Source organism: Meriones unguiculatus, chromosome 16 (genome assembly GCF_030254825.1).
Source record: "Meriones unguiculatus strain TT.TT164.6M chromosome 16, Bangor_MerUng_6.1, whole genome shotgun sequence".
In the NCBI taxonomy this organism is placed as follows: Eukaryota; Metazoa; Chordata; class Mammalia; order Rodentia; family Muridae; genus Meriones; species Meriones unguiculatus.
Window position 1 is genome coordinate 17,547,992 of NC_083363.1, and position 220,767 is coordinate 17,768,758.

Here is a 220,767-nt window from a genome sequence, read left to right on the forward strand (position 1 = left end):
GTCTTGAATGGATTGTCTTCTTACAACATTCAATCTGTTTATGAGTATTTACTTTACATTAGCCCAGGGACCCTGCGCTGCAAGAGTTTGCCTCTGTTCCCCTGGGTGTCGGTTACATCTGCTCTGTGATTGATGGAGCCTGAATCCACGTTATTGCTCTCTCACAAGCAGAAATCAAACAGGCTATTAACTACATTACTTCAAAGAACTGTTTCAATACAATCTCCTTATCTTAATTGAAACTTTCTTTGTATGGATAGTTGCTACACAGATAATTTACAGGTGTCTATCAAACATCACATTAAAGAGGTAAAACAGAGAGAATTTTTTTTCTGGGGGGGGGGCACTAACAGTGTGATCTGTAATTTTAAAAGCCTTTCTCAGTATTGGAGAGAGCATTGATTTAGGAGATTTATTGTGCTCATTGGGAGTGGGGCTCATGGTGTTGGAGGAAGAGGGGGAGAGAGACAGTTTGGAGATCTAGCATGGATGTGATTTTTAAAAATGTAAATATTCAGAAATATCCAGAGCTAGGTTTGGGAAACCTTATCAGGGGAGATTAAGCAGTGTGCAGCCTAGTGTGGTGCCTCCTTTCAAGAGACATGGGAGAAGGGTTCTAATTAGGTGAAGTCATTTACAGACACTTAAAGACTACCCAAGTTGCTCCAATGCTGTGGAAGGCTGTGTGTGTTTTTAGGAGAGGTTTAATACACAAACGAGGGGTGCCCTCAGGCACTGTGTCGAGGTTTCCTGCATAAATGCAGCCGCCTTGGTCAGGCAGGAAACTGACTCACAGTTGATCTCAAAGAAAATCTTGTCAAAATACAGCAACCCAAGTTTTTTTAATATATCGTCTCTTGAATTGGACATATATGTTTACAGTAACAGGACAGAGGCTAACAGAAGCCCGGAGGCATCTCATGAATATTTTTTTAAATATGTAAAACGCCCTTCAGTCAAGTCCATTCATATGTTAAAAATGAACAAAATGGGTTATTCTAATCAAACGTCTGCAGTGAGCACCATAAAGTTAAAGAGAGAGGGCGAAAGGGCTGTAATTTCTCTCTCTAACCCGTGTTTATGAAATGGTAAGATCAGATGAAATTTCAAGGAAGATAATTAAGGAGTGGTGTGCAAGTCATAATTTGGCTAATGCAAAAGATGGGAGACTGTAAATTGGTACACTGTCCTCCCCCATGGTGCAGAGTTGGAATATTACTTTAAATTATTAAAATAGCTTTTCGACAGCTTCCAGAATACGGGCTTTTTGGCATGGGCTTTTATTACTTATTGTAATTGGAAGATCTGCCATTTTCTTTCGTTTATCTCTGTGTATATAGAAACAAGATAGATCTTGCCTTTTTTATGACTTCTCCATGTTCTGAATCAAAAATGTGGTTTAGATAATGTTAAGTGCCCTAATTCTTACTGCAGCGGAGGCAGACGTTATGGAAAAAAAGCGTCAAAACACACACGGAGGGTCCTTCCACTGCCAGTTCAGCGAAGACGAGGCGTTTGTGCTCTGCTGGGTGTATTAACTTCAGCCATGTGAATATAATTTTCATTAAAGTAATCCTGTCTCAACTCGATGCCGCGAGTAGAGGTGAAACGTTGCGAAAGCGTTAAAAATAGCTTGCTAGTAATTTCAACATCCTGTAATTTTATCGCGTATCGAGTTTCAACTGTCGTACTATATACAAACCTTATTCCCCCATATAGTACGTGTTTACTTTTTTAGCCTGCCAGACCCACTCTGGAAAGATTGGTGCCAATATAATAAAATCGCTGGGGGGTGGGGGGGTGGGGGTGCTGGAAAGAGTGGGAGGAGAGCCGGGAAGGGGTGGGGGAGCGAGTACACCATTTTACATCAACGCTGCGAAAATGCAAGCGAGCCAGGCGGAGGACCGGCAGCTGGGTCGCAGCGAGCGAGGGCTTTGCAGGCTCTGCCTGCTCCTTGTTCGGTCGCTCTTAAGTTTCTCTGTTTGCATAATAGCCGTGCATGCAAACCGCGCAGTGCTCCAGGGCTCCAGAACAATAAATATACACATTTAAAAACCTTTATTGTCTTACGGTGTCTAACCCCCCCCCCCCCCGCCTCCGTTTCTAACAGCTTAATTTCTGATGGTATTTAACTAGTTTGCAAATGGATTATTTTTTCAGTTTCAAACTATTACAGAGAAAGCTCCCCCTCCCTTTTTTTTGGGGGGGGGCAGGGGGAGGGTTGGGGGTGGGGTAGGAGTCGGTATATTATTCCTGTAGCGCCGGGTTATATAAACACATTATCATTTGAGAGAGCCCTTGGCGTCCATCAGCATTGTAAACACGTACGAGTGTATATACTTCAAAATTAAAGAATGCACACGCAGAACCCGGAGCCCGAATTCATATTCCGAGCAGACTCGCGGCTCGCATGTATTGATTTATCATGCACGGTTTATTGTTCCTCTCCCTAAATGCAGTTGCTGTCTGCTCAATATTGTTGCAAAATCACGAGACGTGTGTGCACTGCTCACTTGTCTTTCTGCTCTTCTTCTTCCTTTTTTTTTTTCATGCTGAGTATTTTTTTTTGAGAAGCGAACAAATGCATTAATATTTATATGTTTATATAATCGATAACCCACTTTTCCCTTCCGTGTAAATAGGCATCAGAAGATAATTTAACAGATTAGTTCTCTCAAACATGGCAGTGAGGAAGCGTAATTTAACTATCAAACAAATCTACATGTCTAATAACAGCAAATCTGCTAAGGAGCATTAGAAAGAGGAGCGGCGCCCCGGAATCTCTGCAGGAAATGTTCTTTATATTAGACATATACAAGCAGGTCCTGTCAGATGCACAACAAAGCTCGAGAGCCTTGGTCTGCTCCAAAAATCTCAGCCGACCTTACCCGCAGATACTAGGCACCAAGAGGAGAAAGACAGCCTCATTACTTGGTTTTAGGGTGGGTTTCTCTTTTTTTTACATCTTCCTGTCGGTTTTTTGCCTTGATCCATTAGCTTCCCGCCGAGCTCGGACGTAGTCCTTCTCCCTATTTCTAATTTGATCAGCCCATCTTCGGCAGCAGACCCACTTATTTTTGACAGGAGATGAAAATTGAGTCGCCGAGGAAATATTAGGATATATTTTCAATCATTTTGGTGCTGAGGGGGAGGCGAGAGCTTAGTTTTATATTGAGACATCACGCCGGCTGCAAGCAGAGAATGCTTTTCCCTGCCAGGACCTGATGCAATCCATTCAAGCCAACAAGTTTGGAGAGAATGTTGAGTTCAATCAATTCAGAACGTCGAGATGGAGCCCAACTCACTCCAGGTATTTCGCTCTCCTCCGCTCCTGCGATCCTGGCGCCCCCCCGGCAGCCCCCAGCCCCCTAGCTCACCCACCCCCCCACACACCCCCACACCCCCCACAAACTTTTCACCAAACTTTTGCCTTCTGCATCCCCCCCCAAAATAATTTTTATTGTTAAAAAAAAAATCCCAGCGCTGATCATACCTACACAATGTAATTTTATCGCCTCATATGGGGAACTGGGGAGGGGTGGTGGGCACCCGGAGGGCTTTTTTTTTTTTTTTTTTTTTTTTTTGGAAGCAGAAAATTAGTGGGTTCTGTAATATTTTTCACCCAGTCTTCTATCTGTGGGCCGGTCTGTATTGAGAGTCTGGCTGTCTTGTGTGTGAATGTGCCTGGGAATAGATATTTGTGCTTGATGGCTACATTATTTACGTGGTGCTTTTTCTCTCTCTCTCTCTCTCTCTCTCTCTCTCTCTCTCTCTCTCTCTCTCTCTCTCTCCCCCTGCAGTGGGTCGGCTCACCGTGTGGATTGCACGGACCTTATATTTTCTATAAGGCTTTTCAGTTCCACCTTGAAGGCAAACCAAGAATCTTGTCCCTTGGCGACTTTTTCTTTGTAAGATGTACGCCAAAGGATCCGATTTGCATAGCGGAGCTCCAGCTGCTGTGGGAAGAAAGGACCAGCCGGCAACTTTTATCCAGCTCAAAACTTTATTTCCTCCCCGAAGACACTCCCCAGGGCAGAAACAGCGACCATGGCGAGGTGGTAAACCTATCTCTCCCTCTCTTCCTTCTTTATTATCCACCCCCCCCTCCAGTAATGCGTATTATAAGGCAAGCTTGAAAATACTGTATTCAGTTCTGCGGTGAGCAGGATCCGCTCGTTTTTTAAAGGGGTAGCGCCACTAACTGGGGCTGGAGTATTTTACATTGTCAGAGTTTGGCTGTCAGCTTCACAAAAACCGTCCAACTGCTGATTTTAGTCAAGATCAAATAACTTGTCGAGAAGGGTTTTGTTCCAGGGTGTGTGTGTGTGAGAGAGAGAGAGAGAGAGAGAGAGTGCTCGCTTTGCTACCTCCGCCTGAAGATTAATATCCCGTGCCTTAATACACACATTTTTTAATTTTTATTTTTTTAATTATTATTATTATTATTATTATTAATTTTTTTAATTTTTTTTTTTTAGTTTTACCTTTGTGCCTGGCTCTTGGGCCGGGTAGATTTCTTTTGGTGGGTTTTGATATTGTTCACGTTTTTTTTTTTTTTTTCTTTTAAGTATTTGATATGTTTAAGAGGGCGGAAATTACGAAACGGAGGCAGAATGAGATCAAAAGCGATTGAGTTGGCAAAGGCGTGTTGACTGAAGTGATAAATGACAGGTACTGGGATAATACATTCAAATAACTTGCGCATCTGCCCGGGCGGATTTCAAAGCGGTCGAGTAACCGGCACAAACACGTTCGGCTTTAAGAACTATCTCGCGCCCACTCCCCCCCCCCCACACCCCTCCCCTCGGAACCATTTGATGTTCTGGTTTCCAGCGACTCCACGCGAAGTGGACATCTTCCAGTGGGGTGTGGGGCCGGGCGCAGGGGCCTCTGCGGTGCGGCGGTGCGGGGCCGCGCGCGGAGTGGACGCGGAGGGGACCCCGCGGCGATGCCACCGGGCCACCTCCCTCGGGCTCTGTCACTGCGGGTGTGACCGCCGCTCTCCGGGCTCCCCGGGTCCGAGGGCCGAGCTCGGTGGCGTGGTCCCCACCCCCCTACACACACACACACACACACACACACACACACACACACACACCCGGGAACTATTTTGGGGAGTCTGCGCCCAGGGCGCGGCTGGAGGGAGGGCGCACGGCTTTGTGTCTCCCGAGACAGAGCAGGGTGAGCAAACTGAGACTTTTGAGGGCAGCTCGCTCGGCGCCAGGCTCGCGAGCTTTCGAGGTAGGTCTGTTGTTAAATGAATGGTTCGGTGCTGAACTCCTCGGGGGCCCGGGAGCTGCCAGCCCAGGCAGAAATTCCTGGAGCTGATGGAGTTGATTGCACTTTTGGCCTCGCTAGCTCACTCCCTCTCCCCGGGATCGAATTACCCCTCAGTGGTCCGCGGCTGGTTAATTAAGGGAGTTCGTCAGAACCTCGGCCCAGGAATCTGCCTTTTCGGAAATAAGCTCCGCCCTCCTCTCCGCACACACCCCTCCCCCGCCCTCCCCGGCAAGAGCAGGGTTTAAGTGGTCGGTTTCCCGGGCTCCGCCTGCCGCCTGACTAAGGTGGAGTGTGTGTGTGTGTGTGTGTGTGTGTGTGTGTGTGTGTGTGTGTGTGTGTGTGTGTGTGTGTGTATGCGGAGTGTGTGTGTGTGTGTGTGTGTGTGTGTGTGTGTGTGTGTGTATGCGGAGTGGGACCCCCGCAGCCCACCAACAGGTTGAGCGCCTTCCCCCCGGGCTCAGGCCCCTCCCCCGACTCAACTTTCCTGCGCAGCTGTCTTCCTTCTCCCTCCCCCTTCCTGATTTCTTATTATTTGCTTTTCAAATTTATTACTTCAACATGGCCTGTGATCTGGAGAAGGGAAGGATTAAATATCCAGAAAAGAGCTGGTGCCTAACAGACTTCGGACTAAACCCAGGAGGAAATCATTCAGTGTTTTATGGGATATTTGTGGTCATTCTTTTTTTTTTTTTTTAATTGAAATTGGAATATTTGTTTAAAAGACCCCGAGTTGACCCCACTAGGTCCTGTTTAGTTTCTGTTGATGTAACTAAATGGCGAATGCTGATTTAAGAATAGGAGCCACAGAAGATCCCATCTGTCTGTCAGAACTGTTGACAATGAATAGATACGTTTTTAAACACACGATCTCTTTTTAATTGTTCCTTGTGGGGAATTGTAATGATCTAGGCATTTCGTATCTACTGTATGAGCCATACCTCAGAAAAATTAATCTTGCCATTTAAAAGTAAACTCTAGGGGTTTGTGGAGAGAGGGCGGCTCTATTTATAATCCTCAGCTGCTTATACATAGTCTAATATTATGCATGATTTGTTTTTTAATGCTAACACGGCTGGTAATTAGCTGTATGATTATACTTGTATATTTCATTAGGACTTTGGCTGATGTCATTGTGAGTTATTCAGCCATATTAAAACAATTTTCAATTGAGATAATGACACGCCTCAAAATTATGCAAATGGCAGCTGCATTGTGCAAAATAATTATGACAAATGGAAAGCAGGTAGAAAGTTTCCCAGTGCAGGATCGGTTTTCCACCCCGGTGATGTCATTTCCCCCCTGGCCTAAGTCAGACGTTAGATGAACAGCAGCAGCCAGGCTCCTGGGGAGGAGAGTCGGAGACCAGCTTTTACTGCAGGCGCCTAGAGGGGGCAACAGGGCCTCTCATTAAGAAATTTGCTTTGTTTTCGCCTACTCCATTAACTTGTTTATATACATCGAAATGGTTTTTATTATTGATTTTAAATAGTTTTGAAGGATGCCTTTGCCGTTCGTAACTGCAGGGGAATGTTTTCTTGGTGTTCAAGAACATTTAATCAGCCAGTAGAGTTTATTTTAAGTAACCGAATGGAGGTTAATAATTTCTTGATTGAGCTGACATCAGCACCTATCTCAAAAGGACAACCAGGACTCAGGACTCTGTTGAAAAGAGTCGTTCTGCCTGTTTCTGATTTCTTGAAATGTGAAGACGTCAGTTCTAAAAGCAGGAACATGATCATTGTGCGAGTTTAGAAATAGCGTCCCTGTGTGGTTCACTGTGATTTGCAGAAGATTTTTTTTTTTTAAATTCCACATAGATCTTTGCAATCACTGCAGGGAAATGGAGTGACGCAGGACTACGCCTACCCATTTTATAGATGGGGAGAGGGACATGACAAGGTCATGTGGTCTGTCCAAAGTAGCCAGTGTCACCCAGTCCCTCCTAAACTTTAAGCTTGCCTCCTCTAATAAAACATATTCTTGAAAACAAGATCCTACTGGCTTCTAGAAGCATGTACCAATGAGGACAGTCCCTTGTTCATTTCTGAGCAGAGTCCTCGGTCAGCTCCCAAAGGTCAGATGTTCATGTTTAAACTAATTCTGTGTGGTTCGGGTAAACTTAACTGATGCTATGTAACAAGATATTTTCGTAGGTATTAATAATTAGCTATCAATTGGTTTCCAGGGCGATAGTGACAGCACACATCAGATATTTCCAGTGCTAGTAACCTGCGCTGAGGAAAGGCATTTGAAGAGACGAACATCTCAGGCTGGGCAAGCGATAGGACCCGAGTTTGAATCCTCAGAGCCCATCTGAACCGGAAGCAGTAACCCTAGGGTCCTTATGGAAAGAGAGTACACAGTAGTGAGCAATGTCTTAGACAAGGTGGAGGTTGAGGGTTAACACTTGAGGTTCTTCCTTGACCTCCACAAGTGTGAAGGACGTACTTGTACCCTGCACAAATGGATGCACAAGCATATCATATGCACACATATACATATATATATGATACACACATGAAGAAGAGACACATTTTGATTCTGCAGCTTAGTCTTGATTTGACCTTATATAACCCTAATATCTGAACCTCAGTTTCTCCTTCTACAAAATGGGAATAACAGCAAGAACAACTGCATCATTTAGGGGCTCAAGAGACATTATATAGGGAAGAGTGCTTTAGATATTTCAAAACACGTAAAAAGAAAGGACCCAGGCTAAGAACATTATAAACATTCTCATCTTATAAACAAAAGCAAACTATAATAACTTTTATGTTTATGTGGATTTCTTTGGATCTAATCATGACACTGTCTTAAATAAGCATGAGTGTAAAGAGAAGGGTCATGTGCAAGAAGGTATGTTTCTTGCCACATGTGGCCAGTAGCTAGCTATTCAGAGGAGGACATGGCAGGTAGGTGGGTAATTGTGTCTGTTACTGAGCAACTTGTGATCATGCCCATTCTCAAATTGCCAAGTACTTAATCTATTGGCAGTTGACTTTCAAAAAGCATGCATGTGCAGGCTTGGGTTTTTACATGAAGGTTTGTTGATGACCTGGAACTAGGAATGGGGAAGGTTTAAGCTAATGATGTCATTGAGTCAAGACCAAGCACGCCTGGGTGTTTTAGCTTGTTCTCAGGATTTCTAACAGTACTTAGTTGTCACCGTCCAGGCTAAGCTATCAGTGGAGATCGACTTGGAAACTGCTTCAGAGATTCATGTTCTACCGAAATCAGCACAGGACAGTTAGAGTTGGATCAGAGCCTTTGAAGTGTAAACATTTTCAGCAGCATCACTCTGGTGATATCATTTTGGGCAATTTCTCAAACGTTCTGTCCCTCAATATTTTCAGTCATGAATTGGCATGGAGACTTTACTTCCTAAGATTGTCTTAAGGAAGAAGTGAGCTACTATATGGCAAGTGCATACCACCCAAGCTGATACACAGTAGCTAGATCAACAGTGGGAGCTGGAATCATAATGGTTACTATTGGTCTTGCTTTTCTCATTGGAATATGAGGCGTTACTGGGGGCCTTTCTCTCTGAGATGGCAGCTCCTAGGTTACTTTGCTAAAAATCTCTGGTGATCCTGGTTCCTCGCACTCGGGGCTATCTTTCCTCTGTGTGTTGGCTTTAGCTGTGTCATCAGAGCAGAGGCTTCTTAAGAATGTCTATGCTGCTCCTGGAAAATGTTGCGAACTGGACCAGCAACATTTTTCAGAAGATTACCTGATTTGATCATATCTGGGGGTAGGCAGATGCATTCCGGAATCCAGATGGATCTGGCTTGGGCTTGTTCTTGTTTTTGCATAGCCCTTCAGTCTGGGTCTGTGTCCATAAGCCGGTTTTCAGAGACTTGTGAGTCTTGGTGACTTACCTTGCTATCTTAAAACGATAATAAAAGTCTTGCCCCAGACTTACTTTCTTCATCTGTATAATGGAACTGGTAATCTTGATTCTACTGAGGAAATCAGAGATGATGATATTTTTAAAAGGGGGGGAGGGGTCACCTAGCACAAGACTTAGGAAAACTCACCCAGTGACCAGTGATGATAGTGGTTACTCCGCATCTAGAATCAGGACCCGTGAGCATTCAGCCACTGTTGCCTGTAGTTAACCACCGTCTAGATCAGAGCCCACGAGATCTCAGCCACTGATGGCTGTACTCTAGCTACTGTCTGTTCTTACTCATTCTTTATAACTAAATGAAGGGATATCTCTAACCACATACAGGACAAATATAAGAGCTAAAGCATTACATGGGGGTCATTTAACTGGACTGTGATAAGGGTCAGCCACCTATAACTTGAAGGCCAAACCTGACCCACAGAAATTTTGTAAATAAAGTTTTATTGGGATGTAGCCAAAGTCATTTATTTATACAGTGTTTGAAGCTCTTTGGCTAGAACAACACCGCATATACTTTTGATGGCTACCATATGGATCAATACAGTGGAAATATTTATTGTCAGGCCCGATCCTTTACAGAAAAGGTTGGTTGACCTTTGGCCTGTAAAGTTGATGTAGAAGACAGAATATTTCTAATTTTCATTGCTGGGGGCTGAACTCAGGACTTCACACTCATTAGCAAGTGCTCTGCCTACGAGTTATCTTCCCAGACCCTATTCCTCTCTCTTGGCTTGGAACATATTAAAAGAATAATATTATAAAACATAATTCAATATTAGTATGATGTCATTATCATTTACGTGTATGCACACATTTTAATATTGAGTCTAGGACATTTATTTTTGTGAATAAATAAAATTTACATTCAAGTATATTTTGAATGGCTGAGATCCAAGCTCTAGGCAACATAGGTATTGTCTGACTCGTGTTCATCAAAAAAAAAAAAAAAAACTAACTGCTAAGTATTAACCACGTAGGAGGTAAAGGGGTGAATGGAAGACACTTGGCAAGTGGCCCCTTTTCTCCAGAAGCTGATCAATCTTAATAAAGAGGTGAGGTCAACATGTTTAGAGATGTACAGACAGTCACTATCAGAGATGCCCTATCACGTGAGTAAATTTGAAAATACACCATCTGTGTGTACGCGTGTGTACTGACCACTTAGTCAGAGATGGAGGCGAATGTGTATGGGCCCTTTGAGGACCTCACAGATTGGACCCCACCCTTATTGCCAGATACTGGTCAAAGAAATACCATCAGATTTTGCGCCTGTCCTTCTGAGTCTTAGTGGAAATGAGAATGAGCTAAGGTCTTTCTCTGTGCTTCGTGTTTGCTCTCTGGAAAAGTGAAGGCCTACTGTGTGCTGGAGCCATCCGCACATTTACAGAACACCTACTGTGTGCCAGAGCCTGGCCTACTCTGGGACATTAGCCTGTGAGCTAAGGTGCTTTACATCTCAGGGTTCTTTCTCTTTGCGTGACGATACAGCTGTCAGCAGTCTCCTCTTCCCTGTCCTTCTCTAAGGGCACAATGACTAAGCAATAAAATTACAGTGCTTTCGGGGGAGGGGCTGAAAAAGATAGTTCAGTGTTTAGGATCATATATTTATCTTTCAAAGGCCGTGAGCCACCTGTAGCTCCCAGTTCAGGACATCTGCAGCCTTCATCTGGCCCCCAACAGCACCGCACTCCTATCTGCCTATGTCAACACACAGAGACATACACAGACACATCATTTAAACTTTAAAAATAAAATCCCGAAAATGCCTTTTCAGGGGCTGGAGAAATGGCTCAGCAGTTCAAAGTGCTTTCTGCCCTTGCAGATAACCGCAGTGTGATTCCCAGCACCACATCAGACGGCTCACAAACTGGGTGTGAGATCTGATACCCTCTTGTAACCTCGGTGGGCTCCCGCACAGATGCAATACACATAAATTCATGCAGCCCCCCCATCCACCCATAAGTAACAAATACTAAGTAAATATTTTTAATACCTCTTGCTAGCAGCCTGCCTTCATTAAGTGTGGCCTGTTGAAGGGCCACTGATCTGTGAATATACCTCAGTACCCTATCACAAACATTTTCTTTTCTACTAAGACGCCTCGCCACATCATCCCAATGGATGGCAAAATACACGAATGGGTTGTTGTTAGTTGCCCTGGCCCAAGAAATGAGCAAATGTTTTAAGTTGAGGGCTCGTTCCGGAACTGCCATTACCGTCTCTCTGGGTGCTTTTCTGATCTTCACCAGAATCAGCTTGTTGAAATTGGGGACTTTGCAGTGACAAACTGTGACACCTAAACTTCTGGGGAGGAGCCAAGCTTTAGCCAAATCGTGTTGGCCGTTCACAAAAGATGGCGTGTTTTTCAGGTGGATGACCTTAACTAAGGCATGTGCTTAATAGTGACGCCACACTGTAAGCAATTAAAACCTCTCTTGACATTTAAACTGTCAGGCCCCTACTCAGGAAATGTTATTTTTTATGAAGTACAAGAGTCCACACATGTTATGTTGGTTATTAATTATTAATAAAGTATGCCGTTGTTCATAGTGGCATCTGGTAACTTACAAAGCGGGCTCATTTATCAAAGTCTAGTTTTAACCGATATCCAGCATATAATTGCTTGAATCAAATGCATTTGCTTGTCATTTTTTATAGCAGGGCAGTTGGATATTTGCCATCATCTACTTAGAATAATATTGTAACTAATGATTACTTGGTGGCTCTGCTTTTAAGGGTATTTTATCGATTGTTTCCTAAGAGAGTCATTTGCCTCTAAGAGATGTGGTCATGGATTCTTTCTTTCTGGAAGAATCTGCCCTCGAGTCCTTGCGCAACATGGGACTTTTTCGGGGTGTGCTGTAATCTTCACTGTATTTCTGTAGATGAGAACCTAGGCTCTGCCTCTTAGAGTGTGTCCACGCTGTCCAAGCATCATATGGACAACACATTTCCAAATGTGTGGTCCAAGGAGATGGCTCTTTTTGGTAAAATGTCTGCCATGCAGGCACGAGGACCTGAATTAAGGCACCCAACACCCAGTGCCGGTAGAAGGCGTGTCTGTAATCCCAGTGATGGCCAGTGAAGACAGGTCAATCCCTGGAGTTTATTAGCTAGCTACTCTAAGGAACTGATGATCTCTGGACTCAGTGGAAGACCCCGTCTCAAAAAGTAAGGTAGGGAACGATTGAGAAGGAAATCTGAATTCAACATTTGGCCTACACACACACACACACACACACACACACACACACACGCAGGAACGCTCAGACACAGAAGTGCCAACACCCACTGTATAAACTCACTGAAAAATCAGCAGATGATTATTATTGAGAGAGGGCCCTGAAGGCGCGCCGATGACATCCAACCCGACATCAGAGATTTGACATTATCATTCAGACTAGGATGGGAGCTTGGAGACGTGAATTTTTTTTTTTATAGATTGTTTGTGGCTGTATAGGTACAGCAAGCAGCCTAGTTCTCGTGCACGTGACCATCAGGTTCACAGCCCCTCGCAATTCTTGCGCCCTCCTGAGAAAACAGACAGCAGAGGCCACAGGTTGTTAGCCAAGCTACTGACCCCTCTCTGTCTTCCTTTCTCATGACTTCCTGCATACCCGGTCTCTGAACCCACCGATTCTCCACTGTTCGGTTCCAGGCCTATGTGTGGCATGAACATTACGCTCTTGTCTTTGCGAATAGGCTTTGCTTTCTACACCCTGGAGCATGTTGAACTACTGTGCAAGCTGGAAAATAAAAATGTTCTAATTGTGTCTTTTAAATAAGCATAGGAATGAATTAATTAGACCATATTTTGTCTTTAGTTGCTTAGTTACACAATAGCATTTTCCTGAGCACCAGGAAGATAAATTGGCTCTTTTCTTGCTGTATGTCCCTTAATCATAATTACTGTATTGCTTCAGAGGGTAAAGCATACATAGATTTTTTGCATTTTTTATTAATAGTCCAAAATATGCATATGATCTATAAAGTATATGCTGCTCAACCTGTTTTATATGCTTTTATGTGGGAAGAAGTTTTATTGTGGTGGTAGCATTTGCATTAGTTGCTCAAAGATGTAGTTCTGGGAAATACATAATTGAAATGTTTTTGAATTGCTTTTTCTGGCCTTTTCAATCTTATTCAAAATAATACGCCTCTGGTCCCAGAGCAGCCACTCTCATTTGATTTAACATCTTGCTTTGCACTGCATGCATGGCGCTGCTTTAACCCCTGCAGAGCCCAGATGAGGTGCTGTGACTCCCAGGGTGCCATCATGTCGTGGGGGCTCCCAGTGTGAGGGTTTTAAGAGAGGAAGGGATTTGATGGGCACTCTCGTTCTAGAGCGATTGCTTCTATTCCATGTCTGTTGCTCTTGGCGTACTTCCTTTTTTGTTGTTGTTTGCTTTTTTTTTCTTTCTTTTTTTTTTTCTGTTTTTGGGACAGCTTGAACAAGCTTGAGCTGGACAACCTTGTGTGCTTGGCTTCGGGGGTCCGGTTTGAACATGGTGTTGTTACTGGAACTTGGGTTTCTCTCCCCGCAACCCCCAACCTCCTCCAAGGGAGGCAACAAGAAGGAAGCAGCTTACTATAGTTAGTGAACAATGAGAGAGTTGGGCCTCAGCTCCAGATACACGCTTGGTAAATGTATGTGAAAACTGACCCCATTGTTCTGTTGTGTTTGAAAAGCAAGTAAATTATTTACAGATATTTGCTAATTAAAGCACATTTAACCAGGACAAAAGAACACAGACTAACTGGAGACAAAGAGCTGAGTACAAATATTTCAGTCGCACTAATTCCGTGTGTTCTTAAGGGGGAGAAGTATGTTTATATATGTGTTTTTATAATTTTTACATCTACTTCTTTATTTTGTGAGTGATGGCAAGTACACATCTCGTGCAGGTCAGAGGACAACTTTCAGGAGTCAGCTCTGTCCTTCCACCGTGTGGGGCCTGAGGATTGAACTCGGATTGACAGGCTTGGCAGCGAGGGCCTTGACTCACAAAGTCATTTTGCTGGCCTGAGAAATGTGTTTCAAAACTTTGCTCATGGAGGGTGGGGAAATGAGTACAGGACACACAGAATCTCAGGCGGAAAACGGCAACTGGGGTCTGGGGTGTTTGCAGATGGTGCGTGCGGTGAGTGTGAATGTTGGGAGAGAAGGCTTTAAGTGCTCTCAGCAGCCCCAAATGGTGATTATGCGAGGTGGTGGATGTTAATTAATATTTTGTATGTGTGCATGCATCAAATTGTTACCTTCTACACAGTAAATGCATAATTTTATGTGCGAACTACACTTCAGTTAATCTAGAGACATCAACAGTGAAAAATGACTTATATAGTGATACACACTTATGTAAGGAGAGGAGGGAATGCTTCCTGGCCTCTATGAGGAAGGCTTATGCGCTGCAGAGGTGATCGGCCAAGCTCCCATCCTCTTACTTGTGAGCTAGGCTTGCTTTAAGCTTCCTAAGGAATGTCAGATGCAAGCGATTTTGACAGAATCCCGAGATCTCTTTGGTCCAACCTTGACCTGTCATTTTCTGACTGGAACTCAACCCAGAGACCCTTTGTGTGTGGGGGGGGGGAACAAATTAATCATATTCTGTAGGAGGAAATGAATATATCCTGTACTTTCCAAAATGTCTTGATTAGATGGCTTCCATCTCGGTGTTTTAATTAGATGGCTTCCTAACTTTGGGCAAGCCCAGGTTGGACCCTCGTATTGTGTCTACAAATGTCAGACCAATGAAAGCAATGAAGAGGGAGTTAATGATACTGATCTCTCAGATCTTCCATAGTTGGAATGATTGACGGCCAACCATTGGTCAGGCGGGTTCTCTGGTTCTGTTGCCATCAACAGATATTTCCAGGTTTAGGCATGACTAGTCTGAGGTCTCTTGGCATTGCTGATTGCCAAGGTTCCTTAAGACAAAGGCTCGTGTCTAATTTTGATAGACTCTCAGTAGCAGGAACTCTAATTCAGTGACTCCAGCTCCAGACAGAAAGATACTGAGTACACAGTGAGAGTTGGCAAGCCACAGACTCATACCTAGCTCCATTAGGTACTCATCTTTGGTTTTGGTGACGGGTCTGTTGTCTTGAGGTTAGACACTGGGGAAAGTAAGGAAGTGTTCCCAGGTGTGTGCACAGACTAGAGATCTGTCCAGTGGATGGTGCCCCACAAAGACATAACTTTCATACAATCACTAATAGAGTGTATAGATGTTATGGGTGGGGAAGCCACTGATCTGTGGGCTGGTGATTTCAGGGTTCCAGGCTAGACCTTCACCTTCATCTCCTTCATTGTCCTGAAGCCTAGAAGGCCCTAAGATAAAGCCTAACAAAAGTTGGCTGAAAGGTGGCAATTTTGGTGTCAGGTGGAATTGGTGTTTCTACCAACATTTGGACCTGAAGCATAGTTTCATTCATTCAGAAGCATGAACGTGTGCCTACTCTGTGTTATACCCTATACGAAAGCTATGACAGCGAGCAGAGTGAATGACATGCGGAAGGTTTTCCGCTCTCATAGACCTCACCTACTCCTGTGAGGAAGAACTCAAGGAGCCACTTCCCTGGTCTATCCAAATTCTGCACCAGCCTTAAAGTTGGAATGGCATCCATACTTCTTTATAGAAGTATGCATAGTATCCTTTCTTCCCTGCTCTCCCCGTCCCTCATCTTCTCTTCCCTTGTGTACTCAGAGAGCAGAGAAAATGCCCAACCTCCTCTATTCCAAGACCATCCATGGGGTTTCACCTGCCTTGATACCACTTAAACCAAAGTTGCAGCATGTCCCAGAGCTTAACAATGTGAGGCTGCGCCTAGGTATTTCCCCATCGATCATACATAGACAAGCTCATTTAATTATGGGGATTCTTTAAGGTTTGGATTGTTTTGATACTCCACTACTTAGAAAAATGGGGCAGTGGGGCTAAATTGTAACTTTGGAACTTTGGAAGATCACATAAAGGTGAGACTTAGACTAAAGACTGAACCTCAGGCTTTCCCTAATTCTTCCAAATATGGTGGGTGAACAACTGTATTATTATTACTTTGGATGTACTAAGAACTCCAAACATCGGGGCCTTTCCTAAACATTGACTTGGTATTTATTTGAACCTCTAGAAATCTGTAGTTATATTGGTGGCTGATACCTATAGGCGTCTATGGTAATATTGTGTACTGTATAATAGGACTTAAGGGCTCCTTAGACGCCCCTGGAGTCCATTGTCACAGGAGAGGGGTCTCAGCCCCAGGACTTCCAGGTGTCTTCTGAGTGTAGTCTAGCTAGCACAGACCCAACATGGGAGCATACAGACTTCTAGGAGCACATATATGGTTCATCAAACTACCCCAAACCAAGGAGTAGTCCTGGGTCATGAAGTCCTGCATCAAAGTGATGAAGGGAAAATAGGGGTTCCTGTGGTGCGGGTGACTGGCCATCTTGAAAGGATCTGTCGAGGTGTTATGGGAGAGATCACTTCTGAATTGAGGTCTAATGAGATTTTGAAGGGAAGACTGAGAAGTTTCTTGGCATGGGAAGGCAGGAGCAGCATTCCTGTAGGATGACAGGAAAGGGCATGACGTTGTGAACCTAGCGACCCAGTTATCTAGGAGACACTACAGAAGCCATGTGGGTTTATCTACTCATCAAGACATGTATCAAACATCTTCTGGGCTGACTAGGCTGCTTGGCTGGGCTGGCGATGAAAAACTAAGGCCCATATGCCAAAATCTGTCCCGTTGCCTTTTCATTTGTTTTTTTTTTAAATCAATAAAGTTTTACTAGTTCATGCTATGCCCTGATGTTTACAAAAGTCTCTTTAGGGCGATCACACTATAGTGGCAGAGAAGTTATGACAGAGACTCACTGAGGCTAAAATATTTGGTGCCTGCACCAACGCTGCCAAATTCTCCTCTAAAATACTAACGTTAAAACTCCCGGTGACATCTTCACACGCTAACCTTTTGTTTACATCTCACGATGTTGTAAGTCTGTGAAGAAGGTTTTCATGTCATCCCCATTTTGCAAAAGGATACTTTGAACACCTGCATGAAAGCTCCAAGTTCCTAACCTCATTCATCAGGAAAAGGGCAAGGACTGAATGGAAACTTGAGTTTTCTTGACTCCAAGGTACTGGTGATAGGGATGGAGAAACCTTGGTCTGTTCTGGTTACAAGTGGAGAAATGGTGATGTCAGAGAGGGATGTTCCGATGAGTTGAGGCTTCACTTTGACAGAAACTGCACACCAATTGCTCCTGTTTTTCCATCTTCCACCCAAAAGCCACTTCTTCCAAGAAGTCTTCTGTAGCTTTCTGGAGGAAAGGGACCTGTGGTACACACACAGGTCAGCCAGTGAAGGCAGACACATCTGAGGGACTCTAAGATGTTTAGTGGGGAGCTGGGGACTGTATGACTCCCTCGATGGATGGCTGGCTCTGAACCTTTGCTCCTCAGACTTTACCTGTCGTTACCAGACGAGGATAGTCTCAATTTTGCCAAATCTTGATATTTTTATGAGAAACTAGAAACCCACATTACTTCATGCTTCTCACCATCCATTCAGTCAGTTCACTTTTTGACCAAACAAAACATGACCTTTAGCCTAGATGTGACCCATGGACCGCCACCCTGCAGTGTCTAGAGCTTTTAATTACGTTATCATATTTTGCTCATTTTCTGCAATTAAACTAGAAGAAACCTGCTGGCTTAAAGGGGGCAGCAGGAAGTGTTGGGGTGGGGGGTGGAGTGCCCACCTACATCAAAGCCCTTACCATTCTCTGTAGCCAGCTTTCAGAGTCTGGAGTGGGTCTGAATTTTCCCTGCCACTTACTCCAAGGCCACAGGAAGGATGCGGCGTGAAGAGGAAGCAGGACAAATGAGCCATCAGATGTTGGATATCTTGTAGGTGTCAGTGAGAACAAGGATGGTGACAGAGACCTCTCAAAGCATGAGAGCATTGGTGGGTAGAGATTTGTGGAAAGGAGATATTGAGGCAGAAGGAAAGCCACAGGCAAGGAACAGCCTGACCATGCTGGTTATGACCTATACACATTTGGTTAGAGAACTTGAGTCTAGTGGGCAGACTAAGGCTAACCTTCGTCCTTTTCCTCTTCCTCCATCTCTTTTCTTGGTAGTAATGGGTAAAGGGCTGTACCCCAGTCCAATTCTTTCAAAAACGGAAACACAACAGGAGATGAACATTTCCCAGTCAGAATGGGTGCACCTTAGGGGGAGGCGTTCTCTAACCCTTGTGTCATTCGGACGTAAATCTGAAAGCGGTGGTGATTAATAATTCCACATGTGTGTTTTCCCGTTTGAGGTTAAAATACAAACCCTCAGTGTGGACTCCTGGCAAAACAGTGTGAGTATTTACTCTGCCGATCAGTCACTGTGCCGTCCTGGCCAACTGGCCTCATGTCTCTGGCATCTGAGTTTTTTTCGCGGAAATGGATGAATGGAACTGGACTGGAAATATCAAATAAAGTCCAGAGGGCATCAGAACCAAACTAGGACCTGGCTTATCCGAGGCCTTCAGCAGATGTTTAGTGTACACTCTGCTCTTCTTGGTCTTTGACTAATCCTTGCTTTCTGAGGTCTGCCATGGTGTTAGCCAATCTGTTAACAGCCTCTTAATAAGTCATTTATTGGTTGAGTCACTGGGCTATTGTTTGAAAAACAATAACTGAGAAAACAGTGACTCTAAATAGTTTAAGCTTCCTGGGGCTTTATCTATCCCAAAAGACTATTACAAGCAGTTCAAAGGTTTTGAGCTGTGTTTGAGATTTCTGAACTCTGATGCAGACATGCTCAGATCCATTCTGCTCTGGCCATTTGAGGTATTATAGGAGGTATTAAAGGAGGTATTTTGTTATCAGCCATAACAATATACAATGAGACCAGAGAATGATAGAGTCAAGGAACAAAACTGAGTCCCAGAGCCTCTTCCTCAGTGTGCCAAAGTTCATACCTGCAGCTTCTCACGTGTCATCCATCCCCTAGCCCTATTTCATGATGTAATTACCAGGAAACCTGGTGTCTACTGAGTGTGTAAAGGGCATTTATTTCAAAAATATATCCACTTTCCCTCCCTTTAAAACAGGCCTCTGAAAATTTGTGCTTCTTAATTTGAGATTTTGTTCACTTCCTTTTCTGCCTGTTCCTCTTCTTCCTTTCCTTCTCTCTTCCTTTTTCTCCTTCTCTGTTTCCTGCTTCTCTTCCTCTTCTTTCTCCTGTTTCTCTACTCTCTCATCCTCCTCCTCTTCCTTCTCTTTTCTTCCTCCTCTTATCATCCACCTCCTTCTCTTCTCCTTCTTCTTGTCTTCCTCCTTCTCTCCAGCTCTTCTTTTGGTAGTAGTGGGTAAAGAGCTGCACCCTCAGCCCAATTCTTTCAAAGAGAGAAAAACAACAGGGCATGGATATGTCCCAGCCAGAATAACTGGGAGACTTTAGGAGAAAGGAGTCTTTAAAACATTGATTTTCCACCTGTGGTCTCAACCCCTTTGGAGGTCACATGACTCTTTCACAGAGACTACCTAAAACCATTGGAAGACAGATATTTATATCATGATTCATAACAGCAAAATTACAGTTATGAGGTAGAAATGAAAATAATTTTATGGTTGGGGGGTCACCACACAGGAGGAACTGTGTTAAAGGGTCTCAGCATTAGGAATGTTGAGAACCGCTTCTAAACAGAGACTGCCAGCTGGGACATTCAGTCCTTTTGCTTTGGGCTAATCCAACAGGGTATCAGGTTACTGGAATTCAGTTGAAAACATTGTTGTAGTGCTCCTTGTCAGATTATTACAAAATATGTGGGTTATAAATACCAAAAGGTCATCAAATTTACTGTACCTTAAGTGAAATTATCTGTCCTCTTTCTGTTTCAAGTGAATATTCACCATAATGGTTAAATTGTGTTCTGTGCTCCTAAAAGTTGAATATGCCATCAGCAATAATGTATTGGGTTGTAAAATATCTATCCTGGACTCTAGGGGCAAGCAAAAAGAAGGTTCGGGTAAAAGAGGCTGAATATGTTTTTCTAATGCAAATTTTATGAGTCACATAAATGGTGGTAATATCTTTTAAAATTGTCAGTGGGCTCTGTTTCCTGTTTCTTTACAGTATGGGTTCTGTTACTTCACATTTTTGATGTTACGAAGTCGGTAATTTAATAGACAGCCAAGCAGGTATTTAAAGCACTCCTCGCCCCAGAATCCCTTAAAGGACCTCTCTGATTGACTGTGTAAAAAATATTTCTGCTCTGCCAGAATAAGAAGACGCCTCACCCACCTTATCTATCTATCTATCTATCTATCTATCTATCTATCTATCTATCTATCTACCTATCTATCTATTCATTTATTTATTTATTATTTATCTATTTATAAAAATGTTATCTCCCACTCTTCTTTCTCCTTTAGAAAAAAAAAAGCAACCTTATGTAAATTTTGGCCATAGATCTTGCAGGGCTGTGCACACATGGCCTTACAGTTCTCTTGGGAAGCCAGCACATTCCTGGCTGCTCACCTGGACCAGGAGTCTTTCGCAGATGATTTTTGATTGACAAGCTAGAGAGAAGACAAAAGCCACGAGCCTCGGGGTCCTTCTGTGATACCTAAGGGCATAACACAGTACTAACTCTAGAAAAGCTTAACATTTCTGTTTTCAGCTATAAATCCTTAACTTCCACTTAATTGAACCTAATCAGTATTTATTGGTATTGTGAAGGGATGAGGTGGGCAAAGATGAGAGTGGAGTCTGCTCTTTTTTCTCTAGTTGCTTTTCTCATTGGCAACATTAGATGCTTTTGCCCCTCCTATCTTGAAATGTTGGCATTATTAGATAGTTCTTGGCAATGTCCACAGATATCCCCCCTGATCCAAGATATAGACAGAGGCATGAAGTATTTTTCTGCTGGTTTATAATCCACTTGGAAGAAAGCAATCTACTCTCTAGGCATGGTTGAAACTCGAGTTTAGCACCTTACTACACAGATTTCATTCTGTTGCAGGGTAGGGCGCAGTGTGTCCCGTGTCACAGATCTGGGCTTTGCTTATCTATTTCCCACACAGCAAATTATTCCAGCTTCAGTGTCTCAGATAACACTGATTCTTCTCAGTTTCTGGGGGTCAGAGGCCTGAGCGGAGTTTACCTGGGCATCCCTGGCTTGATGTCTCTCAAAGTTGCAACTAGGGTGTGAGCACAGGCTTTTGCTGTCACAAATTCTGCTAAAGGTGAGTCAACCTCCAGGTTTATTTTCTCGTCTGCTGGAAGTTCTGACCTGCCCAAGGCCGCTGACCTGGATCTCAGGTGGCCTCTTGCTATGATACATGGGCACCTGTGTATGTCCAGTCACACAGGGTAGCCAGCATTCTTCAAGCTTGTATGAGTTAGCTACTTTCAAAAGTGGCATCCCGGTCCTTTCTGCTTGATTCCATTGATGAGAATGAGAATTTATGTGGAATCCACACTCAGACATGGGTAGTTACACAGAGGTGTGGATAAAAGAGGACGGGATGCCTGGGGGACATCAGAGCTGACCTTCTGTGCATTGTAGGATGTTCCTGCTCTGTCTTGTTCTTTCATTTCCTCCCTGACCCTTCTTAGGCAGCCTCCTTGGGCACTTTTCCTCCCAAACACCTCCTCCCTCTTGTAGGCATGTAATTATAGATGACATACACACCAGACAGCAGATTGCTTTAATCTTTTAAAGATTTGTTAGTCTTACAGCATGTCAACAAGCCATATTGAGTCTTTTAAAGAAAAAAACCAAAAAACTAATGTCTTGATCAATGAATTTGGGGAGTTTAGCTCAAAAGGGAGTTGCAACTGATGTGGTAAATTTACCGGGAAGGGGCTTGAGGAGCCAGTAGCTGATATACTGCATGAGAAATAGGAATCTGTCTGCATGGTCATCGAGAAGGGGCATTAAAACAAGATGCTTCTGAAAGACAGCTAAAAACCCACATAAAAGGGATTGCTCCTTGGATTTGTGTTTCTAATGAGCAAGATCATCAAGGACAGATAGCTGAATGAACGCTGTGTAGAATAACCTCCTCCGTGCCCTTCGACCTTGGTGCACCAGGTCAGAAGACCAGCAGGCCTGCTGTCCCCTAAACCCCATGGAAACTAGCTGTTCTGTGGGGGAGACTGACCTGTTTCTCTTTAAGGAATAAGGTGAGTTGACTTTTAGCAATATGTTCCAGACATCCATAGGCACTAAATGTTTAAAGAGAAGGCACCATGAAAGAGACTTCTGCCAAAAAACTAGGCACACTTTATTTACTTTTTTTGTGTCAGGGTTGTGTGTGGCAGGGGTGGGGTGTGTGTTTCACAAGGTACACCTGGGGGTCAGATGACAACATGTAGGAGTCAGTTTACACCTTCCACTCTATAGTTTCAGGGGACTGAACTCAGGTCCATGGGTGAAATGTCAGCCTGTGCTTTTACCCCCTAAGCCATCTTGCTAGCCCCTGGTGAATGATTAATACTTAGGATGACTCATGAGGAAGTATTTGTGCAAAATCTAGTGGGCATGCAGACTGAATGGGCCTAGACTCAACCAAGGAGCCTGCCTCAACTGTAAAGGACACAGGTAGACTGGGTGCTTTCCTCGTGGGCATCCTTTGTCTTTGGCACCCACCGTTGCTGTACGTACGCCTTTGCTCACCTTGCTCTGTCTACCAAGACCTTCCCTGACTGCTTCACGACCTCACCCTCAGCAATGTCCCTCTGCCTCCCATTATTTCTCCTTCTAGTTCTCCTGTTTGTGACTTTGTTTACCTTCTGGCCCTTCTGTCCTACTCCCCACACCCACACCCCCAGGCCAGATAATCAGAGATAACCGGAGGTACCAGAAGGATAATGGTTTTCGTCTTCATGTCTGGCCAAAGCCACCATGCCTGACACATAGTTGGTATTGAGTGTTTAATGGATGAGCAACATCACTGATGATCACTTGACATTAGTCTCACTTAACTGAGGCCTGACTTTTTCCTGTTCACCCCCCACCACTAGGCTGGTGTCCCATGAGTATTTCCAGATCTTTCCTGTCTGGTGCAGCTTAGAGTTGATGCTCAGAACATCAAGGCTGGAATTGCAGATGAGACCAAGTCTCTTCTGAAGGGCATATTTATGTGTGTTCATTCTTTTTCTCTCCTTGATTGATCTTCAGCCCAGTACTGGATGAAAAGAGTCAGAGCAAGATTATGGAGTCAGTTAGAATTTAGTCAAGGAATGCTATGATAAAAATCTCTCCTGATTACATGGAATGAAGTTCATCTAGTGAACGTTTTTTTTACTGAGATGCTTCCTTCTGAGTTCCCTTCTGAATGTCCAGTAGACATTCTGAGAATGTCCAGTAGAACTCATGCATTCATTCATTCATTCACCTATTCTCCTGGAGTACACAGGAGTTTAGGTAAGGGAAGCCTTCTAAGTTTGAACCCCATCTCTCAAAATTTACTTAGGAAAACCTGGGCTTTATTCTTCATTTTCACCACCTCCCTCCCTAAGGTCATCAGAGTTGGAACTAACAGGTTATAGGTGCCCAGATGTGTTCTCTGTGTTTCTAAACAGGAGTAGAAATATCTCCCACAGAGTTTGCACATTGACTCTCTCATTAATCCATGCTTATTCAAAGTACTCAATATTTTTTTTCAAACCGAGTTGAAGGGTTTTGATTGAAGGTGGATCATTTATTAACGCAGAACATATCATCAGGATCTGGAAAACAAGGACTTAAAAATGCAGAGCTCTTTAAGTGATCCAATACAGGATAATTATATTATCACACAAAGCTGTAGGTTTCAGATTACCCCACTGCCATCCTCCATGTGTGGACTGGGGGGTGAGTAGATTTAAAGGGTGTTTAACAAGAGGGAGCATACCCAAATCATGTGTGTGTGTGTGTGTGTGTGTGTGTGTGTGCGCGCGCACTCGCTTAATCAGAGGCAACAAAAGCAAGGGGATTTCCTTGGCGTCTCCATAAAACTTTTCTGAATGGGTACAGTAAGTCTCTCAGTGATTCTGTCCTCATTAGTGACAATAATACAGCAAGAATCCACACCAGATAGCCAGTGAGCTTTCAAAAGGTAGGTAGCCTCCACCTCTGTTCTCATACACCGATAGAGGCAAAGTCTCCTTCATTTTTAGTCTTCTGAGATTATGTTTTGTTTTGGGATAGTGCTTCATATAGCCCAGGCTGGCTTCACACTTACTGGATGACCAAAGGTGGCCTTGAGCTGTTGATTCCCATGCCTCTACTCCCCGAGTGTCAGGCTGATATGTGTGAGCCACTGTGTCTGTCAGATAAAGTTCTCGGATAGAATCTATGGCTTCGTGCACACTAGTCAAGCATGCTATGAAATGAGGTGTGTGGCTAGCTCATTCCTTTGAGAGTTTTTGCTATGGTAGTCCTGCTGAGTTGTACATGTAACTAGAGAGAGGGCCATGTATTGAGTTAAAAAACAACAACAACAGCAAAACACAAAACCAGGAGCTGTGAGAGTAATGGTTTTGAGTCATTCTACACAACAGAAGATGTGGCCTGGGGGGCAGTTGAATTTTGGAGTTAGGGTTACCGGATCGCTTCAACAGAATGTTCTTATGGAAGGCTGGTAAGACAGCTACATTGGCAACATTCTCATCATATAGGCATGAGGATCTGAGTTCAATTCCCCATAAAACTGTACCCGCCACAAAACTGTGCCTCTGATCTCAGCTCTGGGGAGACAGACAGAGAGAAAACTTCCAAGGGTCATTGGCTAGCCAATCTAGCTGAAGGCCCAGGTTCAACAGGAGACTGTATCTCAAAAACTAAGTAGAAGGCAATTAAGGAAGACCCTGATAAGGCTTCCACATGTGCCTAGACACCCCCCACACACACATACAGGCACACACATGAAGAATATTCTTATAGGTAGCTCAGGTGAGTTCACACACGGGATTAACCTCATTTATTGTTTTTTGTTGTTACTGTTTTAGTGGCCAGAGCTAAATATTCTGGTTGCCAAGCTAGATAGAGCAATCTGAAAGCAGTTAAAAAATAGACGGTGGAGTTAACAACCCATTAATTTGGCCAAAGGAAACACAGCCAAGCCCAATCCTTGACTCAGATATCTTTGCATATCTGGGACGCTGGGATACAATTTCTTGTTCTCAGTGAAAACTGTCCTTAATTTTAAGGAGGCAACACAAGAGAAAAGAAATAGAAATGAATTAGAAGTTATCTGAGGTGGTTTCTTTCTCCCCAACCCCATTTTTTTTTGGGCGGTGGTGGGGGGGGGGGTTGAGGGGAGAAATGGTCTCCTGCTCAGGTTTCTTTTAGCATGAATTAAAAAATGTATTTAGGAACACACAATATTTAACATTTCTTGGTTGCTTGTTTGATATGCAAGTGCTGTGGGCCTTACCCTGAAGGATGGTCACACAATGGGTCACATTACATTTAACCTGTGTTGCCTCCGAAAAGTGTTCTGTTGGATGATTGTGCCAGGACAGATTCCCATAGCTCCTGGAGCTATGAGCTTCACCCAAGTGATTTCTGAGGGTAACACAGCTCCTGGAAGAGGAGTGGCTGGACTGGAAAACTGGAACTCAGTGGCCAACGGGTCCCCCATGGTGAATCCCTTTCATTGAGCTCAGGAGTTGAGATAAGCCCTAGAGTGGATTAAGAGCTCTATCCTCACCACCTCCAGAGAGGAAGTTCTTCATATTTTTAACTAGAACTTGCATGGCTATGTCTGACTTACTTTGGAGGCAAAGCCGCTATGAGATTGAGGCTCCCTTTTGTTTTCAGGTTTTATAAATCACACCCATCTCAGGAAAATGGACAAGGCAGGAAAAGTCAGCTGTGCCTGAGCACCAGAATCCACAGAGTAGAATAAAAGAACTGACTCACAGAAGTTGTCCTCTGAACTCACACCAACACATTCTCATACACACACACTCATATGCATGTACACATGCAAATAAATAAATAAATGTAATAAAATAATTTTTAACTTAATATCTCAGTGGGTACATAAAGGCACTTATCTCCAAGCCTGACAATCAGAGATCTATCGCAAAACCCACAAGGTGGAAGAAAATAAATTTTCACAAGTTGTCCTCTGACCTCTAAATTTATGATGTGCCTGGCATGTTTTCTCTCTCTCTTTCTCTCACTCTCTTGCTTTCTCTCTCTCTCTCTCTCTCTTTCTCTCTCTCTCTCTCTCTCTCTCTCTCTCTCTCTCTCTCTCTCTCTCTCCCACACACACAAAATACAAAAACAGTTTTATGAAAATGTTTTTTAAATTATGCCTGTGCTCCTTGTGCCTAAGGTCCTGAGACATAGGCAAGGTCCTGAGACATGCAAGGATAGCACTTGGCTCTTTGGGAAGGACAGGAGAATTAAGCGAGGGTACAGTGGTGATTCTACAAAACACTTGCAAATCTGAGCTTTTACTGAAGAAGACAGAATCATGCAATTCAGCACCAACTACTGATGCCAAAGAAAGGTTTAGCATCATGTTTCGGGTAATAATAGCAGTGATTCCCACTGGGGGCGGCCACTGAGAGCAGATCGCTTTTTATTTTGCTTCCTAAGGACAATAGGAAATGAGGGCTACCATCGATTGGCACCCTCACGGCAGAGAAGGTGGTAATAATCCATCTGAGATAAGGACTTGAATAGAGAGCAGGTTGGTGGGGTCCATCCATGTCCGGGCTGTTCATTTCTTCTCTCCATCAGCCTACGAGCACTTCATCAGCAGAGCCCCCGAGCCCTGGCGGTTCCAGGGAATTCAGCCCCAGTGTGGCATCCTTCTAGGATCTGGGATGAGAGGTGTCTGAAGGCAGGCGTGCTTTCTTTTGTCCTTCCGCCTATTGTCTAAGCTGATGGTAGAAAGGTGTGCCCCGATCCTGGTCACTAATCCTGCCTTTCTGTGACCTGCAGTCTAGGGTGGTGTTGCTGAGTTGGTACCAGCCCAGGTTCCTGAGTTAGCCATGTCCTGGCCTTCCTTTATGTCCCACCCCACAGGCTCAGTGTTTGCTCACTCCTTTGTAACCCACTGGATTACCCTGACTGAGGTATTCTAGTTCTCAATAGGGTCCTGAGAGGTACCAGGACAGTCTTTGAAATCATCAGGTGTAGCCTGATGAAGCCCTTTCCTCATATTTCTCACTTCACCACTGACCAATAGAAGCTTCCGAGTCACTGTTACCTGGCACGTGGCTGTGTGTGCGCTTACCCTATGAGCATCACGTGAGCAAATCACAAACATGAATGACAGGGACAACTGTTGAACAAAGTGGGAGGTGCCTCATACCATAGCGTTCTGAACGGGGCCTTGGAAGTCAGAAGGTGCCAACAGAGCGAGGCACATGGGTGGCATGCTCTCCCCTTTCCTGGCGGACACAATGCAAATCAGAGGCATGCCTGTCTGAGCAGAATACATCCTAGGAGTAGAGATGATTTTCTTCATTCTTGGTTTCCATATGGATAAAAATGTTCCATTCTTTTCGAGAATTTCATACGTGTTTTGAACATATTCATCCCATCCCCCAGCCCTTCCCTTAACAGCTCTCCCTCCCCTTTCCACCCAACTTGTACTCTTCTTCCCCCACATCAAGCCCATTTTGTATTGCTCAACTAGTTTGGGGAGCGGGGCCTGCTCTGGTATGTAGCCAACCTACCAGGGATCACATTATTAGAAAAAAAAAAGGACTCCCCCTCTTTTCCTGCCGCCATGAAATGCCAGTCACCCCTCCGCCAGTGGTAGATTTCATGTTCCTATCTCCGCTTCCACTCAGGGATTTTCTTTGGCTTGCTGTTGCACAGGTACTGTGGATGCTGTTACAGCTGCTATGAGCTCAGATGTGCAATTGCCCTGCTGTGTCCAGAAAACAGTTTCCTTGATGTTATCTGCCACCTCTGGCCCACAATCCTTCTACTCCTTTTTCTGTGACGATCTCTGAGCCTTGGGGGGATGGAGGGGAGTGTGATGCGCCTGCTTCATTTAGGGCTGAGGGCTCCAGGCTCTTATTCTATGGTGTTGACCCATTCTTGTGGAACCTCATGGATCTTAGTCCGCCCTCAAAATTTGTTTAGTTGCTACCAGGAGTTACCATGCTTTTCTTGCCCATGCTCTGCCGTGTTTTAAACGCTACAGAGCACATTGTGGAAACTGAGGTGCTCACGGAAGATTGAGATGAACGTGTCCTGCTCTCTTTCCTCCCCACCCGTCCCTGACCAGCCATCTGCTATGACTTACTTGGTTGCCCCAGGGGCTGAGCTGACTGTAGCTCTGGTCCACAGCGGTCTGCTGTTTGGTGCCACATGGTAGGAGGTCAGAGGTTCTGTCTTCTACTCTCTTGACACAGAATTTGTTAACAAAGACATAGGCTGAGCTGTGTGCGTGAAAAATCTGTTATCATTGTTTAAACACACCGGGAGTTCAAAATATCTCTCTCTCATCAAGGTCTACAGGTGGTCCCAGACTATGATGGTTGTGAGGGACCAGGCTCGTGTTGTCTGTTTTTAAATATTATGATCTAAAGTCATGCGCATCCTTTCTATGGACAAAGGACTGGAAGGTTTGAATTTCTCTTCCACACACCACTGCTCATGACTCGGTCACGTGGATCCTTTAGGGGAAGCAGAGAGATGGTGTCTGTGTCCTGTGCCTTGCACTCTACCTGTCAGTAGCTATCATTGGAAGAGAACGGAAGAGTGCCCTAGTGAGGGAAAGGTAGCCTTGGCTGGGGTGTGTACAATTCCCCTCACGCCGAGGGACGTGGGTTCTATCACATCCGCAGAATCGGCTGTCCAGTCCACTGGAGCCGCTGCTGAGCCACCAAACGCCGCAGCCCGGCTGAAGTTTTGGAATTAAACTTTAGAATGTAGTCAAGGGCTTTGGAGGTAAGCACGAACAACTCCGTGGAGGGTGACTCCTTCAAAGGGAGAAACGCAGAAGCCCTGGACCTCGTCTGCCTCCGAGAACGTCTTTCCTCCCTTTGCTCCCGGGCTGTGGAATGAGGAAGTAGGGAAAGAGGACCCTGCAAGGCAGAGTGGAGCCGGAGGGCGTCAGGCAGGCAGCTGTCTGGGCAGCTGTCCCCCAGGGTCTCCTTCCTATCTGTGCACCATCGCCTTCATTCCAGACCCTCTGCCGTTAACAGCCTTAGGACTCAAAGACAGCATCTGACTCCAGACCAGGGAACAGGCCCAACAAACCCTTGGCTTCCCTAAGCTTATCTCTTCCAGCACCGCACCCCGTGTGCGGGCAGCTCTGCCCTTAGGTGGGTCCCAGGGAAAGCGGCACAGGTGCGTGACACTGGAGCCATGTGGTGGCTGCAGCCCCTGCCGAGTTCTTCCTAACCCAAAGGGAGGTTTACTTCAAGGGTATTTTAAGGCAAAAGCTACGAGGAGGGCAAGAAAACAGAGGATTGTAAAGATTTCCTGCTTCAGTGGTATGATACAGAGGTTTATAACATCTGGTGTTTTTTTGTTTTGTTTTGATTTTTTTCTTCACTAAGGATCCTTTATAGTACAAGCATGGAGGACCCACTGAAAATCTATTGATGTCAGCTCCAGCTGTTGATTTTTTTACCGTGTTAAAAGTGATACAGGCTGGGCAAGTGATGGCGCGTGCCATTAATCCCAGCACTCGGGAGGCAGAGGCAGGCAGATCTCTGAGTTGGAGGCTAGTCTGGTCTACAGAGTGAGTTCCAGGACAGCCAGGGCTACACAGAGAAACCTTGTCTCGAAAAACAAACAGACAAACGAACAAAGTGAAAGGGAAATTGCTGAGGTATAAAATCCATCACAAAATAACAGTGTGATGCCCAGAGGTGAAAACAGTGAGTGTCACTTGGAAATTCATCATCTAACGTAAAATGAAGGCCCATCTCTGAGTGTAAAAAAGTTGGGGATGTTTGGACGCAAACACTGGTCCTTCGCCACCCGAGACTGGGCAAAATGTTCAGAGGTAAAAACAAAACAAAACACCACACAATAAGAGGAAAAAACTAAGCCAGGGAGACACACATGAATAAGACTTTCTTCGATGAAAGTCTTTGGCACAGTGAGAAGACATTAGTTTTAGTTTTTCCAAAAATTTTTATTATTCTGTATTTATGTGTGCTCCTGTGTGTCTGTGGGGAAGCACTCACTCTTGTGTGGGCAGGTGCTCACAGAGGCCAGACGAGGTCTGAGGTCCCCTGGGGCTGGATGTCCAGGTGTTTGTGAGGTGTCTAGGGTGGGTGCTGGGAGCCAAGCTCAGTATCACAGAGCAGCAAGCTCTCTTCGTAACTGCCGCCCCATCTCCCTGGCCTTGAGAAAATGTCTTCCATCAACAAATTTGACAAATGACTTGAATCCAGCAGTTACAAAACCTCTCAAAGCTCAAGAGTTGAAAAAAAAAGTTCAATTTTAAGACTGTATAAAAATTAAATATAAATTTAACAACAACAACAACAACAACAAAAACCCGTGAAGCACCTGAAAACTAATAATTTGGCATCACTACTCATATGGGGAAATGGAAGCGGAAACTGACAAGAGGCGAGAAACCGCCGCTCCCTCGGTTAATCAGCAGTGACAGTGTCTGGAGACGGCCCGGATGAGGAGTGACTGTGGGAATGCAAAGCTATCCCAGAAAGCAGCCGGGAGTTTTCGCCAGGGTTGAATGCGCCCTACAATCCCCCACCCAGGTGTTTAGAGAACTGAAAACATGTGTTTACAGAAAGACCCCGGCATGGAAGATGCGTGCAGTTCTGTTTGTAATCACCCAAACCGGAGCATCCCAGATGTTGCTCCGACTGAGAATGACTGAACCAAACTTCGCAGCCATCCACCCAGTGGACAGTGTTCACCGGAGATTCAGGCTGCCCGTTCAAGCAACACCATGGGTGGCTCACAAGGCACCGTGCTGTGTGAGAAAAACCATCACATATTCGACACTTCAAGACAGGATGTCCATCGGGTTACCAGAGGCTGGTGGGAGAAAGTATAATGACCACAAAGTAGGAGGGGCTTTTGACATATTTTTGTCCATTTGTTTGTTTTCCCAGACAGATTTTCTCCGTGTCTTGGCTGTCCTGGAACTCACGCTGTGGACCAGGCTGGCCTCGAACTCACAGAGATCCTCCTGCTTCTGCCTCCGAGTGTTGGGATTAAAGGCATGTGCCATCACCGCCCAGCTCTTTTGACATAGATTTAATAACAGTATTTCTTGTCTGGTGATTACAGTATTGATGGCTATAAGAATCTGTAAAGAGTTTTGTGAACATGGAACATGTATTTTGTGGAAGTTATAGATGATTAAATATATTCTCAAAACCTGAAGGATTCTCGAGAATGGTTGCACAGTCTTACAGCTTTTGGAAATCCCTTTACCATCTTCATTGTGCTAGATCTTGCATCTGTACCCACACTGTTGTGTGTTGCAGGCTCAGGGAAAGCCCTCGATGCTCTTGAAGGAAAATGAGAGTGAAAAAAGTCAATCATTTAACTTCATGCAACTGTGATCTTAGACTGTAGTCCTGTGGATTCCCTGAAGTGGCCAGGGATGTCCAAGGGCTCCTGGGCTGTCCTTTAAGAATCTCAGCTACAATGCACTGCACCGCATTTTAGTCATCTTCCAAGTGTCCTATCCTTTTCTTTCCTGTGTCCACATGCCCACTGTGTTTGCTTCATAACTTCGTTTGGATTGATCATTTTAAAAACTTAAATTTATTTAAAGATGAAAGAATTAAATTTAAAGAAAGCCTTATTTAAAATAACCGCAAAATAATTAAGCAAGGAATTATGTGATATAGGCAACACATTACTCATTGCTTAATTATATGTGTGCACACATACACAGCATGCATACATGCACAACACACGCACACATACACACCCCTTTGCAAATGACGCAGCGCTTAATCAATACGTATGTGAGCCACATTGATACTTATTATGTCCTTTCTTCTTTCATCGTTGTTTCAAACACTATATGTATTGTGCATACTTGTGTGTGTGTGTGTGTGTGTGTGTGTGTGTTTCCTGTGAATCACCTAAATCCATCTCTGTGTATCACAGTTTGGAAGACATGATGTTTGTGTGAACCCAGTGAATGCTGGCCATGATGGTGGCAGGTAGCTGGTGTCACTATCCTTCAAAAGCAAATATGTGTCAAAGTAACTGAAGCACAAGAAGGTTGCTCAGTGTTTTATAGCTCCAAATTCCAGGCCTAGGATTTGAAGCCAGGAACCCTGGCTGCACAGTCACCAGAGAGGAAACCTAGATTGTCCTCCAAGCCCTGAGGTGAGGCACACTAGGCTGTGTCATCAACCTTCAGGGCCCTCATCTGGGACACAAAAGACATGGATCACCTCATGAAGCGTCCACTGAAATAGCTGGGGTTCCAGCTGGGCAGAGCAGGCCAGAGGCCCGAAACTGGCCAGAACTCTGAGCTTAGAGGGGATTTCATGTCTTGAAAAAAGAAAGCGTGTGGTGTTCAGTTTCTGGTGGTTTCTGTTGTTGGTTTTGGTCTTGCTTGTTCCTTTTTTTTTTTTTTTTTTTTTAATCTCCTTCCTTATTTTGTGTTATAAGAAATGATTGAAGTCAAGAATTTTTGTGTGTAAATTTTCTTGCTTTTATCACATGTGAAGGGGCCAGCCATGGCCTTGGGTTGGCTGCTCTGTGACTCCTGGCCTGGATTATCCTTTCTGACTTAGTAGAGAGCTCAGGCTTAAACAAAGTGGTTTTATAGAGTGGTAGAAATAAAATCCCAATTACAGAAATAGTTTAAAACAATGATGAAGGGGAAAAGGACTTAGTGAGTGTCTTAGCACGTCCTACATAAATATTGATTAAACGCTGGGCTAATTGAAAAGTCAGGGTCCATTAACAAAATAACAACGTGTATTTCTTTGTGATCCTTTTGAGTTGTATTAGAGTAAATCAGGGATATTTATTCAGCACTAATTCTCAGTTTGCTGAGAGCTCATGTAATCATGGCATGAGCTTATTGGAATTCTTTTCATAGACACAGAGACTTGCCCAGGAACGGGCACTATGAGAAAGTTAGTCAGCACTGACTCAGAATAATAAGTATGAACATGTGACAGATGCCATTGTGTGCTCAGAGTACGGTTTCCCGACACTTTTTCCATGCACACGTGGGCTGTTTTGTTTCAGAGGACTGTGTGTTGTTCCCCATTCTTATCAGATTTCCTTTAAAATCCTAGCATTTAACAATGGTGAAGAGACAGAGGTCCCTCTTAATCCACAGTAAAACACGCCTGTGTTCACAAATAGTTTATTAATCGAAACTTGGGTTTTCAGTTTATGTTTGTGTGACTTCCTGCCTCTCTCTCCCCTCTCTCTCTCTCTGTCTTTGTCTCTGTCTCTCTCTTTCTCTGTCTGTCTGTCTCTCTCTCGGTGTGTGTGTGTGTAAGAGAGAGAAGGGAGAGTCAAGGGCAAATCTACAGAGACGATCTTGAAAGACAAGTTTATTCATTAATGACATCATAAGGATTGTATTTTCTCTTGGTTAATAAACTATTTGTTCAGCGGGTGCTGTAAGGCGGCCAGGGCTAGTCATGTAATTTCTCGGAAAAAGATCTGAAGCAACTGGTAATTGAAATGATAATCATTTGATCACAGGGCTATTTGAGAATAACACTCATCTCCAAACTTGTCTATTCTAGGAAGCCTTATTTGGGCAAAACGTTGCCAAATTCCATCTGTGTTAATGTGGAGTCTAATATACCATGCTACTTAATTATTTTCCAGAACATTCTAAACATTGTGGCTGGTAAACCCCACTCCCACCCCCACCCCCCATTCCAGAAGCTGTTTCCATATGCTTTGAGACAATATTCAGTCTGAATTTTTTTTTTAATTCTGACATTTCATAATCATCATGTAATAACTATAAAATGTGGGGCGAGCAAAGGTCTTCTATTTCAAGAAGTTGTTGTGGTGAGTGGGTGAAATCAGTGCCTGACGAGGGCATTTTTATAATGGACCCCACAGTTAATAAAGTCTTGAGGTTTTGTTGTTTTATTTTATTTTAGAAGAGGGTAAAACACAATTTCTACTTGTCTGCCTTTACTGGAAGTTCATATTTGATCAAGATAAGGGAGAGGATCCCATTACCCTGTCTTGTTTTCCACTCTTGAGAGAGTCCTCGTGACTGCTCTTTTTAATAACCTTCTTTTTCTCAGGGGCAGCCCTGAACCGGACAAAGAAAAGCAAAATTTGCCTCTTACCTTAAAACATTTAAAACAACAAAACTGAGTGCTCCTTACTGTGTACACATCGTCTTAATAATGCCCTTTTTTTTTTTTTTTTGAGTTGGAGCAGTGTGTGCGGTTAGGGTGTGTGTTGGGGTGGGGGTGTGTAGTGTAGGGATGTAAGGGGTGTGTGTTTGTATGTGTGTAGGCAGGGTAAAGAAGACGGAGCTGTAGTCCACAGCAGAATTAGCCAAGTTCTGTTGTGAATTCCTTTTTGTCTAATAGCCCAGAGACATCTTCCTGTTGTTGTCCTGTCAGAACTATTTTGAAATTTTCTGTAAGCTTTAGGGGTTTTTCACAGCTAAGCTTTCTTCAGAAACGTTCAGTCAAAGAAAGGAAAAGAGAGTCAGCCTAAGTTAAAATGTCAAAGGCTTCAAATAAGTTCACTTAGAACCCAAGGAGAGGTCTCCATGAGTCTTTCCTGGAAGGTCTCTGGGCCATGAGCCCCCCCAACACCTCCCCCCCTTTGTTCCTCATATAGATATCCAGTGAATATTTGCTGGGTTAATTCTGAGGCAGAAAACTTGTTTCCTGGAAGCAATTAGAGATGCTTAAAATTCAAATTTATGATCCTTGGGAGGAACCGAAGCTTCAACGACTTTTCTCAGATTCAAAGGCTTTCTCACCGCCCTCCCGCCCCCTCCCCCATATGTATTAAAGGAGAAAAAAAAAGTTCACTCATTTCTCAGCTTGCAAAGTTTTGCAGAAACACGAGAATGTGTAAGTTGCTTTCAGTGGGAAGCACATAACATTTACGAAGTATTTCTTTGGGGATTACATCACAGTTTTATTTAATTTTTAGGACAAAAGTTAAATTCAATATTTGTGTATAAGCCAAGGGAAAATGTACCATAAACATAGGAATTTGGGGGTGAGTCAGAGTTCCAAGAATTCTAGATTTACTTAGGCCATTTATATGAAGACAGGCTAACCATTAGTCATCCAGCCTCACATTTTACATTTGCAATTAATTGCACCTAAAAATTAGTTTTCGCTCAAGGAGCTAGATAGGTGGATGGGCTTTGTGACTAGCATTAAAAACGCCTGTTAGAATTACAGCCTTGTTTTTTGAAGACCTCCTAGCTCATAGCAAACATGCCGTATAAATTACTCTTTAAATAAAGAGGCCTGGAAAGCCTCTGAGCTGAAATGAGTTCACGGTGCTCCTCTCATACCCAAAGCCACGTCATCTGCTTGTCCAAGGTTAGACCACTTGCTGAAAGTTAGTTAGACTGCAACCGGGGCATCCAGGTGGGTTTTGCTGAGAATGGATCCTTCTCCTCAACTCCAGAATAACCTTTTCTGTTCATGCCACCTCTTGCAGGACGAGGTCATCGCTGTCTCGGAGAAGGTGATCGTGAAGTTGGAGGACCTGGTGAAGTGGGCGCACTCGGACTTCTCGCAGTGGAGGTGCGGGCTCCGAGCCACCCCCGTGAAAACTGAGGGGTTCGGAAGAAACGGACAGAAGGAGGCCCTGCTCAGGTACCGGCAGTCGACCCTCAACAGCGGCCTCAACTTCAAAGACGTTCTCAAGGAGAAGGCTGATCTCGGTAAGCGTGGCTCCCGCTTCTAAATTCAACGTGTGGGAACGTGCCGTGAGCTGCATTCATGCTGCAGGTTATCCTGGACACCTTATCACCCAGAGATAATACACCAAGCGATGTGAGAGCTGTATGTGTAAGAGCAATGTAGTAGGCAAGAATTATATAGTATTTTAAAATTATATACATCATTACATAGGACGGGACTGCCAAGCTGGCGCTCAGCGTTAGTTAAGAACCATATTGTGCTTTTAGATAATGTCAGTTCACACCACCTATGCCGGCAGCTCACGCCCTCCTGAAACTTCAGCTGCAGGGATATCAGATTCCTCTGGCCTCTGAGGGGACCCGCACTCATGTGCACAGGTCGCATACATGTTCACACACGCGCACACACATACACACACGCACTTAGAAATAATAAAAGTGAATCTTCGAAATATTATATATTATGTATAAATTATGTATTAGGGGCCTAGTGAGATGGTTCCAGTAGGAAAAGGCTTGCCTTACAAACATTAGGACCTAAAGCTAATCCCCACCATTTGTATTACAAAGCAAGGCACAAAGGTGCATGCATGGAATCCCAGCACTGGGGAACCCAAGACCGGAGGATCTCTGAGGCCACCCCACCTACCCAAATAGATGAGTTCCAGGACAATGAAAGAACCCATCTCAAACAAACAAACAAAGAACGCCGAGATGTACCTCCACAGGTACCCACAAACAGAACATGTGCCTATAAATACACGCGCAAAGAATTACATCTTATAAAATGATATATCAAATGACACTATAGTACCTAATTCTTATTAAAAATTCTATGCCTGTATATATCATAGGTGTGCATAATGGCTTTACTCTAATGAGGCCCGTGACTATGAATTGGAAAATGCACAGATGGGAAAAATGAGTGTTGCCTGTGGTATTATAGAGTGTCCTTTATGGAAAGCTTCCAGTAGGGTGACATAGTATGTGGCCTCCAATAATGTCCTATGTGCCATCAAGATCTAAGACATACTTAGGGTTGATACTGAATTAATGGAGACTTTACATATTTTCGGGGAGTGGATAGTATGACATCTTAGGAATACCAAGTCAGAATTCCAGGTATGAAACAACGTGAAGGAAAACGGTGAGTCACTTACCGTGCGGCCATAGAACAAGCTAGAAGCTGCTGGGTTAAATGTCCTTGGGCCTGCCTCCGTCAGCTATGTGTTTATCCCTTTCTCGTCTTCTACAAAAGGAGTGTTTGGACTTTAGAAAGATTCTCTCTCCAGATTTGGAGTGTTCTGGCCATATCTGAACATCAACCCTGTCGCTCAGCTGTGTGGCCTTAGGCAAATAGTCTATGGTCTAATTTTTGGCCCTCCGTATGAAAAGTAGGGAGGGCTCACGTGGTGAAGGCATTCTCCTGCCTCAGCAATAGTGACTCCTCCCGTGACTATGTGACTTGTGTCCACGCTTGCTTTGGCTTGTTTGTACCTTCAGTGGCCTTCACTACCCTACTCCACTAGGGTTGCTCAAGACCAAAGCTATTGACCTCTGTTTTAGACCAGTTATTTCCTCTTTACGCAAAGAGGAACTTCACTTTTAACATATTGAGGCATCTTTTTCTTTCATTCTAGCACAGTGTGGAGTTTTCAGGGCCCTGGTTTATGCCTTAATGTGACAACTTCCTGTTTTTTTGTTTTGTTTTGCTTTAACCTAGAATCTAACTTTTACAAGAAGCCTTGATGATTTCTTTTAACTGACACAGAGACTGAACAACACCAGGGAACTGACTCTCTTTCATGTGACTCTGGTTTGTGGTAAGCTGTGCTGTTTGAGTAATATCTTTAAGGCCATCCTGCAGCTTAAGATCCACTGTTCCCTGGCCGATTTTTTGATAGATGTCGGACAGTGACATTGTAAACACACATCCCAACTGTCGGGCGCACAGTTAGAGAAAATTATTACGATAGCATTTTTTTTTCTTCTGAGCCAAGATATTTTAAAAATAGTCTTTACATAGTTACCGTTAACAACCTCAGTTTTATCAACACGCCCTGACTGCTTTTATGACGTGTGAAAATGTTGAATAATAATGAACCTCCGTGTTACCGGCTTAATGTGTGATCACAATTGTATCTCCATTGTCTTGTTTGGTGTTTTTTTTTTCCTTAATATTAAACCCTTTCTTTGTTTGATTCTTCTCCCCCCCCCTTGAGTTATGGAATATAGTCTTACTAATAAAACATTAAACAGGAAACCCACAGGGGAACAAAAGGCTATGTAGATGGCTAAGCTTGATGTCATGCATGTAAACAAGAGTATTTATAGCAGGGTTGTTTTGTGTTTCAAAGGGATAGTTTATTAATGAGCACACATACAGACCAAATTTCTTAACTCCATCTAAAGAGAACTGGAGGATCTTGGATTCTAAGAAAACAAAAAAGAAGAAGAGGAAAAAGTCCAAAATCTTTGTAGTCTTCACTCTCACCCCCAATGCAGTTGGTTCCAGAAGAAACAGGTTTGTCCAACTAGTCAAAAGCACTTGCTTGGTGTCCCTCTTGAAAATGCAGATCGGTGGCTTTCAAATCAAATTGCATTTAGATTTTCTAAGGAGAAGCTAAATGGCTAAGTCTAGCTGATCTTGTCTGTGGGACCGAAAGGGAGGAAGAAAGTGTGGCCTGGTAAGACTTCCTAGATGATTGTGTGTGTGTGCGTGCGTGCGTGTGTGTGTGTGTGTGTGTGTGTGTGATTTGGGACCCATTTCTGAGACTCGAGTGATACTCAACAGGAGGCTTGACTGAGGGATCCTCTGGGGGACAAGAAAAACCACATACCTTATATTTTTGTAAGTGTAAAGTACCCCTTTAAGGACAGAATTTCAGGCCTTGAAATTCTACTGGGTTGGTATGAACTGTGGGGAATTCGAGACAAATATCTTTCGTAATTGGAATGCACACTGTGTCGTAATAATGTGCAAAGAGAAACAAAAACTTTCCTTAATGTAATGGGTTTCCATTATCAGTGCGATCTGAAGTTTGTGAGTCCACACTGCTGGGATTTAGACTGGGGACAGGCGGACCGAGACCCCGTGGGTGAAGCTGACCATGTGCAGTCAGTCCTGTCCTAACAACTTTCTCCTCAGCCTCTTTTCGTTCTCTGGCTGTCACATCAAAAAATTTACTGACTTTTCTTCCAACCTCAGTGTTCTCTTTTTGTCTCTCTTGGTCTCTCTCGGTCTCTGTCCCTCTCTGTGTGTCTCTGTCTCTCTCTCTGGCCACACCAAAACCAGCTCCAACACCACATTGTTAGTGAGAGCGCTCAGCTTGCTAAGCCACTCCTTCTGTAGAGCCTTCCTTATTGTTCTCATCAAAGAAAGATGAACTTTGAGATTGCTAAAGGACCCTCCCCCCATCCAGCCCGGAAGTGAGCAAAGAATGGAAAACTCACCTTTCTGTGGATAAAGTCAAAACTTGCAACGTACTATTTTTTTTTAACCCAAGTTCCTCTAGCTTGTTAAAAGCACCAATAACAGCCAAAGAATTAGGTTGACTCTTAAAGACGGGTGTTTTACAATATAAAAACCAATTAAATGAAAAAAATAAACGCTCCTCTTGCTCAGGGTTAGTAAGTTTCCTCCTCCCATTCCAGTATGTGTCATTTCCTGTCTCTCTCTCTCTCTCTGAATAGTGAAAGAACAAAATAAAACAACAGAAATGTGTCTGGCAAGAAATTAATGTTGCACAAAGAAAAACTCTGCTCAGTGGTAGCTCCTGATGGCTGTTCCAAACCCCCACCTCTTGCCGTCACCACCCTGTCATTTTTTTTTTCTTTAAATCACCTTTCCCCTTGAGGGTGTCCTGTTTGTTTTTTAAAACCTCTCAGGGTTTTCATTTAAGACTCTAAATGACTGCCGACAACAAGTACAGATTTGGATAGTGAAAAAGCTAATCATTAAAACAACAAACATTTCTGCAAAGGGAAGCGGCGTATTTATTGTTCCCCCCTCTGCCTGAGTCCCTTAAAAAGAAAGTTCCACATAAAACCAACACCAACACCGATCTGGGCTCTCCCGGGGTGGGGGTTACTTGTTCAGTCCATTTCATACCGGAGGGTTTTTTTTGTTTTGCTTTTAAGCGAAGAAAAGTGGCTGTGTAAAAACAGAAGGGTTAAGGAATGTGTTATTCATAAGCATAACGAACGCAAAAACCTGTTCTTCCAGAAGAATCAGACTGATTAAATCATTCACTACACAAGCCTCTAGTCATTTATTTTTGTCTTTAGAATTACAGTACTTAGCTTTGTAATAAAGTGGACTTGATACCCATATTTGGTATGGCAGTTGGGAGTAGTCAAATGAAGAATTATTTCATTTTACAAAAATTTTAGCAACTTAGGAGTATAAATACTATCAGTTAAACATAGCAAACTTGTATTTTTTTTTTTATTCCTTGGGCTATCGTTTGAAAAAAAATCAAATTATTTTATGTAACACTGTTTCTCACAGAGTTCCTTTAAGTGAGGTATGAAGGCCGCACTGTAAGCTTTATTGGCCTATAAATATGTCATTATAGTTGGACTACATTTATATGCTTCGGATTGTTGTTTAAGCCAAGAAAATATGTCTCTACAGGTTGATTTTTTATTGAAACCCTTTGAGGCATACAGCAAAATGTGTTTTAGGCCAAGATTATTAAAACAGCATTTTCTCCCCTCCCCCCATTTTTTTTTTTTAACAGACTCAGTGTCTATTATCATACTTCTGTCTGCGGATGGGCAGTTATGAATGGTCTCGTCTCACTAAGTGTGTCTTTAGAAAAAAAAATTAAAAAGAGGAGAGGCTGAATAAATTCAAGAGAGTGACAGAGGGTGTGTGTGTGTGTATGTGTGTGTGTGTGTGTGTGTGTGAGACCTGCCTGAATTTGATATCAGTGTCTCCTTCTGCACACCATCAAGCACAGGCAGAGGCCTTCGCTCTCTATCCCAGCAGGGGCTTCTCCTCTCTACTGTGGGTAGTCGACGGTACAGTGACCGCACCTTGAGGAGGATGTTGCCTCTCTCTGGAGATCTGTTGCTCTCTGGAGGTGCCCCGGCGTCAAGTCACCACATGCTCAGGCCTTCAGGTTCTTTGTTTTTAACATGACTAGTAGTATACACCTTTCTCCATGTTGGGTTTTGGAGGAGACCACCAGAGGACAGACTACCCGGGATCTTCGGGGGCATTTGTGACGCTGAAGCCTCGGTTATCTTTGTCATGTTAGCACAGGCAGATGGAAGTGCTGTGTGATCAGGAGCTGTGTGGTACCGTGTTAGCACCAGGATTTCCTTCTGATGTTCCTAACCACAGTTTCTCTGGACTAGGAGCAGGGTTTCTTTTATAAATAATATGTAGTACATGTATTCTATGCGTTTATGAATAATATATACTTAAATATATTTATACTTTTATATATTCTAGTTATTATATTATGTGTATATAATATAAAGTCTCTGCTTATCTTTTAACCTAGCCACAAATCTATCAATGTAATATACTATATATATGTATGATGGTTAAAAACTGTATAATTTACACATTTAGACTGATAATATTACATATAGTAATATATAATGTGTAACTGAGATCTGTTACGCATGTATGCTGTCCTTCATATTATAAATTACACAATTTTTATTAAAACAAGCTGAGCCACATATGGCCAGGAATATAAGGAACCTCTCAAGTTCTTTGTTAAAAACTCACCAGAGTTGTTGCTTAGAAGTTCTTGAAACCTGGTATTATAGTTATTTGTAGTCAGCTCTGATTACGGAGTGTCCAATGGCTTCCTGGTGTGTCCTCAGCAAAGACTTTTACGCTTTGCTGTAAGGAAAGAACATGGGAGTTTCTCATTAGAAACACATTACAAATGTGAGTTGTCTAGTCATCTCGCTAAGATTGGAGAATTCTCACAAAGAACTCCCCCCTTTCTTCTCTCTTCATGTAGTAAGAGGTCTTGGTCTTCTGAAAATGCTTGCTGAATGTGCTGTATTCTCAGTTGTTCGGCTGAACTGTTTTCCTAATGAAACGTGAGGATTTTCTTCCATGATAGATGCTCGCAATATTCTATTTGTGAAGAATTTGAGAAACCCCTACAGAACCACTTGAAACACTTTGGCCTTTATAATGTCCTTCCTTTTAAAGTAGGAAGACCCTTCTCTTGAGGTCTTTTGATAGCATTCTGTAGTCACTGTGGTTCTTTACAGAGTCTGGGCATACACAGTTAATTCTGGGGAAGCGGTCAGCATGGCTTCTCCTCAAGTTCCTCCTTGCCATTGTAGAGTGATAACCCAGAGGACCTCTAGGTTAAGGCAGGAAGGTCACGAGTTCAAGCCCAGCCTGGACTCAAGAGTCAATACAAGGGCAGACTGAGCTATAAAGGAAGATTCTGACTCAATAAAGACAAAGAAAGAGCTGGCAAGAGGGCCCAGCAGGTAAGGACGCTTGCTGCCAAGGCTGATGAGCTGAGTTCAATCTGGAACATGGTGGAAGGAAAGAACCGAATCCCACAAACTGTTTTTCTGTTCACACACACACACACAAAAAGTAAATAAATGGTTTTGTTTTGTTTTTAATGAATGCATTCAAACATCCATAAATCTACAACCAAGACATTAAGAGTGTTGTCTAAGAATCAGAAGCCACAAGCTAGCAACTCAAAGGGAAAAAAAAAAAAAAAAAAAGAGTTAACTGATTTTATTTGGAATCAAAAATTCAACTTGCCTATCTCATCAAATAGTTGAAATTATCCTGAAATCATGATGGAAAGGACCAGTAAAAAGTTTTCCGAGAAGAAATATTCACCTGTATTTCCTGACCCCGGCTGGGAAGGTCTTTGCTAAGTCTCAGAGCGTCTGAGTTGATTGACAGGCATTGGTTGACACTGTTTTCCACACACAATGGCATCCCACATGGAGCACGGTCCTACCCAAGATCTTTTTGTTTGGAATTCCCAAAGACCTGAAAGTGTCCAATGTGTTCTAGCTATACTGAGACAGCCTTTGAGGGTGGACAGTCAACTAGAGAGAAATTCAAAGAACCGGGGAATTTCCTAGTTTGAGAAGCAGAAAAAAAAGCGAGAGTAGAGCTTCAGGGGATGTGTTCAGCACAGGTTGCTGGCATTCCCTTTCCCTTCGGAAGTCTTATACAGGAACCGGGAATGGAGCCCCCTTTTCTGGAGTTTTTTGTAAGGCTGTCAGGGTGGAAGGAACGGCGGAGGTCATTCTTCCTTGCTTCCCTTGCGACAGGCTTCAGTTCTCTCTCCATTTAGCTAAACAACCCCAATGTTTTCAATTCTTCCTCCGGATGTGGTTTTTAAGGTCTCTCGCCATCCCGGTCATTCATTTTAGGATGCATCGCGAGTGTTTATATTGCAGTGGTTTACTCATTTATGTTGTGAGGTACTGTTTTGCTAAGAATCCTACAGCCAGAATCAAAGTGCCTTTCAGGGGTTTAGAAACCACCATACATTTGTCGTATATAGCCAGATTTCCAAGAGCTGGCTATGCCCTAGCACCTCTAAATATGATGTAAGCCCAATGAGGCTTAGACTCTCCCACTCCCCTTCCCAGTCTTGCCTTCTCTATACCTCTGAGAAATAAAAGGAATGTGATTTGGCCACTACCGGCTCCTCAGTCTGACTTACCTCGTTTTGATTGGAGTTGTTCTTTCTATGTAACACCAAGTATTGGCTGTTACTTAATGAACGCCATCATTTGTGAATCATGAATATGCCTTTTGTGAAAGATTGCCAGAGAGGCTGTGCCTTTCAACGTCTGGCGTCCTTGTGATGGCACACCACAACACATGAGGTGTGACCTGGACAAACTGGCTTTTGCCTCAATAAGGATTATTTGTGAAGGCCAGTCTGACATCTGGCTTATTCGCCTACTCCAAAAAAGCCAGTGGCATGTGGTGAGTCCTCTTCATCTTACCAAGTGTGGCCGTTCAGCTCACACCGCTCTTCTGGACTTCTCACGTCCTTGCGTTTGCAGTTCAACCATACTGCTGCTGTTTCGGGATTTTACTTTTCGCTGGTACCTTTCATGAATCAAATTCTTCATGGCAATTTCTACCATAAGTCCACGATGGGGAAGGAAACCAGCTCATACTTTGGTTCTGGCTTCATGAGTGAGACATGTTAATTTCACAATAACTGTCTGTGGGATTTCCTGCCGATGGAAAAATGAAGAAAATGATTCAGTTGTCAACGAAGTCCCGTGTCCTGGACCCCTTTTGTCCCTTCTACACACTTTGGGGAAACCCTTAGCTTCAAAGGGGCTCATTCATTTCCAGGATCACAGGCAAACCTCCAAAGTGGGAATAGTGACTCCAAGTTTCCTTTGGTGACATTAAAACTTCAAGGGATGTCTTTAGCACAGGTTGCTAGCATCCCCTTTAAGATCTCACACGAGATCGAAGAATGGAGCCCGCTTTTCTGGAGTTCTTTGTAAGGCGGTCATGCTGGAAGGAACCTTGGGGGAACTTGGTGCAGTTAACATTTCTTCCCTGCTTTCTTTGGGACAATCTTCAGTTCTCTCTTTATTTAGCTAAAAAATCCCAATTTTAGCGGCTTTCTTGTCTCTAGGACTGAAGGTGCTAGTTTTTCAATAGCTACTTTATTTGGAGGTTCCTTAAAGCTTATACCTCCCTTTCAACACCCCCCCCAACCCCAGGGAGGGGAAAAGAAGGCTTTAAGGAAAAGGTGACACAGCCCTCTTTATTTCTTTCTGATGGGTAGGGACATAGGATTCTTTTAGGGGCAATACTGATATCTGTCGACAGAAAATCCAGACGTCCAGGTAACCAGCAGGCACAGCAAGCAGTCCTCCTCTCACTCCTCCAAGCCACTTTTTTCCTCTGGGATGCCATATTTATACCCCTCACAGTCGTCAGAATTCAACTAATTCCAGCTGGCAAAGACCACGCTCCAAACAAGACAGTTAACAGGTGTGGGCAATCTAAAATCCCCCCACTTGGGATTATAACAAAAGCTTGTTTACATGTCATCATCTGAAGCGTCCACAACACAGGACAAAACACGAAGGAGGGAAGATTGATTTGGCTCCCGGTTTCAGAGGGGTTAGATTTATCCTCAGTTCCGCACGTTGGCAAAGACATCACAACCAACCAGGAAGCAGAAGAGCAGACAAGAAGCAGCCAAGGATAGTACAACCCTGAGGACCGGTCCCCTCAGTGATGTCCAGCTCTAGCTCAGCACCACCTCCTGAAATTCGCACAACCTCCCAAGACAGCGCTTCTGGCTGGGGAACCAAACACTGAAACCACGATTCTCTGTGGGGCAGTTTATATTCAACTCATGTTCAAAAACAGTTGGCCCCTCATAATCTGTTAAACATCTCTTGAAAGAAAAAAAAAATGTAACCCTGATCCTTCTTTAGATACGTTTGGAGGTTTGATCCAAAATTTCACTCTTTTAGTTCTAGTCTGTGACATGTCTTTCTATTCATGAGGGTTCTTTCTGTGGCCCTTCAGCCTCTCACACCTAGCCACTGTGTGTTTGCCCAGGATAGACCACTATCACAGCCCTTGCATCTTAGAAGGCAAAACGCATTATGTCCTACAGGTGAACTGACATGAGCCCACACTTGATCTCAACATTTAGCTTTAATATGCTTTAACATTGACACTGGTTCTTCTGCACAGCTCATTTGTCTTTCAGAGTGTATTAAATGTGTGATTTTATTGCAAAACATTAGTTTCTCTAAATGTCAAAGGTTCCCTTCCTTTCTCTCCTCTGACATTATGTATTTAAGGCTGCTGCTCTTGCAGGTCGCTGCAATGGAAAGCTGAAATTTGGGCTCTTAGCCCATTTTAATAAATATATTTATTTAGGACAGGTTGGAGCAGAAGTGGATCTTTTCAAAAGCTTTGCAGAGTGCTTCGTGCACAGGGCGGCTAAGCAAACATGACCGCTTGTATGAGCTTTCTCCGTTACCTCTCTCAGGATGCTCTTATTTGTACAGTGTTGGCGTAGCGTGCTAAGTTCTCTCATTCCCAAGAATCCCTGGGCTGTGCCTTGTCTAGGATGTTCGTTCTTTGGGTCTCCTCATCTGCTTATGTCTTTAATACGTGATACTATACGTCTTTGTTACTACTTCTGAACCTCAACGGCATTTGTAGCCACCCTTCTGTTAATAACTGCATGCCTACTGGAAAATAGACAGATGTCGTCTATTTTAGGCAAACCACCAGTGAACTAGCATAGCTCTAGCCTCTGTCTCTTTCTTTTAAAAAAATAATAATAATTTGAATCGGTCGTTTCTGCAATCATTTGGGGGAGGGGGAGTGAGTGAAATAGAAAGGCAAGAAAGCAGAAACATAATTGCTCATTTTCTTCCCACACAAAGATAAGCCCACTGGCATTTATGTGTGTGCCTCAGTGCGGACAGGCAAGTGTTTGTAGGCACACACTCACCCACCCCCAATTAAAATAAAATGTACTGTTTGGGAGCCTGCCCCCATGCCCGATTTTATAGAGAACGGTCGACGATACCTCCGTGTCGTAATTCACTTTTATCTGGCCAGGGAATGTTTCTCTGTTGAGGTGTTTCGTACTTTGACTTATTCTTAGACTTTTCCATGGTTTCTCGTTCTCACCAGCTCTGTGAGGTTCGTGGAGCCATGCTCATCCGTGGCTGTTTGTACCTTTGCAAACCCCCCGCCCCCATCCAACCCTGCCCCTGCCTGTGTAAACTTCTTTCGAGTGAACCTGACCATTCCCAAGCCTCCCAAATTCTCCAGTGTGCATTTGATCACCTTCTGCCTCTCTGCTGTAGGAATGCCCCTTCCAAGAGCCTTAGGTGGGAGAATTCTCCTAGCCCCTGAAACCCTTGGTCACTGAGTTCATGAGATTTTCCTCGCCTGATGGGGCTCTGATCACACGAACGTTTCTACCTCCTTGCTGACCATCTAGGTGAATGCAGAGGCTTCTGTCTTATCTTCTCAGGAACGGTCTGAGCTCTACAATGCTGGGCTCGGTCTTCAAAGCGGTATCTAGCAGGCTGAGCAAACATTTGGCTTTTATAGTCAGCCTCTCCTGAAATCTCTCCTTTCAGTCCACCTGAGCCTTCTATGTACATTCAAAGGTTGATTTGATTTTGCTACAGTACTTCCTGACACACCCTGGCGTGGAGGGACTGTCTCCTTGGCGTATTTCATTGTCAACTAATGGAGGAAGGGAGGCTAATTAATAATCAAGTATCTGTCACTCATTGAGGGGGGAAAACTTTTTGAGGGAGCTTGTAAACTGGATTGAGTCTATCTGAAGATTGGCAGTGGCATTAAAGGGTGTGTGTGTGTGTGTGTGTGTGTGTGTGTGTGTGTGACAAACTTTACATATTAATACTGGTACTTGTTAATGTCTCTCTTCCTCAAGGGAATGTTTATCCTGCTACAGATTTATAGCACAAAAAAAAAAAAAAAGTTCAGGGACCTAAACAAGTCCAGACTGGATTGGCTCTGTCTTATCTCCTTTTATTATCAGCTAGTTTGTAAACTGCCTTTTTATTTATTTATTTTTCTTTTGAGGTGGCATGTTATTAAGGAGGTGGCTTTAGCTCCAATTTAATGCTTCTTTTTCTAGGCAACTGCCCTGTTGTAATTCTCAGCTTCCTTAAAATGGTTACTTGCTAATCGTTGAGGAAGACTGGCCCCACCTTCCAACAACCCTGTCTACTCCTTCCTCTCACAAAGACAGCATTCTATTAGGCCCTGCAGCAACAAAGCTCTGGGCCTGGCCTATTCTCTCCGTAAGAAATAAAACATTGTTTTCATAGTCATGCTGATAATAAGAGAGAGTTCAAAGCATGATGAAACATATACTTTTCTAGTGGGGGAAAAACACATACACACACACACACACACACACCACACAATCAAACCTATGGTTACCTGGTTAATTAGCCATCACATGGTGGCTGTGTGTATAAATACAGGCTTTTTACATATCCCGTCCCTGTGTGCCACCTTTCTTTTCATCCCTCCTTCTTCTGTTGTTTTTAAAATGACAATGTTCATTCTGTCCCCATTGTTCTATATCAATGTTCCCAATCAAAGATTTGCCAGAATGGGCAGAAAGAAAGTAGCTTCTTTCCGAGAACTGGCTCGAGCCCCAATCCCTCCGAGGCCCCTCCCTGTAGCAGACTTGAAAGCCAGACTGCCATGGCAGCCTTTGTTCTGTACAACTTACGGTCCTGACATTTCAGGTGTGCCTTGATTGCTTATCTGGGAAGCAACGTCGACAATACCCGTGTCACGGGACTGGGGAGGATCTGATTAGGCCCTGTGTAGCGGGTGCCCGCGCACAGTGGGGGTACTTAGCTAATGACACCAGCTTCCTTTTGCATTTCCCTCAGTAAAACAAACCTTCTAAACTGCTGCTTCCTCCCCTCTCCTCAAGCCCACCAGAAGGTTGTGGGGGGGAGAGAATGCAAAGACATATTAATAGGTAACAGTGGTGAGTGGCTTAATTCTTAACTTCCAGATACCAAGTTATCTATTACAAGGCAACGAGACAGACCACAGAGCACGTAAGCCATACCCTCACTTCTCTGTGGGCCTCGGGAAACCTTGAAAGTTCTTTTGAAGTGCTTTTTAATAGGATTTTAATCTTCTGACTCGAAAATTTACCCAAGTAGGTGTTGTCCTGCAAGCCACCTGCCTTTTGCCCGTTCTCTGACCTCTCTTTGATCATAGTGATCCTACTTGGTCAGAACTCTAGCTGCCGGGAACTCAAACTGTACTTTGGATGGGTCCCGACCAGCACACGAGTGTCACTGGGCCCCTGCGCTGTTTCGCTGAGAGTGAGCAGACGGTTCCTGGTGTCCAGTGCATGTTCTATGAGTCACTGCGTGACTATGCTTGAGGACTAGTAGACAGGGACAGTCCCAGCTGGACATCTTTCATCCACGAGGTGTTTAATGATTCCCAGTGAAAGCAAATCACTCTGTCTTGGCCACAGTTTGAGGTGCTGTTTAAATTGCAGGGGATGAGCGAGAATTCCCAGTGTGTTTTAGAATAACCTGGATGGGGCCATAGGCACAAAGCACCTCAAAAGTTTAAAGCACAGTACTGGCTTGTGTCTTGCTTAGATTACAGTACTCTGCGGTGTCTGCAGAATTGGCCAGAAGGTACCTTCTCTGCAGCACCTTCTCAGGGAGCCGCCAGGGCGGCGTGTGATTCTGTGCTCAGCATAGGGTGGCGGAAAGACAAGGCAAGGGCTGAGGGCAAAGCAATGAAATGTTCCCTCTCTCAAACGGTGTCCTGGAGCTGGCATCATTTCCACTCATGCTTCATTAATTAAGTGACATAGTTTGTGCCCGTGTCTTACCTCAAGGCAGTGGGGCGGTCCTACAATATTCTTGGAAGAAGTGGAAAAGGATGTTAAGGCTAATAATGTCTCAGACATGCATTTGGGATAATGATGAATATTAGAGAATCATAGAGTCTCAGGGTTGAAATGAACCACAGCTTTCAGAGTTACGAGGTTCTAACTGTGACCTATTTCCAGCGTCTACTACGTCTTAACACGTCCTCTGCTGAAATCCCTACTACTTGATATATTATCATTTTCGATGACTTGAAATTCATTTCTTTACAAGAAAAAAAAAAGTCCAATTTTATCTTTGATCTAACTCTACTTATAAGAGAATCTGACTTTTTATAAAATTAAATTTGAACGCCTGGACAAGCTGTGGTGTTCACTGGCTAATATTGTCCCTGCTTCTACTCTCATAACAAATTCACACGGGACAGATAAAATATCCCCAGCTCTGGATAATATTTCAAGTGGCTGAGAAGAGTTCAGCCTCTTTCCTTGTTCTCTTTTTACCTCTCCGGGGTTTCCCCATCCTTCAGGACTTCCTGGTAGTCTTTGTCTAAGGAGTTGACTCTGCCATTCCTAAATCACAACTGCTCTAGTCTCTGTTTAATAAGAAGATAGAGATGGGCTGGTTGCAAATGCCTGCGCCAGGGTTAAGGCAGAAGGAAGATCTTGAGGCAGGGCTATCCTGAGCTACCTAGTGAAACAGCCTCAGAAATGTGAAAGAAAACACAACTTCAATCTGTTTTTCCATACTTTTCCTTTGTTTGGCTGGTTGGTTTTGAGACAGGGTTTCTCTGTGTAGCCTTGGATGTCCTGGGCTTCATTTGTAGACCAGGCTGGTCTTGAACTCACAGAAATCCACCTGCCATCGGGTGCCGGGATTACAGGTATGTAGCACCGCACCTGGCTCTTGTTTTTCTGTACTTCTACATTTTACACAAAATGCAAAAAAAAAAAAAAAGTGAGCCTTGTGGAAGAAGAAATCAATAACAGCAACCCCGTTCTCTTCTCCTCTGCCTCAGTTCCTTCTGGAAGCAGCATGCTGGTCACGCAAAGGTGGGCACTGCCTCTGTGGTGCCCATGATGTGCCCCGATCTGTGCTGGTCAGAAGGCAGCCTTGCTGGCGTCATTTTGCAGCTCCTTTTGTCAGTCCTGACCAGGAGCCGCACATTCCGTGACCACGGGTGGAACCACCAGCCTGTCACTCGCGGGGCACCTGAAATGGAGCCGCCAAGTCTGTGAATATGAGAGAAGGTTCCAGAAAACACAGCCTCCGGGGACTTTTATTTAATTCACATCAACTGTATTTCTTTTCTTGAGACGTGATCTTCTGTAGCCCAGGCTGGCCTCAAATTCACGGCGTAGCTAACACGAGTTTAAAAGCCTGAGTCGTCTCCTGCCTCCATCTTCTGGGAGCTGGGATGATAGACGGTGCTTGCTGCTGCACCTGGATTCCTTTTAACTTTAAATTAAAAGCTACAGCCGCCTACTTGTTGCTGTTATTGTTGTATGTAACTGTATACCTCAGTGAGACTACATTCTTTAAATTTTTTTCTTTTCTTTTCTCTTTTTTTTTCCCGATTTATTCATTGTATATCCCAATTGTAGGATCCCTCCTTCCTCTTCCCCCCCCCATTGCCTTCCCCTAGTCTACTGAAAGGGGGAGTTCTCTTCCCCTGCTGTCTGCCCATAGCTTATCAAATCTCATCAGGATTGCCTGGATCCTCTTCCTCTGTGGCCTACGAAGGCCACATCACTAGGGGGAAGTGATCAAAGAGCAGACAACTGAGTTCGTGCCAGAGGCAGCCCCTGTTCCCCTTACTTAGGAACCCACATGGAGACGGAGCTGCCTATGAGCTACATCTGAGCAGAGATCTAGGTCCTCTCCATGCATGGTCCTTGGTTGGTGCTTCAGCCTCTGCAGGACACCCTCAGCTCAGATTTTTTTAAGCTTTGTGAGTCTCTTTGTGGGGCTCCTGGGAGACTACATATCATTCTAACTGTCCAAAGTTTAGCGCACAGATTGGATATGCCGGCAGTGAAAAATTCATGCATTCTCTTTCCATGCCCCAAATTCCAAAACCATAGCCTAAAAAAATACATCTCACTAATAATTTTATATTGATCACATGTTGAAATAATTTTATAAATTAGTTTTACTAAATTATTATTCCAGCTATTTTGACCCTTTTGACTTTTGATGACATTAGGGAAAGGCTTCAAAGTTATGTGACTTAGTTGGAGAGATTTGGACAGGCCTAATGCTTAGCCCAGCTTTTATTTTGAAGCAGAAACAGCATTTTATAAGGCTCAGTCATCACCCTCTTTTCTGGGGGAAGAGGCTCCTGGTGAATTACAGCAGGCAGATATAATTGTAAGGTAGCCTTTAGCCATACTATGATCATTAAAGAAGAGGCCAAAAACATGTCATCCCAGGAAGCAAATTTATCAGGGCTTAGAGCAGGAATAATGAGTCATACCTTTGTAGTAGTCTTGTGTACGTGATCATTTAATAAATAGGACTTCCATCCTATGAGTTCTTTTCATTGTCAGGATGTTGCCATCGGTGGAGGATGTCATGGTCATTTCTGACTTGGGTTTTCCTGAAGGGACTTGGATTTGGGTCAGTCTTGCTTTTCCAGATGGAAATGCTATACTTACTGTTGAATATGACCTCACTCTGTCTCTAATAAATACCTCAAGGTGGGCTGAGTAGGCAGAGATAAGAGGTAGAGGGTTTGAATAGCACATCCAAAGCCCCAAGTTCACCTCGCTCTGCAGAATAAATAAGTGAAAACCAATTTAAGAAATAATTGTGATGGTTTCTATTCAAGAACTGACAGAGACATTACGTACTCTTCACTCCTTGTTGAAAATCTCATCTCAGACTCTGAGAGTATGTTGAGATGTTGAGATGATAATAGTTTAGCTTAAGGCTCTTTTGTGATTTATTAATTTGGATTTTTGGGTTTTGAGTTGTTGCAAAACTATGAGATTTCTCATGCTGATCAACAAATGGCTATCCATTCTACCTCCAGGCACTAAGCCTTTCATCTTCTCGTTGGGTGTCCCTGGTTTAATGTAGAAATATTTTCATATTATATTTTTAGAAAATAGCCTACAAGCCAAAAAAGGAGTTGGCAGTTTTAAAATACAAATGATAGAACTTTTTCACGAAATGTCAACTTTCTGCCTAGTTACACTATTCACAGTTGCAGATGGGGACAATGTGGTTAATCCAGCCAGTTCATATAAGACAATGTCTCCCCAAGGCAGTGTTAGCGGTGAAGTTCACAAAAGCATGGAATTCATTTTGGGCAGAGTTCTCTGGATGAATAAGATTTCAATCACATCACTGTCCTGAGAGTGACAGGGATGGGCCAGAATCTATAATATAGATTCTAAATTGAACTCAGAATTGAGCAAATAATTGCCATCCTTACTCCACATCCAAACACAAATACATACAGAGCAGTCAGGATGCCAAAGCTGGTGAAGCAAGCCTGGAGACATGAGTTCAATCCTTGGACCCCATTCAAGAGTAGAAGGAGAAAATGGACTCCACAAACCTGTCCTCCAATCTTCATAGTTACATCCTGCCCTCATATCACAACATAGAATAATATAATGTTTTTTTAGAAAACTATAACTTAGTCTATAAATCAAGTGTCTGCATGTCCTTCTGGAATATAACCCAAATCCTGGGTTCTTAATTAGGAACAAACATATAGATTTTTATGGGGCTATTGTCCATTCCCAAATTTTGGTCCAGAACTCTGTTAGAAACTGTAATATGTATTTTCTTAGAAAGTCACCGGTAAACATTCACTTGACTATGAAAAGGGTCTGTAATGATTCCTTTAAAAAAAAAAAAGTTGGTGAAATAATCAGTTATTGGTCTTCAAAAAGACACTGGGGCATGAGCTAAGTCCCTTTTAAAAAACTTTGCCAAGTAGCCCGTGCAGAATCAATGGAGTACAGCCAAGCTAGGCATGGTGGCACACACTTTTAATCCCAGGAAGCAGAGGCAGGTGGATCTCTGAGTTTGAGGCCAGCCTGGTCTACAGAGAGAGTTCCAGGACAGCCAGGGCTACACGGAGAAACCCTGTCTTGGAGAAAAACAAACAAATAAACAATGGAGTACGGCCAGTCAAATCTACTGAGTGTCTCCTTTGAAGAGGGGCTTAGGCACTTTGAGGAGTCAACGAACACCAGAAAATATTTATTCCCGCAAACTTTGAATGCAGTTTGGAGACATTCACGCGCTTCCTCCCAGAAATCAGTGCTTGTACACTTGGGTAAGGACTCCTGGGCTGCTTTCCCCTCTAGAAAACCACCACACACTTACGAGCAAAACCAAAGGCAACGTGTGCCCACTCAGAGTAGGTGGGACGGCGGCCGCATGGTAGGAGCTTCTATTTTTCACACATAGGTGGAAAGGAAGGCGTGCCCTGCCCATCTCGTTGTTCTTTATTTCCAGCAGTAGGTGCTGTCCTCAGGGACAGGCAGCAGGCAACACTGACCTGCCCTCTGGTGGTCTGGATAGTCATACTCTGCCCATGTTATACGCTCAACTTGTTCTCTCTAGAATGCTTGATGGAAACTTACCGTCATGGCGAGCCTTTGGAAATATCTTTCAGCAAAGTACCTTTTGCTGTGGACATATATTTTCTGTGGCTTAATTTTTTATATATCAGGTTTCCTAAACCAAGGTCCATTTATATATGTTTTTTTGAAGCTCTTTTTCCTCTTCTGATGGAGATGTGTTTATTATGGGACCCGATCTCACATTCAATACTCTAAATATTTATAAAGCGGCGAGTTTTTGTCTTTTATGTAGGAAGATCTGCATATTGTTTTTTCCTCTAAATCTGGCCCGTTTCCTGTGGGCATGATTCAAAGCTCATGTTGAGAAATTTTTTTTTCTTCTTCTTTTTTTCCCTCGCATTAGGGTCCATCTACCATTGGCTCAATTAAAATACTTTCAAGGGAAGGCATGAGCATCAACTCTCCTCTTTAAAACAAATTTCAAAATGCATGTGTAGAATATCTGTGTGTTTGTGTTTATGAGTGTGTGTGAGCATGTGAGAGAGGGAGAGGATGTGTGAGCGGGTGAGTGAGTAGGAGAATGGGTGTGTGTGTGAGTATATGAGAGACTGTGTGTGAGCACATGTGTGTGTGTGTGTGTGTGAGAGAGAGAGAGAGAGAGAGAGAGAGTGTGTGTGTGTGTGTGTGTGTGTGTGTGTGTGTGTGTGCCCTTGCATAGATATGGACTTCAGAGGAGAACTCTATGGGGACAGTTTTCTCCAACCTTTGCATAGGTTCCAGGAATTGAACTCAGGTCACCCAGCCTTGTGACAGGTGCCTTTACCTGTTGAACCTCCTTGAATATCCCCCAATCCCCGTTCCACCTCCTGTACCTTTTCGGTGAGCATGCTGTCTGCGATGAAGTAGGTGCTCCCAGTGTGTGTCGTGGGAATGCATGGATGACTGTGTTTAAATCTTGCACTTGGGGGCTGAATCATGTGATGGTAACAGCCCACCAGTCTGGTAGGCTCAGACTTGAATTCAAAGTCCTTCTAGTCTGCTTTCAGGACCTTCGGCAAGTTGCAGAGTTTGAGTTTTGTCACCCATGAAAAAAAAAAAAAAAGAAAAAAAGAAAAAGAAAAATTCTGCCTTTGTGGGGTACCATAGAATTTAATAACATACTAAACTCCATGTGCTTAGAAGGATGTCAGGTTCAGCAAAGAGCTTGGTAAAGAATACCAGGCATTATCGAGAGCTGAAGTCTTAGATTAGGAAATCCTGGAATCCCATCATTTTTAAACTAGCCTCACAATTTTTTGTGATATTAGTGACTGGCGATTTTATTATTAATTTCCTTCATGTAAATTGCTCTTTTTACTTAAATGACTACCGTAAATGGGAAACTATATTACTACTATTTATAGAAAAATCCAGATATTTTCTATAAATAATGTAAAGATAAATAAATATGTGTTCCCCTGCACCTCATAAGACTGACATAAATTGCTTACATTTCTGTTGGTATGATACAATATTTGACAAAAAAAAATGCATCTTAGAGAAGGAAAGAGTTTACTTGGGCTTAGTTCTAAATGGATATAAAATTCATGGCAGCAAGAGTGTGTGGTCATCATGGCAGCCAGGAAGCAGAAAGGTCACATTTCATCCCCACGCAGGAAGCAGAGAGCCAGAGCAGGAAGCTATGTAAGGCTATGCATTTTCAAAGTCCGTCCCCAATGATGTGCTTCCTCTAGCAAGGCTCTACCTCTTAAAGATTCCGTAACCTTTTCAAACAGCGTCACCTGCTGGGAACCACATGTTCAAACAGAGAAGCCTGTGGGGCATCATTTCATATGCCAATCATAACCCTTAAGTACCACTTGTGTATACTTTAGTCAGTTTTTGGGAGGCTTGCCTCATGCACAAAAGCCTAGCCTAGGTTATGGATAGCAATGAGGGTCACATGCAAGCCTATCAACAGCAAGCTATGAAGGGTAAATCTTTCCTGTACTGAATGGACTTTTAAGCTCAGAGGCATAGCTGCCCCCCACCCCTGCCCCAGTGTGAAAGCTGAAAACAACCAACATCTAAGCAACTGCATCTAACCCTTCATGGATTTGTTATTGCATTCTGTTAGAATCAGAAGGCAAACGCTGTAGAAACGATGAAATGGACATCTTACCTTCATGACACCTGCACTTTCACAGCTTGCTTCTTTCCCCGTCCCAGCTCCTGACCGGGACTAGGAACTATAAGAATCTCAATCTAGACCGTTTATTTCGTGGAGTGAGTAAAGACCAATCACTGTCATTACCTGTTCTGGTTTGAATGTGAAATGTTCCCACATAGTCTCTTATGTAAAATGCTTAGTTGCGAACTAAGCGTTTTGGATATTTTGGAACATTCTGTAAACTTTAGTGTGTAGAACCTAGTGGGAGGAAGTCTCATGATACCAGGGCAAATCTTTGAAGTAGACCTGTCTCTCTGTCTCTTCCTCTTTCTCTGCATCCCAACCACCACAAGAAGACCCTTTCCGTGCACATGATCCCATCATAGTGATACATAAACATGGTGTCAGGGCACCATGGAGTGAAGCCTCAGAATCAGTGAACCAACATAAATCCTTCCTTTTTTTAAGACAGTTCATCGCAGGTGTTTTCGTCTTGGCTGACGCAAGAGTGATTATAGTTACTGCATGACCTAGCAAACACTAGCCCTGGGTATAACTTATTTCTCTACAATTTGCTACCAAGGGTCACTTGCTGACCTTGAATTCCCCAAATTGGCTGGTTTAGAACAACTTACTTGCCTAAGTGTGGGGCTTACGCTAAGCAAAAGGAAATAAACGCAGATTTGGACATGGGTACTTTAGCAGCTCGCAGAAAACACGAGTGAGGCTCACATTGCACAATGCTCCTGTTGCATAATTGATAAAAGTACAGGGCCCACTGGAAGTGGCCTCAAGGCCATGCTACTCCCGCTAATTATTTAAGCACACACACCACGCTTTAGAAGGCTTGTTTAGGATGCAGCTGAGGCCACCGATAGTCTGAACATGACGTGTGGCTTGAGAAATGGGCCTAGATGCATTTGCCAGACATTCCGGACTCCAACAGCGTTCTGAAGACCGTCTTCAGTCTGACTGTACAGCACTCTGTTATCCAGCAAAAGAAAAAATATATATGTCTAGCATCATGGACTAAAAACAAACACATGCAGATATTCTAATGTTAAAGGAGACATTAGAAGAAGGCACTGGAATTAAATTAAAATTTTCCGTGGCCATGATCAAGATGCTAAATCTATTGAGTCATAGTTATCCATGTATAGTTGACAAAAGTCACTTGTGATCTTAGAGGGAATGACTGATAATTGTAACTTACAAGGCTGTGCATAAATGCACAGGGTGGAGTGGGAGGATCTGGTGACATCACCAGAAACCATGAGAGAAGCTAGAGCAGCTCCTACCGTTAGAACTGTGAGAGATACGCATACAACTGTAACGCTAGCCTTGTTTTTGATGTTCTTATGACTGACATTTCTCTGAAAATAAAAATTGTGCACCCCTTTTTTCATTAGAGCCAAGGGGAGGGTTTGGATGAGGCAAGCACCCCCTTTGTATAATGGGTAATTACCTCATAAAACAGAAAGTAGTCACAATGGGAATCATTCCTTCCGGTCTCCATCTTCACTCTTTCTCCGTCTTCACTCTTGGAGTTCTCTGTCATGGAAAGTAGACACCATGGAAGACCCTCAGGCCCCTCTGTGCTCCATCTCCTCAGATCAGCTGGTTTAACTCCCATATCCCATATCTAAAAAGTTAAACACTAAATATTCTAGTGAATTCTTTATTACCTCTACTTTTATATCCTGGTCCGTTATGGAGAAGATAGTGATAGCACGCATGTGGCCTCCTAACCTTGACATGAGCCACAGCAAGAGTAGCCTGTCACTGAGGTGGCAAGTTCAAGACTGTGGCCAGAACTCAGGACATCATAGGCTTGCCTCGGGTGAAGGTACAGGCGGGCAGGCACTCTCCAGGCTGGTGTCACTGCCTTAGGCCAGCTTGGTAGAACATCCCTTATCCTAATACGGAGCAAGGTAGTTCCTCATAAAGCCTGTGAGTTCTCCAGAATGTTCCACAGGAAATAATGTGTGTTAAGTATTGGTTGGATTTCACAACTGCTTCCTGCGCCTTGGCTTCATCCACTGTGGATCTCAGGACATGCCAATCGTCTCTAAGCCGCTTTGGCAAACAGCTACTACACGGTAAATATGCAGTATGCACACAGTACTGGAAGAGAAAGGACCTGTGACCTGTGCAGCTTTGGTGGCACTCACAGTGGCCAGTTAAAGGAATGTACACAGCAGAACGGTGTGGCTGGTGTCAAAAACACTCCTAGGATCAAGTCCAGGGTCATTTGACTTCTGCAGAGTTTTGTATCGCTCACATCGCTTTTACATCTGCGCTTACCTGATTTTGAAATCTGCAAAGTACATTCCAGTTTGCAGAAGAATGAATATGACAGAGGTAGGGTAGTGGGGAGACCAATAAGGCTGTAGAATCAACACACAAATGGAGGTCACAGGTGGGCACTTGTCAGCCCTTCTGGAAGGAGATGGGGAAGAAGCTGTTTACTCACCTGCGTTGAAGTTTTTGCTGTCTCCCCTTAGCGAGGTCCTCCTAGTGTGGCCCAGAGGAAAGGCAGTCCTCGCCGCAGGCCTGGTGTCACTGAGTGAACCCGGGAGGCCATGTCCATCCAGAGTCTGTATGTAGTTTACTGAAATCCCACCCCATAATGCTTAAGTGAATGGTGCTCTTCATGCACCACAGACTAAAAATAGTTTCATCTGCAGTGGGAACATAGTTTCACATTTATACGAGCATCTGGCCTACGGAATCCAGTACTCCATTCTTTAAATAGCTTCACCCGGCTCTGGAATACTCAGCCCTGCAAATCTCTCCCAGCCAGACACCTTGTTTACACAACCCTGTTTAAATACAAACAAGCTTTCCCTTTGAAAATGCAGAAGAATATTAATTTGGGAATTCATTATGCCTTAGGCGTTATCTTTTAGGTGCGTTGGGGGGGGGGGGATTGGCAGCTGAGAATATTTAAGATGGATCCATTTAGTAAGTTATTTCTGAAGTACCTACTGTGTTCAAAATTTAGTGTTTTTCTATATTTGATCCGTATACACACATGTCATGTGTGAGCTTGGAGTCTCTTCTAGACCATCTTACGTAAATCCAGTTAAAATGAAAGTTTTGGGAGCTGAAAAATTCATGCCACTACTAATACCCAACAATAATAGAAACATAATCCTATGTCCACTTCGCCTTCCCCACCAGAAATGTTTTGAGGCCGGAAATCATTTGGTAGCAAGCAATGAATGTAGTTTTGTTAGTCTTAGGGGGGTACTAATGGTTAGTCCTCATGAAGAAAAATGTGAAAATATCACACCGAAAGGTAAACATTACAAATGGATGGCTAATGGTTAGCTGTTACAGTCCAAAGGGGCAGGATTTTTTTTTCTAACAGTTTTATGACCCTTGCCCAGCCTTTGCTGAAAGACACTGTATAACCACAGTTACATATTTCAAGTCTATACTTCTTTTGAACACCCTTCTTCAAAAATAATAGGAAATACTCCCACAACACACACACACACACACACAGAGAGAGAGAGAGAGACAGAGACAGAGACAGAGAGGAGAGGAGAGGGAAAAGCACGGAACGGAGACGGAGAAGAAAACGAAGAAAGAGAGAGATTGATTTTTCAATGTATATGAGTTTTAATGTTATACTAAAAAAAGCAGAAGAGACTTTTAAAAATCTAATGTATGAACCCACATCTTGGGGTATAATAATGATACATCAGGAACCTCAAGCTCCCACCTCAATCATTCTGAAAATTAACACATGTTCTCTCAGGATCATTCAGTTCTTCACAGATGCAAGGCAGTCAAAATGTGTCTTTCTGTGAAGTAAATGGCTTTTATGCATATGGGTCAGTTTGGGAAGCAGGGAGAGAAGAGGGCCAGAGGAAAAGGGAATGAAGAAAGAAGAAGAAAAAGTCTTGTTTTCTGTATACATAACAAAAATGGCATTTTGGAGAACCCAATGACTCTGGTTTTGCAGCTTACATTAACTTAAAAAACAAACAAAAACAACATTTTAATCTTTTAGGAACATATGAAGGAAAAGCAAATGGTGAGGAGTAGTCTTTGTAGATTAACTTTTTTTTGTAAGAAAAGAATGTCAGCAGATCACCGGTCACGAAAATGTCAGCATATGGCTGCATTGAAAAGCAGAATCATTAAGGCTCATTTTTAGTCATTGATGTTAAAATTAGATTTGAGGCCATAATCTCAAAGAGGAAGGCCAAGGGTTGTTTTTCATGGCCCACCAAAATAAATACTTCCACTGAACCGACGTTATGCCTATTCTCTGCTAAACACTGAAACATCTTCATTTAGAGATCATTTTCATTCTCACCAGCAGAATCTTTTTAGATAAAAATCTAATCTCATTCTAAATCATCTTTACAAAATGTTTTCCCCATTGTGAGCATAATCAGTTTGTAGTGCAGAAAATGGAGTCATGGGAAAAGAAGGAATAAAAACCAGTCATGGTTCCCCAACCCAGAGACTAGCACTGGTAACAGTTCAATTCTAGCTTACTGTTTTTCTTGATACAGAACTGTTCCTTGCTGTAGAGATGCACTGTTGCCTTCACAACCGCTTTAGGGGAACAGGAAACAAGGTCATTTAAGACGCAGACTAATTTCATATCACAACAAAGAAGGGCGAGGAAAGCATTACAAAAATGTTTTTGGTGGTGGTTGAGGTCGGGGTGGTAGAGATGGTGGTTGTGATGGTGGTGGCGGCGGTAGAGATGGTGTGATGGTGGGGGTGGGGGTGGTGGCATGTACATACTTATCCTGTGTATAGGTGCACATGAAGAGGTCATGAGTGCATATGCCCCTAAAGGACCAAGGTTGATGTTCAGAATCATCATCTTCCATCTTATCCCTCTAGGCAGGGTCTCAAGGAAACCCAGGACGGGCTTATATGCCTAGTGTCATGAGCCAGCTTGCTCAGAGAATCCCCTGTTATCTGCCCACTGGGGCTAGAATTACAAGCAGCCTGCCAGGCCCACCAAACATTTACTTAGGTTCTGGAGCTCTGAACACCAGTCCTCATACTTACACAGCAAGCTCTCTAAGTGCTAAGCCGTGTTCCCGCTCCTGTAGAAATCTATTTTAGAAAGCTAGGCCTGGCCTTTCTTTCTCAGAGCCATAATTCTTCCTGGCATTCCTAAGTCCCTGTCTAGCACTCTCATGCTCTTAGGACTGCAAAATTCAATCTGGCTTCATTTTATACCCAGCACAAGTATTCTTCATTGTTCTCCCAAGGAAATGGCTATGGATGTGTTCCCACACACACACATACATACTCTGAATATTTTCATATTTTATTTATTTATTTACTGACTTTTGAGACAGAATTTTATGTTACCCAAGTGGCTGCAACCTCACTATAGAGTGGAGAATGGCCTTTATTTTCTGTGCCCTTATCTCGTGAGTTTTGGAATTTATAGGCTTATATCATCATGCCTGGTTTATGCTGTGGTGGGGACTGAGCCCAGGGATTCAACATACTAGACAAGTACTTTGCCAACTGAGCTGCCCACCAACCTTGTATTAGATCAAATACAGTGATAATGGACACCGCTCTCACATGTTTGTGAGCGCGCCCTCAGGAGTTCTTGAGCTCTTTCTAGAATCCTCTAACCTGTAGGTTAAACGCCTCCGCCGCTCTCAACTAAGAATATTCTGTATACTCTCCTTCTATCCAGGTGATTCAACTTCTCAATGCCCAATGTCAAAACACTCTCTGCAGACACTGTAGCACAGTCAAAGCTATTTTGTCCATTTCCCAACCGCGTTTCATAGTTTCTCAGCAGCACTCTCTGTTGGCTCATGTAAGAATTATAGCGAACTAAAGACATCAGCTTAAACAAAAAAAAAAGTAAAAAAATAAAAAACAAAGTGTAAATCTGCATTTTCCTTTATTAGATTTAGAATTATTAGCTTTGGGCCATACTTCAGCCTTTTAAGAGCTTTTTGGTTTTGACTGCATACATTTAGATTCTATCTAGCAACTGTGTCATTTGCAAGTTTGAAAACTAGCCTATGTCTTTACTCAATCAAGTTGATTAACATAACAACTAGTAAACACAGTCTACTTGTGTCATTTCCAAGGTACTCCATTTCTACTTGAATTTCTTCCTAAGGTATATCTTCCCAACTCAATTCCAAATATTTTGTAGGAAGCTTTCCTTACTGGTAAATAAATGCTTATATTACGCTGCACTCACAGCTCAGCGCAAACTTTAACAAATCCGTTGGCATTAGTGAATCATGCCTTCACCTTACTTATTGTGGTCACCTCCCCACCACAACGCTCTGTATCTGAACAGAGAAGAATGAGTGGTGTGAGACATGAACCGGGCTACACCTGGTTCATAACACTGGAGACATGGCTGAGTGCTCAAGACCCGGGTTGAGTTGATTTCCCAGTATTCATGTAGGACAGCTCACAATTTCCTGAAACTCCAGCTCCAGGGACTCCAACACCCTTTTCTGGGCTCTATGGACACCTACATTCATATAAAATACACACTCACAGACACACCCACAATTTTAAAATAACCCCCTTCTTTTTTAGGAAAAAAAAAGATAATTAGGTATCTTTATTAATTTGCCTAATGTTGTACAACAATAACAAATTGATTATGGCAAGATGGTATAGCCACATACCTATATATGTATGTGTATTTGAATATGTGTATGCATGCCAACACACACACTGTAAGTAGTTTCACTAAAAAAAAATACTTACCCTCTATCAGTGAGAAATCCTAACGCTCTCTTTTCCATTCTATGTCATTAAAAAAAATGTTTGGCTGTGAGTCTCAGCATCTGCTTCAATCCCTGTTGGGTGGAGCCTTTCAGAGGACCCTCTATAATAGGCTCTCTTCCTGTTTCCTCTCTTCCACCACTTCTGGTGTCTATCCTGTTTGCCATCCTGGATGAGATTTAAGCATCCTCCCTAGGGTCCTCCTTCATGTTAGCTTCTTTAGGGCTGTAGATTTTAGAATGGCTATCCTATATTATGTAGCTAATATCTGCTTATAAGTCAGTGTCTACTGTAACTGTCTTTCTGTTTCTGGGTTGCCTCACTCTGAATGAGCTTTTCTAGTTCCATTCATTTACCTGCAAATTTCACGATTTCCTTGTTTTCAGTAGCTGAGTAGTATTCCACTGTGCAAATGGGCCACAATTTCTGCATCCGTTCATCCACTGAAGGACATCTGGGTTGTTTCCAGATTCTGGCTATTACAAATAAAGCTGCTGTGAACACAGTTGAGCAAATGTCCTTGTTGAATGGTGGGGCATCTTTTGGGTATATATCTGGTGGTATAGCTGGATCTCAAGGAGACCAACAAAGCAAAAAAAAAAAAAAAAGTGAGTTCAGGGGGTCCTACAGAGACTAATGCACTAACCAAGGACCATGCATGGAGAGGACCTACACCTCCTGCTCAGATGTAGCCTTTTGGCAGCTCAGTCTCTATGTGGGTTCCTGAGTAAGGGGAGTAGGGGCTGCCTCTGTCATAAACTCGATTGTCTGCTGTTTGATCACTTGCCCCTGGCAACACAGTCTTGCCAGGCCATGGAGGAAGAGGATCCTGGCAGTTCTGACAAGACTTGATAAGTTATGGGCACGTGGCATACAAGGAGAACTCCCCTTTTCAATGGACTAGGGGAAATGGATAGTGGGGAAGAGGGAGGGAGTATGGGACTGGGAGGAGTTGGGATACAGAATGAATAAAACTGTGGGAAAAAAAAAAGAAGTCTCAGTTGCAGTTCCCCTCACTGGGTTTGTAGTCCTGCTGTCGAGGCTTTGAACTTCAGCTTGGAAATGCTGACTTGGAAGGAATCACCTGTCCCTGTGTCTTCTCTCTGGGCAAGTGCTAAACTTAAGTAAATGTCGTTGGGCCTGAATTTGACCAGTTATCACTTATGTTCCCGCAGCCCTGTAGCACTCCAGAAAGGATGGACATTTGTGGCCTTAAAACCCTTCAGAGATGCCCTGCTTCCAGGGCGCCATAGCTCCGCAGCCTGTGATCTTTCGGCAGTCTCACTCAAAATAGTGTTAAGTGTTACTAAGATGCCCGTGTGTGTCTGAAGCAGAAAGGGAAAGTTAGTCCATCTAGGCTACATTGCCATTGCCCTGGAGTATTCAAAACCCATGGACAGGTCCGCTCCTGCTGTGGGCGGTGATGTTTTGAGATCCGTCTTGTTACATTGTCTAAAGGTGGATCTTACTCCTGTGAGAAAGAGCAGTCGTTTCTTGCCTCTTCTCTCTGGACCTAATAGAAACTACTTTCAACATCCTAGAGATAGAGGGAAGCTTCTATTTATAGGCTCCAAGTGGTTCATTGGGTTTTAACCAAAGTAAAAAGAACAATAATAAATTGCCTTTGAGTTTCTGCCCGTAGAATTGTTTATTTAGCCTTTTCTGTAGAACAGGAGCTTTGCGTCCGCAGGAGAAACACCACGTGTTGATTGCCTGGGAAATTCAAAATGATTTCTAATCTCACCACAACTGTCTCCTGCTGTATAAATTAAATGTTGCATTTCCAAAGAGACAGTGACCGAATCCCCTCCAAACACCAAGTGTTTTGCTTTGTGTTGTCCAGGAGAACAATGCCATTGTTACTCTTACTGGGAGACAGAGTTTTCAGCAACTGGTAAAGCGCTTACATCTTAGTGGTTTCTTTGTTTCCTAACGTTGTCTGTACCTTCTTTGATTCACAAACTCCTAAGGGTTGCCATTTTTGTGGGGCAGTCAAATGGGACAGTGGCCTTCTCCATGTGGAGAAAAAAAAAATGAACATGAAACATGTAAAATGTGTCTTTTTTTTTTTTTTTTTAGGATTGAAGTAAGAAACTCTGCTTTCTGTTGTTGAAATAAGCAGGTCTTTTACTGACAGCTGGGCCAAGTGTACCAAGGGCCTTGCAATTTGGGGGGGGGGGGTGATGAGGAGGAAGACCAAGCTGAGTCTTCCTAATCAACTTTTCTTTCCCTTTGAGTTGGACATTTTCAAATTATTTAAGGCCTCAGACATCAGGGTTTCTGATCTCTACACCTGATAAGGCTTAGTTGTTGTTATTTTGTGGTGATGGAAACTGGACCCAATGTTTCATCATTAAAACAACCTGGAAACCTGGGTGTGTGTGTGTGTGTGTGTAAGCTCCTTGTAAACTGGGAGGTGGGAGGTGTATGAGGAGGCCAGAGGACAACTTTCAGGAGTTGGTTCACACTTTCCACCTTGTTAGAGAGGTCTCTCTTGCTTCTGCTGTGCTCTGTGTACTCCAGGCTGCCTAGCCAGCAGCAATTCTTCCATCTTCACCTTCCATCTTCTGAATAAGGGCACTGGAATTATAGAATTGTGCCATAGTGTCTGACTTTTTACAAGGCTTCTGGCATTATCAAGGTTGCAGGGCTAGCAGTTTTTACCTGCTGAGCCATCTTTCCAGACCCAAACTTACTTTTTAAACAATGCTCGACCAATCTCCAGTTAAGAATCACTGTCCTCTATTTTTTCACAATCTGAATTTTTTTCTCCGCTCTTTTTACTACATACCTTAATTTTGTTTATAAATTGCATTATGGTTCAGTGAGATTTTTATTTTCTCCCCAAAGGCTGTGATTTTCATGGAAGACCACTTATGATTCCATCTTTATAATTGATAATCCCAAGAAAGACATATTTTTTAAAAAAAAATTACTTTTAAATCATGAAAAAGAAACATATGGTGGCTTGTCCTCACCAGAAAAAATGACTAATATCCAAACAGACCAAAATAGTTAGTCAGCCCATTGTGTACGTTTATATGATCAGGTCTGTAAGATGCATTTAATCAACATATTCTTCCTTGATTCCGTATTGAAATACTTGAGATCCTGATTTATAACTAGTAGCCAGGCACCCTTTCCCATGCCGATAGCTTTTATCTAGAGTCAACAATTGATGAGAAAGCTCTTACTTAAATTATCCACGAGAACAAGGATGCAAAATGAAGCGGGGCTCTTTTCCTCTGTGACTGTGCCTCCTCCCTGCTGTAGACTTTAGACTCTGGCACCAGGTTTCTAAGCATGATCTACAGGAGATGTAGCCCGGGCTGTGGAGGAATGCTGAGGTGAATTCAAATGTTATAATGCCAGAGAAGCCCACTTAGAATGAAGTTACACGAAATGTAAAACACACGGTAATATGGACAAAGGAATTGTTCTTACAGATTAAATGCATGTCTATAGAAGGATCATTGTGTCTGCCTCAGATGTAATTTCATGCCTGAAAATTTACACTGAAGGAAAAAAAATGGTCTGGATCCCATTAGCAAAGGCTCTGTTTTGCTGTCAGTTTAATTAAATGGAAACTGCTTGGCAAGAGCCATGGAGGTTCATAGAAGCAGTGCGATTTTTGTATGTTGGAACAGGACACTGCGAGGGTCTTCCAGTTTTGAAAAGGCTACAAAATGAAACCTGTGATTCAGTTTTGTTTACAAATTTCCTCCCAGTTTACAAGGAGCTTAGCGATAAGCGGGCTGTAATAATTTATAGGTAGTGTGTGGGACAATGGCATGACCCCAAGATAGGGGCTGCTAATCTCACTGAGGCCAGTGGACTGCTGTTGATGTGACCTCCCTCTAAACAATGGGGGGAGGATCACTTTCTTCAGCAAAACTAATTGTTTCCTTTGTTTTATGGGGCAGTGGGGGCTGGGGAGGGCATACAGGACTGCTTTTAAAGTGTGTGTGTGTCTGTGTGTGTGTGTGTGTGTGTGTGTGTGTAAAACAAAAGAAAGAAGTAAAAAAGGAGAGAAAGAGTAGAGCAGAGACCCCGGGGACAGTGATTTATCTGTTAAGTGTGTTTGGCACCCTGCCTTTTGGCTGGAATTTTAGAGAGAAACATATTTGGCTTACTTTAATGGGCAAAAGCTCTGAACTTCATTTGTAAGGGAAAAAAGAGCATGTTTTCTTTTCTCTTTTCCAGTTCAACTTTATTGCATCTTGACATTCTGTCTTGTAATTGAATAGCAGTTCTGGACCTTGCATGGAAAGGAAGAAAATTCAAGTCCCCCCTCCACCCCCCTTTCTTCCCTGTCCCTCTCCCCTCTCATCCTCTCCCATACCCCCTCAGAGTGCAGAGAAAGGGAACCCATCCCCAGGTTTTACCTCGTTTTACAACTCCTTCCCCCCCCTTTGAACTGGCATCCAAAAGTAAATGAATGTTTGATTTTGCTGAAACTCAGTACCTGCCTTGTACCTTGAACTGGACTGAGGCGGTTGATGGGTTTGTGCCTATTCTAATAAGTCAGTCGATATGGGTTATTTCAAGGAAATTTTCAATCTCAGTTAGCTATGTGAGCAATGCAAGTAGTCTATATGATACTGTCACTCACGGTAGAGACATATAAGTATGCTTGTGACAAGACCCATCAAACTGCGTGACATAGAAACTGAGCCTCCTGTAAGGTATGGCTTTAGTAGAAATGAGCTAATATTCCTTTACCAGTGATAATAAAAGATGCTTAAATGTCTGTGTAAAAAAAAAAATAGTATCAGAAAACAATTGATACCAGCAACCCATTTACCTAAATCATTATTTTTCCCTTTAAGTTGGCATGGCATTGTCATTATTGTTACGAGCTGAACACAGTCACTGGATTGTAACTCCCTGACAAGACGCACTGAGTGGGATTTAATCAGCTGCAATCCATAAAAATTGGGCCTATCACTCAAAACCATGTGACTAAATATTTGAACAGTGTAACATTAGAGAATTTGCAAGAGGAACTTTTCTTCTCTTTGTTCAGGTTTTTTTTCCCCCTAAATTTGTTTTAGTTTTGTTCCTTTCATTATGATAATACTATAGGCCACTTATTATGTCAAGAGAAATACTAAGACAGAGAAAGAAAGTTGAACTCCCAGGTAGGATCTGACATTGATACTTACCATCTCTGAGTCCAGCTGTGTCACCCCACATGTGAGGTTTCCTTCTATTATCCCCGACTGCCTATTATCCCCGACTGCTTTTAACATCACCTTTCCACAACCAAGAGCAAACAGCCCACCACGTGCAGCCTCTTCGAATTCCTGACCCAGCTGCTTTCACTGTGGCCATAATCTAGTTAACTGATTCCCCTATCACTGATGGTGTCCTCTGCTACCCCCAGCTTTTGTTAACATAAATTTCAGAGATGTCGTTTCATGTATCACTGTGTTCTCGGGGAAAACACCTAGAACTTGGGACTCATAAGGTCAACGGTAAAATTCTGGGGCACCTGCGAAGTGGTGGTTACATACACACGACATTTTCAGTAGATACGGAGCGTACTGAAAACAATCACACCTCGATTGGCATTGTGAAGCCAGTGAAAAATACAAAAATACGCGGGTTTGTCTTCAAGTTTCAAAAGAAGCTGGATGACAGAAAAGTCTGGCCATCCTGGGCTGGTGTGTGCTGGGCGGAGCAAGCCTGAAGGTAGGCAGGTCCCAGAATTCTGTCCCCAAGAGTCTGACCATGAGAAAAGACAGCCCAGCCAGTCCCTTCCCCACCTGCCAGAAATGCCGCAGCCTTAGAGGGCTTCACCGCAGGCCCTTTAGAATATTCTAGCTGTACACCGTGGGCGTGCGGAAGGGAGGCTCGGCGCACTGTCTCTGGGCACCCATAGGTGGCCAGGGAACAGAGCTGATCACTGATGGGTTGGGACTCCCGTGGAAGGGTTCACCGCTGTTTCAAACAATGAGTGTTTATGCTGATGATGTCATCACAGTGACAGCAGAGGCTTCAGGGTGTTGCTTGTGGAATCCTCCTAAACTGGAAACATTCATTCTGGTTTCAGTGTAGCACTTCACGTGAGGATAAAGTGGAATTTCTGAAAAAAAAAAAAAAAATAGGCCACTCGTGTTGGTTTGTTTATTTGTTCTTAGCTACAGATAAATTAATGTGTTTATACACATAAAGACACAGTCCATAGTGTCAGCGTGAAACAGAGCACAGGACACTTTAATCTCTAACACTGACTTTGTGCAGACAGAGTCTTGTCCAAAAAGTATAATTTATAGGCACACCCTTGTAATCCCAGCACTTGATGCGGCTGAGGCAGGAGGATCACAGATTCTAGGCTAACCTCGACAAGAGTGAGTTCCGCTCCAGCCTGAACTGTGCAGGAAGACCCTGCCTCAGAAATAAAACACGATGATGATGATTAATAATGAGGAGGAAGAGGAGGAAAATCAAAGCATGAGTTAGCAGCCGCTGTGGGGCTGGGGTTTTAGGTTCCCCCAAAAGCTTGGATTGGTCTTTCAAAAATAAAATGAGATATTCAGGCAGCTAGTTTATTTTAATTTCTTTTCTTTTCCAGTTCGTGACAGTATTTCAAATAACTAGGCTGATTTATGATAACAGATAGCTCGGAGATGTGGAATGCTTTCGTTACATAAGGCCGGTTTGTTGTATCAGGCCTTATCCAATTAGAAAATTGAGTTTGGCCATGTAATGACGCTCTAACAAAAATATCAATCACTGTGGGTCGACTCTCTCAACATTTATACTGGGAGGCAGTTTCGTGAATCTCCCTTCCAGGCAACTGCACACATGTGAAAATGGTTACTCAGCTTTCTTCCTTAACATGTGAGAACACAAGAAACTGGCTAAATTTAGCCTCCTGGCTCTAATGCATATGCTTGCTGACAGCAGAGAGGGAGGTTTTTGATGACGAGCAGTATATGATAGACTAATTATTTCCCCAAGAAAATGAACATACAATTGTACCAATAACATAAAGTGATTATTTGTTACGGAACAACAAAGGTCGTATTTAATTTTAAACACCATCCCCAGGGGTCTTCTGTTATGTTCTGGGTATTTTTGGTTGCTGATCCAAAGTTGATTTGTTGTTACAGTTAACAACAGCATCTTAAAGGGTGGAAGGGGGAAAGGGAAGGGGGGGCTGTGGCAGCTTCCTTTCTCCCTCCCTCCACCACAAGGGCATGTGGGACGAGAATGCTGAAATAGTCACTTTGGAATAAGGCTTGTATTTCTCTGTTCTTTCCATATTGTTCACATAACCGTTTATTTACAATAATTTGAGTAATCTCAGAGTTCCTCTTAAAGGCTTTTTTTTTTCTTGGCCTGGATAAAAAAAAAAAGTGCAGCTTTAAGATATTTCTCCTAAAATAAATCCGAGACGCTCTCATTTGTAGTCAGCACGGTTGATTACTTGCAGACATACTGGAAATTTACATGCCCGTCCCTCCAGTATAGAACACTGATCTGCTCGTGTCATTACGACTAGCAGTTGGCTGTTTGCCAAGAGGTCGAAATCTGCCGTTGTAAATCGTGAGTTGAAATAGCAGAAAGTAGATTTGTAACTTAAAAAGTGTAAACAGTTTGGAGAATGAAGTAATTTCAGAGTGTGATTGATTGCCTTCTGATTGTACTTTCAATGAGCCTGGGGTCTCCAGGGCAGATATGCGCTGTAACTGCTTATTATACATTTTCAGTTTTCGAGGCAATAATAGCATTGTTGGTAGACTTTTAAACAATGTATGCATCTCCTGGTGTGACCTTTTAGGAAATGAATAGTTTTATTGTATGTCCATTGCTTTGCCTGAAACTACGTTCTTGAGTTATTAATTTGACTTGTTCTATAAATAAAGAATTCAAAACGCAAAGCAGCTGTGCAGCCCAGAGCACCGTGTGTCACGCTCGGGCTCCCCAACCACTGTTTGAGATGGAGGACCCACGAACAAATGGTTTCGTGGGTGATAAATTAGTAATGTTTCTGGAGCCCGTGGTTGCCAAAGATTAGCCTCTCAGTGCTGCAGAGGCCAGGAGTTATTAGCAAGAAGGACAGCTGATCAGTGGCTTTCCACAGTACTGGAAGAGGAGTGCCGCTTTTGTGAAGCATCTCAGTGTTTTGGACAGCATCAATAGAGGGATAGATGGTAGGTATGTGGGTGGAAGATGGATGGATAGACAGACAGACAGATAGATAGATGACCGAGAAATAAATGATAAGCAAAAAGATACATGATTGAGGATAAATACATGATAGATAGATAGAAATAGGTAGACAGACAGATAGATAGATAGATAGATAGATAGATAGATAGACAGATAGATAGACAGACAGATAGATAGAAATAGGTAGGTAGATAGATAGATAGACAGACAGATAGACAGGCAGGCAGACAGACAGGTGAATGCAGGAAGATAATAGATTTGGTAGCCATAACAGAGTTCACAATAACTCAGTTGGTAAAGTGCTTACTAAGTAAGTATAAGGACTGAGTTCAATCCTTGACATCTGTAAACAGCCAGATGCAGCGCAATGCATGCCTGTACCGTCAGTAACTCTGGGAGAGGAGACAGAGGAGGTGTTAATCTGACCTAAGATGGAAGACAGCAGACGTCCACCTCTGGCCTCTATAACACACCCCATTCCAGCAAGCCCGAGGCCAGGTGTCTGTCCCTCTGTCTCACCTGCCGAGTCATCCTGGACAAGTCTTTGGGCCTTTGGGCCTCTTCCCCCCATCAATAAAATGAGTATAAGAATTTTAAGTTCAAAACATTGTTTGGGGCCTCAGCAGAATGGGGGAGGATTTCGTGAGTAGCAAATGCTCTCTGTTGAGTGAGTGTCCTCCTTGCCCTCTCAAGGCTACTGTGTGGTCACAGCACGGGCTTTGGTCACTGCCGATCTGATACTGTGAATGGCTCATGGGTGTGGACTCCGAAAAAACAATCACTCATATTCACAGCTAGAGGTTCTAGAAATAATTTTTATGCTAACAGTGTTTGTTGTTGTTAAATGGAAACAATTTGCCCAATATAGCCCCTTTTCCCCGTATTTGTTATTTCTTCCTTGTTTAACCCAACATTTTTGGAGGATCGCATTTTGTTCCCATATTTAGAGAGGAAAATTTGTAGTTCTTAGGCATTTATTGGAACACTCACTATATTTCAAGTGGAGGCACCAAGGACATAGGGGCAAAAGGAGCACAGCCATCACTTTTCGTTCATTCAGGTGGCATTTGCCCATAGAACTTTCTTGACTTACCGCTGTCCCGTGCCTGGGCTTTCCACTTTGATTTTTCCTACGTATGGCTGTCAAACTCTGGAGCTGTGCTGGCTACGACAAACCACTCAGAAGCTGAATTTTTTTTAATATTTAGATCTCCTTTGTTTGAACTAATTTAACCTAAATAGCCACACACAGCTAGCAGAAATTGTACTGTGGCAGCCGGTGGAGTCAAAACATGCTCGCCTTAATTACGGGCTGGAAGGTAAAACGGAGTATTCTGTGGGCCTGTGGGAACAAACTGGTGAGGGTTTCTATGCTCCTCAAGGGAGCACCATATCGATGCACCAAAAGTTGGTATTTGAAGAAGTGCAGTGGGGGAGAGATAGACAGATCGCTTTTTAGTGTACCTGTGGCTAGGTGGAGATTGGTAGAGATCAGTGGAGTAGTGATTAGTGAGTATCATATCGAAACAGTGTTTGGTCCAGCCTGGCGGACTGGCAAAGATGGCGGCCCTTTGGAGACAACCCTCCCCATCTGGCTAGAAGGACGTCCCTGCCAAACCAGCTTTAGAACGTTCCTTTGGTGAACAGCAGCAGAATTGGGGGCATACGTGCTCAGCGGACCTACACATTTTGAAGGACTCTTAAACCATGCAGCAAGAAACATTTTCATTTTGAGTTGTTCAAATCCACTCATGTCCATGGCGAGTGTGACTAACCAAGATGTGAGCCTGTGAGGCCTCCTGTGGCCAGCAGGGGTGGGAACTGGCCCTGGGGGAACGGCCTTGAACATCTGCAGCTCTAGACTGGGGCTCCGGCCACTGGATTTCCGACACTCAAGAATCTCAAGACTACTCCTCTGGGAGGAGTAGCAGCCTTTGGCACTGCAGTGAAATGTGTCACACTAGAGTGGGGAAAGAGGGCATTAGACAGCATGGAATTCTAATCTCCTTGTTTGTTTGTTTGTTTGGATTCTGCATTCTTGGTAGGCAATGAGGATCATGGCGGATTTTAAAAGCATAGAAGGAAACAAAGCATGAATGGCTTTACCCACACTTAATACGCAGACTAAGCTCACCATTCTCACCTGATACCTCCCTTCTCTCCTCCTTTTCCAACTAAGGCGCTCCTCTTGGCTTTTCTCCCTCAACAGAGCGCCTCTTGTGGGCTGAGACCCAGCCCTTCCAAATGTGCCTTTCAGCTCCAGCCCCATTGCAACAAGGTTCCCAACCCTTTCATCTGGGAGCTCTAGCAGGCACAGTGACTAAAGCCGACAGTCTCTTTAAGGGCCCACAAAAATACTTTCAACATCTTTTCAAATCAGGAGAAAATACCATGACCTTTAAGACAGTGGGAAAAAAATTCTGAATATGTACTGTTTTTATATTTGTTGTTTTTAGTCAATTTTTTGACTCTGACACTGCAATGTGTCTTCTGTTCTTTTCTTTTTTTTAAAGACAGAAAGTCAGATAATAGTAGCTACATTGCTGTCTGTTGGAGTTAACGGCCATGAGAACTCTAGCCCGATCTTAAGAAACTCCCCACAGAAGGACATGATTTTGTCCTTCTTCTGAGCATCACAGAAGCCAACTTAATGTCTTCTTCTCAGTAATGATGCCATACTTCCTCTTTTCCTTTGTACTACTAGGAGATGGCAGGCTGCCACTCAGTATCACAGCCAGTGCATCCAGCTTCCCATGGTCAGCATGTCCATATTCTGGTCCCTACTGTCTTTGCTGACTGTGAGGAATCCCTTCTGTATCCTGGATCTTGACCTTGATTTTTTCTACTGTGTCTACTTCTGTAGTGCTTCTCGTATGCGTGCCCAGAAGAGCCTATATCCCAGAAGCCTTTGAGACACTTGACAGAAAGAAGGACCCATTCCGGCCCTGACTGTTACCATTGCCCCACTTAAGGCCAGACCTTAGGCCTCCACACAGAGTATTTGACTACATATTTGAGTTTTGCCCAGGCTGTTCTATCATATAGGCTTTAAGATTTTTCTACGGAGGATAAGCAAAGGAAGACAAAGGTGCCTCTGGGCTACACAGAAGTCACAGAGCAGGTTACCCTCTCTATTTCCACTTCCCTGTCATGGCACAGAGCAATCTACTCAAGGGCAGACATAGTAGGGACTCGCACATCTCTGCAAAGCCAGCGCCTGCCTTCTGGCTCCTTCTGTATTGCTTCTTCCTGTGATCCCACCTCTATGTCTTCCTGTCTTCTTTGATTATCTTATGTTAGCTTATTACAGTCTCTTCCCAGTATAACTTGTACTGAGAATGTCTTTACCTCCCCTGGTACTCCTTCTTGCTCCCCCAATTTTCTGTCTCCCTCTCTTTCCCAAGCAGGTCTCCCTCCTACTTCGTGTCGTATTTTTGTGTGCGCGCATTATTCATGATCAACCTGTCATATTAAGAAGACAGCATTTCATTTCTCCATCCTCCAGCTCTTAGGATCTTTCCATCACCACCCCTTTTTTGTGATGGCCCCTGAGTCGCAGAGCGGGTGATATAGATGTGCTATTTAGGGCTGGTACTTAACAGTCATTCATTCTCAACATTTTACCAGCTATGAGTCACTGTATTAATTATTGCCCACTGCAGAAAGAAGCTTCCCTGGCCGTGATGGACAGCAATGCTTTACCAGGCCACCGAGAGCCCCTCCATTTCTTCCTAAAATGATTTATTCTAGAGCTGATTTTTCCCAACCATAATATAATTGTACTTTAATCAATACAAAAAGTATCTGTGGGATAACAGGAGGCCTGGGAAGGAGAGAAGCCCAGAGATGTGAAATCTAGTTTACTTAGTTCTTTGAAACAATGTTCACATTAAACCAGCTACAAATGAGATGAATTGTACCCTCACACTCTTGGAGAAATAGCTGCTGATGCCATCCATTCATGGGGCTTCCTGCTTCTAGTGGCCTCTCTTAAAGCCACTAAAAGTATTTGGTGGGCTCAGTAAATACTGGCTTTCACTTAGCTGGCAGCTAAGGAGTTAATTGCAAAAGCAGGGTGGGTCACTTCCGCTAACTTCCAAGGCGGGAGGGCTTTTGTGTTTTGTTTTGTTTTGTTTTGTTTGTTTGTTTGTTTGTTTTTTCTGATCCAGTACCAGAAGAGGAAAGATCATGGCTTCCCAGGGTGATGACTTCTGTGAGCTCTAATTCATGTGCTACAGGGTTTCCTCAGAACCTGTGAGGACTATTTACTTTCCTGGTCAGTGGGATCAGACAGTCCTGGGGTCCAGCATGAGGTCACCTTGAACAAGCCTCATAAATCTCTCTCAACCTCAGTTTTCTCATGCATGAGTTCAAAGCAGCAAACGTAGCCCTCCCCAGGTTGCTACTGCGATTAAATCCTCATTGAGGACTCAAATCCTCACTGAGGGCTCAGCGCTTGCCTACCCATAGTAGGACCGTGCTCAACAGCTGAACATCCTGGCTGGGATTTGATTGTCACTGTATCTGTAGGTTTGGTGGTCAGGCATTGGGATGACTGCCATGTGAATAAAACACCAGGAAACATGGTTGGCATCTTGCAAAGAGAACCATATCTTATACCTGGTGAGGTGTGGGAGAGCGCAAGAAATGCCTCCGAGTCCATTGCACTTGAATGTCGTCAGGGACGAAACACGTTTGTCGAGTTGAAGATCTCAGGGCCTGCAACGCACATCCTGCGATCAGGTCTCTTAACACCTGTCCGTTATCGGGTGTTTCATGTATGAAGATGCATTAAGCAAAAGCAAAACACCTGACCAAGGTGTCGCTGAACTCCATTACGCCTCTGACAGCTGTCCGAAGCTGTGGACGCTTTGCCCTTCACTAACAGAAATTACCGAGGGCTTTCGTTACCTGTCTTTTTCTCGTCTACGCTTGAAACAAATGGTATTTTATGATGTTTTTCTTCTTGCGGCTTTAGAAATCTCATTTGAATCACTTGTAATGAGCCACTTTGACACGATGTAATCACTTCTCACCTCCTCATGTGCTGGGAGGCGTACCGTCATGGCTGGAGAGTTGGGGTTACCTTCAGCTTATTTCCACACACACTCTCGTCCTTGCTGCGTGCTCTGACATGACCCAGATCTTTACAGAAGTGGGGTGGTTTGGTGTCTGTTCGAAGCAAATGACACTGTAGAAGAAATGAAAGGACTGCTATTTGAAGGGATTTCTGAGAGAGGCAGAAACCTTGGAGCCAGCTGACCAATCGATTCTCTTCTCAGTTCTGGAAAGAGTACCCGAGGTCTCGTGTAAAAGGAAGCTAGCATTTTTATCATTTACAGCAAAGATGTATCTGTATGTTAGTTCTGGATTTAAGACAAACAATTTTAAAGAACTAGCCAGTGAATACATGAAGACTGTCTCGTTTCTCGTAGGTGAAGACCATGGTCCAGTCATGGTTGCCCATGACCCGGCAGCTCGATAGTTCTTATCAAAGGACATTCTAACCCAAGCTCACGTGTGGGGGACAGGTTATGTTATCAAAGTGTCTCTTCCTCTAGTTTGTACTGAGAACACCATCTCTGCACACTGTTATGCAAAGGTTTGAGGGTCCTGGGGGTACAGCTGCCTGAACGAATTGCTTTTGTTTTCCTTAACGTGTTCAATGGGATGAGGTTCTAAAGCATGCTTGTAGGAAGAAAGAACAAGCGGAGGCGACGTTGCTCATCGGTTTAGAAACTATCCCATTTAGTCAAAAGAGAAAAGATGACATCAAATATTCAGATGTCGCACAAGATGGAAGCAGCTTCCTTCCTGGAGACCTTGGATCGTTTGCCCAGTCTCCTCCCAACCCTGCTCAGGTGGGTACTTTACTGGGTCCCCACAAGAGCTGTCTCTGAAAGTCCTCCACATCTCAAAATTTGTTACTGGAGCAAGGGAAGGGTGTCTGGGGTGCCCCACTGGGCTTAGAATAAGGACCCAAAAGCTTAACAGTAAAAAAAAAAAAATGTGGAAAGGAGGCTTGTTAACTTTAGGACAGCTCTGAGCTTAGTACCCTTATTCCAGCTCTTTGAGTTTTCTCCCAGGAAGACTGAAGAATTTCAGTGGGGGTCTATGGGGTGTGGGGAGCTGATAGTTTTCTATAGGAGAAGGGAATCATGAACAGCGTTTTATACTTATACGGTGTAGTATTTGCTGGTACTTAAGCATACTTTGGCGAATCCAGCTTGGTTTCAGAGGTTGTTAAAAGCCCTCTTGATTGTGAGGAGTTCTTAAATGGAGCTGTGAAACTGCGCTTTACGAATTACACTCAGCCTTGAAGTATCAGTGAGGTCTGGGCCTTGAAAATGATAACACCCATCATATAGATGCTCTGTGTCCACATTCCTCCAGGGGTGGGCGGACATCAAACCGGGTTTGCATTTCACTTATGGCAGAATATATTAGTAACATCCTCACCATGAGATTGAGTCATGATTTCATTTCCCAGTAGGTTATACTAGAGTCTCCTTCAGATGATAAACTAATTTCAGTATTGCACACTCTAGAAAAAAAAAGAAAAAAATACCCATTCTGAGTGACTGACATTCTTCCCAAATCATGACGGGAAACAGTAGGTAGTTTGTGGAAATGACACCAGATACACCGGCAGCTGGTCACAGAAGAGGGAGGGACTGTCAGACAGCAGAGGGCTCTGGCAGGCTTGATGGCGGGAAGCTTTATAGGTAAGTAAATAAATAACAAACAAGCAAATTAATGCTCTTGTCACATCGTTTCTAGCAGTGGCTCTCAGCCTTCTGACACCGAAACCCTTTAATGCCACTCCTCACAGTGTGCTGATCTCCAAACACAAAATCATTTTGTTGCTACCTCATAACTGTAATTTTGCTACTGTTATGAGTCATAATGTAAATATCTGATGTGCAGGATATTTGATATGAGATCCTTATGGGGGAGGGGGAGGGTCCCAACCCACAAGTTGGGAACCATTGGTTTATAGGAAAACAAAGGCAGCATAAAGGCTCCATTAAACTTTGGGGGATCATTTTTGGGTATCAGACACCAATCTGGGCCCTTTGCCTTCTTGGCCTATAGTCTCCTCTCCCAGCTGCGTTTCTGAATCTCTTGTTTTCTTGGACTCTAAAACCCTGTTTTTCCCTGGTTCCCCTTCAGGGCCATATCATCTAGCATGATAGTCTTTACATTTCTTTTCTGGGAGACTTTTAATTTTTTTCTGTCCAATATGGTGGTCACTAACCGTGTGATGTTATTATTAATCCCTTGACTTGTCTAAATCAAAAGATGATGTAATATGAAGCACACACCAGATTTAAGAACCTTACTATGAAAAGCATAAGCTCCAGTATGAATCCTTCTGTTTTGATCTATCGAAGTAATACTTTAGATTTTTTTATATATATATTTTTTTTTATAATTAAACTTAACTTCACCTCATCTGTCTGGTCCCTATCTTTTTAGGTTAACTTCCTATTTGACTTACAAGATGAGTAGTGCTATGTTAAAGAATTTCTTTTTCAATTCTGTGTATTCCTTTGCCCAATTTCAAGTGGTCATATGAAACGTTGCTGTACATGTTGAAATCATTAAACATGATAGAGGACAAAAAAAAAAAAGACAGTGACTAACTCTAATCAGGACAAGCATTACCTATGATGTGATGAGATTTTAAGCTGTAAAGTGTATATTTAATAAAGCATAAGGGCTCCCAAATAAATCGTGTACTTTTTTTTTTTCATCCATCAATTTATCCAATTCATGTCAAATACTCTGCTAGGCTTGCAGAGTGTTAGAGCTGCATTTGAAGTGATCAGCATCATTAACCTTTACTGTTCTGCCTTTTCTGATTTAGAAACACCAGCCCACGGTGCTCTAAGCACCTCCACGCTCTCTCCTTAAGAGAAACGTATAAAGAATTTAAAAAAAAACAAAAATCAGAAGAGTATGGCTCGAGGTGCCTAGATGGGGAGCTCTCAGAAGCAGCGCTGTGGTTTTGATTCTGCCTCCTCCTAGAGGGGTGATGCTAGTTCGTTAGGGGGATGAGCTGAGGAGTGAGATGAAGCCTAGGATCTGTTCTGCTTGCTCCTCTGTGGGTCACCCTCAGAAACCCTGGTACCCTCAGGGTAGGAGGAATTCACTAGGCTCCAGCTCTGATACCAGATGAGTCACTGGGGCAAGGAAGAGACCTTTGCCCTCCCTTCCATGTTGTATCGCAGGAGCCTGTGATAAGATGAAAGAACAAACGCAACCACAGTGCTCCCGTTTCCTTAGGGTACGGGCTCCCAGAAGTCAGTGCGGGAGTTCGCAGGTGGTTTAGAAGTTTGAGGGTGAGATTCAAAATCTCAAGTGGGGATACATATACACACACAGAGAGAGAATAAGTGCCTAAATTGACGAGCCTTCCTCTGAACAGGTCTGCCTGCCAAAGACAGCTTTCTTCCCATCCCTTCGGCTCTTTAGAAAGAGCCATTGATCCAGGGCCCAGGGTGAAGTACCACGTGACTGCGTAGACTCTGATGGGAGGGTTATATGTTTATCTCAAACTGTCAGTTAATTGAATTTGTTAACGCTCCCAAAGGTCTGTGGCGAGGAATCAGGACACTGATTCTGAGCCCCCCAGGAGTTCATATTCTAGTTTACTTATTGGAGAGACACATCTTTCTTCTCGCACAAAAAAAAAAAAAAAAAAAAAAAAAAAAAAACAGCTGCGAGTATATCCACATGGAAAATATAACACTCGCCAGAAGTGCCCTTTTTTTTTTCCAATCGTGTAAAATATGCATGATAAAAAACCGGCCGTTCTAACCATTTAAACCAGAAGTGTTAAATGCATTTGTGGTATGATGTAACGATTGCTACTCTGTTTTCAGAGCCCGCTGTCCCTCCGAAGCGCTGAGCTATTAAAGCAATGGCTCTTCAGTTGTCCAGCCCCGCCTACAGCACTGCCCAGGGCCTGGCAACCTCTGTTCTCCTTTCTGTCTCTGTGAATTAATGTGTGATATCTGCCCTTTGGGTTTGGATTATTTCACTCAGCATAAACTAATCAAGGTTCGCCTGGACTGAGCGCACATCGCAAGCCTCTCTTTATGGCTTGCCCATATGCCGTCATCCAGTCACATCACGTGCTGTTTGTGCTTCTGTTGATGGACCACGGGCTCTTCCCACTTTTTGGCTACCGGGAAATGCTGTTATCGACACTGATTTATAACTGCCCGGCTTTGTTTTCAATTGCTATGGGTGTGCACCTAGGAAAGGGAATTAATTACTGTCTATATAGTAATCCTGAATTTTAAGGACATTTTCAGAGTCTTTTTGTTTTTTTTTAACCATGGCCAAACTGTTTTACAGTCTCACCACCAATGTGGGTCTTGGTTTTCCACAAGGTAACTAACACTTAGTGGTTTCAGTGCTGTTTACAGTAGCCATCCTAATAAGTGTGAAAGAATTATTCCCCGTGGTTCTTATAGACGCTCCCTAGAGACTAATAATGATACTGACCATTTTTCCTCTCTTCCATCTGTATGTATTCTGTGATGAAACATTAATTAATTTCCTTTTGCATTTTAAATTAAAAAAGGTTTGGTGCCAGCATGATACTGGCTTTTAAGATTCATATGCTGGCTATAAATCTCTTACACACGTATGTATGTATGTATGTATGTATGTATGTATGTATATATGTATGTATGTATAAAATCTGTAGGTGTTTTCTTCCATCGCGAATCTGTCTTTCCATTCTGTGATACTGTCTGCTGTGCACAAAAGGTTTAGACTTCATCTGACAAAACCGTGAGCAGTCCAGGGCCGAACAAATGTTTCCATCTGCATTCTTGTAATAACTTTAGAGTTCCAGCTCTTAAATTTCAGTGGTTGGTCCGGTTTTAGTTATCATGTAAATCTGTGTGAAGTAGGTCTCCCATGGCTTTCTTTTGCCTGAATGGATCCAGTTTTCTTACTGTTGTTTTTGGAGAGAAACTACCTTCCTCCTTCAATGATCTTGGCACCATTAAAAAACAAAAAATCAGTTCACCATGGATCTGCATGTTCCTTCCAGGCTCCTATCCCTTTCGATTGATGTATATTTCTATCTGGATGTCAGTACCATATTCACTATGCTACTTATTTTTGTGGAGCGTGTGCGTGTGCGGAAAAATGTTTGCTCATGTATCCGAGCATGCATTTGCAAAGGCCAGAGGAGGGTTTTTAGTATCTTCTGCTGCTTAATATTTTGAAACAGTGTCTCTCAGTGAAGCTGGAGCTTCTCATTTCAGTTAGGCTGGCTGGCCAGAGAGCTCCGAGGATCCACCTGTCCTGGCAGCCTCGCACTGAGGTTATAGGAATCCATGGCCATGTCTTTCTTTTTGTGTGGGTGCCGGAGACTCTAGTTCAGACTCTCTCACTTGCACCAACAATTCGATTAACTTCTAATTCATCTCAACAGTCACCGTGTTCTCTTGGTTCAGTTACTCTGTACCAAGTTTTCAATTCTGGGAGTCCGAGCCTTCCCAGCCACTTCCTTCTTCCCAAGATGAGTTGTGTCTTTGATGTCTCTTCATAACTAGAGATGTCTAATTATAGATAGATAGTAGATAAATGCATAGAAATAGATGGATATGTACACATGTTCACATACATGCATACATATACATATGCACGTGTAAATACTTACGTGATAGATTTTAGACAAAAAGATATCTGTCCAGATATTTAAACACAGTTGAAATCACACAGCTTTAAAACAAAAAAAAAAAAGGTGACAGGTGATTTCACAACCTCAATGTTCCTATGTTAACTTTTTTACATATTAAAAAGGCTATGAAATACTACTTCATAATCATTCATATAGTTCTAAAGAGGCAAAAATCGAGGAGAGAGATCAGAACCCTTCTACATTGCTGGGGCGGCCCTTTCCATACCTGGATAACTCAAAGGGAAAATGCAAAACCACCGCAACCAGCCAGCAGCTCTGCTACACGTCCCCTCTGGGAAAAAAAATAAAAGTGTAAATCCACAGGAAACTTCCACGTCGATGTGGATAACAGCTATCGCTCTGTCCCGGTCACACCTTCCTCGGGTTTATTCGTGAGCATACCCCAATGTCAAGGGTCTACCCAGCTGCCACAGTCGCAGAACTGTGATCCCTGCAGTGACAGCAGATGTAAGGCACAACCGGGAAAGCAAAGCACGCTGTGGCTATTCCCCAGGGAATGTGCAGGTGCCCGTAAGTAAGGGAAAAGGTAACAGAAGCTGTCTTCATTTTTGAGGCTGGTTCGCTAACAATGGTTTGGGTTCTTCCTCTATAACTGGAAACTGCAGGGTGGATTGGGGTTGACTCTGAGTCTGATAGGGTAGCCTTACCTGGGTCACTAGTAAATAACCAGATGCATTAAAAAAAAAAAAAAATTGGCAACACGATCGATCTTAGACTAGGACAAACTATGGGCAGAACTTGGAACCAGATGCACCATAGACACATTCTATATTTTTCTTCAGATACTAAAACTCACTTATGCTAAGAATGAATGACTTGCAATGGGTTAAAAGTTAACCTGTTTGTGCGGGGTGAAAGGACGGCCCAGTAGTTAAGAGCACTTGATCCTCTTCAATGTGACCTGAGTTAGCTTCCCAGCAGCCATATTAGGCAGCTCACACCAGCCTATAACTTGTGCTCCAGGGAATCCAATATCCTCCTCTGGCCTCTGCAGATACCTAAACGCAGGTGCAAATATACACACATGCAAATAAATTAAAATAACATCAATGTTTTTATTGAGACGGTAACCTCGACGTAGGTCAGGCCCCAGCCATCACACCTCCCGGGGTTACTACACAGACCAACCATGTGATCTCCCAGTCCATGCTCTCATTGTACAATCCCTGTCTTGTATGACATTTAGATTTGGCTGAGATGAGACGTATGTAAATGAGATGCAAAATTCTCAAGATGAAATTCAAAGAGGCTCCTGAATGTGGCTTGTTGTTCGGTGGCCTTTTGGGAGGACCAAGGAGGTGGAGCTGGCTGCCTCCCCAGTGGGTTCATTTGCTACTAAGAGTGATGTCTGCATTTGGTTTGAATTTAGCTTTGTGTTGTTTTCTTTCTTGAGAGATGAAGCAATGTCAAGGGTAAAAGCTGATATTCACACAGCAATACATAATTTTATGTTTGTGAGTCTGTTTAAACCATGTCTTTTGATACAGCTGGCTAAAACCCTTGGTTATATAGTTAAAATGTTCTTTGTTCCGTTTGCAACCGTGTACCGATGTCTTTCCCCACGTGTTCTTTTTCTTTTTTCTCTTTTTAAAGTTTCCCAGTGATGTTTTTGTTGCCTACCCTAGGAAGATCTGTTTTTCCATTTATCAAAACAAATGGCAAGCGAGGGACCATTTAAAGTCGTTTTCTTAGTTAATAAAGCCAATCTCCTTGTTCTGTTATGTTAAAAGTACATTATCTTTTTATTGCCCGTTCTGTGGGGCTAGGTCTGTTTTCTGTCTAAGCAATCTCGGGCTGCCCCACTCACTCACTGTATGGAGAACTACAAAACGGTTAAGGGCGGGGCCGCTGATTTACAGTACCAGCCATTCTCAAAATAACCACAACAGTGCACTCCTGATGTGCCATTTACGTCACACCATGTTTTCATGAAATACTTTGTGGCCTTTTCATTTCTATTCCTGATAGAATCTTGCTCTTGCTCCCTTTTAATCAGGCATTTAATTTGTTTATATTATTCATATTTTCCACTACATGTCTTGGCCTGCCTCCAGTAAAACAGCTTTGATGGGGGGGGGCATAAAAAAAGACACCCCAATGATCTTCTCTCAGCCTTGGTTTCACTGCAAATGTGTTTTCTCTTGATGTGTCTGAACTACCAGAACTAACTCTTGGAGCCTTGCGAGAGATTTGGAAATACTGTGGGGTACCACGAGTCAGCACACAGCCACAAACAGGAATTGATAAAGTTGACGAACGACTCTGGAATTTTAAACAGTTCAACCAATTCGGGCTATTTAGTCTCATACCCTGCCTGCATTTTCCCTTTTACAAATGTCTTTTCTGTATAATGCCTTGTAATTAGAACAGGAAGTCATTGAGTAACTGTAAGATGAATAAGAGCACTTAACAGTGAAAAGGAAATTACCTTCCGAGAAATCATATTCTTTTTCCCCCCTGCATGTTACAATGTTGGTAATGATAGTAACAGCTGTAGCTACTCTCTTATCTGTAGAATTTTTGTGCTTGGGTTTTCTGAAATTAAGGGGAAAAAAAATCATTCTCAGTAATAATCAAAGATGAATGGACAGAAGATAGGAAATGCCTAATTGTGACAAATATTCTGTGTCACAACAGAACAGCAATTAAATGGAAACGGTGTAATTGTCAATAGCAGTAAGAGCTGGAGGTCTGCCAGGAACAGAAAGTTGAGGCTTTGCCTTAGCTGGTTGCTAGGAGCTGGCAAAAAAAGTATAAAGGTTTGAGAAAGGAATGTCTAATGTAGGAACGCAATGGAGGGCGCATCCATCATTGGGCAAGCCCTTCCTATTGACATGATTTTACTTAAATTGTTTCAAAAGTAGACAGCCCGTTTTGTAACTGTACCAAAATTCATCTTTGCTTGGGGGGGGGGAGACAAAAGGGAGAAAGAAAACTCTAGGTTGTCTGGGAAGCATGAGGGACACTGTGTTTCAAAGGCAGCCTCCATGCAGATTTGGAATCCTTTAAGTGAAAAATCTTTAAATGTTTGTTTCTGTTGGCATCCAGGCGCATTTGCCCTAATACGATTACGAGAACGAAAGGGCGAAATACTTGGCAGAATTTTCAGCTGAGGTAATTAGGCACAGGAGAGGACATGCATATTTTTTCCACCAAGCTCTATAAAGTCCTGGTGTGAAGGGCTTTATGAAGATTTTTGTTTTGTTTTGTTTTCAGGCTTTCTGAGGTTAGAGGTAGATGAGGGTGATTTTCAGTAAACATATAGTGTGATGTTTCCTAAACAACCCCGCAACCCTGCCAGGAGGATAGAATTAGGTTTCTGCAACGTTGTGTAGGAGATGAAAGCAAATCTCTCCTCCAGAATGGGTGTTTTCAACCTCCTGAACATTTGGCCACCATTAACTATTAAAAAAAAAAAAAAAAACATTATGGATATTTGAAAGTCAACACTCCAGTCATTTATTGTGCTTGCCACTTCACGCATCTCTTTATACAAAGACAATCTGAGCAACTCACAGGATGAATGCCTGCCCCACCCCCTCCTCGCCACCCCCGCCCCACCCACCCCCACCCCACCCCACCCCACCCCACTCGATGGGAGCCGGGGTATACAGTTACTGTTTGACAAGTCGGGGTGGAGTTTCGGATTATAATTACAGTTTCTCTGTGGAATTCTGTTTGGGACTTTGAAAAAATATATAAATAAGTGGGAAAAAATTGACATTGAGAGAGGTTAACAAAACGTGTAATTACGATATAAGCGCAGGATTAGAGCCATTTCAGTGGAGCATTACAGCCCTGTACTTTAGGTATTAACTTTTAATAGGCAAAGTTAAAGTTCTCTTTATTGAAGTTGAAATGAGGTTTAGTCATTCTGGATCTCTTATTCCCTTTTAATATTTAATTTAAAAACAAGCATTCTCACATTTTTTGGTGGGGAAGGGACTTGAGAAATGGAAATAGAATGACATCTTAATACATTATCATAACAGTTGTTTATAATATCAATCTTGAGTACTATCAATTTTTTTTTTTTTCTGATTACGTCCTCCTGACTAAAATCAAGTAAAAAGCATATATAACTCAAGGAACTAGAATGTGCTAGAAAAATACTTTGTAAGGTTAGTTCCGTTTAGTTTCTTTTCTGATGTGGGTGTGGTTGAAAGAAAATCATTGTTCCCGGAACACTTTGCTTGTCTTTTGCTAAACAAATGTGCAATTTATCTATTCTTTGTTCATTCTGAGATTTATCTACTAGACCTCTTGTGAAATAGAAATGGGGGAACTGCATACCATTTATTGCTGGCCCTTGTTTCATGTATTGGAGTATTTATGAGTATATAAAAGGAGAAAGGAGGAATGGGTTAGCAGCAGGAATTCTTGAAGGCACTGTTTGCCTCTGTTTGTTTCACATTGTACTGTTGCAAAATAAAACATGCCAGCCATTGAATAGTTTAATATTCTTAGGTCCCTGTCAGGAGGAAGTTGACTTAATGTAGAGGCTTAGGAAGCAGTTAAAGGATCATAGAAGTTAAGATCGGCAAGGCTCCTGCAAAGTCTTACTTCCAGACCGTTTTGTATGCTCTTCCGGGTTTCTGCTTTTCACTCTGCCTCCTCACCTCCTACCTCACAGGCTCTCGTAACTTCTAGAAGGGTCTGAGGGTCTCCAGGACTTTCTATGGTTTTATAAATATGAAAAGCAATTCCTCTGGGAATGTCTAATTACAAAGTTGGAAATTTGCCCCCATCCAAACAATGCCAAACTTCTGGTCCAAATGGGTGGTTCTGCTCATAAGCACCGGAGTAGGCATAATTTTTGTTTTGGCATTGCCAAGGGTTGCCACATTAGACCAGACCCCAGCTGTGCCTTCGGCCTTCTGGTGTAGAGTTTAATGAGGGAATGGGGACAAGAGTTTTATGCTGGCAAATATAAAATTCATGCTTCTGCCCACCTCGTGGGTAAGAAGTTGATATGTGAAAATCACAGTGATAATTTAAAATTTACAATGAGCCTCACAGGCCCTTGAATCACATCATGCACTGACTTAGCCAGAGTGGAGTGATTCTGGCTGGTAGGTAGATGAAGCTATGAAGTTCTCAGGTTTTACCCAACCAAAGCTTATTATCTTCACCCTAATACTATAAATTAGATGATAATGATAATACTAATAATAGGAATACTTTTCTCATAATGCAAAGTTAACCCAATGAGAGTTAAGGGGTTAAAAGTTGAGTCATAGCCCCCTCCCATCACTTCCAGGGTCATGGAGAGCCCTGCCTGGTCACATGGGTCACAACTCCAGTTTTGTCACCTCTATATCGGAGAATATTCACAAATTGTGATGCTGTTTACAGGGCCTTCATGAGGAACAAGAGATTCACTGAGGGAGAAGTTTTCCTACGTTGTAGTATTTTACTCTCAGTAAACACCAGAAACGGTTTGTGCCGTTTCTGTTCCTGAACACGGCAACACGTGCCTACTCCTTTGTGGTTTGGGTGAAGGCTTCGTCTCTTAGCTTGTTTGAACATGGCGCCTTCTGTGATACCTGCCAGCTTAATTCTGGGTTTTGTTCTAGGCACTAGGAGATTTGAAAAGAGACATAAGAATAAAACCATGTATCTGATTGTTCTATGTATATTTATAGGATGACTACATATATTAATATGGACACACTTGTGTGCTAGCACACACTATGTTGTATGTAAGAGAACAAATATACATTTGTAGTATTATCTAACAAATATGTGTATGATGATAATGTAGTGACATATGTCCTAGGCAATGTGTTATATTGTACTATGCTACACATGTATAATATATATTTTAAATACATGGCATATATTATATATAAGTCACAAATACATATGTGACATATAAATATAAATCTTTAAGTATCGCATATAATACAGTTGTGCTTTAAATGCATGTATTTTAAAACCCAAGCTGAGTAAGTCACTGTAAGTCTAGGCAAAACAAACAAACAAACAAACAAACAAAAATTCAGACTCAGAATTACTTGCTTGGAAGTCTAGAGTGCATGAGCTAGCTTGAGTGCTTGTTAAAAATAAAAATTCCTGTACTCCAATCTTAGAGAATCCGCATCAGTCATTTTGGGGCAGCACCCAGAGTCTACCCCTTTTCAAGTTCCCCATGAGATCTTGGCTGGCAGTCCCAGGACAACCTTTAAGGACGTGATGGAGGGGACGCGTGTAGGACATCTTTTTGTGAAGTGAGAGTAGCACCTGCTCTTCCACTCCTTAAGCGAAGAGGTGGGAAAGTGTGAGGGGGACGGAGTCGGTGTTGGGAGCTCGGATGAGGTGCAGAGAGGGGAGGAGGCCGCGTTTCCGCACAGAAACTTGCCTGAGAGATGACTCTATCCCAAACAGAAAATTAGGAAGAGGGCAGAGGGAGCATCACCGTGAAAAAGTACTCAAAGAAAATCGGGAGAGTGAGGCGTAGGACAGCTGCGAGGTGGACCCGTGACCCAACCGGCACCTCTCGAGACACCAACTCAGAAGCACCTCTTCCTTCAACATCCTTTCCCCTGGAAAGCACGGCGTCTTCCGTTTTATTTCTAAAACTCTTAGCAAAACCGGGATGATTTTCCTGTCTTCACAGAAAGCCAAAGGCACTACCACAGTAGTAGACTCAGGGAAATACCAAGAGGTATTTGCTCGGGGTTTTCCATGTACAGAGAGTGGCGTAGGTGCTGAGCATGCGCAGCTGGATGAGGTCGGACAGCTTCTGCTTGTATTCGCTCAAATTCATATCTCAAACAGACACGGTGCAGTGATTTAAATAGGATTTGGTGCTAATGGCACACAGGAAGCCACTCCTTGGGGCAGCACATAGACAGTGAGGGCCTCTGACAGCGTTCGGGGAGCAAACTTCTCAGACTTGAACTTCTCTGTAACAGGTACACCTATAAACTCAGAGTTCGAACTTAGTGTCTTAGTTTACTGTGGGAGTCTCAACTTGCGTTGTGGCACACTCTTCCACATTTCAGACGAGTACCCATTGGTTGGTTTCTTTTCCGTGTAAACACGCCGCCTTCGAAGTGTGCCATCCGTAAAGTGGCTGCCCGCAAGCCAGGCGGGAGTCTGAGAAGTGTAGGCTGCTGCGAGGCACCTTGCTGGAAGCAGCTGAGCATCTCTGAGCGTGGAGAAGCCTCCAGCTTGAAGGGCTAAGTGAATGTAATTAGAGACACATCTGGGTGTCGGCCGCCTCTGCTCAAAGGTCAGAGGCGCACCTTGCATTAAGTCCTGGGTTTGCTTCGTCCCTACTTTCCACCCCAATCATCTCCCACTGGTTACCAGATGGCCGCGGTAATGTCAGTATCCTTAACAACTCTTCCACGTGGTTCTCTGCTGTACAGTAAGGGCTCAAAATATTGAGTGTTTTTGCATTCATTGCGCACACACATGACAAATCTGGGAATGCTGATAGCGTGGGTCATGAAACTAAGAGTTCAGTTTGACATGGTTACAGGTAAACAGGCTACCAAAGGGGGGGGGGTCCTCCCCGTTTCTCAAGCTTAATATGAAGGAAGGATTTGTCCATTTTGAATCTGGATTTTGCAGAGATTCACAAAACATAGTGGGTTATCACTAAGCAGCAAGATCACTTAAGAGGGTGATTTGCTACATTTTCCTGAAACGTTCTGGGTTGAGATGGTTCTGAGGGGACTGCCTCTCTAGGATGCTTGAGGAACCTTCTCAGTGTGATTCTCTGAGGGGTGGGCCAGGCTACCACATGGATTTGAGAAACGTTAAAAGATAGGAGGTATGGGTGTGAGGGGTGGTATGGAAGAGGTCGGTATCAATCAATTTGGGGTAAATTGTACTTGTGATAACAGATGATCCCCCAAATTGTGCCATTGTAAAAGATGGGGACGTCATTTCTGCTGTGTTTGCATCTATTTTGGATCAGCCAGGGACCCTGCCCCATGCTGTTTTAAGCCCACGACCCAGACTGGCAGAACTGTTGTCTGAGCATCACAGATGGTCCCAACAAAGACAAAGAGATATTGTGATCTGTGTCACACTGGCTCTTAAAGCACTCACCATTTCTGTCACATTTCATTGGCCAAAACAAGTCTGGGGGCTCCTGGAGTCCCAAGTGGGGAACACAACTCTTTCTCCAGACCCATACAGAACACAGAATATTTGCTGAGGCTCAGACAGGGGACAATGCTCCTTAGGTCTAGGGACACTGCTCTAGGATCCTGTGACCATTTTCCCATCACACACTCGGTGTATCAATCTAAAAACAAGTAACAACTGTAAAGATACTCAGCAAAGTTTCCCTATCGTGGTGACATCAATGACTAAAAAAAATACATTGAAGTCTCAGAAAAGATGTTTTTAGTTTGGCTGCTGCCGAGTGACTCAGACATCACTTAGTATGTATGCTCAGGGGGCCACAAAGCTGTTCTACTCAGGAGTGGCGGCCTCAAGCTTTGAAGGTGGGGATTGGAAAGTGGGATTCTTTGACAGACTGTGGTAACGATAAGAGCTTTGCTGAAGAAGACGCCTCTAGTCCCAAATTGGAAGTGATCACTGAGATGAAGTTGTTCCTGTGAAAGCTCTCTTCGTTGGTGGGAAATTGACATGTGTTTTCTTCTCTGTCTAGGGGAAGATGAGGAAGAAACCAACGTGATTGTTCTCAGCTACCCTCAGTACTGTCGGTACCGTTCCATGCTTAAGCGGATCCAGGATAAGCCATCCTCCATCCTCACGGACCAGTTCGCGTTAGCCCTGGGAGGCATCGCAGTGGTCAGCAGGAACCCCCAGATCCTGTATTGCCGGGATACCTTTGATCACCCTACTCTCATAGAAAACGAGAGTATATGCGACGAGTTTGGTGAGTGCTCGCCTTTTTACTCTACTGGAAACTTGTTCACCGAGACTGGCTGTTTTCAGTTCACTGTGTGAGCAGGGCTGGGGGGCAGGGCTTACTTCCGCCACCCACCTCCACGCAGCCCACAGATCATTGCAACAGAAGGTGTCCTCACCATCTTGGCGGCCACTGTTTAACCACAGGTGAAAGATGATTATTTTGTGTTCGTTGTTCAATTTGTAATTGGAAGCTACTTGGTTGACTTTGAAGGCGGACTTCGCGATTGAAAACTTTCATGTTCTTTCTTAGAGGGCTTTGGTTATTGAAATATCAGGTTATTTTTAATTTTCTGGTTTTATAAGGTGCTAAAAGAAGGCATAAATTATAACTACTCAATACTATAAGATGGACAGAGATAACAGATTGATCAATGGATTGTTGCGTACGTACATACATGAATCATAGGTGCGCCATGTCCTTTACATTTTTGCACACACCAAATCCCGACCTAGCTGACTAATCATGTCTTCTCAGCAGAGGGGCCGTTGGACACCAGATCTTGCCTTAGGGAGCCTTGTCATGTGCAGTGTCACTGAAGGCAAACTAAGACACCATCAGTTTATACCATGCCTGTTGAAGAAATTATGATCATACCAGCAGTTCTCCATTGACTGGAGAACAGAGGCATGGGCACCCCTACTTATCTTGGAATTAATTTCATAGATGGTATGATGGCAGCCTGTTCAGTTCACCATAAGGGACAGGGAGGAGAAGAAGTGGAGACCCATTGCCTTGAAAGCACACACGTAGATGTTCTTCAAGCTGGTGCCCTGTCTTTATCTCACATTGTCCCCAAGGATACCTCATTTGCAGAATATTCAAATCCAAATTGTCCCAATTAGCTCTAAGACACCTCTACATGGGTTTGTGAGTCTACTGTGGCCTTTCAAATTTGACAGCCTGTGCCTTTGGGAGCTCTCAGGCTACTCCAAAGGACTCTGTGAGTAGATGTGGCAACAGCAGGAGACAGGTTCAGGGATGGAATCTGATTCTGTGAGGAAGAAAGGAGAAGGGGGACAAGAAGACGTAAGCTCATTGAAATCCAAAGGTGGTGACTGTGTGAGTGTGGGGGTGTGTGCATGTCAGCTTTTCCTTCTACAGAGAAGTATACATTGCCACGCTTTTAATAGTCAAGTAGCTTTTTCATTGAAGCAGATCAGTGTATCCAATACAATTATTAAATCCCCTTTCCTTTCGGGCAAACATTTACAGATCCACCCTTTTCAATATTTGAGGGGGGAAAAAGTTCACCCACATTCCTTGCTCCCAAGCCCTGTGACCTACTAGCTGATCAAAAGGTCTTGAAATTCCTAACACAGGATGAAGCTGAGAGAATGTTTTGCCTGCTTAAGAGAATTCAAAGTTAGTGTTTAACCGTGTAATATAATGGGGAAAATGTTTTAGCCTTTTTGGCTCATTTAGGGGTTATTAGTCATTGAGTTTCAAAGCCTAGAGCTGGAAGGAGGTGTTCTTATCCAGCAAGGATCACAGCGGTTGTGGAACCATTCCTAAGGGGATCTTAAGTGTTCTGCAAACATAAGCATCTCCCTGCGAATGTGCTTCTGAACTCTCTTTTGGCATACCTCATTTTAATGCTGTCTTCTCTAGCCTCTGGAGGTAGGAAATTTTCTTTTGGAATCATGGTATTTAAAGAGCTTCTAGAAGAAGAGTTCGGTGATGAGAAAAACATCAGATTGTCCCAAGTTTGGGCCCCACGTGGTCTGCCCTTTTGAAAGGCTGGTCTTGACTCCATCTGAGCACTTCCATCTGTATGTGCCTCCCCCCTCCTTGGGTACACATCTACATTTCCAGATGAGAACTTTCTGACCCCCCAACGGGTAAGATGTGAAAGTGGCATGAGCTGAAGTGTTCGTTAAAAATGTGGTGTATTGGGTTCCTCCAGCCATCTAACAGTTGGTAGAAGAGTGTAGATTTAATTAGTGAGTAGCATTAAACAAATGTTCCTAATACTGAGGACTGCCAGATGACTGAAACACTTCTTTCAGATAACCCAGAGCGCCAGGAGGCCTGCAAGAGAAGCCTCTGTGCAGCACAAGTTCTGTGCCACACATTCAGGGACATCAGGAATTGGTCCAATATAAGTTAGGTAACAGTATGGTTAGGCTATAAAAATTGGATTTTATTAGCCATATCACCAGGTGGATGGATCACGGAGCTGATGGCAAAGAATTTAGAGCATTTGACAACTGCATATTTGATTCAAGGAACTCCAAATTGTCATAGACTCCCTCCAAGTTTCTTCTCCAAAGGACGGTATCTGACTCTCTGTAACTGATGTTGTATAACTTATTAGCTGATAGATGGCTTTCTTCTATGACATGGGGAACAACAAGGGTACACAAAAGAGAAGTAAAATCTGGTCCTTGTTTATTTGGAGAATGAAGACTCTAAGTGGGGAAGACAGGATTAACACATCTGGAAGCCTAACTGGGTTGCAAGAAAGCCATTGACGGGTGTTGGCAGTGGTCAGGGGCAGAATTGGATGCCCGAGATGATCGTCCGCATGAGAGGTCAAGGAAAGCCTTGCCATAAGTAGCATTAGAATTTGGTCTGTTTTTTTTTCCCATGTGTGTGGGTACATGTTTGTATGTGAGGGTGCACATGCGTGTGTGTACATGCAGAAGCCAACAAACAGCCCCAGCTCTCATTTCTCACACGCCTGCCACCTTTTTGTATGAGAGAGAGGGTCTCTCATTGGTCGGGAACTTTACCCAGTGGCTAGGCTGGCTGGTAGGCCCATCAACCTCCATAACCTTACCTGCATAACCAAATAGTCTCCGAAATGAGTCTTTGCTTTGCAGGACAACCTTGGAGCCCCATCCCTCCCAGGCGGCTCTGCCCCCCGCCCTGCCATTTTGATGTTGGCCACTGAATAACAGCTTTAATTGAACAATAAAAGTAAGCCCTTTAAATCTACAACTAGCCCTCACAAATAAATTCTCTGTGGAATTTTATGAAGCCGCTTAATGAAAAGTTTGATTAGAAACTATTAAAGAAAAATAAAATAGATGAAATTTCATCATTTAATCCAACGTTACAGTATTGTCATTTTGATTTTTATTTACATTGAGATATTCAGAATAGGGTAAATATATCCTGCTTTTAATTAACTATCCTCCTTACTTGGGGAGGTTATTTTAGGCTTGAAGGATTTTGATAACGTGCCATCTGCTTTCCCCACTGTATTATGCAAGTCCTTCCCTTTCGTACAGTGCTGTGTAATGTCTAAACCTATGACTTGAGCATAAATTGAATCGTATTAATGGTAGGTGATTGAAAAGCTTCAGCCCCGACATCCTGCCCGTATTCTTCCATCTCGTCAGTCACACAGCTCCGCCGGCAGTGTGCTTTCTTAGCACAAGATAATTGACTATTTTTTTTTTAAATGAACACATTGGACTCCCCATTGAAGCGTTATGAAAATTCATTGTATTGCACATGCAATTAGGAAACGAGATTTTTAATAACAATGATGGGAACGTGACACGAATGGCATTTTGTTTTCTTCGTAAAAATGTTTACCATAGTAAGCGTGGTTCCTGCTCCTCCTGTCCTGCATCCATCTCCTGACACAGACATTTTCCCAAGAGCTCCACTTCCTTCCCCTTCCTGGCTATGCAATGACTTCTGTTTTATAAAATGCATTCTGTCATTTATATTGTGTGTGCCGTAGAGGAAAACCACGCGGGCAAACGTTTTGCCTGTTCTCTGCTGTTAGGACAATAAAATGTCCACCGCTTTGTAAAGTGTTTACAGTAATATCATGCCAATTGATTTCACATGCGCGAAGTGTTGACAAACTAAATTCAAACAGAGGCACACGCAGCAGCGCAACAGAGGAATGGATAACTTTAAGGTCCCAGCTCTCATCAGAGGAACGCAAAGGTAGCGCCATTCACACAAATAATATGGAGACGGTATTTAAAAGTGGCAGGGCGAAATGTCTTTAGATGTGGCTCACTTTTTAAATAGCAGATTTAAGTAAAAGGTTGTGTGTGTGAGCACATGAGTGCACACCATGCATGCACGAGTATCTGAGTTTTGAATTGCAGAGACATAAACAGAAGTCATGCTTTTCAGTTTTTTGGCAGTTGGGGTGTTTGTGTGTTTTTCAACAAGAGGATAGGGCAGGGTGAAGCATGGCTTTGGTCAACCCTGTGCAAAGCAAAGAAATGAGATGGGCTGTCATCAGGTATTTGGTCCTTGTGTAGACACCATGAGCTTGGGCCTACTGGGAGAAGAACTTGGCTGTGTTTATACTGACACACATTCCACTGGGGATGGAGTATGGAAAAGGGCCACAAAATGTAGTCAAAAAGAGTGCTAAACTCACATGCAAAGAGACTAAGTGTAAATCAGGGCTCAGCCATCTGATTCTCTTAAGGGAAATGCCATGAGGGCCCTTGCTTGCTCCATCTGTAAAATCAAGCATTCACAGCCATCTTGCCAGGTTCAGAATAAATAGACCCTGTTAGCACGCATGCACACACACACACACACACACACACACACACACACCAGAAAAGAACTGGTTTTTATTGAAAAAACAGTAGACAAATATCTTAGAAAGAGATGATTGTTGGAATGAGCATCAGTATAAGGCTGCACTCGTCTGCTCCACCGAGTGTGCCTGGGTTGAATGTGGTTTGTCAACACTCCACATGTGTGAAATGAACCTGTTTCCGTTAGTCTTGTGTCTAAGAGACATCCGTGCATTCTTAGGAGACCATCGTGTTTGTTGAATCCTACGGGAACCCCAACCCTAGGGGTTCTGGGGGGCTTACCAGAGCCTGAACGAATACGGAAAGTTGTCCACACATCACAGTATGTTTTAACGACGTCCTTCTGAGGCCGCATTGAACTTTGCCCTTTCCCATTTCCTGTTAGTTGAAATGGTGACATCACAGACAAAAGAAGTAAAGGCAGAGGGAAAAGCCAGAACAGGAGAAGGGAACAAAACCTTGAATTTCTATGAAAGGAAATACAAAACATGCAAAATCATTTTGAAGCATAAAAGAGAGCTGGGCACTGCCTCTTCCCCTCTGAAGATCCTGTGTTTTTTAGATCACGTGCTTTGCTGGAAAGGAAAGGAAGACAGTTGTGTCAAGTAGCATGGAAATTTGAGAGTAAACTGTTTTGTTTTGTTTCTCTTAGCAAAGTGGCTTTCATGGTCGCAGCAGGTTCTGATGATCAGATGCCTTTGCTCCTGGCCCCTGTCCACATTTGAGATTTCACTGTCTGTGGTGGTCACCAGTCTTCCAAATGGACAATAAAGCAGTTATATGTCTTTAATGACAAGTGAGTAGGAAAATAAAAGAGCCGGGCACCATGCATGTTGCAGTCTGTATGGAAGACCTTGACCCTCAGGAATCTCACTGTCCTCTCCTGGACGTTTCGTAGAGCTCCAGAGTAGAGTTGAAACAAGTCACTCTTGTGCCTTATGCTCGCAATCCAGCGACAAGGAGAATACTCCACGTTCTGATACAGCAGAGTGAGTTAAATCCATTTCAGTCTGTGGGTAGAGGCGCCTCAGAGGTGTCCCGCATAAACGTGCAGGTGATGCCTCCTGAGCAGTGAGTACGGAGGAGGCTTGAGAGGGGACCGCATTGGTCAAAGGCGCTGGAAGCCTGGATCCCAGCTCACTCAGGAATTTAGGGAAAAAAGTTGTATGTTGCTGCTCTGAGCTGTTTTAGAGCCATGATCTGAGGAATGTTGAGGATTAAGGCATTTCTTTTCTTTTGGGAGAACTTGAAAGGATATTTTAAAATAACTTGGATGCCTTTTGTAGCCGAGGGGACTCAGTGAGTTACTGACCACTGTTTGGACTCATGGGTGTGATGACTTCACCTTTCACCCAGAAAGAAAAGACCCTGTCTGTGTTAACTAACCCTCGTCCTAGAATTTCATCTAGAAAATAACTGATTCTCCATTACAAAACCAAGGTCCATATATTCCCGACTGTAACAAGATTTTTAAAATAAATAAAGCCCATATTTTCTTAGGGTGCAGCTCAGTTGGTAACATACTTGAAGCTTTGGGTCAGCCTCTAAAGTCACACAGTCTGAAAGGAGTGATGCATGCCTTCAGTCCCAGCACTGGGAAGCTAGGGGCCTGAGGATGAGGTGCTCAAGATCATTCTTGGCTCGTAGCAAGTTTGAAGCCAGCTTGCATACACAATATCTTGTTAATTACACACACACACACACACACACACGCACGCACGCACGCACGCACGCACGCACACACCACAAGAGAACCATTGGGGAAATAAAACAAAAAAAGGAAAATATGTTAGTGAAAATTAAGGGTGTTGGAATGAGGTTCAGTATAAAACTAGCTTTGCTCTGTTTAAATTCTTCTGGGGTAGAGGGATAACTGGGGTAGAGGGATAACTGGAGAGATGGCTCAGTGGTTAAGAGCACTGGCTGCCTTTGCAGGGGATCCGGGTTCAGTCCCCAGCACTCACAAGGCAGCATATCTGTAATTCCATTTCCAAGGGACCCAATGCCCTTTTGGGGGGCCTCCATGGCACACAGGAGGTACACCTACAGGCAGGCAGGGAAAGCACACATGCACATAAAGTAAAAAATGAAATCTTACATTTTAAAGATTCATTTTTATTTCTAGTCAGGTGTATAGTTTGTGTCTTTGTGGAGATACACGCATGTCACATGCAAGTGGTCTTGGGGGCCACCTTTGGCCTCTCCCTGACGTAAGAACTAATTTCAGGTCCTCTGAACCATGCCCTTAACTGATCCACCTCCCCACTCACCTCCAATAAACAAATCTACACACACACACACACTTTTTGGTCCATGGAGATGCTCTCTGCTGCACTTCATTGATGGATTTAAGTCCTTCTCTTGTTGCTGACAGTATTGGGAGACACTTAAGTCAGCTTCAGTGGGTATCACAGAGCACAACCCCACGCACTCATTCCGTGTCTATTACACACCTATTGTTGTTACTGTCATTAATTATTATTATTATTTTGCCAAGCAGGGTTCTGGTTGAGGTGAACGATCAAGAGAGAATTCCCTGGATCTCAAATGGTTTGCTTTGTAGTTCATGGACAGGCGAACGACAAGATATACGATAGTTATGGATCACGCCTTATAGAAGCAGACTTCCTTAGACTGCCCTAAAGACGAACAAGTTCTACCAAATTCTTCATTGTCATTGGAACCTCCCACCTCTTACGTCACCCAACACAGCCACAGCCACACGCTAGAGTCACACACACAGTGAAAACACCCACAAACTTGCTTTATAGCTGTGGCAACTACTTGGAAAAATGAGGTCTGAGGTGCTACTAAAAGTCATTCAATATCTGTCCTAGCCAGAAATGCTTGTTTTCACTGGAATGTGTTCCCGCAGGCATCCTGGCTCCCCTCATCACCATTCAGGCCCCTGTCTTACTCTCTCCTCCCCAGAGAGAGAGAAGTCCAGCTCAGTCTCTCATTATTATCTTCCCACGGCTCATCATTATCTGAAATTACTCCTGTAATTGTTTATTTATGGTTTTACCGTCTGTCTTCCTACGCCCAACACACAGTGCTGTTAAGCCCAGGGTCATGTAAACAACACATTTTCTGTCTTGTCCACCACTGTGTTCTCAGGGACCGGGAGAGTAGTTGCATTCAACAGGCAAGTGATAAACCCTGGTTCAGTGAGTGAATGGCCATACAAGCTTTTCCCCACACTATGAATAAAGACATCAGAGTAAAGCAAAGGTAACAGCCAGCAAGTGGGTGGACGGAGATTTGAACCCAGATTGCTTGACTCCAATCCTGTGGTGTGATCTTTCAGCCCCTTCCTCTTGACTGCCTTTAATCCAGACCTAGCTTAGAAAGAAAGTGTTGACCACTCGACCTTGGGCCAACTGGAAACAGATAGCTGACCACCGTTTTTCCAAGCAAGGGATTTCCAGCAGTGCCCATGGCTTTCACTGAAGCAACTGGCACAAGTGGGACTAGTTAGAAAAGGGATGACCTGGAAGATTCAGAAAGCATTGATTTGGAGTCGAGAAGCCCTGGTTCCGGCTACTACCTCTCTGTGATCCCGCTGTCCCTGCCTCAGCCCATTGCTCTCCTCCGGTCTCTGCCACATACCATCCAGCGTTCTCTCTCTGCCACTGAGGCCTCAAAACTCCTTTCTCACCTGAGAAGCAGCTACGTAAGGATGAAGGTGTTTGGAGTTTAAAGATTGAAGCAGGCGAAGAGTAAGAGCCCTGTATTCTCCTGGACTCTGAGATCCAGGCTTCTGGGCTAACAGAATTTGCCTCATACACCTCTCCATAATTTTCTGCCTAGAGCACCTTGGCTTTCCCAACTTGGCACCCTTCTTTAATAATAATAATAATAATAATAATAATGATAAACTATAGCCCTAATTTTAAAAAAAAGGATGCAAGCTTTCTGTTTCTATCACTTCTTTATTCCCATAGCACACCAATCATTTCCCTTTTAAAATCAATTTTAACTTGCCATGATTTGGTAACAGGTTTTTTTGAAGGAGGCAGAGTCTTCAAGCTCTTGGTACAGGGGCTACTTGGGCTCGCCTATTCAGGCAATCTTCTCATTGGTGTCTGGCCTGGGCTTTGCACCCCCTTTAGAAGTTACATAGAAACACACCCTCTAAAATCCTCTTCTCTGACAGCCTCTGTTGCTGTCCAGTGGTCATCTTGCAGGATTAAAGAACGAATAAGATGGGCAGAAATGACCAGGACGTTCCGATGGTCCTGGTTTCTCACTGAGCACCAACTGCATTCAGAGCAGAACTCTGGGCATTGTCAAGGTGCCAGTCTCTATTATCAAAGCGCTTAAAACTTACGTTCTGCCAGGTATGTTGCAGAGCAATGGCCCAGTGCAAATCACCCAGCGACCCTCTTAGAGGACTTGTGTACTGCCTCTGAGTAGCCTCAGGGAGGCTGAGAAATTTTCACAGGGTCACAGACTCAGCGCTGATGTAGCTTTACTGGCCACTCCCAACCAGCACACAGACTCAGACATGGTGACTCTTCTTCACACACACACATACACCTGCCAACACGCTTTGGCAATAAAACAAAAGAAGCTGAGAGTCTCTTACTTTGAGGACCAAAGGAGATAACATAAGCAAGGCTTGGGGACCAGGTAGCAGCCTCTGCAGGAGATTCTGCTGGATAAATGGTCATGTCAGTGTTCACAGATGCCTGGAAGAGGGCTCTGGTGTTGGTGAAGCCTCCAGGGATTTGCAAAGCTCCCACAAGCAAACTCCCCACACACACACCTCAGAAGATGACATCTTCCCCTGGGGGGGGGGAACTGTGTCCCTGAGTCTTTCTGTGGTTGAGGCCTCAGAGAGGCTTCTTAGGAGAAACCCTTACTCGCTTCTTACTAAATCGGACCCTTCCTCAGCTCTCTGAGAAAGGGGAGAAGGGAGGCCACCAGGTTCACTGAAGGCTGTCCTGCTGTGCTGGCTCCTCAAAGGGCAGGTTCCAGGCTGGAAAATGACGCAGTAACCGTTCCTAACAGTGTACTCCATGTCCCTTCCTTGATACCCAATACTTGTTCCACACTTTTTTTTTTTTAATTTGAGGATGCGCGTGCGCATGTGTACAGATGCATCTCTGTGTCTGTGCCTGTGTGTTGCGTGTGAGTGTGCGTGTAGGTGCGCATCCACAGCTGTGTGCTCATGCACGTACCGGCCAGAGGTCAAGCGTCAAGCTCAGGTGTTGTTCCTCGGGAGCCAGGAGCCTTTTTTTTTTTTTTTCTGGGACACAGATCTCCCAGCCTAGGCTAGGATGGTTGAGTGAACCTCAGGGATCCATGAGTCTCCGCCCCACCAGGCCCAGGATTATAAGTGCCGCCATTATCCCTGTACTCTTGAGCACTGAGCATCAGGCACAGGGTTTGCGGGCCTGTGTTTTTAAAAAAAAAAACACTTTGTGTTTATCCTACCCCTGCCTAAGAGGGAGACTTGCAAGACCCCTCCTCTCCTTGTACCGTGAAGGTTCTGGAATCAAACTGGGCCTGAAATTAAGTGTCTTTACCCACTCCAAGAACCATATTCTTAAACCCCACTTCCCCGCCATTAAACATTTGGCCTGTTATTAAAATTATCAGCTTGCATGTATTTTTCCCCCTCTTGGATTCTAAGGTCCTTCACGGGGTTACAATGAAGTCTATTCATATTTGTAACAACACGTTGGTTGAAATGATAGGGAAACCACTACCGCCTTCCAGAGGGTTTCAGGCCGCCATCATCCTTATCTCTTTCTTAGCTAAGTCAAGTATCTATTGACCTCCCTCTTTCAAAGTTAGCTCATGGGAGACAAATTCTCAAGAGAAAGTATTAGCTCAAAGGGAACAAAGCCTTTTTTCCCCCCTCAACATTTATTTATCTTTTCAAAGACCAGAAGCGTTCTTCATAAATTGATCACTGTCCTTTCAATGAAGACAGTCCATTTGCAAGTGTGTTTAAGGACCCTGTAGTTTACCAACACCAGGATATGCTCTTGTCTGTTTTGACAGGGTGTTAATATAAAACCCACACCAGCCTTGAACTCACAATTCTCTGGTCTCAGCATCAGTGCTGGGATGTAATATGTAAGCTTCCACATCTGACTTTAGCCTGTACTCTCCATGCCGGTCCTCACTCAGGGCTCAGGGTTTGACAGCATGCCAGTGGTCAACCGGAATTCTCCACTAACCAGAGAACCTCTTTCTCTCATCTCCATATCACAACAATTTGATGAGGAATAAACACGAAGGGAATAAAACAGTTCGTATACTTTTCAAAATCTTTCTCTCATTACGGAAGATTATTTCCATTATGAAAAGTACTAGCATAATTACAATAATAATTGCTAGCGTTCAGTGAGCATGCAGCATTTGCCAGGCCCTCTGCTAAGCCCTCTCCACACATCCGATGACCCAAACCTTACAGAGCCACTCCAATTAAGTGCTTTAGAGGGGGAGAAATACCAGTTACAAAAAAATTAAGTAGTGGTCAGGCTGGATTCCGGGTCATCAAAGCTCCTACGCTCTTACCTTTATAAAGTCATCTACAATCTCATCAGTATCTCTGTCCCACTCCCAAAAGTCATCAAGATTCTCAAGATGCTGTTGTTTCTATTTACCTTTTTTTGGGGGGGGGAGTATTTTCAGTAACTTAAGAACATCCTGTATGCAATTTTGCCATCTTTAAATTTTCCTTATTATAAAATAAACATTCCCCATGTTAAACATTTTGTGGATCCATTTTAATGGCTGTTCAATATTGCATAAAATGAGTTTATTGAAGTTCGCATGATCTTTCTACTTGAAGTTCAGATCCTTCCTCTGTGGCTTTGGCAGTATTACAATGCGCTCTGCGCACTTAATACTGTCCTGATCATCTTTAAGTATAAAAATGTCAACATTGAGATGATTTCCTTAGGAGAAGCCCTAAGGATTGCTATTACCAGGAATATTTTCCATAAGCAAATCCATAGATATCAGCTACTCAACTACGGGTTTGGGTTTTGTGTGGCTATAACCTTGGGCAAGAAAGTGAATGCGGGCAAAGGGACTGTACCTCGTAGAGCAGCGGTCCTCAGTCTTCCTAGTGCTGTGACCCTTTAACTCAGTCCCTCGTGGGAAAGGTTGTGCAACTCCCGAAGAGGTCATGACCCACAGGTTGAGAACCCCTGTCCTAGGGAACTCACTTGAGCTGTGGGTTCCTGGTAGTCTGCCTCTCATCTCTCAGAGTTTGGATGAGTAATATCTTGTTACTGAAATATGTTATTTGTCAAAAGCAATATATTTACAATGTATTTATTGTGAGCAAAGTGCTGCTTTGCCAATACCCAGTATGGAAGGGCTAAGGCAAATTAACGCATGCATTTCTCTGTACACTTTGTTTTCTCATGATGACAAAGATATCTACTCTCTTCGAGTTTCAAACGTGAAATAACGGTCCTTGTAGCCAGTGTGTCTACAGTAGACCTTCTGGATGAGTTCCTCCCATCTGTTTGTGTGGACCCCTATCTCCCAGCTTTTCTACATCCATCCACCTGGTATTTCTCAGTGTAGTTTCGGCAGATCTCACCAGTAAGTGATGACACTCGTATCTACTTTTCTGTGCCTAGCTTATTTCACTTAGCTTGATGTCTTCCACGCTCATCCATGTTGTTGCAAATGAGAGGATTTCCTCAGTATTTAAGGCCAACTAGTATTCCTGTGTGTGTGTGTGTGTGTGTGTGTGTGTGTGTGTGTGTGTGTACACATACCACACTTTTCATTATCCATTCACCGGTTGATTGACATTGAAAGGTATTCCTTATGTAATGTATATAATTTAACAGTGAACCTGGGAGTGTGGGTTTCTCTTCAACCTAACAATTTCGTTTTCTTTGGATATGCCCAGTAATGGGATTGATGGACCATATGACAGTTTTATTTTTAACTTTTTGAGGAACCTCCCACCATGTTTCTCATAATGACTGTACAAACTTACATTCCGCCTGTGACCAATAGTTTCGTCACATCCTCTACCCACTTAAGATTGAGACAGAAATACTGTAGAAATACCTAGAGCTGAAATCTTTCACAAAGGGAGCAGAAAAGGGAGGCATTACTTCCTTCCTAATTGGCCCCTATCTGGGAGGCACGAAGGAGGTGCAGTCTGGGTGTGAGCAAGCATTGGGTAGGATGGCAGGAGAAAGTGGATGAATCTGTCCGTTCAGCAACTACAGGTTCCATTAAAAAGCGTTGCCTGGGTACACATGCAGAGCCATGATCATGGAGGGCTATAAACTATGTTTGTAATGACCAAGAAATTAAGAAAAAAAAAAAAGACACAATGAACCAGAAAGGACAACTCTCTGGGTCTTTAATGTGAACATACAAAGCAAGGAACTTGGTGAGCTTCATTCACTGTTCTGTGTCTTCATAGCTCCCATGGAGAATAAAATGCTAGACATGTTTTTAATGGTTTGGGGGACTGTAAGGTCCCTTTGAGAATCTGATAGAAGCTTCGAATCATCCTATAAAAATATGCATGCAAACATAATTACTACAACAGCAGCTTTGAACAACCTTATTAGCAAAACTTAATGCAGCAAGCAAATGTAGACCATCCTAGGTGTACTTTCCGGAACTGAAGGAGTGTGTGAAAACTGAGATGATTATGTCCTGGGTAAGTGGCCTTCCGGATGAGTTCCTGCCCTCACACACTTGCTGTTGGTGAAACAACAACAGGCATTTTTTGGTAATTCTCTATGAAATCTCAGCATCATTAGATTGGATGGATCATTTCTTGAGAATACTGATGTTTAAAACACAATGATAAAGGCAGTAGCTCATACCTTTTATTGAGAGTTTAACACATGTCAGGAATAGAGTTCTGTGCCTAATGCTGTTTGTATGGTGTCTGCCCAAGGAATGGTGCGTATTTAATTTGTTGAAAGCATAGTAAAGCCAAACTTATCTAACCTTTACTGAGCACATACTGTGGTCATTACCTCCATGGATTCTTCTCTAGCAGTCTTAGAGGGAGGGAACCAAAAAGCCAATGCTGTTGAAGGAAGACATCAACATGCTAATTAAGTGGGTGCTGGGCTTTACGCTATACTGTTCTTTTTAGATTTCTGCTTACTATCCTAATTCATTAAACAGCGGGTTCAAGAATCTGACTTATGCCCAGCCTATCTGGGAGTTTAGTCTAACCGCAGTGCTCCCCTATAGGGAATCTAGAGGTGTCAGAAGTACCCACATCCCTTTGCTTGTGACTTCAAACATGATCTTTCACCTCCCCTCATCCAACTAAGGTTAAGCACCCGCTGGAGGTGAAATGTTAGGTTGGAAAGGTGGGAGGATGAAAAGGGGTCTTCCAGTCACTGAGATTTCCATCCCTGTGCACTGTGGGCCAGTGTAGGGAGGGCAAACCCTCATTCATGATCTGGTCCAGCCTGCCGCAGCTTCATGCTGAGACACAACCACACTTAGGTACCTCAGCCCCCTCAGGTAGACCAGTGAACTATTACAGCTCATCAGTCCTAACAGCCCTTTTTTGTAGAGACATCGTTGCCGCCGTATCACAGCATCCGGCCGGTACAGTGCAAGGCTCTGCCCGATGTAAGGATGAACCCCACTCATGCCTGCATCACTAACTCTAGAGACAATGAAAGGAAGAAATATGCATTGAAATTCAGCATCTTCCAGAAAGATGCGGCAGATGTGTGTCCAAAAAAACAAAACGTAAATAGATGATTTTTCTCAAAGACAATTTTTTCCCCCTGTTCATAAGTCAACTGACATCTCACCAAGCCTAAGACAGGCCGGGTGACAGGACCCAGTGAATTAGAACCACGCTGGATTCTGGCATCTGGCTTCCCAGAGACTGTTCCTAATAACATGTAGAAGAAATATTTTGGCGTTTTCCCTTTATACTATTTTCAACCCCTGTTAGTATAAATATTTAGGGTGTTTTAGTGCCGGGGATGGTATGTCGGTCACATTGCTTGTTCTTTTATCTCAGGTCTGGACTATTTGAACAGTACGCCTGTTCTTTGAATGTGCTAAGAGGCAGCGCACAAAAGGCTTTGTTGGAGTTTGAAATGGGGTAGCTCCTCTCAGATGTTACCTTTGCTCGGATCCTCACCAGTCCACAACATATGCTAATGACATACAAGGCACCACCAGGGGGAAAGAGTGAACTCAATATTACACTAATATTTGTTCCTCAAAACAAAAAAACAGGACCCCATGTCAAGGGTAGCGGCAACCAACAGCCTGTGCCTTGTGTGTCCCCGCACACTGTTTAGTATGTGTGTGCACGTTTCTAGAAATTCAGAAACTGCCCAGGGTGTGTGCATCTGTGAAAGTGAGGCATGCTGTTAAGTCCCTCCCCCCACCCCCCTTCCCCTCCACACCAAACCACTCCACTGCTTTCAAAAATAGAAACTGGAGAACTCTGAGTCAGGCTACAGATTATTTGGCCAGTACAGCTGTAGAATAAGTTATTAATGACACCCAGATGTTGTTTTTAGTGATTGGATGTTTTCAGTTGTGAAATAATATTTTCTTGTGTGTGTGTGTGTGTGTGTGTGTGTGTTCACGCACACACACACTCAGAGTGATGTTTCTTGCTGTGCTCCAGCAGCATCTGAAGAAAGAGTCCACTGGCAGAAGCATTCGCATGTCCGGTGGCATCGCCGATAAGTAACTGCTTCATTCTTTATTTTTAGCACCAACTGCTTTTTTCCCATACGTCTAAAAATAAGTATTTGCAAGCTTTGCATTCTGCTGCTCACTGTAATACACAAAATATTTGTACACGGAGCAAAATGCACTGATAATGCCCAAGATGAGCTATTTAAAGAAAGTAAGGTTTGTGTGGTAAGAAAAGATAAAATACATTTTTATTAGTGTAAATGTCAGAGAAAGCCATCCATCTTATTTTGAAATAGTTTTAAAGGAGTGGCCACATAGTTGACCTCTGGCACAATTTAAATAGATTCAACTGGGAGGGGGCGGTATAAAGATTCCATGTCAAAAATAGTGTATTTTGCTATATATTGGATACTGTAAGTGATCTTTCAAAGATGACACTTAATGCCTGGTCACTGGGGACAGAGACCCGTCTGTATAGATCACCCAAGCCCCCAACTTCTCGGAGGCCTCTTCTCCTCCCTTTAAATTTTATCTGAGCTCATTAACACCTCTACTAAAGGCTGGCAGAGAAAAGTAGGGGAAGAAAAGAAAAGAATGAAAGGAAGTAAGAGAGAGAGAAAGAAAAGAAAAAGAAAGAAGAAAGAGAGAAAGAGACAGAGACAGATAGAGAGGAAGAAAGAAAGAAAGAAAGAAAGAAAGAAAGAAAGAAAGAAAGAAAGGAAGGAAGGAAGGAAGGAAGGAAGGAAGGAAGGAAGGAAGGAAGGAAGAAAGAAAGAAAAAGAAAGAAAGAAAGAAAGAAAGAAAGAAAGAAAGAAAGAAAGAAAGAAAGAAAGAAGAAAGAGATCACTTCTGTTGGCTCTTAATAGCCCTTGCAAAGGCCAGCTCCCAACTGAGACAAAAGCCAGAGGAAGGAAGAAGCCATAAGATTTCCTGCTTCTCTTTTAGCAACCCCTCCTTTCCTATCTCAGCACAGGTAATCAATATTTGACTTAAAGGCATTTCAATGAATTTGACACCGGAAGGCTGTGCTGACATAATTCTGTACTGTACTGTCCTTTCACATTCCCAGAGACTTAGTGAGTGCCGGAGAGTTAAATAGTGCCCTTGTCTCCATCTTTGAGAGAGACTCTCTCCTGGGCTATTTTCTCCCCAAACCTGCCCCTAATCAGGGGTTCCACATAGCAGATGGCAGCGTGTAATCCACCATCGGATGTCAGACCTAACCATCTCTGTGACAACTCCAACTCCATAGTATGATCGTTCAGTATTAAAGAGTGGCAGGTTGGGCTGTCCTAGTGTTGATGTCTTCATGTGTTACTCTACTTACAGTTCACCTAGAAAAATCTGGGACCAAGGTTTACTCTTATCCGGACCAGTGCCAGGCTGATAGCACATTCCAGGTTCTGTTGGAAGGGACAATACAGCCATTCTCCAGTGTTGGCAGCCCTCAGTCACCCTTGCTGATACGTATTCTTTAGAGCGCCCTGGCTATACCACCCTCCAATTGTGTCCCCACTTTTGGACCAACCACACAGCTTGGAGATTTGGGGCCTTTGTCTTGGAAGCTCCTCCATCAATCAGAATTCCAAATTGACATTGTTAGGGTCCCGGGAGGTGTCGAGGCTCTGGATTCAGCAAGTATTGTGAATAGAAACCTTGCAGCTAGCTAGAGTGAATGCCAGAATTCCAACTCCTAACACAATGGAAAGGGGAAGTGGTTTATGTTAGACTATGGTCACACTCTTCTGATTAAACCCATTCAAAAAAAAAAAAAAAAAAAAAAAAAAAAAGACAGCCCTGTAATATTTTCCAATGACTGTTTATCATGAATTACATCAGCCTTCGTTTAAGTTGCTATTATTTCTCCTTGATGCTTCTGGGTGACTGCATAATTTACCACACTGGCAGTCTCAGAACTATGAAATAAGCTTTCACAGTCTCTGTACAATAGTTAAGAACATGGCCTGTTTTTTTTTTTTATTTTACCCCGTTGTTGTTGTTGTTAATTATTATAAAACTCCTTTAGCTTTTTACAAAGTGACATAAAATATTGTTGAGGTATTTATGGCTCAAACTACTTTTACATGGATCTATTTTGCTTCTGGCTAGTTCTTAACTAAAGCAATCATTTGTGGTTATTAGGCTGCCAGAGATATTATGTCAGAACTGGTTTAAGACTATTATTATGTATCACATGTCAGTACTTGAGGCTGCCTTTCAAAAACAAAACAAAAAAAAAGTGTAATTTTCATTTGTGCTCTTCTAGGGATTGACAATTTATTAGCTAACTGGAGTTCATTCCAAGGTGTACCCATCATTTGGGGGCCTGTCTCAAACCTCCCGTCAGCCACTTTGAGTCTCTTTCCTGGGGATCTAAAACCTATCCAAGGCAAATGTTGGCAAAGGTTGAGTTCCAAACGAAAATTTGTTTCTAGGGAGCCATGGAATTAGCTAGGGCTGGTTAATGACCCGTGGCTGGGCTGGTTCAGAGTCCCCGACTGTGTGGATTTTCGGTGTAGATTTCCTAAGCATTGGGACCATTGGTTATGACCCCTTGAAGCAGAATACAGTCCCAACTCATAGGATGACCCTGCCTCAACACTCAAAAAGGCTCTCCCCACCCCCCAGCTTTCTAAAGACGACTCTTGGGTGAAGGGTAGTGGATGGCTAAAGGCTCAGGACTAGGTTTGAGTTTCCACAAAGGTGCCTTTCCAAGCAAACTTTCAATTAACGTGTTGCTCTGCTGAGCTCCAAATACTGGTGTATTCCCCCTCCTTGTTTATTTAAAGCAAGAAAGGAAGGGCGGGCCAGAACATTTTACAAAGAATGAAAACACATTAATGACTCATGTGAACAATTACTGATTTTCTTAACAAGTAATTTCTTAATTACTGTCAACCAAAATAATTTGCATGATAATATCCTCAAGCCCCTCCCAACACTGGTGTTTCATAGCCTTAGCTTGGGGATCAAAGAGTCTGTTTGATCAATAATCACAGAATTTTAGCTCCTTGCTTCTGAGTGGATTGCCAGGATGCAGACAGGAGATATTCTTCACAATAATCACCTCTGACACAATGGGTAAAAAAAAAAAAAAAAAAAAAAAATCTAGCTCTCCAGTAAAACAAACAGTTCTGGAAAGACCTTGGGGCATTTTCTTTAGCTTGAATTCAAGGAGGAAATTGTGACTTTTGTGAAACTTGCATAAATTTACATGTATCCTGTCAGAGTTTTAAAATTAGACAACATGCCTGAATGCCCTGGGAATGAGTCTGCCGTCCAGATTTAGAGAGCTTTTAGCTTTTTTAATTAAAGACGTTTCAGAAGCCAGCCCCAGAGAAGAAGAGAATTAAGCATTACATAAGAACACTGCAAAGTTGGAGATTTAAAGGGTGAATATTATGGATATATGAAGGAGATAAAAGGTGTGAAAGGAGCAGTTATGGGGAATTTTCTGCATTTTTTTTTAAAGTGTAAAACATTTTTTTTTTTTTCCGGAGAAGCGAAAAGGCCAAGCTGCCATTTGCTGTACCCTCATCCTGGAACTGGTTCAGAGCTCTCGGAGCTCACTGTGGGGTTGCGATGGTTGTTAATGAGCACTTGTGGCAGTAAGCTGGGATCATGGGTTTGTCACATGAATATATATATGCATATATATTCATATCCATATATGTATATGAAGCTCAAATACATATGTATGGGATTCAGAAGACGGAAGACAAGTCTCCTTACCACAGCCCATTACGAAAACCCCAAACAATCACTGTAATAACCACATGTATGCTCTGCTCTGCCCCGGCTCCCGCAAACCTCCTTTCTGAATGCCTTAATGACTGCTGATAATGAAATACTGTTATTGAACATGCTAAACCATTTAAAGAAACTTAGACTAAATACTGTCAACTCGTGTTTGCTTTCCTAGTGTGTTCCTCATTTATTGAGAAATCTGGAATGTCAAACATCTGGGGAGAGCTTGGTGCACGCAAAGCCATCCTTAAGATCTGTACATTTCAGAACTTCTTCAGCGTATTTATTTAGAAATCTGGGAAAACTCTATAAACATGTTGGAGAATATATGTAGCATTTGAATATGAAAGAGAAAGTCGGGCGTAATTGAAAACCCAAATTTCGTTTTCTATAAATATTACTCTGTCAGAAGGGATGGCTTCTGGAGTTAGAGAAATCCAGGTTATAATCAGGACTGTTAACGGAAAAGTATCTCCCCCAGGCTTGCACCAAATGTGAGAACCAGAGAGGCCCCATCCTGGCCCTTTCTGGGTATGACATGTGATGTTTATGTCTTTAAAACATCAAGAAAGAATTGGTTTATTTTAGCACTTTAAGGTATTGGCAGGTTGCGCTGCTCGCCAGTTGTATAGATAAACTGGAGCACAGCCAGGCCTACACGCTGTAGCGCTAATGGCCTTTGGTTCTAGCCAGTGATCAATCCATATATTTTAAAGATCTTTTTTTTATTTATGTGTGTGTGCATGTCTGCATGTGAGTCTATGTGCCATGTGGATGTGGGGGCCTGTAGAGGCCAGAAGAGGGCACCAGAGCTCCCAGAGCTAGATCACCAGTGTGGGTGCTAGGAACTGAACTGGGGTTCTCTTGCAAGTGTCCTTAACTGATGAGCTACCTAGAGATCCCCTAGTCTGTGTACTTTGTAGCCCAGCCTTTAAGACACTGATTCCATTGACTTGATCAGTTGTGGTATTCGGGAGATGGTTCAGTGTAGGAATCAGAAGGGCAAAGTTGTTAATGCATCACAAATACCCTCCACTGGGAAAGCAGAAATACAAAAGACAAGAATTACACAGTCATTTTCGGCTCTATTTTTGACACTGCGTGTGTCCATTTTGGTAGCTCAGACCCAGGGCTGCCCACTCACAGCCCACTTTGACTTGTTGTTTGTGACGTATCTCAAGCTTTGCAGTGTAGACCAGGCTGGACTCCAGAAGTTTGGAGATTCTCCAGGCAAAGGTGACCTGAGCTCTAAAGAGCCTGACTGTGGGAGCAGCCCTCTCTTGGGGCACAGGGTTTCCTGGGTGGGCACAGTTCTGTTCCATGTTGGTTGCTGAAGTCATGGCATTATTTTTTTTTTCTTCTTAAAATTATAACATAGTTACGTCATTTTCCTCTTTCCATTTCCTCCCATGCACCCCGCCCCCATTGCTCGCTCTCGAGTTCACAATCTCTGGCCTCCTCTTCTGAAACTGTGGCGTATAAATATGGAAGGGGGAAGCGTGGGGACCCAGTGCCAGACAAACTGCAAGCAACTGAGGAATGCTGGGAGGGGAAGAATTTAGTCTTCTCCAGAGGATAACGCCCCATACCAAGGGATTGGCCTTATTACACACTTGTTTTATTTTAATATTTTTATTATCACTGGAAGGGCATGTAAGCACCATGGTACACATGTGGAGGCTAGAGCAAACTTGTTGGAGTTGCTTCTCTCTCTCCACCTCTGCACAGGTTCCAGGGGTTCAACGCAGATCAAACTCAGGTCCCCAGGCTTGAATGACAAGCACCCTTACTCACTGAGTCATCCTGCTGGGCCCGTAACGGCATCTCGGACCCCTAGCTCCTCTGCTTGTGGCCCCATAATCCCTCACTTGCCACCGTATGATTAGAAGGCCATCCTCAAAGATGAACACGGGTGGGCTCTGCTTGGGCAGATATCCCCTGGGCCTTGTAAATACCCGAAACATGGTGGGCCTGGGGAGAAAGTTTGTTCCCCAGACTGTGGAGATCTGAGTTTGGATCCCCAGCTCCCGTGTGAAAGCTTTTACGCTGTCTCAGAAAATAAGGTGACTAAGTAGGTGAGGGGACTTACCTCCAAACCTGACCTCCTGAGTTTGCTCCCAGGGAGCCATGCGGTAAAAGCTGAGAATTGACTCCTGAAGGTTATGCACACTGTCTCCAGATGTCTTCACTATGTCATGGCCTTATGCACATGTATGCTTGTTTGGCCACATACACATATGAACACACACAATAAATATGTGTATATATATAGAGAGAGAGAGATATTCATATCCATATATATATATATCCATATACATATATGTAATATTTTTAAGAGAAAAAGAAGGTGTCAAACTTTTAAGGAAGACCTCTGAAGTTGACTTCTGGTTCTGTGTGTTCACAGGGGGTAAGGGACCAAGGGAATCGAAATGACAGAGAAGACCTAGGAGTATACTCTCTGGCAACGAAACTGACTAAAGTGTAAACTATAAGCCTCTGATTTAAAAGGAGAGCCCCTACATGCATAACCCCCAGGGATCTAAAACTGCACTTTTGAGGATCAGTCTGTTCATTAACCTACGGAGACAGGGTGTTAGTCCATTTATTTTTGTTTGTTGTTGGGTTTGTTGTTGCTGTTGTTTGGGGCTTTGGGGTTTTTATTTGTTTGTTTGGTTGGTTGGTTTTGCAACTTGATAAGGTTTTCTGGAGCAATAAAATAGTAGAAGTAATTTAGAAGGACATGCCTCTGCCTCTTTCTCCTTCGTGGGCTTCTTCATCCTGGGGTCAGCCTCCTGTCCCCTTCCTGCCCATGCACAGTGTGGCAGAACGCTCAGTGGGTGGAAACTGCACCTTCAGAAAATATCCCCACATACCACTTTTTACCTGTTCACTGGAGTAACATTGTTCTTTGGGTAACTCAACCTTCCTAGTGCTGAGACCCTTTAATTCAGTTCTTCATATAGTAGTGACTCCCCACCCCCCAACCATAAAATTATTTTTGTTGCTCCTTCATAACTGTAATTTAACTGTGGTTAGGAACCAAAATGTAAACAGTTTTGAAGATGGAGGTTTGCCAGGGGCCAGGTCTTGACCTACAGCTTGAGAATCACTGGGCTGACCCTTATTATCAATCAGACATTTGAAAGGAGCGCGCTCTTTAAAGACTGTCAGGCATTCAGACTTCTGCGGCCTTGTTCCTTAACTTGAAATCTGGGAAGCCCATTCCCCCGTTGCTTCCAACAGCCACCGTCCACAGCATGTAATTTACATGCTCTGAATCTCCAGCGTTGCACCCATGCACATGGGACACAGTCTTTTTCGCCCCCCCACCCACCCCCTGGAACAAGCTATTGCCACATGTTGAGTTATATTCTTAGACCAGAAGCTTAATGGACTGCAAAACTGAAAGGAGATTTGAAAGGGTAACACAGGCCAAGGATTTAAAACAGTCCATGGTCGCACAAGAAACAACAGACTCTTGGTCATATCCAGGATGAAGAAGAACCAGGAAATAAAATGAGGATAGCTGCCGCTCGGAAGAGGACAGGGCCGTCGGTCAAGTTCCCGAAGCCCAACCTGTCCAATTACAATTATAAAGAGTATGTCCTCTGGAGAAAAACTTCAGTTTATTTCTGATCTTCCACCCCAACCACAGATATCTACCAAACACACGCTGTCCCCTGAATGAAGCTTTAGACATGTAAGAGGATGCAGCTAGCTTGCCGAGGCTCAGTCAATCTCTGAACTGGCTCCTAACATAAATTGTGCATGATGATGAAGGACAGGATGCAGCCGACCAGAGATGATGCTGAGGTCCCCGGTAGTCAGGACAGCTTCCCACAGGTCTTTAGCTTCAAGGCTGGCCATGAGGACTGGGGTGTGCTCATGCTTAGCACGTGTATTTTGTTAGCAGTAACCCTGATAAAAACCGTCCTCGGGGGAAAAAGCCCTTCATCCTCCTGGGCTATGGGATTAACGAAGCCCTGGGTGAAATGCTCTGCCCAACCCTGTGGTCAGACCTTTGGCTGGGGATTATGGAGCTTTGCGGGCTGTTTTCACGCCAGTGCCCTGCTTCCCACATCCACGGCACCAGCTCCACGGCAAGCGTGATGCCCCTGCTCCTCGGAGAGCCTCTTGAATGGCAGGAGGGAAAACCAAGGGCCTGTTACGGCTGCGGGCACAAACTTTTGCTGGAACTCACGGGTTTGAGTCCAATGGAAGAGTCTGGGGCACACCAATACTCACTTGAGCCTTCTTGTGCCCTTCGGGTCTTTCAATAACCACCACTCTTGTGTGCTCACCCTAGAGATAGAAGGCACCTGTTTCTGCAGCTCACCTCAGGCTAAGCTAGCATGTGTACCCTTCCTTATTTATGCTGATGTTCTTGAGTTGCTTAACTTTCCTGAGTTTTCTTATCTTTCCCCGAAGAGTAACGACACCTGCTTCCCATGGCGGCAGCAGGGTTGGCCAAGGTTAAAGTATGCGTGGCAAATGTTACGCCCTCTCTCTGGTCCTATGCTCTTCAGAACGAGAGAGAGTAGCATTTATGCTCCAAGTCAGAGAGATGAAACAGGCTCTCTACCCTCTTCCATTTCCACCCTTTGCACTCTAAAGTTTAGAGTCTTAGATAAACACAAGAGCATTTTTAGCATTTTTTTTTAAGATAAGGAAGACAAACCAATTTAAGTGCCAGCCTGACTGCCCTAGCGATTTACTTCTTAACCTTGGATCCCTTAGGATAAACCCCTCAGCACAGATGCTCCTTTGTTCATCCAAGTCCATTCCTGGCCAAGCTACCACTCTTCAATTCAACCAGCGTTTAAGGAGAACTTAGTGTACAGCAGGTAACTTAGTAGCCTTTAACTCAACCTTACTGAATTCAACAGACCTAAAACCCCAGCCTCGTGAATTCTAGACGCTGAGGATGTGCTGATGGTAAGCAAGTAAATACACAGATAGGGGTGTGTGTGTGTGTGTGTGTGTGTGTGTGTGTACACAAGCATGTGCGTGTTGGGGGGTGTTGGTGTGTATGTGTGTACATGAATGTGTACAGGAGGCTGTACGGTGTGTGTTGCGTAAGAATGGTGGTGTGTTTAAGAGGCAAAAGGTTGAAATGTAGAGCACGGGTGACGAGGTTTGACTGGAGCACCACCTGTTGTCCCTGGGGCCAGAGCCGCACAGGCTCTGTGGCCCGTGTTTAATGGGCACACCTCCAGTGTTCTTCTAGAGGCTGATTTCAGAAAGCAGGGGAGAAGGAACCTTTCTGTTGAGTTTATAATAGCAATTACAAGCTGATAAGGGCAGACCATTCATCAAGCGCCCATACCTCCGGACTTTTATCTCTTTGGGTCAAATGTTTCCTGATTGATATTGACTCCCATATCTTAAGCAGCTCTGAGCAGATAAGAGGCTAGGGAAGAAAATTCCTTTGAAGGAGATTTGACAAAATTATGTTTTCTGATTTTTTTTTTTTTGTCCTTTTGAGAGGGAGATTAACTTCCCATTGTTCTTATTAAAGAGTACAAAAGCTACCAGACCATTGAATTGCAGAAACTCTAGAAGAGTTTCCATGGGTAGCTGTATACTCTGTCCCCACTCATGCAAATGAGCACCCACAGTACCTTTCAGAACTTTAAAAATATTGAGCATGGCCCCGAACCAAGACAACTAGGAATGCACAGCGCCTAAAGAGCAGGCAGACACTTAGTATCCATAAAGGTCCTGCCAGAAACTGCTGTTGGGACATGGTTTTAAAGGACAGGAGGACAGGTTTTGGCACCCGAGATAGCAGCTTTCCGCTGAAATGACCGAGAGTACTGTGATGAATCAAGTATGTACACAATCAGAAAGTGTCTAATTACGTTCTGAAGAGTAAACACCTTCCAAACGTGTATACAAATCAATTAAACGGGCAGTACAGTGGCTGGTCACATGAAATTATATTTAATAAAATGTGTCATCTAACAGTATTTTACACAAACAGATCTCTCAACTTCACATCTTGCCATTTATTCCTGTTTTTTTTTTGTTTTGTTTTGTTTTGTTTTTACTCCAGCCAATCTCATGGGAAAGGGGGCATTTATCATCCTGGTTGAATTCAGTGACATTGTTCTGGGCAGATTCACATGGCTGTCTTTAAAAGGAGTTTGAAACGGGGAGATTTGGGGTCATTTTTTTGTAATGGCTTTTTAGGGAAGGTGGTCCAGATTTGTCTGCCTACATTTATCCATTCTCAGTTTCTCTACAAGCTTGGCTATTAACTGAAGGTCTTGCTGTTCAACCCAGTCTGTGTCTGTTGCCTAAAATGAGCTGGGTGACCTGCATTGCTGGGTCTCCTTCATGAGCAGCCGGATATTACAACAGAGGAGTAATTAAAAGAGCCTACCAAAGACAGATGTCTCTTGAGCAAGCCTCTGCACGTTACAAGGCAGAGGAGCCACGCCACAGCTCCTGTATTTACACAAAGCCTTGAAGTCGTCTGTGTCTAGCGAAACAAGCCATCTCATGCAGACTGACCCCAGGCAGGAGGAGCCAAAGCACGTGGGGAGTTTATTTGCATTTAAATGGCAAATTGGAAACATTTTCTAAGATATTTAATAAATATATTCCAAAACGGCTTTCGCTAAATGGAAGCCAGAGATGGATATTTATATATGGTGAAGGCATTGTAAATTCTCCTGTGTTCTATGGAAGGTAGTAAGGAAAGAGCTGAGGAGCAACAAGTGGGCTACCTAATCAGGCCCTTCATGGACCTTCTCGCTGCTTCAGAGATGTTCAGACGCCAGCTGGCTGAGTGTCCTCTTGCTGAATACTTCTCTGCTTTCCCTGACCTCACCTGTGGACCACCCGCCAGGGAGAACTCCAAAGAAAGTAGCTCAAGGCCTTCAAGTGTCCCTCCTAGATTGAAGATGTAAGTTGTAAGCAAAAAACAGGTCCATCCATTTATACAGGTCCAGTTGAGACTTACCGGTTAACAGCCATGTCTTTGTGTGGAAACCGACGTAAGGAGATAGAGACAGTGCAATAAAGAAGGTGACACAGTGTTACCTTCAGGCACTCACATTCGGGCGGAGGCTTTTAAGCTAGAGTGATAATGGTGAATAAATATGATCACAGAGCAAAGTGAATCCTCCTGGCGGATTTGGTAGACAGAGAATATAGTTTTAATTCTTTTTTTTTTTTTTTTTTATTATCCCCTTGAATACTTTACTGGAACTCACGTAACAGGGCCTGGCACATTTTACCCAGTGACTAATATATTAATCCCCCTCTCCAGTTGAGTCAGGGTTTAAAAATGGGACTTGGGGAGATTTGCTCTAGATCTGTTGACTAATATCAATTAAACCCCAGAACGTCACACACCAATTGAAGATGTCTTTTTCACTCTTCTTAAAGACCCAAAGATGCACCTAGCTAATAACCTGTTCCACATCCTTAATAAAGAACAGGCTAATTAAAAATTGTTTGCAGCCTGAAAAGGAATAAATGAAGAATCATATATTAAAATCAGCAACTTCCTTTGGCAGAAGGAGCTGGATGTGGGCTAGGGGGAATGAAAAAAGTAATTGTGAGCCTTTTATCATCCAAGATGATGCATACAAGTGAAGGATTGTGTCACCCTGTCAAAGCACAGGGGGAAGGGTACTCTAGGCAGGAGGGGGTAGGGAATGACCAGGGTTAGTGACCATAATACAGAAGCAAAAAGGAATGGAGTTCCGGGTGCTCTGTTTTAAATCTGAAATGCCCCCCGGAGGCTCATGCTTGGACTGATTGCTCCCATCTGGTGGCGCTCTTGTGGGAGAACTGTGGAGCCCTGCTGGGGCCTGGCTGGTGGAAGTAGGTTGCTAGGCTGGGTCCTCGAAGGTTACAGCTGGCTCTGGTCTTGCTCTCTGCTTCCTGCTCTGTCCTAATAGTCATATCGTCCTTCCGCCATGAACTGACAGCTCCCACGTGATGATGGGCTGAGTCCTCCTGAGCCTGGGAACCAGAACAGACCTTTTCTTCCAGAGTAGCTAATGCACCGCGTTTCTCCTTCTCTCTGCCCCCACCGATCCAGGCTGTTCACCAAGCCACATCTTGTTTCTACCACACACTGCCATCTCGAGTCTTCCTTCTGTGGGCCTGTGATATGAGGCTCCCCACTGGGTCAAAGAGGACAGAGGTGCCTCCCTTGGATTCTGTGAAGCCTGGAAACGTCAAGACTTCTGTTGAGTTCTCCATTAGGCAAAAACCTCTGCATGCATGTGTCCGGAAAAAGAAACTCACCGTTCTGACCCTTTAGGCTGGTGACGTCACCTTCCCTCATCTAGACCTTAATTGAAGCATCACTCTTCATAGAGCTCTTCCCTGAGGCCCCGTGAGGTCAGTGCCTCTGTGGCACTCCCACAGCCCCTTACTCTCTTCTTTAGAACACCTACACCTCACTCAGGATGCACTGGGAAACATGGCCTCTGCTGTGTGTAGCTCACTGGTCCCAAGGTAATGGTGAAGATGCAGAGCTTAGTCTGTCTTCAGTTTGGAATATTAGTTGATCGTATTCATCCAGCAGCCTTATGTGAAGTGTATGCCAGTTCCCACTGCATTCTGCTTTAGATAAGCCATGCTGCTGTGCAGAGTCCAGAAGCACAGAGCCAGGTCTAGTGGAAGGAGGATACACACCTTTAATCCAAGCGTTTTCTAGGTAGAGTCAGGAGGATCTCTTTTAAGTTTGAGGTAACTTCCAGGCTAGCTAGAGACAGCAAAAGCTTATCTCAAAAACAGAAGAGAAGAAAGAGGAACATCACAGAGCCAAGGTGATGAGCAATGACTATGTGGGTTTGGGGTGGCTCGTTCACTGACCGTTGCCTGTGTGCTCCTAATGTCTTTGTGTCTCGGATTCCTCTGTTTCGCACTGTCAATAACGGTACTGCCCAGCTCAAGATACCACCAGAGGCCTTCTTGATGGCAAAGTGTATATAGCATCAGACACCTGCACAGGATGACAGTACCTCCCATGTACAGTAGGCACACGGAGGGGACCAATGTCTGTCTGTCCAGAATATTGCAGGTCTCTGATGATCTCACTTCCGTTTTCATTCTATTACTCCCTTCCTGTCTCCCCAACCCTTACACACATCACACAGACTGCTCTCTATTCCAGGCAGCCCACTGCCTCTTCTCATTCTCTGTGACTGTCACATGCCACGACGGAACCTGAGGATTATACTTGTCTAGGCCTTATCTTCCCTGATAACCTACAACCTCTTTTCCCTTGTCAGGCTCGGTTGTCCTCAATGTTTTTCCAAATTAATTTCTGAGGGAAGACAAAACCAAGACAAGAGTAGTAGAAGAAAGAAAGAAAGAAAGAAAGAAAGAAAGAAAGAAAGAAAGAAAGAAAGAAAGAAAAAAAGAAAGAAAGAAAAGTAGTTTGAATGCATATATAAAGTCTGAGGCCTAGGAGTCAGAAAAGCAACAAGAATAATGGCTAGTGATATGTGCCAGGCGCTAATCGGAGCCCTGAATCACTTATATATGAGAAAATGCATCGTTCGTGCTAGCCAGATAGTGGAAAGGATATGAGATTGGTCTCACAACCCCTCACCGTGTTTAGTTTTAAATGTTCGGCTTTGATTTATAGATGACTCTGTGGCCAGTCGTGACGTTGGAATGTCAAAAAGAAAGTGTGGGGGGTGGGGGCGGGGGAGGAGCATGCTCTAAAGCGAAATGTACGTTTACGGGTAAGAGGCGAAGAACATTTTGGCATCAGCGGAAAAGCTGAGTCTTTGATGTGGAAAATAGAAAAAGTTCTTTTTGTTTCCATTCGGGTTAGAGAAAGAGATGAGCACTCTGTGATAAGTTCAGTGGGTTCTGAAGCTCAACGTAATAATTGATGAGCCACAAGCTGTCCTGCCCGGAGGATACGCGACTATGAAACACACATGTGTGGACAAGTGTGGGAAGAGAGGCGCCACACTGCAGGAAGAGCAGAATGTATTAAATAAGAGGAGTCCCACTGGCTTGATGTGTGAGGCTTTGTTATGTAACAAGGCCACTTCCATGCATGAGTGAAGGAGCTGAGGAGAGACTACCGGAAGCACAGCAGTGGAGGACTGTTGTATTTGGGGTGGCTTCTGTTACCCTGAGATGTACAGAAGCCATCAGTCTGTAGCCACCCTATTTTCGCCAGGGGCCTAAGAAGTCAATGTCCTATTTTGAGTGTGATAGGGTCCTCTGTTTGAGACAATTTCTCCCTGTTCTGTTGTGTTTTGTTTCAGTGTTCACACAATTAATGCCTCTCGCATGTATTCAACAATAGTTGCCTAGCAACCATCAAGCAGTCTATTTAGAAGGCAAAGGGTCTAAAATTGAACGAAGAGAGAATATGACTCAAGCTGTGGCAGAGATGAGCAGGTTTCTGATACCAGTTTCAAAGCATCTCCTCCAGCAGACAAGCAAAGGGCCATCTGGTGTGGCACCTGGAGAAGACAACACACACACACACACATACACACACACACAAATGTCCTGTATATCTTGGACATTTGCAAAGAGGAAAATACATACTACCAGAAGGACCTCTGAGTGATATCTGACCGATTTTTCTTCCTTCCAGCAATCTGCCTGTGCAATGCCTGATGGCTATGTGTCTGTGTAGTTAATATGGTCACCTTGACAGTCTCTAGAAGACCAGTCAGCTAGAAGGCCAACATTATGATAGGTCTGTGAGAGTGTTTCTAGCTTTGGTTAGTGGAGGTGGGAAGCCACTCAGTAAATGCGGGTTCATTGTTCCGTGGGCTCGAGTCCTAAACTGTATAAAAGGGGAATGTTTCTCTTCTCTCTGCTTTCTGACTGGGGCCACTATGTGACTGGCTGCCTAACTCTCTTGCCACCTTCAAGGACTATGGCCCTTCAACTGTGACAGGATGTAAAGCTTTCTTTGCTTTCTTAAGTTACTTGTGTCTGGTATTTTGTCACAGTGAGGCGAAAAGTCACTAACAAAGGAGCTAATGGTGTTCTAGAACTCTCAAGCTTAGGCTTGATTAGCCAGATTCTCTTTGAGCTAGGTTTAGGGTCTTGCAGCCTTGAGCAAACTAGGAGAAGAGCACAAGCTAATCAAAGAGAGCTCATCCCCTGCAGGAAAACATCTGCTTATCAGGAGGCCCTCACAACCCCATCTTGGGAAACTGAAAGAATCTAAGATTCCCTAGATCAGCAACCATACACTCAGATGGGCAGAGACACCAGACAGAGAAGGAGGAGGAGGAAGAGGGAGGAGGAACAGGAGAATGGTGCCTGCCACCAAACCTGAAGACCTGAGTTGGATCCCCAGGATTCACACAGAAAAAGGAGAGAATTGATCCCACAAGTTTTCATCTGATCTCCATGTGTGCTACAGCATGTGAACCCACCCCAATTAAAAAAAAAAGTGTAATTTAAAATATCTAAAGGAATATGAGTACAGAATTAACACATTTGTGAGTCTTTAAGAAAAGCCAGACAAATCTCACAGTTTTCAGTTGGCATTGGCTGTGTGTGTGTGTGTGTGTGTGTGTGTGTGTGTGTGTGTGTCTGAGTGTATGTGTGTGTGTGTGTGTGTGTGTGTCTGAGTGTGTGTGTCTGTGTGTGTGTGTGTGTGTGTCTGAGTGTGTGTGTCTGTGTGTGTGTGTGTGTGTGTATGGGTGTGGGGTGTGTATTTCTGTGGTGTGTGTATATCTGTGTCTGTATAGGCCAGAAAGTGAGTGTACTAAAGCACTTTCCTCTGACTTGCATTTTGAGATGGGGTTTCACTGAAGCTGGAGTTAACCCCTTAATTAGACTGGCTGGTTTCCTCCAATGATCTGCCTGTCTCCACCCACCTCACCACCCAGTGCTGAGGTGACAGATGTGAGCCTCAGGACCCAGCTCTCACATGGATGCTAGAGATCCACTTAGGTTTTCATGTTCGTATGGCAAGCACTTTACCAACGGAATCATTTCCCCCAGCCCCTCAACTGACATTCTGTGTTTAATTATGCTAAACGAATAAGCCCACTAGACATGTTTGGTCCATGAATTCCCTTCTTGTTTGATGAAGTTGTCATTTCCCGGATACCACAAATGAGGCCTTGTGAGTAGGGGAGACTTAATCAAAATCAATTTAAAAAAAAATCATGGCCTTAAAGTCAATAACTACATTAACAATGTTCTTTTATCCCCAGCTGGAATAGCACAGCCAGCCATAGGCTGACAAACTGAGTAGAGAGTGATTCGCTGAGGGCTGGAATTTATAGAGAGAAAGGCATTGACGCTTTAACATTTCAGCCTTCCTGAATGATCTGTCCCTAGAAGGCTGCCACTCTTCCCAGCCCACTCCACGCAAGCCTGTTAGATTTGTTGTTTACTGTACACAGACAGCTCCTGCCATACACAGAGCATTCTGTGTGCTGATTCCTCCCCCACGTCCTCCTCCCCAGCATAGTCTTATTTAGGCAATGCTTACCTACATGGCTGTTGTCTTCCTTCACCTTTTCTCAGCCCAGCCATTAGAAGTCTTATTTTGTAGACAGCATGACATCACAGCCTCCAGGCCTGCGGATGCTCACATCAAGCAATACTCTGTCTCCATGTGCTTATTTTTCCTTCCTGGGCTCTGGGGCCAGGGGTTTCCAGACCCTCTGTGCCTCTCCCATCAGGCAACTCTTGGCTTCTGAGTTGATGTATCCCTTCCACCATGTCTCTGCGTATCACTGCACTAATAATGGCCTCTGCCAGTCACTGGAGCCTCGAGAACACGGCACGCTGTCCAGTTTGCTTCATTCATAGTCTTCCTACATCGTAATCTGTGAGCAGAGAACAAGAAGCTCTCCCTTTTAGTAAACAGTAGACTCAGCCCAGAGAGAGAGAAGATGACTCGCTCATGATTCTACCGTCATCCGACCTAGGCAGCGAATGAAGAGCTACCAGCGCTCAAAGCTGCCTCCTCTCTGCTTTCTTGTGAGACTTGGGTAGCCACGAGCAATCTTAACAACTTCGCCAGTGGGGGATACATGAAAGAAAAGACGACACACACCTCTCCCCACCCTTCTTCTTAAAGATGCTGGATCTAAAGGACATTTAAAATGAGGTGGACGGCACTGAATGAGCTATATTTAATTTCAGGAAAGTGTCCTTTGCTTGTGAACTTAGCCAGATGCACAGTCATTGTGTGTGTATGTGTGTATGTATGTCTTTGTGTGTGTGTTTCCATAAAATGGGCGTAGCAGTTTTCTATTATAAAATTAAGTTAGCGTGGAACACACCTGGGATGGGAGCCAGATGAAGCAGACAATGAACGGTTATATAAGGTTTCGGAATTGCTTGTGACAGAACACAGGCGCGCTGTATTTTCTTCCCAATTGTCTGCCGTTTGCTAATGTTTCCTTTTCAATGTGACTGCCTCTCGACTTAATAGTGCCTGCCATTCCAGGCTTTACAGGTCCAGACCCAACAGAGTTCCAGTCCTTTCTACGCTAAAAATACTGCGTGTGTAGATGCAGGCTCAGCCAGACATGCTTAGCTAAAGGGTTACTGAGGAGCTATGCGCTTACATAATTAAGTGATGTATGTAATTTTGTGTTAACACATTTGCAATGTGTGTTTCTCCGGTGATTGCAACACTTTATTCTGTGCAAAGCATGACATTTTCATTCCCACTGAACAGTTTTCCACCTTGATTCGCCTTGTTTTTGTGACAGGGGATTATTTTGCAATCAAGATAAAAGCATTATTTAGGAAATTTCTAGACTATCCCATTACTGAGAACTTTTAACTGCAGATTAGTCTCCTATTTTATTGATCGTTGTTTTTTTTTTTTTTTTTAAAAAATCTTCATTGGAATTTCAATTTCATCTCTGCGTTATCAGCGTGCCCAGATTGACATCTGCAAGAATTTTATTCTATTTTATTTTATTTTTGGATGCAGCTTTAGAGAGACAGAAGTCTTTAAAAACCCACACAGCGCGGCATCTCCCTCAGGAAAATATTTATTTCTCTTAGGTGTCCTGGATTTTCCTGGGCTAGACGCTCCCTAGATCAGCAGATATCTCTGTGGGCACGGTGCCCACTTCCCCCTAAGGAGAGGTGACTGAGGAGACATGTTATGGGTACAAAGATGAGCTGCCAAGGCTAGCCCGGCCACTTTTCCCTCTTTAGAGGTGTTTGGTTTCCCGAGTGGGGTCTGCAGTGTGGGCGATTTGACACAGACGTACTGTGAAAAGACGGTTGGGTGGTTGAAAGCACTTAGGACTCCCGCAGAGGACCCGAGTTCAGTTCCCAGCACCCATGACTGGCTAACGACCACCTGTAACCCCCACTCCAGAGGAGCCGATGCCTTCTGGCCTACGAGGGCACCCCAACACAAGCGCGCATGCGCACGCTCCTCTCCCCCCCCACACACAAATACAAATTTTAAATATTTCAGTAAAGGACTTACTAAAGCGATGCCCTGCTTTTTGACTGATTTCTGGAGACCTAAGCACAGGTCATCAGGCTTGTACAGCAGACACTTTACAAACTAAACCATCTCCCTAGCTCTTGATGGACCTCCATCACTCCGTCAGCCCAGAAGAACACGGCGGTCCCCGAGTCCTGGATACACCAACTCCTCCCTTGCTGCGGTCCTTGGTCTTTCAGTCCAGTTTGATCTGCCAAGCATGGCTCTTCTTATCAGGTCTCCCTGACTCCGGATTTGAGAACACTGTCTACAAGAGCCCTCAGACCTCGAACAAATTCCTCTTCTATTGATCCCAAGTAATGAGAGCCCTCGCAAGACTCTGGTTCGAGTCCCGGGCCAGGAGTCAACTAGTAAATTTAGTCCCAGCTTCTGCTAACATTTATTGTTCTTCTTCCCACCATTTAAAGCCGTTCCGTTTTCCCCAGCTGTGAAATCGACAGAGGACACTTCCACAGACTTTCAGTCCGTCTTTCTGCCACACAAAGCTGTTGTTATTCTGCTGGGGGCAGAATATCGCATTTCCTACCATAATAGGAATTAAACAAAAGCCCTTTGAGCAGGGGTCTTGTATGTAAAAAGCCTGTGCTTAAAAGTAGATGCACCCCAGAGGCCAGCAAACGCCACCCCTCCTTTATTATCATTAGCATTTTTATAGCTAAGCAAGGCTAACTAGAGAATTCATTGTAGAAAAAATTAATTTGTTTTTTTTTTTTTAAAGAAAAGGACATGAAAGAAAGGACATTGTCAGCTTACAGTACAGCACACACAGAAATAAGAGCAGTCGTGTTTTGCCGAAGAAAGCACAGACAGCTGTTTAATTTTAAGGACTTTGTCAATTCAAAGACTAAAACCAAACAACTGTTGCTCAGAACTGGACTCAAGGCCAAGTCAAGATAAATCTGTTCCTAAAACCATCTTGGAATTACAGAACGTTTGGGTTCACGCTGGGCGGAGAAGTGGCTTTATTTAAAAAAAAAACTGGAGAGCCAGTGCATTTGCTGGCAATCAGAGGAGAGAGGGGCTTTGCTTTTTATGTCCGGGGCTCTGCAGTATCAGATCCCCCCCGCCCCAGCTTTTTGGTTCTCGGTTTGTTTTAAAACCACACTTGTTTCTTTTGGGGGGGGAGATAAACCCATTTGGCAGACAGTTGTCCAAAATCACACAGGCAAAGATTTGAAACGAAATGTTAAAATCCAATTAAAGACCAAATTGCTTAACTGATGATTGAATTTGGAGTTTGGAAATTTCAGGAAAAAAAAATTATTTTTTTTTTTAAAGAGGGCATGGAATGCTACAGTCTCTCCCTTTGCTTGGTCTTATAAATTCCAAGTTTCTCTATACTGCCTATTGTTAGAAACAAACGAAGTGGCTATTATTTTTTTTTAATGGTTTTTCTTCCATATTAGGGAGTTACTCAGACATCTCTCTTTGGTTCCTGTAATTCCAAGCCAGTTGCAGTATCAGCCTATTTTTGGTTATGAAGGAACCTTTGAAATGTGGGTATGATTTTTTTTTAGGTTATAAAACTCATTAAAATCAATTGGCTACAAATATCACGGCTATGGCCATAGACACAATGACTTCATTATGCTCCTGGACTACATTGTCCTCACTTTCACAAGCCTCACTACCCTTACCTCACTCACGGCACCTGACACAGTGAAAGAGGCCTACTGCATGTAAATGACGAGGCACAGATAACTCATATGAAGCAGCCTAAAGCTGTGGTTCACACCTTCTTGCCTCTGAGATCAACGCCCTACGTGGAGTCGATTAAACTTTCTTGTTCCTGGGGTTTTTGCGGTCGTTCCTCTGCATCACGCTGATTTACCACAAGAGGGCGACGGAGAGTTTGCTTAGCGCTAACAAAGCCAGAAATGGTACTAATAACAAGCTAAGTGTTTGAACTTGCTAGGGATTTATTTCTCGGCCTTTCAGTAGCCACACTTGCAGCCTCTGGGTCTCCCGAACGACGTATAATCCAAATAAATTTCTTCTGAGAGGAAGTACAAAGAGACAGGTACGGAAAATAAGGGCTTTTGCCCAAATAAGGAGGCTTTTATGGCAACCCCGCCTGTTAGATAACCATCCTCTGACAGTTGGCCATGAGTTTATAAGGTTGGATGCTGAAGTATGCATACCATGCGCTATAAAAGAGCTAGGGGGACAGAGACAAATACCTCTACAGTTAGACATCACAAGCATACCAAAGGCTTTCCGAAGGGACACTCCATTGTGTGTAAGCTGAACTCACAAAAAAAAAAAGAAAAAGCATTAAAAATGATATTATTTCCTTAGATTCTGTGGTAGAGGCTCTGAGAAAAAAATATATATTTTCCGGATTCATTGCCATCGTCACCATTACTATTACTGTTCTCGTGCTGTTATAATCACTGTCATGTTAAAAATAAAAGGAAGGTGTTTGGTCCAGGAGACTGGTTCGTAGCTAGCGACTGTTCTGCGTGGCCTCTGTCACAGGAGCCTAAAGCTGAGGGCCCAGCGGTAATGAACTCTTATTTCAGACCCTGTGGCTGGCTACGTGGAAGGACTGTTTACTAGCCAACCTGGTGCTGGGTAGCCACTATCAGAGCACCATCTGATGGTCTTTTCTGGTTTTATTATTATTATTATTATTATTATTATTATTAAGTTTGTGTGTACACAGGTGTGCATGATGTGTGCTGTGGGCAGGAAGGTGGAGGTCAGAGGACAACTTTGTAGAACGGGGTCTCTCCATAGAGTTACACATGGACTCCAAAAATCAAATTCCTAGTGCCAAGCTTGCATAGCGAGCACACACACACACACACACACACACACACACACACCGCTCTTAGCCACCCAGCCTTCCTGCCAGCCCCTCTGCAGTCCTTTTGATGCTAAGGAGGACAGGGGAAAATGCTCACCTCCTCCCCAAGAGTTCCCAGAATCGAAACCTCTTTGCTTTGTCCAGCTTTTCTGGGCTTATTGGCAATGCCTCGGGTGAAACCGTGGGACCTGAGGCTGCTGGACCATGCCAAGAAGGTCATGTTCTTGCCTGGAGGGCTGACTATATCTGCCCCCTCTACTTACTTTCAAGTAGAATCTCGAAAAGGCAAACCCAGTTGGACTGAAAACTTATTCAGCAATTTGTGGTCAGGAAACTTCTACTTGCGATTAGCCAAAATCACTTAAGTTCCATTTTCTCATATTGTGTCTGCACCGAATGATTAAAACGGCTTACATTATACCCAACTTATGTCGTCAACAAGTAAAAATAGTTTGTGAGGAGTCAGGGCTTCTCTCTCTCTCCTCCCTTTTCTTTTCCCTCTCTCCGTTTTCCTCCCTCCCTCCCCACTCAATCTGTTTTCACTTTGATACCTTCCTTAAGGAATTTAATGTGCTAACAACCTCATCAGGGCATTTTAGTATCTTTGAGTCAATAATTACCAAATTTGGACTTTGAAGGTAGCTCAGCACTAGCAACTTTTGGGGTGCTAACATCTGTCCATGACTATCCTGGTACCGCGAATATGACTCTAAATTGTACCGGAACTTTTGAATTGTGATTTTCACCAGTTGTCCTAGCTTCAGCTGTTGATCTGTTTTGCTTGCCCTTTGAATCACGTCCAAGGACATCTATGATCCTAACATTGTATTGTTGTCCAAATCCATACAGAAGACAACACAAGCCATCTGCCTTTTAAAAAACAAAAACATGGAATGAATTTTAATAATATACTTCATTCAATCCATTGTGGCCAAAATATTGTTATCATCGCAATATGCACTTGATTTAAAACGCTATCAGTGAGATCACTTGCTTTCTGTCCCACATGTTGAAAACAGATATGTGTTTTTTACATAAAGTACGCCTCAGCTTGGACTTGGCTCATCAAGAGCTCCATACAATCCTGTGACTGTATTGGATCTAGCAACTGGAAACAGTAAGAGTTTTCTCTTACACTGACAAGGGGAAGCTTCACCCTTCTTTATTATTATTGTTTATTATTATTATTATTATTATTATTTCCATGGTATGATTGCCACTCATATCTGCCCTGTTGTTCTTTTGTGTCACAAACCCTTGTTTCCAACGACTGAGCACTCAGGCTTGCCCAGCCCAGCTAGCTACAATCACCTGGGCCTACCGTGGGGGTTAGGGGCCTTGTTGCTGCCTCTGCATACACACACACACCACAGCATAGAATCCTTTTTCCTCTCCTTTTGGACCACACTCCCCACACACACACACACACACACAGTTTCCATCCTCTTCTTACACAGTCAGTGAGAACTTTGGTATGACGGCTCCTGCAGCTCCCCAGAGGAAGCTCGGGGAGAGTGAACGTGTTCTAGCCTTAAACAGAGAGACTTAGGTGAAGAAAAACTCAGGAAGCCCGGCGACGAAGAACAGCAGTCATCTGGGGCAGAGGTGTTAGGTGCTGGTGTGTGTACAAGTTCCGTGCGTAGAATCAGGTGTCCACGTGTCCATGCAGAGGCTAGAAGACAGCTCTGTTTGTCATCTTTGGGCACTGTCCACCCTGGGGGGGGTAGTCTTGATTTGGTTGTTTTCTGAGACTTGGCCTTGCCAAGGCTAGACTTGGCTAGCTGGCCAACAGTCAGCGCAGGGATCTGTGTGTCTCTGCCTCCCCATTAGTAAGCCACATATGCACCCCACTGTGAGTTTGAGGGCTGAACTCAGGAGCCCAGGCTGGTGTAGCAAGTACTTCATAAATGGAGTCGTTGCCCCCTCTCTACATAAGAAAATGTATTACATTTTTATTTATGGGGTCATGTGCCACCAAGCACCTGTGGAAGTCAGGAGCCAGTTCTCTCTTTCCACCACGTGGGTCCTAGATTGAGCTCAGGTCACCAGTCTTGGCAGCTAGCACTTTAGCTAAGGAATAACACCACATGTTAGATTCTTCTGTCTGATGGTGAAAGAAATCAATAACTGTACTTTCATCACAGATCACTTTTGGATATCTTTTGAAATAAGTTGGGACCCTGTTCTATTGTTTTTGCTGTATGAATTGAAGAATGAAACTGCCTCTCCTAGGATATTCATTCATGTCTGTAATGAGTTAATTATATCCATTCTGATCCATGTACAAGCAAACAAACAAAACAAAACAAACAAACAAACTCATAAAAACCATTTGCTTATATCCAGTGGTAAACATTTTCTTTATCGAATTGGCAAATCAATTACCTTTGGTGTTGAAAATGGACAATCTCGTTTCCAAACCTGGAGAGATAGCTGAACAAGAATGCCGTGGTGTTTTTATGTGAATCTAAATGTGCTCTGCTTTTTACTATTCCTTCTGAAGCCATTTGATGCACAAATGTAGCTCTCAGTTTGCTGCAGTTGTGTTCAAAAGCAGCACCTCAGAGGGTATCAATCATAGGCAGGAATGAGCAAGTTTATTGGTTGTCACAGAAAAAAAAAAGGAGAGACAAAAAAAAAATTCATTCTCTGTTTATGAGGTTCTGCTTTTATGACCTTCAGAAATTGTGAAAATTAAAATGTCCTTCAAAAACATGTCCACAGTGGATGCTTAAACAGCCTTAAACAATAAACAGACAATTATATTAAGTTGTAATTCATTCTTGTTAGTGGTAACATGCCAGGACAAGCTAAATCTGCATTTGTTTAATGCTTTTCAAAAGATGGGGAAGAAATTATTTTTATGAAACTCTGTATTTTTCTAACTGTGTAATGGTCTCTCTCTCTCCATGTGTGTGGTGTGGTGTGTGTGTGTGGGTGGGTGGGTGGGTGGGTGGGTGAGAGTGAGAGAGAGAGAGAGAGAGAGGGAGAGAGAGAGAGAGAGAGAGAGATTGTCATCCTCCCTGGAAGGTCTAGGCTGTCAGAGCCCCAGAAGTGGCCACTGCTGGCATCTGGTGGGAGAGACAGTGTTAATACATGTGAACAGGTATGCTAACGCCACTATGGTACTTTTAGGTAACACTTTTGGCATTACCTGGCATTACCGGGCCTGTACAGTTGTGGCAAGACTCCAAAGCAGAGGATGAGATGAGGATGGGAAACCAAAGGCTCTGCATTCGACACAAAGGCCTAAGTTGGTCTGTCACTACCCTGGGCCCAGCTACGTCGATATGTGTCTTCTCTGCTATAGTGTCCTTTCTGCAAAGTCTAGGACATTCTGAGGCAGATGAGTCTTTCCTTGGTTTCCTGAACCTTGGGAAAACTATGAGGTAAACCAAGGGCTCGGTCACATCCAGGCCGTAGCAAACTCTCCTGGTACCTGAGAGCTGAATATATTTCTCCCAAACAACTATGGGGTGCTTCCACCACCTCTGAGGGAGCCCACAGTGTTCTCTACCAGGAATAGTTCCCTCACAAGGAGCTGTGAATGGCCACCACAGACCTGCAAGGTCTGGCTGGATTTTATATGCCTTTCTTCCTTCCAGAACCTTCTCTTTAAAAAGTCTGTCCTCTAACAGCCCAGAATCTCTCCTGGCTCCATAGCCAGGCAGATGTCAGAGCTCCTCTGATTTCCTCCAGAGATGGTGAGAAGCTTCCAAAGTCTCTTTCTTCTTCACAAGTGTTCTCTGAACGCCTTTCTACAGAGTACACTTGGGAACTGGAGAATCCACACCATGATTTTAAAGCATTTCTAAATCTTATCTGATCATTTGTATCTGTCTCCCAGGGAAACAAGGCTAGAAATCAGCTCCTTTCTGATGATAAGCCCTGACTACAGAAAAGGCTTGCTTGTTTTTTAATGCAGGAGTGCGTGGAGTCACGTGTTCTCAAAGCAATTAGCAATACAGATGAGCTCGCAAGCCCTGTTCCATTTATGGGGTGGGGGAAGGGCCAACTTGAAATATCTGTGTTTTTAAGTGTTTCTGAGAAATGAAGACCTCCAGGGCAAAGAGAGGGAGGGGGGGGAGAGAGGGTGTATCAGGAAATAGCTATGCAAATCACATGCCTGTGAAATTACTAATTCGTTGATGGGAGGCATTAACAATGCCCCAGCATTCAGGACTGTGAACCAAGAGTGAGTAAGACTGGGGCATGTTTTGGATGAAATTGCAGGAGTGTTTACTTACATGGTTTGTTGAGCAGTCAGCGAAGTCCAAGCCTGTTTGGGACTTCAGCTGCCCAGTCAGTCAGTCCAGGTAGAGGGAGCGTGGACATATATTCCACTCTCATTAGTGACGAGAAGTGAGCCCAATGACTTTGACAAGAAGCCGTAGTGATCTCGGGCTCATATTTATTTCATTTATTTATCTGTTTGTTTGTTTTTTCATCCTCTTTCTAACAAAACAACTGCTCATCCTTTGGGGAAGTGGAAGACCATGGACCCTGCTGTGGGTCCGAGGTTCAGGGAAAATGCTGAATTGTAGCGAGTGGTACCAGCCACTGTGGGATATGGCTTGGGCCACAGCACTGAAGAGCTCACAGCCCAGTTCTCCAGGAGACCAGGAATACCCAGTGTGAGCACCTGACAATACATCCAGGACACGTGACCTGTAGTGCCTCGTAGAGATATCTTGGTGGCATGTAAAAGTGGCAGCTTTTAAATCTGGCCCTAGGATCTGCGCCCTTTATCCCTGGCTTCCTCCTTCTAGTGCTTTTATTTGAGAGAACACGTTTCTAAAAGGAACGGTCAGTGCACCTGCCAAGCACTGGAGCCCTTGTGATGTTGTAGAGCTCTATCCCTTGCTGGACATCCGTCAGTTAAGGTCAGAGTATTTCCGTGAGACCTGTGGTACCCATCAGTGGCCCTGGGTGCTCACAGGTCAGGCAGCGCACTTGCTGTTGAAGCATTTTCTGCTGGGTGTGGAGGACTGTTCATAGAAAAACAAAATAACAGCAGAATTAATAAAATAAACAAAAGGAAAAAGAAACACAGAGTCCTAACTGTAGGTAGGAATCACGGTTTTCTGAATTCACAGAGAGCCTTAACCATGTAAATATGCATTAAGTACAAACAGGCCCTCCCCGGAATGACACTGGGTTTTGAAGTTAAAAAATCTCATGGAATCACTTATGAATTCTTATGTTAAAATGTTGGCTTGGTGGTAAAGCCGCGATGAGAGCTGAGAGCTTAGAGCTTTTAGGCTGTTTTTGTTTTTCCCCCAAGTATTTAAAAACTGGAATTCTGTAAGAGATTATCTGTGAAATGCCTTTCTTTTATTACGCCCATAAATTTGAGGAGTGGCTTTGATCAAGCGTTCTGCCATTCTTGGTTTCTAAATCTTTGACTCATACATTAATAACTAAAAACATTCATCCTATTTTTGCTAGACTGAAAGAGGAAGTTTCTAAATAGTTGAAAGGGAAACATTCAAAATAGAACACGGTAAATGATAAGTAAATTAGGGTAGATGTCTTTTTTTCTTTCTTTCTTTCTTTCTTTCTTTCTTTCTTTCTTTCTTTCTTTCTTTCTTTCTATTTTTTCCCCCAGAAAGAGCAATACCCCATTCTGAAAACTTGCCAGAGTATTTTAAGATTATTGTCTGGAAAAAAAAAAAATTTCCCAGTACCTCATTCTCCTCAGAGGAAAAGCATTACAGAAATGCGGCATATTATCAGGAATAAGGAGTATGCATAGAACAAAGTTGGCCATTGCCTAAGACTTCCATCAGTGGCTTTTGTTTTCTGGCTCATATTTAAAATATACATAACTGTAAAAATGCAATGAGTTAATGTTCCACTCACCTCTGTAGACACTGACACCCCCCCCCCCCACACACACACACAAACCAACGGGTCAACTCTTAGGAAAATGACGTTTGGTTTTTCCATTCCCCTATTTCCAGATCCTCCCAGCAAGTAAGACCCTAGAAGTAAGTACCTGTATTCACAAAGATCTTCTCTAAGGGATATATGTAGCTACCCCAGGGGAGGGGGGAGGCCTTCCACAAAATGGGAAGAATGGGTTCTCTAAAATCCAGCTTTTAGAACTGTTTGTCTCTGTTGTATTTCCAAGAGCATAAATGGTATTTTAAAAAAAAAAAATGATGGTCATGACAGAAAGAACAAAGCAGAGAAGGGGAAGGGGGAAAAAAAAAGCAATATCTAAGCCAAAAGCTGTGGCCTTGCCAGTAACTGGTTACATTCCCTTTGTTTTATTATTATTTTAAGAATCTAGGCTGAGCTGCGTTTCCCACACCTGAGCTGCCTGACCCCATAACTTGTCTGAACCTACAGCAAAGTGAATACACAGAAACGCCTACTTTTTTTTCTTTTTTTAAATAAACATACCCTTAAAAAAAAAAGAGAGAGTAACAACTGTTGTGCTCTGTGGTCAAGTAGACCGTATCCACTGATAAGAAAATGGAAAATGTTAACAAAAGAAAACAATGGCAAAATAGGAATTAGATGTCAGGGTGTCCTTAACGTGGAGGTAGTTGGCTTCCTAGGGGGTTCATCTCTGTAGAAATAGCAGTGACTGCTCAAACATGAGCAGGTATGAATTGGCAGAGGGAGGTGGACAAATGGACAACTGAAAAGAAAGAGGTTCTATTTGCTTGTACCAACCACAGAAACTTCTCACTCATAGGCCAGGAGCCCCTACTGTAGATGGGTTCAGGGGCGTAGTGCTTTGACTGGCCTAGCTCATTGAGCGGAAGCCGTGTTGCTGACTGCTAAGCCAAAACTGAAGGGGACCCTGCTCTCTGTGGGTCCATGAGAGAGGGGCTTTGTGCCCACCCAGCACACAGAAGCAGGTGACATTTGCATGTGTTTTGGTTTGGTGAAAGCTCATTGTGGGCTGCCTGTGTATTCAGCAAGTGAGGTGAAAGAATGAGCACACAGGTGTCAAAGAGAAAGAGGAGCCTGGGTAAACTGCAGTTGCCCAGGCAGCAATCCCATCGCCGACAATCAGTTGCATGATTTGATCTCTGCCTCAGTTTCCTGATCTGTAAGATGGGGAGAACCATGACAGTGCTGACCTCCTGGGTTTAGAGGGTATGGTTAGAGGACAGAGCCATGGCTGGCACTCAGAAAGTATCCTCTTTCTGTCTCCTCCCCTGAGGCATTCCCTGACATCAGAGGGCAGGGAATCTGATGGGGACCCCCAGTGTAGACGCTCTCTCTGTAATGTCTGGCTGGGGGTCTCTGTGTCTGTCTCCATCTGCTGCCCTAGCAAGCCTCTCTGATGCTACAGCGTCACTTGTTTTAGGTGGAACCGGAAGAGGAGCTTCAACCTGAGAGGTCATTCTTCCCCAAAGCGGGAACCCACTCCAGGTTGAGACTCTGGGATCTTGGTTTTGACACTAGATTTCCGGGAAGAAGTAAGTATAGTACCTAGGATGGTTGGAAGGGACGGGAATGTTTCTCCTGTGGGTGAATGAAATGCAAAGGACCCTCCACCCTGACCATCATGCCTCGGGGCATTCACTTTCCATCACTCCTCTAGAGAAAGATTTGTTCCTTTGCCTTGGAGGAAAATAGACAGAGCTGGAGAAGCATGATACCTCTTCTTCCTCCAGTGCTTCAGTCGCAAGCTCCACAGGAGGTCTTAGGAGTCGGAAAAAGTCTCCTGTTACATTACTGGGGTCACAATTTCTTCATGTCCCACCGACATGTGGTGCAAGGCTATGGTTAGCTCAAAGGTTTAACAACAGTCAGAAGCCCAAAACCTTGGGCTCCTCACTGTTGTCTCAGCGTGACCTCAAGCCACTAGCTTAGGTTGCTAGAGCATGGTCGGGTGTAAGGTCTAAAGGTTCCCAGGGTGACACTGTACTGAGGGATCCGGTTGACAGGCTCCACTTATGAGGATGTGAGGAATACGTGGGCATTTGTGTTTCTATTAGTCATCGGCTCATTCACCAAATTCAGGTTACACAACGCAACCCCCCCCCCCCCAATGCCATGCAGATGAGAGGTGACTCCAAAGGCCGCACCCTTAAAGATGATCTAGTCAGGTATAATATTGCCCTCCCAAAACCTTATAGCTCAAGTACTGCTATACAAAGAACACAATGAAAATGCTGAGAGACGGAGAGAGATCCTAGTTGGAAGTGATTTGCATATGCTGGGTTGACCCACCCAGTACCTAGAACATTCCAGCTCTTGATCAATTAAGAACCAAAGACTCCTCTTCAGGAAACTGTGTTTAGAGTTAGTTGTGTGATTAGTATGATAGTACCCTCTGTTCTAAATTTGTAGTTCTCAGAATCTGCTGGGACTCTGGGTTCTGAAAACAGCCCAAAAGGTGAAGGAAATCGGCCCAGTGTAAGGTTGGCTCTTATGGGTTCTCGAACCTTTTGCCTGGCTATTTAAAACATTGCTTTCAGTGAGAGCTCTGTCTTTAGACAGGGCCTTCGGGTTTTGAAAGCTTTTCTGGAAATAAGTGCCTTTTAGGTTTTTTAAGTGCTTTCCAAAAATGTGAGGAGGGGAAGGATGACAGTGACAAGTCTCGGAACAGAGGCCATATTGTTCTGTTTCTGCTTAGTACTGGTGGGATCTCTCCAACCCTGTCTGTTTCTGTCTGTTCATTGCTGGGCTATTATTTTGATAAGGGGACTTGAGAGCACACGTTACCCAAGCAGTCATTAAAGCCTCAGGCACTTTGGTCATTGTGGAAAAGCTTCCGAGCTACACAAAGTCCTCTAAACAAAACAGTCCACACCCTGGCTCCAGGCTGTGGACCGTGGCAAGTTCTCGGAACTGGGCTCGGAGCTCCCACCGAGGAGCCAGAGGTCAGGAGCCACCAAACAAGCTGGGCGTCCCAGCCAGGGAGGAGGAGAGAGAGAGAGCCGAGCCTTCCCTGCCAGTCTGGCAGCTCCCCCTAAGTGCTCGGAGCTCAGAGCCCATCCCACACACCCGTGCTAGTCACTGCTGTGTGTTTACATGAGTAATGGAGCGGCCGGGGGAGGGGAGCCGCGAGCGGCGCTCAGCCTCCTCGCTGCTAGGAAGCTGATATCCACACCAAGTCCGGACTTCCAGGGATGAGGCTGGGGAGCGGTCCCCTGCGGCAGCTTTCCTGAGCCCTGGCGTCAGGCAGGCAGAAGTGTGGCGACTGGAATGGGTGATGTCTATTTTCTCTCTTGCTTGCTTTTGCGTGTGACTTTACGTTTGGTAATTCAGGGCAGGTTTTCTGGGATGGACTTTGCGAAACCAGCGTTTTGAGGATCCGAGAATGAGATGGGAGCAGTAGTTTGGGAAGAGGAGCCTGAGCCTCCCCAAAGCTGCTGCTTAGCCCACACTCCCCACTTTGATTGTAAGGAGACAGTTTCCTTAACTGAGTTTCACTGACTGTAACACTCCTAACCACGGCAGAATAACAAACTAGTGAGAAGTCGTGTGTATGTAAATTGAGTCCAAAATGAAATGTCCTAAAGGCACCAGCTAACCGTGTGTGTATGTGTGTGTGTGTGTGTGTGTGTGTGTGTGTGTTAATATGAATAAGAATTAAGAGGCTTCCTGCTGTTCAGATATGATTTTGTTTCTTCATAACTGTCCTTCAAAGTAATAAAAATATGGGTGCTTTGAAAGCTCCAGAGAAGATTATTTTGGAGAAATGCATTTGTCTGGAGTTGGTTAATGGGGCAACTCAGTGAGCTGGTTGGATTTAGATTTTTTCAGGACTTGAGTAACTGATGAAGTTGAATGTGAGAGCTGGGGGGGGACAGTCAGGACACCCCATAAACAGCCCAAGTTCATTATCACCTGTGTCATTTGTAACTATGGCTTTAATAGGGTGCGCTCACGCACACACGCACAATCAGCCTCCACAGGAGTCAGGCTAATCCCGGTGTAAGCTTTGGAATTCATTTTAAATAACCCTCGAGATCTTCATAAAACTATATCGAGAAGGAAAAGAGAACACGCTGACTCAATGTCTTTGCCAGATTTGCTGAGATTTGAGACAGGCTGGCCACAATATTATTAGAAAATGAGTGTGATAGCAGCTCGATACTGTGAGCCCTTTCACTAAAGTACTCTCTCTCTCTCTCTCTCTCTCTCTCTCTCTCTCTCTCTCTCACTTCGATACGGTGATTTGAAAAAATACTGCCGTCTCTAAACTCTTCCCAAGAGTGATGTTTTCAGATGTCACTTTACTATGATGACATCACAGGCTGGCGTGTCATGTGGGTTTCTAAAACCAAGATACCAAACAAACAGGAGGAGTGATCTCCAAGTCTGGCCAGGGGTACTTCTATTCTGACAGCGTGCCCTCAAGGGAGGGAGGTGGAGTGGGGGGGGGGACTGCCAAGAGGGGGCGTGTGCATCTTCCTTAGTCTCATTTCATTTATGTTAATTAGACTCGGGAAAGCCGATAGTTTATCTTTGAGAGACTCGTACAGAAAGTTTATCATCCACCAAGGTCCCTTCAGAGTCAGAAGCATCCGTTGAGAGTTGGTGGCCGACGTGCGTGCGCGGCTCTGCTAGCCGAGCAGAGCAACTATAGTAAACCTCTGGGTCTTTTACTGAAAGACTTATGACGATTATTCTCCCTTCATTTTCAGCGCCAAATCTTAAAGGCAGACCTCGCAAAAAGAAAACATGTCCCCAGAGAAGAGATTCCTTCAGTGGCTCAAAGGATTCCAACAATAACTGTGATGGTAAAGCTATCAGCAAGGTACGGTTGGTCGGTCGTCCGCTGAGACGCCTCCTGATTGATGCTTCTTTTGATTTTTCCCTTTTGACCTCTCTGATACCTGGTGCCTTGGTGACCGTGTTCAGTTCAGGATCTGCCTTTGGCTTTCCGCAGCTCTTGGGGCTTTAGGCCACGATTCTCTAGTGGTTGGGGGGGGTGGGGAGAATCTGGCAGGCATTTTGATTAGTCAACAGAAAGACTTCCCACCTCCCCTCCCGGTTTGGCTTGTTGGGTAAAGGACATGATTAAGCACCCACGTCACTCTCAGGCTGAGATTTCATCCTAGATGACACAATGACATAGTTTACTCTGCTCGTATCAAAAAATAGACCAGCTGAACCATTCCGTCTCTGCGTGTACATGTCTAAATATGCTTCAGAGATTAACTGGAGATGAAATTAGAAGTGGGCTAGAATTAATCTCTTTTGGTCATGTCCTCCCCCACCCCCACCCCGTGCCAAGTCACCCCCAATTCATATTACAGTGAATTAGAGATACAGGGAAAACTGTTTGGATGCATGCACACAGAGGCGCATGTGCGTTTTAAAGAGCTCTCTGGATAGTAGAGTTTACTTTAGAGGCCTGCTGGCCCACTCTGAATGAGCATTCTTTGGAATCTTTGAAGTGTGTGCCTGAAGTATTTAGTGAAGTGTCACTTCATATTTTTAGACTTATCTTTTTGACTTCTGTGAGCCTGGGTCACATTTCCACATTCTGGCTCTCGCGAGTTTGCGTTTGGTGTTTGTTGTTCCTGGGCCAAAGACAGCTCTGATCCATCTAGATCAGAATCAAAGGTCGGATTGGAATTAGCAAGAGCATTTCCAGGTCCGAGTGCCAGAGCGCTGGGTGTGGGGCCATGTTGACTGTTGAGGAAGATTCCGACATAGAAAAAAGAATGGGTTGAGTTTCCTGTTGCTTGTACCATGTCCTTCATCCCCTCATGTCGAAGTAGACGCTGGACCTTTACATTTCATGTATCTTATCTCCAAGTATATGACTCTTAACACAAAGTTCTGAAGGCTCTTTGGTTAGGAATGTGTTGTGCTCCCAAGATGTCAAAGGTTATGTTGTTGTTCTTGGTTGTTTTAATTATTAAGCCAATCTACAGAAGAGTGTATTTTTTTTTTCAATTTTCTGGTGAAACTCAAGCCTACCATTCTATGCAGTTGCTTATGCCTTGCTCAGTTAACTCCTTCAAGCGAACACACGTGGATACCATGGCGGACATTTTCTCTCCAGATGAGCAACTTAGGAACCAACTACCTCAGGCCTTGGTTTCTATGTCCTTGAATGATGGCAGCGGGTCGATTCATTCCCTGAGATGCAGCCCAAGGGCCCTGTAAGGTAATACAGACGGAGCAAGGTTTTATGATGGTGGCATTCAACAGAGAATGCAGAGCCCGTGCCAAGTTTCTTCCAGAATATTCTAAATCTGAGCCCACCGGGACGAAGTGCCAATCCTTGTTATTTGGAGTTACTGCTAACGCTCGGGAATTACAAAACTGACACTGGGACTCGGAGAACAGAAACAATGGACTGTGGACCGAACACATGGACTGTGTTAAATGTTCACTGACTTATTCTCTTCATGAGGGATGACAACCAAGCCTGGGCTCTCCTTAACCCCCCTCCTGCTGCTCCCACTGAGAGTGGTCACTATGGGATATACCATCCTCCCAATGGCCGTACGCAGCTCCTGGCAACCAGTCAAGGGTCCTCGCTCCTTCTGGAGCCGTGGATTACAGTCTTGCCTCGGATAATTCTAGCGGTTCTGGAGAAACCCGCTAATTGGGAAAGAGTGGTGAGTGTACCTGCTGACACCCGTCTGGAGAACTCTGCAGGAGGAACAAGCCATACTGGGGACCCCGAGAGCCAATTGAAAAGGCATTTGGGTCTTAAAGTGGTCTTCCGCCATGAAATGTTGCAGTAAGGTTGCTGAGTCTATGGCCGTCTGCTTACTTCCAGAACCTGAACCGTATTTTATGTGACGATGAGCTGCTTGACCCTCAGAACTGTGTGTATTTTCAAAAGTACCTCGGACAGACCACTTCTAACTGTGGATAAATGTGAGCCCCCTGCAGCTGCGCTTGTAAAGCTTCCAAAATGGATGCAGCGGTTTTCCTGTGGTCGTGATGTCACCTTCAAAAGTTTTCACTCCCTTGGCGTTAACAGGACAGTGTCTTTGTAACACATTGTTTTCCTGGAGAGAGAACTCCATGGCATTCTGAAGACAGCGCATGTCTCAGGACGAAGAAGGAGAGCACCCAGGCCTGGGAGGGCATGATGAATAAGATTAGCTCCAATTCTGTCACTGGACGGGACCATTTACAGGACCATTTACAGCAACAGTTGATGCATGATCAACTGTACTAAAGAGGTCTTTCTTGGCTTAGATCTCTAGCGATAGAAAGTAAATGATTGTGTATGTGTGTGTGTTAAACATTTTCTAAAGACTAGACACGCAGCAGGTGGTTTCCACACTTAAAAGAGCATGAAAAGGCAAAGCATGCTCTGCTGCACGTCCTTCCATTATATCACATCCTTGACATTTCGTGTTGGAAGTGTGATGCCTGCATTGGTTTCAATGCCGTTCATCTCCTTCCGTCCTCAAAACCATCCCCAGGAATTATCACTCTTGCTTTACCAAGAAGCTCAAGTTGTTGGCCACGGTGGGATTAGAAGTATAGTCTGTTTGTTGCTGGTTCAGCCCCAGCTGGTTATCCGTGCTGATGGAGAGAGGAGTGATAACCCAGTTCTGTAGAAGAATGTGGTTATCCTCAAGTAGGCACACAGCTTCACTGGGAACATGAAATGTTGCTTCTCTAATTAGCATGCTGCCAATCACTCTGAAAACCCCAGAGCTCTCTGTGAGCTTGATAGGTATGTGGCACTCAGATCAGGACACTAACTGGCACCCCTAAAAGGTCATACTTTCTCAAGTTCAGCATGAGGACTAGCTGCTATTTCCATTTTCATGCTTGGATTACAGTAACTCAGCGGGGTAAAGTGCTCCTGAGAATGTTTTGAGTAAACGTGGGAAGAACATATAGATAATAATTTAACCGAGTCTTACCGGGAAACGGGAAGCTCCCGTGCACTGAGGAACGGTATGTGGAGCTAGCCTGAGATGCAAGCCGTCACTCACTTGTTACCTTCTGGGTGAGCATCCTTCATCCTCTTAGAGAAAGCCCTGGGATGCAGGATGGAGTTAAGCAGGTGGCAGCATGGTCTTCCTTGGAGCCTTTGTCATGAACAGAGAGGGCGAGCGCCTTCATCCCTGGTTTTCCACCCGAAGGGCTTTCCTTCCATTCTTACACATACACACAGAGGATTCAGCAGCTATCCATCTGCAGACCTCATAGCCCACCAGCCATGGTCCTAATAACAGAGGCAATCGGTCTGTTGGCACTGCAAGCTTAAGCCTCAGCCTGTTTTATACACAGCTCTTAGCGTGGCCCCCCCTGTACACAACTGAGGTTTGGAGGCAGGTAGACCTGAGTTCCACTCGTAGGTATTTGCACCTCAGCAGTCATGCACCAAGACTTCCAGCCTCAGTGAGCCTCGGTGTTTTTCTCCTATAAGATGTGGGTCTAAGCAGCTGCCTTTGTGCAGTGTCTGCGGACACTAACACAGCATATATGGAGCACACAGCGTCCTGTAGCTCAGTGCACACACTGTAAGCATCCCACGGGTATAATGTTTTTTTCTCTTGATTGGCTGAGTGCACAATGGAAGAAAAGAAACTCTTGAAACCTGAAAACCACCTCGTTTTGTTTTCTTTTCTTTCTTTTTTTTTTTTTTTTTTTTTTTTTTTTTTTTTACTGTGACCTGATAAATCATAGTTCTCAGCAGTAAATGTGTAGTGCCTGGAAATGAGATGTGCTTTTTAAATGAAAGTTTGTTTTGACTACTGGCTTAACATCTTTATTAGGTTCATCTTACGCACTTAAACACGTTACTCATTCTGCCTATGCCTCAGTTTCTACATTTTTATGACAATAATAGCCTACTTCATGAGAGCTGTGAACCTAAACTTTAGGGAGATAGCTCAGGTGCTTAAAATGCTTGCCCTCCAACCGTGAAGATCTCAGTTCAATCCAGAGAACACATGTTTAAAAAAAAAAAAAAAAGCTGGCGGTTGCATGTGCTTCTACCCCCCAGCAGAGGGGAGGCAGAGAGAGACAGGCAGGTCGTTGGGGCTTGCTGGCAAACCTACTAATGCCACCTAATCTGCAAGACCGGATCCCGGGAGAGAGTGAAATATGTCAGTGAGATCTCTAACAGCACTTGGGTACCAGTGTAAACAAGGAAGGGAAGACGGACAAAAAGTAGGATGCTTTTGTGAGTTCAGAGTCCAATAAATGATGAAATGTGTACGTTTAGACGCATCCACCTAAAACTTGCCAATGGAAGTTGACAATGGCGTAGCCACAGGGTGTCTGTCTTCTTACATTGTCGCAAAGTACAAAAGCTTGAGAATATTGTCCGTAAAAACTCCACATGGTAAAAACATGTTATCACCCTGTTTCCCCCAGCCCCTTAAAAATTAAAATCTCCTCTAGCGGCCCCACAGAGCTGCCCAGGAACTTTTCTTTTTGTGAAACCAGGCTGAAGAAATGAAGGCAGCATGCTCACTAGCGGAGCCCTCTCAGAAAGGATGTGCTCCCCTTCAGTAAATAAACAGAAACCTTTTCATGTGCTCAGGGCTCAGAAGGATCTGCGGAGGCTGAAAACTCTGAAACAGAACAGCGTAGAATCTGTGGGACATTTTTATTCACAATGTTCCCCGGCCCTTGCCCTCTTCCTGCCCGACGTCAGCCAGGAGATGTAAAGAATATTGGAATGTACACATTCCCCATGGGTGCATTTGAACTCTAAGTCTGACCCTTTGTACTTCCCCCTTTTACAATTAAAATAACTCAGCGACTTAGCGTTATATTTAACAACCATCAAAGGCCGCTGTACAACATGGCTGCGAGCAGGGAACATTAGGTTAGCCAAGCTCCAAAGCCTGCCGGTGGTGTGGATGGAAGAACCATGGAGCACCCTTCTCCATTTATGTCTTAGTTTTGGGGAGGGGCTCTCCATTTGTTCCACTTGGTGTTTTAGCTGTTCTCTACTCTTTCTTTTCTGGCAAGAGAACATTTCCTATTACATTCTAGGCTGACGGAAAAACCACCAAATCCTCATTAAAGAGTCTGTTTTTAGGTGTCCTGCTCAGGGTTATGTACGGACATCGCCCTCACATACACGTGACAATGACCTTGCTGGTGTTTCCCAGCATGAAAAGCTCTTCGAGGTATCTAGAAAGAGGAAGATAATAAATTTACACAAAGAAATAAATGTGCTTTGCTTTTCTGTATGATATATACAGTATTGGGCTAGTATTATGAAAGCAAGGTTTCATCAATGACATTAATGGTGGCACCCCTTGGGAAGATAAAATGTATCAGCAGGTAAAGCCATCATCCTGCCAGACGTCAACACTGTTTTCTGGTTTGACAGGAATGTACTGTTAAGTATACAGAGGGCACTGGTACAACCAGGCCAACTGTGGCCCTCTGGACACTTGTTTGTCAATAAAGTTTTATTGACATTCGGCCCCACCATTCATTTTCAGATCATACCCATGCTAGACTTGGGTACTTGCCATCAAGGCTGTAAGGCACAAAAGTCCACTGTGTTTCCTAGGTGGCCCTTTACAGAACTTTGTCCCTGTTATCTAGGACAGCTCTGACTCAAGGGTGTCTTCTGGTGACCCTACCTTGCTTCAGGGGAAAGTGTCACTTAGGTATGTCTTTGCAAGCCTTCCAAGGCTGGGCTTGATTTGATATACTGTTATTATTATTTTTCCAGGTGAAAGGGGAGGCCAGGTCGGCCTTGAGCAAGCCCAAGAATAACCACAATAACTGTAAAAAAGCCTCAAATGAAGAAAAGCCAAAGCTATCCATTGGCGAAGAGTGCAGGGCAGATGAACAAGCCTTCTTAGTGGCACTTTATAAATATATGAAAGAAAGAAAAACACCCATAGAGCGAATTCCCTACTTGGGTTTCAAGCAGAGTAAGTATACTTGTTTTTGTTTCTGAAATATCAGATTCTTTGAATTTCTAAGGGGAGGGAGTGGAAATTTTTTTTTCTTCTTCTCAACTAGTGAATATGTTGAAACCCTAATCTAGGCAGGGTGTTTTCTGTTTATAGTAGATCCACAAATTGTCCAAGCCAAGAATTTTCTCCCTGGCTCTTTCCGCTGCATTGTCGCCCTCTGGGACAATTGCAGAGATATTTATAGGCAGGAGTCCGAGGATGATGACTGGAAATAGACATGCTGAAAGCTCCTCATTTTCTGTTTTGTCAATCTGGAGTGTCTGTAACTCCTTTCTTATGAGATAATGATGATGATGTAGCCGTATCAGGCCCAGATGTTGCCTGTTCAGGCAGCTTCTAAAAGGAAGGCATTTAAAAGTGGACAAAACATCCACAATGGAAAAAAAAATTCCCTTAGTCCTAAAACTAGGTTTTGTTTTGTTTTTTTCCTGAGTTCATAGCAAACGTGAAATAAAAACTTGAAGAGAAGTCCCAGTTTGGTGCAACTTTGAGGTGGCTGTGCATCTAGGTGTCTTTGTGTAGGCTCAAGGAAACCCATAGCTTGAGCAGAATTCCATTGAAAAGGAAAAGAAAATCTAGATCCTGCCCCTGAGTTCACAGCCAAGTGTGTATCTTGCTCTGTCTGGATTTAGTGGTGCACACAGCCATGAGCCCCTCTGGCTTGAAATAGTATTTTCTCCAAATGCATCTTTCTAGATTAAAACCATGTGTCATTCTGATGAAGAAAGTCAAACCTGTATGTTTTACGTAACAATTTACATAGTTAATAGCAATTGGCACTGATTGCAAGAGAGCACTCACAGCCATTATAAACTTATATAACGACAGATGATTACAATGTTTGTCTGAAAACTGGCTGCTTGAAACAGAAGTAAAATCAATGTTCTGTGAAAAGCCCTGTCCCATTATCAACAATTCAGACGCGACCAAGGCCAAGGCAGGGCTCTTGATAGCCTTGAAACAGAACAAGGTTCAGTATGGCTTTGCAAACATGCTGGGTCAAAGAGCCTTTTGACTGTTTAATTCTCATTCTGTTCATTTCCCGTACCAAAGGATTACTTGAAGTCCAATATTCTCACATTCCAACGTATCCGGTACAAAGTGAACAACAACAACAAAAATCTCAATACTGATTGAGCCACACTGTTTGACAGCATAAACATGAAAACTTTATACAGAGGAAATTTTTTTTGTTTTGTTTTTGTTTTAACGTCACGCAGGTATCGCACAGGCATAGTTAGGGAGCTAATGGGCCCCTGACTCCATTTCTTTGTAAATGACTGTCTTCCCTTACTGTATGACTCACTCCTGGCATGTGACCTGCCTGTTTTCTCCTCACGTGCAAGCCACATGTTGGCAAAAATACAGCATGGTCCTTGCATATAGTCTCACTATCAAAACAGTCTCAGCAGGGTAATTGTGCACTAATGTGACTGTTTATTGATCACAGAGAAATCTTATCTGAAGGAGGTGTTACCATCCCTTCAAGGGCTTCTCTCTGAGAACTGAGCAAGTCCCACCCCTGTTCTGAATTCCCACGCACTCCCCAAGGCCCTTCCAGCATAGTGTCTTCCTTTGCAGATGATAACGAACAAAGCTGTGCCTCAAGTCCAACAGTCTCTGTAGGCTTGTGACCATATCTCTCAAGAAATATTTTTAAGTGCTAAGCGTAGTAAATCCCAAATGTGTCCCTCAGTTAAATTATTTCCTAGAAATTTAGCTCTCTGGGGTATGGTTGATTTTTGTTTCTTTCTCTTTCTCATTGAAAAAGCAAAACAAAATGTTTGAATTGACATTTCTTGGAAATGTGTTAATGCAATGCTTATCTAAATACTTATTGTCCCTCTAACAGTTAACCTTTGGACTATGTTTCAAGCTGCTCAAAAACTGGGAGGATATGAAACAGTAAGTGTTTAAGCAACTTAAATGAAATAATTTCACAACCTGACTCCCCCCAACACACACCACCCTCCACCACCCTGTCTTTGGCCAAAATGGAGGAAAATGAAAAGCAAGCCACCACTGGCTGCCTTCCCCAATGGCTCTTACACATTGGGGGGGTTTATTGGGCCACTTTTGGAAACGGTCCCAATTAGTTCCAGGTTTGGCAAAACTGTAAACTTGTCGTAAAAACTACAAGTGGAAAACATATGTAACTCTCCCCTGTCAGGGAAATTAGTTGGGTCTGTAATTTTTTCCCATGTTGAGAAAGGGCTATTATTGTACGACAAGCCAAGATTGCATAAAAGAAATCTCCCTTGGCAACCTACCTGACATCTGTTCATGTCTAGTACGGGGAACGTATTAAAGGCTTTCAGAAGTGATCAGGATTGGCCATTAAGGAATAGAATACAGCAGAGCCTCCTCCCATTCTAGGGCAAAGAAGCTTTATTAGACAAGGGTCACTGCTACATAAACAGGAAGTTATCAAATTTATTCAGAACAGGCTCTGACATTCTTTATCAGCTAATTCTAACTGACAGGAGTGGTTATTTTTAGCCCACGGGAAAATTTGGATGGCCATGGATTTTTACAGCATGTATTTCTGAGCCAATAAAATATTAGAGAGACAAAGAGATTAAGATCTTGAAATACGGGGGGGAAAAGATCTGCATTAACATAGCACAGAGAGACGACATCTGTAATAAAATTAATTGACATAGGAAGATGGCGTCACTGGGAATGTTTTTTCTCCCACACGATGATCAGATTAAGTTGTGCAGTTCCTCTGGCAATTGAGTGGGAAATTATTTCTTTTCTTCCTTTAAGAAGTAATCCGAGAGACCTCTGTACTGTATAAAATGACAGCAACAGACACAAAGTCAAGAAAATGATATTTATTTTTACTCCGAACCAGTGGTTCTTGCCATATAATGCATTCTGTTCCACAAACTAATAGAATGGTTTGATGTCAGAGACCGGGCACAGGAAAACATAGGAAGTGCTCTTTCAGTCAGATAATCTGGTATTTACCATCTGCTAGGCATTTGGACTAGAAAAGTGTTTGATGCAAGTCTGTGAACTTATAAACTGCCTAACGTATGGGGGCGTATGTATTTATAAAGAAACTTAGCACACGAACACATGTAAAATATTCATTTCATAGATGCAAGTTTACTTGAAAGCTTTGTTTTATGAAAGTACCCCATGCAAAAATAAATAAAATTTTTAGCTTAGCTCAACATGCAACATGTTGATGGATCAGAATATGGACTCCCTGCCACAGTTACAGCTCACGGTTCTGCAAAATCTTGAGCTAATTATAGCTCTGCTCTGTGTGAAAAGATGAAAACTTAGTCTCCTGAGCTTAGGAATCAGCCTCGGCCTAGACCTGTAAGCTGACCTCTCAACATGAAGAATACAAGGCTGCACGTTGATGAACTGTGACCATGCTTGTAGCTCAGATCCTTATGCCCAGGTAGCATGTGTGGGAGACGCAGAGATATGCAGACTCCGATTGGTATCCTCCCCCCATCTACTTATGAACAGAATTTTAAAAGAAATTCTCCTCCCTCCCTCTCTTCCTAGCTTCCTGCTTCCTATGACCTAGTTGGCACCTAACTTTTTTCTACCATCCTACATCTATGCTTTTGGCCTTCCAAGGTACATGGTACATTTTTTTTTTCATGGGAGTATTTTGACTGGTGAAACTTAGGTGCTCAATGAGGATTCAGTTTTGTTGTCCGGAACATTCTAGACCGTTAGTCTCCCCTCAGCTCAAGAACAGCACACTGTTTCTGATAAGTATTTTTCTTTTCGTTCTGTGAGCAGTCTGCATGCATCCAAGAGACATTTCCACTTTGAGTAAGGAAGTCGCAGCACCTTGACACATTAGGTTTGTTTATTTTTATTTTTTTTTTCTTTCCTGACTTGGCCTTTGTATGGAAAAGAATCCTTGCTGTGCTCCAGTTCATGTCCTCAGTTATACAAACAAGGAAACTGAGACCACCATGGTGGTCTTCAGATTCTAGCTTGCTGGCAATCTCCACTATCATAGTCCTCATATCATAGCTTGCTGACAGTCCCATCATGGTATTCTTCAGATTCTTTCTTGCCGGCAGTCCCCGGTACCATTATCCCTGTCTCCGTAGTATTATAGGTAAGAGGAAAGAGACTTATAAAGCACTGACTCTTGTGCCTCCTGCCCCTGGCAGTTTCTCACATATCTAGAATATTTTCTTCATGGTAGGAGTGACTTGGGGAGAATTCTTTTGTTGATGTTGTCTTTCGGTCCTTGCCAGGTATAGTACTGTCCCCGATGAAACTTGGCTTCAGTGATGCCCCCGTCAAAGTCAACTATCAGACTGGAAAGTTGACCTCAAGTTACTTGTTTGTTGGTTTGTTTGTTTTACATCGTGGCTTAAGAATGCAGGCAAGTGTAGTACTGACATACTTCCCTAGCCCCTCAGCCCTCAGGTTATTATCCTGCGTGCATGCCGGGACACTAAAACAAACAGTTACAACCTGAGATTATGTCTGGTTCTTGAAGGGAAAAAAAAATATGTAAGGATTTAGCAGAAAGTTTTAAATAGATAAATAGTGCAAATACTAGATGTGTAAATACTAGATAATATAAATACTCAGGACCGATCCAAAACTCAAGCGTCAGGTTTATAGATGTGCTATTGTGTGGCTGGCTAAACGCGGCCCTCTGGATTCCCCTCTGGTTATGGACAAGAGCATCTTAACTGGCTTGTTTTTGTTTGTGGTTATAAACTATTCCAAACCTTCCGGTTTGAATTGTGGATTATGGATTATTTCAGTTCGGTTCTTCATGATCCTCCAATTGAAATTTAAAGAAAAAAAGTAGCAGAAGTTTCCTTTTAAGTCTGCAGTGTTGACTGATGACTGAACAGTTATCTCCATGTTTCTGGCCTTTCCTGGAAATCCATCACGTGTCTCTCCACGTTTAGGTTTAGAGATCATAAATGTATCTAGCAGATCGGAGTCCCTAAAACATCCGAGTGTTTTGATTGGTTGCTAGAAACGGCTCGCTCTTTGCAGGCTTCTACCCAGACAATCTTCTCCCCAGTCATTCCTTTCCAGTCACATTAGTCCATAGATCCCCCTGTAAGCAGCAGAGAAGGATAGGGCTTTGCACCTGAGCTGGGGTCCTTCCTGTGTGCCCTGGGGAAGCAGTTACAGCTAACGGGGTGTCTGAGGCATGAGGGCGCACGTCAGCCATAGTTTATTAAGATAATTTCACTTGGCCGACCACCCGAAAGCCCATCACTTTCTGAGAGAAAGTGGTGTTAGCACAATGGGTGTCGAGAAAAGGCTATTGAGGAATAGACTATGGTACCATCAGTGTACTGCGTCCGAGCCCCTTCCCTTCCCACTGATGAGGCGGCGCCATGATGTTTTCACCTGGGAGTAGTCACTTGCCTTCCTACAGGATTATGCTTTGACATCAGGCCCTGTTTCTGACATCAGTTTGAAGACATGATTCTAACCCTAGCATTCTGGACACACAAAGCCTGTGGCTTACTTCAGAAAAGGTCTAGGCCAAAGATGATGTCATGTAGTTTTGAACGGCTTCAGTTCCTGGAGTACTACCAGGAATTAAAAAAAAAAAGAAAGAAAGTCATCTTCCTTGAATTCAGCTTGCCCTCAAGGTGTCCAGACACCACTCATGCTTCCCAGGCAGCCTGAGCAGCGCTAGGTGCCAGCAGGAGCTTCTCTTGACTTTGTTTTGACTTCCCGTTCTTATACCACGGGAAAAACTCATGTCCACAAGAGCCTTTGATGCCCTCCACTTTGCTAGACCCCTCAGATACCAGCATGATTTCATCCCGAGACCTAAAATGCAGAGCAATTAAAGATGCCAAGGTTTAGGCCCTAAGAAGTGGCTATCCTAAGGTTGTGTGTGTATGACACATTAGGCGTCATTCCTTAGGTGTCCTCCAGCTTTATTTTTTTTTAAAGAGAATATCATTTCTTTACTCTTCCACAATCTCATACATGTAAACAGTGTATCATAACGTATCCATCCACAACTCCACACTCCCGCTTCCCGCAGGCGCTTCCCACAGGCCTTTCCTCCCTACTTCTCTTCTTCTCTTTTGTACTGTATTTTGGTTTTATTTGCTTTGTTTCACGGCTGGCGGATTTTGTCCTGTAACTTGCTGAGTGCGGTGAGCTGTCTGCTGAGATGCTAGCTGATGGGGTCGGCTTCATCCTCAACTGGTCTTGTACAGGAACCAGAGCTGCCACGAGCTCATGAGTGAATGCAACGGCTGCATGATGTCAAGATGGTAGGCTGTTTGTCCTTGAGCGTTCTGGGGGATCTTGCTGTTGCTTTGTTTTTGAGACAAGGTCTCTCATTAGACTGGCTGGCCAGTGAGCCCCCAGAGAGTCACCCATCTCTACATCCCCAGTGAGGGAGTTCCAAGTTTTTCCTGTGGAAGTTCTGGAGATGGAACGTGGGTCCTCTTGCTTATGAGCAAGTGTTTTACTGACCGAGCTATGTCTCTGAACACTCTCCCCAAATGTTTTTGAAGCAACGGGATAGTTTCATCAATGAAACTCTCAGACGAATGGCAGCGTGGAGAACTCATTTTCGTACACCTCCAAAACGTCCTCTGGGTTCTAAAGGTCGCTTCGGACACTCTGTGCTTGAAAGCCACGATCGCACGTGTGTCCCGAATTTAACGGGCATGGTGCACTTTTCGGAGTTGCTTTGGTTGTACCTACGCTAGGGAGAGAAGGGATTCTCAGTTGTCTTCGGAGTGAGGTTGTCAAATGTACCCAGATTGGCTCTTGCATTTGAGTGTAGCCTGCTCAGTTCTGACCCTTCGTGATGGTATGGGGTCATGTTGCCCATTAGGTTAGGAACCTTGAAAGCCTTATCTGGCCCTGCTCTCATCTTTTCTCTGCCCTCCTCCCCTTTCCACCTCCATCACTCTCACTATCCGATGCTGTCCTAAGATGGCTTGACGTGTAGGTAGATGTTCCGAATCCCCAGCATTTTAAATGAGTTTCTTGAGGGAGTGACAGGGAAATACAGCCCATGACTCCATAGTGAACATAGCATAATCCCATTGGTCCATTGTATCAAGAGAGATGAAGGGTCAGCACAGACAGAGTCATTTAACTTCAGAATGTGAGAGAGCGAAAAATCAGAAAGCACTGTTAACGTTATGCTTAGATTCTTGATGGCCCAAACCCAAAGGCTGAGAACTCAGGAAGAGCTTTCATCCTCAGCATGGGCTGTGTTTTCAGGTCATTCTGCTGTGATGTAGCTTTGATAACTGTACAAAGGCATCAGCTCTTGGTCCATACAGAAGGCAACTGTATGGATCTGGGTTTATTACTGTTGTGCATCCTTAGATCAGCAGTGAGTCCTTGCTGAACCTCAGTCCCTTCACCTACAGTTGGGTTCCCAATGCTGTCTCATGAGATACAGGAAGATTCAACAGAAGTGCTAACTGTGCATTACGAAATGGAAAATGCACTTTGCACTGATAACCGGAGTGAGGACTGCTTCTGAAGCACTTACAGGGATGCACTTAGGCTGTGGTCCTTCTGTGCACCGTATGCCCTCTCCTTATCTAAATGAGGACCTAACAGAGGGATGTCTAAAGGTGCCTTAGTATCAGGTGTTTTTGAGGAAAGAAATTGTGCCTTTTGTGTGTGTATGCCTAATAATAGATGAGCCCAAGCTTGTATCATTTACCAACTGGATGGAGATTACAATTATATAATTACGTGTTTGAAATGTCATTAAGAGAAGCTTGAGTCTTAACCAGGCTACACACGTAAGGATTTTGCATCATTGTCTCTGCTGGCATGCGTAACAGGTGGCTTTGTATATTGAAACCAACTGACTAAGATTATCCATGAGAAACTGAACAGCGTAAGAGTCCACATTGTCTGGAGGCCTTACTTGGGTCTATAACGGGGTTTAAGGAGAAAAAGGATCTCTTTTATTAAAAATGGGAAAGGCGCCGTTTTGCCACCGACTCCTCTCCTTAGATCAGAACTGCTAGCACACCCAGGTTTACCTCCACTGATGCTTGTGTGCCCTATAAAGTCCACTGACAACGAACGCTGTGGTGTTTTTAAAGTGAAGCCATCTACCCTGATCGTTTTAAATACCACTGGAACCTTCCCAACACCTGTCCTCCACAAATACAGTAAGAACATCCTCCCTAAACTGTTTAGAAATGCCCTCACAAGTGTCAGAACTTGTCCTGTCTTCCTCCCCTTCCAAAGGAATACTAGACGTGCCGGGTGTGGTGGGTGAGCTGTGCGGCCTCCCTTCTCCTCAAATAAGCAATGGCCAGGTCTTGGCATCTGTTATTCTGCAGAACTTTAATCTATGCGAGAAAGTATAATGTAGAAATAAAAATAAGAGGAGACGTGGCTGTGCGGGGCAGGCTGTTGCTTTCTGTCTTTCTTTCTGTCTTATTTTACTCTCTCGACTCAATAACAGACACAGTGAACATCTCACCTTTGGAATTCGATTCATACTCCATTTTCCTGCTCAATGTGAATAAAAACAAACAGATTTGGTAGACAGGCCTTCAGGTCCAGGCTTTGTTTTAGTGATGAGAGAAGGCTCAGCTGACTGTAAATTCTTGTACTGGTTTGATCACTTAATCTATAGGGTCAGTTTATCAGTTTTAGAGTAGGAAGCACATCGTATGTTTCAAAGGACAAGAAGGTGCATAAACACGTTTGAGGAAAAAGGATATATTTTTCCAGTAGTGTGGCTGGCCACCCACCTCCACCGGCTCCAGGCAGCCGGTGTCAACCGTGATCCATACAAGCTGGTGGACTTGAAAGGGGACTTTGTCTTATATTGTATCACATAACACGAAAGGAACAGGGTGTGTGTTTGGGACGTTGGGGGCAAACAGCTGTATGAACAGCTAGGGAACCTCAGATGAAGTTAGCCAAGGGGGACAGACAGCACCAAAGGTCGGGAGCCATCTTATCGTTCAGTGAGCGAGCCTGTGTTAAAGCTGTTATCGCCCCCTTAAGCTCACTGGAGCCTCTGTCTCTGGGTGTCCAGGACAGTTTGCTCTCCTCTGAATGTTGCATAGAGATGAGCCTAGTGCTGCGGCCCTCTCACGATGCTAGATTGAATCTCTCGTTGCCGTCTTTCCAGATAACAGCCCGCCGTCAGTGGAAACATATTTATGACGAGTTAGGCGGTAACCCCGGCAGCACCAGCGCCGCCACCTGTACCCGCAGACACTACGAAAGGTAAGAGGCCGTTTCCTGCAGAATCCTTGCTGGGGTCCAACCGCACTAGCTAGAAGACGATTCTGGATAAAGTCGAGATAGAGGAAATCCAAAGGACCTCTGGGAAGACAGAAAATACCCCCTCTTCCTCCCCCTCCCCCAGCATTCTCCTTTACATACCATGTTCTCTGGTTACCCAGACTAAAATTAGACGTGCCGCCTTTACTTAGGTTTTGTCTTGTGGCCACCTGTCTGGCAGTGCCCTTCCCCCAACCAGAGTGGCTCGCTAGGGACATTCTCAGGAGGCTCATTTACCAGGAGATCTTTTGGCTCCTGGAAAACAAAGATGGGAAATGTTATCATTGAGGTTAATGTGTGACTGAGCACTGGAAACCAGGCGCTTCTCACAACAGCACTGTCCCAGATAACGTCTGTGTGGGGGCTGTTTTTTTATTTTTTTCCCCCATACCTCATTATCATTTTTTCACTTTATAGACATGCTTTCTTTCAGTAAAGGAACTCTCAGACCAAATTCTGCGTGGCTTGGTTTTCTAATAACAGCTGCCTAGCTCAGAAAAGTATTGATGATATAACCCTGGGTAAGGCCCTGTGGACAAGAATCGTGTCTCGTCCTGTCCAGTCCCACCCTTACCCCTTCCCGTGCGTGCTCCCGACCCCATCCCTGCTTTGCACTCAGGACCACGTGCCTACACTGCTGAGGGATGGCAGTAAATTCATGAGTGATATTTACTCCGTGCTTTCTCAAGTCAACCTTTAATGGTTGGGTTGTACCAGCTTCCTTACAGCTAGTACTGGCCTGTAGAAGTGGGGAGGGGTTAAGTAATATGTGTGCATATTATCTGTGTGTGTGAAGAAATGAGCACACGTGTGCAGAGCTGGTGTGAAAGGCATAGGCCAACTCAGAACTGTTCCTCTGTTGCTCTTAGTTTCCTTTCTTGTCGCTGTGGTAAAACAGCCCGACAAAAGGACATAAGTGAGAAAAAGAGTGACTGGCTAGTCAAGTACCGTGACTTCAAATCCAGAGCTAGGGAATTCAAAAAGAAAGGAGAGAAGAGAGGGAGAGAGAGAGATTGTGTGTGTGTGTGTGTGTGCGCTTGCGTGTGTGCAAGCAAGCTTGTGTTTTAATAGTGCTCATGAATACACTGAAGTCAAGACACACCTAGTTAGCAGAACCCGGCAGTTAACATGCTGGTAAGAAAGTTAAAGTGCTAATAGCCAATTTACTGGTTGCTTTTCTTATAGTCTAATACCAATCCAACTTTAACCTACATCCATGGAACCCACTGTGGGTCATACATAGCATCCTTCACAACTCCACTTGACATGGGCATCATTGAAGTTCAAGGGTGTGTTTCTCCGCATCTCATTTTTAACTCCGTGGCCAGTTAACCAAAGTTAGAGTGCTTGTTTTAGAATATTTGAAGTAAACTGAGTTGGGCTTAGTACCTCATGATCATTTCTCATGCTGTATCCCCAAGAGGCTGCCCTGGCCCTGTGGTAATCTAGAAAGATTCTTAAGTATCAATAATAGGTGTTCAAATTACTGTCCTTGGCAGCACTTTTTAAAATATATAAATGTGACTGTGATTTCTCTCGGTACTTAACATCAAAGCCCACACATTCTTGCTACCCACTGTCCTGGGCAGCTGATCCCCAGTACAATGTCTCCCCTGGTGAGGGCTCTGCCCACAGTGCTGAAGGCTACTGTAACCTACTTATCGTGGGCTTAGGAGCCTCTAATCAAATCATGCCATTAGAAACATAAAAATACACTTTCTCCTCTTCAAAAGTTCTCGGCACCTGGACCATTCATCTTAAAAGGACCCGACGATGAATAAAATTGGCAAAAGGAGTCAGTCATATAGCTGCAGCTAGCTCACCTTCTTGAAAAGTGAGCACAATAATTAAGTGAATCCTACAAAGCATCACATGCTTAAAAATAGGTAGGAATGGGGATGGAGAGAAGGACTGAGTGTGTGTGTGTGTGTGTGTGTGTGTGTGTGTGTGTGTGTGTGTGTGTTTCATTGTTCTTTAATGATATTCATGGGTATTTTGCCTCATACATGTGTGGAGGAGTTTTCAGAGGCCAGAAGATGGCATTTGATCCCCTATAACTGGAGTTATGGACAGTAAAAAGTTACCATGTGGGTCCTGGGAATTAAACTCAGGTCCTCTGGAAGAGCAGCTGGTGCTCTCAAATGCTGAGCTGTGTCTCCAGCCCCTGGATGTGTGTTACTCAGGAGGTTTTGTCGGTAACACGGTCTTTAATGTAATGCCCAGATACTTCTGATGTACTTCATTTAATGAGTTTCTTTTTCTAAAAGTAGAAGATTCCCAAATGATGTAAAGCTGTCATATCAGAAAGCCCTAGCAACTACAACATATTAGGAAAGGTTTTTTCAATTTTCTTTTTTATTCTGAATCTGTAGGGTCAGACTAGACCTTCTGTTTTGGTCTCCCCATGGGTGACATTTTTCGAGAGGCGTAATACATTCTTCCAGTTCTAGAACTTTTTTGGTCAGCGTTTGAGTTAGGGCACAGTGAGTAGACTGAAAAGTTTTCAGGGCAGAGAATTCACTGTAGGGGACATCATCAGCAGTGGGTCGTGGCTTCAGCAGTAGGAGATGGCTTCAGGTGATGATATGAAACACTAAGGAAGACCAGAGATGATCCCTGCAGGCTCCCTGGGGTGGGACCAGAGAGAAACGCTGGCTCTACCCTCACATTTCAGGAGAGTGCCTGAAAGGGTTGGAATTAGAAAGAACCACTCCAACCAAGAGCAGCACTGAAGTTTGACCCCAGGGCAGAGCTCTCAGGAGCTGGTCAAGACTGGCCATGCCCATGGGCTTCTGGGACTGTGGGAGGAAACCAGCCTCTAGAATCAATGGCTCTGCTGTTGTTCTCAGGGTGACGCTGACAGGGACATCTAGGAAGGCGAGAAGAGGTCTCTTCCTCTTTACCCTTTTTCCCAGGATCCTCTATTTGCAGTACCCCAGCTGGAAGATAGTTGACAGAAGGGACATGCCGTTTGTTTATGTTTCTGTATCACAGTGCCAGCTAGCGTAGCACTGAATGGGAGAGTTGGAGTTGAAAGTCAGTAGTCCAGAGACACATGGGATCCCTACCACACAGAAAGGTCTGACCTGTGTCAGAGTGTGCGGAGCCCGAAGGCCAGGGGAGTTCTGCACTGATTGCAAGCCTTTGGCCTGTCTTCAACAATTGGTTTTTGCTCTCTAGACTGCTGTGGCCTTCTGATCAGTTACAAAAAAAAAATGCTATGAACAATTAGTAGTTGGAAATCTTTAGCTACCAATATTTGAAAATCATGGTTGTCATTGTTATTTTAATGCAGACTATGCATATATTAATACCACTCTCTTTTAAACTAATCATGATTGCACTGGTTAGTTTGAGGCAACTTGACGTAAGTTAGGTATCCTCAAGGAGGGGTGTTGGACCTCTTTTGAGTAATTGTCTTCAGTAGATTGCCCGTGGGCAGATCTGTGTGGCATTTTCTTTATTACTAACTGATATGGAGGGCCCAGGCCACAGGGGCTGCCCACCCCAGGAAGGAGGGCCCGGGTGATATAAAAAAGGTAAAGGAGCAAGCTGGACAGAACAAGCCAGGAAGCCACATTCCTCTGTGCCTCTGCTTTAGTTTCCGCTTCCGAGTTCCTGCCTTGAGTTCCTGCCATGGCTTCCCTGATGATTAACTATGATTGGAATGTTCAAGGCAAATAAACCCTTTCCTCCCCAAGTTGCTTTTGGCCATGTTTTTGTCACAACAATAGAAAGTAAACTAGGACAATGCCCTTTAAGAAACCACCAGTGATCCCGTGGGCCATAGTTGGAAAAGAGGCTTGGACAGAGTTCTTTGAGTGTCTGCTCTTTCTCTGGTTCCCCCAGAGGGCAGGAGGCATGATGGGTTGAGGGTTTAGGCTCTGACCAAAGAAGAGGCCAGCCTCTTGCTAAAGCCATACCACCAGGTCCATTCATTCTCGTCAGTCCCAGGTTGTGTGACCACAGTGAAAATGGTTGGCTGTTTGAGAGAGAAGAGCCACCATTTTCAAGAACTCTCAGGAAGATGATAGAGTTCAGAACTTTAGGGTGAATTCTTAAAAGCCTTCCAGAGCTGCATCAGAACTACTGATACCCTTCTCTGCTGCTGCCACTTCCTCCCCTTTCTTGCATGTGTGTGTGTGTGTGTGTGTGCATACATGCACATGCAAGTTTGTGTGGAGGTCAGAGGACAACTTTTGGGACCAAACTCAGGTCAGCTGGGTTAATGGTAAATTGTGGCTTTACTCTGGCCCTTGCCTTATTCTTTGAGACAGGTCTTTCCCACCCATCTGGCTGAGCTACTCGCCAGCCAGCTGCAAAGATCCCACTGTCTCTGACCCACAGTGTTGAGGTCAGTAAAACTCTGCTGCTGCTAGGTTTTTTTTGAGGGTGCTGGGTTTCGAACTCAGATCCCCATGCTTCTCATGGGAGCCATCTCCCCAGCTGCTTCCCTGTGGCTTATAATTCTTTTCCTTCTAATACAGAGAGTTGTATTTCCCCACTTCATCCCCCCACTTTGCTTTCCCAGAAAAATGATAGAGGAACAAATAAGTACATCACATTATCTACTGATGTATTTTTTATGCAGTGTGGTTCATGATTCCAGTAAATGTTTTTGTTTTACTACGAGAAAAAAAAAAGGCAGCAGTTCCTCATTAAATGTTACTTGTATATTATTAGTTGGGCACTTTGGGTTTATTAATGAGTGCAATAATAAAAGTGCGGGCTGTGGAAATGAATCAATGGGTGTTTTTTATTTAAAACATAGCAGAGACTGTACAATGGCTGTGAATGCCTCACTGTCGCTGAGGGCCCTACTCGTCCAAACTTGTCTCTGATTGGTTTAAATCAAATAGGTCCAAGCACTTCATAAAAATGTCTTTGTCAGCCTGGTTTTGCTTCTAAACCTATTCATCTCTGTCAGTTTTTAATATGAGTACCAGGCTCCTGGCCATAGTCCATTAGTACTGTACTTAATTGCTCATGTTACAGATGATTACCAATATAAAAAGCCTTCGTGTTTTCCCATCGTGAGGCTGTTGCTATGTAGATGTCTGAAACTCAGCAAAGCTTATGAAATGTGGCTGCTTTCAACATTTCTTGCTGAGATTTATAGATTAAGTTACTGTAGATGATGACGCCAAAGGAAATGTCTGTGTTCTCCTGGGCAAAGGGCACTTCTAAATACCACATTTTCCTTCTTGTCCAACCCTGAAGATGCCCTGAATTTGTTTTTTTTTTTTTTTTTTTTGTCAGCTAGGAAACAAAAACAAAAATGGCTCCTTCCGTGGACTTTCCAGAGCTTGATTTTTCTGTAATAGTAACTCATTTTAAAGGCTTTGTTTCCATATGCAAATTTTCTTTTTCCTTTAAATGTTTTTTGAAGCACAAGAAGGGAGGGGAATCTTTACATAACTACTAGATTACTGGTTTTAATTTTCTCGAATAAATTACATGGTCTGTTTGTGTGGAACACATGAAGTTGTTATTAGGGATTTTAAAAAAGGAGCATCAAGGCTAACGTGCTTTGTGATGTGTTTTTCTGAGGACTTAGAAAATCAAAATCACAAGCAAATGTATTTGTTTGCGAGGGAAGTGAGCAATTACACTTCATCTTCTTGCATGCATAATGCCCAATTTCACATTCTAACCTGGTTTTCCTGGAAGAGTTCCTTGGTCATGACCGTCACTCCATGAGATCGGCTGAGGGTGAGCTACACCCAAGCCAGATGCAGGGTGCAGAAACTGAGTGATAGACAGCCAGAGGGTCTGCCTTGCTGTTCAGAAGGTGATGGGCATGATGGGCAAGGCTTTGTGCTCTTAGTAAGATAAGTACCGTGCTCAAAATCAGACTCTGAAATCTTTCACGTTCAAAACAAAACAAAAACCTCAGCTAATCATAACTGGGCAAAAAGCTAAGGGAAAGAAAGTCAAGGTTAGTTCTCATTCTGTTCAGATCTGGGGCAAGAGTCCATGTATTCTTGACACCCTTCAAGCTAATAAATACACAGCTGAGAAATTTTATATATATGACCCCAGAATTTTATATACATGAGGTTCTTAAGCCCGTCCTCTCACACCATTGGTTTAGTGTGTGACCCATCTGTGAGTTATTTGTTACCAGCCCATAAAAAAGCTTAGTACACCAGGAAAGCTTAAAGGTAAGCCCTGTGAGGTTACTGTGGATGGAAGCAGAATAATGTTGTGTTTGCTCAACGTGATAATAATAAATCAGGACTTGCATTGTGTGCCTCTTTTGAACTTCTGTTTTTCCCAGTAATTCATTTTTGGTGGATTTTTACCAAAGTAGCAGAAGGGAAACAGGTTGGATAACGAGAAGAGCAGTCCTTTCCTGGGGTCTTTGGATAAGTGTGTTTCCGCCCCCCCCCCCCCGCCCCCGGGGTCACAGACTCAGGTGGTTTTGACATGTTGGTGCGATGGTGGCAGAGGTTGCTGAGGAAGCACAGGTTTCCCAAAAACCAGGCCCAGCCTCCGATCCTTCCCCCCCGGAGAGCAGCCTCCAGTCACCACTGCTTGTCCATGGAAGCTGCAGAAACTCCCAGTTTACCTAACTTAACCAAGAGGTCTGACTCACTGGCCGGGGAAGATACTTAGATAAGACAAGAGAAACCAGATGTGTAACAGAGAGGACAAAGAAGCAGCAGAGAGACTTAGCACCCACAGGAGACATCTTTCTGTGGGATTTGGAGTTTGAACTGGATCTCCAAGATGCAGGGCTAGAACTTGAGTCCATCGTCAAATCTAGAACCAAAGTGTCAACTGCGATCAGGGCAAGGACCGTGGGAGGTCACCTCCCTCGAAACATCCAGAAGCTCCCAGCTCTGCATCGTGAACATGATGAAATGAATTTAAATTTTAAAATTCCTGTAAAGGAACAGAGAATGAGGTTTGGGTTTCTAAAGGCCTGGTTTCCCAACCGTGTGACTCAGAGGCATGTAATGATAGTTTGTCCTCTCACGGTCCAGAGATTTGATTCAACAGGTAGATTACTCCATTCCTCGCCCAGAGTGGAGCTGCCAGTCAGCGGACTTGCGTTTGCCTCCCAGCCACCATCTTGTTCCTAGGAATCCATTTGGCCGACCCTTTATTTTTCCTCTTTCTGCAATGCTGCCACCAAGCAAGCTGTCCTTGTCCCCTCAATGCTAGAGGTCCAGCTGGCCCTTATTGACATCCAGTGGCCCAAAGAGTCAAATGCAACTTGCTGCTGCTGCGTTAGCATAGCTGCTTTTGGCCTGACTGTACTCCCCCAAGGCTTGCTCTCTGGATGGGCCAGAATCTGGTCAGTGTCCACCTCTCTCACTGGAGTGACCTTTTATCATCTGGAAAGAGTTTCTCCACACAGGCCAGTCAGGTAATTTCATCCCAACAGGCTTACACTTTAGCTTGCTCAGCATGCCTGAAGTGTCCTGGTAACTTCCCAATGCCTGGATATTTCAAGAAACTTGGGGGGGGGGGACTGAAAAAACTAAAACAAGATTCTAACCAGATCTTTTTATATATACCATGTATATTTATATTTTTATATAAGCATAAGCACCGTCATCAAAAAAATCTATTTAAAAATTCTTAAATTTGCATCTGGGTTCGAGCTGTAATTAATAGTAGTTAGAGTTTACGCTTTTGAGAGTAGAAAAAGCCTCAGGCAAACACTCCTCGAGCCTGTCTGTCTGCTGTGCTGGAAGCCAGGGCTAGTTCTTTTTCCGGCCCCTCCCCGCCGAAAGCTTGCCAAGCAGCGCTTTTTCCTTGTCCGAGTCTTTCATTGTCTCTTTTGCCCACCTCCCTGTTTGGACTTAGCAGCTTCCGGGTCCACCCGAACTTTATTGATGGCTTCCATCAAGCATGACTTCACATTTGAGAGCAGGTCCTGTGCCTTAGCCCCTTTCTGATAAACAACAAGAGGCTTCTTAGTGTTTTCTCTCCTCGGGCCTTCGTCATTAAGATTAAGTAACCGTATTCTCAAGCATGCCACTGCACAAACATCTTTTCAGTTTTGAGAGTAGCAGGCACATGCCTTCACAAAGGCACTATTGAAAATGCAGCAAGCATGTTTCCAAAAGAGAAAGCTGGAGGGGGGAAGAAACGGCTCAGATGACAAAAGAATGCGATTGTTTACCATTAAGATACATCTTTAGCTTGGCCACTGAGAAAAATCTCTTTGGAACATTGTGTTTTTGTACAAGTTGTTACAAAGTTTGTCCAAAGTCATGGGCCCTGTGAGAGACTGGTGAGCCTTTCAAAAGCCCTGGCACTGGTGGTGGCTTCTAGCATGCCCAGGACTTAGTATGATGGCCCTCAGTGGACTCTTCCATGTAGACTCTACCATCATTTGTGGGATGCAGATGATGGTGACAGCAGCGTTGGTATTTAGAGATTATTCTTGAAACAATGTTATCCTGTCCTTGAAACGGATCTGTGCCACACCTGTCGGAGTCACTCGCTGTTCTCCCCTTGGGAAGAATAATTACTAACATCTTTTTTTGCTATCTGGCACTGTGGAGGGTTGGGTGCTCTTTACGGTCCATTTTCTGTCGTGAGCGTGTAGTGTAATCTCTGGGACATCCAGCCCAGCCTCTTGAAGCCCATTCTAGCTTTCTGCAGTGTGGTCCACATTTGACAGGCATGGAAATTACATCAGTCTAGACACAGAAATCTTCAGACAGAATGAGCAAGCATCACAAAGCCGAGCTAAGACAAGCTCTGTTAGACCCTGGGAAATGATGGCCCTGGGAACATTAAGTCATGGAGGCAAGATTTCACGAAGAAGCCATTCTTGAGTTCCCTTACCATTTATAGCAAATCCTGAAGCACCCTGGCATGCCCATTTTGGCATATGTAAGAGAAGGGATGTGCCCTTCTATCATGCTATGGGGTTGCTTCTTATGTGACGGGTTGATCCGTTATTGAATGGCCATGTGGATTCCACAGGCCTGTTGCCTCTGAGAAGAGACAGCTCACCCTGATTTCTTAGAAAATCTCGTAGACGCCTAGAACTCTCTTAACTTGGGCAGGTACAATCAATTACTAAGGAGATATTTCTCAGTCTAGGAAGATAGCCACCCAGATGCCGAGACAGGAAGCTCTGCCCAGCAGATCCGTGTTGAATTCAAATTCCGGGACTCGATAGCTGCGAGCCACTGTCTAGCTGAGGGTTGTCCAACCCAATGGCAGTACAACAGGACATCATGATCTGCTACAAATGTGTTGGGACACATCCTTAGTTATCCTGGGATGCAGATTGCTCAGGACACCTTGATTCAGTTCTAATCTCCATTTTTTTTTTTTTTTTTTTGCCACCCATAAAATGAAGGTAAAATAATACACATGTGGATAGGTCTCTTTGTTAGGGTTGAAAAGAAGACCTGCAAACTTCTTGTATGCATAGGGACTTAATACCTAACGGCTATGTAAGGATAGCCTGCAGTGGGTACCACACAGTGACACAGCCGTTACCTGGGATGGACCAGATAAGTGGGTCCCACATACAGCACCACACATGCATGGCACAACTCATCTTTCCGCTTTGCCTCTACCTGGCCCAAGTCCTTAGGACCCCGTGTTAGAGCACCCATCATCTTTAGCTATCCCTTCCTCAGCGGCTCACCGTGGCGGGAGCCAAGCCATCTTCTCGCTGAGGTCTCCAAAGGACATCTTTAACCTTCCGCTTGCCGAGGCTCACAGCCACTCTGAACTGCGGTAAGGGTGTCAGAAATAATAGTATGCCTAAGAACAAAGCTCTCTCCTTGTTCCCAGGAGAAACCGAAGAGTCGTGTAGGGTCCCAGCAAGCCCTCTCATTCTGGTTTTTTTCAAGAAAAAAAAAGACCCTTTCTGACAAATGCCAGTGTTTTGTCCAGGAAAATGACGGCCTCTGTATCTTCTATGATGCCTTAGCATGAACCACAAGTGTTGCCATTTGTATGTACTTCCTGTTTAGCCGGCACAGTACTGCCTGCTCTTAGGAGCTCTTAGGCGAACTCCCTCACAGACTCCGTGTTGCGTTCTCTTGTCGTTCATTTCTCTACTCAGTTGAGTTCGACCAGGGACCCGAACTTCACATCCTCCACACCAGCACGGTCCCTCACTCCGCTATTTGATACTCAGTGCTTGCCCTTCGCCCCCAGGTCAATGGCTTCTGCTGTGTCACGCCCCCGCCTCCCGCACACATTAACTTTTTGTCTTTCTTACCAAAATCAGCACCATAATATGAAAATCTGATCATTCTCAAATAGAGCCTGGCTTAACAAATAACAAGAGCAAGATGGCACCGTTGTGGATGTCTCCAAGCGTGCTGTCCCCCTTGTAGAGGCGGTCCCCTCTCTCCCCAGGTTCACTGAGCACATGTGTGTATGTGGTTTCTGGTCTGATTCTCTGATGCCTAAGTATTGTTCTGCCATTTTCACGGGTGCAGCCTCGTACCTGGAGAGGTGGGCAGCGAGTGGGGTGCTCATTTGTACCTTAGCAAGTATTCACACTCCGTCTTCACAAAGGGAAAAGGCAATTCTTGCCGGTCCATATTTGATGAAAGACTGCTTCCCACACTTCACAGTGAAGTTATATTTTCAATTCCTGGCTCAGAAGGGAAATGTCTGGCCAAGGCTTAGAATATATCAAGCCTGGAATCAACTCAGAGATGTAATGAGTCCATTTGGGGTCAGATCAGGTCCAAATCCCCAGTGGAACAAGCACGTTTCTTTTTTACGGCCACAAAGAAACCCTGCAAACACAAGACTAACAGTAGCGTTTTAAAACCTCGCGTACACACCCGCTTTATTATCTCTGTCCCTAACCTGTTCTGCTCCAAAATTAATAGCAAATATTCAGAGTTGAAGTTTTTAAAACTGGTTTCATGCTATGAGCATGCCTGTGAACTAGCTGGGGTAGGGTTGAGATTCAAACCCACCCAAAAGGCTCCCCACCCCCTCCTCTAATTCTCTGAACTGAATCCGTTCCGGACGTTATTATAATATCCTTTTCAGAGCTCTCTATAAATAGATGGGTTCTCATTTTTTCCTCCCAAGCACCATTTACTAAATGTTTTGGCCCAAAAGTTCAGTCCTTCCACACAAATACACATCAATTCGGGAGACATTAGTGGTGGTCACTCATTAGGACGGGACACAGCAGGCATTGATTTCACTCTCCTGACAGGGAAGGGGCGTGTGACTTAATAAATAGGAGGGTCTTGTCTTCTTTTGTGAGCGGTGTCAAGGACAAGGCGAGCAAATACGCGTCTCTGAGGTCAGCCCGCTGCTGTTTTTATTCCTTGAGAGAGGCAAAGCCCCGAAAGATTGCAGACTTTGTAAATATAAAATTATCTACCCCAGTGTTTAAAAAAAAAAATAATGAGAGGGAGTTGGCGAGTTGCCAGATCCCTTACATTACAGTAATAGATTTGCTGACCCCTGACTTCCGCTGTAGAGAAATGTATTGAATATTTTATAATATCAGACGAGGCACATCTAAAAACCTAGTGTGCTGAGCGCCATTATTCAACTTGAGATTTAGCGAAGCCACAGTGTTTTCCTACCACCAGTTTCTTGTATGATGATAATTTACTGGCTCAGACATTAATAAATCGAGGATATCATGCCATTGATTTGTTAATTTTAACTTGGGTTGATGTTTAAGTCTTTCTTGTTTTTTTCTTTTAAAGGAAGAAGAACAAGGAGCATGGGGGGGGGGGTCTGTCTTTTCACAGTGACTGAATTTAATAAGGATCTCTGTGATAGCAAAAGGGCTCCCCTACTGTTTCTGCTTTGAGGTGGAAAAATGTTATTCTTGTATTATTCCTGGGGAAAAATAAAATCTCACGCTGCTCCAAATCTTATGCCTAGGAAACGCTATTATTTTTTTTTTCTTAATACACGGTGGCTTACCTATTTCACATCCGTAAATGGCATTGTAAATAAACATTTTGCTAATCTGAAATATGAAATCTGGACAAGAAGAAAGACCCATTTATCTCCACAGCTTTCAATCTCTAACCTACATGCAGACAGGGGCGGGAGATGGGGGGGAGGGAGGGTGTTCTGTGCGGATTTACTAATGAATTTCTTCTCCTTCCCACATATTCTTTCTACCCGCCCAAGACTCAGCCTACATTCTTTGAGTTGCAGCACAATGAAAATATTTCTTCTGTGTAATGGATACATTTTTCCCAGGGAGTGGGGGCCTACATGTTTGCTTTTCATCTGTACAGTTTCGAAGCTGATTAAATCTTCACTCTCCTACAAATATTTGAGAAACAAGCCTCGGAGAGGCACAGGCATGTTACATTACACTACATCCTTTTAGAGGAGACAAACCTACAGAGCTTCCTGTATTGGGCAATGTTGGTCTCCTAGCGGCTAACCGGTTTTTAATGATAACATGTGTGTATTGAACATTCAAACGTTCGGAAACCTATCATGGCTTTTGTCCTCTGGTGCGGCAGAAGAAAAACTTCTAATAATCAGATGATAAGATCACATCCTGTGGGGTAATTGTGCTGCACCGTGACAGAAAAACTTACAAAAACACTCGAAGAAATCACAACAAACGGAAGTCACTGTTCCAAACAGGGCTTATTTGTGTACTGTGTGGGAACGTGCTCTTTCAGGGCTCATATTTCTACTGCTTTCTGTTTAACTGCTGCCTTTCTTGTTTTATTTTAGGAGCTTTTTTTTAAATTTTTTTTCTCCTTCTGAGAGACTATAATTATCTTTCAATGATTTAAAAGTGGAAAAAAAAAACATTCAGTTGACCTACACACACACACGCCTCTTGGAAGCCTTGAACAAGCAGAGCTTATGTTTGGATTCAGTTTTACCCTTAGTCATGCCTCTTCCCAGATACAAGAAACATTTAATTCCTGATTTCCTGCCTCTGGCTTCAGGCCTTTGACCAGCAGAATGAAAATATATTTCGTACTCCTGGAGGCTTGCCAGCTGCTAAGTTGAGTCAAAATGAGAAAAGATGATGAAAACACACACAAACACACACACACACACAGAAAGAGAGAGAATGAAAATATTGCCCAGTCTCATGAACTTGCAAAACTGTAAAATAAAATCCCTAGGTGTCTCCCCGCCCTGCTCTCTGCTTTCCTTTGCTCTCATACTCACACTCAGTACTGTCATTCTCAAGAAAGAGGGTCCCACATGATGTCACATCTCCATTAGACAAGGGAGCTGGGGGAAGGGAGGTACCACAAATGGCAACCATTGGAATACCAGGGCTTCTGAGCTCCTTGGTTCCCATGGCAACAAAACAAAAGCACAACAAACCTATCTGTCCCGACAATAAAATGTGTTTTCATTAAAATCAATTTAAAATATTTTTCCAGTGTAAAATATTCAATGCGTTTTGCTCCTGGTTGAAAAATTCCTTACCTTCCGATATTGAAAAAAGGGGATCAAGGCCCTGGCAGAACAACTCAGAAAAGAGAGGAATTAGGGGGTTAGGGTGGGGAGTGGGGCCGGAGACTTTAGAGAGGAGACAGAATAAATTCAAGTATGAACAAGACTGCTTTTTCCCTCTCTTCTGTGTAGTTATGCTTTTCATTATACAAACACACTGTAATATTATGGTGGGAAGCAGGTATTTGGCAACCATATATTATTTTAGTAAGTCTGCGTTAAGAGAGCAGTTTCCAGTTTTAGCAGCTGTACCGTGTTTAAACTCAGGTTGTAATGGGATACGAAGATAACTATCCCCCATGGGTCGTGGCGATCTTCGAGTCTGGCCCACTGCCAGACAGAGGCCTCAAAAGTATTATCCATGCCTCCTTGCACATACCTTGTCTGAGCATGCTCGGTAAACAGATTTGAGTCCTAAAAATACCTTAAATCAGCATTTGACTTTTCCACAATTTACTTGCTTTGGTTGTTAAAGAATGGGCTCTCAGTGTCTCAGATATCCCCCGTGTCTTTACTGCGAAACCCAGAACAGTGGTGGCTATTTAAGTAGCTAATAGACAAATTGCATAATCAGACGCCAATTTTAAGATACTCAACAAATATTCCAAACCAGGATTCTTTTTTTTTTTTTTTTTTTTTTTTTTTGCCTGGATGTCTTAGTTTAAAAATAAAGGGTTCCCAATATTTGAACAGATTGTTGTTGCTTCGAAGCCAAGTACATTTTCTTCATTGAGTCAACTTGTCGTATTTAAAACAAATTATGTTTGCTGTATTAAGGTTCATATTTTTAAGGCCGAGTCTTGTATTAATCCCACAGTGAGTCATTAATCATACCAAATGCATTAGAAAAACTTTAATCACTGAAGTCGAAACTCGGATTGTAATGCAATCCATGCCTTTTAATTACATCAGCTCCTTCCCCAGTTCAGATCAAGAGCTGTGTCGCAAAGGGAACAGATTAAAAACAGAGCTGTTTGATGCTTCTCTTTTTAGAGCAATTTTATGCACTTTGTTTTAAAAAGTTATGTAATTAAAATGTTTGGAGTTTTTCAGCCCTCTGATTCTTGTTGCTTTGGCAGTTAGTTGGCTTCCTCCTTGCTGGGGCCCTTTCTGACTTGGCACCCCCGAAAAAAACAGACCTTCTGCGGATGGGATTACCAGCCTTCAAGGCTAGGGGGTCCAACATCTGTCTTGGCCAAAGCAAGCATCCCTTCTCTTGACCTTTGATCTCAAGTGCTGGTCTTCCATGAGTGGAGGTGGGGAGGTGTCAAAGCCAGTATTATATATTGTATTTTTCAGGGATGTATATTCATTGAACCTAAGGGTTGGATTCCTTGAAAGCAATTTCTTTGCAATGTGTCATGTCAAGTTTATATTTTGAGGTGAATAATAATGAAAACCCTGCCCAGAGATGCAGGCACATTCAAGCCCCAGGTCTAACAGATGCTTTGACCCTTAGGCTCATTGTTTAGTCTTGGGCAGATGATGATGATGGTGATGGTGATGATGATGACAATGACAATAAGATGTGTATAGATTATATGAAACAATTTATATCATGTACCTCGCCTGTCGTAGAATGGAGGTTGGATGAGCTCAGAGGCTCTGAGTGTTTTGCTCATGGCTGTATTTCAGTATCTGGAGCAGTGCCTGGCACAGGATGGGTACTTGAACATTTGACAGAACAGTAAGTGAACAGCAGCTGTCGTATTCCTGGTGTCACAGTGTCACAATGGTTGTGACAATGTCAACCTTGACTACCTCCATTGGTGTCCTTGGTGTTGTCAACTCTCAGAAACATTTAGGTGACCAGATAACCAACTTTTCCTAACAAATAGATTACATCGAGGGAGTCTCTGGGGTACATAACATGTCACGGTGGTGGAGCCACTCAGCAAGTTGTTTATGCATGGTTTTGCTTGGCCTGGGTCTAACTACCCATGGTCAGCCATAGTTGGAAAACCATATTTATCTTCACTTGTTGGAGACAGTTGCATTTATGCAAATTTACTAGAGTACATGGTTATAATTGTTCTATGTTCAGTAGTGGCAGCTATTAATCCCTTATTCTACTTAATCTATAAATTAATCTTTATCAAGTATTTAAGTATAGGGAAGGTACAGAGAGAGAGCTTGGTACTAATGACAGTTTCGGCATCCATGAAGAGTCTTAGAGCAAATATTTATAGATTGAGGGTGGAGCTACTGTGGCGAGAGAAAACAGGCTCCATGGTGATGATGTCATTGGAATTAGCCAACTGATGCATCCTCTCTTCTGCTTTCCTTTTAGGTTAATCCTGCCATACGAAAGGTTTATCAAAGGAGAAGAAGATAAGCCTTTGCCACCAATCAAACCTCGGAAACAGGAAAACAATTCACAGGAGAATGAGAATAAAACGAAAGTATCCGGAACCAAACGCATCAAACAGGAAGTGCCCAAGAACAAGAAAGAAAAAGAGAATACCCCAAAGACCCAAGATACATCTGAGGTGAGTCACTGTGTCCTGGGAAACATACTCTGCCTCCAGGGCTTCCAGACCCCAGAATCGGCAGCTGGAACCCTGAATACCTCGTGGCTGTTGGGAGAAGTCACGGACTCTAAGCTATGACACATACACACACAAAAAAAAAAAATTCTTAAAAATAACTTATGGACTGGAGGGATGGCTCAGCACCGAGGAGCATTTGTTCCTCTTCCAGAGAGCCTGAATTCAGTTCTCAGCACCCACATTACTGGGCAGATCATAACTGCCTGTAACTCCAGTTCCATAGACTACAATGCCCTCTTCTGGCTTCAAGGGCACCTGCACACACATGGCATGCACACACGTGCACTCTCTCTCACACACGCACACATTAAGTCGGTCAGTAAGTAAGTAAAATGAATCTTTAAATAAAATCCCAAAGCTTTACTTTCCCTTGAGCTTAAACACAAGGATGTAGTCCATGGTTTAGAGTGATATAGGCTGTGACTAGAATCTAGAAAGATGAGAATACCCTGAAAGAAATTGTCAGCAAAAGCTTAGAGTTGGAAACCAAAGAAACCGAACTGAAACCTCCCAAAACTCTGGACTCCCCTGAGGAAATGTAGGTTTATTTAAGGATTCAGTGTGACTTGGGGGAAGGGGAAGGGAGAAGAGAGCAGGTATCGAGGAAGAAGAGCTAATAAAGTCTCTGAGTGTTTCCTCAGGTTGTTCTCCAGACTTTCCGGGATGCTCATGTCTCCTTCAATACTCTCAGTTGAGACCAATTTAGCAGGATCTTTGATCTATATTGGTTATGGGGAAATTCCAAAGCAATTCTAGGTAGTTTGTAGTTTCTGGACCTTTTAAATGAAGCCTCAACCCCAGATTTTCATCAGAAAGTGTGACTGGTAGTATCCAGCCAACCAAGGAGGCCGATATGGGCTCTGTTTCAACATGAATAATAAAAAATCCTGCTGCCCATTTAAACACAAAACAAAACAAACAAAAAAAAAAAAAAACAGCAGTTACATTCGGAGACAGCATGTTCTAGGATTCAACCCCAAGGGAATTTGGGTACTGATATCCAACAGTCTCTAAAAAAACCAGGCTTATAATGAATATAGAAGAAATAGCTTCATTAAATAACAGTTTAAAACAGTTTCTCTCTCTGACACGCACACATACGCGAGCGCACACACAAACCCCCCCAACTCCCAGATGAGTCCTTCCTAAAATGATGACGTTGACATCTTGCCTTCCTGGAGAGTGAGCCTCAAACCTCGGGTTTGACGTATACCAGTGAAGTGCCCTATCACCTAGCTACAGGCTTGCACAGTCGTTCACTTCTTGTTCAGAGATGGGGGTCTCCATAAGTTGCTAAACCTGGCCTTGAACTCATTCTGCAGCCCAGGCAGGACTTGAACTCTCAATCCTCGTGTCCCAGCCGGAGTCAGGCCTAACTTTAAAAAAAGTTTCTCAATTTTAAGCTCTCCTAACTCTTAAAAGGAAGAAAATACAAGATGTTGCAGACTTCTGAATATTTGCAAGTTTGTAACAGAAATGGCCCAAAGCAAGGAAATTCCAAGTTAAGGCTTGCATTCCATTCCTCCTTGATTCTGCCGGCTTGGTGATTTATCACAGGACTTTGGATTGGTCAGTTCTGTTAGACACCAGATGCACAACAGAGCCAAAGCACCAGCGGGTGCCTGGATCATGGGGCCAGCAGCTGACCTTTCAATGGCTCCGTCTGGGTGGGCAAAGTTCGAAACAGTGAGTTCCTGAAGCGTGGGAAGGATCCTTAGTCCACCCGTGGAGCCATTAGTTCAGGAGGTGACCACTCCCAACAGGACAGCGAGCAGCCTTGCTGCAGGGGTTCCGGCAGACCTCTGAAAGCTGCGGGTTCCCTGTTCTCCACAAGGAAACCATCCCAGTGCCAAGGTTTCCCTCTTCTGAAGTGAGCTCTGGGCATCCCGAGCCCCCAGATCTGTCATATTGAGTCCTGATATCTCAAGCTCATTGAGATGATCCATGCAGTAAGAACCAGGCCTAACGATTCCACAGACCCGTGGTCTGAATTCAGCGTACCTGTGAGCCAGGTTTAGGGCTTGCATAATGCCGTGTTGTAGCTTTTGATGGTTTCAATCTGACACACTAGGCTCAGTGAAGAGGGGAGGAGTCCTGTCTCCTGTCGAATCCACCATCCGCAAGGGTTACAAAGCATAGAGGGAGACACTGGCATTGAACAGATCCAGGAAGTTCAAACGCACCATCTTGGGGTGGGGAGAAAGAAACAAATGTTGACCTGTCTTTCAAATCCCTCCCCAAATTGGGTTTATAGACAGACATGCAAGATTACAATGTAGCTGAAGGCCAAGGTCACAGAAATGTGGAAGAGCTGAGCACAATTTGCCTTTTGCAGTCTCTCATCTTTTAAATTAATGTATAAGCTCAAGAGACAAATGATGATTATTAGCATAGAATGGGCAATGGTATCTGTACTTACAAAGACAGTCATTATGCAAGAGGAAGGGCCGGCTCATCCTCAAAGATACGATGCAGTTGGTGACTTCTTCAGAGGAGAAAATGTTCCAGGGATGTGACTGGGCCAAGGGAGTGAGGAGCAAATCAGTTCAGACGTTCGTGTCGTCCCACTGAGGCGTGCCTGATTGTCCGGGCAAAGGCCGGTCCATCTGCTGTATCACAGGGGGAAAAGTCAAAGCTGATGTGACTCCACAGTAAATGGGTTCAGTTATGCCCTCACTACCGCAAACAGGGAGCACCCCCATCCCGTTGGCAACAATTTGTTTCAACAAATAGTAAAGCTGTATTGGGATGCATACAAGACCTATGCAGCGTGGCACTGTAAGAAATGACTAATGGGTAGGTGTAGCTGGTTTCCGGTAGATCCCACTGAACTCGTCAGGAAGGGACCGTTCTCAAGGAAAGGCCAGGAGTTAAGTTTGTTGTTTGTTATTGACATATGGGGTTGGTTCAATTTTTGAATGAGAGATTTTTTTTTTTAATCTTTCTGAGAAGTGTCATAAAATGCAACGTGTAATTTAGGACCTATTTGGGTAATTGACTGATTTGACAGGAAGACAACCTTAGAATTAAACTGTACATCGGGATGGAGTGATGCAAGTGTGTCAATACGTCACTCTGCTGTTTTGATCGGTGTCTCATAAGGGGCTGAGGCGAATATGCTTATTTCCCTGAATGTTTCTGTAATTTAGATTGCTTTGTTTAGAGCCATGATTGGGGAGCAATAAAGCCTTGCGGGAAACTTGGGGAGTTGATTGACAAGCCTGGTTTCTAGGAAAACTGCTGTGTGTGGTGCTTTTATTTCCCAACAAAGTGTCGGTGTACATGGCTCCCGTCTAACTGTCTCCTACAATGTTCCTCCAGGTTTCCTCAGAGCAAGGGAAGGAAGAAGAGACGTTGAGCCAGAAGAGCGTCCCGGAGCCTCTTCCTGCCCCAGAAGTAAAGAGGAAACCAGAAGGGCACAAGGATCTTGCACCCAGGGCCCCAGTGTCCAGAGCAGACCCAGAAAAGAGCAACGAAACGGACCAAGGTTCCAATAGCGAGAAGGAGGCCGAGGAGCCGGGAGACAAGGGCCTTGCCCCTCTGCTCCCAAGCCCTCCCCTGCCTCCTGAAACAGATTCAGCTCCAACCCCGGGGGCCGCCAAACAGCCCCTTGCCTCTCCCAGTGCCCAGATGGACTCAAAGCAAGAAGCCAAACCCTGCTGCTTTACAGAGAGCCCTGAAAGTGACCTCCCAGAAGCACCCTTCTCCAGCTTCCCCGCCGCCCAGCCACCACTGGCAAGCCAAAACGAGGCAGAGGAAGATAAACTTCCCGCCATGGCGAATTACATTGCCAACTGCACTGTGAAGGTGGACCAGCTGGGGAGTGACGATATCCACACGGCCCTCAAGCAGACCCCGAAGGTCCTTGTGGTCCAATCGTTTGACATGTTCAAAGACAAAGACTTGACTGGGCCCATGAATGAGAATCACGGACTTAATTACACGCCCCTGCTTTACTCCCGGGGCAACCCCGGGATCATGTCCCCGCTGGCCAAGAAAAAGCTTCTGTCTCAGGTGAGCGGGGCCAGCCTCTCCAGCAGCTATCCCTATGGCTCCCCTCCCCCCTTGATCAGCAAAAAGAAACTGATCGCCAGGGACGATCTCTGCTCGGGTCTGTCCCAGGCCCACCACAGCCAAAGCTCTGATCACATAGCCGTCAGCCGGCCCTCCGTCATCCAACACGTCCAGAGCTTCAAAAGCAAGGCCTCCGAGGACAGGAAGAGCATCAATGACATCTTTAAGCACGACAAACTGAGCCGCTCTGATGCTCATCGCTGCGGCTTCTCCAAGCACCAGCTCAGCTCGCTGGCAGACTCCTACATCCTCAAACAAGAGGCCCAGGAGAGCAAGGATAAACTACTGGAGAAAAGAGCAGCCTCCCACGCCCACGTGCCCAGCTTCCTGGCAGACTTCTACTCATCTCCGCACCTCCATAACCTCTACCGTCACACTGAACACCATCTTCACAACGAACAGTCGTCCAAGTATGCCTCGAGGGACGGCTACCCGGAATCCGAAAACAGCGCTTTTCTTTCTCACAAACACCCAGAGAAGATCCACGTCAATTATCTCGCATCTCTCCATCTGCAAGATAAGAAGTTGGCTTCGGCAGAAGCCTCTACAGATGATCAACCAACAGACCTGAGCCTTCCCAAGAACCCGCACAAACTAACCAGCAAAGTCCTGGGCCTGGCCCACTCAGCCTCAGGCTCCCAGGAGATCAAAGGCACTTCCCAGTTCCAGGTCATCAGCAGCCAGGGTCGAGACTGTCACCCCAAAGCCTGCCGAGTATCGCCCATGACCATGTCGGCCCCTAAAAAGTACCCCGAGTCACTTGCAAGGTCAGGAAAGCCTCACCATGTGAGACTGGAGAACTTTAGAAAAATGGAAGGCACGGTCCATCCCATCCTGCACCGGAAGATGAGTCCTCAGAACATTGGGGCTGCGCGCCCCATAAAGCGCAGCCTGGAGGATTTAGATCTTGTGATCGCTGGCAAAAAGGCCAGGGCTGTGTCTCCCTTGGACCCAGAGAAGGAGGCTTCTGGGAAAGAAAAGACCTCTGAACAGGAGAGTGAGGGCAGCAAAGGAGCCTACAGTGGGCATTCTGGGACTGTGTCGGAAGGTCACAAGCTTCCGCTCTCCTCCCCCGTCTTCCCAGGTTTGTATTCTGGTAGCCTGTGTAACTCCGGCCTCAACTCCAGGCTCCCGGCCGGGTACTCCCATTCTCTGCAGTACTTGAAGAACCAGACGGTGCTTTCTCCTCTTATGCAGCCCCTGGCTTTCCACTCGCTCGTGATGCAAAGAGGAATTTTCACATCGCCGACCAATTCTCAGCAGCTCTACAGACACCTGGCCACAGCCACCCCCGTAGGAAGCTCCTACGGGGACCTGTTGCACAATAGCATCTACCCTTTAGCTGCTATCAACCCTCAGGCTGCCTTCCCGTCTTCTCAGCTCTCCTCCGTACACCCCAGCACAAAACTGTAAGCCTCGCCTGTGCCCAGCATCTTCAAATGATGTGGTCCAGGCCCCAACCCTGGAGGGCTGGCTTGCAGAGTTGGAAGTCAGTATTCCTTCTAATCTGGTTCGTCCCAGCCATAGAGGCCCAAAGGCCAGGTGAACATTGTCCGGGACAACCCTAGCCTGGCTGGCCAGTTGTGACCTCCCTACCAACACAGATGACCTAGGGCCTCCCGGTCATTTCCTTTTCATGTTGGTCTTATGAAGGCATCTGTGTCTATCCTAGGAGAACTCAGAGGACCCCATCTGAGTTCAGATGGTAAGGAAGCATTGAGCATACAGGGGTCAGGAGGCAGGCTTTTCAAAAGAAAGGGCAAGAAAGACTGGCAAGGAATCGCCAGGGGATGTCCCTCTCTTTCATAAAGCTCACCAAGTTCAATCAATGCAATGTATAGTAAAACCTGAAGAGACCTTTCATTCTGACACTATTAAACAATCCGGAGAAGTAAACACTGTTAAACTGTATATATTCTCTTCTTAAAGCTACCCGTATCACTGTTTGCTCACCTAATTTATACACGGATAGTTCTGTTTTCTCGGGGTTCCTTCTTGTCCCTGCCCTGGGGTATTTTTGGTTTGTTTATCTGTTTGTTTGTTTGTTTGTTTTTTAATTAAACAGTATCCCTTCTGTTGTTTGCAGGTCTTCTGTTTTAGTTTTTTATTTTGTTTTGTCCTGTTTTTGCTCTGTTCTGTTTCGTTTGCAAGGCTATCTGACTCTCCTAGTTTTTAATGTGTGTTTCCATCTACCCCCCTCCCCCCCCACATCTTCTTTTGAGCAGCTTTGGGTGGTCAAGTTATTGTTTACAAATTGAAGCAACTGATTCCAGTGGAACAGACTAAAAAGGAGCCGTGGAGAACACTCGCTAGTGTAAAGCCTGTGCCTTTGCGGGTCTGTACCTTGAGGATGCTGTCCCTCAAGTGGCATGGTTGAGAGAGCTTAGACACTGCTTCCCCGGCCAGACGCTTTGCTTTGAAGTGTTGGATTATGTGAAAATATTAAGCATTGTATTCACCTTATCTAGGCTGTGAACCTGTCCTACATACCAGAGAAGTCATAAAACAAAAACCTTGTTGGCCAAAAGCCACTGAGTAACAGTCTGGAGGACACACTTGTGGGCTGTGGAGATATTTAAGAATTTCAAAACTTAGGACAAGAGCCAGGGTGACTCACACTGGTGCTGGAGCTGCACCTTCTCAATAGTCTGGAGAAAGGGGACTTGGGAACGATGGCGTGTGACTGTCCTGCAGAGGGAGTGAAGTGTGGGGGCTAACCACTAGCCATCTCAGCCAGACCTTGGCCCAGTGAGTGTCGAGGTTTCCTAGCAAGATTTGCCCAGGTTCCATCTTTGAAGAGGAACTGGATTACCTGTTTCAAAGGAGAGCCATCCTCCCTGGGTGTCTGGGGCAGGAGTTTGATGTAAGGTGGTGGTTTGAATCAAGTTTTTCACCACAAAGCCATACTGTCCACTTGTGGGCGCTTTTTGACTGTCATCCTTGACAGCTGATTTTATTTGCTCCCAAGAGCTGCTAAGTATAGCAAGTGGATCCTTAGAGTGGAATTCTCGTTCCCATCTCCACCCAACCCTGCCAACAGCTGCTTTGAAGCCCCTAGCCCTCTGCCCTCCTCTGTCCTAACACTACCAGTAGGCTCTAGGACCACAGTAACCAAGTCTTTTTTTTTTTTTACCTCTGATATATTTAAGTCTATGAAACTTGATGACAGTTTTCAACATCTCTGAATAGGTAACTAAACTACAAAAATAATCAAAACCAGTGACCATGAACCTACAGCTTTTACACAAAGCCATGCATGCCAGTCATCTGTCTTGAAAATGTCCTCATGATATGAAGCCAAATAGTCCATGTAGTAACATGCTATCCAAAGGTGGAAACAAAAGAATGTAGCGACCCAGTGTTAAAGAGTTCCATTCGCTTCAATTAATTATTTACCTTCCTGTGGAATAATATATATATATATATATATTATATATTTAATAGGACCATAGATAGAGTAGTATAACTTAGGTCATAAATGTGTACGAGCAGATTATTCTGCTGTTGCACAAGAAAGGGTGTGTGTGGGGGTCTCGATTCCAGCCAGCATTATACTGGCCAGGACACAGTACAAGAAAGTTGCACTAGACTGCATGGTCACAGAAGCAGCAGAGGAGAAAAGGAACCAGGGGTTCTGTAGGAGGCATGGGCTGGATCCTTACATGGTCCCTCCCCCCACCACAAGCTCACCCATCTGCGAGATGGGGAGATTGTTTTCCTCAGTGCGGTGATTTGAGATATGTTCATCATGTAGGAATTCCATCACACCATTCTCAAACAATGTCAACATAGTCCAGCTATTGTTTTATCATCTCTTCAGAGAGGAGACGCGTTTCTGTTGAAGGAAGCTCAGACCCTCCACAAAACATCAGGACAGTTGCAAAGATGTGGGGGCGGGGCTACGTTCCCAACAGAAGTGGTGCGTTATTTGTTTTAAAACTTCAAGCGGAGATCTTGGAAATCTTTCAAAAAGACGATTGAATTTTTCATTGGCTGAGAAGGACATTTTAAAGAGTCTTAAATTGGGCTTTGTTTGCATTGTTTGAGTTCAAGGGGCCTTATTATTGAATGGCATTGCACAAGCCTTTTCTTTGTGCAATCAAACCATTGTTATTGCTAGTTCTATAAAGGAAACTGTGGAATCCAATTGGCACCGGAGTCGTAAATCCATTTACCAAGTGTGGCTTCCGAGAAATGTTGCAATTCCAAATGCACCAAGCCCCTGAGTTCTTGGGGATTTGGAGATTCTAAATAATATTAAAAAAAATATGTACTCTCCATGCAACCTCTGGTCTCACTTTTGGAAATTCAACTTAAAAATGAAACATAAAGTAAAAATAAAAATACCACGACAGCCCAACCAAGCTTTAGTTTTCAAAGTGTTTTTCCTAGTACTCAGTTCAATTGCGTGTATTATTTGCCACAGGACTGACTGGTTTGTTTCCTAGCTAGAGGCGCTCGGTTTCACTCATTCATCGGGGCATAGGTAGAAGGGTTTGTGTCAGTGTGGAATTCCCAGCTTCGAGACCTGGTGCATGAATCCTCCAAGTACTGTATTTCACTGTGTTGGTGTATCTGATGGAAATTTCAAGGTGGTCCCACAAATATATTTTATGTAGTGTGCCTTCAAAGAGAACCATTTATTTCTCTTCACGTGTTGTCCCGCTAAGTCACATTTGGTGGTGGTCAGCCAAGTCCCATGTGGTCGAGTCTTACTCATTGTCCCGAGCTGAGAGAGTAGCGGGAACAATTTCACCCTGGTGAGCCCCACACCACTGGAGTAGCGGCTCTGAGCACCTCCACTCCACTGTCGGCTATTGATGTATTTGATATTTTGCTTGTCTCCCCATGGCGGAAAAAAAAAACTCTGAAAAAAAAAATAGCAGCATAATCTCTTGGCTGTTTATACTTTTTTAAACTTCCCTGTGTTGTAAATATTGTACACTTTGAGTGACTTCAGCTATGTAACCTCTATGCTCTGTACGGTGATAATCTGTATATAGCAGCCTGGCCCAGTGATGTTATATAATTTCCCAATGGAGAGGTTATTGAGTAGCCTTGGCGTTAGTTTAAACACTACCAGAAGAATGCTGAGCCAACTATAAACACTCAATTTTGTATGTTTTCCAAATTGTACTTATTACTGCTTTTTGATACTGTATTCCGTGCCAATAGTTTCCCAATCACATAGCAGGCAAGAGATATTTTGTACTTTTTGATCCACTGTAATATTTAATAAAAAATGTTACTATCTGTTTCCTTTGGGGCTGTCTGTCACTTATTCCTGGGGAGCTTTGTAGCCTCGGCAGAAGACCTCCATTCTCTGCTCTCTAAATCAGAGACGGTAATCATGATAATGGGTGTGACTTTGGGGGAACCTACTAGAAGTTTCATGTTCCTATGGTTAGGGCTGATTTCCTAATGAGAAAATTACAGTTTAGAAAGGTCTTCACTTGGCCAAGAGTATCTGATTTACAAGTGACAGAGTCGAGATTTGAACTCAGGGCCCTAAAAGTCTGCATTTCCTTTATTGGCAGGTCACATAAAGCCACTGTTTGTTGATTTAGCCTACAAATGTGTCTTGATACATCTGTCGCTGGGCCTGTTGTTGGGAACTGGGAACACAATAGAAATTGAAACAGAGATACTGCCTGTGGCACCAAAAAGTCTCACTGGAAAGTCAGTCCGTTACCCTTATAGGGGTGAGGGCCCGAGCTGACCTCATTCTGGGGAAGAAGAGTGTAATGACTAAAGAGATGCGTGAAGAGGAAGTCACCACTGAACAGGATAAGCACGCGTTAACTAAGCGAGAGGAAACTGGGAAACAGTAATTCAAGCAAGCAGAGACCATGTGCGCAAAGGCCCCAAGGCAGGAACGAGTTGAATTTCTTACACTAAATGAATGGGATCGGGATAATACCTTACAAGGCATGATTACGACACTGGGCGATGGAGTCTCTGGTCACTATCTGACCAAAAAGAGAGGTTTAAGTGGGGGAAATAAGAGGTTTGGGTTTGTCCCCACTGATGTCATTGTCCAGAGAGCTCCTCTGTGAAGGCAGGATGAGCACCGCCTAACAGAAGTGGAAGCTGTTTCTCCTGAAGTGGTAGACTACATGGCTGAATCCCAGAGGGACTTGGAAGAAAGAGTACAAGGGTTGGAAAACACATTCCGAGCTCTGTATCTTCTGTATCCATCGGGTGGAGATGGTAGATAAGATGCTGCATCTTTACCTTGAAACCTGGAAGCTGGCCCCTGGCCCTCCCCAGCTTACCATCAGTTGAAATGAGGCAGTTACGAATCAACGTTATGCATTCCTTTCCTGAGGAGTCTCACAGATGAGGCAGGAAGGACAGGAATGGAGGACAGGGGGTCAGGGAGGACTTTGGTGACAGGTTAGGTTTAAGACCATATCATCAGGATGAGCTTTGAGTAGACAGGAGAGAACAATTTGGAAGCAAGCATGCTACCACAGCTCTGGAACGGTGGGGGGAATGCATACACTTAGATTTAAAAAAAAAAAAATACCTGGACCCTTTTTCTCAGTAGAATGGACTCTACAATGGACTATGGGGTCAGCAAGAGTTGTGACAACATGATTGTGGCCTCTACACTCCCCTTGCTGGCTAGCATCCCTTTTCTAATGGAAAACAAAACAAAACAAAACCCTAGCCCCATGGTTCTCTGACCATCATTCTGATCCATGGGTATTTTATCATGTAATGTGACTTGGTTAAATACATCAAAAGAACATCTATCCCTCACACTTTTGGCCTTTGTAGATCAGAGTCCCTGATTCATGCACAACAGGAAACATCATGATAAGTTATCTATTTTTACCAGCCTTGCTTGGCAAATATTGTCAGAGTGGGACAATACTTTTGGTAAAGATTCACTCAGGGCACAAAAGCAATGAAAATGCCTAATGATGCATTCCAGGAGAGCGGCCAAAGAGAACAAATGTTTTACAGCTGATAGCGACCAGGAACTAAGTGATTATTTACAGTAAGTATAAGTGGCAGAGAAAGAGTTGGAAATGACCAGTGGTCAGGAATAGGGTAAAAGAAAAGAGAACCTTAAAATTAATTTATGGAAAAAAAAAGTAAATTGCATTAATTTGCGGTTCGTGGATTCAGAATTCCTGAATTTGAGGAGCTCTGGGCAAGTTACCAGCAGTAACATTGTGAAGCATTTGTTGAAATAGTGGACTATTTTTAATCATGTTTTCCAGAACAACAGGCACTCAGCCAGCTGCCTTGTGTATAGGTCAGACCCACAGGCATTCAGCCAACCACCTCATCTCTAGGTCACCTCAGGTCCGTTCTCAGAATCACCACTACAATCATTGGTGTTGACTTGCTAGGGGATGCAACTGTCCAGTACAGCTTCCTGGGGCAGCAGAATGTTCTGGAACTCTTTTCCACTGTCATATCTCATGGCCAGTATGGTGACTGAGCCCCTAAAATGTGCCCCAAGGAACTGACTCCTGAATTCTATCTGGTTTTACTCATTAGGTTTGGGTAGCCATATATGACTAGATATCAAATGAGACAGCATATTTCTAGAAGATCCAGTTGGCCAATTTGTGTGTTTCTCTAGACTCAACTGCAGATATTCCATATCTACACTGTAAAGCAAGTGACATTGTGCCTCTCTTTTGGCAAAAAGACATTAATTAATTTCATTCTGGATTTACACATTGCAAGAATTCATTCTTGCTGAATGGGTAAACCAATCATGGAGAAAGCACTAAGAGATGGCTACAATTATGGCCTCTTGTAATCCATCCTGACCTTTTTGGTTAAATCTGACAATGGGAAGAATGAACTCACTTTTCAGAAAGTCTGTGACATGCTAGACACAGCCATATTCAACCTTACTTCAGTCCATGGCAATTTGTCATTGGCTTACAGAGGTAGATAGGTTGCCAGGTAGCAACCTGGGATGGGGTGGGGCTTCATATACAGTTAAGTCTGTGACAGCCATGTTTTGGTGTTTTCGTCAAGCCTGGGTCTGTTACTTCCCTGATGTAGTGACAATCGAAGTAATTAATGATCTGACAGAGCACATCACTCATGCTGCTTTAAAAGGGTTTTAATTCGGGAGAGGGGTAGAGGTGGTCTTCATTCGTCTCTAATCTTCATAATGATCCATGACATAAATGTGATACTTATTTCCACACACACAAAAAAAGAAAGTTAAAAAGTGGAGCCTATGATATTTATTTGTACTTTACAGTTGAGGAAAACGAGGCATTACTGACATTTTGCTGACCTGTCAAGATGAGGCATGCTGCCCTGTAGTGATAGCTGAGCCATCTGTTTGCCTTCATCCCTTCATCTGTGTAAACAGCCTCCCCTTCGTGCCCCTCTTTGGCCCTCAAATTCCCCAAATCAAATCCACCAAAATGCTGAGTCTCAGCATCCTTGGGCAATTTGAAAATTAATGAGACAAAAAGAGGAGAAACAATAAAAGGAGATGCTCTCAATAAACAGTGGTAGCAAAGAAAACAGAGTCAATGGACTCTTAAATTTATTAGAATATTAAGCTTAAAGAGAGAACTTGGATGAAAAAAAAATCTGTTTTCTAGGGGGAAAAAAAAGCTAACAAAAATTTCCCAAGAACTGTGAAGCTCATATAATTAAAATTTTGGTTGGTATGCAAAGATTTCCTGACCGAAAGGCACCAGGTTTGTATAGTTTTACATGCCTTTCAGAGAAATGAAGAATAGAAATGTTTTTACAATTCTTTATGAGTTCTCTGTGATATCATTGCCAAACAACAACTAAAAAAAGGAATAGTGAAAGAGGGAAAAAGTACAGACTGATCTCATTCCTAAGCCAAATACAGATACTAGCAAACTATAAAAGTATATGTCTTCACATGTATATAGATTCAGACAGATGCATGCATGTGCACAAAATTATGAAAATGTACTCAGAAAATTACATATTCAAAGTATATTAAAATAGTATTAAGTCATGCCCAAGAAGAGCTTATTTAGACATAGAAGGATAGTAAAGGTTAGAAATTTTACTAATGAAATAATATGTTGAACCATCTGGAATAAAATTAAGTTGATCCCATATGTCAAGCAATTGACAGATGAACCCCAAGAGGATTAAAGATTTCATGCTAAAAAGATCTCGAAGAAAACACTAGAACCAGTTCCTAAGCCTCACAGGGGAAAAGTCATCCTAACTATGACTCATGATCTAAACACTACGCCAGCTTGATCTATAGAGAGTCTAAATCTGGAAAAACAAATGTGAAGTGATAATTTTATTTGGAAACTAAGTATATGCGCCTTCCACACAAAGGCTTCGTTTCCTTCACAAAAGGCTGCTAGAAATCAAAAAGGAAGCGGGCACAGGCGATGAAAAGCATAAATATTGAACATGCAGCCGAGTGAGTTGAAATATGTCCAACTACATATATTTACCCCTCAGTATTCCCAGGGGATTGCTTTTAGGGACCTCCCCTCCCTTGGGGTACTCAGATCAACAGATAATCAAGAGTCTAATACAATGGCTCGGTATTTGTAAATCATCTGCACACACCCTCCCTCATGCTTGAAATAACCGTGAAGTTACTTTTAAAATATAGTCACTTTTAGTTACATGGATGTGTCTGTGTCTGTGTGGGGCATGTGAGTGTCAGTGCCTGTGGAGACCACAAGAGGGCACCTGATTGCCCTGGAGTTGGAGTCAAAGCTGATTGTGAGCTACCTGACCTGGGTACTGAGTAGCAACCTCAGCTCCTCTGCAAATGCAAGTGCTCTTAATTGCTGAGCCATTTTGCCTGTGCATCTAGATTACTAGTAATATCAAATATAATACAATGCTATATAAAAAACCCCCACTATACTGTGTTGCTTAGGGAAAATACATAATAATAATAATAATAATAATAATAATAATGTTTTCATGTCTGGTAGAGGCTCATTGATTTTCATTGCAAATACTTTAATCCCCTGTTTGTTAAACTCACAAATTTGAAATTCAGGATGCAGTCATAGCTGAAGAGAGAACACGGGGCTTGGTGCTTTCTGTTCTGCAGAGGGGCCCTCAGGACTTCAGTCAGCCAGGCACACTGATCCAGAAGACAACCCCTCCTTTGTTATCTTTCATTAGAGATCTGCCTTGATGGCTTTCAATCCTCTTTAAACACCTGGAGTCACAAAGCGTGCTTGCCATCTTTTCATTGCTTTTATTTAATAGAGAAGTGTGGGTCTCGGGCACTGTCATATGCCTATACGATGAAACAGAAAAAATGAAGGGGCAGGAGAGATGGCTCCGCAGTGAGAACACTCACTGACCTTCCAGAGGTCACAGATTGGGTCCCCAGCACTCCTTCAGGCAGATGACGAGTGCCTGCAGTGCCAGCTCTAGGGGACTGGACGCCCTCTTCTGGCCGCCACAGGTACCTACACACCTGTGGCAGACACGCGCAAACACCCACACATTAATGAAAACGCGAACAAAACTTTTTAAAATGCTTAGAAATGAAAAAAAACCCACAAATTGGTATTTTTTTAATAATCTGATTACTCATCTGAAAAATGAAAAGAATTTGCAGATAAATTACTTACTGTAATGAACAGGAGAGCTCAGCACACTTGCTTAACTTAAGATTAAAATGCTGATGTCTGTAATACTTTCAGCTGCCAACCACAGCTAAAGTGATGTTTTAATTTTTTTCCCATTAAGGACAGCAGTAAGACGAAAATACATCTCTGAATTAAATCTAACAAAAATAATTTTGTAAGTAATTTGGCAAAATGGAATGCAGATGTGTTTCATGTGGCTGGAATCTAAGAACAGTTTTAGGTCCCACTGAGCCCTCACACTCCTGAGGAGTGTGCATGGGTGTCAGCTGTAGTGTTGGGCTCCAACAGAGGAACACAGACCGAGAGCAACACAGAAGCTTCTCAGCGCACAGTGGAAAAATTGGCAAGTGGGATAATCCGCAAAGGCTAACTGTTTAAAACTGTGTTTCGCTGTGAGAAACTATCAAAAAGCTAATACGCGGCGAAAAAAAAAAAAGTGCTGTTAGAACATTGATAGAGTCCTGGGAATTCATAACACAGGGGTAAGTGTGGTTGCTATGAAAGCAGAGGGGCCTGAGTTCAAATCCCCAGCACCATCGTTAAAATCAAAACGGTGAGCTACACACGCTCACACACACACAGAGCATTAAAATATAGGATTAAAAACAAAGTCATAAGATACACGCTGATATACTGCTTGTGGATATGTTTAAAGAACACATAAAGGCATGAATAGTAACACGTGATAGTCTAGTCCAAGAGAAAGAGAGGAGATCCTTGTGGAAGAAAAGGTGATATCCATCCACGGACATATATGTACACACACATATATATCATACACACACACACACACACACACACACATATATGAATATATCATACTGCAGCTGACCCCATGCACACTCCTCAGGAGTGTGGGGGCTCAGTGGGACCTAAAACTGTTCTTTCTCAGATCCCAGCCACACAAAACACATCCGAACTACATTTTGCCAAATTACTTTGAAAATTATTTTGTTAGATTTGATACGTAGATACATTTTTAGTCTTATTGTTGTCTTTAATAGAAAAAAAAAACCAAAATACCGCTTTAGCTGTGGTTGGCAGCTAAAAGTATTACAGGCGTCAGTTTTTTAAATCTTAATATTTGTCCTTTATATGTAGATACATAAACATATAAATAGTATTTTTAAGGGTTTTGTGTTGGGGGGTGTTTCACCTATATGTATGTGCCGTATGCGGCCTGGTGCCTTCAGAGGTCAGAAGAGGTCATCGGGTGTCCTGGAACTGAAGCTACAATGGTTGTGAGCCATCAAGTAGGTACTTGGAATTGAACCTGGGTCTTCCAGGCGAGCAGCCGGTGCTCTTCACTACTGGGCCATCGTTCCAGCCCTCTTAATTATATTTTTGGATCTAAAGCAGAATACATATTAAAGAAATTATACTTCCCAGACTTGGGGCGAAAGGAGTCTGTTGAATGTATTATCATATGATGATACATTTTCATGTATTTGAAATGGATCTCATTTCATAAAACAGAGCAAGTGACATGCATCGCCGCGCAGGGCGTGCTGGTTTACCCCCTCCACTCCTCAGAGAGCAGCTCTGAAGGTTGAGAGTGAGGAGCTCCTCCTGTACTGCCTCCACTGCCCGGCTAATGCGCAGCCTGTGTGGGGGTATGGGGCAGCACGCAGCTGCCAGAGGCTCTGCTGACGTGAGGTGCACAGAGTTACAAGACCCACGTATGCCTTAGCACGTAATACTCACAGCAGCTTGAAGAAAGGAGGCCTGAGCTGTCACTGCCACCAACCCACAACCTCGGGACATGCAAGCATGAAAGGGCTAAAGTGCATTAGGACCCAGGATGCCTGTGAAGTGAGCAGCGGAGGCAAGTTGGACCCAGGGGCATCGCCAGGTAGCCACTGCACAGCCAGATGCTTGCCAATGCTCCTCCTGTGTTATCAGACCCAACTCGTCTCTTGAGGTTTTTATTCCTATCATCTAATTTCTTCACAAAGACCACACACCTCTAAGAACCATCCAGTTGGAAGTCACATTTTATCATAAATTTCAGGGGAATATGAATATCCAATCCATACCAGTAATACAATTTCATTGAGAAGCTAGGTGAACATTAGTCCTCTAAGTGAAAGACAAAGAGCTTAAGTGGTTGATTCATTAAGGCTTACTGGGGAAAGCCATGGTGGCCTCCTATTACAATCATTAGCTCCAACCTTAAAAACAACATGATTTTTTATAGAGAAAACAACAGACATATTCTGAAGCAGAAAACTACTTTCTTCTAAAGATTAAGACAAATTCAAAGGCACCAAATAATGTCAGATTTGGGGCAGCCCGCTTCAGACTACAATGTAATTTTTAGTGACATACAGACAAGAGCTCTGGTTACAATACTGAGGCAGTGACCCTCTGCTTCTCCAGAAGACTAAGGTCTATCCTGAATCCTGAAACCTAAGGGGATGAGTCTGACCTAAGAGAACACACAATGAGTTTCAGTCGCACAGAACAAGGGGACCACAGAGACAACCGGGGCTCAGGGAAGGCTCTTTGAAAGATGTGGCTGTTCAGCAGAGATGGGGGAAATGATGAATAAGCAAAGAAGATACACGAAATCCTGCAGACAAGATAGCACATGCAGGGTGTTCTAGGAACTGAGAATGCAGAGGGCCATGGTCAGGAAGGGGAAGCCGGGCCTTTAGAGGAAGTACAAACTTGCTGGGCAAACTGAATGACTTGACAAATATCACCCTGTTGGAATAATTTAATAATTTAATAGGATGTGCTGGGCCCAGGAAACACAAGAACTCCATATGACAAAAAGAAAGGAATAATCAGAGAACACAGAGAGGAGACAAATTGGAAAAATGAACACACACACACACAAACATCAGTGGTTTTCTTAAATCACAAAACTGTCCAAATATCTCCCTCAGAATACCAGCCAAAAGAGTCCAGAAAGCAAATGTAAGATATAACTTGCAGAGTTCTCATTATAAACTCATTATAAACAGTTTCATAAAGTATGAACAAAGCCCAGAATGACTTAAGTTGAAAGACAAACTGGAGCCCGATGGGAAAACACCATTTCTTCCCTAAATTAATGTTTAAATTGAATGAAAATTTTCCAGTAGAAATAGTAATTTTTAACATCTTGGTATAAGTTAAAATAACATTAAGTTCATTTGTAAAACCAATTATGAAGATTAATCCGAAACATTCTTGAAAATGAAATGTAATATAAGGAATTATCCCAGCTTGACAGCTAAGGCCAGTTTAAAGCTCTAATCTCTGAAATAGTTTGGACTAGAAAAAAATGTAGAGCAAGAAGTAAGAAAAAAAAAAAAAAAGACACTCTGTTAAATGAAATCAGGTCCGCCTGAGAATTAGTATGTGAAAAGGAAGACATTTTAAAACACTAGGAAAAGGAGATCCCTCAATTAGTGATGCTGGATCAATAGTTCATTAGGAGAGGAAAAATTAAGTGGGCTCCCTGCTTCACTCAATACACTAACATTGATTCCCGGTGGATCAATGATTTAAATACAAAAAGCAGGGAAGGAACCAATAAAGAACTAGAAATTCAGTCCCCTGAAAACACACACACACACACACACACACACACACACACACACACATACACACATTTTTAAAAATCATAAAAGGTTGAAAAAAGCAAATGGCTAATTTTATACTCTTGGAATAAGGAAGTGTTTCTAGGAAGGAGTGGACACACAAAAGCCTCAAAGACAGAGATCAATAGTCTATTACATAAAACCAGCTGTTGGTGTTGTGGGCTGTACGCCTTACACCAAGAGAAAAGAAAAGTGATGGGCTGGGAAACGTCATAACGCGTGTGACAGAAGAGGGGTAGGGGTGCCTTTCTTTCCAAAGCATGCATGCAAATAAGATAGAGAACCAATCAGAAGTCCAACATGGAAGAAATGGGCGAAGCGTACAGAGAGCCAATGGCTAAACAGTAAAAACTGAAAGAAAAAAAAAGGCAATCAGTAATTGTAAAAGCCACCGAAAAGCAAGCAAGCAGAGGGATTTTCTTTTTTAAACTCAGACTTCAAGAAACTAAGTGTTGACGCCCTTTTCTCAATCAGTTATGAAGAACAATTAGACCTGACTGAGGCCAAGCAAGGGAACAGAGGTAACAGACTGGGTCATGGATGGAAGGAAATCAGAGAAGGCTCATCTAATTTTAAAGGTAATGTTTTCCCATAGCAGTTACTCTGCTTGGAACTTTCCTATGTGAATACCGACTGATGGATGGATCAAGAGATGTGTGCAGGAAGCACCGACAGTGCAAACTACAAGAAAAGTCACCCACATTGAGACACTAGTTGAGTAAAGTAGGGTGCTCCATTGATGAGAGCTAATATTGGAGGCCGGGAGGGATGGCTCAGTGGTTAAGAGTGCTTGTTGCTCTCACAGGGGACCCAGGTCTGGTTTCCAGTGCTTACATGGTGTCTCTGTCTGTAACTCCAGTTCCAGGGGATCCAGTGCCCTCTTCTGACCTCCTCAGACATCAGGCACACCGGTGGTGCACAGACATGCACACAGGCAGAAGGGTCATACTCAGAAAACAAATCCTTAAAACATGTTTAAAAGTGTTACTATTCAGGTGGGGAAAAGAATGAGGCGTTGTGTGTGTGTGTGTGTGTGTGTGTGTGTGTGTGTGTGTGTGTGTAGAGGGGGTGGGGCATGGGGAAGAAGTGTCTGACTCTGATGCGGATTCCTCTCCTTCTGGTCAGCTCTGTGTGAAACAGTAGAAGCAGCAAGAATTGTACTGGCGTAGGTACTCCTAGACAATTTTCCCGAAAATCCTGAAAACTATCAGCGGGTTCCTTTGGGGACAGAGCTGGGGAGTGCCATTTTTATATTTGATTCTTTTCTTTGTTCTACTATTGGATGTTTTGCTGTTGTTTTTCTTTTACGTGTGTGAGTGTTTACCTGCCTGTGAGGATATACCACCAATTGTGTCTGGTGCTCTCATAGGCCAGATCAAGGAAGTAGATCACCCAGAGCTGAAGCTACAGATGGTTACGAGCAGCAGCTGGGTGCTGGGAACCAAACCCAGGTCTTGTGCAAGATCAGTGAATGCTCTCAACTGATGAGCCATCTTTCCATCCCCTCCGTCTGATGCTTTTAAGTATATAAATCAATTGCTTATTAAAACATGAAAATGGAGTGTGTGTGTGGGGGTGCAGAGATGGCACAGGGAAGAAAGTGTCTGCCAAGCAAGAATGAAGGCTGGAGTCCACACCATCAGCTCCTGCATAAGCGCTGGGCTGGCAGGGCCACCAACCTGGAGTCCCAGCATTGAGAAGCAGAGAGGGAGGTCCCTGAGAATCTGGCTAGCTAGATGAGCCAAATTGGTGAAGTCTGGGTTCAACTGAAAGGCCCTGCCTCCATATGTAAGGTAAGTGTTCCAAGAAGCCTTTCGGTGTCAACTCTGGTTCCACACATATATGCACACAACCACACATTACAGGCTAGGTACACACACACACACACACACACACACACACACACACACACACGCACACACACGCGCTCACACATACACATACTCTTTTTAAAGAGATGTCAGAAATATATTGACTAAGAGAAATAAAACTGAAGTAGCTCTGAGGTCATTTCCAAGGTCACTGGGGCAAGTTACTCCTAAACAAGAGACTTTCCCTCATCTTACAGATTTCCCCACTCCCCCCTGGGCGGATGTTCTCCCCCACCCCAACCCACCCCTCTGCACCCCAGCCCCATACACAACAATCAGAAAACAAGGCTTCGGGATCAAGAGAGTTAAAACAAACAAAAGGAAATCAGACTTTTAAAGAGAATATCGTTACAGTTTGTACACACATTTCCTCTCCACAGATAAAGCAGAGAGATGACAAAACCAGATACAGGCCCGCCTCCTGACACCTTCCCCATCTGCTGATCTCTTTGAGCAGTCTGAGCTGGCTCACACCATCCTGTCCTTCCTCCAACCCCGGAAGGCTCCAGGGTCCTAAACACCTTAGGCTTGGGGCTAGATGCCAGGTCACCAGAGATGTGTCTTGTGGTCCTGCTTGGGTCTCCTCCCCCCCATTGCCTGCATTTCAGCCTCTTCTCCTTGTTGCTTCCAGGGAAGCAAATTCTGTCCAATTGATCCATGCTGAGCCACGCTCTTGTCCTAGTTCAGTCCTCAGACAACAATTAAGCAGCTGCACGGAAAGAGGAAACCGAAGGAAAGATTTCAACCAAAAACTTGAGATAGAACAGACGCCGATGAACTAGTTCACACTCTAACATGTACCTGCATGGGTCCATCTTCCCAGCTCTAGGACTGTAATTGCACCTGGCATTTTAACTTAACTTTTGTGAGTCCCTGCCTTCATGAGGAAAAACTGGGTTCCCAAAATCTTCTCCCACATGCATTCAAGCTCTCCAGAAAACAAGAGTGACTGTAATATTAATCCCCAAACTCAGAAACGCTCCGATAAATCTTCCACTGAGACACGGAAGACATGGAATTCATGGGGCTCAATTGGAATCCAACACGATGAGGCTGGGTCTGATTTAGAAATAGATGTGGGAGCACGTCTGGGACTGGCAACAGAAAGGAGCCATAGGCAAATCCTCTTGCCTCTGAATACAGGCCTAGAACCAGCCTTCCACAGAAAACTTAAGCCAAATGAGACGGTGGCCTAGGTGAGTCGGAAGAATCTCCTGGCCCGAGACAGTAAACTTCTAGACAATTCCCAGCACTGCAAATGAAAAGACTTTAAACCTTATTAACACTTTCCTTCCTCCCCACCTTCCTTCTATAGTGCAAAACCTTTCATGACTGTGTGGTGGAGAGCTGGTATAATTTGTCCTGACTCAGAGCATGTGGGTTCTAGGGCCTGGCTTCTCAATCCTCTCTGGGAACTTGGGGAGAAAAATGCCTGTGTGCTTTCTTCCATCCTAGAGTAGGCACTGGATATCTAGAAATTTAGGAGCCCTCATCTGTGCCGAAGGTTGGCTCCCTCGTCTCCTAATGTCTTAGTTTGTTTTCCTGATGTGATAAAAATGCCCTGACAAAGCAACTTAATGGAGAGAGAGCTTATTTCCATCACTGGGGGAAGTCACAGTGATGGGGGCGCGAGGGAGCTGATCACATGTCCATAACTGGAAACAGAGAGCAAAGAATGAACACCTGCTAGGGCTTGGCTTGCTGTCTTCATTTACTACAGCACAGGACCCCACACCCTGGGAATGGTCCACCCGCAGTGGAGAGGTCTTCTCATGTCAGTTAACACAGGACAATTCTTCACAGGCTTTAGAAGAGGCCAGCCTTCCAAAGAGACAATGCCTCGAGGGTGTGTCCTTCGACCTGCTTCCTTCATGTCCAGGTGACAGTATTAATCATCACACTAACTTCTCTAAGTCTGAGTTTTCTCGTTTTCAAAGCAGGACTGTGTGGGAGGAGCAGCAGGTAGAAGGGGACAGACTTGTAGGTGTCTGTGCAGCCCAGGCGGGTCTGTGGAGACCCTCCCTACTCCAAGCCCGGACTTAACCACTGGTAATGTCATTATAACCAAAACAGATGACATCTGACTTCCTGAAGAGGGACTCAGACAATGGGTGAGAAAAGAATAATGGGATAATTTTAGAAAACGAGAGAGAGGTCGTGAATGAGGAGCCCCCGGTAGGTCAAAGACTGGTGTCAATCAAAGAGAGAGGAGTGAGATATCCTGCATGGGAGGGGCTTCATCCTTGGTGGAAGAGGGGAGCCAGCTGCTTCCCCAACAAGTAGAGCTCTTGACCAAGCCCTTAGCTGGGACCTCAGACCCAACAATGCTGGGATCTCAGACCCAACAATGCTGCAGACATAGTTCCTCAAATCGCTTGGCTCCCCACCACAATGCCATCATAACAGACTCATATTCTAAGCCTTCTTGGCCCATGGGAACCATCAGGCTAACAGATGCAGTTAAGTCTAGAAGGGTGTAGGGAGCCTGGCATCTGGACAAACCTATCCAGGAGGAAAGACGGGGCATTCTGTGCTTGGTTTTACCCACTTCTGATCCATTTCAGTGTGCATTTTGCGGGGAGGGTGCTCCTCAGAACAAAAATGACCTATCGCTGGAATAACAATAATGGTAAACAGTAAATTTTGCTTAGTCCTTGGACAGGGTTCAAAGTTCATCGTGTGTGAATTCCATTTAACTTTCATGATTACTCCTTGGCATGCACTGATGCCGCTCCCTTTTCCAGTTGGAAGAACACAGGCACAATCCAGAGAGTGATTTGCCCAAGTGTGATGGAAACATGCCATCTGAAACCATGGTCATGTCTTTTAACCATTGTGCTATGCAACCTTTCATGTCCATCATTTGTTCTTAAGTTTGTGGTTCTTTGAAGGTTCAAGTTCAAAGTTTCATAGATGAGCAGAGATGATCGAAAGTGACAAAAGTTCTGGAGGTGGATGGTGAAGGTGGCTCAGATGTCACTGAACTGAAAACTTAAAACTTATTAAAGTGCTCAACCTTTATGTTACATATAATTGTGAAACACACTAGTGACAGGATAAAGAGGTGAAAGATGTTGGAAAATTCAAATAAATTTGCAGAGAAATAATTTTGTATCATTAAGCTTGTCAGCCAATTTATTTTTTAAAAATCTATTATTGTTGTTGTTGCTCTTGAGATGGGGGTCTTGCTAGGTTATCAGGCTGGTCTCATAGTGATCTTCCAATCTCATCTCTTAAGAAGCTAGGACTACATAAGAGTGAGGGTTTATTGCTGTGAAGAGACGCCATGACCACAGCAACTCCTGTAAAGGAAAGCATTTAATTGGGGCTGGCTTACAGTTCAGAGGTTCAGTTCATTATCGTCATGGCACCAAGCATGGTAGCACACCGGCAGACATGATGCTAAAGAGGTAGCCGAGATTCTACATCCAGGTCAGCAGGCAGAAGGAATCTAGAGAGAGAGGGGGAGAGAGAAAGAGAGAGACAGCCTGACTTGAGCCTCTGAAAGCTGAAAGCCCACCTCCAGTGGCACACTTCCTCCAAAAAGGCCACACCTCCTAATAGTGACACTTGCTATGAGCTTAGGAAGGTCATTCAGACTGCCACAATGTCCATGCTACTAAACCTTTCTCACTGAACTTTTAAAGAAATTAAGTAGAAGATGAGAAGGGTTTTCTCACAGTCTAGAGAACATGGACCAAGAATCTGTCCCTCTTGCTGAGAATTCTCCTCTCTCTTGGGCACTGGGTGGGTCTCTTTGGGCACATGACCTGGAGATTAAACTATCTTTTCACTTTGTGTCCCTTCTACCCAGAAGACATAGTTTATCAATTTGCTGAGCATTTTTTCTTGCATGGCTCAGAAATAGCCCAAATAAGACCTATACATCTATCTCCTTACAATCATTACAGAAGGTTAAAAAAAAAAATCACAGGTTCAGAATCTTTCTTGGCACATCCATGCAATGGAAATACAAGTAACCCGAGTCACCATGTACTTACCCGTCACCAGAGATGACAGCTTTGGTGTGAAGAACTGTAGGACGCTAAAGAAGGAGGAGTGGGGACAAACAGCATACTCTGATCAGTAAGTAAGGATGACCATGTGTACAATGCAGTCATTTTCTCCTGCATAAGCAGGAGGGAGGGCATAAGCTTTTGTAACTCACAGGACCCAGGAAAAAGTTCAGAAGCTTACAAGGTGCACAAGTCCCTCTCTGAGGTTACAAATCCAGTGAGACTTGGTTCAGAGATGATGCCGCTTTTCTAAGTTGTCACCCAAGGCTGGGGTAAGGTTTTTTGGTGATGCAGATGCCTTATTTTGAGTCACCCATCTTGTCTTAGTTATGGTTTAATGGCTGTGCAGAGACACCATGACCAAGGCAACTCTTATAAAGGAAAACATTGAATTCGGGCTGGCTTACAGTTTTTGAGATTCAGTCCGCTGTCAGCATGGTGGAAAGCATGGCACTGTGCAGGCAGACCTGATGCTGGAGGAGCCGGTAGTTCTACATCTCGGTCCAAAGGTTCAGAATTCAGAAATACACATCTGCAGTCAGCTGACTTTTAACAAGGACACCTGCACAGCTCAATGTGAGCATGCTGTCTAGTCCTCGCTGTCGACTCGACTGGATTTGGAATTACTGGGAGACACAGCTATGAGGGTGCTTCCACAGAGAAAGGAAGCCCCAATTCAGGTGTAGGTGGTGGCATCGTAGGCACTAGGGTCTCCCACTTAATAAGAAAAAAAAGTGAACTGAGCATCAACATTCATCTCTTCTTTGCCTCCAAACTATGGATACAAGGTGACAGGCCCCTGCTACCAAGCTTTCTCTGAATTGATGGGCTGTCTCTTCAAACGGTGAGCCAAAATCAATTGTTCCTGTTTAAAGTTGCATTTGTCAGATATTTGGTCTGTAGCAATGACACAAGTAACTAATACAGGAATCACAACTATTACCAGAGCAAAAGGATGAATCCCTTACACCATATGTAAACATTAACCCAAGATGATCAAGACCTAAACACACAACCAAATATTATGAAACTCTTAAAAAAAAAAAGAATAGAAGGGACTATCAAGAAATTTTAAAGCCGGTTTAAAGAATTAGATAAAATATTGACAATTCAAAATATCTTATTCATATGCAATATGTAGAATATACCAAGAAATCCTAAAACTCATCAATAAAGGCAAATCAAATTTAAAATGAGGGCTGGAGAGATGGCTCAGAGGGTGAGAGAACTGATTGCTCTTCCAGAGGTCCTGAGTTCAGTTCTCAGCAACCACATGATGCCTCACAACCATCTAGAATAAGATCTGGTGCCCTCTTCTGGCATTCAGGCATACATGCAGGCAGAACACTGTACATGTAATAAAAAAAGAAATACTTTTAAAAAAGCTAAAAATGAACAAAGAGTTTGTACAGGTTTCTACTCAAAGGAGATGGGCATGTGAACAATACACAATTGGAAAGTGCTTTAATCTCTGGTCATTAGGTAAATGTAAGTCAATGCCACAGCAAGAGATATTTCACACCTACAAACATGGCTATAAAAATCAGAAGCGTGTGTTGGAAAGGACGTGGGGAAATGGGAAGGCTCACGTACTGCTGGCTCTGGGAATGTCTAATGGTGCAGCCGCTTTGGAAACCAGTTCACTTTAAGAACTTTTTTCCTTTTAAAAGGTCAGCAACAGATTAACTGTGCATCTCAGCGATCCCACTGCTAAGTCGCTATATTACAGAAAGGAGAGGTGTTTCAATAAAAATGTATACGCGGCTGTTTACAGCATTCATTAGTCATGATACTCAAAGGGTACACAGGATTCAATGAACAACACCTAATGAATGGATAATTAGGTGTGATCTGTGTATGCCATGGAATATTATTCAGCCATAAAGTGGAATAAATTACTGATACACAGCATAGCATTTCAGAGCCTTGCAAATAGCATGCTCAGTGAAACAAACCTGGCCGAAGAGACCACCTAATTGTAAATTTTAATCTACATAAAATATGCAGAATAGGATGATAGTTTCAACAGGTCAGGGACAAAGAAAAGTGTGGAGAAGCTGAGCTGATAGATACAATCTTCTTTCAGCGTGATAAAAGTGTTTCAGAGTTATGTACTGGTGGTGTTTTCACATGATTGAGAACTCTGAACAAGGCATCTGAAAAAATTGAGTCTCTTTGCACATATATGAACTGGATCTAAATCAAAGGTTAGTAAAAATAATACCTACTCGGGATTAAGGAAAGCAAAGAGGGCTGGAGAGATGGCTCAGAGGTTAAGGGAAGTTATCTTCCAGTACACACAATGGGCAGCTCACAGCCTGTAACACCCACTCCAGAAAAACTGGCCTTTTTGGACACTATATTCAGTGTATGCACTCCACACACACACACACACACACACACACACACACACACACCAATTTAAAAAAAATACATTTTAAAAATAAAATGAAGCTGAGACTGATACTCCAACCAAGGACCATTCATACATATAACTAGAACCCCTGCACAGATGTAGCCCATGGCTGCTCAGTCTCTAAGTGGGTTCCCTAGTAAGGGAACAGGGACTGTCTCTACATGAACTCAGTGTCTGGCTCTTTGATCACCTCCCCCTGGGCAGGGGGGAGGGGAGGGAGACAGCCTTACCAGGCCACAGAGGAAGACAATGCAGCCACTCCTGATGAGACCTGATAGGCTAGGGTCAGATGGAAGGGGAAGAGGACCTCTTGTATTAGTGGACTTGGGGAGGGGCATGGTAGAAGAAGAGGGAGGGAGAGTGGGGTTGGGAGGGGACAAGGGGGGGCTACAGCTGGGATACAAAGTGAATAAATTTTAATAAATTAAAAAAAATTTAAATGAAAAATTAAAAAGACTCCCGAGGAAAATAAATAAATAAAAACGAAGAAATGTGAGTACTGTTTCCTCCCCACCCCCACCCCCCTGTTTAAAGTCTATGCCTTGTGGGACAAAAAATAACCACCCCATGACTAAAACAGCCACGGTAGTGTGTAGTGGGAAATTCAAGAAAAGACTTTTTCCAGGGAACACAATTGTCTTAGCATTGCCCCCAAACACAGACCCTAGGCTAAGCATTGAAATACAAACGAGTCCTTTGGGAAGGGAAGGAAATAGCTGCCAGGGAACACGGAAGTGAGTCAGAGGAGGGAGGGCGTCCTACAGGGCGCGCATCACCGAGCAGGCTTCGTTTGGGAGCTCGAGCCGCCTGGTGCCAGGGAAACCGCTCTTCGGGGCGGCCCCCGCCCCGCCCAGGGCACACTCAGTTCCCACCCCAGCCCCTCGCCGCTTTTGCCTTCGTTCAGGTTAGCTCCTCCACAAATAGGAGCGAACCACCACCCAGAAGCGCAACGTTATAACAGTTGCAAGCAGTTTTGGGGGTGTTAGAGAGTTGGGGGTTCGGGGCTGACTCCCGCTGGGATGGAAAGCCCCAAGGATGAGATCTCTGAGAGCTCCTGAGAGCCTCTGCAGGTGGTTAGAGGCCGTACTTGGACGTTAGAAGCATTGACCTTGAGTTTTAAAATCACCATTTAGGAAGAAGCTGTCTCGCTGGAAGATTGATTTCTTTATATGCAGAGCAGGGGAGGGATGCAGTAAAAGTCTATGAGTCAGTGCTAGGAAACTGTCCGACTGGAAGGGACAGCGGGAAGCTGTGGATGTGTCCCCGTGGGTGAGGACAGTGGCCCCTTCAGCTGGGATCTGGTGGTGACGGGACCTGGGGTCTGTGGCAGTTCTGAGTAACTGGTTTCAGGAATACACAGCGGGTACATGCACATGAAAGGGAGATTTTTCCCCCCTTGTCGTGCACACCCCCTTTAGCCACGATAAACTTCCGTGTTCCAAACCTCAGTTTTTCTGAAATGAATGCAACTACGGCAGATTTGGGGGTGGCGGGCCAGGTATTATTAACAGCCTATCTTTCCCAATCCCTTTGCTTTTTTTTTTTTTTTTTTTTAACGTGTTTGAGTGTTTACTTATATATATGTACAAGTATCACCTATAGGCGTGGTGCCCTCAGAAACCAAAAGAGTGCATGGACTACCCCGAAACTGGGGTATCGGAGGGCTGTGTGCCTCCACGTGGGTGCCAGGAACCAAACCCGGGTCCTCTGCAAGAACAGCAAGCTCTCTTAACGACTGAGTCATCTCTCCAGGACCCCTTCGGTATTCTAATGCTTACCCGGTGGGTCTTTCAATTTGAAAGTGAGGTTCTCACTGACAACACATAGCTATTTGGGTCTTACTTCTTATTCACTCCCTGAATCTCTCTCTCTTACTTTATTTTTTTTTTCATTTAGACTAATGACATTTAAAGTGGCATCTACATAGTTGGATTAATAGCTACCATATTTCCAACTGTTTTCTATTACGGCTCTTATTCTACTGGCTTATTTGTTTTGTTTTCCATTCTCTTTTTCTACCTTCTCTGGTTTTAATTGGGCATTTCGTATTATTCCATTTTCTCCCAACCCGGCTATTAATCATACACACACAAATGTGTTTAATAACTCCGCACACATCTGTCATCCCAGTTACTCACAAGACTGGAGCAGGAGGATTGCTTCAGTCTAGGAGTTGTGGCTCAACCTGAGCAACATCAGGAGACCTCCATCACCCGAGTGTAAGATCTCTGTCTCTGTCTCTCTGTTTCTGTCTCTCTCGGAGGCACCTCGTGTTTGTTTTAGCAGGAAAAACTGCGGCTGTCCCTTAGAAACTCTGGCTATGCTGACGCCCTCAGTTCATCAGTCTGTGACGTGACCTTCCCAGCGCTCTTCGCCAGTGGATTTCCCTTTTCATCTCCTGTTGTTTCTCAGTTTGGTGGTGGTGGTGGTGTGTGTGTATGGTGAGATGGATCCCAGGGCATCAGGTTCCTTAACCAAATTCTCTTCCTTTGACCTCCACTCTTCCTTTGCTGTCTAGGGATTTTATCATTGCAGTAACTGCTTCATACCATGCCGCCACTGAAAAGCCGTGCCCTGTAAGCTCCGGGTATCTCTGCCCACCACTGCCTTGAGCCATCTCCAGGTCAGACTTCAGCATTTCTGTGTGCAGGAAAGGAGTATTGTGTAAGTGTCCAGCAACTCTGTGTGAGCTGTGCCCTCAGGCTCCTGGGAACCATAACTGCCCCTGAGAGTGAGACAGCCTCACTGTGCAGGGTGGATAAGTCTGTAGGACATCTGCAGACTCACATCTGTCTTCGGGGAGAATTCTCTCTCTTAGCAGGGCCTTGGGCCTCACTCAGGCTCCTCTGCTCATCACATCTTAAGGATGGAAGAGAACCAGATCAGATCCACTGGGGTCACCCACTTGCGCTCCACGGAGAGAGTGCTTCTGTGTGCCAAGGGCGGCAGTCCTGGTGGATCTTTAGGGAACTAACCAGAGGCCACAGCCTCTCTGACTGCATTTGGACAAAGCTGGAAGCTGCTTCAGATTTACATCCATATCCCTCTTCAAGGTCATCAGTGAGGTTCTCTGCCTGAGGTTGGATATTCCACATTTTTTCTGTGGGACCAGAGCATCTTCATCTCTTTGGCGAATTTGCTGTATCTCCCCACACCCTAACCCATCTTCCTCAGGAGGCACTTCCTTAATCAAGCACTTTCTCATGAGCCTCATTTCATAGCACTCCTGGGACTCAACTCTGACACTGTACAAATAGTTCAAAGCAGTGAATGGCTTCTGTATCTACACTTCACGGTCAATCTTGTACTCCATAATGATTTGACCTCTCCAAACAAAACAGCTAATACCATTTAAATGGCAGAGACATATGTACATTTATATTTCTATTTGTATGAGCATATATACATACACACACACACATATATATATTACCCAGCAAAACCCAATGCTCAAATATGTTTCCAATATATTTACTTAATATTTTTCTTGTGACTATTCTTCCAGATGCCCGAACATGACAAGAGCCCACCATAGCCAGGGAATTAATTTATTTGATTGCTCACTCCATTCCAGACCGGAGTCATACTTCCTGTCTCTTCCTTTCACAAGGCCTCTTTATCTCTCTCTGGCTTCACTGAGACAGACATGGTACCTTTGCCTCACCCTCCCGACCATCCTGTCAAATCCTGTTCTTGGAAAATGATTAAATTGGTGAGCAGCTGAAATGTTCAGCTTATACTTTTTCCTCCCTTGGCAGCAGAGGAAAGGCTTTTGAAGGTACTTCAGACACCAGAAAGCATGGAGGAGACTGGCGGAGCTCATGCCGTCGGAGATGCTGAGGCGTCAGTCTCCAATAAGTGGAGGTTCGGAGGAGGCTTCTCCTAACTCTCACATCCTGTACATCCATCACAGTGGAAAGAGCAGAGACTGCCCCCAACCCCAGCTTCTCTCACACCCCTCACCTGCTGCAGCTGAGAGCTCATCACAAAGAACTTCATGATACTGGAGCCAAGTTGACAATCCCCGTTCAAATTCTGGCTCTACTCTTGCTCCCTGAATGACTGTCAAAAAAATAAAAAAATCGCTTAACCCCTTGGTGGCTCCGTGTTCTTCAATGTAGAGAGCTATTCCTACACGGAAATATGAGTGTGCAAGGCAGCTGCACCAGGTGTTAGAGAAGGGTGACTCCGACCTTCTCCCCGTATCCTGCAAGAGTCAGTCAATGATGCTGATGTACTTGCGTTGTCTTCCTGTGTCGCCTCAGGAAATGGTACTCTCCCCCCCCAACCAACAAACCCTGAGAGCTTCACATTAAATGATCCTTTTCTTGGCGCTGGTTGACGCCACCCACGTCGCCAAAATGAGCAGAGAGTTGAGGCTCGCGTTCAAAGCCTGGTATTCCACACTTGGTTAATCACTTTTGAAGAGCACATTTCTATGACCTGACTAATGTTTCACCAGCTACACCTCCGGGGTCATCTCCCAGCTGTCTCTACATGGGGTCACCTCCGTGCTCCTTCATAGACCAAAGCAGTCACTGAGTCAAGATCCCCAAGTGGTCACCTCGGTGCTTGGCCCCTGGCTGTGGGTTCTAGATACTTTGTTCCCTAAAGAAGACCACACTGGGTGCACGTGTGTTCCGGCAGAAATGTGAGGGCAAAGGACAGAAGCAAGGACGGTTCCGTTGGCTTCTTGGTTGTTAGTAGGTGGCTTTCTCAGCCTCAGGGTTTTTGACAGAGTCTTCCTGTCTGAGACCAGGCTTGGTCAAAGGCCTGCCCTGAGGCCTCCGGCATTTTAGAAAGCCTCCTTCTTGCCAGTGTGTCTGTTTCTGCCCTACGGCCTCACAGATGTGGGGGGCGGTCCATTACCGTGCCTCAGAGACAGGGAGCTCACGAACTGAGGCCAGTCTGTGATGAGGTGGGTCTGACAGATCCCAGGAGAGCTGTCCTCATGGCGCCAAATGGAGTTAGTCCACCAAGGAAGGCAGGAGAGTCATGACCTGGCCATCCCCTAGCACCCCATGATGGCTGGTACCCCCTGCTATGCCACTCATGGTCCTCAGAATCTGGAGTAACTAGTCTCACTGGAGGTGGGAACGGAGCCCAAGTATGGAAAAATCCTCCAGTGACCTGAGGAGCTGCCCCAGCCCTTAGGGTGTCAGGACTTAGGGTAGCTAGCTTTAGTAATAATAGTAATAATAATAATAATTCCCAGAACACCAGACAAAATCCAAATTTCAGGTAACAGTGAATTCTTTTCAGGATTTGTTGTTGTGTGATACCGGGAGTGTACCATTTAAAATTGTTATTCGTCTGAAAGTCAAATTTAACTGGGCCTCACTGTACACTTCCACCCTCTCCGCACCCTCTGACAGGAAAGCGACATTTTAAAATATCATTCTAAAAAAATACATTCAGTGTAAAAAATATATAGAGAGAGAAGTATGGAAAATAAAGATAAAACCCAACCGTAATTTTGCCCCCAGAGTTAACAAGTAGAAATACCTTCTGATCCTTGCCAGTGAGTATGTTTATTCTGTGTGTGTGTGTGTGTTTTAATAAGAATCAGATGCTTATAAAATTTATTGTGTTGTAAATATGGCTTTATATTTATTTTCATTTGTAACATCATATATATGTATGCATATATATATATATGTCCTAGGGCTGAATCGATGACTCAAATGACTCAGCGGTTAATAACACCCACCGCTCTTGCTGAAGACCTAAGCTAGGTTCCTGGCACCCACATGATAGCTCACAACAGACACTAATTCCAACTTCCATGGCATCTGTCACCCTCTTCTGACTTCCATGGACATCAGATACACTTAGACACATGAAAATGAATGCCACAAAACATCTATAATGCTGTGTTTTATTTCATGTGTCACTATTAATGTTTTTTAAGTTGCTTTGTCCTTAAAGGCTTCCTATATTTTAAAGCTAGGGTCTTACTCTATAACCCTTGGGTGACAAATTCCTGAGCTCACTATGTAAGCTGACCTCAAAGTCGCAGAGACCTGCTGGCCTCTGTCTCCCAAGTGCTGGGATTAAAGGTGTGTTGCCACCATGCCCAGGCTCAAAGTAGCCTTAAAGCCTTTCTCAGTAGACTTTTCATGGATGCCAAACTCACTTTTCTTTCATGTTTGCATGTAGAGGCGGGAGAAGACCGCCTCCTCTGTGAACTTAGCTTTTAGATGTTTGATGCAGCAGATACCCAGCACCAGTCCACATGCATCCAGGGGCTCATGAAACCCTGTGAATGAAGCAAATGAGGGGAGCACTGATCTTTTTCAGACCTGGGAGCCCCAGAATGCAAACATTATTCCTGGTTTTCCACCACAGGCTCCTGCTATAGGAAATATAACTGGCTTCTCAGCAAGGAACTGATAAAGCCTTTCACCTTAAATTTCATCAACACTCAGCACTCAGTAGGTCCAAGCCCCACTGGGAGTCCTCTGGACACAGAGATGAACAAGACATAGAAATTATATCCAGATGAGATTTAGATTTCTCTGCAGTGGTGGTAGCAACAGATAACAGTAGAGAAACAGAGGAATGAATAAGAAACATGATGGTTGCATGAAGGAGACCTGCAACCATGTCAGCATTACCACCATTATGCTGTACCATGAACTCTTAGCCTTAAGAAGACGAGGTTTAAAATAATTATGCTGTAGTCACAGGACTTTCCGATCACATTCGTCTGTGAGTGATAGACTCTTTACCTAACCAGCACCAGATACTCCATGCCTTTTTAGAAATAACCAACTGGTCTGCACATTTTTCAATGCCCCTGAGAAGTCTTTACCAGTCTGTGTTGATTCAGTTCAAAAATGGTGATTTCAGTGAGGACTGTTCCCCACAGGCTCGTGTGTTTGAACACTTGGTCTCTAGCAGGTGGTGCTGTTTGGGGAAGTTATGATAACCTTTAGAGTGGGTCTCAACCTTCCTAATGCTACGACATCTTAACACAGTTCCTCATGTTGTACGGACCCCCTCTCCACCATAAACTTATTTTTGTTGCTATTTCAAAACTGTCACTTTGCTACTGTAAATATCTGTGTTTTCCAATGGTCTTGGGCATCCCCTGTGACAGGGTCATTCTCCTTTCAAAGATGGGACCTTGCTGGAAGAAGTGGCTCACTGCAGACAGGCCTTGACTGTTTTAAACCCTAGCCCTGCTTCCTATCTGCTGTCTGCTTCCTGGCTGCCAGGAATGCCAGCACGACTAGCCAGGCCCCTGCTCCTGCCCACCTGCTGCCATCCCTTTCCCATCACGATGGACTGCATGGATTCCTGGGACTGTAGAGTCTCCTCTAGATTGCCTATGAGATGTGTTTGGTCACAACAACAAACGCCAATTCCAATTAATTTCCACAGAACAGGGGAAAAAAAAAACACCGGAAATTAGACCCTCAAAAATCTTATCACTATCCTACCCTTGACACCCCATCCCCTTAAGATGCTTCTAGGGTTCTGTTTCCTATACTTAGCTTTATACCTTGGCTCTGCACAATCAGCTTTGGATCAGCAGTCCACCAAAGTGGTGTAAAGCAAAAGAACTAGGGCCATTGGATCCACCACCATGATAAGTTGGTGTGGCTGTGCTTTCAACTGGGTGCCATACATCCAATGGGATGGTAAAATTTGAGCTGAGAGCTGGCTAGGGACCTGAAATGGAAGCTTTTACTCTGTACTAAGGGGACAGACAAAACTGCCTCATCAGGGACTAGTGAGATGGTTCTGTGGGTAGAAGAGCTTGTTGCCAGGCCTGCTGACCTGGGCCCCACATGGCAGAAGGAGAGAACTGATTCCTGCAAGTTTCCGTACGACTCCTCCACACAAACACATACGAGTAAGTTTAATTTTTAAACAACATCTCCAGACCTGGGACAACAGAGGAAAGACAGAAAGTAAGGCCAAGAGGACCAAGGAAGTAGGAGTAAGGGGGTAAGGAAGAAGAGTAAGAAAATTCAGTTCACTGTAGACCCACGTGAGGAATATAGAGTTTATGCTTAATGTAACTTAAAAACAAGAAAACAAGCAGAGAACCAATACACCTCTACCTGCCTGTCCTCCGTGCCCTTCTCTTGTCCGGCATTTGTAGGCAGCCACCGCAGCCGGAGATTTAACATGGAAAGAAAGAAAGCCCCACCCATGACCAAAAACATGGAAAGAAAAACATGGATGACCCCTATGCCACACAGCCACTAGCCCTGTTTTACTGTGTGTGGCTCTGGCTCCTACACTTCCAGCTGTGCAGCATTGTCTGTGGTGTTTGCATCTTGGGTTGCAGAGGGAGCGCACCCCTTAGGTTGGGGAGGGGATGTTGACTGCTCAGAGATGCCCTCTGTGTTGGGTTTGTCTAGAGTGGCCCCAGCACCAACCCGTTTCCTGGCAGAAAGTCAGCACCTAGTAAATGAATGTCAGTGCACCTGGTCAGCTCTTTAGCGATTTGTGCTCCAGCTGGCTCCGGAACGTTTTGGTGTTGCGTGCATGGCTACCTACCTTATTTTTTAAAAAGTAAAACAAATGAAATTCCATCAAGACTATGTGAAAATAGGAGAACCCCAAGCTTCAACTTGGTGGTTGAAAATACTCAGTGAGGGGCTGGGCAGATGGCTCAGTGGTTACAAGTGCTTGCTGTTCTTGCAGACGACTGAGGTTCAGTTCCCAGAACCCATGTGGTGATTCACAACCACCCCTAACTCCAGTTCTGCGGGACTGATGTGTTCTTCTGATCTCTGTGGCACCCAGGCACACATGTGGTACACGTTCAAACATGCATGGAAAATACTCATATGCATGAAAGAAAGTAAACAAATCTAAAACAAGGCCCTCAATGAATGGTTTTCAGTTAAGGTGGAAGAGAAGATAGTTGATAGTTGATAATTGATACTTGCTAGATTCACAGAAAAAAAATAAACAAACAAACAAAAAGAGGTCAGTGGCTCAGGAAAAGCCTAGGTCTTTCTAACATCAAAGACTTTGTCTTTACTAGTCCTCATAAAGGAACTGTCTGTGAGTTGGTAAATAACAATATCCCTAAAATAAATGCATAGATGGCTTTCAAGTGGCTGTTTCTTGAAACACCCCTCGCAAAAGCAGTATCTAGCCCTGTCTGAGCATAATCAAGGGGACTGGGCCAAGAGAGTGGAAGCTGAGGACGTGTTCTGCACAGCAGCGTACGGACTTTGGTAGTTTCATAACTGGGGAGGGAGCAAGGTGGATCCTGGGCAAGATGGGGTTGACAGGTGTCTAGTAATGTTTGAGCATCAAGGAAGCAGTGTGCGGCTGCGTCTGATACACCTCTGAAAAGACGCAATTTGGAATTGTAGGTGCGGCTTTCTCCTGATCAGGCATTTGCTTTGAGCAACCCCAGTCCCTCGTGAGGCTGAATGAGGGCGACTCTCATAGGAGGATTTGTAGAGGGAGAATCTTCATGAAGTGCTGGAGTAAACACTTCTTATTTTAAGCCTGGGAAGAAAGTGTCTCATGGCAAGCGGCCTTACCAGTTGTGGGCAGGCTCTGGTGGAGTCATCCAAGGCCTCTTTGCAGCTCCATTTGGGGTACCCCCTGCTCCATTTGGGGAACCCCATTTCCTGGCTCTCCAATGGCACTGTAAAATCCTACCCCTGACTGATGATGGTTCACATATGAGGTGATGGGCAAGGCAATCATTTTCTTTGGCTGCCTCTTTCTCTCTCTCTCTTCCTCTGTATGTCCCCATCCCATTTACAGCCCCACCCAAATTAGAATAACCAGATTGCTGCCACATCACTGTGTGGATTCTAAATGCCTCCCTCATGAAGAACACGGCTTGGAGAAGAAAACTAATGGTGAGTTCAATACAAAACAAGTGGCCTGTCTGTTAGGTGTCAACCCAATTCATAAGTAAGAAAATGGAGAACCATTGAGACTTTGTTGACCTTTTTTTTTTTGGAGGGGGGCAGGGTTTAAGCCCAGGCTGTCCTGGCAATCTCTCTGTTAGACCAGGCTGGCCTTGAACTCAAAGCGATCTGCCTGCCTGTATCTCTCTCCTGAGTGCTGGACTGCACACTGTCACCACTGTGCTGCAGAGCTGGCCTTTCTTTAAAACCTCACAAAGCTGCTTCTGAAGCCTACGTCCTTAATGTCTCTTTGATAACATCATCCACACAGGTGTCCTGGGAGTGCTCACAGGGTGGAGAGAACTGTCAAGGAGGGTAGAGCCAGGGGCACCCTGGGGAGGAACAGACGGAGAGCACAGAAGAACTGTGCAAACCACAGGCTGTATATTCTGTGGCAGAAGTCCATAAATTCTCGGATAGTAAGGCCCAGTAAATAAATTGTTTGTATGACAAAGGGATGGTGATGGGACAGAACTGTCGGGCGACAGGATCAGAGCTGAACTGACCCAACTCGACAGGAAAAACAGCAACATGTCCTCCTTGACACACTCCACATGGTTCCTTTCCAGCCACAGGGTACAGTTTTGTGCCACTTCCAGACTCAGGATAGGCTTCGCGACGTCCTGCTCTGCATTTGTTTTAGGAGCAGGGAGAGAAGGTATGTGAGGGTAGAGGCACTAAAGATTATGCCTCAGGCAAACGCCTGGTAAGGGCCTGCCTTCTGAGCAGACAGCAGTAGGGATGATGTCTGCTGCAGCAAAGGAGTCTAAAAGAAATATTACAGTAGTGACAGTAGTGCTCTCTCTCTCTCTCTCTCTCTCTCTCTCTCTCTCTCTCTTTCTGTGTGTGTGTGTGTGTAAGAATTTTAATCCAGCAACATGGCAGTTGAACTCCTGAAGTTCAGAGGCAGTTTTTTTTTTTTTCCAAGCCGAGCAATTCAATGAGAAGCAGAGAGAAGCCACTTCGAATCAGTCAGCTTGGAAAGGAGTTTTGAGCCAGAACAGCTAAGTTGAACCAACCGGCCAGAGTTCAGAAAGAAATAGAAAGGCTGAGAGTTTTCAGCAATAAGTCTCAGAGGCTGAAAACATTCTAGTCCTAGGTTAGCAGATGGAGCCTGGAAGCTGAAGCTTTCAAGGTCTGGGCTTGCAGAAGATTAGATTGTATGGAGGCTAGAAGCTTCCAGGCCTAGGTCTAGGGATAGTTAGGTAGAAATGCTCTGGGTTCATCCCAAGCCATGTATTCATAAAGCTTGGGTACGTTTCTCATCTCATCCCCTCATCTGAGGAAATAAAAACAGCATTTACATCTGTGTGTGTCTGTCTCTCTGTGTGTGTCTCTCTCTTTCTGTCTCTGTCTGTCTGTCTGTCTATCTCTCTCTTTCTCTCTATGTCTGTGTATGTGTGTAGATCAGAGGACAACTTCGTGCAGTTAGTTCTTTCTGTGTTTACATGAGGTTCAGGGATTGAACTCAAGGAGTCAGGCTTCTGCTGCAAGTGCTATTACACACTGAGCCAACTTACTGGTCCTATAGCTATGTTCTTAACAACAGGAAAAAAAAACCCACAATTACATATCAGGGACTTGAGGCAAATTGGAAGATGGAAATAAACATAAACTGATCTGTGTTGCAAAGCAGAAAAAGAAATCAAGGTACTTTCCAAGAATTCCAGCTTCCAGGTTGGAGCAAAACTTTGCCTTCTATTAATGTCTTCTCTGGATGGGAGTGCGCTGTTCCCTGACATTTACATACATGCAAACTCAGATTCCCAAAGTTTTCCAACTATGACTTCCTCCAATCTATGAGCTCATTCTTCTGCACTTATGCCAAACGGTCACATCGATTTGCGACGCTAATGAAGTAAATACCCAAGCATCCGTGTTCATGAGCTATTACCTCTATATTGATTGTAGCCTTAATTGACAATTACTTGAATGGGCCGGGCTACGCTGAGCTTTTATTAATTTTCCATTGTGATGCTCGTTACTAAACTTCATTACAATTGTGTAACAATGTAAGCTCCCCACTGTGGCTAATTGAAGTGGAAAATTCCACTGGCCGTGTCCCCAAACCTATTCTGGAAAATAAAGAATTTTGTATTATTAAATTTGATATCAGAATTCTAAGCTCCGATTCTGTGGGAAGAGAATCGTGACTTTGGCTGTGAAAAATAAATAGAATTTGCTAAATTGTTTTTCCTTTGCTGTTATTTCAGAGGATGTGTGGTACCCAGAGACTAGATTTTCTACCTCACTGCCTAAAGAAACACCGTGCTCCATGACACTGACAAGCTGTGCTCATCTCCCTTGCCTTGATTTTAAAATTTTATGTCTGTCTATCTATCTATCTATCATCTATTTATCTCTCTATCTATGTGAGTTAATTTTAAGTAGGTGAGAGAAAGGGACAGAAAGATTATTCAGCTTTAAATTTTCTATCAGTTAAACCCTGTAAACAGAACATTTGTAGTTTCTGTTGTTCTCCCCAGCAAACCAAATGCCTCCCGCTTAAGCCATTCTTAAATGAGCTAACAGCCAAACACCGAGACCTTATTCTAAATGGAAGTTGCAACTTTGTCAGAGAGAGTTTCAGGAAAAGAAAAACTAAATGCTGCCCCTAGAACCACAAGATATACACAGGGGCGTCACTCGAGCCTGGCCAGCACCGTGGTCTGGCCTCCCTTTGTCATCAAGGATGCCCTTGATGATCTTTGACGATATTGGAAATGTAAATGAGCGAGGTCAGCCAAATCACAACCATGCTTGGAAAATGGAAAAATATAATTATACGGGGGTCACTTTGTCTGATCTGTGGTTGGGACAGGCTGATCTTGGGGATAAGATAATGTATTTTGATTCTGAAATCACTGATTATATACTCATCTTATACATGTATGCTGCCTTTTTTTTTTTTTTTTTTTTTTCTTTTTCTAGGAACAAGGTTTCTCTCTGTAGCCTTGGCTGTTCTGGGCTCACTTTGTAGACCAGGCTGGCCTCAAACTTACAGAGCTCCACCTGCCTCTGCCTCGTAGGCATGTACCACTGTGCCCGGCTGCTCTTTTACTAAAATTCAAACTTTATTTTAATTACTATTCATAAAAAATATTAAAAGTACATTTGAGTGGTCTTGATCAATTTCTCCAGAAGAAATGTTTTCTAAGTACCCAGAGCTTTCTTGGTCACAGAAAATGAAAGTCCAGCTTTCTGTTTTTATTTGTATCAGCAGGAAGTTCCACTAGAGTCAAGTGTATTATATTAGAATAACATTTTGTGGGATAAAAGAAAGTAAAGTATGAGATCATGAGGAAAAAGAAGCAAAATTATGGGGTGTCAAATACAATTTTTTCTGTGTATCTATATTTAAATGATTGGTGGTAACATCAAATTGCCATGCATTTAAATTTTGTTAGTGCAAAGCAAACTTGTGGGATTTGGGGAAAACTTAATCTCATTTTTTATGTGTATGGGTATTTGCTTGAATGTATATGTTTGCACAGCACAGGCTAGAAGAAGCCTTCAGACCCGGGGCTCTGAACCTGGGTCCTCTGGAAGAGTAGCCAGTGCTCTTAGCTGCTGTGCTATCTCTTTTTATAGATGTCATTATTTACTGTGCAGTGTGCTGCCTGGTGGCTGCTGGGAGTAGAACCGCCCTCAACAGTGAGGTCTTAGAACTGATGACTTTCCTGGACTTCTAACCACGAGGCCGAATCAGAGAAATGAGAAGTTTTCTTCACATTCCTTCTGTAGCTCCTTCAAGACACGGACCACGGATGAATAATGGGGTGAAAGAGACCTATTCCAATGCTCCCAGAGGGTTTAAGAGCTCCTTGCTTGCCCCTTCCCTACCTGCTCACAGCCCAGACTAAACTCCACCTTCTCCATATCATTGCAAGCTTTGGTCCCTTGAACATTACGAGTGCCCATTAGCCCATTAACACTTGTCCTCACTCTTTTCAAAGGCTCCCTGCTTCCATTGGGTATATTTTCTTTGCTGTTAGTTGGGAGTTTTGGGAAAACAAAGCATGCTTTGGAGGATCAGCATCGCAGAGGTCCTGCTAGCCCTCAGTGTTCCATTTCTATATCAATTTTTTTTTTCTGGAAGGCACTGAAGATAGTACAGGTTAAGTCCACTGTTATAAAAATAGCCACCACCCACTTGCTCACCTACTGTGTTTGACCCAAATCATCAGGGCCTCAACAAGAGGGAACCAATACAAGGTGTTTGTCCTTTTCAGGGTTCCTACTGCTTGGATAAACACCATGGCCAAAAACAACTTGGTGAGTAAAGGGTTTATTTCTGGTTGCAGTTCACCACGAATAGAAGTCAGGGCAAAAAACAAAAGCAGGAACCTAGAGGCAGGAATTGAAGCAGAGGCTGTGGAGGAAGCTGCTTACTGGCTTGCTCCCTGTGCTTGTTCACTTTGCTTTCTTACACATTCCAGGACCAATGGGATGAGTCCCTTTGCATCAACCATCAGTCAAGGAAGTGCCCCAAAGGCTTGCCTACAAGCAGCCTCATGGCAACATGCTCTGAGTTGAGTTCCCTCTTCTCAGATGACTCTGGCTTGTGTCAAATTGACAAAACAAAACAAAATAAAATAAACCAACAACAAGAAAAAAACAACTAGCCAGGATAATTCAGCAAAGGCCTGCATTCTTGTTCGCTGTTGTTTGTTGTTGGTTTATTTTTTGAGGCAGAGTCTGACCCCTTTCACTTTAGAGTGACCTAGAAACTCACAATGTAGCCCAGGCTGTCCTCAGATTCATCAGACTCCTCCTCAAGTTGGCTAGGTAAAGATCCAAAATTGTCCTATGTTCTACTAAATACTCCTGGAATGACATTTTGTGTTACTTGTTCGCTTTCTCATTCATTCGTTCGTTCCTCTTAAGATGATTTTGTGGTTTGTTTTTTTAATGAGCTGGGAACTATTTTCAGTTTAGAACTAGTCGTAGAATCAATCTTGACTCAGTTGCTAGGATACTATGTCGTTGGAGCAGAAGTAAAGAATCAATTTCCCTGTGCTTTAAAGAACATGTATTTAAGTAAATTACTTCCCTAGAAATATTGATTCATTTCAAAAAGCATTAAATAATACGGAAACAAGAGGATTTTCCTGTGAAAGCTGAATCTCGACAGTGAAGCGGATCTGCACTTAAATAAAATATATTTACAAGGATAATCTCGACCTTGTTCAAGAGAGAAAATAAACTTTAATGTAGTGACAGAACTATTCATGTAGTGAGCTCTCACGGGCTGCTGCCTAAATAATGATTGCCAAATTGTATGAGTATTTTTATGTGAGAACCGGCTTTGTGAATTTTCCAAAGAATTCAGTCCTGGAATTACATCCAAGGGCTGAATTTGTTCTAGCAAATGAAGTATTCTTTAGACATAGAATACATGAAGACATATTCTAATGGAGACATCACACAGCGTCTTCCAAGATGTGTTTTAAAAATGCTTAAGCTTCTTAGTGGGCTCCATGTTCTGGGAAGGGTTCTGAAGGCCAGCAACTGGCCTTGCAGGCATCCTTGGCCATCAGCAAGCCCTGCTCCAGGGAAGAGAGCCAGCCAGCCTGCAAAATGTTTCTGCAGGAACTTTTGGCTGCCTTAAGCGCCTAGAGCAAATGTTTGTTTGCTTCAGTACGGGGAAATCAAATGCCTTTGTGTGAAAACACTTGCTCGAGAAACAAATGTTTGTTTTCATAATCGACATTTGGGCTGTTGGAACATTACCACTTCAGATTGGTTCGAGAAATATACATTTAATACGGGAAACCATATTAGGATCGAGCACCAACCAGAACACAAATCAAGGCAGTAAGAGAATGAGGTTGAAACTGGACCCTGTCAGAACTGACTAGGAAAACCCTGCCTTGTTTTACATGTTTCTGCTGGTTTCCCGGCAACAGTATAAACGAAGAGTGATTTACCTCCTTCTCGAAGCATATGACTTATAAATTATCAAGGATCTCGGCAAGAGTGTGTTTATCTAGTATTAATATTTAAATGCCATCTTCCTAGTGAGTGTACCACGCGCTCGGTATTAATCTGTTACATCAGACTTAGCACAAATTCATGTTTCCTAACGGGAGGATTTCTTCTCTCAGCTCACTTTTGATTATCTGTGCTCAGTGGTGGGAGGACAGACACTCCCCAAACAGCAGGAGACACAGAAATAAGCCTTGGCTTCTGAGTGCATTAAATTTTTTAGCAGCAGAAAGAAACTAATTACATTTTAAGGGAGAGAGATATTTGCAAGCGTGGCAAGAGTCATTTATATATTAAATAGATTATATTTGGCCATAGTTAATCCATAAATAGAAAGTACAATTATACTGAGTCTGAGAATGAAGATGAGAACAAAACATCTTTTAAATTAAAACATTTTTTTCATGTACAGTTTGAACAATATTTTTAGTTTGATGAAAGCCAGGAGTGCAGGCAAATGTATTGGCTTTTAATAGCATTGCACTGGATTTTTTTGTTTATACGAAAAGAAATTGCACCATCCAGAGTCATCAGAACATTTATGAGCTGAAATCAGGAATCTGATTACTATGTACTTTAAAATACAATAAAATTATAGTTCAAATTTCTTTGCTGCTAGCCTTGGCCATACCTGATCTTCAGCTGATGTGTATATTATACACTGAAATAGAAAAGCAAGCCAGAATCAGTTTGAAAATGCCAAATGGAAGAATTATTCATTAGAACTTCAAGAAATAGACTTTGTATCAAAAAAAAAAAATCCACCCATTTCTAACTTGTTTCCATTTGTAAATTTCATGAGCAAGATAAGTGATATAATGCATGTATATTTGAAGTACTTTGAGCTCCCAGAACTCAATAATTCAAAGTATTACAGTAAATTCCCATTTCTTCTGAATCCAAACTACCAGAGAGCAGAAATAATGAGATTTTTGGGGGGTGCAATTTATAAAATGGTAATGTCCCTGGAGCATTACAAGATCTTAAATTCTTTTGAACGGTCACAGAAAGATTAAATTTTGTTCAGCATAATTTTGTGGTAGGAATGTTTGATAGCATTCTAATTCTTTGAAGATAGTAATTAATCTCTGGGTACCCCATGGTAATTCTTCCTTTTTCAGCTTCAATATAGATATAGTATTTTGCATTTCCAGGAAACACGGGTTTTTGTGTTTCTAGTTTAATCTGACCCTAAAGCACGTAGCCCAGATTAAACCTTACAGAGTTTCATAATGGGCTCACGTGTCCTACTTTTTTTGCTGCAGATGATTCTGAGTGGTTACACGTGATGGAAACCACCGAAGCGAGTCAAAGGATGGGTGCTGCTGATGGTACCACGCCCTCTCTTAGGACTCCCATCTGGAGTCAAGGAGCTGAGACCTCTGGGAATCCTAAAGGCGTGTGCTTTCTCTCTGCCTCTCAGGGCTTCTCCTTAGCATGTTTGCTTTCTTCTCTTCTCATCTGAAAAACCAATGTTTACTCCTTGTTCCTTCTGATAGAAGGGATGTTAGGCCCTTTCTGGTAACACACAGAGAGTGACAGCTTTCTTGGGTCCTACTTGAATGGAAAGAAGAAAATAGGTATGCCTCAGTGGAATCGAAATCTATTTGCTAAATTCCATCAACCCTTTCTCCCCTCAGCACCTCCATCCAAAAAGAGGCAAAAGGACCATGGCCTTGGAAAATGACAGCTGCCATGAACAGAAGGGCTGACGGTGATCAGGGAGGCAGACTCAGTGTACCTGGGAGATGGGAACAAACAGCTCGCTTGCACATTGTTTTCGGGGTCCCTTTGAGGACCCCAAATAGCATTTGTCCATTTGGTGTATAGCTGTCAACATTTACTATATTACAATCTGGAACAGAATGATATAAAATTAGTTTTTTAAATTCATTTAAAAAAATGACAATTCCCATTGGGGCTGGAGAGATGGCTCAGCAGTTACGAGCTCATATTGTTCATGCAAAGGATTAGATTTAGTTCCCAGCACCCATATCAGGCAGCTCACAACCACCTGTAACTCCAGAAGAAATACAATGCTCTCCTCTGGCCTCCATGAGTACTGCATTCATGTGCACATACCTGTACATAGACAAACATGCACTCTTTTTAAAATTTAATTTTATTTACATATTTATTTAGTACAATTTACTCACTTTATATCTCTGCTGCAGCCCCCTCCCTCATCTCCTCGAAGTCCCATTCCCCCTCCTTCTTCTCCCCTTATGTCCTTCCCCCAGTCCGCTGATAGAGGAGGTTCTCCTCTTCTTCTATCTCACCCTAGCCTATCAGGTCTCATCAAGGCTGGCTGCATCATCTTCCTCTATGGCCTGGCAAGGCTGCCCACCCCCAGGGGGAGGTGATCAAAGAGCTAGCCACTGAGTTCATGTCAGAGACAGCCCCTGTACTCCTTGTTTGTGAACTGATCAGGCAATGGGCTTCCTTTGAACCAGGGGGTCTAGGTCCTCTCCATGCATGGTCCTTGGTTGGAGCCATAGGTCTCTGCAGGTCCCTCTGGGCCCAGGTATTTTGGCTCTGTTGTTCTCCTTGTGGAGTTCCCATCCCTTCCAGGTCTTTCTATCTCCCTCTTCTTCTATAAGGATTCTGGCGCTCTGCCTAAAGTTTGGCTATGAGTCTCAGTATCTCCTTCGATACCCTGGTGGGCAGAGTCTTTCAGAGGTCCTCTGTGGAAGGCTCCTGTCCTGTTCCTTGTCTTCTCCTACTTCTGATGTCTATCCTGTTTGCCCTTCTGAAGGAGGATTAAGCATCTTCCCTAGGGTCCTCCTTGTTGTTTAACTTCTTTAGGATATAGGTTTTAGCATGTTTATCCTATATTACATGGCTAATATCCACTTATAAGTGAGTATATATTGTATGTATCTTTCTGCTTCTGGGTTACTTCATTCAGGATGATCTTTTCTAGTTCCCACCATTTATTTGCCTGCAAATATCATGATTTCCTTGTTTTTAATTGCCGAGTAGTATTCTATTGTGTAAATGTACCACAATTTCTGTATCCATTCCTCCAATGAGGGACATCTAGGTTGTTTCCAGATTCTGGCTATTACAAATAAAGCTGCTATGAACATAGTTGGGCAAATGTCCTTATTGAATGATGGGGCATCTTTTGGATACATGCCTAGGAATGGTATAGCTGGATCTTGAGGAAGCGCTATTCCTGATTTTCTGAGAAAGTGCCAGATTGGTTTCCAAAGTGGTTGTACAAGGTTATATTCCTGCCAGCAATGGAGGAGGGTTCCCCTTTCTCCACATCCTCTCTGGCATACATCATCCCTTGACTTTTGACCTTAGCCATTCTGGTAGGTGTAAAGTGAAACCCCAGGTCATTTTGATTTGCTTTTCCTGAATGACTAAGGATGTTGACCACTTCTTTAAATGTTTCTCTGCCATTAAATATTCCTCTGTTGAAAATTCTATGTTTAGCTCTGTACCCCATTTTTTAATTGGTTTATTTGCCTTGTTGGTGTTTAATTTCTTGAGTTCTTTGTATGTTCTGGATATTAGCCCTCTGCCAGATGTAGGGTTGGTGAAGATCCTTTCCCAGTCTGTAGGCTGTCATTTCGTTCTGATGACAGTGTCCTTTGCTTTACAGAAGCTTTTCAGTTTCATGAGGTTCCATTTATTGATTGTTGATCTTAGAGCCTGTGCTGTTGGTGACAAATATGTACTTAAAAATACAATAAATCAAGCCGGGCGGGGTGGCACATGCTAGTAATCCCAGCACCCTGGGAGGCAGAATCAGGTGGATCTCTGTGAGTTCGAGGCCAGTCTAGTCTATAAAGTGAGTCCAAGACAGCCAAGGCTACACAGAGAAATGCTGTCTCAAAAACAAACAAACAAACAAAAAAATAGAATAAATCTTTAAAAAAAAACTAGGCTACATTAAAGCTGATAATATATTTTAAAATTAAAATGAAAATCCAAAACAATAAATTAGAAATACTTGAGAAGAGTAACATCATTTTATGTCTGCGTGTCTGTATTTTACAAATCTCTTTAGTGTATGGCTTGATTAAAAACATCTAACAGACAGATTCTCAGTGTCTGACTTTGCTCTGAATCTGTTCTGATAAGCTGACTTGGCTGAAGTTCATGTAGAACAGAGACCTTTCCCAGCTCTGTGTTTAGGAAAGGGAAATGCTCCTCAGTAACCTTGGCCTGTGACGTGGCTACGGCTTTTTAGTCATATTCCAAGCACTGACAAGGGATAGTTGTTGCAGTATGGTCCTGATCATGAACAGTTTGTACCATTACAGTAGCGTCCAGGACCCTCTCTTGAACCTTCGCAGCCCGGAGGGTTTTGTAACTTCATGCAGTGCAAATCTGGAACATATGATTGGCTGACACAGGTTCTGCAAATATTGGTACATTTCATCACGCCACACAAAGAAACACATTTTGCAATATCACGGCCATTCCCTGGAAGAGTTTTAAACACCAGGAAGCCTCTCTGGAAGGTGACAGAGTTAGGTTTTCCGAGGTTCTCTTTTCCCTGGAAGGCTCATATTCTCTCGGTCCAGCAGCATATACTCTGAGCCCTGCAGTCACAGGCTGACCCAGTTCATTTTTTGAGGCAAACACCTGCTAAACCTATAAGTTGTTTGTGCACACAGAAACAAAAAGCAAGAGGCTGGTTGAACTCATAGCCCAAACAACCGTCTAACCACTTTTCCTGGGCACATTCATCAAGCTTTGGTGCTTGCAGAGGTTTTGGGTGTGTCCTCTTTTGTCGCACAGAACATTATAGAAAGTTATAGTACTCAAGGGCCAATGCTTAATAAAATTGGTAATTGCTACCTGCTCCCTTGGGATTTTAAATGAGCCAAAATCTCTCCCCTCTCACTCCTCCTCTCCCTTCCTTTCCCTCTCACCCTCTCCTATTTCCTCTATCTCTCTCTCCCTGCCTTCTTCTTCTCCTCTTTCTCCCTCCTTTTCCCCTTCCCTTAATGCCTTCCCTCTCCTCTAGATGTTCGGTTTTAAGGAATATGGTGACAGTACAAAAGCCATTAAATCACCGACAGTTGTGATTGCACACCTTTTCCCAAGAGGACAAATGTCAGCACAGAGAAGAAGCAGGTCTTTTTAGTGTTACTATAATCATCATTTTGCCTTCACATACTGTCAAAGGGTCACACCCGCTACCACCACCAAAGGCTGAGGGTCACTTGTATGACAGTCTGCAAATGTAAACACACGTTCCCACAAGCAGAAATAATCCTAAACCCACATCTGACAGCTTCTTGTCACAAAGAAAACAATACATTATATTAAATAGAAAATTAAATTATATTAAATTGAAAAAATATATAGATAAATTATGTCTTGCTAATGACAGTTCGGGGGAGGAATTAAAAACCCCGTGAACCTGAAAGATGGTAAAGTTAAAGACAACATCTAGTGGAAGAATATTTAGAACAATAAATGCCGTGGCTTCTTATCGACCAATGAATCTGCAAGAGCTTGTGAGGTGACACAATTTTCCAAATTACAGAGGATTACAGATGCAAGGAAATGCTCAATGCTTAAGCTACCTCAAACAGGCTTTCCACCAGAAATAGTAACAATAAAAGCAATAGTGAGAACTTAAATTCTCAGAGGAGGTAGCTGCAACACGTGACACTGACTGCAGATCCCCCTGGGAATCCAGGATACCTGGCTTTAGAGGGAGGGTCCATCCCGGCTTCATCCTGGACTAGCTGTGTGGTTATGAGCAAAAAGCAGCAAAGCGAAACCAAACAAGGCATGGAAAGCATCTTGTCATGAAAGATGTGGTGTGTCCCATAGTTACTGCATCCCGTAAACCTCACTTTTCACACCTGTGTGCTGGGGTTGGTACTCCATACCTCACACAGCATGTGTCACATGATACACGCTTGTATCACATGAGTCCGTGTAGTGAAAGTGTTGAGGGGTACCCGGCACATTGGACATAATCAAAAAGCACCCCTTCTCTAACCAGTTTGGGAGGCTGTCGTATGTGGCAGACAAAATTTACTGTTCATCTCTTAAAACGACTCTTATTATATACCTAGGTGAGCTAGCAAAGTTGTAGCTTAAACATCATAAAGGTGATTAATTGGATAATTTTAAAAACGTGGTTAATTCAAAAGAAAGCACAGTAGAGGGAAGTTGGGGAGTCAAGAGGAAATCGATGGTGATTTGATGAATTTAAACCCCATCACACCGATATCACATGAACGTAAGTGATCTGAACAACCAGGGCGGGGAGCTCATACCTGTCACCTTAACAGTCGGGAGAGAGGATTGCCACAGATTTGAGGTTCGCCTAGTCTAAAGTAGCAAGTTACAGTCTAGTCAGTGCTATATAGCAAACAAAACTCCCAAACCAATGATCAGCCAAAAGATTGAAACAGCCCAATTAAAAAGCTGACTCTGCGGCTAAAGAGTCAGCCCAGAAGTTCAGAATCCTTGCTGCTGCTTCTGCAGAGGACCTGAGTTTGGTCTTCAGCCTTTAGTAGGCTGTAACTCCTGTAACTCCTGTAACTCACAACCACCTGTAACTCCTGCTCCAGGGGAGCTTCCGCCCACTTCTGGCCTCCGTGAGCATCTACACACACACACACACACACACACACACACGCCCACAGACAAAAGTAAAAAGAAAAAAAAAAATTCTCTGAAAAGTAAACTTCAGACTGTATGGAAAAGAATGAGGTTACTAACGCCACAAGAAACTTACTTTAAATGTAAAAGCCAAGAAAGGGAGAGACAAGATACATCATTCAAACACTAATCAAAAGAAAGTGGGCAGGGCCACACAAACAGTGGACGAAATGAAACTCAGGGTAAGGAGTAGGACCCAGGGAAAGGGAAGGTCACTTCAGAACCAGAGACAGGTTGACTTATCCAAATCCAAAAATCCCTAAATATTTATGACTTTCAAAATGTCTGACCTAAAAACACATAGGATTGTAAGGGAAAGATAAGCAAAGGCATATACAGATCTAGTCAGGATTTAAGACCTACCCCAGCCCAGACACTGACTGAACAGTGGGATAAAATTCAGGAAGCTTACAGGAGTGTATAACTTAGATCTTACTGATGATTAGAGAACATTGTCAGCCCCCTGAGAACAGCCAAATAGACTCCTTTTCAAGTGATCTTGGAGTGTGTAGCAAGAAAGATTATGCTCTAAGCCACAAACCAAATCTCAATACATGCAAAGGATTCAGGGAACAGAAAGCACGCCCTCTGAAATAAAAGCAAATAGAAACTAGTAACAAGAAAACAACAACAAAACACTCAAACGTTTAAAAACTAATCACATTGTGTGTGTGTGTGTGTGTGTGTGTGTGTGTGTTTGGATTTTCTAAGCAGGTTTCTCTGTATAGCCTTGGCTGTAGCTGTCCTGGACTCACTTTGAAGACCAGGCTGGCCCCAAACTCACAGAGATCTGCCTGCGTCTGCCTCCCAGAGTGCTGGGGTCACAGGTGTGTACCAGCGTGCCCTGCTGCTAGTGGCATTCTCAAAGGAGTCACAGGCAGGGATGGCAACAAAGGAGGCTAGAAAATCCTAAAAGGTGAGGGAAAATCGAGCACCGTATGTCTAATTTTGGTGAGACGCTCCAGCGCTCTGTCAGGAACCCATGAGAAAGACGCTCATGGTAGGTGAGAATAGTTGTAGATCTTGGCCGAGGGGACGGCTCAGAGGGTGAAAGAATGCACTATGGCCCATCTGTGTTTTCAGGGTGATCACCTTCCCTGACCGCACGGCATACATTTTGATTCTCAAGTTAACTGTCTTCTGTGTGAGTTATGTACACCCTGTCTGTATGTGTGTATACACAGATAAACTTTCAGAATGTGTTTGGAGTGGGTCACGCGAACGCAAGCAGGTCTCTCGAAATTCATGACAGAGTCGCTCCCTTCCTCTTAGGCTGTGGCACTGATTTCATTTCACTCCTTCTTTTCTAAGGATGGACTCTCACTCTGTCCCCAGACTAGCCCGGAAATGACTATAGTTCAGGCTGGCCTTGGACACGAGGCGATCCTCCTGCCTCAGTCTCCTGCGTGCTGGGGTTACAGGTACACTACCATACATGACTCTATTTTCTTGTTTTTTTCTAGACAGGATCTCACTATGTAACCCTGGATGTCCTAAAATTCACTATGTTGGCCAGGCTGATGATTTCCAACTCAAAGACTCCGTCTGCCTCTGCCTCTGCGGTGCTGGGTCAAGGTGTGTGCCAGTTGGCCCTGTAGCTCTACTTTATTCATTGCTGTTCTTACCTCCGCTTCCCTGAAGGCCTGAGTGAAATTCGGAGTGTGTCAACAGCCTCTCACTCACTTGAGTCCTGTTGAAAACCATACTGAGAGTTCTCAGCAGGCAGGAAGTTTGGGGTGGGGCTTGAGATAAACTGATCAAACAGTCTGAGTTACCACAAGAACAGGTGTTCCTGTGGGCAGACTGCTAAGGGTGCTTGGACAGTAAAAGGTGCAGCAACAAAGACCCATTTCTGCCTCCTCCCCAGGAGGCATTCTGATATGCCAGTCTTCGTTAAGCGTGCTGTGGAATGACTGTGTCTCCCAAACAGCCTTCATTTTAGTATTCCTGCCCATTCCTCTTGTCAAATAAGATTTCTGCAGCCTTTGATTTGTATCAAGATTTCCTGGACGTTAGTCTTTAAAGTATTCAATTCAAAGTTCACTCTGTCAGTGGCTGGATTAGCTGAGTAAGTGAAATATCAGTATTGAATGCCATAATAATTCGTTATAATCTCTCTTTCCAAGGGCAGGATACTTACCGGGGCCATTGGCTAATGAGCAACGAAAGGACTGTCCAAATAACACACGACTTCAAAACAGAGTCTCTGGCAAACCCTGGATGAAAAATAAATGACAACGGCTCTGCCACAGAGTCATCCAATGCTGTTTCATGAACATCAGTACAGAAATGCTCACATAGCATTTGAGGGGGGTGGGGGGCTTGGGAAGTGGCCGGAGACACCAGTTTCTGGAAATTATATGGTTTAGTACTGTACTGGCTACTTTTTACGCCAAGCTAGAGTCATCAGAGAAAAGGCAGCCTCAATTGAGAAAATGCTTCTGTAAGATTGTTCTGTAGGCCAGCTTTTAGTGAATTTTCTCAATTAGTGATTCATTTGGGCTGTGTCACCCCTGGGCTGGTGGTTCCGGGTTGTGAGAAATCGGGCTGAGCAAGACATGGGGAGCAAGCCAGTAAGCAGCACCCCTCCTTGGTCTCTGCCTCAGCCTCTGCCTCCAGGCTCCTGCCCACACTGCTTTTCATGATGAACTGTTATGGAACCATGAGTGAAATAAAGCCTCCAGCCCACCCCCAAGTTGCTTTTGGTCATGGCGTTCCATCACAGCAGTGGTAACCCTAACTACGACAACTACTACCTTGAAAA

At 43.8% G+C, this 220,767-nt stretch overlaps 1 protein-coding gene and 1 long non-coding RNA gene across 6 annotated transcripts; one reads left to right on the plus strand and one right to left on the minus strand.

Annotated features, from left to right (window-relative positions):
* Nucleotides 1-2,861: 2,861 nt before the first annotated feature.
* Arid5b (AT-rich interaction domain 5B) lies at nt 2,862-178,228 on the plus strand. 4 transcript variants are annotated; one of them, XM_060369415.1, is made up of 10 exons: nt 2,862-3,310; nt 3,801-4,055; nt 35,792-36,017; nt 90,377-90,607; nt 137,426-137,538; nt 143,413-143,617; nt 145,539-145,567; nt 152,775-152,872; nt 168,639-168,837; nt 172,219-178,228. In XM_060369415.1, the coding sequence occupies exons 1-10, from the start codon at nt 3,290-3,292 to the stop codon at nt 174,382-174,384; spliced, it is 3,543 nt and encodes a 1,180-aa protein (XP_060225398.1). In that variant the 5' UTR covers nt 2,862-3,289; the 3' UTR covers nt 174,385-178,228. The 4 variants fall into 4 exon arrangements, with proteins under 4 accessions (XP_060225398.1, XP_021490923.1, XP_060225399.1 ...); XM_021635248.2 differs by having other exon boundaries at nt 2,863-3,310; nt 145,515-145,567; XM_060369416.1 differs by lacking the exons at nt 2,862-3,310; nt 3,801-4,055 and adding an exon at nt 4,832-5,241 and having other exon boundaries at nt 145,515-145,567.
* Nucleotides 55,068-58,859, minus strand: LOC132648358 (uncharacterized). Of its 2 annotated transcripts, none has more exons than XR_009586746.1 (3): nt 58,552-58,859; nt 57,544-57,629; nt 55,068-57,062 (listed from the first exon to the last, which is right to left on the minus strand). It is a non-coding gene; the product is annotated as an uncharacterized LOC132648358 (long non-coding RNA). The 2 variants fall into 2 exon arrangements; XR_009586745.1 differs by lacking the exon at nt 58,552-58,859 and adding an exon at nt 57,764-58,230.
* Nucleotides 178,229-220,767: the final 42,539 nt, after the last annotated feature.

Coding starts and splice junctions, on each gene's coding strand:
- Arid5b (XM_021635248.2), top strand. CDS start 3,290: ATGGAGCCCAACTCACTCCAG. Junction 4,056..35,791: donor GAAACAGCGACCATGGCGAG/GTGGTAAACCTA, acceptor CACCTCTTGCAG/GACGAGGTCATCGCTGTCTC. Junction 168,838..172,218: donor AGACCCAAGATACATCTGAG/GTGAGTCACTGT, acceptor ATGTTCCTCCAG/GTTTCCTCAGAGCAAGGGAA.